This window comes from Bacillus rossius, chromosome 1 (genome assembly GCF_032445375.1).
Source record: "Bacillus rossius redtenbacheri isolate Brsri chromosome 1, Brsri_v3, whole genome shotgun sequence".
Taxonomy (NCBI): domain Eukaryota; kingdom Metazoa; phylum Arthropoda; class Insecta; order Phasmatodea; family Bacillidae; genus Bacillus; species Bacillus rossius.
In genome coordinates, this window is record NC_086330.1 from 74,877,630 (window position 1) to 75,165,987 (window position 288,358).

At 38.2% G+C, this 288,358-nt stretch overlaps 9 protein-coding genes across 13 annotated transcripts; 2 read left to right on the forward strand and 7 right to left on the reverse strand.

Annotated features, from left to right (window-relative positions):
- Positions 1–3,377: 3,377 nt before the first annotated feature.
- Positions 3,378–10,524, reverse strand: LOC134537921 (dynein regulatory complex protein 11). Its single transcript, XM_063378888.1, has 3 exons — positions 9,255–10,524; positions 7,768–7,973; positions 3,378–6,151 (listed from the first exon to the last, which is right to left on the reverse strand). Exons 1-3 carry the CDS (start codon positions 9,961–9,963, stop codon positions 4,646–4,648), a joined length of 2,421 nt encoding a protein of 806 aa, XP_063234958.1. The 5' UTR covers positions 9,964–10,524; the 3' UTR covers positions 3,378–4,645.
- A 10-nt stretch (positions 10,525–10,534) lies between these two features.
- On the forward strand, positions 10,535–75,158 carry LOC134537945 (COP9 signalosome complex subunit 3). 2 transcript variants are annotated; one of them, XM_063378952.1, is made up of 8 exons: positions 10,535–10,876; positions 12,779–13,036; positions 17,374–17,591; positions 27,732–27,926; positions 33,157–33,305; positions 37,510–37,669; positions 39,932–40,045; positions 49,577–50,329. In XM_063378952.1, exons 1-8 carry the CDS (start codon positions 10,702–10,704, stop codon positions 49,733–49,735), a joined length of 1,428 nt encoding a protein of 475 aa, XP_063235022.1. In that variant the 5' UTR covers positions 10,535–10,701; the 3' UTR covers positions 49,736–50,329. The 2 variants fall into 2 exon arrangements, with proteins under 2 accessions (XP_063235022.1, XP_063235012.1); XM_063378942.1 differs by lacking the exon at positions 49,577–50,329 and adding an exon at positions 73,604–75,158 and having other exon boundaries at positions 10,727–10,876.
- Positions 54,270–73,845, reverse strand: LOC134537928 (uncharacterized). Its single transcript, XM_063378902.1, has 2 exons — positions 64,950–73,845; positions 54,270–58,537 (listed from the first exon to the last, which is right to left on the reverse strand). Exons 1-2 carry the CDS (start codon positions 65,275–65,277, stop codon positions 56,760–56,762), a joined length of 2,106 nt encoding a protein of 701 aa, XP_063234972.1. The 5' UTR covers positions 65,278–73,845; the 3' UTR covers positions 54,270–56,759.
- LOC134537957 (nicotinamide riboside kinase 1) lies at positions 73,940–74,720 on the reverse strand. The gene has a single exon (XM_063378978.1). The coding sequence runs from the start codon at positions 74,718–74,720 to the stop codon at positions 74,148–74,150; it is 573 nt and encodes a 190-aa protein (XP_063235048.1). The 3' UTR covers positions 73,940–74,147.
- Positions 75,159–94,133: 18,975 nt separating the features above from the next.
- LOC134537951 (DNA/RNA-binding protein KIN17) lies at positions 94,134–115,102 on the reverse strand. The gene is made up of 2 exons (XM_063378966.1): positions 114,846–115,102; positions 94,134–95,587 (listed from the first exon to the last, which is right to left on the reverse strand). Exon 2 carries the CDS (start codon positions 95,557–95,559, stop codon positions 94,399–94,401), a length of 1,161 nt encoding a protein of 386 aa, XP_063235036.1. The 5' UTR covers positions 95,560–95,587; positions 114,846–115,102; the 3' UTR covers positions 94,134–94,398.
- A 60-nt stretch (positions 115,103–115,162) lies between these two features.
- On the forward strand, positions 115,163–169,504 carry LOC134537939 (alanine aminotransferase 1). The gene is made up of 12 exons (XM_063378928.1): positions 115,163–116,010; positions 117,906–117,995; positions 143,233–143,341; positions 144,210–144,340; positions 146,254–146,367; positions 146,865–146,994; positions 147,793–147,872; positions 161,814–161,934; positions 162,895–163,016; positions 163,647–163,832; positions 165,016–165,164; positions 166,193–169,504. Exons 1-12 carry the CDS (start codon positions 115,753–115,755, stop codon positions 166,281–166,283), a joined length of 1,581 nt encoding a protein of 526 aa, XP_063234998.1. The 5' UTR covers positions 115,163–115,752; the 3' UTR covers positions 166,284–169,504.
- On the reverse strand, positions 147,334–156,954 carry LOC134537934 (uncharacterized). Its single transcript, XM_063378914.1, has 2 exons — positions 156,455–156,954; positions 147,334–153,789 (listed from the first exon to the last, which is right to left on the reverse strand). The coding sequence occupies exons 1-2, from the start codon at positions 156,828–156,830 to the stop codon at positions 152,393–152,395; spliced, it is 1,773 nt and encodes a 590-aa protein (XP_063234984.1). The 5' UTR covers positions 156,831–156,954; the 3' UTR covers positions 147,334–152,392.
- Positions 169,505–183,896: 14,392 nt separating the features above from the next.
- On the reverse strand, positions 183,897–190,468 carry LOC134529204 (uncharacterized). Its single transcript, XM_063363059.1, has 3 exons — positions 190,376–190,468; positions 187,291–187,352; positions 183,897–185,396 (listed from the first exon to the last, which is right to left on the reverse strand). Exons 2-3 carry the CDS (start codon positions 187,319–187,321, stop codon positions 184,690–184,692), a joined length of 738 nt encoding a protein of 245 aa, XP_063219129.1. The 5' UTR covers positions 187,322–187,352; positions 190,376–190,468; the 3' UTR covers positions 183,897–184,689.
- A 60,041-nt stretch (positions 190,469–250,509) lies between these two features.
- LOC134537967 (uncharacterized) lies at positions 250,510–270,936 on the reverse strand. 4 transcript variants are annotated; one of them, XM_063378989.1, is made up of 5 exons: positions 270,802–270,936; positions 267,324–267,414; positions 266,773–266,838; positions 252,707–252,913; positions 250,510–250,772 (listed from the first exon to the last, which is right to left on the reverse strand). In XM_063378989.1, exons 2-5 carry the CDS (start codon positions 267,399–267,401, stop codon positions 250,767–250,769), a joined length of 357 nt encoding a protein of 118 aa, XP_063235059.1. In that variant the 5' UTR covers positions 267,402–267,414; positions 270,802–270,936; the 3' UTR covers positions 250,510–250,766. The 4 variants fall into 4 exon arrangements, 1 of the variants encoding a protein (XP_063235059.1); XR_010076072.1 differs by lacking the exon at positions 250,510–250,772 and having other exon boundaries at positions 252,076–252,913; positions 270,800–270,936; XR_010076073.1 differs by lacking the exons at positions 250,510–250,772; positions 270,802–270,936 and adding an exon at positions 269,963–270,062 and having other exon boundaries at positions 252,076–252,913.
- Between the last annotated feature and the right edge of the window lie 17,422 nt (positions 270,937–288,358).

Consider the following 288,358-nt stretch of genomic DNA (forward strand, 5'->3'; position numbering starts at 1 on the left):
AGTCGCAATTATACAGTGATACCCTCTTAAAAGGGCTGGCAACATACTAAATTTTTACACTAGGCGTTAATGTAACAACTACTCGACGATAAAAATGAGGAAAGGAACCAGAGCACTCTGCGCATCCTAGAAGCCAAGAGATTGAGGTCCATATATTTCCTGGTGCGAAGGCATGACAGCAGCAGCTACTCCGAGTCAGCAACGCGCAATGCATTGTTCAGCACACTTGCAAGGCGTGTCGCTGTGTTTGTTGTTTCCATTTAGAATAACTGTGCGTTGATTAGTTATTATTTTGTTTTTATATTATTTGAAATATATAATTCAGTAAAAATAAACTTGATCAGTGTGCATCCGTGTATGATTGAGATAGAAGCCGGCAAGGAAGAAAATGAATTCGACAATTGGTCCCCCTGACCAGAGACAACTAAGCAGAACACACACTGGTGTGAATGTGAACAGTGCATTGTAATGAATCAACTGGAAGAAATTGTGTGTTGCCACTTAGAGGGATTGCTGTGTATCCTACTCGTAATGGTAACATTTCCCCGCATTATCTTAAATATAGCTTCTTAAACACAGCCAGGCATGCGATGTTGTTGCGTGCTGAAACAGATTACGAATGGCAGGAGCTAGGAAATGTTTCAAATCAGGTTCTACAGTTTGTTGCTTAATATTTGTGTATTGGGTACGTTCTTAGGCACCAATAGGTGGGGGGGGGGGGGGAAAAAGTAGGGGAAAAAAATCATTTTTGCCTGTATTGTGCAAACAATGAAAGAATATTCAGAACCTGATGGGGATATCAAAGTTTTAAACCTGCAGAGGATAGAGATATTATGTATTTTGATTAAAGTTTACTGAAATAAGAATGGAAGTAAGGTTTTTAATACTGGAATTATGCGTTATCAGAAAAAGCTTTAAAATTATATAAACCAAAATAACGTTGAAATTTTTGTATATATATGTACAAGCTATAGCTAATTTGTTTTTCACATACAAATGTAATATGATATACACTAATTGAGAAAATAACTTAGAATTGCAGTAGTCACGTGAACTTCATCTTCAAGGACAATGGTTGTACATAAGTAAATGGAAAAAACTTCCTTGTAGTAAATGGACAGTTTTGTAACACTTTCAGGAGAGATATATTTTTCTTACATTTCTGTAAATCTTGAGTAATTTTCAATGTCCAGTGACTGGTTGAGGGAAGAGTGCTACACATGGCATGTTTGTGGCAGTGTATTGGTCATCTAGCCCTAGGATGACGTTTCTCCTATAGCCACACAAATAACAGTTCTGAGTAGTTCCCTCCAGCACTCATGTTTGCAGTTACCCTCTTTATGAATGGCTTTGAACATTTCATTACTGTGCTTCATTTCTCTCTTTTTATGTTCTTGTTGAAATCCCAAAATAGAATTGTACATGTGACCATACCAATGTAACTGTAATGCTAATGGTTTATATTCCAATGCAAGACTGAATTGATTCCAGTTTCCCTGCCACAATAGTTTTCAATGTGCTTCACGTTCTCAAAAATTTGTTTATCGTTTAAAAGTGATAACAGATGATGATTGTGGCAGTTAGGTTGTGACAAATTTTTTTCGTCACTGGTTTGGAATTGGCCCGTTGTGCTCACAGTTGTTTATATATATCTGTTCCCACTCCATTTGCATGAGTCAGTAGTGGGGTGCAGTATAGTTAAAACCTTTTCAGTGGGATATCTTCAGTGTTGTCGCATGTTTTCGCTGACCACCAAAGTGATTTATCGTATGTGAACTCCACTGAGATACTAAATCTGACATTTCCTGCTGCCTTCAAATTTTGAGCTAGTGATTTTGAAAGATGCCATTAATTGAATTTGTGAGTCATTGAGTTATTGTTTGCATTAATTTACATATTTCCAATGTCTATCAGGAACAAAAAGAGTAACATAAAATTTTTGTGTCTTTCTAACAGCATGTCAAGCATTGGTTTTTTAAGTTCACCATTCACTTTTCCTTTTTGAAATACGACAAAATCAATGATTTCACAGCTATTAACATCCATTGTTTTTTATGTAACAAACTTTTCACTAAACCCTGAACTCTATTGTCTGTCCCCAGCCAACCACACACCCGATTCAGATGATTTTTAATATTCAAAATGTAATTTCTTTTCTTTCAACCATATCAATCTGAAAGTGGGACCATCATATTTCTTTATGATGATATAATAAGCAATATGTGATGTAAAGCACCACCCCTTAGTATCTGACAATGTTTTTACAGAGTACCGTATAACCTAAGATGCAAATGTACGTGGCTGTTGCTAGCTGAATGCTAGGAGTGTTTTCTAATTTAGATATTTTTTTGAGATCACTATATAAATTATGCCCTTTTATACAGTTTATCATTGTAGATGGGGAAGACCACTGAGTATACGTTTAACCCTGCACACAACACTGCCGCACTTTCAACAGATTGTACAGTTGTAACAAACACTTCCACAAAATAAATACTTGCCGGCAAATGTGTGTTCTTCAGTGATATCAAAAAATGAATTTGTTTATACGTCCTAGTCACCTTTCACACCAGAATGTTCATCTACCTAGTTCAATTTCCTGTGTATCGTTATCTGTGAAAGAGGCATCTAATGTATTTTTGTTGGCCTCACCATCATCACTCAAATAAAGCGCAATGTTTCTGAAACATTCATTACTCATCTCACATTGAATCTCAATATTCCTAAAATATTCATCTGTATTAGGTACAAGTTTTTCATCAGCAGCAGTAGGCTTACTTTCAGTTTCCAAGCTGTAATCAAAATCAAAAATATAAGTGTCTTAAGCAGAAGCACATGACCTTTCTTTATTAGCTTTTATATATATTTATCCTTGTATATGAATCTAGTGACTGTTTGACCGTTCAGTTTTTTTTTTTTTTTAAATTCAAAATCACTATCTTGAAAATGAACAGAAAAAAAAAATTTGTTTGATACAAAGAAATCTTGGTTGATTTTCTTCACTCAATGCTTATAGCGAAGCTGGTGATTTCTCGTGGGCTGGATACTTTTGAAATGATACATCTTTGTTGCGCGAGAAATAATTTTTACGTCCAGAAACAACACACCTTTTAAGAATTATTAAAAATTTAAGATCATTAGGCACATGGCACATGGGAATTGGAAAAATGAGCGATGTGCACCGCAAGCTAGACGCACAAAGCTTGGGTTTCCCCTGCTACTATTTTTGCTCCATTTTTGAGGCCTACTAACTTTTTTCATTGCCAGCTGCTTTTAAGAAAATTTACTGCATAATAAATAAAAAAAATTACGTCTTCAACCTTTTAATAGGTTTTCCTTGTTAATAAGCCTAAATTTCTAAATGCATTGAGAAAACTAACAAAGATGTATTATAGCAATCGGTGTAGAACTAAATGCTTACATAATTTAACATGGAAAGGAAACTATGAGAATTTTCTTTTATGGCAATATGTTTATTCAGACAGTCCTGATGTAAAGCACAATAAAATTAGGTAAATAAACTCAAATATTGAAAAAATATCTGATTGCTTTGTTTTGCAACATTATAGACTAGTTGTGAACAAATATCTGCATTCAGACAGATGGCAGGTGAAATTTCTGTAAATCTGGTTGCATAGACTTCTTCAGATAGAAATTTTTTCAGGAAGTAAGTAAGTTTATGATTTCCTTTGCTCTTTATCTAATTTTATTTCTATTCCTAAGAAGTTCATGTGGTTTTAAAACTGGATTGCACATAATTACGGTCAATCAATAGTTGCTTCGCGTTAGATGGTGCAGTTTGTCCAAATGTGTCTTTCTGTACTTCACCTCGATCAGAAAGTTTGAGCTGATGTTAAATTTGGCAAGTACATATTTTTAAATCTCAGTGTCTTAAAATACTGAGCAGAACTTTTAAAATGAAACAACTTAAGGTGTTATGCCCTCTATATCTGATTGATTGCCTTCAGTGCAACAAATAAACAAGGAAATTTTGAACATCAATGTCTAGCAGGTGATATCTTACATGGATATAGAGACACAAATGTACTAACAATTTTTTTCCCTAAAATCATTATTAAGGGAGGTATGCATCATTAAATATAAATTTAGTACCCACTATTTTTTTTAAAAATATTTAAAATTACTTGTAGCTAAGAAAAATACCTGCAAATATTGATTCTTATGAAATAGATCTTAAACATTTGAAAACATGTTTGAAGTATTATTCCCTTTCATTTATAAAATTGGGAGTGGCTTAGTGATATTACATACATGCAAAAATTAGAAGGATGGTCAACCACATTTTATTAATGAAAAGGAATAATTATGTCCACCATGATTTTATAGATGTAAGATTTCTGTCAAATATTAATCACTGATTTCTTTGTTGGCTGCTAGTAGTTTTAAATATTAATTAAAAAAGAAAAGTATTTTAAAATTTAATTTTATAGTGCATAACTTCCTTAATAAGAATGGTAGAAAAAAGTAAATGCTTTCATTGTAATTTCTCATAAAACATAAGGAATCACCTGCAAATCGATGTAAATATTGTTTGGAAAATTTCTGCATAGTTATTTCAAGTGATATCTGCTCTCACTGAACAGGTACAGTAAGTGTTTGACTCTTGATTCGTTGTTCTGCTTCTTCACTTCTTCTTCTTGGGTACGCCCATGGCGTTGGCTTTGAGCTCTGCCTCTATCTCCAAAGCGCGTGTCTTGCGCCGGCCGATGGGTGTTTTCAGGAACCACTGGAGGAAGGCGTCGTCCTCCTCTTTGTACACGGGCTCGTGTCGACACAGGGCATTGATGAGCTCCGCGTGTGTGAGGGGCTTGACGCGCAACTGTAGCACACGCTTGCACGTCATCACCTCGCGCACGGCAGCCAGTATTGCCCCCACCGTGTAGCCGTCTGAGAGTTTCGCCATGGCAGATATGTTGAACTGGCGGTTCACACCAGCAAACTGGAATAGCTGCTCCTTCCAGACACACGCCAGACTGCCGTAGTCCGGCCGCGGGATCAGCACCAGCTTGTTGTAAGTCTGGGCGAGGGCCTTCTGCTCGCACTCCCAGGGGCAGTGAGACGTCCCAATCAGGAGCATCTGGTCCTCTGGCCCAATGTTTTTCACCAGCTTCGGCAGGTCTTTCTTCAGCCTCTTGGGGTCTGTTTTGTCCGTCTTGGGCACCTTCTTCATGAATGGCTTCTCTGCGGTGTCCATGTATATCACAGCGGGCTGCATTAAGCGAGCAACTTTATTGACCAGGTGGATCAGCATGATCAGGCCAGATTTGCCTGGGTATTTCCCCACTATATTTGCCGGCGACAGATCGAACAATACAGCTCCCACCTCCGTGCACACAGCATGGACGAGCATGTCTTTCCCGCTGCCGTGCGGACCCGCCAGCATCAGCGACTTGACCATAGGTGCCATCTGGTGGATGGTTTTGGAACCGAGTGGCAGGATGCAGTACTCCATCATCAGCTGCCGTATGTCACCCAGTGACGGTTGCGAGTCCTTCCCTTCTTTGCGGAGTTCGTACGCCGCGTACGATCGCTCCCCGCGGAACTCGGACAGCCGCACCTCGGGGTACTTCTTGATGATGCCGTTGGTGATGAGCTCTTCGAAAAGCGACTCCAAGGTGCGATCAGGAGTCAGATCTTTTTCTTTCTTTTTCTTGCTTTTCTTACCGCTGCGACCCTTCTTGCTGCTCTTGCGAGCCTTGCGCCCTTTGTCTCGGTCCAGTGCCGCCTGCAGGATCTCCAGTTCTTCACGCAGCATCTGATCCACTGTCTTCCTCAGCTCTGCCTCCAGCTCCAGCGTCTTTTCGGCACGTATCATCTCGGTGTCGGCCCTCTGCCGCGGGTTGCCGCTCTCATCTCTGTCCCGCCACACTTCCTCGTACTCGGTGATCGCAGTCTGTACCTCAGCAAGGAAGTTAGACGGGGTCATCTTGAAACCATGATCCTCCTCTTCATCCATTTTCTTCTTGCCATCTTCTTTCTCTTTCTTGCCTTTGTCTTTCTTATCCTTGCTGCCCTTGGAGGAGGCTGTAGTCGACTTGCTGATTTCACTTCCGGTTCCTTGGCGAGTGAAGAACAGGGCAGAGCCACCAGATTCCTCTGAGGGTATCTCCGGAAACTTACCGGTGTGAGCCTAGCAGACACAACAGAAATAAGTTAGTCCCAGCCATTGAACATGAATCAGATTGTACAGTTACCCGTAATGTTGAAATGTTGTCTCAAATACATTCTCTTTATGTCTATACTGTCAATAATTATACAACCCTCATTTAGATAAATTTCACCTTCTCTTTTAAACAGCATGCTTGTAAGAAACATTTTTGGGTATTAAAAAAATTACAAGCAAATTGAAATTCAACTTTGATTTACAGAACTGTTAACAATGATGTGGGTAAGTTGTGAAACAATACTTAAAACAAAAGCCAAGCAAATACTGCTTTTAAAGTAGGTACCTGCCAATTTACCTCTGGAGAAAACAGTCACACCTAAAGTATTTAAGATAATGTTTTAATACTATTTAAATATATTTTTAGTTGTGATGCTGAATTTAGGGTATTGTTTCCTTTAAATCTGTAGGTGCCACTGGAAGCAGATTGTCAAAAATAACAATATAAACCATTATAAAGGTGACCAAGACTTAGAATAAAAATCCAGAAATTTTTACTCTAAGAGGACAACTAATATTTGTCCAAGCAACTTTTACCAATAGTAAATAAACACAGTTTGTTCACTTATAATTGAAAATATTTGAAAACCCTTTTTAAATTTACTTTTAATATTCCTTGCCTGATGGCAAATTCAATAATCTCATGAGCCCAGTGATTTGTACACATGCATCCATATCCAGCATTTGAAACTGTCAAATTAAAATGTTTCTTTTATACCAAATCTTACCTAGTAGGTATTCATTAATAAAATTATATTTTAGAGGCCAGCTAAATAAACACAACATGTTGAATGCAATAAGTCCTGGTGCTGCTAACTTGGCTACATTTGGGTTGAATTATAAACTGTTACAGACAGTGACTTTTTTTTTTTTTACAAAATTTATTTGAAAGCTTTCCAAATAAGCCTGAACAGACTGTACTTGCATTGGTATAAGTGGTCTTGCTGGCTTCAGGTAATGCAGACCTTGCTGATGAAAGCTCTGTATAAACAGGTACTTTTCCTGTTTGATGATTGTTTCTCTGAACGGCACTACTCTCTGGCAGTTACAAACACATAGCTTTCTTAAGGTTCTCTGTTTTAGTTTTGTTGTAAATGTTGGCTGGTTTCTTGTAATAGTCAAATGCACGCCGGCTTACGGTGCGAGGGGTTCTGGGTTCAACAAGATATATTAAAGTGTGTCAAATTAGAACTGAGTATCTGGTCATTGGAGTAAAGCTGTTAACCATACCATTAAAAATTATATATATATGGTTAATTGTAATATTGGTTAAGTGGTAGACTAAGGGCAAGCAGCAGTGTGTTGTTAGATAATTATTACTAAACTCTGCATGTGCCAACTAACACTCGACCTCAACTGGGCACATGCTGTGTGGACAGAAGCAGCGCAGTTATAAGACTAGACTCGACAGTCCAGAGCGCCTGGCTGTCCGTAACATCACTCCATGGAAAAGCTGGGTCGGTTCATGGTCAGTACCTCAACCAGTTTACTGGAGCTGCAATGTCGAGTGTTAGGGGCAGTTGACCATATAATAATAAACTATCCCTGGGTGTCGTGGGCCAGGGACTCGGAATCGCCCAGACCTGGTAGTCGAGGATCCAGGCTCGCACTTCGTCGGCGAGCTCTTCCTTCATGGTGCCGCCGCGGCTCCACTGCAGCGCCTCCTTCACCGCCAACAGCTGGCGCTCAAACTCCCGCTGGTGCAGTGCCTGGACGCCGTGCCGTGCCTCGCGCACCTGCGCGGCTCGTGCTCGCTCCCCTCGCGGCATCTCCGTGGGCGGCAGCATCCCTGGGGACCGTTCTTTCACTGTTTCTCGCTCATCTCCACCATGCTGTTAGAGAACACTGGTGCCATCCCGGATGCAAGAACTTGCAAAGCAGCGCTAGACATATGGACGTAGCAAGGGCGCAACAACTAAATTTCCAAAGGCGGGGGGGGGATATATACCTTTTTATAAAGAATCATCGATCCCCCCTATTGAAGCAGGGGGTCCCCGGGAAAGTTTCTATTTCAAGGTGGAAAATGGTGCTATTTAAGCAGTTTTACTATCTAAAAATTGATTACACAGCACTTTCTTTGCCCCCGTTTGCCCCCACTTCAAGGTTTCAGAGGGGGAAGGGGTCAAAATACCCTTGCCCCCCACTGTTGTTGCGCCCCTGGGACGTAGTGCAATAAAAGCTTCAAATAAGTGACTGGGGTTTTTACAGGTGTAGCTACAGTTACATTATGCACACTGAACTTGCTCCATACTTCCAGATAGTTAAAAGTAAAAAAAAAAAAATTTAACATAAAAACATTTTCTTATAACAATTATGTATGTTAAACAAATTCATTTCAGCTTTATTTTACTAATAAATTATTAATTTTTTAATACTTTTGATACAGACCTACATAAAGTTTTGTGTTACTCCCATGAACGTGTCAGTTGATAGAATTGTGGTCTTGTCAATTCTAGAAAGTATTCCCACTTGTGGTAGTGTGGGCTAGTGAAAGTTTCTAAGGTGTCGAGCATTCCTGCCCCATGCTTCCAAACAGTTTCTTCCAGCTCACTGTTCGAGCTGGCTTGAAACGTCTGACCTGGCTTGTTTCTCTGAGGCTGAAGCTCCACACAGTACTGCTGGTCTCCAGTGCTGCCCCACATTACATGACAGTTGCAGCACTGTGAGACTTTCTAGACTTAGAAAACTTTTGCTACTCATCTTTCTATGCTTAGCATATATATTATGTTAAATAGCAACCCCCGAGTCAATTTAAAATTGTGTGATAGCTATTGACCTAGAAAATGATCTGTGGTGAATTAAACAAAATGTAAATTTAAGTCAAAGCTTTCGTAGTTGCATAAGTTGTTAACTAAATTAGTTATGTAGGTTCATTAAAAAATTAAAGTAATATGAGTTAAATATTTGTTTCCTAGAATATAAGCACTGTTAGTTTCTAAATAGGTAACTGTTAAAAACTTCATAAAATATAAATCTATCAGAATCTACATAGGTCCAAAAGCCATGTACTAATCTAGTGTGTTCGAAGCCACATTAGAACGACAATTCTTCCCGGACTGTAACACCTTACCAATTAGCAACATTTCCTCCAGTTTCCTCCTCTTCATCTTGCGACGGGTGTTGTAGCCACGCCACGTCTTCTGAATCTTCAGAGCCGCAAAGCCTCCGTCGCTGGGCTTCTTGTCAGCCGGCTCCGCCTTGCCCTTCTCCTTCATCAGGCGAATCTCCTTCATAAACTGCGACCTGAGCCTTCCCTGCCGGGCCCGCTCATGTGCCTGAATCAGTCGCACGGCTTCCTCCTCCGACAGGGTGGCTTCCACCACTTCTTCCTCGTAGAACCCAAGCTTCTTCAAGATGCCGTCCATCAGTGTCCTCCTGGCTCTCAGCTCTTCCTCTCGTTCCCTGAGGTAGTACTTGGGTGACCGCACCTCTGCTTCACTGCGTGGCAACTTCAGTTCCAGCAGGACCTCATCGTAGTAGCTGAATTCCGACAAGTCAATCTCCACTAGCTCGTGCTTGAGTTCGATGACTCTGCCTATGCACGCATCCAGCAGTTTCCTGATCGTGAGCCTCTTCTGGGGGTGGACTATTTGGTCGTAGCATTGGTCCAACTTGTTCACGACTGTTATGTACTTCACGTACAAGCTGCTTACTAAAGACTGGGCCTGTCGCTTGTCTTTGTTCGGTTTCTCGCCATGTAGAAATGTGTCAAACTGTGACACATCATCAATGGTTCTTTGTGCATCAGCCCACAGGTTGTTGTAGGTGTTATGTGACATATTTAAGCATAAGTTCACTGAAATAAATCAAATTTAAGACCACCAATTTTAAGTATAACACCAGCTAGTGTTGTAGTCTGTAAATCTACAATGAAATTCCAATACACTTTGCAACACCTGTAGAGAAAACCATTTCAGAAGAGAATTTTTTTAATTTTCAAACAATAGGAAGTTGCCATGGGAATTATGAGTAAACTTGGAGTAAACTGGAATGTGAACAGGCGGGAAAAGGTAGAGAAAAAAAAATGCTCAAAAATTGAAAATTCACTATATTTTTATTTTTTACTCCGAAATTTAAGTATAAATAAGTTAATTGAAAAAGTCTACACTTTTTCTGTATTGTTACTAAACACAAGACTTCAACATAGGTACTTAAAAAGTGCACTCATACTACATATGGCTACATACATCAATCATACATAACAACTCTTGAAACATCTAAAAGTTTAAATGTCAAATCAGTCTTTATAAATTTTAATCCAAATATATTATCAAGAAATCTGAAGCGCTTCATAAATATCTCATCTTGCAAACTACATGTGTAAAGTTGGATAAGCTGTGGCATTTTACCAACGTTTTATCATGTCATTTTTTCTAGGTTTTTACGACTTTATTGCTTAAAAATAAACTAAACAATTTAAAAGTTAATTTGATATTTTTACAACGTGCATTCTCATTTTTATGTACAGTTTAGAGTTTGTGGAGTGTTATTATTAAATTTTAAGTTTTTTTTTTGTTATGTTGTTCAGGCCGTTAAACATTGCAAATTATTGTTTTTTTTATCGATATGTAATTTATTTACTCTTCCAATTTTGTGAGAAATATTTTGGAGAGCCGAAGGGTGGAATAAGTGATATTATGGCTTCGGCTTTAGAGCAGTTTGTCAATAATGTTCGAACGTTGTCGGCTCAAGGTAATGTTATGTATAAACTTTGTAATTGTTTTTAGTCTATTTACGCATTTTGACATAACCTTCGTAGTTGTCACAAGAAACTGTTAGAAATTTCGGAATCTACAAAATCCTAAACTAATACTATTTTTGATTTGACTTTTCACGTATTAAGATAACCTAACAAAATTCACAAGAAACGCAGTATTATGCAAAAAGTTCAATAACGAAGTTTTCAAATACTCATATAAACTAAACAAAACGCAGTTCGTTTAGGCTTAAGTTTTCACCTTAAATATTTTAGGTGTTGTGTACCGAAAATTTTCAGACGTATACATTTTTAAAAGGTTCCCTAGGGCTTGGGTGTTATGAAACCAGTTACACTCAAAATTTAAATCTATTATTATTATTATTATTATTATTATTATTATTATTATTATTATTATTTCGAATTTGGTTTTACATTACATTTAGAACATTTCGAAAGATCATTCTGTTACTCCTTCATGAGGGTATGACCAAAAATTAACTAACAAGTTACTTCAAAACAGTGCAAACCACATGTCGCAAAAACTTTGGGTCAGGCTACTGGGAGTTGGTCACAAGGGCATTGCTCAGGATCATCAGTAATATATAAGAAAATGGCAACAATTCAATCAGGTTGTAAGCAAGCATGTATTTACTGGCTGCAAACCCATGGCATGCAAGCTCTGATGGATCAACAGAATGTGCGTCTTGCTGCCTTCAGTCATCGTGTGGCTCCTTGGATTGTCAATTTTGGGGGTGTCACCATTGGATTGGTTGTTGTCGCTTCGCCAGCGTCTCTCGAATTGCTTCTCAGCCTAACCCTTCCCTTATACACAGGCTGTTTGGCCAGCTGTTCCTTCTAGAATGTTTTCATCTATTTTAGTCGTTCACTGGTTTCCAGTCTACTCCTACAACATGACTAGCTTTAACTTAAGGTTCACTGACTCCCACCTTGGTTCTCAAACATTCTGGTTTGTCTGCTAGCTCTCACCATGAATTCACACTCTCACATGTTGATGGTCCATTGAATTCTAGTCAGGTAATCGCCAAGGGAAAATATAAGTTGGGAGAAAATATAACGGTCATTATTATGTTAACAATATTACAGGCATAGAAGGCCATTATTTTGTTTTTATTATGTACATATATATTACACTTGTTAAAAATACATATGACAGAAAATAACACTTTCAAATCAAATTATTAACAGTTTCATATTTTTACATAATAAACATGATAGACAAAAAAATCAAGGCGAATAAATTCATTTTCCACTGTTTTACAATTTCAAGATGTAGGATTGTGATATATTGAAACTTCCGTGCTGTATAAACGACCTTTATTTTTTTGCATTGGTTGCGTTATTGCAACTTTGCGTTTCTTGCGTGGTTATAGTTATAAACCCAGTCTAAAGCATGAAAGTAGCACAATTAAAAAAACAAATTATACAGAGGGCAAGGATTTTCTTCCATGGGTTTAAATAAGCGTATATGTGTGAGCTGCCCAGGGCGACACTGAGGACACAGCAGTCAGAGGGGAGGAGAGGAACAAGGAAAAGGGAACATGATGCACTTCAGGCAAAAAAAAGCCTCTGTAGCACCAGCACAAATGCATGATAATGTGTAAAATCTTCATAAAGAATTTTCATTCGTGTATCGTTAATACAGTTTACCTAACCTAACCAGCTTTACAATTTTGTTACAATTCGCCGTATTATCTGGAAGTCATGAGACTGTATATTTCCTGAGTTGTGTACTGTAGGTACATACGCACGTTTTCAAGAACATCTTTCAAAATTCTTCAAATTTTAACTAATCCTCACACTCAGTTTTAAAGATTTGATTGAATGTGATGTGGTGGTGAGGATGGCGTGGATGCTGAACGGCGTGTGTGTCGCAGGGGACTTCCCGGAGCTGTGCGAACTGCTGAACCAGTCGGCGGAGGTGCTGGTGCGGAACGCCCAGCACCTGGACAACGTGCTGGAGACTCTGGACCTGCAGCAGCACTCGCTGGGCGTGCTGGCCGTGCTGTGCGCCAAGCTGTCCCTGCCCGTGGCCCCCGCCACCTCTGCCGACCAGCACGAGATACTGTTTGCGCAGGTGCAGGAGTTCCTGCTGGGCTGCAACGGCGAGCAGGTCCGCTGCGCGCCCGACACCTGTGAGTTGCACGCCGTGCGTCCGCGCGTCAGGGGACCCAGGGACTGCTCATGTCCCTGAGTAGACAGTAACGGTGTTGCTTTAATTTTCAACAGCCTTTGGCTAGCTTGGATTTGGTTTTTTGACGGCTCACTTCAGAGGGAAATTTTATTTCAGATTTGTGTGGACATTTCGAATAATCTAAATTAATGAATAAGAATTAGAAATTTTTGATAATGATTCTCAAATATAATAATAGTTACCTACTTTTTTTTTTGTTTATTTTTATATATTCTTAAGATCACCTAAGCAGTTTCGGATGTGGATAAAGTACCAAATTTACCTAGATGGCTGTGTATAAATATAAAGACGTGAGGTCACTGGGACTTGTCCACCATATGTTTGGAAAACAAAAGGGGGAGAAGAGTTATAACTTCCGTGCTTTTAAATCCTGCAGCATTCAAAAAGACACCATATCATAAAGTAAAGTGTGACATATAGAACATCAATGTGCGGAATTGAAAGTGGGGATATCGGGTTTAATAAAAAAAAATACGCTCAAACCAGGGATAAGATCTAGGCTTTCCTTCACCCAGGGCAGAAATTTTGATTAGTGCACCCTCTTCCTTTCCTTTCACAACAGTGATAATCATATCAGGCATAAAGTCATGTACATTTTATACAATTTTAAATTAATTTTTTTTTATACCTAATGTACTAACAAGTGTTTACATGTACGTTTTATTTCAGATACTGTATTTGAAGAAATAATATAGTGTTCAAGGTTCAGTGGCCAAACAAAAGATAAAAAAACACATTGTTTTAATTTTGTTTCTTTTTTAAATACAGTATTGAAAATTTATTGGACAAAGTTCAGAAACTATAATTACTTTAACTGTTGTATTGCCTAAATCCTACACTTATTCCAGGTCCAATTAAAAGTATTAAGAATATAAATGCATATAAAATTAGTTAATAAGACATATGTACTGTACCATTTTCATTCACTTTGTATACACAGTAAGTCCTCTATTTACGTCGTACCGATTTACGTCGTTTCGGATTAACGTCACTAATGTTTGAGTACTCATGTTTCAATTTAAGTTGTCGCCGATTCACAATAACGTCATTTACAATGACCGTAAATCTTTATTTTAACCAAAACACCGTATATAATTCTTTGTTTCCTTCGGTAGTTAATTTATGCTATGTAGCGTAAGCTACACGTTCACCGCCTTATCTTATCATACATCATGAGGGACGCTTCCTGCTCTCCGCTGCTCTCTGCGCGGTGATGCATTACTACCAGCCCGCCCGCTCGGCCACCCACGTATCTCGCACGTAGAAGTGTTATCTACTTCCCGCAACGACACAGCATTTTCTCCTACCCCTTTTCGTCCAACTCCTTGGCACTTCAGTCGCTATGATATCATTGAGCTGGCCGGAGTTTTAAACGTGCCGTTGTTAACTTTATCGTGATTAAATGCGTTTGTAGTAGGCCTACAGTATCAGCTCACTGCAATTTATGATTTTTTCTTCATAAGATGTCTTCCAAACGACTAAATTTATCTTCAAACGTAATTTCAAAAAATAAGAACAGAACACGTGTTTCATTAGCCACGAAAATGGAAGTTTTGAGACGTTTCGATTCGGGCGAGAGGGCTGTTGAGATTAGTAAAGTGTTAGGTCTGCCACCTACCACAGTTCGTACAATTCGATCAAACGCGGACGAAATTAAGAGTAGTTTACTGAACATGTCATCTGTCAGTGCTACAAAGACGAGTTATACACGTAATAGCGCTATGGAGAAAATGGAGAAGATGCTTGCCGTATGGATTGAAACACAGAACCAGCACAATTGCTCCGTAAATTTAAGGCTTATTCAAAGCAAAGCTCTATCATTGTACAATGAGGAAATGAAAAATGTTGAAGGTACTTCAACTGTTAAAGAGGAAGTGTTTAATGCCAGCCGCGGGTGGTTTCAGCGATTTAAAGCCAGGTACAGTTTCCATAATATAAAACTGACAGGCGAGGCAGCAAGTTCCGACACTGACACCGCAAAGGAATTCATCCCGAAACTTGAGAAGATCATTGAAGAAGGTGGCTACATGCCGAAACAAGTTTTCAATGCAGATGAAATGGGACTTTTCTGGAAAAGAATGCTGGCGAGAACCTACATCCTAAACAAGAGAGGACTGCGCCTGGTTTCAAGGCTGCAAAGGATCGTGTGACAGTATTGTTGGCGGCAAATGCAGCTGGCGACTGTAAAATGAAACCGCTGCTGATAACCAAGTCAGCCAACCCACGAGCCTTGAAAGGTTACTCAAAGGAGCACCTGCCAGTGATTTTAAGGGCAAATAATAAGGCCTGGATAACTGGCCCCCTGTTCAGGGAATGGCTTAACTTGTATGCCATCCCTGCATGGAAAGAGTACTGTTCCAAGGAGAACCTTGACTTTAAAATTCTCCTTCTGATCGACAACTCACCTAGTCACCCACCCGAGGTAGTAGAAATGCATGAAAATTTGAAAGTGGTTTTTCTTCCTCCAAACACCACAGCTATCTTGCAACCACTAGACCAAGGCGTCATCGCATCATTCAAGGCCTATTATTTGCGGCGTACATTCCAACAGCTGCTTGAAGGTACAGATGGTGAGGATAAGCCTACAATCAAGGAGTACTGGCGTGGCTACAACATTTTGCATGCTATCAAGAATATTGGAGAAGCATGGACTGAGGTCACTGAAAAGTGCTTGAACTCGACGTGGGGTAAACTGTGGCCTGATTGCCTACATAATTTTAAGGGATTTAAGATGCCTCTCCTGCTGTAGACGTACGCGCGGACATAGTTGACATCGCTAAAAGAACTGGATTCAACGATCTCGAAACTGACGACATTGACGAAGTCTTGGATGCTAATGTAGAAGAGCTTACAAACGAAGAGCTACACCAGCTGGTAATTAATCCTGCAGCAGACAACACTGATAGTGAAGATGATGACCCGGAAGTGAAAACAGACATCACAGTGAAAGAACTAACCTCCGCCTTAGGCCATGTCAAAATGGCATTGCAAATTTTTTCAGAAAAAGACATAAATGAGGAACGGAGCTCTAAAGTGCGGCGAAACGTAATGGAGAGTGTTAGGTGCTACGAAGAGCTCCTCAAGGAGAAAAAGAAGCAGACAACCAAGCAGAAAACACTTCGTGCTTTCTTCGGCGGAACATCAAAGGCGGCGACAGCTTCCATGTGTGTAGGAAAGGAATCGGAAAATGTTCAAAGTGACTCGGAATAAATTGACAAACTTGTCACGTCATCCTTTTTGGAATTCTATTCACAATGTTTAGTGTATTCAGAACTTTTTCATTTAAAATGTTACGTAAAATGATATAATTTATATTGTTTGCGACGTATATTTAAAGTAGTGTTTCTCAAGAAAAATATTTTACATTGATTTTTATTAGAATTATTCCCGTACGTAAATTGTAAGAATTGCGCCGCGCTATTGTATAACCTCTTTTAGGTGTTTATTACTTCATGTGATTATTTTAAATCAAGGGCTCTCAATGTTTGTCATACTTATAGTACTTTTATTGTATGTATGCATTTCTTTTGACTTTGTTCTTACCAGCCTCCAAAAGAAAACAGTTGTTTTCTCCCGCGAATGACTCAAAGTAAAATCTGTGTAGCGCTAAACCACTTTGTATCCTTACACTTTGAATGCATTATGCGTTTATATTACGTACAGTATGTACTATATATATGTTTTTATATTTCAATCAATAAAGGTAATAAAGCAGCTGGTTAAATAACCATTCTATAAAGCTGAGAAGTACTAGTTGGACTTGTTTCCCACGCTGTCGGTTGTCATTTGCTGATAAAATTGCCCGTTGTCACGTCTGTATGCCAGCGCTTCTGGCCGACCTTGGGCCGTGGCCGGCCGGTGGCATGAAACATGGCTCATTTTGCGTCGTTTCTTTTTACGTCGCGGTTTTCAGGAACGTAACCCCGACGTAAACCGAGGACTTACTGTATATATTCTATATTTTTTATGTTCACCATAAATTTCACACTTTTTGTAATCTATCAAAATTTGTTGGCTCCCTCTGACCCAACGCCCGAGGCAGGTTACTCCCCTCCAGGTCCATCCCTAGTTCAAACTAGTCAGTTCACTCTGGAAAAACTTACCCACCATCTGTCGTGAACAACAGCATGAATCTTGCAGGGTGTGTGGACTCCGTCCGCTACATAAAGTAGCGGCTCTTGAAAAACTTGTCAGGTAACACCGTTAATAGCGTTGTGCATTTTTTAATTTTTGTAATATTGTCGTGTTACTCGGTGGGTGTGTGCCGTGTGGGGGCAGACGCGGAGCTGTGCCACCTACTGACGGCGCGGCTGGTGGAGCTGCAGGTGCCGCTGCGTGGCGTGGACCTGCTGCGCTGCGCCCTGCGCAAGGTGCAGCTGCAGGACGCGCAGCTCACGCCTGTGCACGCCGACCTGTGCCAACTGTGTCTGCTGGCGCGCTGCTTCAAGCCCGCCCTCGAGCTGCTGGACACGGACGTGGGCAGCATCGGACAGGAGGTACGTCCTGCCGTTCAGCTCATCTCAACACTGTGTGAACTCATTTCTCGTAAGATAGGTTACGTGTGAGTTTAATTTCGTGCGGTTGTTGTTGGGCGTGACAGTCGGGAGTCAATTCCAAAATGTTTGCGTTAGCTTGACTGCCCTGTAGGTGCCAACATTACAAATTGTTGGTGAAAATGTCAACTACTATTCCCACCTTGATGTAAAATTCCTAGCTGCTTACGAGACAACCTCTAAAATATCAGGAAGCTTTGTGAGGTGGCTCAGTGGTGACCACTCGACCGGCGTCTCAGAGGACTCTGCTTGTAATCCTAGTCCGTTATGCTTGATGTTGGGCTTGTGCCTATCTCTCCAAGCAGTGTTAGGACACTACTGCTACAGACTGTAGCCCATTGCTGTGCCAGTTTTTGTTCTGTGCAGTGTGTTGTGTCTAGTGATTAGTTGTCATCAAGACGTTCTATTACAACTCAGATCGGCCCGGCGAAATACGACCTGTCTTGCAACATTCATAAACATTTCAAAAATAATAAATGATGAGAATGTTAGTTTTAAATGATTGTTGAAGTTTTAAGTTCTCATAACAACACAAACAAAATTCCTGCTGGAAAACGTAAATGTTAATTAATTTTGATTTTGTCCAAAACATTCTTAATACTCACTTACACATTTTATATCTCATAAATAAGTTTGGAAGTCAACAGTACAAGCCAAGGACAAATGTGTCCTGAAGATAGCGGTTAAAATTTACTTAAGCCCCATCATGGGCTGAATGCTGAAAACTGGTCGCTGAAATTCTAAATTAATGTCCGAAATGAGGTTATTACCGGTGGAGCTTGGACCACAGCTGTAAAGAGCGTTACCCTATTTTATTGCATAATCGTCGCACTAATATTTTAGGGCGTAAAAATTTGGATTTAAAAAAAACTCAATTTAACGTTGCATGATGTTTTTTGTCCCGCTAATAGATTCAGAGCGCTTTGTGTAGGTATCTTTTCCTTATAAAACAATGTATTTTAAAATAGAAATCTAATATTTATTTAGACATTACCACTTATTTAATTAACGGTAATACAAAGTTGTCTTTTGTGTAAATTTTCTTTTAAAGATGTTTTTAATAGTGTTGTGCGAGATCTCGAACCCCGAGAAAAATTTCGAGAAATATTGCATTCTCGAACAGCGAGCGAGAAAAATAATTTCTCAAAAAAAAAACGAGAATTTTTTTTTGGTACCGGAAACAACTCAATTTTGTATGGAAACTAAATTTGATATTGATAGTTGTATTTTTATGTGTTGAACATTACACACACACTGCCATTATTTTAGTTTAAATGTTTTAAAAATACCAAACGCGCCTGCCTGTTTGGACGAAAAATGATTTGGCGGAACACAAAGCAAACATGATGCAATCATTAAGAGATATTAGACTAGCTGATAGTCAACCATCCAAAACCTTTATCAATAACCGAAACTGTGAATAAAAACTGTCATATGAAATTCCAATTTATCCTGAAATAAAAACTGCCGTAATTAATTTTTAAATTGAATTGGTCATTGTAAAAATGCACTTAGTCCGCAAATCACAATTGTGGGATATTAATTAAAACTGTTTTAAACAAAATGTTCTACTGTTATGATGTTAAAATTTTTTATATATCAATTTCTATCATTAAAAAACATATTAAACTGATGTCATGTCTCAGATTACACTTAGTTTCTAATATATAAAGCCTAAAGTCTTTGGAGTTAGTTCCTTTTAACAGTGAATGCTGAAAATATTATGTAAATGATTGCATATTACAAAAAAAACACGGATATTTAAATATAATAAGACAGTCATTGATTGGTATTAAATTAAATAATGTTAAACAACCATTTTTGGAAAGTATTACAGTCATTCGTCCTCCACTTCTACAGTTGTTGGCCTTTATAAAATGTCTTTATAAAATGAGAGCGTTTCCGTGTCACCCACGACGTATTTTAAAACTTTCTGGATGTCCTGCAGCTTTAGATGATTAATGGGCACCTTTCCTGCAGGGTATGCTTTTGGAATAATCATAGAGAAATGATTATTAATGCTGGGCTGAGCCAAAGGAAAGGTGTATGTAACAAGTCCACCAATAAAAGGACATGCCTCAACTACTCCTGGCCTTGCTGCTGAATATCTGAACTCCTTGAAAGAGCAAGGAGTAAAATTCACTTTACAATCTCGAGTATCTCTTCCCACACATTCTATAGCTACACAGTTTTTCTTGAAGAAATGAGGTCACCATCTATTGAAGTCCAAAATGTCTTCAGTCTCCACCATCTTTACTGTGACGTTTGACTTACTGTGTACTAACAGACTAACATATTCTTTTGGAGTGTATATTCTATTACATTTCTTAATGTTCTTTTTGATAAACCCAAAATCCCTATCGCGGGGAAGGAATGAATGTCCTCTTACAGGATAACAATGTACAATATTTTGTAACATTTTATTTTGCACCAGTCCTAAGCACATGCGGATCATTGAATGATTTTTGTTTTGGCCAACACAGCCATCAGAGTACAAGTTTAGGTCTGTTATATCTTTAGACACACAGTGAGTTACAGTAGAGCTTCATTATAAAGAACATGAAGGGACCAAAATTATGGCAGTTTGTTATAATGAAGTTCTTTATACCGAAATCACAATGATTGCCTGATTTGGGGTTTTTAACATAACTCGATCTTGTTAAAAAACAAAGTAGAAAATCTAATACCAATATGAGTGGTACAAGCATCAATAACTTTATAACAGTTATACTTTGGGATCAAGATACATAAGTACTACATACATACTAGTATAGTATGTATATGTACAATACAGAAATACTATGTAGGTAAGTTGTTTGCCAAAACAGTAAGCCTACCTTTGGAATCAAGACAAGCTGTAATAAATCAAAAATATAAAATTTAAAAGTTAGGAAAAAATTTTTACATTTCATTGTCTTCCCAACTGGATCGCTGGGTGAGAATTGTGGATAATATTGATTTGGAGATACCGAACTTTTTAGCCACATCAGTCTTTTTATTTCCTTTATCTACCGCTTTTAACATTTCAAGTTTCACATCAATCGCCTTTCGTTTCCTAGAAGACATGTTCAGTAGTACGGTTTTTTAAACTATAAAAACAAATGGACCCGACACTTGTAAAAATAGGGAAGCCTACAACTCACGTAGTTTCGGTTCCCTAGCACGTTCGTGCAACTTCAGATTTCTCTCAAAAATTGAAATTAAAAAAATCGAAGGGTTAGGTTAGGTTAGTCACAACATGCTTGTTTTCATTGGAAACTTCTGATTTAGCGGCTGAAGTGGCGTTAATACCAAAACGCAAAACTTAGAAAATCTTCGGATATTCTTGCAGGGAACCGAAACTATGTGAGTTATAGGCTTCCCGTAAAAATAAGTTATACTCGTAGTATAGCCATAGGTTTGTTTGACTCGAGGTCTCTCGTGCTCCTCGGGAGTTGAAAGAGTTGGGAGCAAGTTGACCTGAGGGCAAAAAGAGTCAGTAACTTTTAATACACGAAGAAAACGCGATTTGTTGTAAAACAATGATGGCGGAAAATATAGCAGACATCGTGAGAAATTTGTTTGGAAATAAAGATTCATCTGAAGATGAAGTAGCTATTGATTTACCATATATTGGACTACAAATTATGAGAGAGCTTGATAAAGGAAAAAAAATATATAATTATTGCTTTTTGACTTTAAACTGCCTGTGGTATGCATAAGCTAACATGTACTAGGAAACTATTGCAAATCTTTTGATTTTTAAATAAAGGACGCCGAATAAGTTATATTGTAATGTTTTTCCGCTTCAATGTCGTCATCTATTAAAATATTACCGTCATCACCAAATGTAGCTTGAAAACATATTGACTCCATCGTCAAAGTCGCGCCAAAGCAACCAGCAGACGACTTGCCCTCGCAACTCTTCCTCGAGAGGAGGAGCATCGAGAGCATGTCCTGAGTGACCTGAGAGCAACTTGCCCCCGCGAGTAAAACGACCATCCGCCATACTGCTTCCGGAAAAGGGCGCCCCGAGAGTTGACAGGTCAAAAAGAGACCTAGAGTCAAACAAACCTCATGTTTCTCAAAACAATAAACAAGGAAACGACCAGAGATATGTATGTAGCAATACTTTATGATGTAGAACACGTGTGAGCATAGAACAAAGAGTAATGTCAGTGAACACCACAATGCAGCGCTTTAGTCGCTACACCAGTTTTGTGCATTAATTTCAACACTAGTCCACTGCAGTCATCTATGGCGCGTATTAAAATAAATATGATGACAGTAGATAGGACAAACTGAATCCTTAAAAATGAGATCATACCATGTTTCACCAACATCGTAAAAAAAAAATTACAAGTTTTGATCTCTTTAGTTTATTACATATCCAGTTATTATAATTACATACGGCCATCTTTGTATTGTCTCGTGGTAATAATGGGATTTGAAAGTAAAAGTATATATTTTTTAAATGTCACTGAAAACTAGATGCTGCGTGGCATATTGCCGAAAACGAAATTTAGAGCATGTTGGCCTGTCGTTCTCCATATTACCTGCTAGGGCTGCTACTGTAGTTTTTGAAGTTGAAAATTAAAAAAAAAAAAAAAAAAATGGAATGGAAAATAAATATAATAAACAGAAATAAAATTCATTACTAAACGATCATTAGTTTCAATCTGGCTGTATAATTAATTTGGACTTTACTAGTGCAGAAAAATATTATATAAATATAAATACATACACTTGTTGAAACAATTTTAAGATAGATTGGTGATCTTGTGGGTAAAGGCGTCATGGCTCGAAATTGACGATTGAGAGTTCGATTCTACCTTCAATCAATACATTTTTTTTTCTATTGCGGAAATAGTTTAACGTCCCATTATAAGGACTAACATAAAGCAATTTTACAATATCAGTAGCCTTTATCGAAAAAATATAAAATATGACGACTACAAAGGTGCCAACTATCACACGCTAAACCTTTCTCAGGTTGTATCTGGCTGTAATTATTTCGTTGTCAAGTTGCAAAGAAATGGTATGCTCGCAAGGGTTTTGTTTACAAATTTAAGCAAACGATCATTACTATGGGAGTGGCGCCTCTCCCTTTACTTACTCTATGGTTTGTGGGTGAATGGCGACGATTTTATCCGTTTGTCGTTTACCGTGCCGGGCAGAAAAGTGTTCGTTCAAATGAATATTTATAGAATATTTTAAAAATTTGAGCGAGAAAATTCGTACTAGTGAAATTTTTTTACGTTATGTTATATGGACGTCTGACGGGACCAAAGGCATAGTTCGTAGTAATGAATTGTTCGCTCTAATGAAGTTCGTTAAAACGGTGTTTTACTGTATGTAGTCCAATAAAAATGAACATACTTCATTTGCACCTTTCTTGGCCACGTCCTCATGATATACATACAAACACGAATGGTGGTTTTTATATCGTTTACACAAAAGCAGTTTACCCATAACTGACGTAGGTAAAATATTTCTTGGACAGGTATGTGGGGTATGGGTATATTCTGCATGAAGTCAAAGACTATTCCTGCCACATGGGGATTTTCCTTGCATAGCTGTTCAGTTTGTTTTAAAGACTTGTAAAATTTTTGGCTTCTGCGTTTATGAACAACTAACTCCGATTCAGAGGCACGTTTTACAATTTCCGCAAGATGAGGAATATTCAGTTTTGTTGTCAGTTTTTCGCACATGCTGCGCACATCGATTTGTGGTCTTCCAAAGCGTTACCGAAAATTCTCATTATAATATTTTAGGTAATATTTGTAAGACACCTTTGTGTTTTGGTATTTATCTTCGTAAAGGGTGTGCATTTGTTTTACATCTAACTTACCATCATGATACTTCACCTCTTTGCCTGAGTAATGAGTATTTTTCACTGGGAATGACTCAATATGTTGCTGGATTTTATTTCTTACTGTGTCTGACATTTTTTTGGGATTGGGATTCAAACCACGCTTATCTTTAGGAGTCTCTCCTTTCAGCAGCAGTGCTGCTAACCTAAATACTCTCTTTTGAGACACAGCATGCAAACTTAAAAAAGCCTTTCTAAATACCATTACTCTTGTATCTCCATTCATGACATGAAACTTTAAACTCCCATTTCTTTGCTTCCTCGTCCCTCCTTCATCACTTACAATCCTTGGTCTCCGACGCTGAATAGGTTTTGACTCTATAAGTCGCTGTAGATGAAGGTCTTGGTGGGTTTTGTTTTCAAGATCCAAGAATGATGAAAGGATGGTGATACGATTTTCTTCTTTTATTTTCTGGAAGCATTGGAGCCTGCAGCTAACAAAACACAAAACATCCCTTCAACTTTGTATGCTTTCAGCTACTTTACGTATTCATAAGCATAATCATATAACTCTTAAGTTTGATTTTATATGGCTTATAACCTATAAAATAATCTATTAAGAATTAGTTTTTACCAATATCTGTTAGGTTATTAATAGTAATTATTAGTCGAGTGTTTAACAAAAAAAATTATTTAGAAACCTTTTTTGAATAAATTTGCATGTCACATCAATAAACATACCTGCAATCATCTCCAGTTTTCTTTGTTTCAACAACCTTTTTTCCATGACTGACGTATTCTTCTCCGCTTATACGAGCACTTTTAACTTTATTTCTCTTATAATATGTAGTATTAATACTCCTCTTCTTTCCTTTTTTCTCCATCATCAAACATTAACATCACAACAATACCAAATATAAACAATACATCCTTAGACAAAGAAGGTGGAAAACATAAAATCTTTTGATGTTCAATAAAACTTGAAATATCAACTATACAGGCAGAGCCATCTAACAGAGAAAGTGTAACTTATGCGACATACAGCACTGCAAGATTGAAATGTGCTGCAATCTACAAGCCTGTCATCAATAAAAGGAACTAACTCCACAAATCAATAATCAGCATTAAAAGGAACTAAGTCCATGGACTTAGTTCTTTTTAACAGAGCCCTCAATAACGCATATGCCCGTTTTATATGTATAGAAAGTAGGAACTAAGTTCCTTTCAACATCAATCAATCTGGCGAACCCAATAATATTATTTACCATTAAAAAACATTTTTGGTAAAATATGGACTTAGTGCGTTTTTACAATGACCGATTCAATTACGTAAGCGTAATACATAATAAAATACGTTCAAACCTAACCTACAAAATTGGTTTTGTTTACATACACGTTATTACGGTAAAGTTATTAAAAGCATTACCTTTAATTTAGTCATAATATTTTGTTCGGTAATGTTTAATAGCATACTGAAATGTTGATTATTACGGCAAAATATAAAATTTACTTTTTAACGAACAAAAGAGAATGGTGGTCATGCTGCCAGACCGAGTCTGCTTCGCTGTTCCGTTTCTTATTTCATTCCAATAAAAGACTGCGCAAGTCATGTGATTATTAAATGGACTGGAATGTAAAGGAATGGATTGAACACGCAGAAAAATTCACGCCCTTGTATTACTTAAAATTACGTGAATGTGTGTTCAAACCCGTTGAAAAGGCAGAATAAATAGTATGTTCATCCCATTTCCTTTTCCACCTTTGTTTCACTCAGTCGTAAGACGTCACAAGTAATGAATCCCGCCAAAGCCTCCCTAGTATCAATTTCTTTGTTTTCATTACAGTACCAGAGTTTCCTGTTTACGCGTGTTACTCTGCGGGTATGAATAAATAATGTGAGGCCTGTAAAATGTTATTAGGAATATGAGAATAATTTCCTAATACTGCTTTATCTCTAACTGTGGCGTAACAAAGTGGAAAAAAAAGTGTTGCTGGAATATATAAGTTTAACAGAAGTAAACTTTGATGTCGAATTAAACTTTGATTTTACGGTAAAATGGAAGATGTGGACATATCAGTGGCAGTATTACACAAAAAGTGGCGATAAGTCAACGGGAACCACAATTAACATGTTAGCTACTAGACTTTTACCTAAGTGAGTGAATGTTTATTTATAATTTAGTGTAGGCTTACATAACGTGTGGTGCATGTCAGTTGTGCACAGGCAACTAAATTGACATTCTATATGATAAACAACAGTTTTATGTACAGAACAATATATTTTGAAAGTGATATCTACAGTAAATCTTGATTATTTAAAAATTTCTCATTCTCGTCTCGTTTCTCGCGAGAAAAATATTTTCTTTCTCGAAAATTTCTCGAGGCCTAAATCTCATTCTCGCACAACCCTAGTTTTTAAACGTTATAAACCTTTATCTGTTCGTTTGCATCGCCTCGATGTACCGCTTATAATAATGTAGCCAGTGCTAGTTGGCATTATTCATGTATGGTTATGTGCTTCCCGTATAGAGCGCGCACACGTAGTCGAATATCGATATCTCGCCGATTCATGCAACGTGCGCTCTCTGTCGAGTGCTGAGTTAACTACATTTAATAGCCCGCACTCGTTCGTGGTAAGTGTGTACTATGACGATAGTTACGCGTTAGTTCACGTGAAGTGGCTCGCATTCGGGTCATAGATTTTGTTTTTCTATTTAAAGTTGAAGAAAGGTTTTTGTTCCATTACTTATTAATATAAATTGTTTGGCGTGCTCTTGTATACTCCACTTGTTTTTAAATAAACATACTTTCCATGAAAGGGTTTTGTTTTTATGAATAACTTTACCTTACAAAAAATTTTTTTTCTCGCATAAACATCACACCCCTACTTTTCAAACTTGATTTTAGTATAAAATGTGCGACGATTATGCGACTAAACATGGTACTTAACACAAATTTAATTTTTGGTTTGAGCCACTGCAGAGTGCTACTTATTCAGACGACATCGAGCAGAGAACTGGCGAGGTGATGCCACTGCCGCCAGCTACACAGGGAGAAGGAAGTCAAGTGGTGACACTGCCCAACCACAACACAGCTTTCACAAAGCAACCAATCACAACACATTTCACTGCAGAAAAACTTCCAGAAGTCCGTGCCTGCTTTACTATCTCTCTCGTTCTTTAGTCAAATGATAAGTACCATGGGAAAGGCACAAATTAAATTTTACCATCATAAGAATGCATACAGAAAGAACCAGAAAGCCTCGGTACTGAAATAACATCTGAGAAAACCATGCCGCGTTGAGTCATGCACCTGTCTCTTGTTTTTTATTTCACTCGAACAATACAAAATGTTCTAGAATCATTATGAAAGCTTCTGAATAACTTCAAACATAAAATATAGCCATTAAAACATTAAAAGTAAATATACTAAAAAAAATGCATTTATACACATTGTAATAACTTAGTAAAAAAAAATGAGAACCAGTAAAATTATAACTAAACAGTTTTTCTAAATTAAACATCTTGGCACAAAAATTATTTACAAGAATATTAAAAATGATAAAATACACTTATAAAAACTATTTCACTATAACCTTGTAACTACATATATAATCAGCTGATTCCTCTGAATGAATAAAACATTTTTCATCAAAAATTCTTGTAAAAGCGGAAGAAAGAAGGGTCTTGCAACACTACAGTTCAATCAAAAGTAAATTTACAAAAAAAAAAAAAAAACTTGAAGTAAACCAAGTAAATAGTAAACTATTGTAACATGAAAAATGTTTAATACATATTTTCACTGTAAGCAAAACTTGCTTATAATTTACATTATGTTGCTATGGGGATCAATGTATTTGCAACCTGATTGTGTTTATAACAATTTCACTAACTAGGCCTGTGTCAATGGCTATCTATGTTTATAATAAATCACTGATTTTGCCCAAGTTCTCGACAGTATATTGTTTGCCTTCTAACTAGTTATACTCATATCAAATAGGGTAGCGTAGCAGTAGAATAGTTTTAAGTATTCACAAGCATTCTGTACATAATTTTTTTTAAATTTAGAAATTAGTTTTCAAATTTTTTTTACAATCTTTCAAGCTATTTTTTTTACAAATCATGAATGATCCTTGTAAATGTTTTCAATTTAAAAAAAATAGAGAAGTAATCTTATTAACTGGTATGTATAAATGATTGATTATGAAAGTATGTCTTTGAGATAATGCGTGAGAGCCTTTCAGTGACGACAGGGACGAGAACTGTTTCTCAAAGTCATCGTGTGTGTTGCAGGGCAGCCCCTTCGACGCGAAGCACTTTCTGCTCTACTACTACTACGGGGGGATGATCTACGCGGCCGTCAAGAACTACGACCGCGCGCTGTACTTCTTCGAAGTGGCCTGCACCACGCCCGCCATGGCTGTGTCCCACATCATGCTGGAGGCGTACAAGAAGTACATCCTAGTGTCGCTCATCCTGCACGGAAAGGTGTGTGGCAGAACCCCTTCTGCATTGACTTTGTACCAACCAAACCAAACCATTGCATGCTTCATTGCGTAGCAACCCAGGTTACATTCCTTCCAGCCTGTTCTCCAATTTAATTACTGATTTATTATATTTTCAGATCAGAAATAGTTAGGGCTGGGCTGATGCCGATTCCGATTCTTAAGTATTGGCCGATATTCAGAGTATCGGCATCGGCATCATCTGTAAAATAATGCCGATACTTCACGCCGATTCCTCAGTCCAAGTTCTTAAACTGTGTTACAGCAAATTCTCTCTAGTACGTCCCTATTGTTAACGTACAATCCAGTATAACGTATAAAGCCACCGGTCCCTTGAAACGCCATGCAAATTAATAGGCATAATAAATATATAACGTACATTTTTCAAAGCCCTGGACTGTAATTTCTCGTTAATACGTATCTTTCTGCTGATATTATTACACAAAATATTAAACATTTTTTCATTTCATTCACAATTCTATAGCTTTGTTTAACAACAGGTCTTGTGGAAATTGTTTACAGACGTTTTCTTTATTTCGTTGAGTAAAATGGCAGTTGCAATGCTGGTAACCGTGCGGATAGAAATTTCATTCCTATAAAAAAATTGTCCGTTTTTTGTGTGATTGGTGTAGCAACATAACATTTATGCAGAATAATCAAGAGTTATAAATAAAAACCCTTAACTTTTTCAATTAAGAAAAAAACGATTCAATAATATTTATCCTACAAAATGCGTATTTTCGCGTTTGAATTTGTAGCAATGGATATTGGCCGATGGCGGCCATATCTGGCTAGGTACATAAAACGTGGATTATACGATGGCCAACGACTACTAATACGTTTTTGTTACCGTTTGTTTTCTGTTACGATGACCTAACCCATAATTTGTTTGTAAACATCATTTCAGAATGACATCTTTCGCAATTGTACACAAATTTAATACGTATACAACATTTATTTAACAGATCTAGTGGCACACAAGTTTCCGACGCTAGTGAACATTTTGTGACGTTTCATGAAGCTTGTTTAATGGCGACGTGACAACGTGGATAACTAGTTTATATTTTTATATTTAGTGTATTACGGCAGCATATGTAGGTAGGCCTAACCGTAGAAGTTATGAGTACCCAAAAGCGTGTGGGTATCAGCATTGCAAAGTTATGAAAGACATTTCTCAAAGGAAAGTTCAAACAAACATTCTTGACTATATGAAAAAACTGTAGGTACTGTATGTTGAACAGTTGAACATTATTTTATAATTGGGTTTGAACAAAAAATGCAAATTCTGCCAATTATTTCTCATGGACTGGTACTGTTCCAATGCATGTCAGTGCATTTGGCATGTCTAATTCAACTGTAACAAAAGGTCGTGCAGGCTTTCATTTTTTTTTTATTTGTACTGTTTAGTCTTGAAATTTAACTTTTTTTTTATTTTATGTCATTAGTTCACTACTAGAAATAATAATAATAATAATAATAATAATAATAATAATGTAGTAATTAGGCCTACAATAAAAAAGCCATCAGGTTGTTAAAATTGGCGCAAAGTGACAAATTGTAAGATTTCTTCTGGATGAACCCAATATAAAGTACACCTCCATTAGGTAGTGGTCCCCTCAAGTACTTAATAAAGGGAATTTAATATTGTCTTTGTTAGAAAAAAAATCACTAAGGAATAGTATTTCACGCAACTGGTTTTTTTGTAAGTCAAAACTAATTTTTAAAATAATTGCCTAATTTTGTAATTTATGCACTATTACCCTAAGTTTCCTTCCCACAGCGCTACTGTTTTAAAGAAAACCGGTCGTGTTGATTGTTTTAAAAATACAATGGAGCCCGAAAACCATAGAGACGTGCATACTATAAATGTATATATGTCCTAAACTTAAGTTTTTACCATTTCCTATGTACCTATGTACTCTATAATGTTTAATAATTGCACACAGTATGTATGTACAGTAGCGGATCCAGAGGGGGGCTAAGGGGCTCAAGCCCCCTCCAAAAGTATCTGGGTCCACTATTGTTTTAGTGTTTGCCTTGATAAAGCCTAGCCTTAGCTGGGTCAAGCCCCTCCCAAACCAAAATCCTGGATCCGCCACTGTGTGTGTATATATGTATTATCTGTATAATCTGTATAAAATTGACTTGACTTGATCTATATCCCGGAGCCCTTAACTCCATATGGAATCCACTGAACAAAAACTGAATACATAAATAAAAAAATATTCATTGCCAACTGTGGAGCAAAGACAGCCTCACCTTACGTTTACCAGTGCTCGCGATAAAGTAAATTGCACTCGCGATCACTTTTACAGCACTCGCGATCATAGAAACAGTTGCTGAAGAACGTCTAAGTAGCTTGCCCCATATCCATGTTATTTATATATCTATGGCTTTGCTGATGTTATGTTGTTGTGTTTGTTTACAATTTAGTATTTAGATTTACGTTAGCTTGAATTGTTAAAATATAAACTTTAAGTGATATTTTTAAGATTTTTCTGAGTGTGATGATATGGCTGGGAAGAGAAGTGAAGTTTGGAAATACTTCACTCTTCAATCAAATGTAGATACAAGGCTACATGCATTTTCTGCCATTTAAAAATATCACGAGGTGGGGCAATGCTTAAACATGTGGGCTGAAAAAAAAGTATTTGTGTGTGTTTTATTATTATTGTAAGATGCATGTTAGTAATTGTTTTGACCGTTTGATGATACTCTGTCATTATAATATGAAATTAAAAAATACTTTATAAGTAAAATATCCTTTCATAACACAAACATTTCTTTGGTTAGTATCGGCATCGAGTATCGGCAGTATCGGCCCATAAGAATCGCTATCGGTGGAATCGGTGAAAAGTGGTATCGGCCCAGCCCTAGAAATAGTGCTATGGTTAGGTTATCTGGAATGATTTAAATATCAGCTATTTATTTCTTTTAAGAAGTATTCGGATGTTTCTCATGTCTGCCATGATCATAATTTACATCTTTTCATACTTTTAAGTTTTTTCAATGATTTGCTTCCTTTATGATGAACTAGCTGCCCGACCCGGCTTCGCACGGCTATACTAATGGAAAAAAATTAAGCCACATCTCCCATTTACAGTAATGGTAAATAAAAAAAATTCAGTGAAATTTTATTACAATGCTGTATAATGTACCGGAGAGAAAATGAATAGCACCGATGGTTTCCCGACTCGTGCACGCAACGTACAACTGATGTACCCGTACTTCGCTACGGCAGTCTACAGGCAGATCACTCTTGCGCCGCTCATTATACATGCCCCTCCTTGTGGGTACGCCACTGCCGCGTGATGCCCGTTGCCATGGAGACGCAGAAGGCATGAACAATGCAAAATCCTGTTCTCATGCAGACAAAGTACCCACTGTTGCCTGGTTTTAACCACCCATGGGATCTAATTTTCGGAAAATGTCATCCTGCGTAACATAAGGAACATTACTGTGAAGTTTCAACTCTGTAAAATATATATACTTGGGAAAAAAAAGGCAATAAAAAAACAAATTAAACACAGAGAGAGGAAAAAAAACAATAGTTTAGGTTTGCGATTTAAAGTGATGAAAAGTATTTAAATACTAATTGAACTCTTATGAGGGTACTGATTGCTTCGTTGTTAATATCACACGGGTGTTTTTTACATGTATGGGAAATTTAAGAATGATAAGGCATCTAGTGTGTGGCAACAATGTTAATAGGCAATAAACTTAGAGCGCCTGCGGCATTGTCAACACACACTTCGTACGTGTACTGCATGTTGTATCTAACCCCCTCCAACGCATTTGATTCTAAATTGGACTTTTAGTAAGGATCCCTAATGTCATTGATAATATAATATAGCCTATAGCCTTCCTAGATAAATGTACTATCCAACACTGAAATAATTTTTCAAATCGGATCGGTGGTTCCTGAGATTAGCGCGTTCAAACAAACTAAACAAACAAACAAACTCTTCAGCTTTATAATATTAGTATAGATAAGTGGTTAAAGTGGTTTGTACCTGTTTTGTGTATTCGTGTAGTCACTTTTTTATGTTTTTTCACATACGTACATATAAGTTTTTTTTATTGTGTTCATCAATGCTTGTTCACGTAATTTTCTTTCGTATTTTAACCAGGGTTCTTTGTTTGAACGAGTTAATGTGATAGTTGGCCAGTTGTGTAAAAATTAGAGAGAGAGAGCGTGCACTGTAACCATGAGAAAGAGACAGGATTTTAGTCAAAGTGTTGTTTACATGTGCCAGTCTTGGCTGATAAATTTCGGTGTATGATTGATTAGTGAGTATGACACATAACCCTGTGTCCTTAGGAAGAAGGGCAACCATGGAGTCAGTGTCTGTATGAGGTACTGAGATGTCGCGTGTCGGGTGGTGGCTCACAAATAATACATCAGTGTGAAATTGAATAGAGAATTTTGCTACAGTGGTGTGGGGTATGCTGAATTTTAAAACTTTTTGGACATTTAATTATAATTTGTTGACTACAATTGTGTGTATTTAGCCCAAAGCAACAAGTGAGTAAGGTTGTCATTGTTTCAGAGGACTGAGTCCTTCAGCTTATACTGTGAGTTGCAAGCAACCTTGGGATTTACATACTTGGAAGTAGTTTTTAATTTAATATTAATTTTTAGGTTCCCTGCAAACCGTAAATTTGTGTTTTTTGGAATCAGTGAAGATGTTTTGTGCAACCTGATTGTATATTCAACATGTATTTGTTCTCTTGGTCGGAAGATGGCGGCCATGATTTCTATGAATTTTCTTCAAGTATTGATAACAAACCGTTAATATCATTTTGTGTCCGAGAGATTATATTACAGTAAGCAATCATCAACAGTAACATTTTTTCTAAACTTACATATTTTTTGAGCACCCAACGAATTTGTTCATAAATGTACACTCTAGGCCAATGGTGAGTTAGCCAGAGGTCTGGAGTGTCATAGTCGGAACAAGTTTACTATTTGTTATCTTTATCTTTATTCGTCCTAAATATATTCACTAAGTTGTTTACAAGTGGAAAACATGGTTGCTGTTGCAGTGAGCTGGCAGTATGCCAGTTCCTCCCAACCTTTCCTTCCTTCAATGCTCCTTTCTTATCCCCCCCCCCCCCATGTCGTTTATAATGGTCCAGATGTCGACAAGATGTTAGATTAATTCATTCCTTCATTGAGCCACTGATTGTTGCTGTGGCGGTTGCATGGGCAGCTCCAGCCGCTGCCCAAGTACACGTCACAGGTGGTGGGGAGGTTCATCAAGCCGCTGAGCCAGCCGTACCTCGACCTGAGCGCTGCGTATGGTACCAACCTGCCAGAACTACGTGCCGTCGTCAACAAGTACCAGGAAACGTTCTCCAGGTCAGTCGAGCTCTGTCCCGGAACTCCTTTGGGGCCGCAGTGTGATGAACCTGTACTATTAGTGGAATGTGAAACTGCTACGAATTTACCATAAAATGTCATAATTACGAAAATACAACAAGTGACCTTGTCAAGATAGATTTCCAAAACAGGAGACTATACTTTGCACAGCAAACACAAAACTTAAGTTTTAACTTTGTGCCTTATAATCTTAACTAGTCCTCAAATTTTGTAAAATAAATTTGGGGGAACGGAATCGTGGTCGAACAGAATACCATTGGTTTATCCCCCCCTTTCCCCCAAAAGTTTTTACTGTATTGGAAGTGGTACATCACTGTAATACTTAACTACTTTCATCATATCACAATAAACTCTCGCCAGTCCGTGGCCCGAGAATCCGAAGTTCTCAGAAATCTGAGGTATTTCCGAAGTGACATGATCATTACTGTTTTGACGTGTGTGTCACGATTTACAGTGCCGCGCGTCCGCGCCTAGCTGCTGCTTCCCAATTAGTGCTGTGCTGCACTGCGCTGCCAGAGTGGCAGCTATCTAATGGTACTAGCTCAGCACTTCCAAGGTCAACGTGACTAAACAATTCTGCTCATTACTTTCTGTGTAGCAAGAATGGCGCCTGTGAAACGAAAGCACGTGACGTTAACACTAAAACAAAAGGTGGAAATTTGCAAAATGTTGGAATGTGGTATAAAGGTAGCTGTCATCAGGGACGAATATGGCATAGGCGAGACTATGGTTTATGACATTAAAAAAAGTTGTGCTAAGCTTAAAAAGTTAATGTTAAACAGCGAGTCTGAAAAAGGTTTTGATAACCGCAAAATGCTCCACACAGCTAAACTGCAGGACTTGGACAGTCCCTTGTACAAGTGGTTTTCTTTAAAACTATTGGAAGATGCTGCATTATCAGGACCTATGTGAATAGAAAAAGGGAAAGAGTTCTACGTAAAAATGAAGCTCACCGAACCATGTACATTTTCAGAGGGCTGGCTAACTAGATTCAAGGACCGGCATGGAATTAGGAAGTTGGATGTGTCTGGCGAGCAGAAGTCTGCTGATGTAGATGCTGCGAAAGAATTTCGTACGAGTTTTGCGAAGCTAGTAAGTGAAAACTGCCTAACCTCCGAGCAAGTGTACAATGCGGATGAAAGTGGTCTGCTGTGGAAATGTCTGCCAAAAACAACATTAGCTGGCGGTAACGAAACCTCTGCGCTTGGATTTAAGCGAAATAAAGAACGTGTGACAGTACTCATTTGCACAAATGCGGCAGGTACACACAGAGTAAAACTCACAGTTATCGGAAAGTATGCAAAACCAAGGTGTTTGAAAAACGTCACTCACTTGCCTGTTGATTACAGATCTCAAAGTAATGCTTGGATGACTGCTGAAATTTTTCTTGCTTGGTTTAATAATGTTTTCGTGCCGAGTGTAAAGGAAAACTTGAAAGAGAAAGGACTGCCAGAAGATAGCAAGGTTGTGTTATTGTTGGACAACTCCCGTGCTCATCCACTTGCACAAGAACTCAAGAAAGGCAACATATCGGCAATGTTCTTGCCCCCAAATGTGACTAGCTTGATTCAGCCCATGGATCAGGGTGTCATTCAAAATCTGATAATACTATACAGACGTGATTTCATGAGGCAGTTGACAAACTATGATGGCAAAATAATTGAATTTATAAAGAAATACAACTTAATAGATACTATTTCAAATGTGTCTTGTGCGTGGAGTTCTGTGAAAAACAAAACTCTACACAAAGCTTGGCGCAAACTATGGCCTACAACAACAATTGAAGACGTGATGGACGACGAGGACAATGAGGAAGACTTCCTAGGGTTCGGAGGTGGAGACGTGTCAGGACACACAGACAATACATACATGGAAATTGTACAAATGGTTGTGCTGACAAGGAAAATCCTGTGAACACACAGTCTGTGACAGATCTAAATGAGTGGCTACAGGTCGACAAAGACATTCCTGTTGCCATGTCAATTACAACAGAAGAGATAATATATGCGATGAAAAACCCCTCCAACGAACCTGAAACTAGTGGGGATGAAAGTGATGATGGTATTGATGATACAGTCGTCACTTGGAATAAGGCTGCAGCTGCATGGAACACAATTATAAAATTTTCTGAGAGCAAGAAAAACTGTTTTTCAATATCAGAAGTAATGAAGTGTCATATTCTGCATTCCACTTTTCTTCACAAAAGAAGACAGGCCATTAAATAGTCCGACATTCTAGCGCACATGGTGATGCAAGAAACGCAGAATCATAGTCTATCATCTGCTTCAGCTTCTGGGACTGTTCATGTGTGTACAAAAAGCAGTAATTAAAATAACGTTTTGTGTGCAGTTGTGTTTATGAAACAAGAATTTTGACAAATTTTATTTTTTAAATCCAAAACTTGTGTGTGTGCGCGGTTTTTATTTAAGGGCTTTATCATAAAGGAATAATGTTTTGTGATAAGTACAATTACCTCATGAGTTTTTATTATTTCTCCTGTTTTTCTTTAGTTTAACTGGACTGCGCGTGTGTCTGTGAGGGAGTGACCTTGCAGTCTCTTGCCAGCTGCCTATCGCTTCTCTCTCCCGCCCCTCACATATTCACTTCCCCTTTCCATAGACTTCCCGCTTCAGCGCATGTCATGTTGCCACCTGCTATGTATAGCTCGCTCACAATAAAGTGTGACTTTGGGTGCCATTAATTTCACTTAAGATGACTTTAAATTACTTTTTACACAATTTACTACCAGCTTGAACAACGGGCGTGTAAAAAATTGAACCCGGCGAGGCTGTAAATTTTCAGGAAAAAAAAAATTCTCAGTTGCTTCCTTTAATATGAATGGACTATACTGGTATTGCTGACGTACCTTTCTGTTAACTTCCAAGTGTCTTGTTTATTATGATGATCTGTGGTGGTGGTGGTGGTGGTGGTAGTAGTAGTAGTAGTAGTACATGTTCATTGACTGTACCAATCTTAATCTTTTAGAATTTCTTTTTTTTATTTATAATTAAAAATTTTCAAAAATCAGAAGGTCATAAAACCCCTACACCCACGGATTTGCGACAGTTTACTGTAATTTAGAGAATTTTCAATGACATTATTTATAAACATCAGTAGCAATCCGGATAAACTACTATAAGTTTTTGCCCCGTTAAGTTTCTAACACTAGTTTCTTATTGCTTATTGGTGATATTGTCATTGGATGGCGTATTGTGTGATTTTTTCTTCTAGGATCCCCAGTCATTAGTAAATTTATAGAGCGGGTGGGGGAACATTGTTCCATTATTGGAACAATGGTAGGTACCTTTTTAAGAACTCTCTGTTTTGTAAACAATTTTCCTTCAAGAAAAAATAACTTATTTTAAAGCGAAACCCTTTTAATGTTAAAGGTTTTAGAAATTCTCACAAAGTTATAAAAATTTTCAGCTTAACCTTAAATCCTAAATATCATAATGTATCTACCAGCGCATAGGTAAGTCCCTCGAGAATCTTTTAAAGTTTTACTGTAAATCTTAAACTACCTAAATATGTATTCATGCTGAATTGCAATTTAAAAAAAGGGTGAATATAGTACTTGTAAAATGTTGAAGTACTGTCGTGTAAATGGTAATGGCTTATAGAGTTTCCAGATATATTGTCATTTTTACAATGTTAAATCCAGACTCACGTCATGCCATGCTCAGAGCAGCCTATGTCTATCCATTCTTATTTTAAAGGCCATTCAAGATTTTTGAGGTGGTGATTGGCTAAAGCAACAACAGCTGATTCTTGAAGCATTGTGAAACTGGTTAAAATGTTTTGTTTCCTACTGTAATATTTTCATGTTTCTATTGTATTATATGGTACTTTTTGATGGAGCGAGGCGGCACAGTGGAAACACGCTGGACTCTCATCCCAGAGGACCTGGATGTCAATGCGAGTTCCAAGCATTTCTGAAACAGCTCCGGACAAACACTGGAACGTTCCTGACAATATCCGTGATCCTGTCCTCTCGCTACCATCTGCAGTGACTTTGATGTCTATGACACATTAAGTGCAGTTGAAATTCAAAATAAAATTAACATTTCCTGCTAAATACATGGTAAACCAAATAGTCCTGGTCCGCGTGTGTAAGAGTGCATGCAATGTGGTGGATCCTGACTGGAGGCTTCGCAGTTTTGGCAACCCAGCTCGGTGGTTTCAGGGACAGCAATGCGGGGCTGTGCAAGCAAGTGGTGGCGTCGCTGTACAAGAAGAACATCCAGCGCCTCACCAAGACCTTCCTCACACTGTCGCTGTCCGACGTGGCCAGCCGGGTGCAGCTGTCGGGCCCCGCTGAGGCTGAGAAGTACATCCTCAACATGGTGCGTCCCCGCTTCGCTGTTCCCAGTAGCTCTGTGCTTCTCCTGGCCTTAGGGACCGTGCAAATGTTACGTGGATGGTCCAGATTTGGGAAATGATGTAACATCTCAGAAGGAATTCAAGTTAGTTATGACAACTATCAAAAACCTCAAGCTATGATAATTTATTTACTGATAGTAAAGACAGCTGTTGACTGATTGGTAGAGACCCCGAAAAATGGTGAAGCGCGAAATTCACGAAATAACGCGAAAATTTGATACTTTAAACGAATTTGGCGACTTTCCTTTGATTTTAACATAGTCGCGAAATTCACGAATTTTCGCGCGAAATTCACGCTTTTTCGCACAAAATAATGTCCTTATGTCGTAAGTTATATTTATTTACGCCATCATAAACATAGGCGTGAAATAAACATAGACTGAAAGACTAGTGCCGTGATATTATCTTCGTTTTGACACGTTACTGAAATCCACGTATTTTTATTACTCTCTTTACAAGCAGTACATATTGCCATCGCAAATGAAAACAAAATGTAAAAATTGTCAACAATCGATATGTGCGCACTACCAACATAACAAATTGACTCCACAGTTTTCGTGTTTTGAATAATGGTCGTTTCTGCCGCAAGGCGCACTGGTGTAGATTTTTCTAACCTAATTTAATCGCATCGAGCTAAGATGGCAGTCATTTTTGCGTGCACATTTCTATGAGTGTTTACAACTACCGTCCACATTTTGTAAGTTTTGTGATACAATTGAATTTGTGGCTAAGATGCCGAAAACTTCGACAATGTTTGATCGCGAAAGAGAGATAATATCGGATGATTTTATATTTTTGATCAGCGGGACAAAATTATGATGTGCAAGTTCTGCAACGTGCGGGTTGATTGTACACGCTAAGACACGTGCAAAAATCATGTGGCAAATTACACACACAAAACAAAACAAAAAAGACAATTATTTTGTCAAGCATTCTACCGTGTCTAAACAAATCTCGATAGGCGACAGCGTGAATAAATCAAACAAGCTTGAAAGTGCAGAAAACAAGTATTTTTTTTTTTTTTTTTTTAATATGATGCTGTAAGTTAACATTCCTTTGGAAAAAGCTGATCATCCAGCTATGAGGGAATGGTGTAACACCCATGTTGAAGGTTAGCCTTATTTATTTAGAAATGTTTTCCCCCTCTAATAAAAGTTCATAAGCATATGTAGGCCTACAATATTATCGATTAACTTACCTTTACTTCAAATAAATATGCAAGTACCTCAGATTAACAAACACATAAATAGGATGGATTGCATTGTGAAATAGTGAGCACACCACAATATATTTTTGACTGATTGATTGATGGTTTGACTCTGTAATCCAGCAGTTCCTAATCTAGAAAAGGTTAGGTTAGGTTTGGCTAAGAATTGTTTTGAATAAATTAGCCCATTAATATTTTTCAGCGATAACCTTATAAATGCTACATATTTATAAGTATATTGTAAGTTATGTATACATTTTAGGTGCAGGGGATTTGCCATCATCAGCCAACACTCTTAGAGAAACTTATGTCCCAAAAATTGGCCAGGCAAATAAGGAAGCAGTAAGGCTATGAGGTTTTTTTTACACCGCCAATGGCATAATTTTTTCACAATTTTTTGGGGTCTCTACTGATTGCTTATTTTTACACCGATTTTTTGCACCGCTTGTTAATTTTTACACCGGTTTTTTGCACCGCTTTTGTCATTTTTTTGCACCGCTTTTGTCATTTTTTTTACACCGAAATGAGCCAGTTTTATTTACCATTTTCTGGGGTCCCTACTGATTGGTAGGATTACTTGCCTTCTGTCGAGGAGGAGGGGGTGTGATATGACAGCTACCCTAAGGACTTTAAATTTCATGTTTAGCTCAGTAATTCAGTAAAGATTTTGTGCAGTATTGATAGTATGACCATTCTTTATTAAATACTAAATAAATAAAAAAAAGTAAAACCTTTCTACAAATAATTTATTAGTATGTTATGTGTTTTGTAAAATAATTAAGCTAATGGCGGACACTGCCAAAATCACTTGTGCATTACCCACTGCAGTGTAGTGCATAGCCATCATTTTTGCTGTTTTACAACCATTTGCATTTTTATAAGAGGAAGGAAACAAAAATAAAGAAATTAATGTTACAAATCAGTGAAATGAATCCCTTCTGAAATCTACTTGACAAGAGTGTTAGGTGAGGTGCTACCATTGCGCTACACATCTGCTCAGTTGTGCTCTTGCCTGCAGATTGAAGATGGAGACATATTCGCGACCATAAACCAGAAGGATGGCATGGTGATATTCCATGATGACCCCGAAAAATACAACAGCCCGGCCATGCTAAAAGCTCTGGAATACGAGGTGCGTTTCTCGACAGTGTGCCAGTTGTAGATTAGTTACTTGCTGTTTTTATCCTTCCATTAAAACCTTATTAATAGTAGACTTGAATGTAGCCATTATGGGTAACATTTTCAGCACAAACTTATTCACACATTCACTCTCTCACTCACTGACTGACTCACTCACACATACATACCTTCCCCAATAAACATGCCACTCAGCAAAAAAAAAAAAAAAATTACAGTTGGAAGATTTGAAAACAAAGGGTGAAATAAATATTTTTTTATAATTTTTATTAGGGATGCACCATAATCGTTTTTCTAGTTAAGTTACAGAGGCAATTACCATAATTAATTTACTGAAAAATCATTCTCGTTCCCAGTTAAGAATAAACTATAGGTTTTTTTTAGGGATGGGATTTTCGAATCTTGGATTCGTCGAATATACCGAATCCTATGGATTCGAGGATCCGTTGGATCCGAGGTGGGATTCGAGGTGAGTTTTTAAGAGTTTTAGATAGTAATTGAAAATTGTAGTGCTGGGTGAAGTTCGAAAATTTCGGACCGAACCGAAGCGAATCCTTACGTTCGGTTCGTTTTGGTTCGAAACCTCTAAAATATATTCGAAAAACCGAACGTTCGTTTAAAAAAAATTACGTTTTTTTAATTTTCTAACCCCCATTTGAGACCATTCACAAAACAGCACAACAAAATTCCATTACTTGTAATATTCCGACTTTTATCGCATAATCGTCGCCTCAACAGTTTCAGGCGCAGACAAAATAAAAATAAAAATTATTAATCGTCGCATAACTCGCATAGCATTTTTTCATTTAGGCGCGCTTTGTTTTCTTTACTTTAGAGAATTTTGTATGCATTTCTCGTACTACTATAAACTATCGTACAAATGCCAAAGGTATTGTATATTATACCTTTAACTATAGTGCATGTACGAGAAGTGTTGTAAAATTACCAAAGATTGCGTACCCCATACGTTAAACTAAAGCGCATGTACGAGAACTCTCGTATTTCGGCAAAACTAACGTGATCAAGTTAGCACAAGACAAATGCGGTAGGAAATGATTACGTTACGTATTTTAAATTACTGGGATGTATTTATTTTTTTGGCCTTTTTGGTTATAACAGTCAGGTACTGAAAATATTAATTTAATCTTGTTTATTAAAAGTACTGGTCCAGTAAATTTTACAGTACGGTACTAAGTTGACTAGCGTAGTCGCGGCAGCCATCATTATTTCTCGTGTTTTCTTTTTTCCGACACAAATTTCTATAACCACACTTCTTACGTTAAATTTACAATATTATTGTTCTTGAGGTGATTTGCGAAGAGCAGGCTTATGTCGTTTAAGTTTTCGAAATGGAGAAAGGATAATGACGACCCAGGTGACCCAGAACTACCCCAAAAAATGTCTAAAGTTTCTTGTGATGAGCAGCATTCTTCCAAGAAAACAGTACGTCAGCGGGTTTTGTAATGTAGATAGGTAACTTAATTCACATTCTACTTTTTTTTTTTTAATGTCCTATTAAAAAGTCTTACTTATTAAAAATGTTAGGTTATGTCTACCACAAAAATATGTTAGGTGGCCTTATGTTGAATGTTCGTCATCTTTATAATATTACATATATATATATTTTTTTTAATGTAGGTTAGTGTACACTGAAAAAGGAAGATAGTCTTTTTGAAATGTAGATGGAACTTCTTAATGAATTAAAAGTTGGTGTGTGTGTGTGTGTGTGTGTGTGTGTGTGTGTGTGTGTGTGTGTGTGTGTGTGTGTGTGTGTGTGTGTGTGTGTGTGTGTGTGTGTGGTTGTGTGTGTGTGTGGTTGTGTGTGTGTGTGTGTGTGTGGTTGTGTGTGTGTGTGGTTGTGTGTGTGTGTGGTTGTGTGTGTGGTTGTGTGTGTGTGTGTGTGTGGTTGTGTGTGTGTGTGTGGTTGTGTGTGTGTGTGTGGTTGTGTGTGTGTGTGTGTGTGGTTGTGTGTGTGTGTGTGTGTGGTTGTGTGTGGGTGGGTGGTTGTGTGTGTGTGTGTGGGTGGGTGGTTGTGTGTGTGTGTGTGGGTGGGTGGTTGTGTGTGGTTGTGTGTGGTTGTGTGTGGTTGTGTGTGTGGTTGTGTGTGGTTGTGTGTGTGGTTGTGGGTGGTTGTGTGTGGTTGTGTGTGTGGTTGTGGGTGGTTGTGTGTGGTTGTGTGTGTGGTTGTGGGTGGTTGTGTGTGGTTGTGTGTGTGGTTGTGGGTGGTTGTGTGTGGTTGTGTGTGTGGTTGTGTGTGGTTGTGTGTGGTTGTGTGTGGTTGTGTGTGTGGTTGTGTGTGGTTGTGTGTGTGGTTGTGTGTGTGGTGTGTGTGTGTGGTTGTGTGTGTGGTTGTGTGTGGTGTGTGTGTGTGGTGTGTGTGTGTGGTTGTGTGTGGTGTGTGTGTGTGGTTGTGTGTGTGGTTGTGTGTGTGGTTGTGTGTGTGTGTGTGTGTGGTTGTGTGTGTGGTTGTGTGTGTGTGTGTGTGGTTGTGTGTGTGTGTGTGGTTGTGTGTGTGTGTGGTTGTGTGTGTGTGTGTGTGTGTGGTTGTGTGTGTGTGTGTGGTTGTGTGTGTGTGTGGTTGTGTGTGTGTGTGTGGTTGTGTGTGTGTGTGTGGTTGTGTGTGTGTGTGGTTGTGTGTGTGTGTGTGTGTGTGTGGTTGTGTGTGTGTGTGTGTGTGTGTGTGTGTGCGTGTGTGTGTGGGCGCGTGTGCGTGGGGGGGGCGCGTGGGCGCGGGGGGGGGCGCGTGGGCGCGGGGGGGGGGGGGGGGGCGCGTGGGCGCGCGGGGGCGTGGGGGCGCGGGGGCGCGTGGGGGCGCGGGGGCGCGGGGGGGTGTGTGGGCGTGGGGGCGTGTGGGCGTGGGGGCGTGGGCGTGGGCATGGCTGGAGAACCTTTCTTTCTCACCACTCAATTAAAGACCAAAGTGCTGGTCATCTGTTCATTTTAATTAAAAACAATTATTTCTGTATGAGGTTCGATTCGGCTCGGTTCGAAACCAGAGAACTGAGGTTGTCCAGCTCTAGAAAATTCTATACCTAAACTATATTATAAAGGTAACGGAAATAGCACAAACATAAGATAAACTACGGTGCATTTTGTCAATTAGCATAACTACTCGATCATTTCCGACCTTCAATAATATAATATTGCAGAAAAAACGTAACTTTTTTAAAATTGTGTCTGTTATACAAACGTATTTTATTGAAAACATAGGAAGGATTAATTTAACAGAGAATTAGACAGATGCAAACTTACGTGTGTGGTTTTTGAGGTTATTTGTCCCTATTTTATATCAGGTGTATACACTATGCACTTATTTTATAATTTTATAAATACACATGTGAATTTTTTTAAACATAGGCCTATGTAATTTTTTAAAATTAATGTGTGATTTTTTTTAATAACATGTGGTGAAGTTTAGTGTGGGACTGGGATTCGAGATTCGATGACAAACACAGAGGATTCGAACAAGGATTCGGATTCGACCAAAATGTGGATTTGTCCCATTCCTAGTTTTTTTCATTCTTTTTGTACTAAACCGAATAATTCAGCACTGGAGAGTGGTTGTTCAGAAATAACATATGGTGTCTTATAGAAAAGATATTTATAACTATTTAGTTTCATATCTGCACGACTCTGAATGGCATGTCTGCAGTTGGTCCTAGAGACTTGCCAGTAAAATGTCTGTTACAATCACTCTCACTGAAAGGTTCAACTGGCTACAAGTCTGGAGGAAAAAAAATAATATGCTGTAATTGCTAATTAAAAATAAAAAGAGGGGTGAAATAATTTCATAATTAATTAGTGCAGTGGTGAAGTATTTTGGGCTTAACTATCAGTTGAGTTCCTCCAGGTTTTTATGTGTCAAATCATATAAGTTTGCCAAAATTTCAAAATTGTGTTGCAAAGGCATATAGTCAATAGTCGCCCAGAGAAAAGCCTTTTTATCGACTGTGTCATTTTCGCATCCCGTAGTTACAGAGGATCCAACAGTAAATAACGGCAGTTTAGAATGGTGTAAGTGATTCAGTCTCTAGGCAAAACGTGTAGTCGTTAAACAGCGTTGTTTTCCATGTGTTAGACCACAAATGACTCAGACATCTGTCTTCTCCTGGTTTCTGGATGTACCAAGTAGTTTGTTTTAAACAATTAACAATTGTTAAATTGTTGGTTAGGATTAAGCAAGACCACTATCAGTAAACCACTAATAGCACACATCTGAATGGACCATAATTTTGTCACTTTACAATGAGGTGTTTGTTACAAACTGACAAAATTTAATCACAATTTTTGTATAGTGTTTTTTTTTTTTTTAAAAAAAAGGGTATGTAAAATACAATTTTAGGATAGCTGAACCTGTAGCTCAAAAAAATATTTCTGCCGGTAGCACACTTAACAAGATTTAAGACAGAAATTTAAAGCAAAGGTCGAGATTATTATCTACAAAATTACATAGGTACTACCATCAATGTAGAAGAATAAAATTTCTAGTTTGTTTTTTTTCCCCAACCTACAATGAACCAAAGTAATTAATAGCATCAGTATTACTTTGGTTGTAATTTCAGGCTCTTTACATTATTTTGGATATTCAACATTTTGGCAAGTCAGGGATAGTCAGGAATTTTTCTTGAAATCCTGAAAATGTCATTGAAATTTCCTAGGGATTTTACTTTGAGGAGAAAGTATTATATTCCAGTCTGCTATCATCCAGACATTAAAATATATATCTATTCAGGTGGTGTTTCAGTACTTAGTCGTACTCTACCAAATGGTGTATGCATTAAGAGAGTCTGGCAGGGCGTTCAAAATAGATTAGAACTGACAGCATACTGATAAGGATAAATACATGTCCATAAAAATTAAAAAAACTCTGTGTGTGGGGGGTGTTAAAGCTGACAGTTTTCAGATCAGAGGGTAAAGACATGGCATGCCAGTTCTGATATTAGTTTTGTTCAGAACGGAGCGGCGAAGAGATAAAACTTGTATGCATCAGGCCCACACTCATACTCCTAGAATAGTGACAGCTCAGGAAATTAATTATCTTGTCTCGCGCTGCTAAAAAGTCATACTTAGAAGGGGGGGGGGGAGACTTTGCCTCTCTGACCACAAACACATAACACTGGACAGAAAAAGAGAGGACCATTCTAAGCAGTTCCTGTGTTCCTACACTTCAGTTAGAACTACCAAAATATATATTACATAAATGTTAATAGAATTATTATATACAGTAGAATCCCGCCGATGCACAGTGGTTCCAAATCCCAAATGGCTGGCCAAAAATAGAAAGTATTGTTGAATCGCTACGAAATTCGGTACTCTGTAGTTTTTGAGGTCGCTGAACATGAATATGAAGTCAAATTTTACATAAACAAGATGGGGGCCTAAAATTGGTGGACACTTTTTTCTAAATTTCATTCAATCGCTACGAAATTTGGTACTCGGTAGTTTTTGAGGTCGCTGAACACGAATATGAAGTCAAATTTTACATAAACAAGATGGCAGCCTAAAATTGGCAGACAATGTTTTCTAAATTTCATTCAATCGCTACAAAATTTGGTACTCCAGGGTTTTTGAGGTCACTGAACTCGATTCAGTTGTGATGGAACTAAATGTGTGTGTGTATATATATATTATATTGGGAATATATGTAAATACAAACACACTCCGCATATTAAATCTAGTCCCGTTATAGATGCGGAAACACTGGAATTTTGAAAGAAACAACGAGCTGTATTACCGTCATTCGTGCTACCAAATCCTTGTTTCGGTTGGTCAATCAAAAGTCCCAGTTGTTGACGGAAACAAATTTGTATGGTCGTTTTACGACATTCGATGCTTTTTTTATCTGTTTGCCATTTTTTTCTTCTAATCTGTATGAAATATGTATAAGGCACTCGAAATAACAAATCTACGCGTGCAGTGATGATAACCCACATTGTACATGATCATTTATCTATCTCTTCAAAATCTTGTCTATGTCATTGAATTCTTTGGATGTAGCATCGCAAAGATAGCATCGTTGACTTAATGCAGTATATGTCAGTGAATTGCAAACTTTACCATCAACCATTGTTAAGGCGTATTTGTAGGATATTGTTATTTCTTTTCCGTCCACAATCGCATGAAAAGGTTGAAGCTGTTTTTTTTTTTTTTTTTTTTTTTTTTGTTCTTTGATGCCATTCACTTCAGTGCATGTTCCTTCTGCAGTCTCTTTCAAAAACTCTATTTTTATCGGCCTACAAAATCGAGGGTAAGAAGGTCGTGGATTTTTCCACACGATTATCACTTCGTTATTTCCTTCATCAACAAAAATGAGCTGTAGTGGCACAAGCGAAGTGAAGAAAATAATTGCATCTGTTTTATCTCCTTCGTCATGATAGAATTTTTGTTTGAAAATACTTTGCCCCGATGTTCCGTCACACACCCATTTGCAGATCAAATCCAATTTATAAATTTCTTGGATGGGAGGGAATTAAAACTTCACTTTGCACCGTCAATATGCGATCTGCTGTATGATCTAACAGTGCTTGAAGTTCTACCGCAGCTTTACTTTCGGTGATAGTTATGTCATCTTTGGGTGGATAACATTTTTTCTTCGCCCCTAGCACAGATTTGTACGATGGATACATTTTCGAATTACGTTTTCGAATTACGTTCAAGTGCTCCAGAGCGTATTCCCTGATAAACATGTTTGTACATACGGTATTCAATTATTAGAGAAAGAGCAGCATTAGCGGAATGACAATCGTGAGTATCGTTTGTGACAGTGTGTAAAGCTTGCTTATATTTGGACGCTCTGGTAGGACTACTTTTGCGGCGTCTATTTCCCTGCAGCTCGAAGACTCATGTGGGTGGCAAAGGCAAGCTCTTCGGCACTGGACTGGTTACGAATATCTGCACTTTTTCTTCTTTTCGACCGGACACTGGAGTCTTCGAAGCTCTGCGAACGGCGACCACGTCCAAGAACTTCAGCCGTATCCTTATTTTCTGTTGAGACTTCCTTATTGATCCCAAAGGCGAGGACTGTGCTTAGCCAATCCTATTTTTTTTCAGAAACCTCGCCTTAATTCTTTTAGCTTTTTGCCATTTGTCTCGCAACTCACATAATAACTTACGAATGTTTTGTTTTTCATCTGCGGATAACGTGTAAGAACTATGGACTTTTTTGGACAACGTAACCTCAATTACTTTGTACACTTCATTCGCGTTATCATTTAAATGATTTGCCAGAAAAACGAACAGCTCCTGTCGCGTGAAGCCAAATGCAACCCCTTCACTGCTTATCTGAGAGCCTGAAAAAAATCAGTTCAACAGTGCGACAAATCTAAGTAATTTGCAAGAATCAATAATGGTTTTGTTAATGAAAATAACAGTCAAATTCTGCAGAATAAAATGATTTTTACACTAAGGAAGAAAAATGGTAACCATTACATTTAATTGCAGCCTACACATGTTACATATTACTTGCTTAACAAATTTTATGTATAAATGCGTGAAAAAATATTCAGACAATAAATCTTAAATTAATACATTTCAAACATTTTTACGATGCAGAACCATATTTTTTTGGTACAACACGATACAACAAGATTAATATAATGAATTGCAATTTTTAAAATTATTTTCCCTTTGGGTATGAGAAACATATCACTCAACATCACAGCGTGTGCGCCGAAATTGCCGCGCCTGAATTCCTGCATATATTTACAAAAACAGTCACTGTAACCAAAGGGGCAGTTTGGAGCAGCTAATTTTTTATGCAGTTATTACTCAAGGATGTAAACAATGACTTGATATTTGATTCGTCGCTGAATTATGTAGAATTATTAACTTTTACTTAATATCACATAACTTTTTTTCGCCGCGAGCACAAAAATTTACAGTAGGGGTTTTCTTTTATGTTTTCTTGGTGTGTGGTTTAAATGAACAATCCCAATTATATAATAATAATGTACTTACTTCCAGGAAAAGATTACATTTTGAAATTTTCAAGTTGCTCAATTTCACTACATGTTATTTCACTTCAAACGCAACGTAATTTTTACACCATAGCGCACGACCGATGCTACCTGCACGAGCATTCCGGTTCGACTGGCATTCCAACGGCTCAGTGCAACATCTGCCACTTCCCGTCCCTTGGAAGAGACGCCAGAAATACCCCTCTACCTGGCTCAACAGTTAGAATTCTTCAAATGTAAACTTCATTTTTCTATTTTTGGCCAGCTTTTTGGGATTTGGAACCACTGTGCGATGTGACCCCCCTCTGATGCGTCCATTCCGTTTATACGACCGTTTTTTGAGAAAGGGAGGGAATGTGTTGAAATGTTAGTTGGAAAAAGGGGTGGGTGGGGGGGGTTTACATGGTTTGTGGCTCTGGGAGGGATTAACCTTGAACAATTAGCAGGGGATGGAGAGGTAAGTGTCACGTCACGTCACGTAATGACGTCAAACCGCCGCTACCGCCAGCCTGGCCGGACGAGTTTCTTACGCTCTCGCAGAAGCACCACAGCGGCTTTTCGTGCGGGCGGGTAAGATAACATGACAGCTGAGACGGCCTTTCGTGCAATAGTGGACGCGCCGAGCTCGGCTAGACACTGCCCGAACGGCATTCACGTGTATGTATCCGACGATGTGGTGACACCCCGAATTCTCTATTGCGACCATTCTGTTTATAAGTCCGTTTTTCAGGACCGTGAGGGGTCGCATCAGCGGGATTCTACTGTATAATTATTTATTTTCACATAGTAAAAAATTCAAACAAATTTTAAACTTTTTTTAGACCATCATATTTAACTGTCAATTAAAACTGCTCACTCTGCATTCTTTTTAAACCCACACTCTTGAAGTTTCTTCACACATACTTCAATTGCCTTACATATTCTCTTTGCACTGTTTATTAAATATATTTCTTGGCAGATCCCATTTTGATTACCATGAAAAATAATTATTTATATTTTCCTTTCAAAATTTGAATATTTCAACAAAATTTTACATATAGTAATTGTAGCTGACTTAATCTAACCAACATTTCACTTAAGTAATATTTATTTAATTTCCTAGAAGCCACTACACTACACAATTACTTTTTCTTTCAATATGTATTTGTTATATATGAAAAAAAATTATTAGTGCAATTCTAATTCTTACAATTCAAATTCGATGTTCATATTCAAGAATAATTTGATATTTGTATTCATATTCGATCTGAACCAAAAAACTGATATTCGCACAGCCTAATTATTGGCGATAGAGAAACTGGAGAGAACTGGGCCGGCATTGGAAATGGATGGGGATTTCTTTAAGAAAATCTCAAAATAGATCAATTATTTTTTAAAAATGAATCATATATTTGGAATTTTCTTCAGGGATAGTCAGAAAAATATTGTTACAGATTTGTGTGGCCACCTTCATTAAACACATTACACGTACATAATTTCTAGGGCCTGAGAAAATGTATTAGAGTTTAGTATTAACAGGGTTTTTGAAGGAGGTGTTGACTGTATAGTGAGAGAGTGCTGTTGTGAGGCAGATGGCGGTGTGCACCGGTCTGGATGGACGGATACAGTCGATGGAGGAGGAGATAATGCTGAACCCACAGTTCGTGAAGAAGTCGTGCAGCAGCCAGGACGACGACCTGCCGGCCGCCCCCGCCGCGCCCAGCATCAAGGGCTCCACCTTCGCCATGTGAGACTCTCCCTCGAGCTAGTTGTCGCGGCCCGGGGAGGCGTTCTGTTCAGACTACGTGACACATTGTGCAACAGGGCTGCAAACAAGCGCTGGCCAGTAACCACCATCTGCACTTCGAGTGGAACTGTAGCTTTGCAACTCAACACTCAAAACATGTGTCATACACCAAACAGGTCTTGTTTCAGAGCTGGCGAATACATCGTTGTGAACCTGCCTGTGAGATGTGAGCACTTATTTATGAGTATGCTGAAAGTGTGTGGATTCCAATGTACTTGCAGACAGTACAATAGTGGTGGCAGGTACTCTCTGTTCTGCACAAGGCAAGACTTTGACAGATGCTTCAGCAAACATTCAAACAGCTACTTGTTATGGTGATTCATGGAGCACCATGCTAGCTATTTATGTGTTAATAATTATTTTATTATATTGTTAAGCTGCTTAAGTCTGAATTTTTGCTGCAACAACTGTCAAAAAAAGTCTCACTTTATGTTGAACAGGTTCTATATTTAAAAAAAAAGGATGAGGTGACCGAAATTTAGACTCTACGTATGATTTGTGTCAAGATTCATTCTTAAATAAAACAATTTCAATTGCATGTCATTGAGGTTATGTTTGTACAAGAAAGCTAATGACCATGGCATACTACCTTTGAAATTATTTGAAAGATTTTTTAATGCTTACAAAATAAAACAAATTTTTTTCTATCTTCAAAACTTGTGGTAAAAATTAGAGCAGTACCAATTCACAAAATTTTGCCAATGTGCTGAAACAACTATTGCAGATCCACAGATTCCGAACCAATACCAGAAAAAAACACAATTTGGTTAAAATATCTTTAAAAATGCTTTCATTAAACAATAAAAAATTCTACTCAATTAACATAGTCACATTGGCTCATTATAGAAAACAATCAACTAAACTAGCACCGATAACAGAATGCCTAAATTTTTACTAAGGAAACATACTTAATTTTTTAATGAATGTATTGGTGGCATAAAAAATTCCACATGTGCTGAAAAGTCTCTCAGATGGAACATTAGTAGCTGGTATGCACATGTACTTTGCAGCAGAAAGACATAGTTTCTAGGCTTCTGCGAGCAGAAGATTTTCACTTCGAGTCGAGCTCGAGCGAGTTTGCTAAAATACTCGCGAGTATCGAGTCGAGTTCGAGTTTTTTTTTAAAGTTTATTGCACATAAATTTACTGTGATGGAGTAATAAAATGTGAGAACTTTTGAGAAAAATATGGAAATAAAAAAAGAAACCATTATCATTGTTAGCCTACTAAATAGATAGACCTACATTAGAGGTCTGCAAGCCTAAGAATTTTACTTTGAGCCAAGCTCGAGCGAGCTTACTTGAAAGTTCTCGAAGCTTGAGCTTTTGTGATACAGTTACACTTTTGGGAAATTATTTTTACCTTAAACTTAGTAGGTATAATGTTTGAATAAAGTATTAAAATGAAGTGGGCTTATTAATTTTGGGTAACTATTTACAGAGTGCTTTTATAATTTGCACTGCTAGGAAAAAAAACATGTTTTCCATTGAATCTAACCTGTTTCCATTGGTTCATTAGCAACTGATATCATCCAACTAACATAACCACAGTTTACAAGTACGTATATGTTTGTGTAAATGTAACATATCTTTGGAATAATTTCATCCTTGTCAATTTTTCTGGAGTCCTTACTGAGCTTCAACTAACTGGGCACCAAAAATCATGTTGTTTGAAAAGTACATTCACATTGTTTCAACATTTCCACTTTTCGGCACAAAAATTCTGAGAGAGATTGTCACAGAGTATTAAATTCTGTTCTTCAATCTATCATGCAGAAAAATAATTTGTTCTGCACGTTCAGGAGTTAAATTAGCTCTACGATTGGAGATGGTGTTTACAGCAGATGAGAAGCATTTCTCGCTGGCAACCTGTGTGGCTGGAATGCTTTAGTAAAATTGTTGGTAAATATGTAGAGTCGCGGTATATGCGGAAAAAAAAATGCTAAAATTCCGAAAATACTTTTATTCTATGTTCTTTCACTTCCTCTTTTCAAATCAACCGGCGGAGATAAGAAATTCCAAATACTTTAGGAATATCGAATTTTTTTAATTTTCATCACAATACCTGGGTATTCATGTGGCGATCACCATTGTTTCTGGTTTACAAGTATCTATTATGTTTCTTATTGGACAATTTTGTCACGTGACAGTTCCGTGATTGGCCAGTATTCAAATGAACCAATACGTGATTATTTATTTATTTATTAATGTTCCGTCGGAGGTATCGCGACGTAGGTGAACGACTACATCATTTCCTTCTAATGGCAAAGGAAATGTACCCGCCTCCAACTTAGGTGGGTTTTTAACGTTTCTAATTTTAAAGTCTTATTTTTTATTTGGATATTGTTGCGCAAGTAATAAGTAACAAAAATATTTTACGTGAGTTGTTAATGTTCATCAGTTGTCCGGGTTTGTTAGGTCAGCTCAGTTACATTATAAATACTTTAAAACTAAAGAACCATTGAAATTAATTCACATTATTTTTTATGTCCGCTTAGTTTGAAAGTATTAATAATGTAACTGACCTGACCTAATCGACCATTTTATTTATTAAGCATTCACGAACATACGGCAAAATAACAAAAATGGCGTCGGTCTAATGGTTGTACAGGTGTTGTATTGCAAAATCAAAAAATTCTATATCTCCTAAAGTATTTGGAATTTCTTATCTCCGCCGGTTGATTTGAAAAAGAGCATAGATTTTTAGCATTTTTTTTCGCATATACCGTTACTCTACATATTTACCAAATTGTTTAACCTCAAAATTAGTGTCAAATATCTGTAACTTGTCATTAAGTTTAATCAATTTAAAGTAATAAAAATAGAAGCATTTTACTTAATTCAATTTACACTTGCAAAAAAAACTTACGCACAATAAACCTACATGGAAATTAAAGTCTTTTTCAATGTCCTGTAGTCTGAAATATGTTTACTCATGTCATCAAATGTAGAGCTGTACTGAAGAAGCCGATTTTGCCAATATTTAGTTGAATCGGCATTTCTGCCAACTTCCAATACTCTTGTTAATTTTCGGCCGATATTACTGAAAAACGAAAGAGAGACTGCCATAACCTAAAAATCCACGAGTACCCTTTTCACTTTTCGTAGTAGTACTGCATTCTTTCAGATCACATTATTTCTTAGCAACATGTGCCAACCGTACATATCAAGATTTAACATCCTTTTTTTTTCAATAATGTTCTTTAATTTTAATATGTCCTAAATAAATACATTACCATCACGGTAAATACACATCTCGGTTATTACGGCAACTATAGTGCAAATGTGGTAACTATCATGCTTCTGCAGTAGTTATGGTATCTACAAAGAATCTTTAGTTCTTTTTATGGTAATTATCTTAAGATAACTATTGGACATCATCCATTATGGTACATCATCCATATTTCTTCGTAAGTTGTTGTTCATTTGTCTTTTCTTCATATTTATATTTACGTGCGCCATTACTGGCAGGAACTTTCATAAAAATTTTAAACGGGACTTTATATCACACATTTAATGGCGTAAATGATGAGACCCCGGACAATTTAAACGCTTTTTACAGTAAAATGCGGGAAATGTTTCCGCATAAAGCGGGAAATACTTCCGCATAAAGCAGGAAAGTGATACATTAATGCTATGCGGAAAATTATAGAAGTAAAAAAAATTAATCACGGAAATTCGTAAATCCCGGGTACGTAAAAATGATGTGTTCATGTATACGGTCGATCATGTTACATTATAAAGTAAAGGATAATAGTGTTGTAAGACTTTTATTCCGATATAATGAGAGTTTTTTTTTCTATAGGTAGAGTGCAAGAAAAGCTCGCTCGAATTTCGAGTTGTTGAAAAGCCACGAGCTCGAGTTCGAGTATTACTAAAAAACTCGACTCGAAACTCGAATTTCGAGTACTCGCAGGTGTCTAATAGTTTCTATGGTACAGAAATTATTTAGTTGCATTAACTTCTCTAAAACTGATATTTGCAACTGCATGATTGTGTTTAGTCACAAAACAAAATTTCACAGTTTTTAGTTTATAAATGAAAAAAAAACATTTTTTTAAACGCTTATTTTTTTTTGCTTGTTTTCATTTGTTTTTTGATTATATATATACACATGAACACATGATGTATTAGATTCAAAAACGTTATTAAAACACATGATGATTAAGTGTGATATGTACGGCTGGCACATGTAGCTAAGAAATGATGCAAGTTCAAAGTATGTAGTCGTATGAAAAGTGAAAAGGGTACCCTTTGATTTTTAGGTTATGACACACTTAAATTTTTCAGTAATATGTATTGGCCAGAAATTAACAATCTTATTGTGAATCGGCAGAAACGCAGATTCAACTTAATATTTGCAAAATTAGCATCTGCCGATTTGTATTCGCACAGCTCTAGTAAAATAATTTCTCTTTTGGTAAACAACAGTGAATCACCTTAACATAAAGATAATAAATAGATAAAGACCTAAAATTTTTTCCAGCAAAATTTTGACAATGTGAAAACCCAAGTTTTATGTCAAAACCAACTAACATGTCAGCATCAATTTGGAACTAATCACACAGTACGTCATAGATAAATGTGAAACACAAAATATGTTAATTCAATTTCTCTAATGTATTATCTCTGCTGCAGCACGAATTGATAGTAATGATAAATGAAACAACCATGATAAGTTGATCTTTATTTTGAGCATGGTAATACTAAAGTTAATCTTGTATTTTCATATCTTTAGTTATTTAGTGAAACAGCTTTGTTTACAAGAGAGACTACCTCATACAGTACAACCTGGTTATAACATTCCCGTTTGTAACATTTTCCCGCCTATAACACCATAATTTCATGGTCCTGTCATTTCTCTATTTATCACAATGCTTTAATTTCCCGCCTGTAACAATATTAAAATTTCTACATTCCCGCCTTTAACGTTCAAATTTGCTTTGATAACTGCCACAATTTTCAGTATCCCTTCCTTCAAAGTCATAATTTAGAGCGAAACCATAGCTAGAAAATACAGCACGCATATACAAACATCAGATGTTTACATTTGTGTAGTTTACCAAAGACGTGGTACACACTGTTATGATTCAACCTCTAGATGATCTTAATTATCTACTATTCTAAGACAGGGTGATAGGGGGCTCAAGACTAACAAGGAAAGACAATTCAATATAGAGACTTGATTTAATGTCATCTACTATTATAGAGTTAGCGGTCACCAAATTAGACAATTATCGGGGAGCCTCGCTACCACACCTCGGCAGGTTCCTTACCCACGCTGTGCTGGGTCGCGCTCGCGGCAGGAATTCGACGACGGACTGCGGCGGCCGAGGACACGGCGCTCCGTGGTTCCGGCGTCACGACTTCAGCCGTCCAGTCGCCAGTGACCAGAAGAAGCCCCTTCTCGACGGTGGCTGTCGTTTTTATTCTTCCGTCCGCGTCCGTGTTGATGTTCCGTGTTGTCCTCTTTTCTCTCGCAGCGGCGGTCGGCCTTCGGCGACTCGCGTCGCTGTTTCGCTGGCGGTGTTGAAACTGCTGACACCTCGTGTTTGACTCAGGGCGAGCCTCGAAGCCGCTGCCAGAGTGCTCAGAGCGAGTCATAACACTCTCCCCCTGGTTGGATTAAGAGGCTGTCCTCAGCCTAGTTCAAGAGGACACTGGAACTGCATCTTGGAGCGGGAACGTAGGTGTCTTGATGCATCGGCCGCGGACCCGATCTTCCTGTAGGTGCCTTCACGCTCGGAGCGCCGCGTGTCCTTTCTTCTCTCGCGGTCGGTTACGCGGATCGACTCGCATTCCTGACGTGGTGTGACAGCGAGACTTTCTATAGTTGTTATAACATTTCTATTTAGTATTCTGAGGGTACCGATTTGTGATTACATTGAATTTTTTTTTTTTTTTTTTACAACCGATATAACATAACAAAACACAAATTAATATAATCAACGTGTTAACAACTTGATACATGTTAGTTGTATTATAAATATATCAATACAATTCATATGAACATACTCTGACTATATGTGTGGTAACCAGATTTTTTTTTCTTTTTTTTTTCTTTTTTTTTTTTCGTAATTTTACTCTATCATTGATTTATTTATTTATCCAATGTTACATTCACAGCATCACTCAAAGTGAGTCTAAACGTTGTGCACGACATACAAGACAACTACTACATACAAAATATATAAAATAAGGTGAAATAAATTATAAATACAAAAACAAAATTAAGACAAACTTATAACAAAATATACAAATTACAATACAAACCACTTTGGACAACAAAAACATACAGATACATTGATAAAGGAATGATAATAATTATATCATCTAAAAGGAACATATCTTTGACACAAATGGAATATAAAATTAAGTTTTGTATCGAGACATAAAAACAATTTCCATATAATTATGTTCTTATTTTATATATACATACATATCCTTTTCTTTCGTATATCTAATTAAGAACATTTCCCTACTATCTATAGCATATGTCATCCTCCTATATTATAAGCTGTAAGTTATAATGTATTGTATTAACTATTACTAATATCATAATTTATTTTATTAAACTACTCCTCATATCCTAAATCTCAGTAAGTTATTGACATGGACACTTATCTACAATATTTATACCATTATTTTATTTTATTGTACAAAAACGGGTCGACCCTTAACTCTTGTCCACTGTAGCGCTACATAACGTGAACTCCCGGGAGTGAAAATTGGTACCATGGCGAGGGAAGTTTATAGGATAAGGATTTATTAACTATTTTACTATTTTACTTGCACCTATATAGGTGCTTTTTTCTTCATATATACTTGTACCTTGGCTGCTGGTTGGAACGGGTTTGCGGCCGTCTTGTTGTATCCTTATACTTACTCTTATTTTTCTCTCACTTTTTTTTTTTTTTTTTTTTTTCCCGCGGGTGTCTATTGGTTGAGGAGATGTAATTACAGTTGGGCTTAACGTCTACTTTCTTCCCTTATGATCGCTGATATTTGAATGATCCTTATGTACATAAAAATGTTACTGCAGACCAGAAAAGTTATAATACTCGTGATTGAAATAGAATATGTTGAGGTATTAAAAATGGCTAATACCTGCGAAGTCTCTTCTGTTGGTAGAGGTGTCAATGTGTGTAAATGTTGATTTGACACATTACTTAGATATTTCAAATGCCATTGCGGGTTTAGAACGTGTGTAATATTTGAAAAGTGGATCCCTGTGGATAATGTCAGTTGGTCAACAGCATATAATGCGTCGTCTATCCATTGGATGGGAATAACATTTTGGTAGAAGGTTTGGTTGGGCGAATTTATATCACAAAGGTAGGTTGGTGTAATTAAGACATTGTTTAATTCTTTGACTTCACATCCACATGGCAGTTGCAATTCGGTGCTGCCGATTTCTGTGTTCTTAATGACCCTATTAAGTGACGCATTATGGCATTGTATAGTTAGATCCGTTTCGTGGTTTGAAATTATATAAAAATGTGGGGATATATGTGTAATTACCACTGATGTCTTTTCGTAACAGGAGAATTTGCATACCGTCATGAGCTGTGAATAATTCGATAGCGTAATGCCTGCTTGTATACATCGTGCGATTGGTGTCGTAGTCACTTCCTTGGGAATTTTATAAATGTTGTGGTCGTGTTCGGATGAAGAAGGGATTATTTTTAAGTTTTGTGTATTGATGTCCAGTGCTACTAGCATTTTGTTAGTATGCAAATAACACGAAACATTCATATACGAAAAAGGAATAGGTATTAACTCAAACAGTTTCCATTGGGTGTTTGCATGTATTACTGGAACATGTAATCTTATTATTATTTGTTTATCTGACATAGTACACTCGGTAATTGGTAATGAGTAATAATGTAGTACGTCTTGACTCGTCAAGGATAATGTCATATTCATAAGGTTTAATGCCTTATGTAATTTTTTTAGGTCGGATTTAAGTTGGACCGGCTTGATCAATGATATTGGTAGATGCTGTGCTTTACAATGCGAGTGTATGTTATGAATTTCCTGTTCCCGCAGTATATTATGCATAAAGTGCAGGAAATACGACATTGATAATTGTCCGATTTCTGTTAGCGTGTTTACTTCATTGAGTACGACATTATGATTGTTTAATGTCGTCGTGACATTATTAATTGTGTCGGATAAATAATGAACAATGTGTTTCGTTTGGTCCGCCATTTGTAAAAGTTGCGATGTAACCTCGTTAATTCTGGTGTTTGTCGTGGCCACGTCGCTATATATATTTTTAAAATTCTCATTGAGCACCTTGTCGTTCATGAGTAAACTATGTAAATGTTTTTCTGTAAGTATATTGCAACACCATGTACCGATATCCCCCAGGAATTGAATACCTCGTCTCTCTCTTGATGTAGGATCTAAAAATTCAAAACGGTTATCAGTTTTAAAACTGTTTTCCAGTCGTTGCGCAAATGTTTTTAATACTTGTGCATTGCTACACAAATGTTTTTGTGTCATGGAACAAGTCTTGTTCTCCCATTCCTCTATTACCTTGCTATCACTAGATGGTGAAAATGGAATTTTATATAGCAAGGGAATCGATTCCTCATATGTAATTACGCCTTTTTTCTCCAGCCAATACACACCCGCATGAGTACGAAAGCTAGGCATATTGTTACTGATGACACTGACTGCAAACATGCTGAGTATGAATAGGTGCCAGATTCCCTGACAGAACTCCATGATTGGCTCCTCCCCTGTAATAAAACACATGCCATAAGGTTCATACATACTCTACTATGCTATATCAGTATCCTATATATTTGTCTTGCCTTACTGTCACATTGTTATCGTTATTCTTATTACTAGGCCGAGCATTATCACTCTGATAACAGTACGAATTGTCGGTTTATGTATGCTCGCTTTAAATGACGTGTTGACACTGTGTCGTTGATCATTTTATTACCTTTCTTCATTCTCAACACTACTGTCGCTGGCCCCAACACCTTGACAACCTGGAAAGGACCTATGTATTTAAATGATAGCGACTTATGCCGAGCTTTACGTCTAAGCCAAACGGAATCACCTTCCTTGTATGTATTGACTTTAAATTTCTTATTAAAATTGGTTTCCTGTGTTTTTTGACTGTGCATGATATTTATTTTTGCCTGCTCTCTATCACTACGCAAGTGTTTTTCCCAATCTACCGGCCGACGTGGAAATTTCCCAAGCACAGCATGTGATGGTTGCATGGCCTCAACCCCGTGTACAAGGAAAAAGGGTGTGTATTTACTGCTGGAATTTACTGTCGTGTTATAATTAAAAATTATGTATTGGAGATATTCATCCCATCCGCGGGGGTCTTCAGCTGCCCATATTGTCAGCTGTTCTCCAATTACACGGTTAATAGATTCCACCAATCCATTACAACAGGGATTGAAACTTGTTGTCTGGAGCTTCTTGATCTGCAGTTTTTGTAAAAGTTTTGTTACTAACTCGTTATTAAATGACGTTCCTCTGTCCGTCAGCAGCCTGTCTGGACATCCAAAACGTAGAATAACGTCCTTGATAAATTCTGCACAAGTCTCGGCGTCGATTCTTGGTACTGCCTTAGCAACTACAAATCTTGACGCATATTCTGTCATAACAAGAATATACTTGTTCCCATTCCTGGTACAAGTAAGTGGACCTTTGGCATCCAGTGCCCACTGTTTAAATATTGGTAGCGGTTCAATTGGTTGCAATTGACCCGATGGTTTTTCACGCCCTTGTTTAGCTCTTTGACAAATTTCACATGATTTGACATAATTTTGTACGTCCTTACTCATTGTATCCCAATAATATGCCTGGCGTATTTTTGCAATTGTCTTAAATATGCCGAAATGGCTGCCTCCTAAAAGTGCATCATGGTGGGCTTGTATAATTTCCCGTTGAAAATTTTTAGGGACTAGTGTCAGATGAATTTCTCCTCCCGGTGTATTTACTTTATAATATATTTCCCCATTATTTTTCATTCCATAACGCCGAGCTAATTTGATGTATTTTCCCTCCGCATGTTCCGGGTCTGTAAGGGCTACTTTTAATTTTTGAATATGAGGGTCTTCACTATATTCTCCTTGGAAGGGTGATGTGTTTACAATGTCGTTCACTGAAAATAGTAAATCTTCATCTCGTTCAATACCTATATCGTACCTGGAGTTCAACACTACTGTTTCGAATACTTGTTTATTATGTTTGTTATGTTTGAGCAGCACTATTGTGTGAGTAGGCATTTTAGTTTCGAATGTTTTCTCTTGACCTGTTTCTATATCAATTATCTTAATATTTATCTGATAAATTTCCACGGCTGCGTGTAATATAGGCTCACTTAATACCTCGTCCTTACTCATGTTTATTAGTATAATTTTTTCTTTGTTCAATATAGGGCTACCCAGGTTTTCGTAAAATGTTTTGTAATCACTCCAGTTTTTGTGGATGTGTTTAGCAATGGTTGTTTGTATTTCACTTTCCTTATTTTCTTCCGGAAATATTGCGTCAGCAAGAGAGTGAAAAATGGAATTACCTCGAGCGTGACATGCTCTTACTATATATTCCTTGTTTCCTACGCGCTTATTTATGTATTGCTCATCTGTCGTCGGCACACGTGATAGAGCGTCTGGAATTTTATTGTTCGCACCTTTCACAATTTTTGCTTCGAAGTCGAACTCAGCAACTGATGTGGCAAATTTTTGTATTCGCGTATTGTGTTCCGCCATGCTTCTTAAGTATCTCAAGCTAGCATGGTCTGTCTCAATAATAAAATGTCTGCCATATAAATATTGCTTAAACAGATGGCAGAAATATTTTATGGCGCCTAATTCTCGTTCTGTTGTTGACCAACGAGTTTCATTGGATGTCAGTTTCCTCGATGCGTAAGCTATAATGTGACGGTTTCCACGTTCATCCTTTTGCATTAAGGTTGCACCTATTGCCGTTTGTGATGCGTCACATGCTAAAATTGTTTCTCGGTTTTCAACAAATTTTTCTAGTAGTGGTACTTCCGAGACTGCCTGTTTTAACTGTTGGAAAGCAGTTTGCTGTTTTACCCCCCAATGGAGGTTCGTTTGTTTTTTTGTAAGCTCTATTAATGGTTCTGCCACTGTTGCGTAGTTTTTTATGTATCTCCTTAAGTATGAAGTCATGCCCAGAAATGACCGTAACTGCTTAATGTTTTTTGGTTGTGTCATACGGTTTATGGCTTCCACCTTGTCTGTATCTGGTTTTATTCCATTCGGTGTTATACAATGTCCCAATATTTTTATTTCATCCTGTGCAAATTTGCACTTTGCAGGGTTGACTTTTACGTGAAACTGCCTTAACCTGTTAAATACATCCTGTAAATTTTGTAGATGTTCCTCGAATGAGTCTCCCATAACAAAAATGTCGTCTGCGTATGCTATCACAGAGTGCCACCTCAGTGGTCCTAATAAAATATCAATAAACTCTTGAAAATAACCTGGTGAGTTTGAAAGTCCCATTGGCATTCTATTGTAGTGGTATAACCCTATTTTGTCAATAGTGAAAGCTAACTTATGTCTGTCTTCCTTCCTTACGGGTATAGCGTAAAATCCTGAAAATAGGTCCAGTGATGTTATGTATCGCGAGTTCTGTAACGTCTGTAATATATCGTCCGTTCGTGGTGAAGGATATGACATTCTCTTGACGTAGTTATTTAAGAGACGAAAGTCTGTTAAGAAGCGTATTCCTCCGTTCTTCTTCTGTATCACCAGTGATGGTGCTGCGTACGCACTGTCCGACCTCTCGATAATTCCGGCTGCCTCCATTTGCTGCACCTGTGCCATTAAAGCTTCTCTAACTTTTGGCGCGATTCTGTATGGTCTTGTGTGGATCGGTTTGTCTGTTGTCAGTTCGATTTTTATTTGATAATTTTTAGTTTCTGTGATATCTTGTATTTTAAATGCAAAGCGATCTTCGTTTTCTTTAATAAGTCGTCGTAACTTTGCTTGTTCCTGCTGAGATAACTTTTTATTTATTCCTTCATATGGTGACTTCGCTTGTTCATCCTGCATTTCCTCTACTTTACGAGTACATTCTTGAATCGAACCTGCATATGTTTGGAAGTTTTCATTTATCATTTCTATTTGAATCATTTTCTGGGATTTTGCTGTTTCCATGACAATTATACCTTCTTTCATAAATGGGACCACGTTGTAATTTTGTAGAAAGTCACACCCAAGTATTATATCTAAACTTAAATGTTCGATTACCAGGAATGTATGTGTGTATGAATATCCTTGTATACTAAATTTTAATTTCACCTGGTGTGTCGGAGTCGGGAGTGATTCTGTGGCTCCCACAAGTGTGATTTTTTCCTTCAATGGTTCTAGTGGTTGGTTGGTGACGATAGTAGACGCAATGCAACTGCGCGTACTTCCTGTGTCTATTAACGCAATTCTAGTGGCCTCTCCTATCTTGACAGCGACCTTGGGCGTTCTTCGTGTCTTGTTATTTTTTTCCCGCATGTGGTCAGCTGATTCTCTTCCTTCCTCGTCACGACCTTGTTTGTCAGCTACGCCACCTCCCTGCTTACTCTGCATTTGTAGCGGTGCACGCGCGCCTGCTGTCGCCGCGTCATCAAGTTTGCTGCGACACTTCCTGTGTGTATTGTTCTCTCTCCACGGCAAGTTGGGTTGTTTATTTTGCAAACCAAACTTACGTTGAAATTCCTTGAACCTTTCTGACACATTTGTGTGCCACTCAAAATCTTGATTGGTAAATAATGGGCATTTATCTAAATGATGTCCTGTGTAAAAACACATTGCGCATGTATCCTGGAATTTGTTTGGTCCTCTTACCTGTGCTACTTTCTTAAATCTGTCGTTCTCTGTTACATTTATTCCGACTTCTTGTTCTGTGTCTCGGTTATAAGATCCTATTTGCGCTTGACCATTAATTTCTTGACCTTCCTTATCCTTTGACTTTCTCCTTGTTGCACGTTCACAGTGTTGTTTCTCTTGTGCTATTGACGTTCTTGAAATTTTTATTTCACACCTTGGCTCTTCGTGTTCTTTATTTTTAGGCATATTTTTAATAATTGCTCTATATTGGTTTCTATACAGCGAAATGCATTTATTATCAGGCATAGCATTTCGCTTGCTAACTTCGGCGTAACTACTTTTTATTCTTGATTGATTTCCGTTTATTTTTTTCTGCTTTGGGAGCGCGGGAATCACTGTTTTCACTCCCTGCAATATTCGTTTTTTGAATGTTGCTCATACGACCTGTTCTTATTTCTGTATTGCCAGTTATCCCTGTTTACATCTCTGCTCTTTCTCCTATCATCTTCATTGTTATTCCTCCATTGTCTGTCTTCGTACTGTCTTCGTTCATTGAACGTTCTCCCATTCAAACCTTCATGTCTCTTTTCAGTTCTTCGTATATTCTCAGCTTTGTCATAATTCGCACGCTGCTCTCTTCTATGACTGTTATTTTGGCTCGGCGACTGCCTGTAATGTGTCTGTCGCATAAAGTTTTGAGCATGCTGACACTGTGCGCAACTATTACTAAGAGCATACTGTGGAGGTTTGCTTCTATATCCCGATCTATTGTTTATAAATGTTCTGTCCCTGTATCTTACTTCCCTTGGCCTGTACTGTGGTTTTCTTGTTTTTTCGTGGGTGTCTTGTTGCTGTATGTTTTGTTTCGTGCTAGCGTTGTTGACTGTTAGACTACGTATTTCTTCTTTTAAATAACTTATTTCCTTTTCTAATGATTCTGTATTAAGTGTTGTGTTTTCAATGTTGGCTTTGTATCTACTATTTCCTATTTCTATTTTTCTCAAGCATGATTTCATGTCATCTAACGTATGAATGTTTTGCAAAATCAACTTGTCCACGACAGATGGTAAAAGTGACTTCCACAAAATGTCCAAAATCTCTTCATCCTTCATATCTGCCTTATAGCGTTTTGCTAGGTACACTATATTTTCTACATGCAAGAGACTGCTTTCGTCTGTCTGTTGTCTTCGAGAGAGCAATTCTTGTCTGCGTCTATTAATTTTGTCTGGCGGCGTAAACAAGTCTTTTAATCTTTCGACCGTCTGTTGCCACGTCCTGTTTGAGTCCTGTACTGTCTGTAAGTTTTCATACGCCCTCTTGGCTGTACCTCGTAGATATAGTCCTAGCCGCTGTAGTCGGTCCTGGTCTGTCCATCTGTTGATTTCTCCAATTGTATTGTAATTGTGTAGGAACTCTTCTATATCTTCGAACGCTTTGCCTTCGAATGTACTTATAGGTATTTGTGACTCTAGGAAAACTTTAATTGGTTGCTGTGCCATGTTATTATCGTATGTGTGTGTTTCCATGTGTTTGTCCTTTATGTCTACAGCGATCCTACCGTTGTCTTCCTCAGTTAACTTTCCTGAATCTATCTGGTTAAGAACGTCGTCATACTCTATGTCAGTGTTTTGTGTTGGTTCTACTCCTTGTGAAACAAGTTTACTGAGGAATGCTCGAGTAATACGTCTCCCTGTGTGATCCAACTGTTGTACCACCTCTGGATTAGTGGTAACAAGCTGCTGTGCTCGTGCGACTAACGAGTTAAAATCCTGTGTGGCATTTGTGTTTGTATCCTGACTCAGCCGTACTTGCGAGGCGCTAGCCTTGGAGCCGGGGCTTGCTGACAGTGTTTCAAACAATCGCTTGGCTGCACTTTTAATAGGTCGTGGTCCCTCGTCATTCGCCATATATTAACATTACTAACAAATTACACTCTTAATACTAGAGTTAGTATAAGCAAAGCAGCATAAAAGAGGTTAGTTTGCATGCAAATTTTATATAAGCACTATGTCTATTAAATAGGTGTGATAGGTCTGGCTACACCCGAAAAACAAAATATTACAGAAAAGGGTGGGTGGTGGGGTGATAAACTCGTAGCTCGCAGCAAGAGGTGGGAAACTTAAGGCGCCTCCACCATTGTTATGATTCAACCTCTAGATGATCTTAATTATCTACTATTCTAAGACAGGGTGATAGGGGGCTCAAGACTAACAAGGAAAGACAATTCAATATAGAGACTTGATTTAATGTCATCTACTATTATAGAGTTAGCGGTCACCAAATTAGACAATTATCGGGGAGCCTCGCTACCACACCTCGGCAGGTTCCTTACCCACGCTGTGCTGGGTCGCGCTCGCGGCAGGAATTCGACGACGGACTGCGGCGGCCGAGGACACGGCGCTCCGTGGTTCTGGCGTCACGACTTCAGCCGTCCAGTCGCCAGTGACCAGAAGAAGCCCCTTCTCGACGGTGGCTGTCGTTTTTATTCTTCCGTCCGCGTCCGTGTTGATGTTCCGTGTTGTCCTCTTTTCTCTCGCAGCGGCGGTCGGCCTTCGGCGACTCGCGTCGCTGTTTCGCTGGCGGTGTTGAAACTGCTGACACCTCGTGTTTGACTCAGGGCGAGCCTCGAAGCCGCTGCCAGAGTGCTCAGAGCGAGTCATAACAACACGCACTCCACAACTTGCACCGGATTGACTATCAATATGGCGTCCTGTTTGCGCTCATTAGCCTATGACTTGTTCCGTTATACTTATGCGTATTTTGTGCACTGATACATGGTCGGAAACAGTGCTACTGTATTCTATGGTGCTGGTTTTTGTTTCAAAGGTTTAACACCTTGAGATGATTAAATGTTCTATGGATACATTCACGGCTTTTGTTTGTGGTTAACCTTTACCGTAATTATTTTTTTTCACTTACCTATTGTAGTCACTGTCATATTTAATTAAAATATGCAGTATTGAAATTTTATTCAGGTTATTGTACGGCTATGATGGCCTATAAATATAAGTGAAATTCATATTATGTAGCTGAAAAAATTCAGTTTATTAACCAAGTGGACAGGAACCCCAACAAAACGTGTGTTGCAATTGCAAAAGAGTTGAATATTTCTGTTTTGACTCTGAACTGTATTGTACAAAACATTTTTTTTCTTTAGCATATTATTAGGTATTATCTATAAATAAAATTAACCAATTTTCCACTCTATTGCTATACTTAGTGTATTACTCCTGTACTTTGTGTTGTTTTACCCTTACTCTTTAATTTAATCAATCCACGCGTAATTTATACAAAGTGAAGATGTAATTTTATGATTTCCTGCTTATAACATTTTTTTAAGTTGGTCCCTTGGAGAATGTTATAACAGGGTTGTACTGTATATATTTATACCTGGTTACTGTGTTTTCTTGCATAATCGTCGCAGATTTTATTCTAAAATCAAGTTTGAAAAGTAGGGGTGCGACCATTGTGCAGAAAAAATTTTTTTGTTAGGTAAAGTTATTCATAAAAACAAAACCCGTTCATGGAAAGTACGTTTATTTAAAAAAAGGCGGAGTATACAAGAGCACGCCAAATAATCTATATTAATAATTCCTTAAACAAAAACCTTTCTTCAACATTAAAAACTCTAACGCGAACGCAAGCCACTAGAATCTGACGTGAACTAACGTGTCGTAGTACACACTTGCCACGAAAGAATGCGGGCTATCAAATGTAGTTAACTCGGCACCTGACAGAGAGCGCGCGTTGCATCCAATCGGCGAGATATCAATATTCGACTACGTGCGCACGCTCTATACGGGAAGCAACATAACCAAACATGAATGATGCCCTGGCTACATTTTTATAAGCGGTACGCCGCGGTAATGCAGACAATCAGATAAAGGAAGTACCGTTTAAAAAGTCTTTAAAAGAAAATTTACACGTCAGACAACTTTGTATTTCCGTTTGTTAAATAAATAAGTGGTAATGACCGAAATTAAATTTTAGATTATACCTACACCGCGGTGATGCAGACGATCAGATAAAGGAAATGATTTTTAAAAACGTCTTTATAAGAAAATTTACACGCCAATCAACGTCGTATTTTTCCTTTAATTTATTAAGTAAGTGGTAATGACCGAATAAATATTAGATTTATACTTTAAAATACACTGTTTTATACAGAAAAGATACCTACACAAATCATTCGGCATCTACTAGCGGGACCAAAAACATCATGCGACGTTTACGCGCGTGCGACGATTCTGCGATAAAACACGGTATATGCTACTTTTTTGTAATACGTGATGTGACACAAAGACTGTCATTTTTAAATTGGAAAAAAAAAGTGAGCAACAAAATAAACATATCTTCGTGCTTTTTACACTTAGCATTTTAGTTATTTTATTGTTTAAGCCAAAAAAATAATATATCATGCTACAAAAAAAATCTTGCATTGTGTTTAATGAACTTCATGTCTATCATTTTGTTTACATTTGATTTAGTTGATTTTCTAACATAATGCAGTAATTTATAATACCGTATTTACCCGAATATACTGCAACTCTGAATATAATGTGCCCCCAAACTTTCTGATTGAGTGTCTAGAAAAATAAATTCATGGAGAGGAAACCACAGTTCAAATACAAAGTTATAGAGAGGAAATCATAGTTAAAAAACATAGCACTTATTTTTTTAATATTTTTAATTAAATTTGAAATAAAAATTAAATATATAAACTTACCCAGGCAAATATAAATTTGAGTTGTCACAACACTAACAAAATTAACATAATTTGTTATGATGCTGGTAAGGCAATATCATTCACTGTCAGTGTCTGCTGCTGCTGCTGCTGCTGCTGCTGCTGCTGCTGCTGCTGCCTTGATCTTCATTTTGCCACAACAGATCATCTTCAGTGTCATCCATGGCATTTGAAATGCAGCACTTCTTAAAACCACAAACGATGGAATCTGGAGTTATCCTTTTCCATGCAGTGGAAATCCATCTTGCTAGCTGCAGAATTGATTGTTTCTTCATTTTCCCAGTCGGTGTGAGAGCATGGTCACCTGCAAGCAGCCAATCACTATATTGTTGGCGAAGGTGGTCCTTAATGGCTTGTTTACCACAACATCGAGGACTTGTAGCTGGCTTGTCATTCCAGCTGGAATAACAACCAAGTCTGTGTTAAAATTACATACCGCAGCTTTAACCTCAGGTGTCAGATGTCCCCGAAACGCATCAAGAACCAATATGCCCCTTTTCTTCAGAAGTGCACCGGGGCGCTGATTCCACACAAGTCGCAACCATTCTTGCATCAAATCACTCGTCATCCAGCCTTTTTCTTGACAACGAATGAATACGTCCGGCGGAAATGCTTCTTTGGGAAGTGTTTTTCCTTTTAATATGACGAATGGTGGCAGTTTCCTGCCGTCTGCCAAAACAGATAACATCACCGTGACTCGCAGCTTTTCATTACCAGTCGTGCGCACGGTAACAGTCTTGACGCCTTTTGTATCACGGTAGTGTTGCGGGGCATGTCAAAATAAACTGCAGTTTCGTCTGCGTTCCTGATTTGGCCGTACAAATAGTCATGTTGTTTACGCAAACCAATCACAAAACGCTGAAATCTAGTCAATTTCTCTTGGAAAGCTTTTGTGCTAATGATGTTCTGCGCTGCAAACAAAAACCGCAACGGCGCATCATTCTCACGCACCAGCCAGTACTAGCCTTTAAGCTAGTCTGCGGAATATTAAACACCCGGGCAATTTCTAGGGGTTTTAAAATTATTACTTCTCGGGAAATAGACATCCAGTCTCTCCTCTTCGATAAAATTCACAACGCGGGTTTCAATATCCGAGAACCATCCTTTTTTTGGCCCTCTGAATGCTTTCCTGGTACTACTTGCATTATCAGGGTGGCCACTCAATTCAGCTGAAAAAATTCCCCGACTTTTCCAGGGTTTTTTGACCAGTCAAACTCATCGGCAAAATTAATTTAAAAATAAGGCCCATTGTAAACACATACATGCAGACAAATCATGCTAAATATTTATTTCTAACAAAGAAAATTAGAAACAAATGCACAGTGTAGGCCTGGTTAAAATTCTAATATTAATTAAAATTTAAAGCAAAAATTGAGATATATCCAGGCCTAGGTACATACCTATTCAAGCTGCTGGTACTTGCATTTTTGTAGCATATCACACAACACAAACAAATTCTTCAACTTGACACTTTATTATTTAACACCCTCAAAAATTGAAAGTTCAAAAAATTATGTACATAAAAAAACACACACTAAATTAAACTTTCAATTTTTTTTATAAAGTCTATTTTTGCATTGATGGCATCAACTTCCTTCTTCATATCTTCTACCAGTTTCATTTTTTTGTTTCCAACAATTCTAGTTCTTTTACTTGTCACTTTTTGGTTTGGTGTTTATCATGTTCAATTTTGTCCAGCTCTTGCTGTGTCTGCAGAGCCTCAAGGTATTTTGCATGGGAATTCCTAACAAAACTGCATCATTGATTTTGTTATTTTTACATGCTCAACCCCACCTGCTAAGGTAACTGCATTGTGCACATGTCTTAACGCCACAAGGCTGTGTTATTTTTTATTTTCAATCAAACAGTCACCATTAACCGAAAATCCTCTCTCTAAACTAGCATTTCCATGAGAAATTATCAGTAGAAATTTAACAAAATTAACTACTTGGCTTGAAACATTGTGTGAACTAAACAACTTCATCTAATGATGATCGAGGCGAGAATGTTTTTCAAATGCAGTCATGCATCCAATCACTTCTTCTGACTCTAGAAGAAGATGTAATTCACGCTGAATGCTGTCGGCTTGCACACCAGATAACCAATTGTGTTTCACCAATATTTCCAAGCATGATGCCAAATTTTTCTTGAACAGAACAGATTTTGTAGCAACAGCAGGATCAAGAAATGTCAGTGCCTCAGTTAGTCTGAATTTCAGAGGAGACTTGTCCAACAATTTTGTGGTACATTGAGTTAGAGCTTGGTGACAACATTGCTTGAATTTTGCTTTTTGTAATGCATCTCTTACAGCAAAACCAACATCAACATTTTTTGCATGTAGCAAGTTATCTGTGCTCAAAATAAGTTTGCCTGGTGAAAGAAAATTCTTCTTAATGACATCTTCCTTAACAAAACGTACCATCAATGTGAGTACCAATGAGAAGAGAGCAGAATGAAGAAATGGAGCCACTGGAGATTCTGTCTGAAACTGTCTCAAGAAAGGTTCTAACAAACCTGAAAGAGAATAAAAGAATGAAAGTTTTGCTCCAAACAGGTTGTCTTTGACACATCTTGAAACAACAGAAAAACATTAATTCTGTCTAGTATATGCTTTCTTATCCCGCACTGCACACTCCACAAATTTTTACAAACAAGGTAGAATTTCAATAGCTCGAAGTGAAACTTTGCTGTTCTCTACCCAACGAATAGAACAAAATTTCATATGAAATATTCTTGTATCTGTGTATTGTATATAATCTGCTCTTTGTGCAGGTACATTTTTGAATAAGTTGTAGACTGCTCTCAAAAATTCAACTACCCAACGAATAGAACAAAATTTCATATGAAATATTCTTGTATCTGTGTATTGTATATAATCTGCTCTTTGTGCAGGTACATTTTTGAATAAGTTGTAGACTGCTCTCAAAAATTCAACTATCTCCCACTAAGTTTCACGTATAGCTGCTTTAAAAGCACAATGGACAGTGTGTAAACCACAAGATCCTATATCTAGTAATGTCGGCTTACTAGGGTCGTCACCTTTTAAGACAAACAACAAATCTTTCAAAAATCTATGATTTACATTTGGGCCATCCATTGACACTTGTATAAGTTTACTTAAATTTATATCAGACAGAGAGCTTTTAATGTGGATAAGCAAATCAGCAGCCGTTGTATGACCAAGAAATGCAGACGTAAAGTACTGTAATGAAACTTCATTTTTTTCAGAGTCCCAAAATCTTACGAAAAGGTCCATCTGCTGCTTTTGAGCCACCTTGTTTACTCTCTCATCAAACCCTACAACCACATAATTGCAATCTGAAATCAATTTCACCAGCTGTGTTTTTAAATAAGGCCCTAACCCATGTACTATTGTATATGCAACTTTAGTCCTCTTAAGTTGAATTTTCTTGGCTATTTCACTGTCAGGGAAAAGTATTGGAAAAAGGTCAGCACTTCTAGCACTACTCCTAAATGAATTATGTTCTGCCACAGAATGCAAACACCAATATATATCAGACTTGGTCATGCTATCATTTAATAGAAAAGCATGCAAAGTTTTCTTTGGCATATCAGTCACTGGACTTGGACTAACAGGTTCAGTGGCTTCCGTTGGGTACTTACTAACCGAAGCTTCAGATGTGCTTTGTCCATGTTTTAATAGAACGTCTATTTCCACACACTTCTTACGGTTTGCAGCTGCTTCTTTGTGTTTTTTTCCATTCATATGACTTATCATGGCTTGTTTTCCCATATTGCTTAGGCTGAACTTAGTCATGCACAAACAACACCGGGCGAAAATTTATTTGACTTGTCTTCAAGTAACCATGTTGTGAAAAATCTTCACACGCAAGCCATTTATAATTAAAGCTAGTTTTTTTTTTGTTTGGAGCATGACATGACGAAAATTTGTCACTTTGCCTTTACAAATAAATATTTTTGTACCACAACTAAAAAGTTTGTCAGCCTTAATCGACATATTTACGTACCAAAACTATAAACACTTGCCAGCCTTCATCGACGTATCCCGCCATTTTTACACAAAAACAAATAATGAAACACAGTTTTTAAGGATTAATTAATGTATACACATACACTAACTTGTTTTATTCACAATCTTAAAAAAAAACACGCCACAAGAAAGTTTTACAACAAAAACTATCCATTTAACTGTAACAAGCCATGCGCAGATGGTTATATGCAAGGCCTAATAATCATGCAAACAACAGAACGGAATAACGGATTTACAAACCATAAAATAATAGCGAGACAGGTGCACCAACTTAATGTATGAAAGCCGCAAAATGTTACGAGACAATACGAGGTCTCGAAAACACAAATTCAACATAAATCCTACCTTTCATTTTCTATTTTACTAGTAATATTTTTAAAAAATCCTGTTTCAACAAAAAATTTCCAGATTTTTGATGAAATTCCCTGGCTTTCCCTGCAGCTACAAAATTCCCTGACTTTTCCAGGTTTCCAGGTTTTCCAGGTCGAGTGGCCACCCTGAATTTATACAATGCAAATCTTTCCTCCAGTTACGCACGTTACTTTCACTGACGTATTTCCAAGCAGCTTGGCAGTTGTTCGTTTGTATGGCATAATTTGCCACAATAATCTTAAAGTTAGCATCGTAACTTCTTCCCAGCCCTTTAGGCATATTGAATCGTGTACTCCCACGCTTCTCTACAGTATCCATGTTATAAAAAATCTCTCACTTTCTTACGATGTAAAACAAAACTTACGTCACAGTAACATAGCACAAGCGACCAAACAAACGACAATCGCTTCTACCTAATACTGACCCAAGCTGAGACTGGCAGCGCTGTTACTTCACGTTTTAGCCGCATCGCTGACGCCCGCCGTGACCTTGACACAGTTGTCTCGCCGGGCCTTTCAAAACATTCCTCCGGCGGCAAGACGTACGTTTGTGATTATACTGCGAGACTCACTTTCAGTTCCAGCAATTTTGGTAAAAATCATTGCATTATATTCGGGTAAATACGGTATCAGTATTTACCAGCAGAAAGTTTGCCACTGCGTTTGGGTCACACCTTTAATTTTGGGTGATGGGGGGGGGGGGGGGATCTTATTATTTTCACCGTAAGGGTTGCCCTTGAATAAGGTTCGCACCATGTATCTATCACTATATTCACTAGAATTAAATACAGTATTGGTGATGATGACCCACGGTCCTTCATTGTATACTACGGAAACATGTAGACAAAAGGAAAAGACTGCAATTTTTATACCCTCGTTTTCCTTTTGTCTACCTTGTTTTATTTTTTTTACACATCCCTTTGCCATGGAGAGAGGTGGTGGCAAGCTACTGTTTGTCAGTTCCTTCTATAACTAGCACTCATTTTACTTGCAAACTTGAGTGGGACCAGAGAAATATAATAGGTGCACTTACAAAATCCAACAATAGCTGCAATTTTGTCACGGAATGTTCGGTTGAAAGCATGGGAAATTGCCTACAAAAAGAATAATGTTTGGGCACAGTTGCATCTAAAAACCTGTCTAGATAGACACAATTTTGCAAGATGCCAAATGACGGGACATTCACAACGAGGGAGGAAACACGGTACATGGCACATGCTCACGCTGGCTGATTTATTTCTAGTTTTTCCCCTCACCATTGGAGTGCAGCAGGCGTGGCAGATGTAGATAACTGTGCTGCTCACTGAGCTTCACACTACTGCTGAGATATTTTGATTAAACAAGATATTCTCATGGAATTGTATTTATTAAAAATCAACATAGGTTAGTTATTTACATACGTATTCAGCTACACACAGCGATGTATTTTAACCCAAAGTGGAAAAACTTTCATAAGGTTCACACTACATTTTTTTAAAACTAAAAATGTGCCACCCGTACGGGCAAATTCGGTACTAAAACCGAATGCTATTGATCTATATATAGGTGACATTCTGACTGACAAGAATTCCAGTCTTTGATACTACAATGCACTGAAGTGTATCTGAACACATTTGAACTCTTAGTATTTTCTTATTTAGTATGTACCATGGCTTGCATAGCATTTTTTGATATTTAAATTTATGATTCGATAATCTCGTTACAGATTCAGGGAAGTTACTGGATTTGCCCTTTCTAATAAAACACATCTGTTGAACAAAAGTTGATAAGACTTCTTTTAAAGGTAACTAGCAAGTCACTTCTATTGCATTTAACACTTGTAAATTGTGTAATTGAAGAGCGATGATTTTTTTTTTCAGGTAGGGTCCAGTACCTCTGGAAGCATGTTAATGAATTTTATGGTGTTCCAATGTTAAGCTGGACTGTAGCCATACAGTTTCCTCATCACATATGTAATAGAATATGCACTAGTGAGTAGTCTTATTTCTGATAGTCACACACTGATTCGTTTGGCAGTGCTAGAAGCATTCAAACATTCATATGGCCCTTTTAAACAAGGGGAATCTTTGTAACATTATGAAGGCTAAATTAAATTACATCATACATAATATGGGGTTAATATTTTGCTGATTTTATTATTAAAACTAACAAAAATATGCCAATGAGTATCTCAATAAGCTTTCAAAAGCCATGAGGACCTTTAACCATTTTATTTTCTATTCATACTTAATTTAACAAACTTGGTGCTTTAACAATAATGTTATTAAGTAGTCATTTAACACAATCCCATGTTAAGTATTTGCCCTGTATAATGCGCAGTAATACTTAGCACAGCTTTAAGCCCGGAAATATCTTGCTGAACTATACATGCTATCCTTAAAATTGATGTACAATGACTTATCATTACAATGAATCACCACCAGCGGTGGCTTGATCGACCGTGCTGAGAAGGTCTGAAATCACTCGCTGTATCGTGTCGGCCAGGCTCTTTCTGCCATCGAGTAGCACAATGTCCGACACACGCTCAAGCACTTGGTTCCTGTGGCACTCGTACTCCGGCCATACACACTTGTCGAAGTAGCCCGGAGGGTCAGGGGGGTCATATACTCGGGCACTGCGACGTGCCCAGGTCTCTTCTCTCGGTAGTGTCAGGTAGTACTTGCGATCGCACAGCTTGGACATGGCCTCGTGGTTGAATATCAGAAACCCTTCTACGATCAGGATCCTGAGGCATGCTGTTTCTTGCGAGATGATGTCCTTCACAGCTGCTTCCATCCGCTCCATGTCTAAACTGGAGAGGACTTCCCAATTGTGGTGGTCCAGCCCTGGGGCCCGGACATGCAGGGGGCTGTCGACCGGAAGGAAGTAATCATCCTGGTTGACCAGCACAGCGCCGGGAAACGCCTTCTGCAGGGCGCGTGCGAGCGACGACTTCCCGCCACACGTCACCCCAGACACCCCCACCACTAGCCACATTTCACGCCTCGATCACACACAGTGTAAAAATGGCCAGGCCGCCGACAAAGAGCAACCCCAAGACCCCTGGGACTACTAGGGCATACCAAACAGATGGAAAGAAGCAGGTAATCCAGTCGTTGCTGTCCGCGAAAGGCAGGCCAAGAACCCAGAGAGAATAATACACAAAGAAGATGCAGGTGATGGTAAGAATTAGCTTTCCCACAGTGGAATCGCTCACCATAATCACGAACACGAAATTTAAAAAAAAGAAATCATAGGCATTCAAAACCAATTTCAAGTCAAGTATGAATTTATGAATAAGCCAAAAAAGTATTTAACTGACAAAATATTCCTTTTCAAACTTTTCAAAGTCTTCATCTGTAAACACACTTGTTTCAACAGTTGCTTCTTCCGCTTTCTCCACCCGCCTTGTCTTCACGGAATAGTTGAATATCTGCAATGAACACCCGAACCACAAAATACATAATATGGAATTCTGGTTTTCCAAAATGATCTATGATAACTCAGTGTCTACAAATACCAGTAGTGAACGAATTTCAGGATTTTTAATAAAGAATTTTTTACATATTTTAATATGACCGGGTTATTTTTTACAACAGAAACCTGTTATAAAATTTTTTCAACGGGACAAAAGGGAAAATAAAAAAAAAAAAAAACATGCTGGAAATATCAACTTAGCATTTGTCAGTGTTTGAAATTTTACCAATGGACTCCGCAATCTATGTAAATGAATATAATGTTCAAACCACGATGGGTACACTAGATGCTCAAATTTTCTTAACCAAGTCAACAAATTTTCTTCAAATTCGTTGTGCTTCCAGCTTTAATTTATTTGTCTTTACTGCCACATTTATGTAAAACAGCGTCTCACTATTCGTGACTATGACATTTGGTGGGGTCGTTACCACAACGCCGAAATACCACAACGCCGAACGTACAATAACGCCGAATTCCAAATTGACCACAACGCCGACGACCCGAAAACTGCTGTGTACCACAACGCCGAATGACCACAACGCAGAATGACCATAACGCCGAAAAATGTTGCTGCGGGAGTGCCAAATGAGCAAACTGAAAACAACTAAATGAATTTATATGTGTTTCTCAAAAGTACCTTAACGCCGAAATACCACAACGCCGAATGCCATAACGCCGAATCGGTAATTGACAATAACGCAGAATTCAATGTTGACGATAACGCCGAAATCCAAATTGACCATAACGCCGAATCCATACTTGACCACAACGCCGAATCCGTATTTGACCACAGCGCCGAATCCCTAGCGTGTTGCCTACCAGCCAGGAACCTAAACGCAGTATTTGGAAACTTATTTTCTTTATAACGAAAGCAGTAAAGTTTAGAATCTTATCTGTAGTTGTAAAGTGGCACAATTAATTAAAGTAAGTTATAATTGTCAGTTATTATATGAATTGTTAGCGATGATTAGTACCCCCGGATACTTGGTGAACGGAATAGTTATTTATAAAATCATTCCTCTCGAGCTGTCTCCTCAGTTAATGCTTCGTTATCATTTCATGATAGCATTTAAACTCACTTCCATGTATCATTATTAAACCGCATGCCTAAGTTTCATTGTGCACTGTGAAGGTACATATAACTGAAGTAGCTATTCAAATGCTTGGAAAACATTTAAGTCTTGCAAGATGACTACATAACATAATTATGCATTGTATTAAGGTGGTTTGGACGCAATAATAGTTGTAGTTTTATATTTGTACCAAACAATGTCCAACTTTTAAACATTGATTCCGGTTTTCAATGGTTTCCCGAAAGGATAATGCTGAAATGGCGCGGTTGAGATATTCGGGCGTTTTTAGGGTCTTGAAAATTACATTTCATGAATTCCTTACATATCGCAGGGGTTTGTGAATTTTTTCATGTTAAGAATATATCTTGTTCTAGCCGCAAATGCGTTCTTAAATGCGATATAAATGTGTTTAACAAAAAAAATAAGCATAGTACACCTAATAATTTTTTCTTGAACTATTCGTATTTATGTTACAGATTTTATGAAAGTATAATTAGCGAACATATTTTGCTGGTTTTTTTTCATTCCCAGGGGTTTTATCTTGAGCCTAGCATAGATATAAATTAGTGTGATGCAATAAATAATAAATTAAATATTATTTACTTGGATACTGTAAATTGTATGCACCTAATTATAAATTTATCTTATTAAAGCGTAGCGACGAATTAGTAAAATAGCATGTATGTAAACTGATAGAGCTAGAGTTAGGTCCCGTTCGTAAGTTTATTGCGTTCAAGAAAGGTAATTGGTTTGTGCAGGAGCCCAAGAACAAACTATTCTCTATACCACGAGGGTAAACGTTGCTTCCGAAGAGCCCGCTAGAATGCGTGGAGTTCTCTGCTAGGAGGTGCTTGGCGCGGCCAGTGTGCTAAGGAAGGCGCGCTGTTGTCACTTACTCGTCTGTTCTTTTCCAAGTCAACGAAGAGCGCCGGAAAGTCCAGAACACAAAACGTGACAACTTCGTAGTCGACAGTATGAATATTTATGTAAACTAAATATATGTATTTTCAGTTCGAAAGCGTAGGTCAGATATTCTATTGGGTTTGCCATTACGTTGCCTTGATGCAGTAGGTACTGTGCGTATAGTGAAAAATCGTTACGTTTTTCTAGTAAGGCCTGTTCTAAAATGCAACGGTAACGGAACAGACGGGACCGAAAACGAAAACGGATCGTTGTTCCGTTCCGTCCGTATTTTTCTCTTTCTACAACTACACAGACCCGTAAGAAAAACAGCCGGTAAATAGCAAGCGTGACGTCACATAAAACTAAGAGTATCAAATTAATTACTTTTTAAATCTTTGAATATGTACGCTAGTATATCTGGAAATATATTAAATAGACATTTGGAAAGGAATTCCGAAATAATTGAAGGCATAAATCTCCTCGTCTTACGTTTAAACATTTCATTTTAATTTTTTCTCCAACTTGTCATATATATAGTAAATATTTTACCATGAAAATCAGCAGTTCGTTAAAATTCATCACGACGAAAAACACGTGAACAATTAAATCACAACACTTGTTTCCATTTTGTTTCTGTAAAATAAAAATAAAAAAATAAAAATTTAACAAAAATAAATCAAAACAAATTGCGGGAGGTTATGCTGTCCACCCTGGATAGTCAAGGTCACTGTGCGGAATGAGCGTTTTGCAGTAGGAGTGTGGGGGTGGTGGTGGAGGGTTAAACCAAATATTTTAGAATGACAATATAGGAAACTCAAGCCTTTTAACATGGTGAAAGCTGGCGACACCCGACAGCAGCGACCCTGGTGGCTTTGCCTAAAGGAACGCCCGCAAAATTAAAATTCCCATGTATTACAATGGAAGATACCAGCACAGATTTACTCTCGTCTCTTGAAATATTGTTATTATCGTGAAATAAATTTACGGTCAATATATTTTTACTGAAACAGAGTATTCATATTTCAAAACAGTTACCCAATTTACAGAGCTATATTGATTTTTAAGACCATTAAATATAGTGTTACTGTAAACGTAACAGACAACCAAATGACGCAAATCAGACAGTTTTTAATAATGAAACATACTTAACTCTAAACCTGAAATTTTGTAAATCACATATTTTATAAATATTCCGTGAAAGTTGAAAAAAAAATTCCTCGAGGAACTGCTTAAAGTGAAAAAAACAACTTAAAAATTGAATATGAATTGTCCCGAACCAAAATTAAGTATTTTTAATGTTGCTAATTGAAGTCAACCAAACACTTATAAAATTGAGATTAATTTAATTTATTTAACATAACCAAACACTTAAAACTAATTTACATTATTTTTATGTTGAAAACCAAACATAAAACCTTTGAAATCAATAATTTAGGTAAACTGCTTGAAATACTACAGTGACAACTAAGTCATTCAGCATGAGTGGAGCGCAAAAATACGAATTTGAGGATATTTAAATTCTTTTTTAGGTAATGCTCTGGTTTAAAAATATACAATAAAAATTTTAAAACAAAATTATATTAAAAATATATTAAAAAATATTTTAAAACATTGAATGTTGAAATATGTATCATTTTTAAACAGTGGAAAAGGAATATTTGATTTAAACTCTACACAAGTAAACATGGCTATAGCAAATATTGTAGTTCCTATTAAGATATTTGGCTATAGTTTCAGCCTTCGGAAAACTAAAAAACGACTTCTAACAGCTAGATACATCGTAATTATTGCAACCAAACATTGCACAAACTTTTCCAGTCATTATAAATAACTTAAACAGGAGAAAACAAAGAAAAAACGTCCATTCAAAATTATCAAAATACCATTGTCTCAAAAGCGCTTACAACGTAGGTCCAGGCTAGGGCGCCAGAATGCGCTGCTGAATGTGTCGCCCGTTTTTTTGACGACTTTCCTATATTGTCCTAAAATATTTGGTTGAACCATCCTCACACTACCATAAACCTGTTTAGGGACTTAAGTGGGGGGGGGGGGGGGTGGTGGTACATATCCCACATTGTAAACAAACAACGTCTACCATCAACTACTAAGTACTATAACTACTATTATAAACGTTCATTTTGTAGTGTGTCAACGATGTGAGGGATATAATAGACTATAGATGATGATAATACACACATATTTAGGTACGCAATTACTGAATGCTGGTTGTGATCTGCCATACCACTGGCGCTAAAATACTAAATTCTTCCACGCTTGATAACTTAAAAAAAATTTATTTTCATATTTGAATTATTTTCACCTTGTAAACAGCGCTCTTAAAGTGACAATAGATGGTTAACACCACTATGCAAGACTAATTTATATTCAAAGTCATCCACCAATGCCTTGTCATAAGCTTGGAACAGTTTACCGACATCAGATTAGTCATCCCATGACTGAGGGGATGACACTGACATCACGCAAAATGTTTATTCAGATCTGTATAATTGTGGGTGTGAGTGAACATGAACGTAATAGAATTGTAATTTTTTATATTAGTACTTAGTCTGCCACTTAGGAGTGTTTTTGTGTATTTGTAACATTTATGTAATTGTATCGTTTGAGCATTGATTTTTAAATAACATATCAATAAAAAGAAAGTGTATTTTAAATGTGTCCAGTGTAAGGAACGTTAGCATGCCCTCTGCGCTTTTAAAGACGTTCATAAATGAGAATGAATCACTGGAATATCAGGTGTAGGAATAGCGATATATATACACAAAAGCATAAAAGTGACTGCCTTAGACTTTCTCATGCCAGGTAGGCATGAATACTTATCAGCAGAAGTACGTCATAAGCACAGGGATATTGCCGTTAGGGTCCTGTACAAGCAAAAAAATAATAATATATAGGTATATTCCATATACTAATTAAACTGAAGACAGTTCATGGTAAATTTAACACTTCTGAGCACCTGGTTACTTTTTTCTCTCGATCAATTTGTATCCTTTCACTACTTACTTATGCTAAATATTTATATTTTTCTATCCAGGATAGTCTGTTTTTTTCAACCCAACAAAAATTATATGTCCGAAACCTCCACGAAATATAATATTGGTTGTTGTTGTTATTCAAATAGTAGTGATTTTCAAAGTGTCCACTTTACCGTGAACAGCCTACCTTGAAAATGAATTATGTAACATGTTAGAAAAATATGAAGATATAATCTTATTAGATGATTTCAACATAAATATGTTAAAACTTTCCGCTGTGAAACAGTTGTACGCAGGAATCCTAAATATTGCGCAACGATTTAAGGTGGCCGCCTGATAGCGGGTATGTTTTTAATGTTCGAGGCGTGGGAAGGGTGGGAGAGCTAAGAGCGATACAGACACGCGCATCAAGGTCCTAACGCCTATATCCGCCAGGCGGTCTTCTGACATGCAGCAACATTGTCGAAGACTCCCCTCTAAGGCAATTTCAGTGGGGATCCTATCATTTTATGACGAAATATTAAATATGAAGGTTTTTTGCACGTTCATAAACCATTTTCAAGTCAGTGAAACTTTATTTTCAAACCTAAAATTGACGGTGAAAATAACCATTTTAGCCATTTTCAGCTTCCAAAAGAGGTTATTTATATAGAGGATTGTATAAGCTGGCATCAATGGTCTAGGAACACGTGTAACATATGTTAAGTGGTATTGGTAGCAAGTGCCGAGCACACACGCGGTACACTTGTGTGATACGTGAACTGCTGAAGCTCTGCACAGTATTTATAGTGGCCGGTCTAAACAACCTCCTTAAATAATTTCACGTAACTGGATATAATAACCCAAAGATATCACATGAATACCAGAAGAACCTTGTATTTTACAAAAAAAATTGAAAACTCAGCAATTATAAAAGAAGAATAAATTATTTCGTTATGGGTATATTTCAGCATATTGCCTATCGCATGTAATTTCATTCTGAATAATTTAATATTGGTTTTTACTTATTGTATGCTCGTGTAACATGCATATTTTGTCTTTAACAAGCTGTTTTGAGAAAAATATGCAAACTATGCTTACAACTAATGTATACAGAATTAACGATATTTATAATAAACATCAAACTGTGAATTTTTCACACTTGAACGCCTTTAAGGGGCCCGCCTATTGCAACGCCCTTAAGTTCATTTGTATCCAGCTAGTACATTTTCTGCAATAGCACCCTAAACACCCCAGTTTTGGCTATTAAGACGCGACCTAAAAGGTGTTTATATTGCGCATGTTTTCTTGAAAGAAGTGTGTGTTTTTTTCGTAGATAAACAGCATAAAGACACTTTACTAAATCTGTAAAAAATTATTCTGACATGCTACAATGCAGTTTAGGCACATGTAGGCGAACTCCTTAGGGAAATGTCAGTTATTTTACAGTGGTTATAATTTTTTTAAATATAAATATAGTAGGCTTATTGGTATTAAAGAATCTCTTCATTATTTCGACAGTATTATACAATTATGTATAGCCTATTTACATTATTTTATAGCAATGAATCAAATAGTTTTTAAATTTATGCACCTAAAGTATTGTAAATATTGTTATGAAAATAGCCTAAAATGGTATAATACATTTTTTTTGCAGACAAGTGGTGCACTATTTGCAAAAAGCGTACATTTAAAAAAATACTTTATGTGTAAATTACGAACAACAAACTACTACACTTATTGAGACAAATGTTTTAAGACGCTCGTCCACTCACAAGTTACTTGTGTGAATGAGACACTAAATCGATATACCACCCTTATCCTCGGTGCCTCCAACTCTGAGTCGCCCTTCACGCACAAGCAATTGAACGAGCATGCAGCGTTTTCATTGTGCAGCGTGTACCTACGGGACTTTAAGCGGTAACCCTATCATTTTTGTTATAACTACGTAATTATGAATCGAATAATATATTAGTAACTGCAAGAGTGGAGGTTAGCTACAGCATTAGCCTCCCCTCCCACCTAGGCGATCCGGGTCCAATTTTCAACAAAAGTTGGCAAATTTTTCGGGATCTCGTGTTTCTCCTGCCCATCATTCCCGGCGCTACTTCATATCTAATTTATTTCCTCAAATCAACTCTAAGGAGCTGACATTACAAAAGGCCACCTCCTCTTCTCGAAACCCTTGTAAAAACGTCGCATTTTCGAAATAAAAAACCTTCAACTTGACCTTGAATTGTAAAAAAAAAAATTATTATTCTTTCAAAAATATATTTCATTTCGATCAATGTTCCATTTGCCCTATAAAAAATAATAAATTGTTATGTTTTAACTAGTGGAAAAATCAGTACTGATATTGAATGTGCAAAAAGATAAACATATTGGCTGTATGTTTAGCTTCACAGTTGCAAGAGAGTGCGCTTATCTTATGAAAACAGCATTTCAATGCCTGGCAGGTAGGCAACAAGTTATGGTTTCGGCGTTATGGTCATATTAGAATTTCGGCGTTATGGTCATATAATGGTTTCGGCCTTATGGTCATATAATGGTTTCGGCGTTATGGTCATATTGTAGATTCGTTGTTGTGGCATTCGGCGTTATGGTATTTCGGCGTTGTTGTACATTTGAATTCTCTTTCAGTATATTTAGTGACTTTCTTCTGAGTTTGTTTTTGTGGCAGTACTGCAATGACATTTTTCGGCGTTAATGTATTTCGGCGTTGTGGTCATTCGGCGTTGTGGTATACGGCAGTTTTCGGGTCGTCGGCGTTGTGGTCAATTTGGAATTCGGCGTTATGGTATTCGGCGTTATTGTACGTTCGGCGTTGTGGTATTTCGGCGTTGTGGTGCGTCCCCCATTTGGTGTGGAAATAGCATGCCCAAATCCAATTCCTTCGCCACTTAAACTTTTTTTTTTTTGGATTCCTAGCTATGAATTAAATTAATTCAACTCTATATGCAATAGAGAACACGATAAATGTTGGAAAAGTTAGGTTTTTAAAATTTTCTTTTTGTGCAATTATTGAATTCAATAAAGCAAACATTATAAGCAGGAAATGTTATAAACATTAAATAAATAGTGTTCTTTTGGGAGAAATGTTGTGACTTGAAAAATATGATTTTATAAGCAGAAAAACATTGTAACAGGGTTATATTATACTGTATACAGTAAGTAGTGTCTCTATTAACCAGGGTTCAGTTTTATCTAAGCTAAAAAAGTGCCATTCCAGGAAAACTCTGTAGGGGTGGGCGAATATAGATATTTTCGTTTCGAAGCGAATTCGAAGCATATTTTTATAAATATTCCCGAATTCGAATCGAATATCGAATACTAGGCCAAATCAAAGAATTTCTTAAATGCAAACACCAAACAACAGTAAACTAGCTATGTTTAGGCAAATGCTTCTGGAAAACACATTTCAGGGACAACGGATTTTCTTTTTTTATCTCTGTGACAGATATTTCATGACTTTTTAGTTGTTTTAATTGTACAGGGTGCTGTTTCAGATGATTTTGTAGAGTTGTAGTAGTACCTGTTGGAATTTTATATGTTTTTTTGACATGCTTTGCAAGTTGCTTCTTTCCCATTGGCACTCTTGGTAAAAAAAAAACAACCAAATAGGACTTATTGGTTTTTTGGCAGGCGGCCCCTGATTTAAACCAGAAGTGCTTTCTTCCATTATTTGAATATCAACTACAAATAATGTAAACTGCTAAAAATCTTTCACACACGTTTGCTAATACATAACCTAACTTAACCATCATCGCAACATTCTCCATTAACTTAAGCCTTTTGAACCATTGCCAAAAACTTAGCCACATAACATTTACTATTTGTATACAACTAAATACTGTATGGTAATATTATATACGGCCGGCTGAACTTTCAACGTTATTATCGTATAATAATAATTATATTGAATAAGAACGATTGAAGGTAAATATAAACTTTTTTTTTTTTAACTTTTGGCCTTCAGTTTAAGCGCACAGCCGTTTAGAGACAAACTACTAATTGTTTATTACAATCCGTCCAACGTAAAAAAAAAATATCTTTACTCTTTGCACAAAAGCAGGCCCGGCGTAAGAAGTGTAGAAAATGTGTGGGTGAAAAACGGAGTGGTTATATGGCCGCCATCTTTGTTTACGATTATTCACGAAACTCATTTTTTCTACTGTTCCATCCATGGAATATTTTTCCCCGTTTATTTACAAATGAATTTAATTCAATAATCTTATTTCATTGGATTCAGTACCGTAACTGCTGTTTTATAAGTCCGTTGGTAATATTGTATCACGTTAAATCATTATTGACGTTATTTATGCATGGAAAAAGAGCTGTTGTGGGGGGAAATTAAGACTAATACCGAAGTCGGGAATAAATCTGGCACGTTTCTAAACATGAAAATAATTGATTCGGAGTTGCTATTTACCATTTTCTCAGCAAAATACGATACTGACAATTATTTTACTCTACGCTAATGTAAGTTGAACAAAGTATAACGAACATATTTGTATTATGATTGAGGTTAGTTTTAATGATCAGGCATATAGGCTTAGGCTAAGCATGTGTGTCTTCTCATTATGCTAAGTTAACTCCCAGTTGATGTTATTGATCGTAGGCATTCTTTAACTTTTAGGTAATGTATGTATAGTAAAAGATTAGCTTAAAAACTTGAAATGTTTTGTTCTATTTTTCGAACTTCGAATAATTTCATTTTTTTCGAGTACGAATTCTCATATAACAAATGTTCGACTCGAATTCGAACTTTCGAAGCTTCGCCCACCCCTAAAACTCTGTCAGAACATTGGCTTGATGATCTAGAAAATGATCTAATTGTTGTGCAAGCCTGAATAAAATTAACCTCAGTGAATTATTTAAATGGCTAGGTGAATCATGAGATGACGTAATAGCATTTACAGGAGAAAAAAGCTGGAAAAATATCACCCCCAAAAACAATACCACTGGGCCAACTGAAAACCATAACTATTTTCTTATTTTTATCTGTGTTAACCCAGATTTTGCTTATCCAAGGTTGTCACGGTCCACATTAACTGTTATTCATGAGACTACTGTATAGGCACGATTAAACATAATTAAACATAGATCTAAAAGTGTAGTCTTCTGAGATAATTTCCACATGATTCAATGTAAAGTCTCCAACATATTGCCACAATAAACTAAGGTGGTATATCAAAAAACAACTTATAGTTAGCAGAAGACTGCTGGAAACTAAAAGTTGTGTGACTTCCAGTCATTAGTTTTTATTCTGGGATTTTTTTTTGGGCCTCGTAACCAGTCCTTAAGTTCCATTACTTTTTGGTGGCTTTGTGACCTTGGGCACCCTCTAACTAATTGAAATACCAAAATAGCCAAGGCCCTTGATTTTGGTAGATACACTCTATTCCGGCAATGAAATAGAATGTCTTTCCCACCAAGTAGTGTATGTAGTTAATGAAATGGTTATTTTGCCATGTAGAACATCACACACTAATGCCCAACATGCTTAGGCAGTTTCTTTTTTAACCTGTGAAGGAGATGAGAGACAAGCAAATTCACATGAGCAGTACAGCAATACATAAGCATATGAGGCATCCTGTTTCAGATGAGGCCATCTAACTGAAAGGCATACACACAAGGCCCTATAGTGATAGAATACACACATGCATGGTCAATTAGAGTGCCCCGTGGAATCCTACGTCATATTGCTCCATGCCTCCCCAAGTTCCCTAGAAGTGAAAGGATCCAGCCAGGAAACAACTGCACTTTTACAAATATTTGTTGTAGAGTACACCGTACGGACTGAGTTTTTCTTCAGTTCATATTGAAAAATTCCATTGTTCGGTCATGGTGCTCCAATTAAGTAGACTGGTTGTAGTTTACTAAAAATTTTATACATATATTCAAAATTTCAGGGGCTTTAGTGTTAATGCTAGTAAAATAAAATTACAGGTAATGTGTAACTACCATATTTTATCGCATAATCGTTGCACATGCATAATCATTGCACCGTTATTTTAGGACATCAAAATTTGGAGAAAAAAAATTTCTTGCATAAACGTAGCATAATGTATTTAGATTCCGAGCGCATTGTGTAGATAGTTTTCCCGTAGAAAACAATGTATTTTAAAGTTTAATCTAAAATTCATTCTGATGTTACTGCTTATTTATTTAATTACCAGAAATATGAAGTAGTCTGATGTGTAAATTTTCTTTTAAAGACGTTTTCAAACGTTATAACCTTTATCTTTTTGTCTTAGTTTCTGCTATGTACCTCGCGCGCGCTCTCTGGTGCCAAGTTAACTACATTTGACAGCTCACGCTTTCTCGTGGTGTGTACTACGATAGTTATGCGCTCCGACTCACGTTCACGTCACAATTTTAGTTTTTCTATTTAAAGTTGAACAAAATGTTTTTGTTGCATGACTTATTAATTTAAATTGTTTGGCGTGCTTTTGTACACACTACTTTTTAAATGAACGTACTTTCCTTGAATAGGTATTGTTTTTATAACTTTACCTAACAAAAAATGCTTTTCCCACATAAATGTCGCACCCCTACTTTCCAAACTTGATTTTAGTATAAAATGTGCGGCGATTATGCGATAAAACACAATTTTATTTTTTTATTTTTTCAAATTTTTTATAAACCTGTAAATTTAGTTTCTTGTAGGCTTCAGAATAATGTGTGTAATGTGCAATTGTTGTATCCGCAGCCACAAGGCCTCGCCACTCCCAGTAGCTTGGTGTCGCCATAGAAGTGCAAGTGGAACAAACATGATAGCAATGCAGTTACACCACTCTCTTCGTGATATATTTACACTCTTAACGCTCTTGCTGACCTGATTGCCTTATTGCCTCGACTTAACTTTCTGTAAAGAAGTTTGGAATGTGCAGAACACAGACCAGGTATGGAAATGTCAGGTCACAACACTGGACCCGGGGACTCCCACCTTGTCCGCAGAGCCCGGGTCAACAGGGTCCGGGGCAGAGTTGAGAATCAGCAGTCTGCGCAGCTGCTCCTCCGCGCGGTTCTCCCCGGCCTTCAGTCTCTGGCGGGCATCATCGACAGTCAGGGCCTCACTGCCCTCGCCACCTGCCACAACCACAGCCGCACCGCATGCATGGCCATCACTTCTAGTGAAGAGAACCTCTCACAAACATTACATGTTGTCCAACCACGCATACAAGGACAAACATTGGGAGCATGAATTTGAATGGCCTAAAATAAGAGTATGTGCTGTGAAATTCAAAAGAGCAGAAAAATTAGACAATATGTAAAGTACTCCAATTGTAAAATATTGTTTAACACAATCTGTCCAATAAAACTTTGATAAAAAAAGCAAGGTCTTGACTGAAGCAATTTATAAAAATTCATTTTGTAACCACACATTGTCTTCGGCAGTATTAGTTTTAATATCTGGGTTTTGAGTTAAGATTCCAAAGACTATGAAAATGAAATGTGTAACATAATGATTTAATAGGTCCAGTTTATTAAAGTGAGAAAAGCATATTAAATTCTAAACATTAATCTCTACTTTAAGGTGAAATGTTATTAGACTTAGTACAAGAGGGGACCCAAAACACGGATTTTTGTGATAAAAAATGTATTACCTTTTTTTTTTTTTTACAAAATTCCTTCAGTCACCTTAAAAGTAGTCAAAAATGTTTGGATCATTTTCGGTCTCTTTTTTGAAGTCCTAGCTCAAATTCGATTGAATGGTTTTTTTATTCTGGTTGAGAAGGTGAGGAACAAATTTAGCGGCAAGACATCTCATCTGTAAATCCTCACTCAAAATCCGCTACCACAATCTCCAACTCAGTCTCTTCTGAAATTTCGTCGATCGTGAAACAATGATCCTTTTTGATTTTTGGCAGATTTTTTCAACATTTTTATCGTTTCGAGATGTTGAAGGGTGCCCAGAACGAGTATGGTCTTTAACACTCATCTCACCACGTTTAAAGTGCCCAAACCACTCGAAAACTTGTGTGCAGCTCATAGCATCCTCCTTGAAAGCCTGTTGAAGCATTTGGTAAGCTTCCATTGCAGATTTTTTTAAGCAGGAAACAATATTTCAAACACACTCTTTGTTCTTTTAAATCTGCCATTACGACTTCGCAGGCAGAACACGAGAACAGTAAGAGTAAAACAATACTACAATCAAACATTAACATACAAACTGACGCCATCTGGGCAGCTGTTTAGTGAAGGTATCTACTAACTCCATCTAGCGGGAGAACTCTCTACAACGTCTACGAATGGCAGCGCGCTCTCCAGTTTTTTTGGTCCCTCCTCATAGGTAAGGTTTAGTTTAAATTTTTTGTTTTTGTTTGGTTGCATGTGTCTACGTGGCTGCTGTAGTTCGCGAGCTCTAAATAAAAAATATACTGCAGACCAGCAAAGGTTTTCCCAAATAAAAAATACAGTACTTGATTTTTATCACATATAAACCTGTACTGATAAAAAAAAACAGAAATTACTAAAGTTCTAGTTAACTTTATTACTATTTAAAAATACATTTGAACAGATTGGTGTAGGATTCTATTTATTATTACAAGATAGTAATTAGCTGAAGGAAATTGATTATGGATGTTAAGAATTCCAATCTCCTACACTGTAAATTTATAGTTTTTAATTTTTATGTTGTAAGTAAGAAACTTTTATTGAGAAAATTAGTGTTAATTCTTTTATTTATATATCAAAATTTCAGAGAAATCCAACCTGACATGTTGACAAGCGTACAGGGTAGCCAAATTGCAACTGCGGTTACATTTGGAAGATTAATAAGACTAGTTCGAAAATGAAAGAAACTGGCTTAATAGGACGGATACACATCATGATCATCTCTGAGCTTACGGCCAAAACCAAACAAACAATAGCGGCCGACATTCAGAAGTGTGGAACACTTCCCCTCTCAACACACCAGCCAAATGGGTTGTAGATTCTCACCAATCTCATCCAGATTCAATATTATATAAAAACTGATAAAAAACATGACAGTTGTTATAATTAAGTGGGAGAAACAATCACAAGACTTGCTAATGTTAAAAATAAATTGTAGATGGTCCTCACATATACACAGATGACCCTTTAAAACTTTGAAGTCAGATTTTAACAATGTCTTGATATGTATAAAAAAAAATACAATACTTTTAACTGAACTAAAACACAAGTTATCAGAAGTGAATTAAGAATGTCACTATGTGTGGGGGATTGGGGGGGGGGGAGAGAGAGAGAGAGAGAGAGAGAGAACAACATTGCCCACAGTTTGTTTTCAAATTCTTTCCTTTTTTTGGTGGGGATAGTAGATTTTTAAAAGATTTTTAGGGGGTGGACGTATATACCCCAACAATGCCCCCCCCCCCCCCCCCACCACCACCACCAAAGCAATATGCCGCAGGCCAGACTTTGGTTTTTATACGTTATATAACTACAAAAAATACCAAAAATTATGGGTTGATACACAGAAAACCTAATGGGTTTCTGGTGGAATGCTTGATCTACCAAATTACAATTTATCTAGATATGTAAGAATGAGAATTTTGGTACCTCTAAAATGTCTAGGAGCAATACAGTAGAGCCCTGTTATAATGTTTTTCAAGGGAGCACAAGAAAAAAACATTATAAGCAGGAAAACGTTATAAGCAGGAAATCTCAATTTAGCACTTAACAGTGTTCGAGCTTTGTACCAATGGACTCACCAAGCTATGTAAACAACTTTAATGTTAAAACCAAAGATAGTATACTTGATACATGAATTTTCTGAAACAAGCCAACAATTTTTCAACTTCGTCTTGTTCCCTGGTTAAATTTTGTTTGTCTTTAAAGACACACTGCCACATTTTTTGTAAAATTGTCTCACGATTCATGATGACAAAATTAAGAGTGAGAACGTCTACTCCTTCGCCACCTGAAAATGTTTAATTTTGGGATTCCTACATATGAATGACAAAAAAATTATTTGTAAGCAATAGAAAGCACTTTTAGTTATGCCCTCGCTCAATGGTTGGCAACTTAAATATCGTAGGACTATGTACGTGCATCTGAATACCCACTTAAATGGCAAGGAAGAGTAGAGTTGACTAAGGGTGCCAACTGACACGTAACTATGAACATTGTCTACCTTCAGTATATTGCATAAAATTGTATTTTAACAAACTTCATGTATTGTATGGCAGTGATTGAAAACATAAACATACATAAAGGAAACTTTTTATCGTAAGTGTTGGAATAATTTGGTTTTAAAACATTTTTTCCCCATTTATTGAATGTTAGAAAGCAAACATTATAAGCAGGAAATTACACTATTTATGAACTTTATATGCAGGAAATAAATACATTGTCCTTATGGGGGAAATATTGAGACTTTAAAAATATGACATTATATGCAGGAACATTATAACAGGGTTCTACTGTATAATTATTGATAGGCAAACTTTTATAATACACAAGATAGGACACATTAAGGCTTGGTCTTTGTCATGTTGTTTACTTTGTTTTCTTGCCATTACTATTATTTGAGGCCTTTTCCTGTAAACTTATGAGAACAGTATTTCATCATTTGATGTTTTGTCTTAAATTTTCTCAACAGATATTTACTAAAGATTGATAGCGGTAAAACATCAACCACATGTTCATGATTATGAGCAATTGCTCAAACATAACAGCTCAAAAATAATGTTTGGTCACTATATGGTGAGAAAACTGTAACCCAACAACAAATGAAGAGAGCTACCAGAATAAATTTACAGGAAAACCACTTATTAGGAGTAACAGAATAAAATGAAATAACTAACTCAGCAAGAAAGTGTTATTGGCTACAGTCGCCGCCACTCACCTATGCCACGGGTGCCCGAAAAGGTGTTGCGCTTGTTGAACCCACGCTTGGTTTTCCTCACTCGGCCAGGCCGACTGTCATCCACATTCTTCCACTCCCTGTCACCTGCACCATGGAAACAACTGACTGCACTCAAGGGAACCACTGGGACCAGGCTGCCTTCAGCCTTCTGCACACGCTCGCCACCGCGTAACTCATACACTCCACCAGGAACACCACCACGAGCAGCATTGCCTGCCGTCCGTGTCGTTGTGTGGACTCTGCACTTCAAACAAGCGCGTCCTTGACAGCTCTTTTGTCTCGCACATAGAAAACATTCCACACTCAGAAATAAAAAAAAAACTCAAGGTGAAACACAACATCATCGTCAAACTGTGATATCTCCATATAACTTCTCTCGCAATGATCACAATAACTCTTGATACTGAAAACTACAATTATCAGCTGACCAGCCGCTAAGACTTTGACCTACACTTCAGATGTTTCACAACTCTAGACAAGTACTCATCAGTCGTCTCTTCTAAATTATTACTTTTATGAGCTATTTCTTTGCAACAAAAATACTATAAATCTGGGACACATTCACAATTCAAAGCATTTGTTAGAATATCACAGAAGTACATATATCACTTGCAGTATTATATAACACTAGCTAATGCCTGGTATATTTTTCAATGCTTCGTGCAATTTTTTTTTTTTTGTAATTTGTTTGCAATAGATACACATAATCAAAGCACCTCTTATCTATCTCTCTCTCTATATATATAAATATACATATATAGACACACACACACACCTATCTCTCTATATATCTCCTTACCTTATCTAGCTCATTGTCTATACTTCTCTATCTCACTATACATCTCTCTATCACTCTATCTCTCTTTTATATTTAATTCAATCCCGTCATGCATGCAGACACACACACACGCACACCAAAAACAAAAGAACTCCCGCAAAACTAAAAGAAATAAACACATTTGTTGAAATGACTCGTGTGCCACCTTCTGTTTATATCACACACAAACTGAAATGTCCTGTTTGTATCATATTCAATTAAATTCTGTAATGCGAACATACTAATACACTGAAAACACACAAACTGCCACACATTTGTTGAAATGATTTGTACGCCACCTACTGTAAAATGGTTGTACTAATTCAGAAACCTTCATGGGCATGCGAATAACAACTCACTAATGTTCCATCACAATCGGATGAATGGTATAGGAATGCATACGAGACAAACAAACATTCATTTTTTTAATGTATACATTATCCTTTATACAGCTACGATTTGTTTTGCTATCCAATAGCTAACCAGTTGACTTCAACTTCAGAACAGACACCAACTCCATAGACTAAACCTCCATGGATACGACTCGCGCGCCACCATTATTATTCAGGCCATAAAAAGAGGAACTCTCATAAAATATTTACTGGTAATTATTCAATACAACTCGCACACCACCTGTTGTACGTTATCTCACCTAGACAGTAACCTTTCTCGTGCTTCAAAGGTCAAGTGTGCAAAATGTCATAGATATCAGATGAACAATGTGTTAAAATAAAATGACGAAATATCAAGAATAATTACCCTAATTAAATTCTGCTTTAAGGATTGGCTTTATAGAAATCTCACCTATAACAGTTACCTACGACAGAAAAACAAACATATATATATATATATATATATATATATATATATATATAAAATCAATTTACTGGGCCTTAAGAAGTATTTATTTTTTAAAATTTGCTTGTATAACTTGCTTAAAAGTTTTTTCTTTGCAGAAATTAAATAATAAACAGAATGAACTTTTAATGCTGTATTAAAAGTCATTACGCATAGACATGCAGGACTATGTAATCTCTATAGAATACAGGAAAAACAGTTAACTTGAATAATCTTTTTCTACCACTCCTGAGAGCAAAACATGGTGAATTACAAAAATTTAAACTTGCATCAATGTTGTACATATAGTTGCATTTTTTTTTTAATATGTGGCTTTTCTTGTTAGTACATGTATATTTAAGTTCATGTTGTTTCAATAAATACACAATAGCCATTACGTATAACTTTTTCTTAAGAAACATATAATACATTTAATTTAAATTTGCATGTTTTGGGTCAAACTTGAATGTTTTGATGATTATGTAAATATTTACACTTACTGAAAATTGTTTCACATTATTATAAAAATACAGTATGCCTGATGTCACTACATAGTTATATCCCTGGACAGACAAGTTGGAAACGTAAGGTTAGATAGCACATTAGGAAAAGTTGTTTCACCATTTAACATCTTGATAAAAAGTGAAATGTTTTAATTGGCTCACCACTGAAAATCTTTTCACTTCTGCTCAGGAGTAACAAATATGTGGTCCTAAAAGTTTTGTGTGATATACATGTGGATTCATGGTGGCATGCTACAATATTAATTTGGACTGGTAGCCAATGGATACAGAATATGGAATACAAGCAGATATTCAAAAAGAGCTTATGTAAATATGGATCAGTTAACATTTGGTTTAATGTTGTCAGAGGTTGCTACAATTAAAAAATTAATGACTTTGTAACTACAAACATTTTCTTGTCCATCGACTGTGGCGTATGTGCCTGTTCTAATTCGGTACATCATATTTTTGGTACACATATTTAACTTTAATTTTGTCATTTGGTTGGAATTTTTTTTTTTTTAATTCTACTGGTTTCATGGTTTAAAATATATTTGCTTCTGAATATTTTTATTTAATGTTATAGTTTCTTCTAGAAATGAGACTTCATTCACAATTTGTGTGGAGACTATTTAAGCTGTCAAGTTGATATATGATTACAGAAACTCTGAGAACTTTTCCACTGGAAGAAAAATAAACAGATGATATTTTAATGGTTTTGTGTTAATTTTAGAACTTGAGATTAATAATGACTACCTATTTGTAGTAAGTGTATTTTAAACATTTAGGTATAAGTTAAAGTGTGACTATTAGGTAGATGAAGAGAAAGACTTGTACTTGACCACAGCGCTAGGGGTGGTAGGCTGGTAGCAAACAGGAACTGTGAAGTAGGGAGTATACAGCTGGGGGCTTAGGCGTGAGCATCATGGGAGCGTTCGGGCTTCCTCTGGCCGGACTATTGTTAAATTACGAGTGGAGTGTTCACGTTTATTTACGTTTACGTAAAGTGTGAACTACATTGGTGCTTACAACCTAATGATGTCCATTATCAATTAATATAAACAATAGTCTTGCTAGTAACCACAATGCACTGGAAACACAAAACCAATGTGTATTGTATACATACAGGTGATGTAGGGAATGAGATTAACGGCATGAGTTCTACCACGTATGACTCGAAGTAGTGAGAGTGTAAAACACATGCTAACTTCTCAAGTCCTGTCCCCTCAGAAAAGCAACTATGATACATGCAGTTTGGAAACATCCTCGTACTGAACCTTGTCCACCACCCTTCCCTTCAGAGGCCCCGACGAGATCTCCACGGACACTGCAAAGTTCTTCTGGTCAACGCCCCGCAGCACGGCGCTGCAGCCGCGGTATGCCCCGTTCACTACGCGCACAGCTCGCCCCACGGCCGGGATCACCGTCTCGAGGTGCGCCTGGTCGACCTTGAGCTTGTGACCCGAGTCCAGCATGGTCACTACCGCGAGGTAACGGCCCGCTAGCTCAGAGATCACTCCCTTCTTCTTGTAGTACGCATCGCCCAGAGACTTGGCCATCACCTTCACTACCACACCTTCCGTTATCCAGAACTCCTTCCTGTTCGCTCGCTCCTTCTTCGACTCCTCATCTCGAATGATGTCGTCCAGCGCCGAAGCTTTTCTTTTTTCCCCCTTGTCCTTCTTGGCCTTCTTCTTGTCTTCCTCCTTCAACAACGGCGGGTGTTTGGAGAGGGCGCTCGTGCTCGGCTCCACCTTCTTGCTCTTGCCACCCAGGTTCAGGTTCACAGTTATCTTCTCGTCCTCGTCGTCACGCCGCAGCTCCGTGTACGAGGGCTCCGGCTTGCCACTCAGTTCCTTACCCCGCTCCACCTGCTTCTCGATGAACTCCATCATGCGCTCCTGGTCGTCCTTCTCCATCTTCTCCTTCTTGGCCATGGCTTCCTGCAGCGCGATGGTCTCGGGGTCGCGGTCCACGTACTGCACGAACCAGCCCTTCTCCGTCTCGTCCACGACGCACTTGCCCTGGCGACCCAGCCACTTTACGAACTCTGTGAGCGTCTCCCACTGCGTGGAGTTCATGTGGAGGTGGTGGCGGTCCGAGATGTAGTCCTGATACACCTTGTTGGCGGGGACGCGCTTGGTGCCGAACTGCCGGCGCAGCAGTTCCAGGTACCCCTGCTCGAACTCCGAGGAGAACTCATCAATGTAGCGTTCCGAGTTGTCTGCGAAGATGAGCAGCTGGCGTTGATGCGACTCCGACATCATGTGGCACTTGAACCCGTTCTCATCGCGACACTGCTTCTGGCACATCTGGCAGTACCAGCGCAGTTTCTGCAGCCCTTTCGCCTTGATCTTGTTGGCGATGTACTTGGGCGTGCCCACCTCATGCTTCCCCATCGCTGCAGACCTCTACTTCGCTACTCACCTGGAAATGAAAAACTGGTTTCACTGTTAATCACTACACCTCTTTGGCTGATGGACTACAACACAAGAACAACAGCGAGGCCAGTGTGCATCTCTGATCAAAATGAAACTTCGCTTCTTAAATTAAGCCCCATATGGTTGTCAAGCAAGGTACTAACTGTCCGCCAGAGTTGTTTCGAAATGACGTTTTCAACAGCACAAAACACTATTAGCATTTACAAAACCCAATGCCAAGCAATATTATTTATTTACAGATAGATTCAATAAATTTAAAAAAACCATGATGTCAAAAGATCATAAAGAACTCCAAAGTTTAATCTTCCACCAAACACATAAATAACTTCTGCTATAAGTTTCTTTAAGTTTCTCAAATATAAATTACAATTAGATATTTTCCTTCATTTCAATGAACTCAGAAATAATTCTAGTGATACACGTGAGCAACAGTATCGAATCCAAAAATAAACAATATAACAAATCAACAAACATTAAATTCTTATCCAGAATAGCTTCAGAATCAAGGTCAAAGGCCAAGAATGTCATCACATAATCAAACGCCACGACTAAAACACAAGGAATAAACCTCATTAAAAAAAGTGACTGCACTAACAGAGTCATGGAACTCAAGAGAAATCACAACTACTTAATGTAGGTTTAAGGCAGAAAATTTGAAAAGATATTATCAAGAATCATCTGGAATGTGAAATAAGAGTAAGAATAAAAAATACCTGCATGGGTATTCACTGATGCACCAGGAAAATGCAGTGTCTCGAAGGGGCCCAAGCTACGAGAGGAACACCTTGATGGGCACACACTAACTCCACAATGAAAATGAGACATGAGAAGAGCAACAAACGCAAGCAGGCAGAGCTGGTATCAACAGCAGCACCAAGAGCCCACCAACAGTAGCACTGCAACCGCAGAGACTGGAAACCGCAGGGCCATAAACAGACGCAAGTCAGGAATGTCAACACACACACACACACATACTGCATGGGACAAGATTTTCTTGCTCCTGTTTCAAAAAAAAAAATTGCTGAGAAGGGATTAATTGTAATTGCAAACTGGCCTCACTGCTGCATGTAATAAAATATTTCATGTGACCTCAGTGACACTGCTCTGGAGAACCTAACAATTAATAGTACAGTTAGCAAAGGTGATACATGGTACAAATCAGTGGCGGTTATTGCATTAGAGCACACTCGCACGTGAACCCCCTCGCCTCATTTAAATAGGCGCCTAATGTAATACTTAAATATCATACACATCGAATAATAAATAAATGCAACCTATTTGGTCTTATAACAATTAGCAATATTTTCCAAAACCGCCGCTATAGAGTAAGCGCAGCTTGCCGCTGCTTTGTTTACTGGGATCGCACGTGCGATGGTGGCTAGGCGGGCGACGGTGCGACGTGGTGGGGGTAGCTCCCCATAAGCCAGCCTAGGAGCACAGTCCAGTCGTGCGCAACACTATCCTGTGCGCGGCGCGACATTTCTTGTCCTGTTTCTCCCATTTATGCTCGCTCTTCGAGAATGATGACGGCGCTGTTTGTCACGTGTTATTGTTCTACTTTAGTGCGTTTAGTGCGACGTTTAAAAATTTGTTTTAACTACTAAGTTACCTAAGTTACTCGTTATGGCCTTAAGTAAGTTAACAGTCTCGGATATAAAAACACTGGTGTTCTCTGATTTGTCATTGGAAAGGAAAATCGAAATAAAACAAGCAGGCAGGCCAATGCCTAAACTTACTATAGTGCAAGTGACTAAGTCAAAAAATAGGGAGTTCAGGAGAGAATTTAAGCAGGACGTTTACGAGAAAGACTGGTGGATCTGTGGATGCGAAGAAACCAACCGGCTATATTGTTTTCCCTGCCTGCTCTTCGCGAAACAAAGTGGTGAATCTAGTTGGGTAAGTTTTGGCATCTCAGATTCGGCTCACCTAAGTCAAAAAATAAAGAAGCATGAGAGTGCAGAAACACATTTGAATTCGGTCCTGGAGTTTCATCTTTTGGGGAAATTAGACATTCGCCAACAACTTGATAGTGCCTACCGTTTGAACACTAAACAACATAATGAGCAAGTTACAAAAAATCGTTATGTCTTGTCTAAAATTATAGATTGTATAAACTTTTGCGGGGCGTTTGAACTCGCGCTGCGAGGTCATGACGAGACACAAGAATCTGCTAATCCTGGAATTTTTAGAGAGTTAGTTAATTTTTCAGCAGAGTTAGACAAATCTTTGAAAGACCACCTTGCAAATGCAACTGTTTTCATAGGGACTTGTAAAGAAATCCAAAACGATTTGCTAGATTGTATGCTTTAAGTCTGCCAAGAATAAATCAAAAAATTGATTTCATGTGCAAGTTTTGTTTCAGTGATCGCAGACGAAACGACAGACATATCATCTAGTTTTTCGCTATGTGTTACCTAATGGGCAAGCAGTAGAACGATTCTGGCAGTTTGTAAATCCTCCAGGACATGATGCTGCGTCAATCGCAGAATGTATTCACATTGTTTTGGAAAGTATTGTTCACAAACCCGAGAAATTGATATCTCAGAGTTATGATGGGGCTACTGTAATGAGTGCGCATCACAATGGTGTTCAGGCCATTATTCAACAAAATTATATATATGCACATTACGTGCATTATTATGCGCATCAGTTGAATTTAATTGTGGCACAATCTGCAAGCCAAAACCAACAAGTCTGTGTATTCTTTTCCAATTTGAGTGATATAACTAACTTCTTTAGCCACTCACCACAGAGATTGCTGTTCTTGATGGCGTTGTTGGCAGGAGAATTCCTCGTGCTTCTTCTACAAGATGGAAATTTAAGAGTCGTACTGTTAACACGGTGTATGAGTACAGAAAACAACTGATTGAATGCATGAACGAAATTGAGTCGTCATGCAAGCAGTCAACAACAATCAACCAGTCGGTAGCTATTCGGCGCATGTTGAATGATCCAGTGTTTGTATTTTGGCTGACAGTTTTTCACAATATAATGCCGCACGTAGACATTTTGTTTAATCAGCTACAAAAAAGGAGCATCGATGCCGATAAAGTCAAGAAAAATGTTGACAGTTTTCGACTTTCATTTGAGAAAGAAAGAGAGAATATGGATAAAGTGAGAATGCGAATTGAAATGCATTCTAAAAAAAGGAAAGTGGAAGATGTTCATGTAAATAGAACTGTTGCAGCGAAGGAAGTATGTGATGTGATTACTAATCAAGTAAAGGAGTGGTTTTCTTTCACAACATATTATTCTGCGGTATGCCTTTTTGATACCGAAAACTTCCAGGAACATGATAAGCAATTTCCTGTTCATCTTCTTGAACAAACAACCAAAACGTATCCTTTCTTAGATAAGGCTCGTTTGAAAACTGAGCTAGCAGTAATTTACAAGCGACACGACTTCCGAGATATGGATGGATCAGCTACCTAGTATTCTGCAGTTTGTTCTTGAAAACAATTGACAGACCACGTTTACGGAAACACACAAATTGTTACTTATTATTTAAACTATTCCGATGACTACAGCTGAAGCTGAACGATGTTTCTCAACCCTGAAGAGGATAAAAATTTTTTTAAGAAGTACAATGTGTGAAGACAGACTCAGAGCGTTAGCCATGCTTTCAATAGAAAAAGACATGATAAACAAAATACCAAATTTTAATGACATGGTCATTGAATTATTTTCTTCTAAAAAACATAAGCATTTCAATTTCAATAATAATCTAAATAATATCCTCACATTATGTTTTCCTATGTTGTTGAAACCAGAGTTCGTAAATTGTTCAACTTCTTTTTTAGGCGAAATGAATTGTTCAGCTCATTTTACAATGAATTGTTCAGATTTGTTTCAAGTTAAGATGTATATAGTGATGCTCAAAGAAAGTTCTGTCAAAGGAAAAGATTAAAAATTAAATTAAATTTGTGAATACAATATGTTTATATTACTATTGTACTACTGTAATTATATTTTAGTGCTTAAGGAAAGTAAGTTCAAAGGAAAAGTATAAACTACCGGTACTTCAAATTTTGTACGTCAATGCTGTATTTAAATATTGTAAATGTAATGCTGTTGTAAATACAATATATCTATTTATATATAATTACCAACAAAACAATGGATAAAATAATAGACCTTATTTAAAACTGGTCACATCAATAACACTCTTGCTAGCAAACTGTATCAAAATTTTGTGTACTTTACATTTTATGGTAATCATTTGTATTTATTTTAAAAAGAATTCACACTGCATAATTTAACATTTGCTATATTATCAGTGTGAGCGGCATGACCGGTGGCTATTTTGGAGGTAAAAACTTCACTTTCGCCCCGCAATAACATGGAAAAAATTGTTGGTATTTATGTGATTTAAAATGCCCAAAAAGCACTATTTTACACCTTAAAATCCAATATTTTTACAGGGGGAGACCCCCAGACCCCCCGCTTCAAAAGGGAGGGGGGGTCGGCGATTCTTTATATAAAGAGCCCAATGCTGTGAACCCCCATTTTCAAAAGGCACCAGCCGCCACTGGTACAAATAACTCATCAGGATGTTTCTCTGCGACTGAAACTTAAGGCTTGGGGTCACACGCCACTGGTTATTTCATTTTCTCATCTATATTATTGAGAGGTATTTTGGTAACATTATTTTGATAGCTCTAATGCATTTAGTTTGTATTGTAAAAGGTCATATATGTGATCATAATTATAAACACTAGCACTCATTTTTAAAGTTATTAGATAATATTCAATATATATGTTGAGAAAATGTGAGATGAAACACAAAATGCAAGAGCTCTATCATCATAATTTCAAGGAAAATCCCTCAAATAAGAGTAATGAAAAAAATTGAAATAACTAACAAAATGTGAAATAGCCATAAAGATAGACTTCATCTGTCATGTTGAATTTTTGATTTGTCATTTCCAGATTTATATTCATAAATATTTCAAAAATGAAATCATGGAAGCAATTTTGTACGTGTTATAAAACAGTGTAACCTACCAAACTTATCGTAAAGTATTACTATGCAATTAGTTGAGCAAAAATTTTTTGTATTATATTATTTACGTATTTCTGATTGGCAGCAGATAACAAACAGTACTATCATGTATCTGACAACAAAATTTGATACAGAGTACAAAAATCAGTACTTACAGAATGGATCATCTAAAGAAACTGTTTTAGATAAAAGTAACTGCTTAAAAATGCAATAACCTACAGTGGATGTAGCCTGCCTTAATACTAACTCTGGACTCTGAACATGGTAAACAGTAACATTAACACACAACAATCACTAAGTTCTAGGTCATGATAACTTAAGTACAAAACCAACAGAGGTTGTTATTTTTATAACATTAAATATACAGAATTTAACTGGATATATACACGTAACTTGTCTGGATAATACACAATGGCATACAACTGGACAACACAACCATCTTCTTCATATGAATTCTTCAATTTGCAAATTGTAAATACAATATATCTGCACTTGCACACACTTTTATAAATTCACCTTACTTGGTAAAAATGCTAACAACCATTTTCTAACATTCTCATTACAGGTAAATGTAAGATCTTTCACTTACTAGAAGCCTGCGAATATAACAGCGAGACTCAGTCCTGGAAGATTAACTGTGCACATTAAGTAAAAAAAATGTTACTTAAAAAAATGGTACACTGTGTCACTCATTCCACTGTCCACAAACACATTTGCTTGATCACATAGTTATTGCAAAATCAAAATTATGTCTTACGTCACATAATTAAATTTTACATAACATGTATAAATGTGAATTGTTGTTTCTGAAGTATAGATCATCACGATGCACATAAGAAACCGCTAACATCTTGTGCCTCGAGGAATTACACTCTCAAATTCCAAGTGTCTCGACTTCAGAGGCCAGCAGATTGTGCAGAACACAACTGTTTCCCCCAAGATGCAGTTTCCTACAATTTTGTCACTCTGCATCCACAACGGAAAAGTTGGTCTTCATGCGATCACTCCCGATGTTGAGTATGGGCCAAGTCGTTTCGCAAATGCCCAGCAACAAGTTTAACATTTTCAGAATTTTATAGCAAATAAATAAATCAAATAGCTGGCTTTCAAGGTCATAGCCACAATTAACTTTATTTGTCGGTTTCAGCTGAGTCTGAGACCTAGCGTTCACTGAAATTTCAACAGATACTGACATTGCCATTTACTGTGCAGTTACCTTCAACATCCTAGGGGTCCGGGCCCACAAGGGACTAGTAGGAATACTGTACAATATCTCAGCTGCTCTAAAGATGGCAAATGCAATATGTATATGCAAAATATTGCTTAGTATTACAGCTCAGATATAAGTTAACTCATAAACCATGTTAAAATCAAAATTTGTGAAAGGGTAAATTAATTTTCTAGATGAAAATTATTTCAAACTGTATGATTCTCCAGATTTTTAGCTAATAAACTCACTGCCACTACAGAAAAATATTATTTTCCAGGTTTTTACAGTTATACATATTTAAAAACTTTAATGGTGCTTTTAAAAACAATTGTTGTTACCTACACAAAACCACTTACAAATTTAAATTAAAAATTATTTAATTTTTCCTGTGCTAAGCCCATTCACTGTATCCCTGTAATTGGGACCAGACATGGCTGTGTTGATTTCTTTTTTCCTTATAATTATAAACCAAAAAACACATTAAACTACAAAACCATACACGAGTATAAACTTTGGTTTAATAAATATCATTATTAATGTTTATATGATGATGAATTAAGAATGTCTTTCCAATTAGGGCCAACAGAGGCGATATTAAATTTAAGTATAAGTACTTTTGTAAGACTTGCAGAAAGCCTTTATAAATTAAGGCTAAGATCCATAGTTTTGCAGCCACGAAGGAAATTATTTCTCCCATGAATAGCACTGCAGTTATAAAAAAAAGTTATGACAGTATTGTAAATAAAGCTTTGAATTTTGCAAATGTGATGATAACAATTGTCTCAAATATTATTTTTTATTAAATTTTAATTGAGAAATTTTAAAAACTAAATATTAGGTATTTATAAGAACTGTACACAGCCTTTACTTTACACAGAACATAAATTAAGTATCCTGACCAGTTCTGTAGGTCTTAAAACTTTAACATGACAAACAGAATTTAAATAATTTGACTTTAAAACTTGTGATGTAACTGACATGCGTAGCTCATTAAGCACACCACTATATTTCAGGTAGAAGTTTCCACGATGAGTTTCGGTTTCACCCGCTAGAAGCCCCGACTGTCGCAGAGAAGTTCTGGTGGGGATATTAGTGTTTTTATGGTCAACTGACAAACTGTTATGGTCAGTGACAATGAGTTGGTGTGTTTTCATGACAAAACTCAGCAGAAAATGAAGAATTTAATCGACACCAAATTGAGTACATCAAACAAAGAAAGTGGTGTGACTTTGATGTTTGGACAAAGAAAGGCATTTCAATAGAAAGAATTGTGAGAGATGATTGCTTCTTGATTGTTTCTGGCTTGAGAAGATGGAGTCAAAATTGGTGAGGTTTTTATAACAACCGCTTGTTGCCAGAGATTGCTGATCCATGTCGTACCAGGGGACCCAGGGGACAGCCAATTTGCGAGCCAATATTTTATTCAGGCACAAGAAAGTCATTCAAGGGTACACAAAATTTCAGATATTTGAATCTTGAGAGTTAGATATTGTGTGACTGATGAGAACATAAGGTTCCTTTTTTTTTTTTCCTTCAGTAATCTTATATATCTCATAAAAAATAAAATTAAAAATTTCTTCCTTTTCCTGCCTATATAAATTAAACAGTATGTACTGTAAATGTATTTGCTGACATAAATAATAGTACATTAGTAGCTGATATTGAATGCATACAATTTTATTAATGATTAAAAAAAAGTTTATGCTAGGTGAATGATTAAATGATCCAAATATCAAAAAGATGTTATGTGGAAAAATAAAGGTAGGTAGTTATATTAGGCCATCAAATTACTGCCCACAAAATCACAATGCAGAATGAACTTCAACAAATTGTACCTATTTTACACAAGTACTATAAAATAAATTAGTAAACTGTTTTTTTTTTTGTATAATATCTCATATAATATCGGGAAACTACTTTTGAAAATCGTGCAACATAGTTCATCAGACTCATAGTCATGTTTACAATGGTAATATATAAGAAACCAGTTCAGTTAAACTGCAGCTTATTTGAAGAACTTATCAATGCATTCAATATTTTCAAAGTAGTTTTTCACTCAAAATTGATACAAAACCAAATCAACATTCCTTGTATGATATAAATTATACTACTACAAAAAACTTCAATTTCCTTCTAACTGTATTGAACACTGAAATATTTATTTACTTAATTCACAGATTTAACAACACACTGTAGAGTTTTAACTGTCCACATTTGATTTACATCATTACCATATTTATTCTACTTATATAACTAGTCAAGTGTGAACCAATCGTGACCCCTTATATATAAGGGAGGAAATGATACCTATTGATGTAAATCAGGCAAATTATGAGGTTAGGAATCTGAAATATGTACTAGCATAACTGTGCCAAACCAATATAGCAGTTGCACGCTTACAAACATGCAGGAATTGCTGAAACATATTATTTATTTGGTTAAAGCCAAAGAAGTGTATTTTCTTTATTTTACTCTTGACAGCAACACATGTCTTCTTTCGCTCCATGGCCCGCTCTGGGTCAGGTCACGTAAAACTATGAATGTTATCGTAATTTTGGCAATTTAAAATCTGTGATTTATGTGCAGTAAATTAATAATAAAGCTATCTTTCACTACTGGAATCTTTCCAGAAGATCTCAAAACTACAAAAATTACTACCCTGCATAAGAAAGGCAGTAAAATGAACATAGAAAATAATCATCCGATAGCAATTAGGTACATCTAATTTCGCAGAAATATTTCAACACTACGTAATTATAAGTATTAAATACTCTCAAATTTACAACATTGTTTTACTTCAGCTAGAAACACTGAAACAGCTATTGCTGAGTTTAAAGAAAAGATACATACACCAGAACACTGATTATGACTTTCTTACAATTTTCATTGAGCATCAAAGGCCTTTGACCCAACTAATCAATATACAAGTATATTGTTGAATAAATTAACTAAACTGTGTAGTATAAAATGCACACAAATTATTGTAGTCTTATGTTAATGAAAAAAAGCATACCGTATTCATTAAGCACAGCCTGAATAATTTGGTCCACACTGTCAATTCAGATATCAAAACAAAAAATGTTGGGGTTCCCAAGAAGCATTAAATGATCTGTCCTATTTATGATACATATGAATGATGCGGAAGGAGCATTACAAAATAAGTATCTCTTTAGCTTTGAGGTTGACTCCAACATAATTATTACAATCAAATATTTTTAAACATAAGAAAGTCTGTTTTAAACACTCTAAATAGATTAAATTTTATATAAAAGAATTAAAGTAGGTCTATATAATTAGGCCTTAATGATGAATTGGTAACAGAAGAACATGAGTCATATTTCATAGGTCTTACTGTCGACAGTGAACTCTATTTGAAGTCTCACATAAACAACAAAATTTCCTTTCGAGACAGCCTGCAGGTTGACATATAGTTAAAAGAAGGTACCTATTTCTTCATAAACATTTTGGAAACTTATGGAATATTCTACAAACCTCTGTATAAGTTTGAGATTTTAATTTACAAAACATCATATACCTATGTTCTCCAATATTCCAAAATGATCGATAAAATATTATCACAAACACACACATGGGTATATATTGTTACGAGTGGGGAAAACGAGTTCTTAAGGATATCCCAGTTAATTTCATACAGTTTTATTTACTACATACTAATATTTACATTACTAATTAAATCTCCACACTTAATGTCTGTTCACAAATCACTCGCACTTAAAAATGTCTATTCATTAATCACTAAATATCTGTCTAGTCCACAGTTCGCACTCCTCACTAGAGCTAGGCTCAACAGTGGTTCGCCCCTTACCTTGCACCTGCCCACACACACACACAGTCTCGCACCACTCACTGTCCCGTAGTTCCGCTCCCAAAAGGGGATCTCTTGTCTTCTAAGCCAAACTTGCACTTCACTGAACTCACCTGTACAAACTCTCGGAACTCCCACAGAGGCCAACACCACCGCTTTCATACTTTGGCATTCCTTCTGGAACCGACTGGAGTGGTTGTTATGAGTCGCCGACTCGACACTCGAAGCATCAAGAATAACAGCGCTTATTCATGCCACTCCGCGCGGAATTCCCAGCGCTGAGGAATGAGGGTGTGGGGGTAGGAAGGTCGCGAGGCTGGGCCACTATATAATCCCTGAAGGTATGCATGCATGATGTCAGTGGTGCCATGCTGAGCCCCCGGGCCAGACTAACGCTGGAATTTCATACTACGCCTACTAAGGTAGTTATTAATTTTTTTTGTCTTTTTTACACTAGGCTAAATGTCTTCCCTTACGCTAATAAGTAACAGTATAAACATTTTTTGGACCATGGTTTAAGATAACATTTACTAGGTTTACAAAATGTTTTAATGTATTGGATAGTGTAAGTAAAAAGTAAATTTTGAAAATTTTTCATTTTTAACTCTAGTTTTTAAACCCCTTAGAGTAATAATTAATCTCATCCAAATTGTTTCAGCAAAAAATGTTTTAGAACATGTTTAGGATTATTACAATAAAATGTCATTGATTTGATAATATACCCATTAAAAGAGTTATAATTTTTGTCATTCAAACCTTGTTATTTCCACCCCTTGAGGAATGGTTGGTCATATCAAAACTTATTTATGACAATAGTTTTAGATAATATTTGGGTTATAATAAATACGAACAGATTCGATAGTATACCTACTTCGTATGAAGGTTATGTTTCTTTGTCCTTCAAACAATGTTTTTTTTTTCAACCCCTAATAGAAATGGTTTGTCTTATTAAAAATTGTTTTGGAATAAAGTTTCAGATAATCTTTAGAAGATTTATAATAATCATAGTAATTTTTCTTTTACTGGTATTAATAAATTAATAACAAAGTTAATTTTTAACATGTTTATAAAGCGGTTTCAACAAATACATTCACACACATAGCCTACCGATTGTAACTACAAAACAAAGGAATTATAATAAAGTAAACTGCCGTAAATTTGCGTGACAGCAATGAAGTGTTCAAAATGACTAATTTCAGCTCAATGTTTTTTCTCAATAAAATATGTGCTTAGAAATAAAATATAAATATCGTTTTCACCTGACTAGAACCATGTGAAGAGACCAGATTTGGCAAGGGCAAGTGAAGTATGCAAGGTCGCAAGAACAAACTGCATACTTAAATTTGGACACAGACTAAGTAAACATGTTGTAATGCTATTAGGGCCTACTTCAATTTATTGAGTCATTTTAATAAAATATAATGTTTATCTCCTAAACTGTTTAATGTCAAATTAGTATCCCATTGGTGTTTGTATTTAAAAGCTATGTAAACCAGGTAGAATTTTGTTGGAAATCACTTAAGATTTGTTGTGTTCTCTACCTCAAGAGTAGAGACAAGATTTTATGGTTTAATTTTTATAAAAGCTGTTTTGTAATACATACTTCACCAAAACAGTGGTAAAATTTATATGCTCTATTTTTACAATAAAATAGTTTGTAATAAATTGGTCTAAAACAGATAATTCAGAATGAAAATAAATTAGCGAGCATTAGTGTTTTAAAAGTAATTCACTAAGAGATGCACAATAAAACTAATTTAACTAATTTTTCTGATCCATGCAATTTGGTACAAATTTTTGTCCGGAAAAAAAACCACATTACTTGAATTTCAAACATTAAAAGATTACTTTTTTATGATTTGAATTAAGGTTTGGTTAAGTAATACTTGATTCCATTATGTAAATTGCATTTCAGCGCTATAAAGTGGATTAACTTGCATTTTGGTGTGACTCAGTTTTGACATGCTTTTTTCGGTGTTATTTCAGTTTTAACGCAATTCACCACGTAATCTTGACCCTGCTCATAAGTTATGTTTATGTCCTCGTGTATTAATGATTGAAAAGTAAAAAAAAAGTATTAATGTTTTAATGATTGACCCATAACATTATTATATGTTCTGTTGACAGAAAATTAAATGTAATGATACTTGTAAAACTAATAAGAAGGGCAGTATTTTGTGTTATTATACAACAAATGTGTAATTTTTCAATTATTTACCGTTTTTATTTAATCCATTTGTATTTAAATTAATAACTTTTCATTCATAATTTTTTTCCCATTAGTCCTTAGACTTATACACTTAGCTAAACAATATGTACTGTTTTGCAATTTTTCATTATTTGGCCATCTTAAAATGTAAATTTGACATGCAGCAATAACAACTTTTAAAAAATGAGTATTAATCATCATAAAACTACATCACTGACTTATATGTAGTGTACTTCCTTGGTTCTAATAACTTAGACTCTGGTTCGAGTTTAGCTAAGTCCTTACACTTTTAATATTATGTATATAACCTCAGTGGTCGTAATTTCTGTACACCTTTTTTCCACCACTAATATGATCCAGGCCCAAATATGAAGCAGTGTTTTTTTTTCTTCATGTGTGCACATGTCGATATTTGTTTATTCATTTGGGAGGGAGGGGGATTACTACTCTTCGCTATCACTTTATCTGTATGCACTAAAATATCATTCGTTAGCTCCCTCTTAAATATTCCACCAATATAAATTACATCAAAAGTACAAAAAACCATTTAAATAATATTTAGTCACAATTAGAGTGGAGAGCAGTCTTAGCTCTATCCGTACCATACTGACATTAAAATATTCCTGTCTTTTAGAAAATAGCCTCGTCTACGCTGTAATCTTAAGGATCTCTGAAAAAACCACAGGATCAAGTTGCAGCTAATATCAAGTAAATAGTGAGGCGGTGACAACAGGTTCAGGGATATCTCTCGTGGAAAATAGTCTTGGCTAAGCTAATAAAGCAAAACAATGAAGTTAAAGTGGTCCATTATGACTTCTTCAAAAACTATTCTAGAATTTACTCTGTTTTGCCATCTATTACACCAGGACACAAAATAGGTGACAGCGTTGTCACAGACATCTGTAAAATTAAGTACTGCAATGGTGGCAAAATATTAATCAAAATAAACTTTACTCAGGATTGGGAATGCTGGCCTCATAGACGTTCGAGACTTGAACCAATAACTGAGTCAAAGTACAAAGATTTACAATCACTAAAATGCATCATGGATCGGGATTACCACAATTTCTACGATAACCTACCATACAAGCCAGAATCAAATAAACGCAAAACCAGTGGTTCAGAGAATAATCGAGAAACGAGAAGTACTGATGGAGGACTTCTTTCGCAGAAGAAGAACAAAAAGCTATGCAAATAGATCAGTCAGAGAAGAAAATGGAAGCAAGCAAGTACTAGTCAAGAACCAAAGACAAAATGAAGTGTAAATAGATTTTATGTTATTCGAAATGACACTATTTTCGGATTAGTCTTTTACTGGCAAATTTTTGGAGGTAAGAAGTGTATTATAGAAGATAGCGTGCGTGCTTTTACTTACTTTCCAAAAACATATTTTCACAAAACATAGTGTTATGTGTCAGTGCTATAAGATTTGTTGAATCTTGTGTTTAAGGGTGCAATTATACTAAAGTAAGTTACGTGTGATGGATTTTAAGATGATTGAATAGATAATACTTCAGATGAATAATGGTAAAAAAATATATCCCATGTGAGTTTTTTGCCAACAGTAATTACTCATATGTGAGTGCAATTGCTCCCAAGTGAGTTTTGGTGACCATTAATTTCTTCTATGTGAATGAGGTGCATATATTTCTTAATCCCTGTGTTTATTTCTAAAAATTATAATTAATTCTCAAATTTTGCTTGTCCATGAATAAGGTAAAGCTCTTATTAACATAAATTATTTAATACATTATATTTTATAGTTACAAATCAGTTTTTTGTCTCCAGTGTAAAGGTACTTGGTGAAGCACTCATAGAAGTATAACATTTGTTTTTAAATGTCTTTTAATTTTATTCTCTGTGTAATTTTATCTTTGCCTTATATTGAAAGTTATTTGCAATTTTTGTTCTCTATGAATATTTCACTCTAGCTTAGACGTTATTTTTATTACTTTCTATAAAACAATTAAGAGATTATTATTGATTGGAGGCTAGGCCACGATTAATACTCCGTTAAAACTATATTTGTGATTTCGAGCGATATATCGATGAGCTCGGAACAAGGAAACTTTTTTTTTTTTTTAAATTTGGAAGCTGAGTTTTTTGGTTGTTTGTTCGACGGCCAAGGGAGTTAGATACATCGTTTATAAGTTCCATGTAATTTGAGATTATAGAATCAAAGAATCAACGTGTAAAGTTTTAGTAGTAATTAATGAACGACGAAAACCAGGAATAATATTGATATATTTCAAGAAAACCGGTACTGTTAAGTATTAGAAGAGGTAGTGACCGATTATGGAGCATGACATCAAGACTGTCGATTGGGACAGGCAACGTTTATTAGCTTGATACCAGAGAATCATATATGTCAGTGAAGCCAGAAAGAAGAGATGCCGACCCACGCCGCGAAGGAAGGATGCCAAACTAATAGAGGAGACATCGCGGACGACGGGATCCGAGGCAGCATCCACTACGACGACTCCAATTTTACAGACGTCAGGTTCAGAGGGAGAGGACCGGAGGAGTAACCTAACATTCGACTTCGGCAGCTGCAGAGCCAGCAGCATAGGAAGGAAGCCACGGAATGTCATAAGTTCAATCCAATAATTCTATTCATAAATGGAATAATATAAATGGACACTCTCCAATTGTAAACTGAGTTTGTATGCTACTATCAGTTCTAAGACCAGTGGTTCCTATAACTCTTGCTCTTCGACTGAGAACCGAAATTTTAATTTTTTTTTTTTTTTGTTATTGAAAGAAAATGATGCATTTCAAGAGCAACTTATGCTTTTAGTTGGTAAATTACCAAATAATTCCAAGGAAGTTATAATCATCGTTGGTTTAAAATCTAACATAAACAAACTACCAAACTTAAATACTACAAATGTCATCTATGAAATTATGATGAGATATTTTGATATGGAATAATTATGAATAATAATCAGGTGTCATGTTTTCATTATTTTCATATGCAGTGTAATTGGGCATGTCTGTGTAAATGTGTATTGTCACCAGCGTCACAATTAATTACATTGATAGTAAAAATTCAAATTTTCAATACACCTTTCATTTTCAGTAGGTATCTCTGTTACACTAATGTTCATGACCACTTCACAGATTACAGATGTTTTGCAGTACTATACTTGACTAATAAATGAATAACGTTAAAGAGAAGATATTGTTTTGCAAAAAGATCTTATTCGTGGATTCAGCCCTTAAAAGAGTGAAATTAACTAAAGTACATGTATACTTGGATATCTTCATCTCTAAATGTTGGTTTCCATAGATTAGGTGTACCAACTGCAGGTAATAATTGTAGTTACTTTGTAGGTCTGCGCCTATTGAACTGGTGACTAACAAAGGGGCTAGATCCATAGATCTGTCTGTTCATCTCGGTGACGGACACCAGTATAAAATTTGCTTTTGTACACATAGGATATATTGTCATGACAACGACGATATGGACTTTTACACACAAAACTTCCACCTCTCCCAAGAGAATAGAGATGACAAGAGAACGGTAAATGCTCCTTTCCTGATTGTGATTGGCTTTTTACCAGTGATGTCAACACTGCCACATTTCCAAAGACACTTCGTTAACATAACAATGTTGATTCCGATACTTCCTATAGCAGTTTCAAGAATAGTGTAATAAAACTATCAGATAAATTCACTAGAGGGGTAAATATGTACTTGGGCAGTATTTGCGAAAAAAAAATTTTAAAATCAGAAAATACCTTTATTTTATGCTCTTCAACGTCCTCTTTTCATTAAAAGTGGCGGAGGTAAGAAATTCCAAATACTTTAGGAGATATCGAATTTTTAAATTTCATCATATGTAGTTGAGCGGTATTTGCGAAAAAAAATGTTAAAAATCCGAAAATACCTTTATTATATGCTCTTCAACTTCCTCTTTTCATTAAAAGCGGCGGAGATAAGAAATTCCAAATACTTTAGGAGATATCAAATTTTTTAATTTCATCACAATACCAGTGCCGTGATGTGGCGGTTAACATTGTTTCTTGTTTACGTACGAGGTACGAGTATCTACTTTTTTTATTGGATAATGGTGTCGCGTGATTGTTCGTGATAGGCCAGAATTCAAACGAAACAATACGTGATTATTTAGTTCATTTATTGTTTAAAACGGTGTTTAATTACCGCCTCCAATTTAGGTGAGTTTTTAACGTTTCTAATTTTAAAGTCTTATTTGTGTTTTTGATATTGTTGCGCAAGTAATAAGTAACAAAAAAAAAATTACGTGAGTTGTTACTGTGCATCCTTTGTTACGGGTTTGTTATGTAAGGTCAGTTACATTATAAATAATTTAAAACTAAAGAATAATTAAAATTAATTCACATTATTTTTAATGTCGGCTTAGTTTGAAAGTATTAATAATGTAACTGACCTGACCTAATCAACCATTTTATTAATTACACATTGACAATTCACGTATTCACGAACACACGGCAAAATAACAAAAATGGCGTCGCTCGAATGGTTCCACAGGTCTTGTATTGCAAAATTAAAAAAATCGATATCTCCTAAAGTATTTGGAATTTCTTATCTCCCCCGCTTTTAATGAAAAGAGGAAGTTGAAGAGCATATAATAAAGGTATTTTCGAATTTTTAACATTTTTTTTTGCAAATACCACTCAACTACATATGATGAAATTTAAAAATTCGATATCTCCTAAAGTATTTTGAATTTCTTACCTCCGCCACTTTTAATGAAAAGAGGACGTTGAAGAGCATAAAATAAAGGTATTTTCGGATTTTTAACATTTTTTTTCTCGCAAATACCGCCCAACTACATATTTACCAATAGAGGAATTATTCAACAGCATCAAGAATAGGACCCCAGTTTTATTCATAGATGCAGAAAATAATTATTTTTTAGCGAATCATTGAGTTAATTATAATTATTCCAACCATTCTAAGAGTATCTGCATATACAATTGTTTCCGGGTCAAGTTCATTTTACGATACTGGATTCCTCTTGGTTGGAAATAAAGCAAGGGAAATATATGGCGTCATAGAAGTTGCACTGCCATTGATAACAAATAAAATTCAGAACAAAGGAAAATATAGTACGTAATATTGGCAACAGTGTATGTCAAAATTGTGCAGTGATAAGAAAGACAAATTATAGTGTGAGCTTTGGAGCGAACATGATACAGGGAGAAGTGAAATAACAAGTAAATAAATATTTCTATGAAGTAAATAAGTAAACAAAAAGTATAAAGAAGATATTAAGAAAGTTATTGGATACCGGTATGTGTGAAAATAAGTGTAGTAGTCACGAGAGAAGAGCAAGGTCATGTTTATTTATAATAAATTAATATAACGGTGCAGTGTAGAGAAAGAATGTGTGACTGCAGTAAGGCACAGGTAAACAGTGGTTTGTGTTTCGTGATATAGAATAAATTGAATGGAGGAATGAAAAATTGTTTTTGGTGAAAATTTAATATCTACAAGATAAATATTAACAGTAAAAGATTATTGACATAAAGCCAAGAGAAGTAAGTGGCTTTTAAATGTTTGTGATATGTGCATTTCGTTTAGTGTGTTAAGTTAGAGTTGAGTTGTGTGTTAGGTTAGTTTTGCAACCGTTGAAGTAGAAAAAAAAAAAGGTTTGGTGAGAGTAGGTCAACTAATAAAAAAAAATTATATATGTTTACACCACTATATGGTACGGAAATTGATACAACAAGGCTGTGTTGAAGGAATTATGACCTGTACGTTCTTACGGTAAAAGTGAGGAAATTTATGGGTTTTGGCAAGAGAATGTAGATGCAGTAATGTTTGCATATTTCATGTAGTTAAATTATAAGTTTAGGTAGTCATAGAGTAGACTTAAATTCTACCATGTCTAGGTTGTTAAGGGATACCAGCATTTCATTTGTTGAATCTGAGACATTTTGCCATTTTCGCAGTATCATGAAGTCCCCCAACCAGTACAGTCTATTTTGCAATACCAGTATTTAATTGTTTGAAAATGAGATTTTTTCGAAATAGTATTTCATCAGTATCGTGAAGTAGAATACCGTCACACCTGGTCTAGCCTATTTTGCGATATCGGCATTTTATTCTTCATAATTCACCACTTTTCATGCAACTTACATTTTTCAGAAGCATTAGGTTCCTTAATAAATAGGACACGCTGTCATGTTTCACGATACCGCCATAATTTGTAACATCTACTGACATCATTTCTTTGATAATGAAATATTGGTATTGCAAAATAGACTAGATCAGGGGGGATTAAAGTCTGGTTGACGATACCAAAAGTATAATATTAAAAAAGAAATACAAAATATCGTGTTTATTGTTTCCCCCAAAACCCCCATATTCCAGAGCTTGTCCCGTAAGAATGAAAGTCATAATGATGCCAGCACTGCCATGTTGACGTCATCAATATTGTTACAGTATCTTTATTTAGACCAGCAATACCCAATTTCTTTTGGCAGAACCCCAACTCCTTCAATGAAAGTTATTTGACAATAATTGTGCCCGTTTTATATGCATTTGTCCTGACTCACGGAACTCCTGACCCTACCATGGAACCACAGAGTTCTGCGAAACACCTTTTGGGAACCATTGATCTAGACTACTACCAAGTTTCCTTACAAAATTACTTGTTTGTAATTAAATTCTGTACCTATGTTCCCCACTCAAGAACTCCAATTTTCTCGCGTATTTTCGTTAGAATTTAAGGGTGGTAATGACGTCATATCTAGTGTGTGTGTGTGTGTGTGTATATATATACATATACATTAATCCCTGGTGAAACAAAAGTATACTTTATCAACAGTAGCTTTTTAACAGTTTATGTTCTGAAAATATGTTTAATTTGACCGTGTTCAGGCTTGAAAAACGTAAATAGTACATAATAAATATAACATACTGTCTAATTCACAAATACCACGTGCCATTCGTAAATCCAAACAAATGTAAGAATTCATCAATCCAATACTATACAAAATGATTATACCTTTCGGAAATGTTTCAGATTCCACGAATTCCAAGCTCTTTTTCAATAGCGAAGAAGACATACTTTCATCACAAATGCAAAATAACAATATTCCAAAGAACCATAATTTCTACTGACATATTGCCAACCAGTTCCTCAGAAAATTCTGTAGCTATAAAAATTAAATATCAACATTTTCCGTATCCAAAATAAAGTACCGATAAAACATTCTGAATAAAACGTATTTTTTCTGTATTTTCTGTTCACAAGAAATGTTGACAAGAAGTATGACTATTTCGCAGACCTTTTTTTGTTTTCTTTTGTTATTGGATTTCATTACTTATTTATGACGTATTGTTTACAAATGTTGTTTTGTTTTTAAATGCGTATAAAGTTTATTTTAGTCCAACATATTTTTTATTGTAAATAAAGATCACACGAATTGCAAAATATATTCAATCTTTCTGTAATTGTACATTCGAAGAGGTAAATTTTTCGTGCCCATCGCCGTGAGTTTATTTTATCGACAATACTGAATTTGTATTTGGCATTTTGCCAACGCAGTCAGATTAGGACGGAAAGGTTAATGTTAACTGCACCGCATTAAATATAGACCAGATACCTGCTCCTAAGTCGTTATGTCACAATTTTTTTTTTCTGCGTGTGAAACAGGTTTGACATTCTTATCTGATAATGTGTAGTGCTAGGAAAAAGTTGTCCGTCAGCTAGTGATCTACGAGCTCGGTTACATACTCTGAATTCCTATCTGTTCTCTTTGGGTAAACTAAATAAAAAAGGAATATCCGTGATCTCTTTGCGTAATTTCTGTGCTTGTTGGTAGCTGGTGCCGGACGAGAGCGGTTCTCTCGCGGCGGTGTTGTAGCCGTGACGTGTGCGGTGCAAGTGGGGGGTCGGTCGATCGGGCGAAATGTTTTCGGCGAGGCTGTTGCCCTACGCGGCGAAAGTCGGCGGCGGTCGCGCTTTGTCGGGCCGCGCTCGGCCGCGTTTACATAAGGCGTCGACGGCCAGCCGCGGCGTCACTCGCGCAATGGCGTCCGCGGGGGGGAGGAGCGCCTCTAAGGCTCTCAGCGTCGACAACATGAACCCCAACGTGAAGTTGATGGAGTATGCCGTGCGTGGCCCGCTCGTCATCCGCGCCTCGGAGATCGAGAAGGAGTTGGAGAAGGTGAGCCTTGGGGAGGGGGGGGGGAGGCGTGCCAGCTGCGGCCACTGGTGGCCATTGTTACGTCACGGCCGGAGAGCCCTCTCCCACCTTTTTCCCTACTGTGCTGCCTATTCCCGCCCGTGACTTCATAGTCACAAGTCACCACTTACTACATATGTGAAGTATGTACGTCACATATGTTATACAGTACATAAACAATTTTTAAAAAATATATCAAGGAAACAACAAAAATAACTCTACAGGTTTATTCAAACAATCATACACAAATAGCCTACATATTTACAAATTAACATGGCTGTTTTATTTTTAAATAGTCATATGAATTCTGAGATTAATCAATTTTTATTATCATATTTACTTTATCTCACCATACATCACAGTAAATCTCAAGCCCTCGATAGATCACTAAATTTATTCACCCCTCTAAATGATAAGTTACAATTGTGTCAGTGTTTTTATTACCTTATATTTAGTTTATGGGCCCTTCTTTCATGTATTATCCTGTAGAGTTATGAAAACTAAATAGGTGAATTAATTTCTTTTGTAAATTAAACTTACCTTGTTATATACTGTCAACCAAAAATTATATTCTACTTGTAGGCTAGTTAAGGTCCATCTTTGATTGCAATGTCCTAACCTCTATTTGACGGACACTGATCACTGACTGGCCCACATAACCCTCTGATGTCATGCATAGTGTGGGCGATGGTCCAAATCTTCCTGAACCAATTACATTGGTCAACTTGAACTTTTTGTCACAGTCTGTGTCCTTTGGTAGCATAGAAGAATGAACACTTGTGATATTTGTTATTTCCGGTTTCTTTTTCAAAAAGTAAACAGAAAATAATGAACATTTATTAGGATTTACTTTGCTTTACAAAATATAAATAAATATTATTTAACCACAAATTTCAGAAGTTATCTAAGTTAAATATTTAAAGTTTAGCTGTGTACATATTTACAAAACATGAAAATAGTATACAAAAACATTGAAAAGCTTTTATTTTGGTGCACTGTATTTACTGCACTCTGGTGTACAATGGTACAATTGGACATCACAATTGTAGATGGGACTGTTTTCTTTGTGGCAATGTGACATTCATATTAGGATGACCGCCCACAGGTTTGGACTATTGTAGACGAGCCCTTATTGTCAGAAGTAATGTTCACAACAGTGATACTTAAGGTCTAAATGACAGCTGTCAAAATATAATCCGAAAGTTTCATCATAATGTCCATTAAGGACAATCAGGAGCATACACAATATTTCATTTGAGGGTGGGCTGCCCAGGGATGGGGGTGGGGGTTGGAACTGCATTTTGTGCTTTTTGGTTTCAAATTATTTCCTTTGGTGAGAATGATAGACTTTTGAGGATTGTGGGGGATGGTATATATCCCCCCTCCCTTCCCTGCATACACCCCTGAGGACAGCCAAGAAACAATCGCAAGTTTGAATTTTACCTGTAGTTCATGAACACTGTCAGTATCACTTTCATTTTTTTTTGTTTTTGTTTTAGGTTAGAGAGAATGTCTTATGTGTAAACAAAAAAATTAATTTAAGTATATTTACATGAGACATTATTTCATGTTTAACTTTATTTTAAAGTGAAATGTATATTTAAAAAATATATATATTTTTTAATTTTTGGGGTGTTTCTCAGGTCTCAGTGATGAAAATAACTACCTGAATAAACAAACCCCAATGAATCCTGTCAAGTCGTTCAGATTCTATTATTGTTTTTACATTCTGGTCATTCATGCACAATGCAACCTTTCCTATCATCTTGACTGGGTAACATGCCCATCTTGTACAGTGAGGATATTTCACTGTAATTACTACATTTTTTCAGTATATGAGTGCACACATGACGCTCACAGAGGTGTTCTGTGCCCAGGGCATGAAGAAGCCATTCAAGGAGGTGATCAAAGCCAACATTGGGGACTGCCATGCGATGGGCCAGACGCCCATCACCTTCATCAGGCAGGTCAGGCAGACAAAACATATCCTCTGACACTATTAGTGATTTCAAGGATGCAAAAGAAACAGAAAGTGAGCTGCTGAATTGAGGGGAATGCATATGTTTTTGATCCCCTACTTACAAGCATTAATGAAACAGGTTTTGTCTCATTAGACAGATGGCCAAAGCAACTTAAAATCACCATTATTTTAATATAGGTATTCTCCAAAAACTACACTTATACCTTTGAATATATATACTGTATAGAAGTCGCCAGCCCAGGTTAAAATTTCTAATACGGTTTTGAGGTAGTTGGTTAATTCACCGCCGCAATCGCCACCATCTCTAGGGCATCGACTTGTGGTGGTCCCTAGCGGATAAGTTTCCAACTCTTCAAACACCCCTTCCCCCTCCCGTTGAACGAACTTGAGCTGCAGTGAATGATATATGGGGGGTGCGGGGAATGACAACGGGCGACAGGGCTGCGCTCTAACGTGTAAATAACAACTAAGACGATACAGGGCGTTACGGCAGCGCACTGCAGCGGTGAAGTTCCCAAGCTGCTCATCATACGCTTCTGAAAAACGTAGAGTAAATCCTATCCACTCGTGACTTCTATACAGTATATATATTCAAAGCTTATACAGAGCAGGACTGACACTGTGTTCCAATTCTGCCTCAAATGCAATTGTAGGTATCATTACCAAAACTCAGTGTTTTGATTGTACTGCAACATGTTTGTTTTGACAGTTTAATTATTTATTATTATTTACGATTTATTTTATTTTTGTTCGCTCTATGTATAATATCATTTATTTTCAGAAACGGCAATATTTGGTTATGTATGTCTATGGAAAAGTGATTCTTTGGATTTTTACCGGACTATTTGAACGAGGTATTGTTGATACCCCTCTAAGGACTAATGGACTTGAAAATTGTAAACGGTAAAATTAACGCCGTAATTTTATAATGTAAATTATAATTTTAATATTTATGTATTTAAATTTTAAGTGAAATTTTGTTATCCGCGCAATTGTTGCGTTCGGAGTTTACGTTTTCGGTAAGAAATTATGTGACTGAAACGGTCCTTTTGGCCAATCACGGGCCACCATTTAAAAGTGAGTCTTACTGGTTATTTTGAGGAAACTAGTAAGAAAGAGAGTTCTACAATGGCCAGCTGAATGAGCGGCAACTTCGTGACGTCGGCGATTTTAAATCCTGAAAATTAGCTATCTAGCATCAGGCATCCCGGATAGTGGATGATAATTATGAACATTAGGGAGTTCAGAACATTTAAATAGGATTTATCTAAAAAGATAAATATCATAGGAGTGATTAACGTGAGTAATAAAAGTGCCCAGATTTTTGTGCCCTAATCTTATGCACGAATCACGAAACTCCCGTTTTTACGTCACATCGTCGCCGAAACTTATTATAAACATTGATTTCATGAATTAAATTGACTTTATAGATGATTTAGATAATACTTGGAGATAAATTTTACGAATTTACACATTAATTAACAGACTCAGTGGTCCTATAGATGAGAGGCTCTGAGCTCTGCCGATGAACTGTTTGAACCTAACTAGCCGAGGTAAATTGATTTAAGTTCCCTAAAAACATTAATTAAAAACTGTGTAGTGTCAACGAACCCAAATTAAGACTTTTGAAAATATTTAAATGTGCGCAACATAACTCCTGGTAATTGAAATTTTATTGAATTACTATGATGTCACCGTTAAGTTAGGTTGTTGTTTTGGATATGAATAATAATTAAATATATTAATAAGATTGAAATTTTGAAATAGTTTTACCTTGGAATAAAATAATTCTATATTTAATATTCAAAGTGTTGTGTTGTGTCATTTGTGATTACACCTACTCCAGTGTATATTTATGTATGTTCCAAATCAATCAAGTAACACCTAATTGTGACTTACCTTATATCCACATTACCAGTGAAGAGCCACACAATCAAGAAATCTAATTTATTACACAGTTTTATTCAGCCCAACGTTTTAGTGTGTGTGTGGGGCCTATTTAGTACAAAATAAAGCTTCAAAAGTTCCCCCACATATTTATTTGGAGCCCATACGGTGGGGCCGATTTTGAGGTTAAGGGACACCTCGACATTTTTTTTTGTGTAAATTCTGTACCAGCCAAGTACTGTGTGCAAGTGCACTATTTGTGTAAAATATTATCTGGTCAATTGTTTCATTGCACACCACTATGGCAGATGAGCAAAACAAATACTTTCTTAGAGAAAGATCACGAAGTGTAGGCGAGGAGTATGCTACTGCACAAACCTCAAGCAGTGAGTCGCATCATACATCATCTGCAGGGAATTCACCAGTAGTCACCTGTGAGGAAAGGTTAGGGCGGCCCACATCTCCCCTAATCATAGAGCAGGCAAACATGAATGACACAGTCCTACACACAGCTGCACCCCAGGATAGCACTCCTACTCCACCACCAGTGACACTAGAGTCACTGATGCAGATCTTGCTGCAGACTAGTGCTCAAATGAAGCAGACTGATTCGAAACTAGAGCAAAACAACACCAATCTCACGGCTGAGTTGAGGGCCGGATTGGAACAGAACAATGCCAGCCTAAGGAATCTCGAGCACAGCATCGAGGTTAGACTCGTACAACAACACGAGGAGATTCAGCAGATAGCCGAACAGGTCTCCCAGTACAACAGCAGGGTAGATGGGTTGGAGTCCCATGTCACTTCCCTAAGGAACATGATGGCTAACGAGCACCGAGGACAGGCCAATGCCAGGGAAGAGGTGCGTGAGCACATCCAACACCTAGAGAGCAGGCTCAGCGATATTGAGGTGGCCACAGCTACACTGAGGGACAGGTTTGAAAATCTGTCTGTTCAACCAAGTCCTACAGCTGCATCAGCTGGTAGTATAGGCCAGGCCCAGGCAAGCGAGTGCCATGGACCTACTGTTCCAACACTGCCCACCACAAGCAAGCAACAGGGCGGCACCGAGTGCTACACCGAGCACCAGCCCCAGGAACAGCCACACGTGACCCCCATCACTCACCGACCAAGTAGCAGGACGTTTGTAAACACGTCGAGTATGGACCCTGCTACTCTGATCCACCACCCGGCCAAGCATTGGGCAGAGGCCATGCCCACGTTTTCAGGAAGGGTTACTGAGAACCCTATACGGTTCCTGAAACGTTTTGAGGAATATGCGGCCACATTCAATCTCAGCGAGGCTGAGGTACTAAAGTGCCTCAACAGTGCTTTGAAAGGGCAGGCTTTCTACTGGTGGGAAATGCTGAGTGCAACCACCAGTAGCTACAGCCACTTCCAAGCCATGTTCCGCCAGCAGTATTGGAGTCTGCGCATTCAGAGCAATCTGCGTGCCCAGCTCCATACTGAGAGGTATGACCCCAGGAAGGGCACAACGCTGGAAGCCCACCTCTCCACAATGTTTGAAAAAACTAGGTATCTCGATTTGCCCATGACGGACGAGGAGTTCGTAGCGGCAATACTCACTCAGTTGCCGCTGCGTTACCAAAAGCAGTTGTCCGGCCTGACGTACCGAGACGTCACAGAGTTCAGAGAGAGGCTCCTGAACTACGACAAGCTGGAGAAAATGGACAGGACGCCAGGACCTAAGGAGGACCACGAGAGGGTGCCTCAGCAAAACCGCCAGCCACCCCTGAATAACTACTGGCAAAACAGGGACAACAAGCCAAGGGACAACCGTCAGGCAGCTGTCCACACTATGACGTGGCAACCCAAGGGCAGGGAGCAAAGCTCGTATGGCCGTTACGCTATGAGCCAACGCAAAGGCCCCTACAACAAGAGGAAGACCTGGTGGTCAAATGCGAGGAACTACCATAGCGATGAAGAGATGTACCAGCGCAAGAGGAAGGACGACCGCAACGACAACCGCCGCCGCTCCTACTCGCCTGAAGTACGGCCTCCCAGGGAGTCCCGTGACCGACGCCCAAGATCCTCGTCTGAAGACGAGAGAGAGTACGCGAGGAAGTACCGCAAGACGGAGGAACCTCGATACCAGGGCCGGCACGAAGAAACCCGAATGCCACCCCACCATTATTCCCCCCAGACGACAGAGAATCATGGCGGCAATGCCCAGAATAGCCAGTTCTCTGGAAACAAACGCTACCAGAACGCAACGTTTCCGCCACCATTCCAGGCGCAGCATCCAGGACATCAAGCTGCATACTACCAGAGAGGGGAAGTGAACCCGGTAGCAGCCGAGTTCAAGGCTGCAGTGTCCAGCGTCGCAGGACCCAGTAATTGGAACCACAACGAACAACAACAACGTGTTCCAGGTGGACGTGCCAACCAGGGCACGTTAAACTAGAACGGGTTTCAGTTGGATCGCCCCGAACAGAAACCCACTATTCAGGCTCAGGGGTACAAAACGACAAATCTCCAATCTACAGCTGCATCAGTTACGATAAATTTATATGCACTGTTATGCTAAGAGAAAGTGAAAGAGACTTTCTATATAATGAAAATGATGAAAATAGGGTTCATCAAGTTTGTACAGTTTGTCCACATGTGACATTAAAAATTGAAGAATGCAATGTGGATGCATTAATTGACAGTGGCGCTGAAGTCACGTGTATCAGTGAGGAGTTGGTGAACTACCTCGAACACCAGGGCATAATACTACCCAAGATACCAGTACCAGCACTCAAGATAATTGGAGTGACATCAAGGGCAAGCCCTATTGTAAACAGACAGGTACTGATAACAGTACACGGCCTAGGCAGACCAAAAGACATGACTGCACTAGTTGTGAAAGGCCTAGCAAAACCGCTAATAATAGGTACTGACTTTCTATCGCAATTTGGTATAGTGATAGATTTTAAACTATGTGAAATTCATTCAAATGACTGTGAAACCCCAGTCACACTCACAGGCAAGTGGCATGTGAGAGAAAATTTTGTAGGAATATTGTACAGTGAACCTATGCACAGGCACATATACAATGCACAAGCAAGTGAGCAACTTCAGGCATCACTTGAAGACATAAGACAGTCACTACAGGAGGTGAAGAGTGTATCACCCAGTCAGCTGCAACAACTGTTTGGTGTACTGGCCAACTTTCAGTCAGTATTCTCTGACAAGCCAGGCAGAAACAGATTCTACCAAGCAAAAATTAAGATAAATGAGGAGGCACCGTACCACCGCAAATGCTATCCCATTCCGGTGAAGTACGTTCAGGAAGCCACAGCCTACCTACAACTTATGATCGATTGGAATGTAATCAGGAGAGAAGCAAGCCCCTATGCTAACCCCATAGTTTGTGTGAGTAAACGAGACGGGACAGTAAGACTGTGTCTCGATGCTAGGGAGCTCAACAAAATTACAGTCAAGGACAGGGAAAGTCCCATACAAACGGCAGAAATTTTAAGATTGTATCAAGGCGTGAAGTATCTCACAACCATGGATCTGTCGTCAGGCTATTGGCAGATACCATTAGAGCCTAATTCCTGCCAATATACATCATTTCTGTTCAGGAATCAACAGTATGTGTTTACAGTTATGCCATTTGGACTGTGTAACGCAGTGGCTGACTTTACGAGATGTCTAGGCGCAACCTTAGGACCCGAGTGTCAGGGATTTGCAAGGGCGTATGTCGATGACATATTGATAACATCATCAAATTTTGAAGAGCACATGCAGCATGTTGCCACTGTACTGCACAAACTGCAAGAGGCAGGCATGACTGTGAAAATTAGAAAATCGGTATTCTGCAGAGAGGAATTACCCTTTCTAGGTCACATCCTCACACCTGAAGGCATCAAGACAGCTCCAGACAAGCTGCAGAACATTCAGGAATTTCCTACACCGAGGAACGTGAAACAGCTGAGAGCGTTTCTTGGAGTAATTGGGTTTTACAGGATATACTCCAACCAAGTTGCACAGTGTGCAGTTCCACTGTTCAGCCTATTGAAGAAAGGTCAGGCATGGATGTGGAGTGAAGAGCATGAGCAAGCCTTCCTCAGCCTGAAGAACTTGTTCCTGACTGAACACGTCATCTACCATCCAACCCAAGGGAAGGAATTTCTGTTATACACAGATGCCTCTGACACAGCCCTAGGATGTAAGCTTGCACAGGAGGAAAATGGAATTGAAAAGACTGTAGCAATGGCTAGTCGTACTCTCAACCAAGCCGAGAGAAATTATACTGTTACAGAGCGAGAGGCTCTGGCCATTATATGGGCACTCCAGAAGTACAGGGACCTGCTACTTGGAGAAACAGTGAAATTGTTAACAGATCACCAGGCGTTAACATGCCTTAAGGCAGGCAAGTTATTTGGTAGCCGCCTTACGAGATGGTTTTTGCTACTGCAGGAATATGATATTCATATACATCATATCAAGGGATCTGCCAACACCACTGCAGATTATCTAAGTCGCCTGCATGAACTACAAGAAAGTTCACCATCTACATCAAAACGACAGAAGGAATTTTTAGTGGCACCAGTATCCAGAGATATTCAAAACCAACCCTAAACTCCGAGATATCCTGAAGGATATAAAATGTAAACAACAGGCAGATGAGTACTGCAAAAACACTATCAACCAGCTGCAGAAGCAGTCAGCTGATAATAAAATTCACCAACATTTTTGTTTATCAGCAGAAAATGTTTTGTTTGCCCAGTCAAGGAAGAGAGGCATTTTCGAAGATCACTGGAAACCAGTGATACCAGCTGATTTGAGGCAACCAATCACCTGGGAACTACATGTAGCCTTGGGACATGTAGGGAGCAAGAAGCTCATTGAAGCATTAAAGAGGCAAGTGTATTGGCCTAACATGTCACGCTATGTAAGTAAGGTCACAAGTGCCTGTGACCTATGTCAGAAGGTGAAACCACCTGGACAACACCTGCATGGAGAATTGCAGCCCATCATTCCAACAGCACCATTGGAATTATTATCAGTTGATTTATTTGGCCCCCTACCACAGTCAAAGGGAGGTGTTAAGTATGTTTTTGTGATGCAAGATGTTTTCACAAAATTCACAAAATTGTATGCAATTGTGAACCCAACTGCAAAAGCAGTTATGCAAAAATTAAAAACTTTCGTTGAAGAAATTGGTTTACCTAAAGTGGTATTGTCAGACAGAGGTACCCAGTTTACCAGTGATTTGTGGCAAACAGGAGTCAGGAAATTAGGTGCAATACCTACAACCATCAGTGTACGACATCCACAAAGTAACCCTGTGGAGAGACTCATGAGGTCAATAGGGAGTCTGTTACGTACGCTATGCCATAACTCGCAGCAATCATGGCGAGATAAGTTGCCATATGTAGAGTGCATTATTAACCATACTGTACATGGTTCTATTGGAGTTACCCCTGGAGAAGCCATGAGCCTGAATAGATCGGTGGCGATCAACCCGAAGTATTTACCCCGATGTGAACAAACCCCTAATGAAGAAAAACTACCTACAGGAGAAGAGGTAGAAGCTCTAGTGAAGAGGAAGTTGACAGCAGAAGCTGACATCAGACGCAAGAGGAAACCAGCATCAAAATTAGCAAAATTTAAAATTGGAGACCAGGTACTGAAGAAAACAACTCCAGTAAGCAAGGCCTGGGAACATGTAACCAAGAGATTGTTTTTGTTATTTGAAGGTCCTTATGTCATCACAGACATAGTGCAAGAGAATTGCTATGCACTAGCAGAGCCAGCAACAGGCCGACCAGTAGGCCGTTATAATATAACGCAGTTAAGGGAATACAAGAGCCCTACTACTATGTAAGCAGTACCGACCTAAGCTGTGAATGCCTCGTGATGATACAAGGTTTAGTACCATAAACAGCTGAGAGCAGTCTAAGTGTAAGTTTCAGACCAGGGATCTGAACTGTGCAGAGGAGTAAGTGTATGTCACTGTGATTATGTGATCTAGTACGCCATGTGAGGCGTAGTGCAGCCACTGTAATTTGTAATGTTAAGCGGAGGTGTAATTCCCGCTTGTTTCTGTGTAAAGGTGAAGTAAAATGCCACCTATGCAGATATTTACCCGGTGGTTATGCGGAAGTGTAATTCCCGTTATATTGCTGTATTTGAGGTGAAGTGAAATGCCACCCATACAGATGTTATTGTAGCCTGTGAAGCTACCAGTGTACAATGTGTATTGTATTTATGTATCAGTTGGCTTGCACAATTCCTCGTATGAGTATGAACTCAAATGTCACGAAGACATATATATACAACGCTAGACTAGCCTATACCTATGTGAAGCTGTATGTACTGTGTACTAACAAACGAGAAGAAATTAAGCTTATTTAGTGTCGATGTAACTATGTGGTATGATACCCCATCCTGCTGTGTAAACATAAGTAAACACTGGCATGCAAAGCATCTCTAAAAGCACATAACCCTTCGCAACTACAAGCAGAATAATATAATGCAGGTTACCTTGATTTATTGATGATGCTGAGTAATCCAATAGGCGTCGTTATGTTGATGATGAAAAATAGAAGATCACTGAATTTTCTAATATTTATAGAAGAACTCACTAAGATTTTAAAACTTCACTATTTTTTTTACCATTTCTGGGATGAATTTAGGGAAAAGAATGATCTTTAGGATTGCATTCTACCCAGAATGCAGATTAGAAAAGTATGCACTCATTTCGCATACAAATCCAATCAGATTTAGCTGAAACTTTTAGTTTATTAAACTTTGGATGTCAAGGCATTGATATTCTATGAAATGAAAACACTGAAATTTGGAATCGATGATTTTTAAGGATTTATTGGGAGAAGCCCCTATACAAGAAAATTACGTCGTCTCAACACTATTCACTCGCAGCACTGTCATAGTTGTTGAGTAGTATTCTTCGAATGATGTGAAGAATAGCGAAGCATGTGGATCTGAAAAACTCAGGATCTAAGCCCTTTGTCGCGAGAAGTGAATGTACTCCGGCAAACAAGTGTCCACAAGCAACTTCGCCTAACAGAAGTTTTAAAATTAGAAAAGCAAGAAAGTTTTACTTCAAATGAAATCAGAAAATATTGAACATGTGATACCATATGTTGAATGCTATCCTGATACAGCATGTTTGTGAAACAGCTGATTGGTAAAAAGGAACCTTAGCTACACTGAAGCCAGGAGCCTCAGTAGATTACAAGACTCATGTTACTGATAGTAACCAAGATGAGATGGAATATGAACGTTACTCAACCCAGCGAGACCGCTACGGGATGAAAACAACATTAATGAAAGATGAGAAGAGGAAGATAAAGCCTCTACAGCTGTTGAGCTGAACACAGCAGACTGAAATTGAAAAAGTTACTAAGTTGGTAATTGTGTAAACCAACGACTTCTCTGTATGTGAGATGATAATGTAAACAATGAGTAAAGACACTATGAAATTTTGAATTGTATAACCTGTAAACATAATGAAATGTTAATGTTATGATATGTAAATGTTATTATATATCTAATTATATGCAAATGTTATGTTATATGATCAATTGCTAATATGTACTATGCAAACATAATAATGAACTATTAATTGTCAGTATGTACATGATCTGATATATATTCTTGGATGAAATGTTAACAAGCGTGATGAAATGCAAATGTAAATTGCAAGCTAAAGATGCTATAATTAAATACAAATATTTTTAATAATGAAATGTAAACATGTGAGTTACAAATATTGAGTAATGAATATAAATTATGTTAGCTATCAATATGTTATTATGAAAAACAAAACATGTGATGTTTGATATTCAATAATGATATGCTATAATGATATGTTTTGTGAAATGTATGAAATCTCATGAAATGAGAACACAAACAAGCAAATGCACTGTGATGCATATTAATCAAGTACGAACTAACAATGTGATATGTTAGTAGCAAGCAAAGTACTAATATTGAATTTATTGTTTATTGAGAACCATACATTGTTATGCAAGAATTGAGATTTAATAATTAATTGTATTTATTTTTTTCTAACAATGATGTTAATAATGTGAATGTTATATGTTAAGCTAGGAATTTTAAGATTAATTTAAGATATTTTTGTTTTAACGGTGACGTCATAGTGTTCCGCGGCAAGTACACAAGTTGTATTGCCTGCAGACACTTGTATTTGCAAGAGTACAAGTACGCACATAGTGATTAAGTTATCGATTAAGACCCGGACACCTATACTTAAGTCAGGTGCGAAGGTTACACCAGAGTGAGCTAGACATAGTGCGGTTCGCAACGATTGTGTACCTAACAGTGATGGGAATAGACGAGTGCTTCCTTGTGGGAAGTGGTGACCTCGCCCCACGCAATCAGCACCGCAGACGCCACGACGCCGTCTCGCGTGTAGTCGTGAGGCAGGGCGGCTGGATGCTGCCACATCAGCAGTTGATGACGTCAGCTGCAGTGCCAGATGCCGTGCAGTCTGGTACAGCATCATCGCCCCACGCCAGACCCCGTCGACGTGTGGTGAACCAGGCCAGGTTTGTTGGTCGTTTTGAGGACAGGCGCCGTCTCGACGCCGCTGTCCGCTGCAGAAAGGAGGAGTCGCAGCCAGGATGCAGTAATCACCGCAGGTGGACGTTGACCCACTGCCGTGACGTGACCTGGAGAACGTCCTATTGTTGACTCGCGTGTACATTGCACCCCTTCGAATCCTTTTAGTGAATCATACTCACAGTAAGTAAGTCCTCCCGAGTCCTTCTCAACAGGAGCGGCTCAAGGCGGAAGCAGTCGGAGAGCAGCAGCAGTTCCAGCCTTCGAAGATTTTGCACTGCAAAATCCGTGAACTTCTTCGCGCAGGTCTGTTAGCAGCGACGACCCGACAAAAAGTGTTTAAAAAGGCGCGATTTTCAGGCGCGCAACGGTAAAAAACGAATCGAGGAGGAGAGGTAGTCTCTCTCAAGTTGTTTTTTTTGTTTGTCGTTTGGTGCGCGCGTTGCTAGGCAACGAAGAGTGTTGTGTATTGTGCGACGGAGAAAGGGAAGTGCCAATCACATTGCACCGTTTTGAACAGGTCAAAGAGCACTGTTCAATGTAATTGACAAGGGCGGCAAAATCTGTACTGCAACATGTTTGTTTTGACAGTTTAATTATTTATTATTATTTACGATTTATTTTATTTTTGTTCGCTCTATGTATAATATCATTTATTTTCAGAAACGGCAATATTTGGTTATGTATGTCTATGGAAAAGTGATTCTTTGGATTTTTACCGGACTATTTGAACGAGGTATTGTTGATACCCCTCTAAGGACTAATGGACTTGAAAATTGTAAACGGTAAAATTAACGCCGTAATTTTATAATGTAAATTATAATTTTAATATTTATGTATTTAAATTTTAAGTGAAATTTTGTTATCCGCGCAATTGTTGCGTTCGGAGTTTACGTTTTCGGTAAGAAATTATGTGACTGAAACGGTCCTTTTGGCCAATCACGGGCCACCATTTAAAAGTGAGTCTTACTGGTTATTTTGAGGAAACTAGTAAGAAAGAGAGTTCTACAATGGCCAGCTGAATGAGCGGCAACTTCGTGACGTCGGCGATTTTAAATCCTGAAAATTAGCTATCTAGCATCAGGCATCCCGGATAGTGGATGATAATTATGAACATTAGGGAGTTCAGAACATTTAAATAGGATTTATCTAAAAAGATAAATATCATAGGAGTGATTAACGTGAGTAATAAAAGTGCCCAGATTTTTGTGCCCTAATCTTATGCACGAATCACGAAACTCCCGTTTTTACGTCACATCGTCGCCGAAACTTATTATAAACATTGATTTCATGAATTAAATTGACTTTATAGATGATTTAGATAATACTTGGAGATAAATTTTACGAATTTACACATTAATTAACAGACTCAGTGGTCCTATAGATGAGAGGCTCTGAGCTCTGCCGATGAACTGTTTGAACCTAACTAGCCGAGGTAAATTGATTTAAGTTCCCTAAAAACATTAATTAAAAACTGTGTAGTGTCAACGAACCCAAATTAAGACTTTTGAAAATATTTAAATGTGCGCAACATAACTCCTGGTAATTGAAATTTTATTGAATTACTATGATGTCACCGTTAAGTTAGGTTGTTGTTTTGGATATGAATAATAATTAAATATATTAATAAGATTGAAATTTTGAAATAGTTTTACCTTGGAATAAAATAATTCTATATTTAATATTCAAAGTGTTGTGTTGTGTCATTTGTGATTACACCTACTCCAGTGTATATTTATGTATGTTCCAAATCAATCAAGTAACACCTAATTGTGACTTACCTTATATCCACATTACCAGTGAAGAGCCACACAATCAAGAAATCTAATTTATTACACAGTTTTATTCAGCCCAACGTTTTAGTGTGTGTGTGGGGCCTATTTAGTACAAAATAAAGCTTCAAAAGTTCCCCCACATGATGAAATAATCTAGCTCATTGTAAGCTCTATTTAAAAACAATTTATGTATCTAAGGACAGATTTAGCCAAATAACTTTACCTTAATTTCATGACTTTCTCTCTGATCAAAATAGGCCTAAGTCTAGTCCCACTAGTTTTTGGGTAAAAGAAAACACAGATCTTTAATAAAAACTGTATGTTTTACTTGAAAGCTATCAACTACTATGTTGTTTTGTGTCAGAATTAATTTTTTGTTTACCCATTTGGAAGAAGCTTTATTTTTTGTATTAAAAAAACTAGAATCTGAACATAATTATCTTCTCTTTGCTAGATATACTGAAATGTTCCTAATGAAAGAATGCTTGGGAATAAGTAATGCATTTATATGCTGTTTTGCATTAACTGAAGAAAAATGGGGCAATGTGGCGGAGTGGTAAGGCTGCACTCGTATTGCAGAGGATCAATTTCCACTCCCAGTCCGACCAGCCTGCTTTCAGCATTCCATTATTTCCTGGATCGCTCCAGGCAAATGTGCTGAGAAATGCCTGTGCTATAGGTCAGGGCTGATTCATTCCCAACCCTTGCGGTACTTGTTTGTGGGAAGTTGGCTGTGCCAATCACTGTTGTGGGAAGCGAGCCGAGAGCTCACCAGTCTGGCACTGGTCCAGGTGACGCTACGAAATCTACAGCGGGGTCTTTGTTCTGGTCACTGCTAACACAAGACCACTTGCATGTGGGCGGGCTGCAGGAAGCAAGATCTGTTGAAACTGTGGAACCGTCTTGCTGTGGACAAAACAACCAGGATTGGGAGAATGAACCTACATTTAGTTTCAGATTATTTCCCTGTAGTAGGGCCTCTGCCTTCCAAGATCCCAGTCGTATTATTATTATTATTATTATTATTATTATTATTATTATTATTATTATTATTGCTATCCAATGCAAATGTGCACCTGCAGGTCCGTTAAATTCAGAGGAGGATAAAATAGAAAACACCTTTCTTAAGAGTGAAAAAAGAATTGCTGTAGTGCTTTTTTTCTACATGATTCCATAAAGTTTTCAAATATAATGGACATATTTGAACATTTTTAGTCTAAATTTTTTCAGATGTGTTTCTTAAAATTTTAAATAAATACTAAAAGATTTTAATCTTTCTGGATTCAGCCTGTTCAAGATAAGCTGTCTTTTTTTTTTTTTTGGCAATGCTTCAATTACAGCTTAATATTGTGTTGTAATAAACCAAACAAACACAGATTAATCTAGCACCAAACTAGCTAGTTATGTATCAACCATTAATTTGTTAGTTTTATAAAAATATTCAGCAGTGAAAGTCTGAATGTTTGCTGCAGCACCTGTCCAAAGAGAACACGTTATCTGGAACAGAGTTGTGCTCTCCAAGCAAATGCCACACCTTCGTGAAGATAGTGAAAATTACTTAAATTTCATAATGCTTATTTTAATAGTAGGCCTGAGGTGTCATTGTGGGCTATGAGATAATATGTGGTGAGGTCTGAACTGTGTGGAATGGTGTTTTGATTATAAATTGTGGAATGGAGTTTACCTCAAGGCTTTGTGCATTGGAGTGTGTGTTTAACATCCAATTCAACTTTCTGAAATTAGTAATATTTAGTGAATTGTGAAAAGCAGAAGGCTGATTATCAGTTAATATCCCATTTGACGTAGCAGTTGATGGTGTCTGGGAAATATAGAATGCTGACTTTGGTGCCGGACGAAGCATACTTGCCTGACCGTTGCCAGGAATATTTGTTGGACGTGAGCCAACTCTTCAGGACGAATGTGACACCAGCCCATCTGTTTGGGGCCGCGAGCGGACTGTCTGTTCCGACACTCTTGTGTAATTGTTTGAGTAATCGTCGTTAATTACCCGGGGCTAATTTTAGCTGCTGGTCGGTGTTTGTATGCTAAGACGAGCATGTGGCCTTCACAGTATGTTTATCGCCTTGGGAATTGCTCTAAGTGAGAACCTAAGTTGAGTAGAGGTGTTGAAAAATTCTAATTTGCTAGCACTATTTACATGACAGGATTTTTTTTGTGAGCTAGCAGTATTCAGTTTTACATTTAGTTGTTTCCTCCATGTTTGAGTTCAAACCCTGGGCAATCCATCCTGAGTTTAGTTTACCGTGGTTTTTTGAAATCACACCAAGAAAATTTTGGAATGGCACCTTTCCTTGACCTTTAATGATTCCATCTGTCTCTTATGCCCTTGTTACCAACAATATGTTGGCTCTTTAATTCAGGTGCAGGAAAACAAAGATCACTAATTTGCAGACAGCTTTCATGATGAACTTAGTTTAAGAACTGTGTTGTCTTATTATAATTAAAATATGTATGTGTGTTGCTTATCACTACCCATACCATGTTTATTGTAAACACTCCTTTCTGCTAGCCTTGTTGGTGTAGTGCTCAGTGTAGATAACTTGCAGTTCAGCTTCACGCATGGTTTATTTCGGTTATGTGCCGGACTGCTACAAGATCTCCGCAGAGAGGTGAAGTTAGTATCTTTTCAAATTAAAATAAATAGCACACGAATCTGATCTAATGAACCCAACCCAATTGTTAAATTCATGAAGAATGGTGTTAAAGCATTACATTCTATGAAGCAAGATCTTTGGCAGTTAATGTTTTACCATCCACCCCCTCATTTTTTTAAAAAATACTTTTTTGTTTATCTTGTGGTGAAATTATAGCTAACTCATTATAGTCATATAACGGATGTAGTACAAGAGGCAATTTAAGGAATTTGCTTAACTACATTGAAACTAAGATACGTTTTTTGAAGGGACTCAAGAATTTTAGGTTTTAATGTTTATTTGAATACTTAATACAGAATGAAACACTATCCAAAATAAGGTTTTATGATATTACCTTATTAATTATGTATCTGAAGCTGTTATTATTTGCTTATCTGACATTGGAGATGAAGCTCAGTCCCTGAATTCTGGGGGATAAATTTTACAACCTTAAAATACCCTCTCTTGGTTGGGAATCAGACTTGGAACCTTTGGCTCATCAGTCAGTCCTAACTACTTATTATATGGCCATATTTTAATGCAGTTGCCATAATCACACCATTTTACCCAGTAGCTAATAAATAAAACTGTGTCCAACTTTATGGAGTATGTACAGTATTAATTCATAAACATAAAAATTTTCATGGTTTTGGATCCAAGCAAAAAAATGTTATCAAGTCCACTTGTTTTCCATGTTAACTATTGTGTGATGTCGGGCATTAATGAGTCTAATAAACCAGGAACTTGATAGTAGAGAATGCATTATGTATTAGGCTCTGCACAAATTTAAGAACTTTTAAGTTTAAAACATAAAATAGTAACCAGGCTTTATTTCATGAGTTTTTTTTAGTATGAATGTGTTATGCACATAGTTGTAATCAATTCCTTCATTTGTGAGACTTCCTAATGGTGTTAAATATTAAACCTTGTTGGAATAATATTTTTTACTGGATATAAAATTCTGTAAATTTCCATTTTTGTGTATACCTCATTCTTTTCTAATGGTGTTGTGTTATGCAATACTTGGGTAGAATAATTTTTGCCTGTAATCAGTGAACAAACATTGATCCACGATAAGACAGGAATTAAAAAGATCAGAAGGTTGAGTGTGATAAGCAATCTTACAACAAACATTTTGAATGACCATTATTACCATTATTTTGATGATACTTGGGAGCTGCAAAATTATGGCATCAAAGGAGTTTCGTCATCAAGGATAGTTCACTTGATCAAAGTTTGTTTCAAATCATATACAATGTTTTTTTTAATTCAATCCCTGAGTGGCTTATGATGTCACTAAAAAGTCATACTGATGGCCATCTTGTGGTTCAAGGAATTAATGCTCCCATTCATTCAAAGATTTTTATTTATTCAGTAAATATTTGATAATAAGAAGAAGAGACATTAAGACCATTATGTGTAATTTTTTTATTGTGTATTTATTAGTTGATTACCAAAGTCAAAATACAGATTGTCACCACCACTGTTTTTAAGAAACAGAATGTTGCAAAAGAAGGCGATAAATTTACTGTGTGGGTGGAAAACTGGATATAAAATTGGACAAATAGTGTGGCTAAAGTTCTTTCATTTTACATTTTGTGTAATATGTAAAGCTGCTGTTGGTTGAATTTAGTACTGTCGTTTTTAGTGTACCGCTCTTTGCTGCATGAAGTGACGTCTGGCATCGCTGCCAGTTCAGTTCTCTCGGTGTGTTACCAAAGTAGCTGGAATCCCGTAAATGTCAAAAGAGTGTCACAAATTGTTAAGACATTATCTGAATTGACATTGGTTTGTTCTAGTTATGAAAAGATATGGAAGGTTCACAAAACATTTGTAATTTTTAATTCTGCAGTCCTGTGGATGCAGTGTGTTTGATGTCCCTGACACCCAAATTGTCACTTCCGATAGTATCGTAGTGTAGGCTTACATATACTCACACAACCCACTCGTGTATGTGTTTACGTGTATTTTACCATGGTGTGCATGTGTATGAGTTTGTGGTATTTGGAACAACTGCTTTGTGTACGGTCTGTATTAATCAAGGTTGGGGAAAAAATAGTTCTTTTTTTTTTTAAACCAAACAACCTGCCTTTTTTTTTGTTGTAAACCAGCCTTTTTTCATTACATTAGTTATTTTGGTTCTTAGCATGTTCAAATGAAACCATACAACATCCCTCTCTTTGCCACTCATGTTGAACCAGAAAGGTTATAACATCAAACAGAAGTCTAGCAAATCTGCCCATCTGACTGGGACGTAACCACAAAAAGGGTATTTCCTCACAGGAAGAGTACTCTCCATAGAATAGGTGTTTCCCACTGAAAGAGGATTTACAGTACATTGAGGGATTTCCCACAGAATGGAAATTAACTATTTAATATTTTTAATATTAGAGGAGTATTTAGCTGGGTATAATTTACAACTTATTGAGATAATTGAAATGATAAGATTTTGATTAGTTTATAATGTTGTTCCTGTAAGTCATCAATGAACAAACTTTTGTTGTATTATTAGAGTTGAATTAGACCTTTCATAAAAAATTTAATTATTCTATTAAAAATACATTGTTTTATAAAAAAACATTTGGTTTCTTTATAAAAACTACTTGATTTAAACCATGGTTTAAACCAGCCAACCCTGGTATTAGTGGTCAGTGAATTTACTACCAGGTTGTTTAGTATGTTCAATATGGGAGACATTACACTAGCTCATTTCATTAATAACTGTGACTATTGTACTGGGAAACTATCCTCAGATGATATTTAAAGGTTAAGATCTAGAGTAAAATAGCTGAGGTTTAAAATTAAAATTAAAAAACTGTGTATTACAAGTAAAGTTTTAGAGCTAAAGTTCAAACTGAAGTTAATGCAGATAAGTTTAGAGTTTAAGTTAAAGCATTAAGATTTAGAGCTTAAATAAAAAAATGGATAATATTTAGATCTAAATTTAAAGCATTAGGGTTTGGATCTAAAGTGAAATTATATTATTTCTACTCTGTCTAGGGTAAAATTAAGCAGCTAGTTTTGTGCATCTTTCTGTGAGAAATAAATTTTTAGGATATGTAAATTTTACTAAATCTCCTGTAAGGAAAATTATGTGTGCCTTCTTTCTTTGATAAACAAGAAGATTTAATAAACTGCATATACGAGTATTTACTACTATGATCATCAGCAATTCCATGGTCACTACTAACTCCACTATGATCACAACCACCTTTATATCTCTAACTACTACATACTACTAAACCACTAGATACTGTACTATCACTTCTCCACTCCCGCATCTGCTACTCCACTATCAAGTGTAAATTCATGAAAAGGAAGTGAGCAAATCTTTTGAACTACCTTTGTGACACAGAGGGTCTTGAGTAACTCTAGAATCACATCAAAAGTTACAATGAGCACTAGACCAAGGATCTGGTTGAATGTTGGCCGTAGAATTTTTAAATCACGAAAACCAGTTTACCTGATCCACAGAAGTTGCTAGTTTTTAGAACTTCATTTGTGAAGTTTGTGTTGACCACAGCTACTTTGTAACCAGTTCAATTTTCTTTAGTTAACATTAATGAAATTATTTGTCCTATAGAAAATATAAGTCTGATTATGTACTGTGGAAGATCTTTATGACAACATATTGAGGACCACAGCCATGCTGAATTAGTGATTTTGTCGATTTAATGAATGTCAATATAGTGTTAACCTGAATATGTGAAGTGGTCGGTGCGCGTCACTTGAAATTTCGCGCCGCGCGGCGGACTTCGGCGCTCCTTCCCTTCCTACTTTCCCCCTCCTATCTGCGTCCAGTGCTGTGTTTTGTCTTCCCCTCGTGAGGTGTCCGCGCATGCGCGTGGCGCCCTCTTGCTTAATTAAAACTAGGTGTAATGCCTTGAAGGCTCTTCTTGTTCGTTAGCAGTCAGTCGGTGCTGGTCGTGAATTAAGCATGTAGTCTGATACTTGCTTTAGAGAGAGTGTGTGACAGCGGGGAGAATGCACGTAAGTGTTGTAAGGTGGTGACCCTTACAGTAATGTAAACGGTACTTGGTAATAGCTGTATTATAAATTCCATTTCGGCCGTCACCATCTAAATTCAATTTGGCATTTATTGTTTTCCTTGATCGTTTTTGTATTAATACCATGCATAGTTTGTTTGACGTCTCTCCCCGTCTGGTCTACAGTCTTCGTTAGGACTTGTTTTTTCGTAATGAATTTAATGTATTAATATGTAAATTTTCCTTTTATATCATGCCTTATCATGCTTTACAGTAAGCTTATACCGCCTAGTGTAGGTTAGGCCGCGGTCGCCTGCATGTTCATTTGACGTTTTTGTATTCTCTAATGAGGCATGTCTGTGTTCACGACATTGTGTAAGCGTTAATACTTAATTGTAATATTTCTATCCATCAAGTATCTATCAAGTTTCTATTATGTATTAAGTATTTAATCCTAAAGAAAACATGGATATGTGTTCACGTGCCGTGGCATTTGTACCGCTAATTTTTCTTGCTATCAGTATTATTAAAAACCCAGTATTACTCTTGTATGTGAAAGAATGTTTTACGTGAGGCTTTTGCCCAGGATTAAACGACATGTATGTAAATTCATTCTTGCTAATTTAACCTTTGAATCCATCCTTGGCTATAATTGTTAGATTACCTCTTTGAAAACCTTTTATTCAGCATAATTTATTCAGTATTTTTAGGATAGTGTTACACGCAGTTGAAGGTTCACGTGAATGTACTTCACCTGTTTACACTGTCCCATGAAGCTCATGGAAGCCTTCATATGTACCATTTAAAACAAAATAATATAGAGTAAAATGGTGTTTAAAATGTTATTATTACATGTTCTAATAATCTGCTCTATAGAAAGAAAGAAAAAATCCAGTGGAGCATTGGTCTTCTTCAAAAAAATCATTAAAGAAATGTACCCTCTAAATTGGAATGTAACCTGCGAGAAAACCAAAAACATTGTCTTAAAAAAAAATCTGCCAATAATGATAAACTCTGCGTAACTACAAATTTCAGCAGTGGTCAACCTTTGGTATCCACCTAAAAAAAAATCTGAATGCAAGCGGCTCGATTGGTGCCGGATGCACGGAACATAGAATGCCGGGTTAAACACCTTTCACTCCACCCACGCGCTTCAATGTTGCTGGAAATTCTAAACTTGTGCATGACGTGTATTTGCCAGGGCAGTTTGATTGTAATTAATAGGGACAAAATTGTAATAATTTTAATTTTTTAGTCAATTTTGTTTTCAAAACAGGAGATTTTAGTGGTATCATTTTAATTTTAATACTTTGTCTTTCTCATAAAAATAGTGTATTATCCAACAAATTTTAAACTCAAATATTTCTTATAACTTACTTCATCAAAATAGTCTCATTTTAACTTGACACTTGATGAATATATAGGTACAACAAAATCATTAGTAATAACAATAACATAACTTTTTCTAGAATAGAACTACTGAGAAAAATAAAATTAAAACTATTGTTTGTTTGAAAAAGGTGTATCATCATTAATGTAAAAATTTTGACTAATAAGAGATGCAAGATGAAACAATGTAATATTATTTTTTTCCAAACCATTTAGTTCATAAATTTTTGTAAAAATTTGTTCTAAATAATTTCCATTCAATAAATTTACCAACGTAAAAGACAAATTTTTTGTAATTAGAATTAAGTTTTTGTAAAACTGCTGATTGACTTCATGTTTTTAGTTACATTTCAGTTCTAAATGTTGCAGTAACTTGCATTTTGGTTTATCGCGACCACCATATAAATCTTGTCCATAGTAATTTACGTAACGATAGCAATGCTTATATTACAACAGTACTGTGGTGGTTAATAAAATCATAGCACTTTGAGTGTCCAAGTTGTGTAGCCAGTCGACTATTTTATTAAGATGACGAAGGCCACACATAGTGCCAGGGAGCCTTCTTAAAGGCCATGTCGTGGTGATGTGAAGTATTTCCACATGTGCAGTTTGCTCTCATTTGTGTTTCCCGTGCGAGAAGATAGGCTGTACATCCGGCTGCAAGACCTCACAAAGCCAGAAAAATCATGTTCATTTTTCTTCTTCCAAGCCTTACTATCTATAAGTATGTGAAATAGAACTTGTCAGTTTGGCAGCAGATTTGAAAGCATGTCTTCACCCCATAAGCTGGAGTTTTACAGTGGCAAGGACCACCTTCCTGAATATAGACGAACACAGTGTCATTCAAGTGAGCTGACAAGTGTTAAGCATCCAGTTTTACAATGTTAATGGTGTTGCACTTGGCGCCAGCTATCTTATCTTGAGGTACATCAGTCCCAGGATGTTACAAAGCAGTAAAAGTGTTGGACGTGCTTGGGCATGTACGATCGCAACAATGTTCAGCTCTGTTCACCACATGTAAGCTGTAGGAACAGTCCTTGGGTGGTCATTGATGGTGTTCTTGCTGAAGACACATTTTTTTTTTTCCCTACATTCCATAGCTGTTTGTTTGCTGTTTTTTTCTCCAGAATTATGGCACGAAACCTGGCATGCTGCTGCTCTTTACATTTTCTCTTGTTTTCCCCCCATCATAATTTATATATATATATATATATATATATATATATATATATATATATATATAAAACTAGTAAATTATCTTATAATTTGTTGACTTCTCTTCTATCATTGCATTGGGAAAATGTTTCCTGTAGTGGAAATATCATTAAAAATTAGCTTGCTCGAAAAAGAAAATTTTTTTGCATTTTTTGAGGATTCAAAATTTGTGAATAGTTGCTAAGATCATGTTTATTTGCTAGACACAGTTATAATGTTTACTTGCTGTCATGGTTATTACTCATTTGTATTAACTGTACAATAAATTTTACATAATAATATAAATTTATTATATGAAATCACATTATTAGTAACATACTATGCAATGCACTTATACGCAACCTATTAATACAAACATTTTAGTCTGTAGTTTATTTAAATTTTATAGCACTTAGTTGAATATGTGCTCTAACACCATTCATCATTAAGCACCTACATAAATAGGTGGTGTTAAGCTGAATGAAGATTATTTATTAATGAAATTTTGGGATATGTTACTATTTTATGCAGAATTTAGAACAGGAATTGAACCCAAGGATTCTTGGCTAACTTGGGATTTTTACTGAGAACCAGTGCTTTAGGCAGATTTGAATAATTATAAAAGTCCTTCAGGTTGCATAAAACTCTGTGATAAGGGGCTTTGTGATTCATTTATCACATGCATTAATTTCAGGTATGTGTTTAAATGATATCAGCAGTCACCAGCTTTTTACATGAATATGTTTGGTTTCTGTGAAATGTCTGCCCATTCACAAGTCTTGACCCAGCGATTGCTTGCAACATTCTGTGCCGTGACTGCCTTGCCTCATGAGTTGTGAAATGGCCCGTGTTTCTTCACACTCCGTGACCTTGTGTGTTGTCACATTGGCTCAGTTGATGAATTACTTATGTCCATTTCAGTGCAGCTTTTGTTCCCATAGCTCTCAAGGTCATCCTGTGTACAGCTTAGTCATGATTAAGTTTGCTCTGGTTGAATGTTTGTTGTGTAAATTTCTGCAAAGAAGTTTTACAATATTTGGCTATTTTTTATTTATTGATCTTTTTGAAATTTAAATAATGCTGGAGAAATATTTTTGCCATTAAAAAAAATATTGAACCACATGAAATAAAATTTTAAAAAAGTTTCAAAATATGTTCTGAAAAGTTTGATTGCAGAGTATGGTTTCAGGAATGCATTGATAACTGCAGCACACTCACAGTGTTACAGTCTCGCATTAGGAACAGAGAATTAATTTTGCAGTGGGCTATTTCCTCATGTGTACACGGCCGACCTCATTCCGAATGGAAATCAATACGGTTGCAGCAGACAAGTTGAAGTCTGCTCTATTATTCCTTAACCCATATTCTGTATTGAATTTTTGTCATGAAAATTTTATGTAGTTTTTGTAAACAAAACAAAAAGAGTAATTGGCACTATTATAACCAATTATATATGGTTGTTTCGATGATAAGTCACTTCTCTCCCATTACTGATGCTCAGGTTCAACACCAGGCAGAGGTTGTGTCTAAGCTCTTGGTTTGAGTTTCCAAGGTGTGACTAGGAATACCAGAAAACATATGACAATGACAGTTTGGTAAACTTTATAATTCCCTCAGTTAATTTGTTGGATGTGTTTTAATAATCAAGCAAAAAGAAAACCATATCTGAACACTTGGTTAGTGATCAAACCTATTAGTTAAGTTGGATTATCATTTGTAAAGGGAATTTTAATTAGTATTTGCACACCTCACTAGATATGCATACTCCTTGCAGCCTTCAGAAGTCATCGCCTATCGTAACTTATTAAATGTGAAAAGATTAATAAACTGTCAGAATATAAAAATATGAAGAGCTCCCAGTGTTATCTTATCAAATGCTTTTGAAACTGAGTGATGTATAACCACTTGTATTATATTGAATTTTGAGATATTATTTATAGTTTCATCCATGATAATTTACATGAATTTAAATAACTTTAGTTTAGTTTTAAATAATTTCTAAGCATTTTTAACATTTTCTCTTAGTAATAAAAACCGAAAATAGTAAACAGACACTTCTGGTTATATTTCAAATTATGATTCTTGTAATTTTTTTGAATAGTATATGAATGGCTGTTATAGTTATGTCATTTATGTTACCATATTTCAAGCAGAGGTTTGATGTAAGCATGAGAGTATTTTTCTCGAAAGAGAGTGCTTTTATAAATACTTAAAAGAACTTATTATTCTTATAGCCATCCTGAATAAAAATAATATGGCACATAGAAAAGTGTATCGGTGCAGCACATTTGTTTGCTGACAAAAAATTGTGTCAAACTGTGATTGTGTTTGATTAAAAACAATCTTTGTAATTTTTCTTGCTTAGACATTTAGTTTCTTTTTTTCATTGTATCACTGTGTATTTCTTAGGGCACTAATAATAGTCTGTAACAGATATTTTAGCAACTATTATTAAACTTATAACTTTTTGAGTGAGTCATTATTGTAGTATGTAATTAACAGTGTTGTTAAGTAACGAATTACAAGTAATCGGATTACTTGTAACGATTACTTTTCAAGTAATTTATACTTGTAACGAATTACATTTAAAAAATGTAATTCGTACTTGTAATCGGAATACTTAACATTAATTGTAATCGATACATTAAGGTAATCGATACTTTATATTTACTTGCCGTTACTTTTATTCTCGGAACGTATAATGAATACAATTAAGAACTTATTAGTAAAGTTTATAATTTTACGCTTGTAGTGCTACGATCGTATGCACAACTTCTATGATCAAAAATGAAGAGCCATAGTGACTTGCAGTGTCTCCAACATTACCCTATCCTAAAATCTGCATTTTAAAAATTTAACACATCGCTGCCGGCAAGTGCTCCCGTTGAGCGTCTTTTTAGTGTTGGTAAAAATCTTTTTGCCATCAAGAGAGGGAATCTATCTGATGAGAACTTTAAAATGCAATTGTTTTGTAAGGTCAATTACACTACTTGTATGAAGTCTTTTGATGGTGTTAAAGCAAGGTTGTCCTCAAATATTATTCATTTGATTAAAGATAATAAATTTAATAATTACATGAAATCATTTTCTTAACAAAACATATATGTAGGCCTATGTATGTTTATTAATTTAACAAAGTGTAAAAAAATTCAATTGTAGGTCAGTTTTAAAATGGTAGCGGAAAGTAATTGTAATTGTAATTGTAATTTTAATGATTACTTCTATGTAAAGTAATTTTTACTTGTAATTAGTTACATTATCACCACAGTAATTGTAATTGAGCCCAATTACTTTTTCCGAGTACTTTTAACAACACTGGTAATTAATTATTAGAACTTGCAGCATACCTTTATCTTCATTATCATGCCATAACATGATAGAGTTTCTCATACCTCACATTACTATAAAAATATATTGCTGACAAATAAATTACAGTTTAGTGACTTTGACCGATGGGTAAAGATTTTTAGAAATAACAAAGCCAATAAGTTGCCCTCTAATAGTTTTCTAAGAAATTAACAATTTTTGTTGATATTGTTATATTTCATAAGTAAAATTATTCATTAACTACATTTATTTGTAAGGAAATAAAAAAAAAAATTTGTATTTTCAGGGGCAAGGGAACACTTATTGAATGCCTCATGTTAGCTCATGTTAGCTCATGTTAACTCACAGCTGCTAGCTATCAGTCTATATGAGAGTAACATTGCTTCACGGTGCACCAATAGCTGGGGTGCCGCAGACAGAAATGAAACTGAACCGGGAGCGATGTTTTGCAGGTGGTGGCTCTGGTTGCCTACCCGAAGCTCCTTGAGGACCCCAGCTTCCCACCGGACGCTAAGTCCCACGCACAGGAGATCCTGACAGGCTGTCGCGGGAAGAGCGTCGGTAAGCGCTGAGGCTGATAATGAGGGCCATTCAAGACCTCACGAGTTGTTGGATTAAGTGCTGCGGTATTCAGCCAGTTTTGCTGGAAATTGTATGTTTATGAAATAAGTTTACCCAGAATATCTTGGGCTAGGTCAGGAATAGAACATGAGACCTTGTGACTCGGCAGTTGGGATGCTGGACCTGTTGTCCGGTCCAAACTGGCAGATTCCAGATCCTGAAAGAGGCCTGTTTCTCACCCCTTCCATTCTCTTTGTTTTATTTTAAATGTTACTGTGGCATCATGTCTTGTTGAAGCGAGATGGTTAAACGCGCACCAAACTTCTCAGTCGATGGAACGGAGAGGAACCTTCCCAGCAAGCACCCGGAGTGGTTTACAAACCAAAACCAGGATGCCCGAACCAGTATTCAAACCCATGTGCTCTGGTATATTAGTCTAGTGTCACACTCCTGAATGTTTCAGCACCATAGTTAATATTTTTCATTTATTGTACATTATTTTTATATTTTTCACCCTTGACACGTAGATTTGGATTTGGGGGGGTATATTCGAGGAACTCTCTTGAGATTCAGATTCAAGAAAATTGGGCATTGCCATTGACCCAGCACTAGTTTCAATACTTGGTTTTGTTACATTGTACCTTATTTAGTGAATAAATGGTTAAACCAGGACAGTAGGCACACACATGAAATATCAATGGTGACAGATGTATGTACACACGCATACAGTCTACATACACTTATGCCCGTGAAAGGCCTCTTCAACAAACACCTGGATCTGTGTCCGTGGGACCATACAATCTCAAGGACAGATGTGCACCAATCAAGGTGGTAGGTAGCCTCATGCGTACTGTGGTGTCCCACACAGGTTCTTACACGGACTCGCCCGGCATCGAGGTGATCCGCCGGCACTGCGCGGAGTACATCCACAAGCGGGACGGCATTCCCAGCAACTGGGAGGACATCTTGCTGTGCGCGGGCGCATCCGAGGGCATCAAGGTGCGTGCCGCGCAGCCCCGCTCGCCTGTCGGGATGTTGCATTTTCAGGCCGTTGTTGTGTTTTAGGACAAACCCTACACACATTTCTCTGTAAGAGCTCTATGAATTACTTTTTTTTTTCTGTTTAAATTTTTGTTACCAGTTGTGTGCTACATGCTCTCTGTTGTTTTTTAAAGTCTTTCAAGTATTCTCTGTCAGGGTTCACATTCCGAAAGTCTGGAAAAATCAGGGAAGTTAAAAATTGGTCAAGAAAAGTCAAATAATTTATTTGAAATCCTGGAAAAGTCTGGATATAATATCAATATCAAACTAGAGTTCTGCCAATGCCCAGAATGGGAAAGCATCCGTTTTTTTTTATGTGGTTTTAGTGCATAGTCGTACTCACTATAAAATGCCATATGCTACGGTCTGTTTGAACTAGGACAGGAATGGGGATGGTGGAGTTTGGGTTTTCTTTATTTCTTTCAGAAAAATTGCAAAATAGGTAAGTTATGTATATTCAAATATTTTGTCAAAGAAATTTGTAATTTTGGATAAGGAAAGTCAGAGAAATTTTATTACAGATTGCATGGACACCCTGTCAATTAATATTATTTATTTAATTGATTCCATCATGGTCACCCACAGGCACAGTTGTTTTTTTTTTTTGTTTGTTCCAGAGTCCCATTCTAAAATATATAATTAAATAATTATAAAAATAGGTAATCATTAAATAATTATCATGGCGGTTGCATCCAGGCTGTAACTCACCCAACTGGTCGCAGATTTGCAGTTGTGTCGCTGGCTCTGTGTCCCAGTACCTACCCTTAGTACCTGGTGCGTAGGGATGCATTCCTAGCAGTAGTGTACGTAGATGTTCATATAAGGGGAGGGGTGTTATATCCTGAGGCTTTCAATGAACTGAGCTTATGAATTATAAAAAAGGTCCATGTTATTTATTTTAAAAAACATCAGGAAAATTTGGCCTACAAAAATGTAAAACTGGTTGTGGTTACCCGTTTTTAAGTTCTTCATACAAGGTTCTGACTACTACTTTCCTTCTTCTTCTTCTTCTTCAGTTAGGCCTATGTGTTGTATTGACCAATGTCCACACCATTATGACTTTTCAGTTGTTGTAATGATGTTAGTATAAATTCAGAATTTTTTTTTTGTTTAGTTCACACTAATATTTGCTGGGAAATAAACTTAAAGAATAGTTGTAGGTATGTCAAGTTTCATTCTCGCTAAGTTCTTTTCAAAGTTGGTTTTATTGTTTCCATGTATACAAATGAAGGATTGAAGGTTGGGAGTGTCCCCAGAAGAATTTTAAAGTACACAGCTTGAAGCCTTAAAGAAATATTGAGACAGGTATAAAATTACCAGTCCTGGCATGGCATCAGGGATCATGTGGGTGTGGTAGTTCCTGTTTTGACACAAGTTAGTCATACTTTGGAAGGCTAGGAGTGGTTATCCTCTTTCTTTTTCAGACCTTTCTCCAAGTCAAGGTGATTGAGTTCAATAGCATAGATGTTAATTACTATTTGTGTGAAACTAAATCTGGCTGTAGTATTAAATCCATTGAGGTATTTCTTATGTGTTTAGTACAAATATCATTGCAGGACTACATTTTATGCAACAGAAAATAAAGTACTATTTGACATAAGACTACACAAAGACAGAAACAAGCTAGTTTACCAGTTATCGAAGGATACTTGCTAACAACAGGAAGAGAATCCTGCAGAAAGAATGACTGAAGTCAGAAAGCACCCAGCGACAAATGAAATATTCAAGCTTCATAATAACATGATGGCTGCAATGATGACGACTGCAGTAGATTATCGGTGCATGTTCACAGTCTTGCATGGACTGATAGCCCAGTAGGTGTTGCGCAGGCAGCGCTGGATTCCGTCCCGTGATTGGTGCTTCTGTTGCAGAACGTGCTGAAGCTGCTGAACGCGCCCGTGGACGGGAAGAAGCCCGGTGTGATGGTGCCGATCCCCCAGTACCCGCTCTACTCCGCCACCATCGCAGAGTACGGCATGCAGCAGGTGGGTGTGACCGCTGCCGGCACACTCCAGCTCTCTCGCTGAGACTGGATACTCTTGACTAATACTGAATTATTGTCTTCAAGTCAGAATTATTTATCATTTTAAACTATCAGAATTCCATAATTTTATTTTTTCATGGCTGCCAGTCACATTTTTCTCTATCCTCGAACAAGCCTCTAAATCACACTGAAATGTAATGTTCACATCGCAGCGTGCAATTTTTTATCTTGGACAAAGAAAGGCTTGGTCACAAATTAGCTACTTGCTGACTTGTATGCTTAGCATACAAAGAGGGAAATGCGAAAGTGATGAAGAACTGATTTTTATCAGGCATGTTTGCATATGTTTCTATGATAAAGGGATAAAATATGACCAGTTCCAAATCAATACAGGATAATTCTTTCATCTGGTACAATATAGTACAATTGGTTACCCTCCTGGTGGCCAGTCTGCTGCCGTGACCCGGCAGTGAGGCTGTGTTGGCGTGTTGGCGGCAGATTGGCTACTACCTAGACGAGTCGAAGAACTGGAGCCTGGATGTCTCCGAGCTGAAGCGGGCCGTGTCTGAGGCCAAGAAGGTGTGCGAGCCGCGCGTCCTGGTCGTCATTAACCCCGGCAACCCCACTGGTGAGCACTGGTGCCCGTGACCGCCAAGGCTTTGCTCATGTTGAGCTACACACACTGAGCCGAACATAGTGGATTTGGAACTTACCTTCATTTTAAGGTTTCGTCATCCTTATCCTTTCCTTGCATAGCCATAAAAATTTAAAAGCTTAGACCGCTGCTGCTAAAACTTCGGCAGCATTTTTTTGGCAGACTATTCTTTAGACTATATTTTGTATAGTACACATTGCTCGTCTCTCAAGAATGCACTAAGAAAATTTATCAAAATCGAACATGTAAACAAATGACCTAGAAGAAATCACCAAGTAGATACTGGCAACCACTCCGGCGCCACAGCGTAGTTTGACATCGGTCTTACGTGACCGGGCTTTTCAGTTACTGATCCATGGCTTCAAGTCCACTTGTTTGTGAAGAAGTGTAAATCTGGTGCAAGTTTTCAACCCCTACCTAAAATTCTCAATTCAAAGAATTGGGTTGATATCCATTCCTACTGAATAAGATGCATCCTTTTTCTATTGTCTATTGATTATCTTTGGCAAATTTATGTCTGATTTTTCATTAAGTTAAAAGTTTTCATTGTTAATATGTGGTAGAGAAAGTGGACACTGGTCTTATCACCAAAACAGATAGGATTTTGAAGGTGAAAAGAAAATTAAATGAGATTTCAAACATTGTTTGCAGATATATACATATTGGAGACCTGTAGATTACAAACAAGCCTTGTTTTAAGATTCAGGGACACTGGTTCATAGCCACAATGTTCAGGAAGTTGCGAGCCTGTACTTACCTCTCGTGTTCCAGGCCAGGTCCTGAGCAGGAAGAACATAGAGGAGGTCATCAAGTTTGCTCACGAAGAGGAGCTGTTCATCTTCGCCGACGAGGTGCGTTGTCTGTTCACGTTTCCCTGTTCGAGAAGTGTGCTCACTGGCATTCAGAAACTGACGTGAAATGAGAATGTGTTGCTTGCACATTATGGTCACATTCTTTCCATGCATATGTTATAATGCTAAAGCAGTAACTTTTTGTGTACATAATATTATTGTATTGTTTCTAGTTACTGGCCATCACTTTGATGGAAAGGAAATGGTTTGGGCGTTAAAATACACATCAAGGAAGTGCACTGATATTTTTCTAAGTCAAAAAAATCTCTTTGCCAACCAAACATAACATTATTATGACTTTAAAATACTGGTTTCCTCAAAATGTAATACTGTATTTACCCGAATATAATGCAATGATTTTTACCAAAATTGCTGGAACTGAAAGTGAGTCTCGCAGTTTAATCGCAAACGTACGTCTTGCCGCCGGAGGAATATTTTGAAACGGCGCAGCGAATTAACTGTGTCAAGGCGTTGCCTACGTTATTATTAGGGCCAATGAAAAATGGTAAATAAAAAAGGCCCATTTCGGTGAATAAAAATAGTTATTTCGGTGCAAAATTTCGGTGAAAAAAAATTGTTTAGTTAGAAAAAATAAATATTTCGTCATTATAATTTTATACACATATATATGTGATGAAATTATTGTTTTATTTTTGTCAAAATTTATCAAAAACAATGTTTTAAAATACAACATGTACAGTAAGTCCTCGGTTTACGTCGGGGTTACGTTCCTGAAAACCGCGACGTAAATAGAAACGACGCAAAATGAGCCATGTTTCATACCACCGGCCGGCCACAGCCCAAGGTCGGCCGGAAGCACTGGCATACAGACGTGACAACGGGCAATTTTATCAGCAAATGACAACCGACAGCGTGGGAAACAAGTCCAACTAGTACTTCTCAGCTTTATAGAATGGTTATTTAACCAGATGCTTTATTACCTTTATTGATTGAAATATGAAAACAGATATATAAGGTAGATGTACCAGTAGTCGTCATGCTAAGAAGAGTTTTATAAAAAAAAATTGTGTACATAACCTTGTAGGTGTATTACTGCCCCTACATGTTTGTTTTTAACCTCAAACTTTACTCTACAATGCTATCCAACACTCTTCGATAAACACAAATTATTTTTGTAGATTTATAATTTTGAAAAAAGTGTGATTTCGAGCCAGTAGTCGTCATGCAAATTTTCGTGTTTGCCAGTGTTCGTCACATGTTTGTGCCAGTAGTCGTCATGTGCGATTTCGGCTGCATTAGTTTTAATTCATGGATCCAGAATGATAGTATTGTACTATTTGGGCTTCAAATTTTATTTGGTACTATATTTTAAACATCAAAATGGCATTTCATAAAGATCGTTCAGTAATATAATGAATAATCCTCATTAAATTTTGAATTTACTTACAGCACTCACGGAACAAAGAGGGACAGCACATAGAGCTGTAGCAAACCGAATGTATTGGTTACTGAGTAACGGGTGTGCCGTCTAGTAACGAGTAACGAAACGTTACACACGGCTGCATTTTGTTACTCGCATTTCTCGTATATTTTACGCATGCGCACGCATATTCAATGAATTTACGATACAAAGAACGATGTTTGTTTATTAATAAAGTATAATTTGGAAATTCCTCGTCTAAATTTTTTTACTGTTTATTAAAGGTATTATGTGTGTAGACAAAGTTTGAGATTGGAACAGAAACAACGTAACAAAGTATTTTTTTACAAATTATAAATATGTATGTTTTTATTTTTCACTATCGCGTATTTTCACGTTTTTTTTTGTTCTTATCTTAAAAGAGATATAATAAAGCTGCTCTAATGAGATTTAATTGTTTCTTGGTTAACAAAAACTGTTTAATTATCAAATATTGTTTATATTCTATTTATTATTATTTACGCGACGTCATACTGTACGCGTACGCAATACGACTCAATTCGTTGCTGCAACATAACATAGCATGTTATGCGGTATCACAAGTAAAATATAAAAATGAATCAGGGCCCGCCCATCTTCCTACCCAAGGGCGATTTGCCTTTGTGTTTATCGGACAATGTGTTCCTTGGCACACTATTTTTTTCCGCTGCTCATTTTATAGTCATACCATTCGCTACATCTTTAAGAGCAGCTTCCATGGCTGACTCTTCATACAACAGTATTTTCCGTTTTGGCATTTTGCCCTGTAATTAAAGAACGAGACACATTACAATGTTTAGTTTACTTATTAATGTCAAAATATATATCGAATGACCCCTAAATTAATGTAAACAACAATGCCTACACAATTTTTGCAATCAATAAAGTAAAGTAATTTCCGACCCAGAAGTCGTCATACACATGCATCGGAAGTCGTCATAGGTGACGACTACTGGATCTGATCATAATAACGTACTTTGTCTATTAACAACAAAGAACCAATATTATTTACGAACTTTAGGGTGTAACTTAGCACAACTTTAAATAAAATATTAAATGTACCAGTGCTCGTCAGGTATGACGAACACTAGCAATACAAGGTTTTTATTGATCCAGTTTTCGTCACCCTAACTAAATCATACAAAGAAAACGAATTTTTTTAAATAAACACTTTCACCTCTTCAAGAACATTTAAATAACACATTCAGCACAAAACATCACGAATAAACATGAAAAATTACAGAATTAGAAGTAAAAATGTGCACTAACGTCCTTAGTGTTTTAGTATAGGAATTCCCCTATTTATCTTCACTGCTCTACGAACTTTTGATGCACGGACTTTTTTTGATTGAAAATAGTGTTTGTTCCGAAAACTATTGTGGTAATTTCAGCTAGAACGTCGACCAAATTTTTGTCAATATTTAAGTTGGCGATATATTGAGCTACTTCTCTATTATTTACATTTGAAGTTGCTAGTGACGACCATTGGAGCAGTGACGAGTACCGGTGCACTTACCTTAGTACATACTGTACGTAATATACATAAACGCATAATGCATTCAAAGTGTAAGGATACAAAGTGGTTTAGCGCTACACAGATTTTACTTTGAGTCATTCGCGGGAGAAAACAACTGTTTTCTTTTGGAGGCTGGTAAGAACAAAGTCAAAAGAAATGCATACATACAATAAAAGTACTATAAGTATGACAAACATTGAGAGCCCTTGATTTAAAATAATCACATGAAGTAATAAACACGTTTGAAGATAAATTTAGTCGTTTGGAAGACATCTTATGAAGAAAAAATCATAAATTGCAGTGAGCTGATACTGTAGGCCTACTACAAACGCATTTAATCACGATAAAGTTAACAACGGCACGTTTAAAACTCCGGCCAACTCAATGATATCATAGCGACTGAAGTCACTTCAGCTGTAGCAAACCGTATCTATTCGTTACTGAGTAACGGGTGCGGCATCTAGTAACGAGTAACGAAACGTTACACACGAATGCATTTCGTTACTCGCATTTTTCGTATGTTTTACGCATGCGCACGCTTATTCGTTACAAAGAACGATGTTTGTTTATTAAGAAAAGTATAATTTGGAAATTCGTCGTCCAAGTTTTTTACTGTTTATTAAAGGTATTGTGTGTGTAGACAAAGTTTGAGATTGGAACAGAAACAACGTAAGAAAGTATTTTTTACAAATTATAAATATGTATGTTTTTGTTTTTTATTATCGCGTATTTTCACGTTTTTTGTTCTTATCTTAAAAGAGATATTATAATAAAGCTGCTCTAATGAGATTTTATTGTTTCTTGGTTAACAAAAGCTGTTAATTATCAAATACTTTTAATTGTTTATATTCAATTTATTATTATTTACGCGACGTCATACTGTACGCGTACGAAATACGACTCGATTCGTTGCTGTTACATAACATAGCATGTTATGCGGTATCAGAAGTAACGAGTAACGATACGAAAGTAACGAGCACTAATTGTTATAGTAACGAATACATACGGGTACACTTTTTTTAGTTACTTTTACACCTCTACCGAAGTGCCAAGGAGTTGGACGAAAAGGGGTAGGAGAAAATGCTGTGTCGTTGCGAGAAGTAGATAACACTTCCACGTGCGAGATACATGGATGGCCGAGCGGGCGGGCTGGTAGTATTGCATCACCGCGCGGAGAGCAGGAAGCGTCCCTCATGATGTATGATAAGATAAGGCGGTGAACGTGTAGCTTACACTACATAGCATAAATTAACTACCGAAGGAAACAAAGAATTATAAACGAATTATATAGGGTGTTTTGGTTAAAATAAAGATTTACGGTCATTGTAAACGACGTTATTGTGAATCGGCGACAACTTAAATTGAAACATGAGTACTCAAACATTAGCGACGTTAATCCGAAACGACGTAAATCGGTACGACGTAAATAGAGGACTTACTGTACATATAAAATTTAGCACGCTGAATTTGTAATTAAAATTCTCAAGATTACATACAAAAAAATCAGAAACTTAACAGAAACGTTAGCGGCTTAAGTCCATTTCCACTATCTCTGAAAATCAGCTATTTTATATTTCCTGCAAACTAGTCCCCACCAAAACACATTGCTAGCATTATTTCCATGTTTTCCGCCCCCAAAGATGTGCGTTTGTCACTCATTATGTTGCTGTACGCTGAAAAGGCACGTTCACTGTCAACATTGGACACTGGAAGCCAGAGACACTTGATCGCACTATCTGAGAATTCTGGAAAGTCATTCTTCAACGACAGTAAAACTCGTAGCATGTCTACCTTCCCAATTTCAGACTTCAGAACGGCATGTTTTGTTGCTGCGTAGCCATCCAAAAACTTTTGAAATGTGATATCTCGAAGTAAAGGCACAGCTTGGACTCGATTCTGCAAGTTCACTGCATCAATTTCTGGCCCTCTTGAAATTATTTCCCGTGGATTGAACAAGAAGCCTATGTTCTCCAAGAATGATTTTGCAGGATCCCCTCCCATCAATGATGACAGTTTTAGAAAAGATTTCTGGCCAGTCACAGCAAGTTTCGCTCCTGTTGCAGCTTTTAGACATGCAGCAGAATTCAACAATTTTGCTGTCTCTCCACCAAAATTTCTGTCACTGACAAGCTTGAACCCTGTCTTTAAATCTGACAGTTTTACACACAGTTTGTGAGCGAATGGATATGATGAACCTTCCAGACATTCCAACAGATCAACAGTTTTTTTGCAATACTCTACCACAAATTTTGCCTCACATTGCAAAACTAAAACCTGATCGGTGCTCAAGCTTTTGAAGTACTCTGTAGCATCAGCACCATCAAAATCTTGCTGTCTAAAAAATTCAACAAGATGAACTAGGTACTTATCAAGATAAGTCACTGAAGTGAACCATGAGTTCCAGCGGGTCAAAACAGGTGATGGGAACAGCTTTGGTTCGACAGAAGATTTTTTGAGGAAATCCAAATAGTGATGTTTCCTCTTCCTGGTGTTCAGGAATGCCATCTTTGCCTTCACTACACATTCGTTTAACGTAGTTAGTTCTGTAGACCAAACATTACCAACTAAATTAAGTTTGTGTGCCCAGCACTGAATGTACAACATGTTCTCACCCACTAACACTTTCAACAATTCTGCACACTTGTTCATATATTTTGCAGAATCAGATACAAATGCACAAACATTTTCATACTTCACGTTATATTTAATTAATGTCTCCACTACTGCTCGTGAACATTCTGTTGAATTAGCATTACTGAGCACTTTCACTCCAGCAACCAGCAATTTGGAGTCACCACTAGCCAAGAGAACTTTAAACAAAACAACGAAGACACATTCTCCTCTTCGGTTTGTGGTTTCATCACACAGCACAACTACTTGTTGGTCCTTGACTGCCAGTTTTACTTTCTCTTCTTCCTCCATCTTCAGTGACTGCAGGTATGTAGTGCGTAATGTGTGTGCTTGAGGAAGATCTCCCGAACCTGCAATCAAATGTCATATTTCCATATACTGAAATTCAAAGCCATATTTATTTTAAACATGTTACAAATTTTTATGTATTTATTTAGTTTGAACCCTCTTCTTAAAAAATTATAAAATACCCAAAACAATTTCATTTAAAACTTAAACACTCCGCTACTTATAGCAAAAGGCAAAAATTCTAAATTTCTACCCGTTTCGGAGAAATAACTTTTCATTGTTTACATTATATAGCCTCAGCATTGATGCAGCAGCCTCCATGTTGATTTTTATTTCCATTTATGTACATCGCATATATCGTCTATTTAATCATTTCAGAGCCTGAAAAATTGTCTGGTTGGCATGATCCTGTACATCTGATCCTGTTGTACATTTTTTTTTAGCAGTGGGGAGACGCGTTCCATGCAAATAAATTGCGTAGTAAATAAACTACATCAGGTTTCTTTTTTACATATTTTAATTTTTTATCGTGCGAAACGTGTCGGCTCTGTGCACCTCCCGACTGCTAAAAAAAAAAAAAAAAAAAAAAAACCATGTACCACAGGATCGTGTTATGAGACACTTAAATGATAAAATAGATGGAAAATGTGATGTAAACTAATAACAATGTGGCGACTACCGCATCAATGCTCAGGCTTTATATGTATGTAAACAATAAATGGCAATATCTCCGAAATGGGTATGAATTTTGTATGAGCGCCTTGGTAAATATGTAGTGTTACGGTATTTGCGAAAAAAAAAATTTTAATCCGAAAATACTTTTATTGTATGCTCATTAACTTCCTCTTTTCATTAAACCCGGCAGAGATAAGAAATTCCAAATACTTTAGGAGATATCGCCATTCTTATTTTGCAATACAAGACCTGTGCAATCATTTGACAGTCGCAATTTCTTTATTTTGCCGTGTGTTCGTGAATGCCTAATTAATTAAAATGGTCAATTAGGTCAGGTCAGTTACATTATAAATACTTTCAAACTAAGCGGACATTAAAAATAATATTAATTTTAATGGTTGTTGGTAAATATTTACAATCGCGGTAGATGCCAAAAAAAATGCTAAAAATCCGAAAATACTTTTATTCTATGCTCTTTCACTTCCTCTTTTCAAATCAACCGGTGGAGATAAGAAATTCCAAATACTTTAGGAGATATCGAATTTTTTAATTTCATGATATGTAGTCGCGGTAGATGCCAAAAAAAAATGTAAAAAATCCTAAAATACCTTTATCATATGCTCTTCAACTTCCTCTTTTCATTAAAAGCGGCGGAGATAAGAAATTCCAAATACTTTAGGAGATATCGAATTTTTTAATTTTGCAATACAAGACCTGTGGAACCATTCGAGCGGCGCCATTTTTGTTATTTTGCAGTGTGTTCGTGAATACGTGAATCGTGAATGCGTAATTAATAAAATGGTTGATTAGGTCAGGTCAGTTACATTATTAATACTTTCAAACTAAGCCGACATTAAAAATTATTTTGTGAATTAATTTTAATTATTCTTTAGTTTTAAATTATTTATAATGTAACTGACCTTACCTAACAAACCCGTAACAAAGGATGTACAGTAACAACTTACATAAATTTTTTTGTTACTTATTACTTGCGCAACAATATCAAAATAACAAATAAGACTTTAAAATTAGAAACGTTAAAAACTCACGTAAGTTGGAGGCGGTAATTAAACACCGTTTTAAACAATAACTGAACTAAATAATCACGTATTAGTTCATTTGAATTCTGGCCTATCACGAACAATCACGTGACATCATTATCCAATAAAAAAATAGATACTCGTACGTAAACAAGAAACAATGGTGCACGCACGCCACAGGAATGCGCTGGTTTTGTGCTGAAATTTAAAAATTTGATATCTCCTAAAGTATTTGGAATTTCTAATCTCCGCCGCTTTTAATGAAAAGAGGAAGTTGAAGAGCATATAATAAAGGTATTTTCAGATGTTTAGCATTTTTTTTGGCATATACCGCGACTCTACATATGATGAATTTAAAAAATTTGATATCTCCTAAAGTATTTGGAATTTCTTACCTCCACCGGTTGTTTTGAAAAGAGGAAGTGAAAGGGCACAGAATAAAAGTATTTTCAGATTTTTAGCATTTTTTTTGTCATCTACCGCGATTGTAAATATTTACCTGGTTGTTTAGGTAAAGTATTTATAATGTAACTGACCTGACCTAACAAACCGGGACAAAGGATGAACAGTAGGAACTCACGTAATTTTTTTTTTACTTACCTGCGCAACAATATCCCAATAAAACATTAAAATTTGAAACGTTAAACACAAGAAACAATGATAAATGCCGCATGAATGCACAGGTATTGTGATGAAAATTAAAAATTCTATATCTCCTAAAGTATTTGGAATTTCTTATCTCCGCCGGGTTTAATGAAAAGAGGAAGTTAAAGAGCACAGAATAAAAGTGTTTTTAACAAATATCACCCAAATATGAAAATTAAAAAATTTGATATCTCCTAAAGTATTTGGAATTTCTTATCTCCGCCGGGTTTATTGAAAATAGGAAGTTAAAGAGCATATAATAAAAGTATTTTCGGATTTTTAATATTTTTTTTCCCGCAAATACCGCTACACTACATATTTACCAACTAAATAAATCTGTACCAACTTTTAGTTTAGTTTCACCTACCTTTCACATATTCATTCAGCCATTCTCTTATTGCTGGGTGGTTAAGTTTTTGAAGTGGTATATTCGCTTTAACAAAAGCGCGAACTGTATCCTCGGCCAGTTTAGTTTTCTCGTTCTTTGTTTTCTTGTGAGTAGAGATATTTTCTTCTAGAGTAACTTGGCGCTTAGTGCCAGAACCCGATGCTTGACACCTATCTTTGTTCACCTTGTGCGATGCTCGAAATTTACAGTGTTTTTCATACGTGTCTTTTCTTTTCCAGTCGACTTGCACATTACAGAACTTGCACATCATGATGCCTTTTTCTTTACTAAAAACGTAAAATCCTTCGTCGTCATACTCTTTGGCTCTTTCGAAAACACTCACAACTTTCGGCATTTTATAAGTTTATCAACAGTGACCACGGTAATATGACCAACATGCCACAAAAACTTTAACGGAAAACGATCATAGAATGCAGAAGAGATACATATTGCATCCACTCGGAAATAAAGAACTTAAACTCGACAGACACGCACTCGTGGAAATAAAATCATAGAACATTTCGACACTCGTAACTACCAACGGCATCTGTGATTTGTCCACCAGTAGCTAAGTAATGATGTTTATTGCCACTCTCTACTCTATGGGTGCTAGAGAAAAACAAAAGCAAAGATGGCGTCTCACATATAACCTCTTGGAATAATAAACGTTTTGTGCAGGTTCCAGAATGATTCAACGTGATTTTTCGCGATAAAAAAGGTTAATTTCGCGCAATTATCGCGATTTCGTGATATTTCGTGAAAAACTACGGATTTCGCGCATCACAGCAAATTTCGTTAAAACAAAATGCAGTATATTAACGTCTTATCACTACCAAGTAAGGTTATTTGTATTACCCATCATGTGCAAGTGATTTTTTTAAAATTTCGCGATTTCGTCATTAACGAAATTTGACTACCCCTAGTTATTATTCAAGGCCGGGAAGGAGAGGGGGTTTTCAGCTCCGAAATCTGTGCCGCTGCATTTCACGCAATGGCTGCTAGATGTCTCTCTGATGTGCAGTAAAAGAGGCAATTCAACACAGAGTTGTATGCGCAGTGTGGTCGATTTGTAATGTATTACGAGTGTTCGGCATACCATGTATGTTATTTGCATTAAAAATGTTTTTATTTTTTTTTTTTATATTATATTAGGTGTTGAATATGTGTAAGTAACAAAATTATGTATGTATGACATTGTAAATCCTACTAATATTATAAACGCGAAAGTTTGTAAGTATGGATGGATGGATGTTTGTTACTCTTTCACGTAAAAACTACTGAATGGATTTGAATGAAATTTGGCCTACAGCTAGCTTATAACCTGGATTAACACATAGACCCCCATATTAATATGAAATTCCATCCCTAAAAGAGTGAAAAAGTGATAATTTCATTTTATAACAGAAAAAATCATAGGTCATAGACATACAAATAGTGAGTGAGTGTAATTTCTCTATGTCTGACACACGATCATACACATACGTAGTAAGGTCTGGCAAATTGATATTTTTCTCCTTGGTGAGACCAGTCCGCTTAGTGGAGCTCGCAGCGGCTAGCAAAATAAAGGCGCTAATAACAGTTTTGTTCTTAACTTCGTCAATAGATAGAGTTGCCTTGGATTTTAAACGCACCATCGTTTGATGTGTTTGTCATGTCTTTAATTTTCGTTTGTTTGTGCCGTATGCATTCCTATAACATTCATCCGATTGCGATGAAATTTTGGTGATATGTTATGCGCATGCCCGTGAAGGTTACTGAGACGGTATAACTATTTTTCAATAGTTGGAGCACGAATCGTGTCAAAAAATGTGTTTATTTCATTTTATATAGCGGCACTTCATCTGTTTTTGTTCTATAAGTGCGCACGCATGACACAATTTATTTAAATATAAAAGAGAGACAGATAGAGTGATTATATATATATATATATATATATATATATATATATATATATATATATATATATATATATATATATAAAGGAATTGGTCTGTTCTGTAATTTTTTCGGTTCCGGTTCCCTTTCGGTTCTTGGAATTCGTTTCGGTTCTTCACCGGTTCCGGTTCCGTTTCCTGTTCCTGTCTCATTGGTTGTGAGGATAATCCGACTTTAAGGGGAAAAAAATTAACTGTCTCATCGGTAGTATTTTATACAATGTTCGCATATAGCAAACTTCTCATCTGCATCAAGAACAAAATGTTCCCCACAGACGACATTACTGCAACGAAACAAACTCCTCATGCACAAAGCTGAAAATATTACTTCCTTTATTAATTTACGTGCCAATAACAAATTATTTATTGCCTAAACCACGACAGTAGCCAAAACAAAACGTCGAAGTTCTGGATGTGTACCAACCTCCCGGTATTATTGGTCGCATGTGTTGAAAAATTACGGCAAAATAAGTATCATGTTAAAGTAATATCTAAAAGGGTGTAATTGTTTACTTCAATTTTCACATACATTTAAAACCATATGGTTTAATTCTGGAATGGTAAAATAACGTTTACAGTTTATAAGTTAAAACGTATGATATGTTGTGTAATCCATGGCAAGTTGGTCATAATGTTCACAAAAACATGGCAGCGTAGCCGTGGCATATTACCGTAAATAAATGAAAATAACAATATAATGTAATACCCCAAGTGTCTTAAAGAATTATTAAATAAGTAGGTAAAAAAATTTGGAAACTCTGAATACTGGGGCCCACAATTAATAGCTATCAGAAATCAACATCAGAGGCGACACTATGAGTAAACAAGAAAATTTAGTGACTCCCTGCGAACACTTGGGAGAAAAAGGATCTTTATTATAGATTAACTAAATAAAAACAACAGTTACGTCTATAGACTTCCTTATTTTATTAATCATTGTTCTTTCCTTTTTTATGGATTAAATTTTCCTTTGTAACATCTGTTTTTCATTTATAAGTGATCTTACATAAATTCCTCACAATTACACTTATTATATTATATTCTTTAACTTTATTTATGAGAGGGCCGGCCCTGAATGTTTAACAAAAATTACAATATTTAAAAACATGAATGAAATTAACATCGCTAACTTTAAAGGTTGTACATATAATTCTTGCAAAACAACATATGAATTTCCTCTCCTTGAACTGCTTTAACTGTCCGCTGTCTTAACTGGGTTAGACTATTTTGAGTTCGTATGAAAATGATAGAATGATGTGGGTATCACCCGGGGCTGTAGGTAGACGGTGATCGAGGTAGTAGGCCTAAAGATGGTGGATTCTGCTCAGGATCCGACTCCAGAGGTTCTGGCAGAGGATTTTGGTTGCCCCAAACTTGGAACCCTGTCTGAAACAGAAGTCCAAATTCCAAAGAATCAGACCTGTTTCCAGACAGTATACTTAAATGGCGCAAAAGGCTAATAAAGGGAAATGAAAGGGAGGATGACGTCAAGACTTACCAAAACAGGGTGTTGGTCCTAGCGCTCAGGAGAGGACGTCTCGTCTCCGAAAACCCGAACCACGATTCGCGGTAGACACGGAAGTCTTCATGATTTAATAAAAAAATACTCTACTTTTAACTAAACTACTGACTGGTTAATCTTAATTTTTAGATAGAGACATCATCCCTATAGTCTGAGAAGACTACATAATTCTAGATGCGAAGCCAATGATTCGCCGAAGATCGCAGTTACAGAAGGTACCAGTCAGTCAGGAGGCGCGCACCGAAGTCCCTTCAGAGCGGGATATCATCAGTATATAATAAGCGCGGGGTCTCTACAGAATGGGAGGGGGTTAGGCCATGAGCCGAAAATTACCGAGCCCACCCGAAGGTGTCCGGCATAAAAAATATCAGATCTTACTGGAGTGACTGCGCGACTGAGGCGCTATCTTTTGGTGGCGAGAAGAAGTACTAATAAATCGACTTGTGGCCGACGGGTGTGTCAATGCTAGTAGTATATGGGGCAACCAGTGTTGCCACCTAGCGGGCCGAGACATAAGGAGGAGAAATGTTGTCGTTACCTCCGCGCGAACGCGCTAGTGTCGGCGCTGCCGACGCCCACAAGTGGCGTTAGTGACCACAGCCGTCGCTAGATGTCGTTAAAGTCCAGAATCGTATCTGCGGCTGTCAAGCCTGAGATGGCCTTGAATTCGGTTACCGTCCCCAGGAGTTCACAAGCGGTCATCGCTCCTGGCTTCAATTCTGAGAAGAAAGGGTGGTGGAGCAGGGGGGGGGGGGATGGCTTTAAAAAACGCATGGTCTGTGGGACGCAAGGCCCACAGGATCTTCCCGTCGTGTCTTGCTGCTATTGAACCTTATACCAATTCGTGACAGAGTTAGCAGGGCTCAGCACTGCTCCACAAGCTGCTGTTGGCAAAAGTAGTCATGCGGAGAAATTAAGTTACCGGCTTCCGACGTGCCTGTAGGTGGGAGAAATATTAGCCAGGCTGCAAGCCTAGCATTGGGCTGGGAAAAAAATCAGCTTGCCTCTGAGAACAGAGGCTGAGGGCCTGGCCGTAAAGATAAAAGATGAGTAAAAAAAAATAAATTTCCAAAAATATTTAAGATTACAAAATTTTAAATAAAACGTGCCTAAATCCCTAATTCACGGCACAATAACCAAGACGGAAATTTCAGAAAATTTTCCAATTATCTGTATTGTGCTACATTTACATACAGAATAAAGTTATCCCGGCACTAAATATAATATAGAACATAGTTATGGCTGTGATTGCATCAATTTTCTTAAGCGCATTGAGTCACGCCTGAGGTATGTACGTACGGTAATGTCTGTCTGTTTTAGATTTGCGGAATGTTTTATTTACCTATTTATTATTTATCGATTATACGTAATGGAAAACAACATTAAATAAATCATTGTAACACATCTTAACAATAATTATGCTGAACGGTTGTGCTTTAAATTTTAAGTGTAGTGGAAATACTGAAAATGAACCTTAACAACGTTACTTTAAAGAACCGGTCTTTTCAGTACCCGAAAACAGTTCCAGTCCGGAGGCCTAGAACCAGGGAACCGAGGAACCGAAGAACCGGACACAGATTCAAGTGGCTTGTGTAGTCATAGTTTTGGTTTTTCTATTTAAAGTTGAAGAAAGGTTTTTGTTGCACGACTTATTAATTTAAATTGTTTAGCGTGCTCTTTTAAACATCACTTTTTAAATAAACGTACTTTCCATAAATGGGTTTTGTTTTCATGAATAACTTTTCTAACAAATTTTTTTTTTTCTCGCATAATCGTAACACCCCTACTTTTCAAACTTGATTTTAAAATTAAATGTGCTATGACTATGCGAGAAAACATGGTACACCTTTGTGCCTGAAAAGTGCATATATGTGCCTAACAGGTGTACCAAGACAATGTTTACGAGAAGCAGAGTAAGTTCCACTCATTCAAGAAGGTGTCCGTTGAGATGGGGACACCATACAAGAACATTCAGATGGCATCTTTCCTCTCCTCTTCCAAAGGTTTGTTTGGTTTTAGCAGTATTTGATTTATGTTTAAGGATTCAGTTTCATTAATACTAATTCTCCATTTATGGACAGGCACATTTAATTTCAGTCTGTTTTGTCTAGTAGTGTTTATTTCTTACCCATGGTTTGATAATTTAGTTTTTACTAAATCAGGAATTTTAAAGTAATAAACTCCTGCACTACCTTATAGAGCAGACTTTCTGTTAAAATTATTTAACCTAAGCAGTTTTTAAGCTTAGACACTGGACAAAATGTGTGAGTCTTATGTCCACCAGGATCTTCAGGCAGGTGACAGCCTGGTGGAATAAAGTTAACCGTGGCACTAAGCCCAGTCCACTCGACCAGTCTGACAGACTAAGAACAGTATGAAGTCAGTAACCTGTGGCCTCTGTGGCCCGGCACATTCTGTAGTCCGGCACCATCGAGCCACTTGCTTCCACTTGTTTTGGCCTTGGGCGCCAGGTTGCATTACTGTGCTGCCCACATTTGTAGCTCTCTCATAGGTTTGTTTTATTGTTAGTGTTCTTTTCAATATAGTTTTTTCTTTATATATTTATATAATGTGTGTTACATTTTAGCACTTGGTATACAGTATCCGAGTTGTATTCTAAGTGTATTTGCAACATGAGAACACATGAATTTGTTCGTTACTGGGGTTAGGTGCTGCGCAAAACTAGTGAGTAATGAAAAACTTGCTCATTCTATTTTTAATTGGGGGTTACATTTCATATTTCACATTTCACTGGTACATTTCCGTAATGATTTTTGGGAAAAACCCGATTCTTATCTGTTTTTTTTTCTTTCTATAGAGCAGATTATTACAACTTGTTATCATTATTCTTTATATTCTAATTATTTACTATATTGACATTCATTAATTCAGCAAAATTTGCTTCACTGTAGCTGGTTTTGATTAAGTTGAATGTGTGTGTGTGTGTGCTGTGCCTGCGGCAGGCTACATGGGCGAGTGCGGGCTGCGCGGCGGCTACGCGGAGGTGGTGAACCTGCAGCCGGAGGTGAAGGCAATGCTCCTCAAGTGCATCTCCGCGTCACTCTGCCCCACCGTGCTGGGCCAGGTGGGTGTGCCTAGCGTGGGCTGTCCGGAGCTGGGTTAGCCCACTCCCAAGTGAACACACTCAGGAAACATGTGTACTCTCGTTGTTTCCACTCATTCCTTCTGTTAATGCTCATGAACTCTCAACACCTTTCATCGTCTCTAATGACTCGATGTACCGTGTTTTCTCGCATAATCGTCGCACATTTTATACTAAAATCAATTTTGAAAAGTAGGGGTGCGACGATTATGTGATAAAAGAGGGTAATCGAGACGTTAATATCAGGTCACAGAAGTTCCTGTAAAAGTAATGAAACTTTAGGATTGGTCACCAAAGTGACATCAAAGTCTTCAAAAAAAAACTGTGATGTTGCTGGAAGTTGTACATTGAATTTAAATAGTTTGTGACAGTCTACTCAAATTATGTGCAAAATCTCTGAAAGATTTTAACTTTTATTACATGAAAAATGCACATTCGATTGAATAGTTCAATTTTGTATGTATTATGTTTAATTTTGCCACTGCATATAAATGAAATTGTAATATGAATTAAGACAAAAATTATTAAAAGTTTGTGAAATGTCTTGAAAATCAATTCAGCAGGTATTTGAAGTGACCTCAGAGTGCTTATCGAGCTCGTCCGTGTGTGCAGGCGGTGATGGATGTGGTGGTGCACCCCCCGCAGCCTGACGAGCCATCGTACGGCCAGTTCGTGCAGGAGAAGGAGGGCGTGCTGCGCTCGCTGGCCGAGCGCGCCACCATGGTCGCAGAGGCGTTCAACAGCATCGAGGGCATCTCCTGCAACTCGGTTCAGGGCGCCATGTACGCCTTCCCACAGGTGCAGGTTCCATGCCCGACAGGGTCAAGCCTTGATTCTTCGCCTGTGTGAAAACATTGCCACGAGCCTGTGGGTTTTCTTGAATAGTCAGATTTTCCTACTCTTTCATGCCTTCAATGCTCCATTCTAATCTCTTCACCCTCTTGTCTCAATTGACCCCCATGTCGCATGACATTTCAGCTATAATTAATTAATTCAGTCACATATTAAGCATATTTCTGGCACATACTTAAGGAAATAATACTATATAAATAATATTTGCAGGAACAATTATGTATAATCTTTACATGTTTCATGCCACTGTTATTCAAGTACAAGTTGATGGTAGAGTGAAAAAATCCAAACTAACCAAACAGTCTTGAACCTTAAACAAAATGTACCTGGTGTTAATTATGCGTCTATGCCATTTTGCTTGTATGTGCACAGGGCTACATATTTGGCCAAAGAATGTACTACACGCCCAAGTCAACTGTGGTCCCGGGAAAAATGTGAACTACCCAAGGTCAGACGGACCCCTCCCTCCGTCGTCATCCCTTCCACCACACTGTCCCCTCCTTTCCCTAGTCCGCCTCAAGGCTCGGAGCGAATCATGTCGCGGGTGGGACGGCAAGTAGAGTTGTCACCATACCCCTCCTCATTTCCCACCCCTCTCTCACTGCGACACTAGCGCTCCCGTCACTCCCCTCCTCGGGATCACAGTTGGCTTGGGCGTGTAGTAGTGTGGTCCATTCAAGGAGTGTATTCATACATTTTAAAACAATTCATAAAAATATTAATTTTAGTTGTGGCCTAAGTTATATAATTATTTAAGAACTTTTATGTTGCTGTTTACATTTAATAAGTTTTATACAAATGTATGTATGTGTTTGTGTGCATAAAATCTGATAAATTACTTGAAAACTGTGTATGTTGTACAATATACTTTATGATGAACAGTGTGAATAAAAAAATTATGTACAGTTCAATTGTAAAAAATAAAACTTTTTCAAGTAAGTTTTAATGCATTAAAGGTGTATGTAAATAATTTTTGTTTATTAGTTGTACATATTGAAATTTCTGCATTTGCAACTTTTTTTTATAAAAGGCACTTTTTTGTATTTTGTATGAAAATTTGTAACTATGTTTGGGAGCTGTAGTGGGTAGTGAGGCAGGGTCTCGAGCAGGTTTGTTGGTGTGTTGGCAGCTGCGTCTCCCAGAGAAGGCAGTGAAGGAGGCGCAATCCCGCGGGATGCAGCCAGACACCTTCTACGCCTTCCAGCTACTGGAGAACACTGGAATCTGTGTGGTTCCTGGCTCTGGGTTCGGCCAGAGGGAGGGCACCTACCACTTCAGGTACTGACCCCGTCCGCTTCTCCTGCGAGCTGACTTCGCACAGCCCTGGGGGCCCACCTAGTGCTGGCGCGAGTGCTTTCAAGAATCTATACCGGATGGTTCAAACCTACTAATTATTCTGAAACACATATTTTAGTCTTATTCACTCTCCTTAAAATAGAGATTAAAAATTAAATCTGGAAACAGAACTACTTGTCTGCCTTCTGCGAATTCTGAAATGCTTTTCATAAACTGACAACGCTTGGATATCGTGAGCAGTTTTCAAACCTCAAGGCCTCTTTAGAGGCTCTGCAAGCCAGGTTGGGCACCAAAGTGTGAAAGTGTGTTTCAAGTGTGCTTTCAAACCCAGTTCCACTTCTTTGCTCATTGACTGTATTAACATACAAATAACACCAATATTGTAGTCCCATTCAAAACTATAAAACATATTCTTATATCTACAAACCAGATCTTAAAAAAAAATTTGTATTGGCCTAGCTACTTTAAATACAATGAGACCCACTTATAAACAGGATATCCAGCATCAAGGAAAAAGAAATAACGTGGAATTGTCAGGGAATTTTGACTTTCTGGAAATATCAGGAAACATTAGGAATCATGTTAGGTCAAATAATTTAAATGAAATTGTAACATTAAGGTGGATCCAGTATCATTAATCAATTTACTCTGTCATGCATATTGATTTGGGTTCTGTCTTTACTTGCTGCAATGCTGGTGTGCCAGTATCATTGAGCAAAGGCTTATTTTTGTAGCACATGTGGCTGAATTAAATCTGCGATGTGACATGAAATTGAAGAATCCATAATTGACTACGGCAATGTTAAGAAGTATTTTAAATATCTCAGTTTTGCTCAGTAAAATATTATAAAGGTTTGAGATAAGTCAAGGTAAAGCTGTGGGATTTGCTGGCACCCTGATGAAGTGTTGGACCCAAGAATTCAACTTTATGAATAAAAACTTTATATCAAAGTTTTGAGGACAAATTAAACAGACGAGTATGATAAAAGGAAATATTTTTTTTTGTCTAGGACGACGATCCTCCCGCAGCCAGAGAAGCTGAAGACCATGCTGGACCAATTCCGCAGCTTTCACCTCAAGTTCATGCAGCAGTACAAGTAATTCCCGCCTGCTCCTGACCTACTCTCTGTGTCGTCGTCGTGTTCCGCCCCCAGAGGCGTGGGTGATTGTGCGTGCTTGCGCTGAGTTGCGTGTCAAGACACTACCTGCAGTCTTCAAGGGGCACATTTCTGCTTGGGGTGAAAGAACTACCAAATGTTGCAAGGCTGACACGCTTTAGAAAAGTTATGTTACAGTTACTATGATTGGGTGCTTTTCGAAGCAACATGCTAAAATTAATAACCAACAACTTTTACTAACTGTGCTTTTACACTTAATTTGAGCATTTTAAGAATGGTATCTTACTATCTTTTGGCATTTTAAAATTTTAGTACTATAAATGATTGTAACACTATAATTTTTCTCAGTACAGTTGATATGTCGATGAAATTTCTTGCACGATAACTGAGTATTCAATCATTCAAATAGAGAAGAAAAAAATGCTCTTTAGTTAAGTAGAGCAATGAACACAGAACTAGCTGGTAAAAGTACAAACCACAGTTGGTTTTTGAAGCACCCAAAGCAGTACAATGTGCCGTGTCAACCCCTGATGTTAAAAAAAAGTTCAAATGTGACATCTCAGAATTTATGGTGCTTGCTACATTTTATTTTTGTGTGTTGTTATTTAAAAAAAAAATTTGTCAGTGTAGTCAAAACTATTTTTAAAATATTCTCATGACGCAAGACATATTCTCAGCCACCAGGAGGTGTGTTTTAGTGTAGGCCTGTGCCGACTCTTAAAGTGGGTTGTCATGTAGGTTTTTATTTTAAACTGGTTGGAGTAGCTTTAGAATTTTATTTTTACTGACAAACAGGATATGGGACAGTGATTGGTGCAGTATGTAAGGTCAGTGTTCTATGACAATGTTCACACGTACAAAAATTAACCAAACTTTTCTTCCCAATTTTAACAAATGTAAATTTAAAAAAAAAATTAATTAGTAAAAAATTAGGATGATTATGTTTTTGTTTACCATTTCTTGGGAAACTGTTGTTTCTGTGTATTCATTCCAAAATGTGTAAACACAAACATTACTTGCAAATAATCAAAACATTAAGGATTGACACCTTTAGCAGACTTTTATTATTAATTTGAGAAATTTTATGTTTGCTGGATGCTTACAGCCTAGTGTATTCCTCAAGTTTCTGTAACATTTAGAGAATTTATAAATTACTATTCTTATTTTTGTTTCTGCTGAATATAATAGGTTTGCAAAGTTAATTTCGTAAATAGATCATACTGAGGTGAAAATTACTCTCTAGTCTAGAAATTAAACTATATTAATAATTTTTTTCTTGCTATTCATTGTGTGTGAGTGAGCTTGCCGATGAGTAAATTTAAGTTTGAATGTATTCCGCCTCCAGTACATATATATTATGTACTACATTTGATAACAGTTTCGGTGATATGTGCGGTCTGACAAGAAGTCTTCCCATCCTCACAACCTGAATATTGTAATCAGATTTCTCTCATCTATTTTATGCACTTGCCATTGGTCTAGCAACTAGAACTAGGTTTTCGTAAGCCAGAATACAGAAATTAATGTAGAAATAGTAAACTTAAATCAGAATTTTTTATGTCATAGTTTTTGGTCTTTATTTAACTCCCAATAATCAATCTGTGTAACCTATGCCATATTTAAAAACAGCATAATTTAATTATCAACAAAGCTAAAGAATTTTTCAGCATACAAAAATTATTTCATTCACTCAATATTTTATAGGTAATTTGGAATATTTTGACTTCGATTTTGAGACTGTCCAGCAACATGTAGATGGTACTTACACTCCTATCAGTTTTCTATTAGAAGTGGATGACATAAGACACACCTTTTTATTATGAGTTAAAATACTTTAGAACTGTATCTTGCAAAAGCTTCTTAATCTTCTTAAGAATGTCAAAGAATGTTAGTTTTATTTTGTGTGAGATTACATTCATGTGTTGAGTATTTCTAACATGGGTAAGTATTTCAACATTTCAACATATCGTTTATTTGCTACTAATCTCCATCACTTAAAGATAAATACTGTCTGACAATCTGCAGGTTAATGTCAATAAAACTTAGGCAAATGTCAATCAGTAATAATATTGTAAAAAAATTGTATGATGCCTGTAGCACATGTATGTGAATGTATCATTTGTTTAAATGATTTAAGAAAATAATTTGGGTGAATTAGCATTTGTGGGGCCTCTCAAATTGTTGTCAAGAGATTTGTAACAACCCAAACATTTGCTTTACAAAACTGACTACATATCTACATAGTTACTAGATATTTAAATCAAATTTTTTACAGATTTAGTTAAGTTTTATGTAATTTTAAATGTTGATATTTAAGCTATTTTATGACAACTACTTCAAGTAGAGTATATACTCCAAAAATGGGAAATTTTTACTTAAAAATGTATCTGGTGTTCTTAGGCTCCAACTGATGATTTTAGCAATCGGCTTATATTTAGGAAATACATGATGAATTTAGACCTTTTGTGTTCTTTATCATTTTAAGATTTTTAAATGGTGATAATTGTATGTCTTAGGTACAACTATGATTATGACTTTTTAAGTGTTATTTTCGTAGTTTATACCTTAATTAAAATTACTTTTCTTTTAAAATCAAATAAGAATTCACTATCTGAAAATTTTCGTATGTCTCATTATTTCTTAACCTTTTGGAAAATGAGGGAAGATGGATAATAGAGTTCAATTTTAGAATAAAGTAATTGTTTTTGGTCTTGTTAATTGTTTTCTGTCTATTATTATTTCTAGTCAAACACCTATTGTAAGGCTGGTGCCATAGATATTCCTGAGCCTGTAATTTAATTTAATTGTGAATCAAAAAATGTTAGTGTGGTGGTGATTATTATTAATGGTTAGTATTTACATGCTGTGAACTATGTTAAATGAAGATGGTGCAAGACCAAATTTAAGTCATTTTTATTATTTTCTGTATTGTGTGAGGATAGATTTGTAGGTTGTTACTGAAAGGATAATGTGCAGTGGAGTGGAAATCAAGTGAATCAATTGTATGGGCATGCTGGTAATCAAAATATAATTGAAGCTTTTTCCTGGTATATGTTTTGGTATTCATTATTAGGTGGAATTTTGTTTATTATATTAATCCTTTACATTATTAAATGTATTTTAAGCACTATTGTGATTTAGTAAAAAAAATAGAGATTTTATGTAAATATGACTACAGCTTGATTAAAAAAAATGTATTTACAATGTTTGCCGTGTATTATTCTATTTCTGCCTGGTATTTTTTTTTTGTAGCATATTTTAAAAACTGCTTAGGCCAAGTGTACTATGGGACTATGGATGTATGCAGAATAATATGTAATCTTAAAACACATGAATCTAAACTGTTGAAATCCAATTTAATAGTTCAAGAGTAAATTTAAGTGGGCTGGCAGAGGGAATGCATGTTCTTATTTCTATGTTCCAAGTACATTATTCTCAAAAATTGCAATCAAAGTTAAAATGTTGATTTTTTTCTGCTAAAAAAATTTTAAAAAAATTATTTTTGGTACCTTTGGGCTGAAATTAAGAACAAGAACAGGTAATGGTCATTCATCGGGCTGCATAGTTCCACAAATTCTGTGGTCCAGCATCAAGTGAGCCGCTCTCGCTCGGATCTGTTTGGGTGTATTCCCGCTGTCGGCCTTGACAGCCAGGTCACATAATGCGCTGGCTGCATTTTTAGTTCCTCAGAGATTATCAGTAGTCAGTTTTAATTTCAGTTCAGTGTATCATGAATTCTACCAGGTTACACTTCACATTTTCACACTGGCTATTTCAGTTAAAACTATATTGACCTTTGATAATCCAGAAAACCTGCCATTGCTGAGGTCTTCAATGTGCCGGGAGCAAATGGTGTTCTGTTCTCAAGTTTTTTTGTACCTGTTTTAGTTACCTTTAATATCCATGAGATGTAGTACATACCTAGTTAAAAAAATTTAAAGAAAGATTTATTTACTTTTTTTCTCAAAAATTTTGATTTTCATTTTATGGTTAAATATTGCTAGAAACTGATCTGAATAATATTACAAATTTAACTAAAAAATTAATTTAAATAAAAATAGTTTTGAACAATATGATAACATGGCTAGGTGTCCCAGTGGCTGCCAGCTAGTTGTACTTGCCCTTGTCCACTTCCTGTGAGCCCTGTACTTGTTATTATCTCTCCACCCCTTTTCAAAGAGCCTGCAATTTGAGAATTGTCCGTAAGCAAACAACCTCTGATCAAGGAGTGGATATTGTTCGTGCCTTTACCGAAAAGGGCACATTCAGGTGGTGCTTGTGAGTTGGAACTGCAAAATTGAGACGTCACAGCTTCCGTGCAGTCTGCACGGGCGTGAAGCCCCATGAAGCGACTTGAAAAAGAGGGGTAAAAACGCAATGCAGAATCTGTCAGCTTCCAACTTACTGCATTTCAGCTTGCATTTCCACATTCCATATCTGAAGTGAAGCCTTAGAAAGCTTTGAAGGATGACCATGATATTATGTTTATTAAATAAATTATATTTTTGTTAAAATTTTGTACAGTGAAAGCAAAAATTATTTTAAAGCAAATTATTGACATTTTAACATGTTTTCATGATGAACATGAGCTATGGAAATAAAAAAAAGAGCATAAAACATAAAATTTGTTTTATACGGTTCATACAATTTGTAGTTGTAGTGTTGGTGACATCTAGCAACTATCTTGCATTATAAAAACAGTGATTTTCCTGTGTTAATTGCATCCTTGCATTATTATGTCAGTTGCGTAGTTCATAAACCTGGCCTCAGCTGTACTATAACACAATATATTTTATATGTGACTGCTAATATTACTCTATATAACTTGAGTATCTTAGACTTGGGAGAAATATTTAAACAAGAATATTACAGTATCACACAGATCAGCAAAACTATGTGTGTTGTAATAGGTCGAAGTACTGTAGTTCTTTGAGGGGAAAAGCACATATATGTCAAATAATAAAAACAAAACAAAACCGACATCATGCAATTATGTATTTTGTTGTGTATACTTAAGTCGTTGAAAACATACAGTAAATTATATAGTTTTAGTAATATTGTATACACACATCATTTACTGTAAAAGTGTATGTCTAGATCTCTTTTAAACACGTTATGTATGTGGCTTTCAGTGTAATAAATTTATAATATAACCTTAATACACAATACCTAAAACAATAATTATTTTATGGCCGAATGAATACCTTTGTATATAAAATGCGGAATATAGGTCGGACACCTTAAAAATAGCAATTGTTCATTCAATTTAGGTCAGTTTATAAGCTTTCGAATATAACACACTGTTAATAGTTTACTGATATTTTTGAGTAATGAGGTTCGCTTCAGCTATTTGAGGCACAGTGGTAGTCGCAATAAACTTTCAATAGGCCCACTGAGTGTGTGTAAGAACCAAAAATTACATATAATGTTTCAAGATTTGTTGTTTCACTCATAAAGTATACCTACGTGTTGGATGAGTTTTATTGCTGATAGTCACGTTTTAACAGTGTCATCGCGAGAAACAAGCAATATTGGGTAAATTTGTAGTTTAGCTGTATTTGCGGAAAAAAAATGTTAAAATCCGAAAATACTTTTATTATATACTCTTTAACTTCCTCGTTTCATTAAACCCGGCGGAGATGAGTAATTCCAAATACTTTACGAGATATTGAATTTTTTAATTTTCATAGTTTGGCGATATTTGTTAAAAAAATTTTAAACTTTTATTATATGCTCTTTAACTTTCTCTTTTCATTAAACCCTGTGGAGATAAGAAATTCTAAATACTTTAGGAGATATCGAATGTTTTAATTTTCATCACAATATCTGTCCATGTGGCGTTCACCATTGTTTTTTGTTTACGAGTATGATTTTTTTTTTTTTCGCGATGTAGGTGAACGACTACATCATTTTCTACTAATGGAAAAGGAATTGTACCCGCCTCTAACTTAGGTGAGTTTTTAACGTTTCAAATTTTAATGTTTTATTTGTTATTTGGATATTGTTGCACAAGTAATAAGTAACAAAAAAAAAAAAGTGAGTTCCTACTGTTCATCCTTTGTCCCGGTTTGTTTGGTCAGGTCAGTTACATTATAAATACTTAAAACTAAACAACCATTGTAATATGTATCTACTATATTACCGAGTTCTAACACTGTCCGCCCGCCGTGTGTTACGTTTTTACCGTCGTTGCCTAGCAACAAACTATAATAATGACAATCCGTATGATGACCAAGGAAGAAATAATGTTCAAAGCTAGTTGCCGTTACGGTGTACACAATTATTTCAAAAGTTCATTTATATTTATAATGTTCTATAATCTCAGGGAATGTTTTTCTTAAACTGCTCCGGCGTAGTTCGGTAAGGTATTTCAACGAAACGGTATCTACTCTCAGGACTACTACTAGTCTTGGTAACTCTAGCGTGTGAAAATGTATAATTGAATTTGTTAAAATGTCGAAATAGTTCACCTTGAAGTCCTAAAGTCACTAGGGAAACGTGATATAACGTGGCGTCACCTCAAACCGTAGTAGCAACAGCCTACCTTAGCCGATGGATGCTGGGGTCCAGATGTGAACTGAGATATCACACTCCCGCACGTAATAATCGCGGAGATTATTACACACAAATGTTCACGGCGATGTCGGGAAACCGATTTAACATGACAAGAGTGTCAGTGCGCGGATTATTAACAAAATATCCCGATTTCCGAGACACCGTCGGCACGGCACGCACTCAGGACAGCCATCCGGGAAACCTTCTATATTTTACATTGTCGCTTTCGTACCGGCCGCTCCTCGACCGGCCAATCACGACGCAACATCGCGGAAACGGCTGTTGAAGTTCTAATTAATTTCTTTATTTACTGAAATGGCTTAAATTAGCGCAAATAAAACGTCCAAATGTATTTAAAATTAAAATAAATAAGTCTGGAATGTTTACTGTTTATACTTGTAACAAATAAAGTTTGTTGCTAGGCAACGACGGTAAAAACAAAAACGTAACACACACACGGCGGTCGGACAGTGTTAAAACTCGGTAATATAGTAGATACATGTTACCTACACCATTAAAATTAATTCACATTATTTTTAATGTCCGCTTAGTTTGAAAGTATTTATTATATAACTAACCTGACCTAATCGACCATTTTAATTAATTGGTTATTCACGAACACACGGCAAAATAAAAAAAATGGCGATGGTCAAATGATTGCACAATGCACAAGTCTTGTAATGCAAAATAAGAACGGCGATATCTCCTAAAGTATTTGGAATTTCTTATCACCACCGGGTTTAATGAAAAGAGGAAGATTAAGAGCACATAATAAAAGTATTTTCGGATTTTTAACATTTTTTTTCTCACAAATACCACTAAACTACATAATATTTACCTTAACTGTTTATTTAATTAGTGGAACGTATGTAGACAAGTGATGCGAAATGTGCAGAACAATGTACTCGCGGAAATTGCCGCTCACTTAACAGTATCGCAGATAATCACAATGTTTTATGTATCAAACACTTAAAAACGTTACCTACTAAAACACTTCGCTAATGTTGCTAAAAGTCAAAATCCTTGTTTGCACATAAAATCTAATGGATTCAACACCAAATAACACCGTAGCACTACTCCATATTGGATGCTAAAACATTCATTTTTAATAATTTAAAATGTTCTTAATTTAACAAAATGCTACTTCCTGATTGGCTGAAAAGCCGTGAGATTAGACGTTTTCCCAAATCAATATAACAATAGAAACTGTCAACAAATATGACATAAGTGTAAAATAACACAGATTTAAAATAAAAGTATAATTAAAGTGTTACATTTTATAATATAAAACTTGTCGCGGCCTCGTCTCTGGTGAAGCTGTGGAGACGGGGTGGACGTCGCTCGGTCGTTCAGTTGTGTTGTTTGCCCGGCGCCAGCTCTTCGGTAGAGCAGCCTCAGCCTCACACTCTGAGGCGGGAGTGGACCGTTCGGCCCAGTGCAGCTGACCGAGGACGTGCTGACAAGGAGTAGCTAGCAGGAAGATAGGGTGTAGAAGAGGGGATGCCCGCGGTCTCACGAAGAGTCGCTAGCAGAAAGGATGGAAGTTGGAGAGAGGGATGCCCGCGGTCTCACTAAGAGTCGCTAGCAGAGGATTGCCCGCGGTCTCACTAAGGGCCGGTTTTATGACCTCCGGCTAAAGTTCTGGCTAAAATTTAACCGCAGGCTAGCTCTTATTTCGGTTTTATGACTCCCTGTTAACGTCTACCTACCAGTTAAAGTCCCGGCTAACCTAGCGGGTGGATGAACCGGCCGCTAGCTGCTTAACCGGAGGCTAAGCAACAGAAAATAAAATGGCGATGTATCAGGCGAGGTTAGTTGTTGTTAGTGATGATGACTATTTGAGGAATTCTATTGAATATTTGCAGGATGCGATGGAATAATTTATTACTAAATGTAAAATGCTTCGCTTTCGTCAAAGTTTTATTAAAAATTACATGGCATGAAAGTGTAGTCACGCTTTTCTATTCTCGTCGAGTCGTGTATTATTATTTGACTTTAATTGATCACGAAGTACATAAACGTATGCTATGTATATAAACTTAAATGTTCCTGCTTAAGAATATGTGTAAATAAGTGAATTTTAAAATTGCAAAACGAGGGTTATTATTACCGGTAGGTACCTATAAAATGCGTGTTTTCGTGGAAGTTGTATCTGTGAATTTTTATTCGTAATACAGTGGACATATGCCGGGAATGAAATGCACTTCATACGACTTCAGACGTGGTTATAATTCAATAAATACAATTGAATGTGAAAATAAATGTTACCCAATTATCCCTTCCCTATTTTACAAACCATTAGGTACTTATTATCTACCTGCCACGCAAGTGAAAAACGAAAACAGCACTGGAATTATTCTGTTTACCGTATCCAAGTTTATCCCTTGATCCTATCGGCATGACCCTTTATATGTTGGTCTTGTTTTACATTATACTTGCTGTTTTAATTTAGAATGTTGAAAAATCCTGTACACAACACAAAATACCTAACATATCACGATGCAAACAAATTATGTCAGGTCTTGTAAAAATATATTTCTTTCGTATACATTTTACAATCATAATTATTTCCCCAGTGAATATATCTAGGATCTCTCGACCTACTAAATTAAAATTAAAACAGCAAACATCCTATACCACAAACTAATTCCATCAGGATCGGATTCATTTGGATACGTGATACGAAACTATTAGTACAAAAATGAAACCTACACCAGTGAAATGAAAATTGACAAGTATTTTCCCGAAACGGGGTCTATATTATTTGATTATTAAATAAATTTATGAAAGAAATAAGTGTTCTCTAGCAAAAATGTCATCCCTATTTATTTGTTGGTATAGAATTACTTCGTTAGTTTTGGCTTAATATATAACCTAACAAAATCATGAGTTCCAATACAAGAGTAAAGTTGAAAACACACGGTTTTGAATCGTAAATTGTAATTTTATGGTTTAATACAAAGCAGGTTTGACGTCAAAGTAGTTTTTGGTTAATTTAATTATATCTGTTGCAAGATAAAGTTCGCGGCATATTTCTTTACTGCAGCTGTAAATATTCCGAATCACAATACAAACAAACAGCTGACTAACATTCTACCAGAAAAAATAACTGTCTTGCAACAAAAGTTACCAAATTCTGTTTTATTTCATTACCAACACACCCATTATTACACCACACGCTTCGTCAGGTTCCGGTTAGCCAACCGCAGGCTAAGTATGGGTCATAATACACCCCTCGTTCGTTAACCGGAGGCTAGCCTTACCTGGCGGCTAGCTAACCTGAGGATTTAGCCGGAGGTCATAATATCGGCCCTAAGAGTCGCTAGCAGAGGATTGCCCGCGGTCTCACAAGGAGTCGCTAGCGGAAAGGTGCGAGAGAATGAGAGAGTGAAGAAGAGAGAGAAGGAAAGCTCGCGGTCTCACGAAGAGTCGCTAGCTGAGGAAAGGAAAATGAGGAATTCAAGCCAATGATACCACTGTTGCCTGAAGTAATATTTATTCTCCCAGATTGGCTGGGAGAGAGGAAAGCTCACAAAGGTATTTTACTCCCAGGTTGCCTGGGAGAGAAGAGCTGTCTAGGCTTGTTAGCCCGCACAATTTATACACGTTTCGTCTACAATCATTTGTGTTAAAGTTTTACATATTTCTATCTCTTTTGCATGATGATGATCTTTTGCATTTTACAATATTATTTCCACATCTACAAAACATACTTCCAGTATACACTTAATAATCTACCTAAATATTTACAATAATAACATATATAAAATAACTATGATACATTGTCTCTTTATATTTACACTGCCATCTGGTGACGAGTGGTAGCACTACCAGGGCCATGGCTGGAATGTTGCGCCGCGGACAGGATTGTGACCCGGGTTTTTTGTTTAATAAAGAGGAGGTACGACGTCAGACGCCCCCCCCCCCCCCTCCTGGAAAAGCCCGGGTCTAGGCCGTCCGCGCGCCCTCCAGCAGGCACATGATGCCTTCTCTCCTCGTAGTTGCGAGCGTCAGGGCGGGCCTGCCGGTTCTGGACTCCCTGGGTCACCATTCACCAGTGTGTCCAGTTCGCGGCCGGTGACGTAATCTGCCAGGTACAGTGGGGGCCGGCGTCGTCGTCGGCGATGTCTCTGGTTGTCCTCAGATGGTTCCTCCACCTTGACCCGGAATTCGGCATCGGCGAGGGAGGCTCCATGCCCCCATCCACCTCGGGTAGGGGAAGGTGGTTCTGTTGTCTCAATGTCATCCGGTTCTGTCACCAGGGGCTGCTCCTTCGTGGTGCCTATGCCCGCCTCTGGTGTCCCAGTGACATCAAGGATCTGCATTCGTGCTGGGTGACTCTGGTGCTGTCGCCTCGGGGTCGTGGCAGGGGCTTCTGCAGGCCTCTCCATTCTTGTCCTTGGGCTCGGTGTTCCCCGGAACAGATGCTGCATTACTTGGGGTGTGACAGATTGGTGGTTGTCCGGCATTGTTCCTGCCACATCTCCTTCTGCTTGCTTTGCTCGTCGACGCTCATCATCTGAGGAGGTGTGTTGGGCGTCGAGAACACGTTGTTTGGGTTCGATCAGGTCCGCTGGAGGTGGGTCATCATCTCCCACAGTGAGCAGGCGACAGGTCATGTCTCTTGGCCTGTGGTCGTGTGACCTGTGGCAAGGTGGTATGCTTCCTAGTGTATATACTGCCAGGTGCTCACGTTTACCTAAATTTACCAGGCCTGATGCTGGTGAAATCAAGGCATCCTGCTCTACCAACCATGGCTGTCCGAGTACCAAATCTTCTCTGAGTCCTTCTACCACGACTGCTGAAGTTTGGGTCACCATCTCCCGTATACCCACTGTGATGATGACATCTCCAATGGCTGTCCCTGTTCCAGTGTTCGTAGCAAGGCGCAGGGTACAGCGTCTGGGTGTGATATCTGCGGGTGGTACACAGTGCTGGGCGACGAATACATGGCTCGCCCCTGTGTCTATAAGTGCGGCAGTCTGTCTCCCGTTCAGGGTGATGGGGATCCGCATCAGTCGGTTTTCTAGCGTGGTGAGCTGCCCCAGTTGTTCAATGTTGTTCTCTGTGGCTTGCAGCCGGGGATTGGCTGGTACGGGGTTTAAGTCTGTAGGTCCTACACCCCCTACTGCCCGTTTTCCCGCCGGTTGTTGTTGCTGTTGGTGTCTCTGGCAGTCCTGATGCCAGTGATACGTGCCCTGTGGGCATCCAAGACGGCACTGTGGTGGTCGGCCTCCATCGCGCCGATTGCCTGCATTTCGCCATCCTGGAGATGTGTTTTGGTCTGTCCCACCAGGTGGGCCCTCGATCGCCTGTGTTGCTGTCCACCATGGACGTTCCTGCGGTATGGACCTGCTTGTCCCTGCATGTGCTCCAACCTGATGTCTGGGTCCTCGCTCGGGGATAGTTGTCCCGGTCCGACGTCCCAGGAGGTGTCGTAGGTTGCCTTCTGTAGCTGTTGCCTGTCGTACGTAGTCCTCTACTGTGCCATTGCAGTATGGCCTGAGGAATGGTTGCAATTCTTCTCGCATTAATGCAGTAACTTCTGGCAAAGCTTGCTCGGGGTCTTTTCCTGGGGCTATGCGCCGGTACAGCCGCAGCTTGTTTGCCACGAACTGCTCTACTGACTCTGAGTCCTTTTGGGACTCGCCGTAGAAGCGAGCCTTACAGCTCATGACTGCCATGCGGTCGTCAAAGCGCCGTGTTAAGCGGGTAGCGAACTCCTGCCACTGCATGTCATAGCGTCCCCACAGGTTCCACCACTCACGAGCTTGCCCGCGTAATTGCTCACTCGTGCGTTGTGTCCATTCATCAATCTGCACCCTGCATTGTGTCAACCGTCCCTGACACCACTGCACAAACTCGCATGGGTCCTCATGTGCTAGCCCACTGAACTCTGGTAGCACTATGCGTCCTGTTGCAGTAGCTGTCCGCCCCATATGGACGTTTGGTTGCACTGCTGGGCTTGCAAGTACCTCCCAGTCTATGAGGTTTGCCCCTGCCTTCTGTGTTGGTGCCTGTGTGGGCCTTGGTGTTGCTACTGTATCCCAAACCAATGTACCCAATGCTAACTCTGCTCTCACTGGTTTGCACTCAGATGTGTTGTGCCACTGTTCCTCTCCTGTCATTAGGTCCAAGTCCCTTGGTGGTTGACCTGTTTCGCCTGTGGTTGTCAGTCTGTGTGGTAGCATTGTGTCACGAATTTCTACAAGTTCTGTCCTGCACACATTCTTCTACACTTGTTTAGTGAATATACACACTTCGGGTCGCCGAATCCTGCTGACTGTTCATGAACTCTGGTAGTCTCGATGATGGAGTGCCACACGTTTGGGCGCCAAATGTCGCGGCCTCGTCTCTGGTGAAGCTGTGGAGACGGGGTGGACGTCGCTCGGTCGTTCAGTTGTTGTGTTGTTTGCCCGGCACCAGCTCTTCGGTAGAGCAGCCTCACACTCTGAGGCGGGAGTGCACCGTTCGGCCCAGTGCAGCTGACCGAGGACGTGCTGACAAGGAGTAGCTAGCAGGAAAATAGGGTGTAGAAGAGGGGATGCCCGCGGTCTCACGAAGAGTCGCTAGCAGAAAGGATGGAAGTTGGAGAGAGGGATGCCCGCGGGCTCACTAAGAGACACTAGCAGAGGATTGCCCGCGGTCTCACAAGGAGTCGCTAGCGGAAAGGTGCGAGAGAATGAGAGAGTGAAGGAGAGAGAGAAGGAAAGCCCGCGGTCTCACGAAGAGTCGCTAGCTGAGGAAAGGAAAATGAGGAATTCAAGCCAATGATACCACTTTTGCCTGAAGATATATTTATTCTCCCTGATTGGCTGGGAGAGAGGAAAGCTCACAAAGGTATTTCTACTCCTAGGTTGCCTGGGAGAGAAAAGCTGTCTAGGCTTGTTAGCCCGCACAATTTATACACGTTTCGTCTACAATCATTTGTGTTAAAGTTTTACATATTTCTATCTCTTTTGCATGATGATGATCTTTTGCATTTTACAATATTATTTCCACATCTACAAAACATACTTCCAGTATACACTTAATAATCTACCTAAATATTTACAATAATAACATATATAAAATAACTATGATACATTGTCTCTTTATATTTACACTGCCATCTGGTGACGAGTGGTAGCACTACCAGGGCCATGGCTGGAGTGTTGCGCCGCGGACAGGATTTTGACCCGGGTTTTTTGTTTAATAAAGAGGAGGTACGACGTCAAACTACAACTATCATGTCATGACCAATAGTCCTGAGAGGGGTCCGTGCGTTGCGTTGACATTCGAAAAACAATAGTCATAGAGTTCTCGGTTTCATAGATATGGATTACATTTCAAAGCAAAATACTGTTTTTAAAGTCATAATAAAACGCAGGAAATAAAAATAAGAATTATTAAATAGGTAACATGTGTACTAACACTTATTTTAGTACACAGCGGCCGTCCGATGCCAGTCACCAAAGCACGGCAGAAGTGTGCGTGAGTGCACACTTTCCTCCACGCACTGCGGCCACTTGGTCAGTGGACTGCCGCGAGGCGCGACCACTGCTGTGGATGAAAGCCGTAACAACTGGCCGCGGTGCGCAGCTCTGGCCGTTAACTGGACCATGTACTTAATTAGGGACGGATAGGAGCAAAAAAATGCTATTTACTTTCAACAGGTTTTAGGCTTAACTATTGTGTATCGTTTAACATTGAAGATTTTCAGTTCACACACTCATTTGCCGACACTATAAAATGGTGTCTTGATAGTAATTTTACATTGTAATTGATCTCAAAAATTAACTTAATACCTCAAAACCAATGACTTCACTAGGGAAATATTTTGTTTAGCCAGTGACTACCAACCGCAGGCACTCCATAAAGTCAGTATGCCTACTCTTCTTTAATAAAGTCAAACATCCAATATTATAATATGTTTAAAAAAAAATCTCAGTATGTACGTCTTGAAAAATCCCATTTTTTTTTTTTTGGTTCTTAATAATGAAAGTACTTTATACTAAACTTTTACTAAATGTAAAACATGTTGTTGGGATCTGAAAATATATACTTTAAAATGAGAAATCTTTTATAGTTAGGTACTTTATAATGATGTTTCACTCTATGTTCTAGAAAGTGTTGAATCAAAGATGGCATCTAGTTTTCATTATTGAAGTTATAGCCTACTTCTAATGCGACTTCCAACAAGGTTGCGTTAAACGTTTAACGCTACCATGGAGAATTATTTGCACACAATTAAAAACTATTTTTTAATGATGCCAAAGAAGTATAACTTCTCACGCGCGAACATAAGTACACGCACCCATTTTTTTTCTTGTGTTTTACATTGAATTCTGTTGGTTTTTGATGGTATATGTTGTATGGGGTTTATGTTTATGTTGTATTTTAGAGGTTTTTATTGTATTATTTTGATTAATGTTAAATTTTAGTTTTATTCATTGTGTTCTGTTGGGTTTTGTCGGTTTCTGGAGAATGACATTCCATTAGTTTCTATTGTATTTTAGTGGGTTTCATTGTATTCTGTTGTTTGAAGTTGTAATGTGTGTCGGGCCACCGCCACTGGAAGTGGGAAAGTAATGCTAGAAGTGAGCGCCAGGTGAAGAGCCCTGCACCGCCTCACGGCACAGCACGATGAAGAGGGGATAGCGATGGCACTCCCGGTGTGGCCACGGAGGGCCTGGGTGCCGGACTGCCGTCTCGGGAACACGACTTCCAGGCTGCAGGTCACCGTGCCCCAAGTAAAACACAGTCGCGAGGCCCGGCATTTGCTTACATATGTCCCAATCCAGGTCATTATCTTATATTTACGTCCTACACAGTTAAACTTGTAGATTTTTTGAGTGGCAAAACTTCAACTAAATGAAAAAAATATATCTACATATAGTGTATACTTTTCGCATAATTAGCTACAAAAGATTAATATTTAACATTTCTGTGCAGTATTGATAAACAGCACTAAATGGAATAAATAACTGAAAATTTTGATGTTTGAAGGAAATACTGTTGGTTACTGCGTGATATGGTTTCAAATTCCTTTAAAAAAAATTATTTAATTTTATTTAGCCTTGTTAAGTCATAAATATTCTAATGATTTAAAAAGAAAAAAACAGGTAAATTTTAAATATTATCTTCTAAAATAAATTAAACCATATATCTCATAGCAGCCACTAAAATTCACTTTAAATCTAAAGAGTTCCAGTTTTATATTCTATTTCATTTTTCTTATCCATAATACTGCACGAAAACGTTAAAAGTATGCAAAAAGTGATTTATATATGTAGGTATATAGGTATACACACTCCATGAAAATCACACATTTGAGGCCTTCAGGGCTCCCAGGACAACCGGTACGATAGTTTGCTCGCTAATTATTTTTTTTATTTGATAGTATATACTTGTAGGAAGGTGCCTATGCACCAGCTATATCGGTACCAACGGCCAAAGTGGCCGAAAAAAAAATGTTTGTGATATACTCCACGAAAACAACACATTTGAGGACTTTAGGGCTCCTGGGACAACCTGTACGATGGTTCGCACTCTAAATAAAAATTTTATTGATAGTAAACACATGTATGAAGGTCACCATGCAATTGCTCTATCGTTATGTTTGCTCATTTTCTTGTAAAAATATTAAAACTTGGTTGGAAATGTCCGTATTTGCGTGGAATGACTGGCATTAGTCCCAAAATTTCTGTCCCGGGCGGCCGGATAGAGCCGGCGGATAGAGCTAACTTCTGCTTAGTAAACATATTTATAATTTGAGGTTAGGAACTGTATTTTTTACCTATGGTTCGACTCCCGCCCCCGACGGAGAACAACGCATGGTGTTGAATCACCGCACGCAGTGTGAACACCAGGAGGTAACAGCTCAGGGAGTGGCGAGAGTTGTATTTGCAGTGGCAATGATTCAGCTTAGATTGAAAGAATTTCCTCCTTCCCCCGCTCTATTATTTTCCCCATATGAACAGAAAAGTTTATTTTTCTGTTTATAATTATGTTTGACGCTAATTCCTGGTTGATTTCTTGATGCCATCTTTTTTAAACGATTCTAACGTCATGGGGATATTTTTATTTATCTTCCTAGCCAGTACCTTTCAAGCCATTACACAAACATACCAGTACAGCTTTAGCCTTTTTGCATATAGGCAGTGCATGGTTTGTTTTGCTAGACAACTGTCAGAGTGCTGTCGACTGTAGAACAGACACACACTCCGTGGTTAACACCTTCCTCGCCTGCAGATACCCCAGTGATTGAAAAAAATATAAAATAATTGAGCCTGAATCCCCGCTTTCAAAACTAGCTCAACTAACGAACAGAGTACAATCTAAAACACGATGTTTTTAGATATACAAAACTAATGCTTAACCCGAGCACGGAAGTGTTGTAGTTTCCATGTTTGTGAAACAGACGGTAACTTAGCATTATATAATGTTGTTTGTTCAAATGTAACGTGATGTAAAAAGTACAAAGTTTTACCTTTACAAAACTTTGGAAATGTAATGAAAAATTATGGTTTCAAGATTATTTGAAAACATTTAAAAAAATGCTTGTAACTTAATATAGATTACATAGAAATGCAACCAATTAATCTCGAGTAAATTCAAGGAAAAATACAATGTACTAATGTTTAGGCGTTATAGACGTATGGTTTGTTGTGTTTTTATCGTGGGAATTTTTTAAATTTTTTTTTGTTATATATACTTAATATATTCTTCCTCACTATAAATTAATATTAAAATATTTGTAGTAGCTTGCTTGCTAAATTAGATATGTTAGAATATCACTGATTTGCTTCAATTGCACCAAAAATTATTTAAATATTCTTGCACAAACGATAAGCAAATTGATTACAGTGAATAACTAATGAAAACCTTACTCTTTTATTAAGCCGTTAGTTTTAAATATTTTTTATATAATATTATTTTGTAGCCGACTAAAACTAAGCGATTACAGGCAAGATAATTCCCCAAAATATTTAACGTAGTGAATGTAATATTAAATGTGTGCATTTAAAAAAGGAAAGGTTAAAAGATGGACTTAAATCTATTGAGTATAAAATATATATTTACATTCAAAACTTAACATTTCGTAAAAAAATACAAAATTTATATAAAAAACAAAGGCAACATATACAAGGACTAGTGAGTGACTCATTTACCAAGTCAATACAACATAATTCACACATCAACATACATGAAACACAGGCACGGGTAAAAAATATAAAGTTCAGTCTTGAAAAAAAAACACTTGGTTTTTGCTGTTGATTTTGATTTAGGTGCTTGTAGTCATTTGGCAGGCCTCATTCTGTAGACTACAGAGGTCTGTGTAATTAGATGAGTAACGCGGTTACTACGCATGGGGTCTGTTTCATTTCGGCTTCGGTAATACTGAACACGTGCTCTAGACGCACACTGCACTCAAGTCACGCCTATAAGCTCACACGCTCACGACCTGGCTTCTCGTCCTTGGACATCGTGACGGCACTGCAGTTGGTACCACTGGCGCGGTCATTAAGGGTACCCGGGGTGGTGTTCGTCCCCGAGGTCGTCGCCACCCGACAAGTCGCCCCCACCGCCGTGACCGCCGCCCCCGAAACCACCGCCGCCTCCCAAACCACCCCCGTGACCACCTCCGAAACCACCGCCGCCTCCCAAACCACCCCCGTGACCTCCTCCGAAACCACCGCCGCCTCCAAACCCACCCCCGTGACCACCTCCGAATCCACCGCCGCCTCCCAAACCACCACCATGACCGCCCCCGAAACCACCGCCGCCTCCCAACCCACCTCCGTGTCCTCCTCCGAAACCACTTCCATGACCGCCTCCATACCCCCCGCTTCCTAAGCCGCCCCCGAACCCACCGCCTCCGCCTTCGACGTGCTCAACGGCAACGATTGAAGTCGTGCCGTGGCCTCCGCCGCCGCCACCCCCGTAACCGCCGCCGTGTCCGCCTCCGAAGTCACCACCACCGCCGCCTCCGAATCCTCCTCCACCTCCGTAGCCACCCTCATCGTGGCCGCCACCCAGGCCTCCGCCGCCGCCACCCCCATGGCCTCCACTGAAACTATCGCCATGACCGCCTCCGAAGCCACCGCCTCCGTCTCCAAAACCGCCTCCGTGGCCACCGAAACCACCGCTCCCGAAACCTCCTCCTCCATGACCACCGCCCCCAAAACCACCTCCTCCGTAGCCGCCGCCTCCGAAGCCTCCCCCTCCATGACCGCCGCCTCCGAAGCCACCGCCTCCAAAGCCTCCCCCTCCATGACCACCGCCTCCAAAGTCGCCGCCTCCAAAGCCACCGCCGCCGAAGCCTCCTCCGCCTCCGTGGCCTCCGCCTCCAAAGCCACCGCCGCCGAAGCCTCCTCCGCCTCCGTGGCCTCCGCCTCCAAAGCCGCCTCCGCCGCCTCCGACGACCACCTCGTAGGTCTCATCGCCACCGCCGTGACCACCGCCGCCGCCGCCGTGGCCCTTGATGACCTTGTAGACGGTGTGTACGTGGTGTATGTGCTTGACCTTGAGCGGCACGTGGATGATGACCTTCTTCTTCCTGCAACCAGACACACGCCAATGTCACAGGACGTCACACGTCACACTCGTTAGTCTACTCCGCTGCATCAAACAAGGTAACGACATTACTGTGAAATTTATATTTGTACGTTATACTTTCAATGGCTGTACTTGAGAGATGTTATTTTATTTACATAATGCTCACTGCTGGTATGTTTTGTTCTGCCACATTCCATAATTGCATAAAATAATTACGCGAGTTTGAAGATCAAGAAAAATCATTATTAAAAATACAAATTTTTAAATTGGCCTTCACTATTTTAAGGTTGGCAGCCTTGCGTCACGCAGCGGCTAGCAGCCAACGTGGGTATAAACTTCGTATGGTCGGTTCGTTGTTACGTTGGCCGTCTGAGTGAAGAGTGACGCGAACAAGATAACTTCCCAACCAACTACGTTCAACACACGGGCCTATGTGAAGTCAGCGCGACAAAGTTTGCGGGCGCGACAGTCTTCCCTATTGCGCTGGAATCACAAAGGTGCGATGCCAAGAATTCGATGCGAAAGCAAAATATCGCGTTAATACAAAAATGCTGTTTCCGCCTGGCGACAAACAAAGATAAACAAACAGAAGACAACAAATTTATTGCGATTTTCTCTTTCCATCGTGTCGACGTTGCATTGATCGTCAGAATTTCGGGTTCGAAAGAAGGTTACACTGGTGCTTTGAAAACATAGAGGTGTAAGTATTAATTTCTTGAATTTATATTTGCGTAGTGATTTTTCCGAATTAATGTTATCAATTTTAGAATAAAACATATTTCTCTCAAACAAGTCGATTGAAAACGAAAACCGGTAAACATTAATGGCTTTTTTTTTTTAGTTAAGGGGCGTATCTTATGCCCAGAAACATTTTATATATAATTGTTTTTTTTTCCGGAAGTAGCCCTATTTACTTTTATGGAGACCCACCCCCGGAAAAATTAGAAATTTACTTTTTCAAACAACAATATTAGCCCAACCTGCAACTTAAATTTCGACGATGGGTTTGCTTTTTTATTTTGGGATATTTTGATATTCTATTCTGATAAATTATCCTCAGGTCAGTTTTATTAATGCTTACGACCAAATTTCCGGTGAATCGCGTCATTATACGTGTCAATAAAATCTTAGATTTTTTTTTCCTAATACGAAATCATGATTTGGAATAGGTTACATTAAGTTACACGATAATAACAATTTAATTTTCCTTTGCCAATTAATGTTCATATTTTTTACAGAACACTGGACAAAAAACAATAAATAAAAATGAAAAGCACCAGCGCGGGACCCGGCTTGCCCTGCCCTAGAGCCGCCCATGGGCAGTTTGTAGCGCGGGTGAAACAGCGCGATCGCAATAACATCTCGGCTGTTGTGAATGCGCTGATGTCGACCCTCATAGCTCTCCGCTCGAGACGCCGTACTGGCGCCAGTCTTAGCCTCAGTGACTCTCATTGCTGACCCTATCACTTTATAGCTATGTGAGCTAGTGAAAAATAATATCGTCTTCTTAAAAATTTCCATAATTAATTTATTACCATTAAAGTCTCTAAAAAAAACAGTATTAGCTATTTGTAATGTCCAGAAACAACACATATAAATTGAAACGTAAAAATGAGGCAGGTATCAGTATTTTTATTTCTATTCTTTATCAGACGTGTTTTAAATTTTTTTATTAAATTAAAAGAAAATTATATTAGACCATATATTTTTATGCTTTTTTATTTATTTTTTGATGTCCATTCAGGTGGTCGACAACACATTTTCAAAAACCCTGCAATAAATGGGCTTTAGCATCACTTGGTGTATTTCCAACGCACACAGAATGTCACACAACCCGGAACCTTACTTGTTGTCCATTATTAACTCGAGATTAGCGCTTGGTCGATGATTCTTACCCGCCTCCGTGTCCTCCAGCACTGCCACCATTCCAGAGAGAAGCCGTCAGAAGGAGCACCAACTGGAAAGAAAAAGAACAATACGAACGTGAAATTTGGCCACATATATGTTAAAACTTATCCGCAGTATCACATCCTGTCAAACTACTGAGATTCAGAGATATTTGACTGAAACACTGACAAAACTGCACCCAAATCCGTTTGATTTAAGGCATTTTTAACAGTGTCATAATTAAATTAGAGTGTAATGCATTGCAATGGATAAGATAAAGTTTTATGTCGCATAATTGACCACGAGGCTTAAGGACATAGAATACTAATTTTTTTTTCCTCTGTAATGTCATGCTTTTGCTCCTGATTCTAAGTAATTTCATGATAAAACTCAACAATTGTTTCTAAAACTATTTTATCGTTTTAATAAACGTGCGCCGGCTGCTCGACGACTAAAGATCCGAAGACGTCCGCTTCATCCTCTGTGGCGTGTGGTGTCCTCCTGGTTTCCCCTCTGCCCCCTCCACACACCCATGAACCCTCCCCTCTCAGGGGCGCACAGCGCAGGCGCAGGCGGGACTCGCGCTCGGCCTTGTTCTGGGTCAGTAGTAGTCATATCAGCTGTTCCAGCGTCGCTGTGATGCTCTGAGGTAAGCTACGGCAATAGTTAGGTGATCTACGACTTGTGTTGAGGTTCGTGGTGGTTGAGCCACGTACACTTACCCTTTAGCTTTTCAAGTTTTTTTGATGTGTAACATCCTAGCTCTCGGTATTCACGCAATTTCGTGAATGGAACGTAAGTCACCTGGAACGGAAATATGTAACCACAGTGCTGCCATCTGTGGCGGATGGCGCGGACCAAAGTTCACAAAGCCAAAGGGTAACTTTATAGTATTAACTGTTTAGTGAATTTTAACAAGATAGGCAGTATTTTAATCCAATTCCTTGTCGAAAATCGGGTCCAAAGTCGGGGTTAAGTATTTATTCAAGAAATTTTTGCTTTTATTCGGGCCGTTTCATTATATAGTTTAACATTTTCTCTGTAAATTCTATAGTTTACGTAGCTGCTCCAGCTACGAATTCTAATGGTGGGTGCGGAAACTTCGTGTGTTTTATTCAAGAAATGTAGTTGAAAACACAATTTGCGTATATATTTATCACGAACGGCATTGTTTTTAAGAATTCTACGTTAAATTTCGTGTCCGAGTTGCGTATTATAAGTGTGTAGGCAACATAAGAACGCATGAATTTTCTCGTTACGGAGGTTAGACGTCACACATTTCTGGCGAGTAATTAAAGACTCGCTCAAATGTTGTATTTTTTTTTTGTAAAATTTTCCTGGCTTTATTGTTTTTGTCATTCGTATTTTTTTTTCTGCTTGCTACTATTTCTTGCCATGCCTTTTCACTCCATACTACAGCGATTGCCTTATTTCTCAATTGTTTTAAAGCCTGAAAATGGGCTTTAATTACAGGATTAGTGTTTTTGCGCTCTTCCTAATTAGAAAATGTATGGTTCACTGTTTTTGAGGAAGATGTTCCATATTCACTTTTGCGATTTAAAAGCTCATGAGACCTGGTTTTGATAAATGTAAATGTTTCCCCGTGAGTGGTTCACTAATCATCGTTACCGTTGAATAAAGTTTGTGTCAGTTTAGTATAAGCTTTCGGAAGTCGTTTATAATAGTAATATACTTGCGTATATTGCATATTGTTTCGCTTCCTAGTATTTAGGTACTCGACATTTGTTATTGAACCTCTGGGTTGTTAGCTTTTCCAAGTTCATTTACTTACCTTGTGTGACGTCATCTACAGTAGGTTAAAAATAGGTTAATCTCTATAAATGTCTCTGCAAACGATGTTTAATCTGCTGCATCCTGTGATATATTCATATCTAGCCATTATTTTAAATATAAACATAGAGTGTGTGATAAAACATTATTTTTTATGCTACAGCTCTTGTGCCATGCTTAGTTCTTTTGTTAAACCACCCGTAGCGTTATTACTTACTAATTGCCTTAAATATATTTGCCAGGTAAATTTAATAACAAATTATGTGATTTGCCTCTTTTATTTAGTGCTGCCTTATGAGACCAAAATGTTTTACGTAAACTCGTGGACCGCATGAACCCTAGCAGTTGGTTGGTGCCTGTCCTCGAGCGAAGTAGCTAGCGACTGATCGGGCTGTTCGTTTGTTATTGGCACGCAAGCAACTTTGCAATCCAAACATTCCCCCAAAATACAACGCACAATCGTTGGGAATGTAATCTGTTTGCTTATTTGATCGGGTAACACTTGTTTGAGAAAGCATCGCAGGCAAGAAGCGCCTGAAAGGTAGTCCAAACCCCCGATGCCAGCTGCTTGAAGGGTGGAGGGGTTTAGGCGTGTCTGGTCTCTAGGCAACCCGCACAGCACAACTGCTAGCCGGGCAGCGGTTAGTCCAGGCTGACAGCGTTCTAGCTGTTGCAAAGTAGTGCGTGTGTGGAGGAGACATATATCAGCCAGTGAATACGAGTGCTTGTGGCATTCAGATGTGCCTTTCCCGTCAAATACTTGTATAATTGACATGACCTTCAATCTGCCCACATGAAAATGTGTTTGTAACCCAAGAGTTGTGTGAGTGCCTACCATACAACATGGTTTTTACACATGACGTAGTCATGTAATACGGGTGCTTATAAAGTATTAGCATAATTATCAAAAAGATTATCTACTAAAATCTTTAGATATCCAAATTAGGAAATATCAGCGAAATGTTTGGTTATTTTAAGAAAATGAAAATTCAAATTTAAAGCAGTTAGAATTCGAAAGAGATATTTGGATTTTACATCACAGAATGTGTAATTCAGGAAAATGTGCGCACAAACAAAATTAGCTAAGTCGGCCTTGATTTGGATTTGAACCAGTGCAGTAGCATGCCATATCACTCCTGTAATTCTGTATTCTTTGATAATATTTTTTCTAGACTATTACTAGTTTTACGTCATATTGATGGTTAATTCTTACCAAGATGCCCTTTGTTCACTAAATCTCTATCGCTATACGTATGCCAACCCTTCGTTGATACATAGTTTAGTTTCCTGCAGTTGACTCACCGCCACTTGGGCCCCCATGTCGCCTCGGCCCGAAGATTCACGGAGCTAGCCGATCGCGCCCGACTTGCTTCTCGTCGCGCTGGTGGTTGCTGTGGCGTCGTCGGGCGCCGGCCGGTCTTAAATACCTTCCTCCTGGTTGGCCGCGCGCAGCCGCGACGGAGAGGTGGAGGGGGGATGCAGCGGGCGGTAACACTCCGGTGGACCACCAGCTGGGCCTGGGGCAGGGAGGGGGGAGGGGCACTTTTAGTTTCACTCGGGGGAGAGCGCCCCGACACCCGGTGCATGTGCAGAAGTGAAGGGCGCCCGGCCTTGCGGAGGGGGAGGAGAACAAGGAAGCAGCGGCGAAGAGGGAGGGTGTACTTTCCCCCGGGGAGCCGACCTCAGCTGCCCTGGAGCCGTCGCGCGCGAGAGCGCACCGCACCGGAAGGAAGCGCCGGGCGCCTTTCCCCCGGCTCAAGGTCACGGCGCCCATACGTCTGCCTCTCCGACACCCGCTCCCGGTGCGGGCCAGGGCCAGGCGTCTTGTTCCTCGGAGTCAACCACGTGTTAGCCGAGCGGTTAAGCTAGGTGACAATGTTGCTGGAATGGGTAGTCTCGGCCTCTCGTTGTGGCTCCTCCTCAAACACCTCCGAGTTGCGATGGAATGGCGTAGCCATTTCCCTATGGTTCCACGGAGCTCGTGTCGGTGTATTCAGCTCTGGCCGGGAGTACATGCCAGTAAACAACTTCAAGCATTCTTCTAAAAGACAGTCTGTAGAATGGCCAATAAAATATTTGGCATGTGATTAAGAAAAGAAAAGTAATATCTTAAAGTAGTATTTTAAAAATAAGATATCTCAAATCTAAACGTATTTATTATCAAACATTTATTATCAGTATCACTGAGAAAAAATTTTATATTCTGACAATTCACTCGACATAAATGCAAACGAAGAGGCGACTGCGCGTATTCATTTGCTGAAGTGTTCTTCAGCTGGCTCGCGAGCTGCTGGTTGGCTACCACTGGTCCAGAGATGTATGCTACAGTACACCCACCCGAAATATTTTCAGGTGGCTATTCCTCGTGGAAATTGAGGTAGATAATTATTAAGTCGCTTACAGCCCTTAAATCGGTTTTAAACTTTTTTTTTCAAAATCTATAAAACATTTTGTAATTGAACTACAATTCTAGTAACATCCTTATGTTTTACGAAGTTATTTACGCTATTTACAAACTAAAAAAAGTTATCTTCCTAAAAATAATAGGGGTTGACACATCTGATTGCATTCTGACAGTGTCCCCAATGACGTTCTTAAAGATACGGCGGTGGAGGGGGGAGGGGGATAGAACCAATTTGCACAGCTTGTTTCAGGTCAAATCTATTTAAGAAAATTACGCTGCTTAAAGTTTATTTATAATGGTTAGGCAATATCCAAGGCATTGTAAACTGGTAAACTGTAGTGTTTACATTCATTATGTATCAGCCAAGAAACAAGGTTAAATCCAAGAATAACAAAAAAAAATGTGTAAAAATTTCAGTGGTGTCCATAGTTGACGGTTCTATTTCCGATTCGTCACAACGAATTCTGATGAACTCAGCTCTGCAAATATCTTTGAAAATTTATAATTTCCGCAGTACCATCACCATATAGTGGCATGAAAAAATAAATTATATAAGTTTTATCTCTTTTATTTTGCGATTTAAACTAAATAAAAATGCTAACGAAATGTTCATTCAATCAAAAACATAAACAGTAGGCCAAACCCTATTGCTATCGCGGCCCGGGCCACCATGAGTGTTAAAATGACATAAAAACATAGCTCGTTATATCAGTTGGTCTTTACTCAAAGTAAGCCCAGAAAGTATTAAATTTCCAGTTTTAATTACAATTATTGCTATGTCATATATCTATATCCAATAATGTTTATCTATAACAGTGAAAGGATTGTTGGTATCGTTCCATTAGTTTTCTCACTTCTTACAAACCAACTTTCACTCTCTTTGTGACATAAACACAGCTGTACTGAGCACAGAGCAGGCCAAGGTCAGCTACTGAAAAAAGAATAATGTAAATGGAACGCGCGTGGAATCCCATTGGAGGAATGCAGTCAGTCTGGCAACTGCCTGCCTGGTGGCGCTAACAGAGCGCAGTTCCAGAAACATCACTTCTGTGTGAAGTATACTGTGCTCACCTGTTTCCTTCACTGTGTTGTCCTCATTCGTGTGCGTGTGGAGTTTTTCGCTACTGTGTTCATCTGTGCTGTATTCGTCGTGTAGTTCAGAGCTTTGTACCCACTGCCAGTAATTTTACCAATTTATTACTTTGTCGGTTGTATTCCTCGTGGTTTTGTATGCTTTTCCAGACCCAACGGTTTTTGTTTCAAAACCTTAGGTGTGTTCGCTCGTGTGTATTTGTTTTTTATTTTTGTGTATTTTGTTTATATTTACATGTTTTACTTGCCAGTGACAATTTTTCTGTGACAGACAACGAGGCAAGTCCACAATTTCTTGCCGAACATACACATTGAACTAACGCGAGAAGCCACGAACGAATGTTCACAATCGCTCGTTGTACGACACAGATTCACCCAAACACAAGAGGCTACTGTTGCATTGTAACTTCGGACTGTTGTGACTCCGTTCACTTCGTACGAGTTTTTTTTAGTGGATTCTAATATCTCCAATTCTAAATGATTTCAATTCTAAGAATGAAAGCTAGGCATACTTTCAAATAAGACTAACTTGATTATCACAAAATACGTTATGAGACGTTTCTATCTAGAGCATACAAATTTTGGTTTGATTAAAATTTAGTATTTACACTATCAAATTTAATATCTAATTTTAGTAATTATACCTAACTTCACTTTTACGTTCGTACATTTGTAATCTAACAAGAATGGAGGACACAGCACTCGCAGACTTTTTTTTTAATGAGTAAAATCAAAAACCGACTACATACGCTACTTTCAAAATGTGAATTAAAAATATATTAAGTCTCTCAAGATAGGCCGTTTAGTTTTAAATGCCAAACTTCTTTCTTCCGTTTACGTACAGTAGTACATCGCTAAGAGACGCCAGCGCACTCGGAGGCCGAAATTTCCCCTGGACCAAACTCGCCCACACGATACCCCGTTTCCTCATTGACCAACTGAAGTAACCCTCCCCGTGCCGTTTGTTGTTTCTTCCGCAGTCCGCGCGCGCTGCGCTGTCGCGGCTCGTCGAGGCCTGGGCTCGGGCGTGTTCTAGCTGGTCGGTCGTTGGTGTTCCGTACCAGCTATAAATATTTCTCCGAAAAAACACGTTTCAGCCATTTACGCTATCCTAGAAATACAGTTTAAAAAACAAAATCCGTAATCCGCCCTCAGCGTATTCAAATCGCGTGGTTTCTTCTGAAACTCTGCACACCGTATGTGTGTCCAAGTAGGCGGGTCTCTTAAACTAACTTGGCGGTGATTTGATAATTTTGTTATCTTATTTTCAAGTTTCGTAGTTGACGCAACGCAAAAACAGTAATAAAGGGGAAAAAAGTCAGATATTTTTTGACGAAATTGGGTCTCGTAGCCATCTCGTATGCAAGATATGTCAATCTGTTTAGGCTGTGATGCTTTCGGTGCTAGGAGAAGAAAATAGGCCCGTGCACGCGGAGGTGCACACGCGACGCGGCCATCTCGGCGGACATTAGCGTCGCCCGACCGCCGCGAGATCTGGGAACTGTTTCCAGTAAGAGCGTTGCTATTGTTATTGTTGTTGCTCCGCCGAGCGAGGCGGGGAAAGTGACTCGCTGCTTGTAGATGCGTTTGTAATTGGTGGGTGGTGAGCGTGATACGCACTGTGTGCCCGGACCGTGCGTGTTACGTTACCCGCATGAAGGCACCGAAGCGGCGCACACTGGTCCCAAATCCTGAAAAGCTGGCCAAAAGTCAATGCCTTTATCAGTTTCGATGAAAATTCGTATCTGGGTGGTTTAAAGGTCACTGATTATAAATACAAAAGTATAATTAAGAAAAAATCAAAATGGCGACTATATCATAGTTCAGAAATTGTTTCTCACATGAATATTATACATATATAGATATCGTCAAAAGTCGCTGACACGAATCATAAATTAAAAAAAAAAATAGCGAACGTTATATAGACAAAAAATTCAGGAAAACGTCACTCTCTGGACAAGAAATTCAGTGTGTAAGAGTTTCAAAGGTTGCTGATAACGAAAAATAACTTAAAAATAATCAAATGGATTTGATAACTATGATAAATAATCAAATAAATGCAAATTGTAATACTTTAGATATTAAGGTCGAGAAAATAGATTACTAGAATAAAGTAATTAATAACTAATAACTATTACAATGATAATCAACATTATTTCCATCAAAATTTTACCTTTTCTCAGTCGCTATCCGACGAATGTTTTGAAGATTCATTGTCATCACCAACACCAACATCGTCGCTTGCATCCATCGAAGATCTATGAATACTTTATACTGCAAATTATGGCGGATCCAAAAGTTCAATTGAGTGTGGGGATAATGATTTAAGTTTTTTTGGAGGAAGTTTCCGCAAACAGGAGATCAGTGGATCTGACGTTACCAAAAGCCTGCAAAAAAGTCTTTCATGTTTTTGATTCGGTCACATTTTCGCGCAAAATCTTCTCTGAATCTTTTAATGTACTTGTTACACGACGCTTGAGCTTCTTCAGACATTTGTCCGATAGGAATAATCAAAGAATCTATAATTTTGTGGCCGTGAGTAGTATAGGATAGTATGTTCTGCGGCAGGCGCCAGGCGTCGGTGCTGTGTGTCCTTTCCGCCATCTTGGATTTTGACGTCACGGCAGCCATCTTGGACGAGCGTAACGGGACACAGCGTAACGGGACATAACGTAACGGGACATAACGTAACGGGACAAGTAGATCACGGCAGCCATCTTGGATCCGCCATCTTGGATCCGCCATTTTGGATGACATCATTTTGTTTTCTAGAAAATTCTGGCATTGTGTTGTCCGCCATATTGGATGATGACGTCACAGTTGCATTTTCCGTTACGGCCGCCATCTTTAACTTTTTTATTTATTATCCGATTTTAATGAAATTTTTTTTAAAAAATTATAAAAAAATTTAAATAATATAAATTTAATAAAATATTTATAAAAACATACTTTTTAGACACGGAGTTCGGAGTCCTCGGTTCGAACCCGACGAGTGCAAAAAAATTAAAAATGGCGACCGATCCTTCCCCCTGTGGTGGCTGCTGACAGACTGGCCCCCACCACTTTTTTCAAAGCATATATATCGACAGTGAGCATGACGTCATGTCCGCCATCTTGTCTTCGATGTTGGAAACCATCATCATTGTATCGGCGGTGAGAGTGCGCTGACGCCTAGTTAGTTTGATTCTTACCCGCTAGAATGCAGTAATCATTTATTACTGTGACACCCGCCATCTTGAAATTTGGCCGCCATCTTGAAAATCCGTAATTATTTAGCTAGAAATTCGGGGAAAAGTTCAAAATCCATTAAATAAATTTGTAATCTATATACTGATTGATTAGATCGACTAAGGTCCTTGGTTTGATCCCTGGCCGATACAAAACAACTTTAATTTAAAAAATACCACAAAAGTGACAGGATTGAGAAAATAAAAAACACCGCAAGTACTTTTAAAAACTTTTATTACATAAATTCAATACACTACTACAAGTACAAAAAATAATACACAGACATAGAACTAAAGTCTTGTGGATTTCTCGATTCAAACAGTCTTCTTATTGTATGGACTAAGTCCTTTACATGTTCGTAAATGTCTATTCAGTCTATCAGGTCGACATATTGGTACACTACAATTTTCACACAAAACTGAATTATCGACTTCATTAAAAGGACAGTGATATATTTCATGTTGTTTAGCACTTCGAATAGTTGTAAATGTTTTGTTACAAAATATACAGCTTGATTCTGATGAATGTACAGCCAGTCTATTACAATTCCTGAGGTGACGTTTTAATCTTCCATAACGTTTAAACTTGCTTAAACACCTGTTGCACTGATATTTAATACGTTCAGAGTTATTATTACAATTGTGTATTACATAATCACGTAATTTCAAGTTTTTGATCTTCTCACAGTACGTACAGTTGGGCGATGGAACACTGTTGGATGCTCCTTCCTTTATCAATGACACTGGAACTGTTGACAACCATTGTAACACTGCTGTCATGTTAACTTCGGAAGCCTTTGAGGTCTGCTCTGCAGGAGATGTTGCACGCGACGAAATCTCCTGGTGTGCTGAGAGAGCAGGTGTAGCTGTAGACGACGTAGTCATCGTGGTCTGCACTGATGATGGTAGACCTTCGATCCAGGTCAGTGTTGATACTGCTAAGACGCCATCGAGGTCTCAAGAACAGCTAGTTTTTGGTCTATTATTCAAGTCTAACTACCCGATGCGTTCATCACCGCAGCCAGAGACGGACTAAAGTTCATATCACCAGGGTCTCACTTATATGTTCTCATCAGCTGGTACAACACATGAGTCAAAACAATAACCATGTTCATTATACTTGCACTTAACTGTCTCGGAGCATTTTATATAATGACGATGTAAGCTGTCGAGGCGTGAAATTAGTTTATTACACTTATTGCACTGAAATTGTATTGGTTTCAGTAAATTATTCGGACAACTGCTTCTTTCATGTCTGCGAGCGCTTGAAGTGCTAGTAAATGATGCGCCACAGTATTTGCACTGATGCGAAGTACGCTCTTCATTAATTGAAGTCTCCTCTGCAGTCGGTATCGGGATCTCCGCGACTGTCGACACCGCAGCCACTGAGCTCTCCGCTGTCGTGGTCTCCTCTGCATCTGGTATCGGAATCTCCGACTCCATCATCATTGCTGTCATCGAGGTCCCCGCTGCTGACGGTAAACAGTCTATCCCGGTCGACATTGGAGCAGTAACTAAATCTCACGAAATTGACTGAAGAGAGCAGGTCCGTACTGCACCGCGGCCAGAGGTATACTGAGGGTCCACTCGTCTGAACTTCGCTTATATACCCGCGGTCTACTGGAATACTACATTAGTCAAAATATTGTCTGTAATTAAAATTAATTTTTATTAGGTACCTAAAAATTGTAGAAATAAAAAACAAACACAAGTTCAGGTTTTACACATTTATTTATAAAAAAAATTACACAAATGCATGTTAGGTTAAGGAATTAAGCATTTTCGCAAGCAAAGTCTTTAATGCTGCACGAACTGCCTCTTCGACTCCGGTTCCAACTGGTTGGCAGGTCACAGGATCAGGAACACAGGTTTCCAGCTGGTCATCTTCTGCGATGTCGTCATCTCGAGCGAGACTTGGTCGATGACGTCTGTGACCACGTCTGCGCCTTGGCTCTACTGCAGTGCTAGTTGGGACAGATTCACTGCCTGAACTTCGACGACGAGACGAGCGTCGTTTGGACGTCTGCATAGAAGCATCACAGGTAGCAACAGGTTGCAACACGCTCATGTTTGGTGTTGCACGTGCAGACGAGGCGACTACCTCAGCGATGCTAGCAGGAAGGATTGTGTGCGGTCTCATGTGATAGACGGCACAGTTTCCAGGTTCGCAACAATCTAATAGCTGCTGAGTCGGTTCGTAGGACACAGGAAAGTGAGCAAACCGCCAATGCTGAGCACCTCCATCACAGGTTTCTGAATATGTACGTAGATACCCGGAATCCCAGTAGCTGTACTCGACACTGCTGAAGCTAGGTCTTGCGCTCACGTACACGTTAGCAGGATGAAACGTAATCATCTTCTTGCAGGCCGAACGTCAACTGAAGACACGTACGTAGGTACGTCATTTATATATGCAAGCTCCTACTAACACTGTGTGTGCCATTTCTGCATTAACTGCGAGTTTGTACAGGCACAGACACGTTCAAACTTGTCACGTGGCTGCACGTCGTATATTGCACTAAGCTTGCGCAGGGAAGGACAGCCGTAGTCGGTCTGTAAGTCTACAATTTCAACTGCTCCGTCGTCACACAACTTGCTCAGCCATTTTTTCTGTTCAGGTCCGGCAACGTATATTGTTTCGTTTTGAACTAGTAAATCTTGAAGTGTGTTTTTCACTTGGTGGTATGGGATTTTTCCTTCGTCCCACTCTAGTCCGTGATAATATTTGCATAGCCATTCGTTCGAACGTTTACTTTTTTCGTCTAGTAATTTCCAAGGATACGGAGGTCGGAAGCTGCGGGTTCGAGTCTTGTCTCCGGAGGTGACGGCAATTTCTTTGAGAACAAAGCCGTTTTGGCTCTGAAAACCTTGCAGGTTGCAGTACATCTTGTCGCTAGCAATGCTCGATCGTAACTGAATTATTATCGCAAACGAAACAGTATTTAAGTCAGAATTTTCACAAGTTTGTCTCGACAATTGTACGATGCAAGCCGATCGTGAAGTATCAGACAAAAAGCATAGGTGTTTGGTGGAATATTTCCGCTAGTCGTTATCTCGATCCTACAGTCGATGATGTTTGAATTTAATCGATCATCCTGTTTGGAAACGTCAAACACCATTAACGGAGCCTTGTTCTTGAAACTGTCGGGACTCAGTATCGGTGACTGTCTCCGTCCATAGTAAGCTTGCTGAAACTTGGCATACTGAAGTGTTTTCAGAATTTTCCCTTTTCTTCTGTTATTTTTCAGACAGCTCCAAGGATGAGCAAACAAAATTTCAAAAGGGTGTGCCACCGTTGGGTGATCAAAAATTCTATAAGTATTTTCAGAATTACTCTATGGAGTATATTTCCTAAAATGCCAATATCTATAATGTAAAATGTGTTCTAGTTGGGCGCCGTGAAAACTCTATAAAGTACTAGTGCTGTGATTGTGTATGTAGCACAACTACTAACCTCTACAGAATATTAACTAAAATATGTCTTGTTATGTTGATAGTGAAAATAAATTATTCTCAAGTTGTATGTACTGGTGTAGTTTGACTCAGTGTGAATACCAAACAATAAAATGTCGTATAATTCCTTAGCAGTATGTCTCCTTCTCTTTGGTGTAAGTATTCTGACCTTAAAATCAACAAATATAAGTAGTGTGTTTAAAAGCATTAACTTCTCTATGACTGCTGATCTCAGTGTAATAAAAACTAATTATTCTTTCAAGACAATCCAAGCTAAATATTTCTGTCTATCTGGTTTACCATACACATGATATGTAAGTATGGTTATCAATCGGAAAAATAAAATATAATGAAAATTTAACTTTTTACTAGGGTCAAAATCATGGTTGTATGGGTGACAATACTCTTTTGCAACATATCCAACTGTAACATGAAAAGTGACAGAGTCAATGATTAGCAAGCAACATACAAATACCTTTGAGACAATTATTCATGTTTAAATAGGTTTTTCATTAAACAAAATTTCAATATCCGTTATACTTAAATGTCTTTCAGAACTAATTACGTTTTACGTAATTGTATCACTGAATAATAGTTTGGTTATCAGTCAATATTTTAAATATTATTGAAACACATTTTAACTGGCAAATTAGTCTTTTCTTTGTTTTTACTAGCTCAGTCTCTTTCGGTAGATCAAACTGTCTCAAGACTTCTGGACCTGGGGCTATTCTTTAAACATTCAAGACAATTAATGACTTTAACAGATTTTAACTTTGATATCGTACATATTACTGATCAATGTCAGTTAACCAGGTCCAGTATGTACAAGCTACAAGTCTTTACGTAGTTAAGTAGTATTAAGTTGTTTTTGCGAGTTTCAAATTAGGTCTTGATCGTAAACATCATAGTTTAAGATATCTTGCCATTAAAATAGGACAGGTAACTTCTCGCTGTTCTTGTTAATTCGGGGATGGGGCAAACAAACCTCGTCGCGTCGTTACAATACCAAGAGGCTGTGGAAAACCTCTCCGAACCCCTGTCTCTCCTCCGATGTTGCTGGTTAGATCTCACTCTCCTCCGATGTCGCTGGTTGGGTCTCCGTCTCGATGCACCTCCTCTCGTGCTGCTGGTACTCCAGCAGGACTGGCGTCGGTCACCTGGAGTCGTCTAGAAGGATGATGTCCTCCGGTACACCGTCTACGATGCCGTCTACCGCTGTCGAACTCCTTCCATCTCGAAGATTGATAGTCCTTTTCTTCTTTTCTTCCTAATTCGTCGTTGATCCAGTTCTATTTATGCTTTTAGTCAAAACTTATCGTCGTCGTCGATTCTTTAGTAGAGCTTCGAACATCGGTAACTACCTCTTCTTCGTTGTGTAGTTCCGGTATTTATTATAAAATCATCAATTTCACGTAGATTCTAGCTATTCAGTCGTCGTACCAATGTTTTACGTGATATTCTTACATTCATTTATGACTAAATCACGGAGCTCTTTCTCTCTAATCCTTCTCCCCTGATAGTAGAACAGAAACTCAAGTTCCAATTTGTTTCAAACAGTCAAAGCTTTCTCTATTGAACACTCTCCGAAATCACACTGGAAATACTAAATTCTTTAAATAAAATATATGCGCAGTCGAGTGTCCAATCACATATACTCTTTCCTCAGTAATGACCCAAAAACAATATTAAAAGGTGTAAGCTCATTTCCTATTCGTCGCCGTTTAACAAATGTTTGCAAAGACATTTCATAAAATTATTACTTAGATAAAACATGAAAATACTTAAAGAGTAAAACCAAATTGACCTGACCATAGAGATACAATACTGGTAAATATAATTCATAACAGGACTAAGACAAAGTCATAGAGGTAAGAAGTAAAATAATAAACATAAAATTCATTTCTATTGAGGGCTTCTCAAATACCTCTATAGAATAGTCCCCTTCAGAAATGTGACTAACGAACTATACTCTGATATAGGTCTTAGGACCATTTCTCATCATACAAACATCTCATCTATATTCTAATTATTTGCAGAAAATTTACATTTCATATTATTGACCTTATTTACATACTTACTTGCAAACATAGAGTATTGTCACCGATATATGTCTTCAAACGGACATATGTGTAACAGTGTATACTATTCTACGGGAGTGTAATATTTCCTCAACTGCGTTATATTATAGTGTCCTATTACTTGTTTCGTTTTAATGTCAGACAGTTCGTAACAGTTACTTCTAATAATCTTCGTGATCATATATGGTCCATCGAAGAGTAGAAATAGCTCCTTAGTGACGTACTTCCAAAATTGGCTTACTGGATTCATTCTCTTGAGTACTAAATCTCCACAGTTAAAACTCATCTTGCTGGAATCTTTCTGGTATTTTCTCCGAAGATCCGCCGTGGATGTCAACTTGGCTGCGACCAACTCTTCAGTTTCCTTATAAATGATTGCAATGCATTTTTCCGAAACTTCCCAATTTTCAGTAGTTTTCGTATTTTCTGTGTCATCCATAGCAGTTACCATCCAACCTGCAAAATTCAAAATTATTTTATGGCTAGTTAGAAAGTCTACACCGAAAATTACTGGTTTAGCCAATCCTTTTACGATTAATACATTAATGTACTTGGTGCTACCTAAACCTTCTACTTCCAATAAGGTCTGACGATTAATGATGGGACTAGCCCTTGATGTAACCCCTAGAATCTTTAAACTCGGTACTGGCATTCTCGGTAATGATATTCCGGTGCTCTCTATCATGGCTACGCAGTCTTCGCTGATGCAGGATATCTCTGCGCCGCTGTCTAATAGTACAGGCACTTTAACTCCGTTTAAAGTTAACGATATCTCCGGACATAGTGCTTGTTTCGCTTGAACTTCGGTTTCTGTGGGCTCGCTGAGTAAAAATTCACGCTCGTTTTCTTTGAACATAATGGTGTGTATGCTTCGACAATTATTCTTGTCATTTGCGTCGGGATCCAATTTTATACTAGCCCCGTCTAACTTACAATTAGGGACTGACGTGCGGAGCGGGTTTTCGCCATCCCTAATTAGTTTACCGCACTGTCCTTAAATCCTCTAATTTGCTCTTGTGACAAATTAGCAAATCCATTATTTGCATTCGGTGAAATCAAAAATGTGTTATTACCTCCTTGGTTTGTATCTGAGCTTCTGCTAGATTGCATGCGCGGCCATTCCGTGTTGCTTTGCTCGTGACTTGGCGCTATAGAATATGAATTTCTTTCTCCTTGTCGCGCGTCGTGAATGGTGGTGCTAAAGCTGTTCCCTTTTTCAGACGGTACAAACGTTTGTGCATTTATGCTGTACTGACCTCCGGAATGATTATTGTAATTTGCCGATCGTTCTTTCGTTGTTCGATTTTCGCCTGAATTCTCTCTGAAATTAACTGTCCCCTCCGGACGTTTATTCTCCCACTGTGATTCATTTTCGCGTCTGTCTGGTCGCTTCTCGTTTCTACGACGATAGTACTGTGGTTTATAAAATCCGTTACCATATCGCTGACCTCGATATCTATTGTGATACCAATTACTTCCGCAGTTTTCAACGTTCAGTGTGTGAATTTGAGGTTGTTTGTGTCCGCTGTTCTGCCCTTCATTTCGGTTACGCCAGTTATTGTATAACGGTGTCTGTTGGTTCGTGTTCTTGCGCTCGTTAGTTTCTTTGTGCGTTACCGTTTTATCGAGCTTAACGAGTCGTTCATACGTTAACAGTTGTTCCTTGAAATCTACAATATTACTGTATTGCCGTCCACTAAGTTGTAATTGATAATTGAGTGGTAATTGCGAAATTATCATGGCAATAAACTCTTCGTCTTCCATACGGCAATCAAGATAACGAGTTCTCTCGTACATATCGCTGATATGCGCCTCTAAATTTTGAAATTTACGATTTTCGAATTTTTCAGAATGCAACTGTATTCGCAAATTGCTTTGGATACGAGTATTCCAAAATTGGGATATGAAAGCTTTCTGAAACGATTCGTATGCGTGTACCGAATCTTTCGCCAACTCCCACCAATAATATGCCGTGTTTTTCAAGCAGTGGCTAACGCATTTCAATTTTTCTGCGTCTGTTAACTTAAATGTGTGGCAATATTCTCCAAACTGATTTAAGAATCTTCGAGGGTTTTCATTACTTTTCCCTGAATATGTTGGAACGTCATCCAACCATTTCTTAGAAGGGTGGTGTAGTGTAAGTACCGGATCTGCTGACATAATTGCAGTACTAATATTCGCGGGATTTCGCTCGGCTTCTATCGTTATCGATTTGTTTACCGGCGTGTCTTCCTTGTCGGTATTACATTCGCTAGTGTGGTGAGTCGTTAGTTGGGGCGAGAATGTTGCGATGTGTCTGGATTCTCTTTCTATTTCCCCTATTTTCGCCTCTACCATATCTAACCTTCCTGTTAGACGCTCGCTTAAGTGTACTACTTTATCGTCAGTGCGTTTACTGAATATTTCTACACCTTCAATACGAGTGTGTACACTGGAAAACTTCTGTTGCATCTCGTGCTGTGTTTCAGTTAAGTCATGCCTGATTTCTGCTGTTTCATCTGCAATCCTGCCTAAAGTGTTATTTAAGACTTGCACTAAATTGTCTAGTCTTTCGGCGTTTTCTCGCTCCTTTTGTTCCCTTTCTAACTTCTCCTCCTGTTCTTTACGCTCCCGTTCTTGTTTCTCCCGTTCCCGTTCTAGTTTCTCCTCCTGTTCTTTACGCTCCCGTTCTTGTTTCTCCCGTTCCCGTTCTAATTTCTCCTTATTCATGAACTGGAACAGTGCATCTAGGGTAACAGTTGGTGTCGGCGGCGAATGACCCAACTCCATTTCCTGCTGTGACTCCATACCAGTAGTCTCGATGTGCTGTTCTGGTACTACTTCTCTAGGTTCTCGTTCAGGACTAGAGTCAGAAGTGTCATTGCTACCTCTCAAAAAATATGACTTCCTACCTGTGTCTGTCATCTTGACCAAATAAAATTACTGTCTGTATTTTTCAAAGTGTCTTGAGTTGTTCAAAAAAAAATCATAAAATAGTCCCTAACGTTGGCTTACACGTTGTGCGCCAAAATTCTGAAGTGTTTTCAGAATTTTCCCTTTTCTTCTGTTATTTTTCAGACAGCTCCAAGGATGAGCAAACAAAATTTCAAAAGGGTGTGCCACCGTTGGGTGATCAAAAATTCTATAAGTATTTTCAGAATTACTCTATGGAGTATATTTCCTAAAATGCCAATATCTATAATGTAAAATGTGTTCTAGTTGGGCGCCGTGAAAACTCTATAAAGTACTAGTGCTGTGATTGTGTATGTAGCACAACTACTAACCTCTACAGAATATTAACTAAAATATGTCTTGTTATGTTGATAGTGAAAATAAATTATTCTCAAGTTGTATGTACTGGTGTAGTTTGACTCAGTGTGAATACCAAACAATAAAATGTCGTATAATTCCTTAGCAGTATGTCTCCTTCTCTTTGGTGTAAGTATTCTGACCTTAAAATCAACAAATATAAGTAGTGTGTTTAAAAGCATTAACTTCTCTATGACTGCTGATCTCAGTGTAATAAAAACTAATTATTCTTTCAAGACAATCCAAGCTAAATATTTCTGTCTATCTGGTTTACCATACACATGATATGTAAGTATGGTTATCAATCGGAAAAATAAAATATAATGAAAATTTAACTTTTTACTAGGGTCAAAATCATGGTTGTATGGGTGACAATACTCTTTTGCAACATATCCAACTGTAACATGAAAAGTGACAGAGTCAATGATTAGCAAGCAACATACAAATACCTTTGAGACAATTATTCATGTTTAAATAGGTTTTTCATTAAACAAAATTTCAATATCCGTTATACTTAAATGTCTTTCAGAACTAATTACGTTTTACGTAATTGTATCACTGAATAATAGTTTGGTTATCAGTCAATATTTTAAATATTATTGAAACACATTTTAACTGGCAAATTAGTCTTTTCTTTGTTTTTACTAGCTCAGTCTCTTTCGGTAGATCAAACTGTCTCAAGACTTCTGGACCTGGGGCTATTCTTTAAACATTCAAGACAATTAATGACTTTAACAGATTTTAACTTTGATATCGTACATATTACTGATCAATGTCAGTTAACCAGGTCCAGTATGTACAAGCTACAAGTCTTTACGTAGTTAAGTAGTATTAAGTTGTTTTTGCGAGTTTCAAATTAGGTCTTGATCGTAAACATCATAGTTTAAGATATCTTGCCATTAAAATAGGACAGGTAACTTCTCGCTGTTCTTGTTAATTCGGGGATGGGGCAAACAAACCTCGTCGCGTCGTTACAATACCAAGAGGCTGTGGAAAACCTCTCCGAACCCCTGTCTCTCCTCCGATGTTGCTGGTTAGATCTCACTCTCCTCCGATGTCGCTGGTTGGGTCTCCGTCTCGATGCACCTCCTCTCGTGCTGCTGGTACTCCAGCAGGACTGGCGTCGGTCACCTGGAGTCGTCTAGAAGGATGATGTCCTCCGGTACACCGTCTACGATGCCGTCTACCGCTGTCGAACTCCTTCCATCTCGAAGATTGATAGTCCTTTTCTTCTTTTCTTCCTAATTCGTCGTTGATCCAGTTCTATTTATGCTTTTAGTCAAAACTTATCGTCGTCGTCGATTCTTTAGTAGAGCTTCGAACATCGGTAACTACCTCTTCTTCGTTGTGTAGTTCCGGTATTTATTATAAAATCATCAATTTCACGTAGATTCTAGCTATTCAGTCGTCGTACCAATGTTTTACGTGATATTCTTACATTCATTTATGACTAAATCACGGAGCTCTTTCTCTCTAATCCTTCTCCCCTGATAGTAGAACAGAAACTCAAGTTCCAATTTGTTTCAAACAGTCAAAGCTTTCTCTATTGAACACTCTCCGAAATCACACTGGAAATACTAAATTCTTTAAATAAAATATATGCGCAGTCGAGTGTCCAATCACATATACTCTTTCCTCAGTAATGACCCAAAAACAATATTAAAAGGTGTAAGCTCATTTCCTATTCGTCGCCGTTTAACAAATGTTTGCAAAGACATTTCATAAAATTATTACTTAGATAAAACATGAAAATACTTAAAGAGTAAAACCAAATTGACCTGACCATAGAGATACAATACTGGTAAATATAATTCATAACAGGACTAAGACAAAGTCATAGAGGTAAGAAGTAAAATAATAAACATAAAATTCATTTCTATTGAGGGCTTCTCAAATACCTCTATAGAATATTTGATATGCGAGAAGAAATCTTCCACTTTCAAAGTCCATGTTCATATCAACGTACGGATAACTTTCGCTGTTTAAAAATATTTTTACATTACGTAATTGACAGTTATCGAATAAGGAACGACTTACTCCTGCATTGAGCTGTCTTCCGGTCTGAAGCCCGACGATGATGTATCTTGGTTTTTCCGTAGCGAAGCTGGACTTTACTATCCAATTGATACGCTGACTATGAGGCAAGCCAGGATAAGTTTCCAGGCTCCAGGATCGGAATGGCACATCGAAGTTCTTGCCATTTTCTATGTTCTTCAACATCTTGACTCGTTCAACGGTGCTCACTTGGATGTGGGGCAGCATCCACTCGATAGACTGTAGTGTTAGCGAGACATCTTGAGGGTTTTCTGCAGCGACGACAATTGCATTAATGTGCGTGTTGGCTAGAAGCAGTACGAGCTCTTGTTTCGAATTAATGATTATATGCCTGTAGTCCTCAGCGAATCCAAGAAGCATGGACAGAGGAACACAAACTTCGAACTTTCCTTCGGCATAAACCGGAAGCTTAAATTCATCCTCGAGAGCCCAACCGGCCATCTTTGCAGCAGTCAGTTCATTTGGCGTGAGCGAAAGGTAATTTTTCATAGTAGATGTTATGCCTACATCTCTTGTCTGGTCTACCTCGACGCCATTGAGTACATAAGTAATGCGCTCGATGAGGTGAAGAATACCATTGCAGGATATTGTCGTCGTTGTCGGATGCGTACCATCCGCTTTTGTAAGCATGCCTCTTATACGTAGAAATGACTGAGAAGGTAAAGTACAAATATCTTGGTGCTGTACAGCAATGCGTACTTCCGATGGAAGTGCGTACGGTCCGAGCTGGAAAGGCTGGTACTCGTGCAATTCCATTTTCGTAATGCTGTCATCAAAAATGACAGGATCTTCCACGTTGAGGATTTCGTCTTCCATATTTATTCGGCACTTGTCCAATACTAAGAAGATACTTTATGTTGTCAGGTGTTAATGCACCGATGTCTGGTAGAGAACTGTTCTTATTCACGTCAATACGACTTCTTTTATAACTGTTCGGTGTTACGAACTTTATGCCCATCGCTTCAAGTGCAGCCGTAATGTAATTTCTTCGTCTTGAAAATTCACCAATCGTCCTCGCTGGTCAACGATTCTGACGACGACTTCGTGTGCGCACTTCACGACGACTGGAACGTAAATGATACTTTGCGGTACTTCGACCAGTTTATATCCTGGCGGGACCATCGGCGAAAATTCGTGCAGCATGTTGCTTAGTCTTCCATTGAGATACGTTCCACTTGCCAAATTACAGTTTATTCTTATGACATTCACAGGCAAAATGTTTACTGCGCGCGTAGATTCGTACGTTCTTCCTGCATCATACACCTTTGATTCGAATCCTAACATTGAACCTATGGTCCCAGGTTTCGTAAAGTCGACAATTTCACTGCATGTGAGAATGCATTTTTGAGTGTTTGGATTTCCACGCAGTTGAAAGTCTACATCCTGTGGTAACATATCCCTGATGTAATTTGCAATGTCGTCAATTTCGTAAGATCCAACAGGTAACTGTATTTCATGAGCGGTTCCGTCGCTTTTCAGGAAGCAGATCTTGCAGTTTTCTTCGTCGATATTCGGTATGGCATTATACGTTTGAAAATCTACGAGTCCGATACACCATTCTCCGTCTAAATCCAGAGGCGGGAAATGAACCGCCCGCAGCTCAGATGCGTGACCTGTCAATGTAAGTGTTATCGACATGACTAATAAATTATCATCACTGCACATCCTTTAAGAAGCAATTTTTATTTGTCAGCTAAATTTTTTTTTAGTTAAAAAGCGAAGACACAAGTGTCCGCAGTTTGTTTGATTAGGCATCTGTTCCGTTTCGTAATTGTAGAACAGTGTAGTGGTCCGGCCCAGGTACCGCCTAAGTTCAGGCGGAGGTCTCAAATTACCGAAACTGTCGTAGTAAGTAGCTTTTTTTCCAGACTTTATATACGCTACCCAGTGCGTGCCGCGACCTGCCGACGTGTCTAAATTAATTATGGCGCGTTCGTTGGTTTTTGGTTTGCTGGGTAAAGTGTCTCGCATAAACACGCCAAGGAAATTTGGTATTTTCAGTTTGCGTGCGTACTTTATTAAATCTATGTTGGTGAGCGGTCGATTCGGCAGAGAACTTAGGATTTTCGTTTCTTTTTCATGCCTCGGCCTGATTTGTGAGGACGTAAGTACAGTCCTGCGCCGTTTTTTTTACCCATGGCAATGGCTTCCATGCTTGCATTATGTCGCTGTGCTTCTTTTAACTGCTTTCGCTCATTCTTCGAAGTGTTGACTGCCCGCACTATACCGCTCGTTGCACCGATGAGGCCGCCGAGAGCACCCAATGCAGGCAAAAGCAAAGGAAGAAATCCTCCTATAATCTTCTTGTCGAGAGTCTGTAATTTTTGCTTGGCTTTTTGTATGCCTGCTCCAGTCTTGCGTTTGGTCTTGCGTGAGTTAGTCTTTGACTTGATGGAGCTGGCTTGACGAGCACCCAGTCCTAATTTGGTCTTTGCCTTCATGATTTTAGATACGCCCCAGGCCGCGATTTTTTCTCCTAGACCCGCGTGCGTCGATTTACTTATTTCTTCAGCTTCCTGTGCCAATGTCTCGTCGGCCCGGTGCCTGGATTCCAGATCCTTGCTGAGCGAGTAGGCAATATCGTGCTGCTTGCACTGATCGTCGAGAGAATTAATGCCCACGTCACCGCGAGCTAACCTTTTCGCTAGTTTAGTGCCGGGGCCGCAAAATCTGTAGCCGGGAATGTGTAGCTCGAATGGCAGATTGTTTATCAGCGAGTTTACGAGTCCTGCACCAATGTGTTTTTTGTTCTTACCTCTTCGAGTCATTACGAGCAACTGACCAGAAAGTATAAATGTGTTTGATTATATACAATTTATTTAGTACAATGCAGGTCGTCAAGCAAGATGTTTGTTTGCCCGTGCGCATTACGCAAAACGATGAAACTAGCGGTCGCGAATCGCGACATGGCTTACTGTTGCCTTCTGCTGTACGATGCATAATGGCGGGACCGTCAAACTGTGGCAAGACGTGCGTTCTACTGAGTTTACTGGAGGAGCCAAACGGTCTTCGGTTCGAGAACGTTTACTTGTATTCCAAGTCGTTGCAACAGCCAAAGTACCAGCGCCTAGCAACTGTTCTACGCTCGGTGGAAGGACTGGAGTATTTTCCGTTTAGCGATAATACCGATGTGGTGTCTACCGATGAAGCAAAGCCTAATTCCGTGTTTGTGTTCGACGATGTAATGTGCGAGAAGCAGGGCATTATACAAGAGTACTTTTCCATGGGCAGGCACGCCAAGGTAGACTGCGTATACCTGTGTCAGACGTACAGTAGAATACCCAAACATCTCCTACGAGATAATGCGAATGTTATAGTGCTTTTTCGCATGGACGAACTTAATTTACGTCACGCCTACGACGACCACGTAAACACCGAAATGTCGTTTCAGGAATTCAAAGACATGTGTTCCTTGTGTTGGAAAGACGAGCACGGATTCATAGTCATCGTAAAGGACTGGCCTCTATATAAGGGCAGGTACAGACGAGGTTTCGATCAGTTTATCGTCAAACATGAGTCATAGCATTTCGAAATTCGGTCGTAGCAGCAGACATACTGTATGCCCCGACTCTGATATCCGCAAATACATTTCGCTACTGTCTCAAAAAGTAGAAAGTGTGAAAAACGAAATAATAGAGTATCTCGTTGCAATCGACCTGCGTGTGGAAGCCTCGGATTCTCACATTCGCGACATGATCGAAGTATCGAATGCACAAAGACGTGACGATTTGAGGACTTTTCAAAGTAGTCTGAAAGCATCACTATCTCACTTGTCAACAAATTCAGATTTTGCCACACACAAGAAAGAAGTTTCTGCGAAGGAATAAAAAAGTATATAAAGAGGTCTTGCAATAAGTTTTCAGCCAGTACAATGTCAGACCTGGCCAGTGACCTTCATCGAGCTATACAGTCTGTTCGTGAAAAATATTTACTTGCTAGACGAACCAGACTTGCACGTGAGATGGAAAATGAGGAGATATTTAAACCAATCACTAGTCGCCTCGACGAACTTAAAAACATGGAAGAACCAGCTATCATTGTGAAGACAGAAGTTGAAGATGAAATGCCAACTGTAAAGAAGAGAAAGTATGAACCAGATTGAGAAGAAGAAGACTTAACAAGTACAGAGACCATGCACAAGAAAAAAATACCGAAAAAGGGACATCAAGTGAATGCAATGGTCCGACCATACCTGATATCGTTTACGAGTCGGAATAATGACACGACCTACGGAGTGTACAGAAAACATAATAAGTGGTTCCTCGGTGCTAAAGAAATAGACTTTCTACCAGGAAATATCGTTCGCGTAGAAGAGTTCAAAACGCGCGGGACTCCTGGTCTGTACGAATTGCTGTTTCGCAGGGAGCCTAAAGGATATTCTCACAAAGACTTACAAGAGTACAAAAAACTGCTAGAGCTAACCAATGCACATTTTCGCGATAACGATCCAGATAGTGGTGTATATAAAGACGTAGATCATGAAAAAATCGACATTCTCGCTAATCTCTTCAGTGAACTAACAATACATGGCGAAGGTTTAAAAAAGCTAGAAAGTGGTCAGATATTTGACTATGTATATTGGGACGATCCTAATGAATTAGTTGATCGCCTTAGAATTCTACATGCTTCGCTTAGCGTAGGAAACTATTCGCACATCAACGAAATAGTCTCCATACTTGAAGAACTGAGGGAAGCCGGCTACATACAATGAGTCGAACCGGAATCGCTCACGAACTTCATGCTCCTGCTAGACGAAAATACCTTCGTCGCAAAGTCATAGTTCGTGGAATTGATGATTTATTCCAGGAGGACCTTGTTGAGATGATACCGTATTCCCGATTGAATAAAGGTTTCAAGTACATGTTGACAGTCATCGATGTTTATAGCAAGTTCGCTTGGGCTATACCTGTCAAATCAAAGACTGCAACTGAAGTAGCCAAGGCCATGAACAATATTTTGCGTGATGGACGTGTACCGTCGCACCTGCAAACGGACCTCGGGAAAGAATTCTACAATGCAACCTTCAAGGCTTTGATGAAGAAGTATGGCATCAAACACTACTCTACATTTAGTAACGTCAAAGCCTCCGTTGTCGAAAGGTTTAACAGAACTTTGCGTTCCAAGATGTGGCGACAGTTCACGGCTAACGGAAATTACAAGTGGCTTGACATCTTGCCGAAACTAATAAACGAGTATAATTCCGCGGTGCATTCTACCACGAAAATGAAGCCAAAGGACGTAAGGGACAATCGTCTGCTTCGAACAGTGTTTTCCAACACGAAGAAGAAAGATCCGCGAAAGCGTAAAGCTAACGTCGGTGACATTGTGCGAATCTCCAAGCAGAAAGGTATCTTCGAGAAAGGTTTCACTGCGAACTGGAGTCCCGAACTTTTCCGTGTGACACATGTTCGTGAATCAGAGCCTAGGACCTACTACCTCGAAGATTTGGACCACAAACCTATCCGTGGCGGCTTCTATGCCGAAGAGATTCAGCCTACATTGTATCCTGATATGTACTTGGTGGAGAAGATTATAAAACGAAGAAACGGACTGTCCTACATCAAGTGGTGGGGCTTTCCACCTCGCTTTAATTCGTGGGTGGCAGATGCAGACATCGAGAAATCCACAAGACTTTAGTTCTATGTCTGTGTATTATTTTTTGTACTTGTAGTAGTGTATTGAATTTATGTAATAAAATTTTTTTTTAAAAGAACTTGTGGTGTTTTTATTTTCTCAAACCTAACACTTTTGTGGTATTTTTTAAATTAAAGTTGTTTTGTATCGGCCAGGGATCGAACCAAGGACCTTAGTCGATCTAATCAATCAGTATATAGATTACAAATTTATTTAATGGATTTTGAACTTTTTCCCGAATCTCTAGCATTAAAATTACGGATTTTCAAGATGGCGGCCAAATTTCAAGATGGCGGGTGTCACAGTAATAAATGATTACTGCACTCTAGCGGGTAAGAATCAAACTAACTAGGCGCCAGCGCACTCTAGCCGCCGATACAATGATGATGGCTTCCAACATCGAAGACAAGATGGCGGTCATGATGTCATACTAGATGATGTTATATGTACATGGTAAAAAGTGGTGGGAGCCAGTCTGCCAGCACCCACCACAGGGGGAAGGATCGGTCGCCATTTTTAATTTTTTGACCTCGTCGGGTTCGAACCGAGGACTCCGAGCTCCGTGTCCAAAAAGTACGTTTTTTTTTAAAAAAAAAATTATTATTTAAATTTTTTTATAATTTTTAAAAAAAAAAATTCATTAAAATCTGATAATAAATAAAAAAGTTAAAGATGGCGGGCGTAATGGAAAATGCAACGGTGATGTCATAATTCAAAATGGCGGACAACACAATGCCGGAATTTTCTAGAAAACAAAATGACGTCATCCAAAATGGCGGATCCAAGATGGCGGATCCAAGATGGCTGCCGTGATCTACTTGTCCCGTTACGTTATGTCCGTTACGTTATGTCCCGTTACGCTGTGTCCCGTTACGCTCGTCCAAGATGGCCGCCGTGACGTCAAAATCCAAGATGGCGGAAAGGACACACAACACCGACGCCTGGCGCCTGCCGCAGAACATACTATCCTATACTACTGCCGTGAATAAGAATTTAATGGACTGTTTTAGGCATAAAATACCATGGATATAGTTCGACAAATTTACGTGCAGTATCTTCAGTGTAGTTCTGAAACTTTTTGTACTTTGATTTAAAAACCACAAGAAATAACTTGCAATATAGCATGAAATCGTTTTATCAATTCTTCATCGATTCCCGTTATTGAAGCTGAAATTTTAGAATTTTCGAGGGAAAAAAACGCCGAGCTGTATTTCCGTCATTTGAATTTCCATATCCTTGTTTTGGTTGATCAACAATAAGCCCTAATTTGTCACGAAAACCTTGTTGTATGTATTTTTTTCTTCTCTCAACCCTTTCCTTATCGTTTTTGCGCCCTTGCCACTTTTCTATTTCTAATTTGTAACTCACGTGCAAACAACATTTAAAAAAAACCGTATCCAAGCATGCAGTGGCGATATTCCGAATACGAAGTGATTCTCATTGATGGGTTTTTGTAAAATACTGTCGATATCATTAAATTCTTTGCATGTAGCTTGACAAAGGTAACAACGCATACTCGACGATGTATTCTTTATAGCATTCAAACTTTACTATCTACCATTGTTAACACAAGTTTGAAATTGATGTCAATTTGTTTTCCATCCATTAAAGTTTGAAAGGGCGCAAGGTATCTTTCTTGCATTTTGATACTATCAACTTCGTGTCTGGTAGCTTCGGCAGTTTCTTGCATAAATTAAATTTTAATTGAGCGACAAAATCTTGGCGATAAAGGTCGAGGAATTTTCCAAATAATGACATGTTAACTGACTTTATCATATATTTGCAACGGAACGAGCGAAATAACGAAAATGTTGGCATCCGATTTATGGCCATCTTCATCGCTAAATGTTTGTGTGTAGGTGCTTTGACCAGAAGTGCCATCACATCCCCATTTTCATACTAATTCTAAATTAACAACTTCGTTTTCAGGAAGAATTTTGACTACCTCTGATTGTACCATTAAAATTCTTTCAACTGTATGATTTAACAATGCTTGAAGTGTAACTTTAGCTCCACTTTCAGTTACAGAAATTTCTGAATTTTCAGGATAACTCTTCTTTTTAGAATACAATACATATTTATAAAGCGGGTACAATTTACAATGTTTTTCTACGCTTAAAGAACGTATTCCTTGATACTGACTTTTGGACAGTTTATTTTCCATAACAAATGATAATGCTTCGTTGCCTGACAGTAACACGTTGCATAGCTTTCTGGTACTTTGATGCTTTTGACGGACTGCCTTCTGTGACATCCTTAATTAATTTCGAAGTATGTACATTTCCTGAAGCCCGGAAACCCATTTGTGCTTTGACGCTATGTTCTTCTCGAACCTTTTCTGTCTTCCTCCGTTTTGAACGTTCACTCAAATCGCTTGGTTCTCGGAAGCCTCCGCACCTTTATTTTCAACTGTGAAATATACAGGAAGGTTGAGCCAAATATCGAATTTTCCGAAGAATTTTCTTTCAATTCTATTAACCTGTCTCCACTTTTTTTTCTAAACTTCGATACCAATTTCGCAATGACATATTTTAAATTTTGTGGCAAAATGTATTGATGTCTAAACTTTTTCGATACCTCTGTTTCAACAATTTAATTCACCATATTAATATTTTCATTTAATACAGTTTTCACCAATAAAAAATTTCCTTTCTCGTGCAAGAAATTTCTTTGGTATCGTATGCAGATTCTGAAAATTAAGAATTAAAGGTTATTAAAAAATATTTTTACCAATTTATTGTAAAAAATATTTAATAAAAAAACGCAAAACTCAATGTGAAAAATGTGGGTTTAAAAGCGCATCCATATAAACGAATAAAAATCATAACAGAAGCCAAAGCTGCAGCTAGCTGCAGCTAATTTTTTGACACGTTTTAAAAATATTAATGATCTACAAATGCCATTTGGTTTCAGAGTGAGATCTTGTGGGACTTTTAACTTATGGCTTTTATTAAAAACTTCTTCCTCAAAAGTGATACAGAAATCACGTAATCATGTATTATTAATTTTTTATTAAAATAATTAATAATATTAATTAAGGGAAACATATCTGAAATTTACTTACGTTCTGGAGAAAAATCCATTTTGCAGAATCCTAATCGGTTCACTTTTCACTTTTCTATACGTATTTGAACTTGAGGAATTTTTGGGTGCGCCACACGCTAACAAAGCGACACGCTCGACGCTTCGAAACAAACTGAATTACTGAGCCAGGTAGAGACCCTTACCCATCCCTAACGGTGATAATACGTGCTAGAGGTACCACTACTACTACTCCAACAATCAAATAATGTTCCTAGAAAGAACTTTTTTTTTCGACTTTTGGCCAGCTCTTCGGGATTTGGGACCAGTGTGCGGCGGGCGAAACCTTGGCGAAGGTTCCGTTGGTACTCTAACGGCATTGCGTAGGCTACCGTACGTAAGTAACTGATTATAGTTTATACAAATAAAAAAGAAATACACACATCCTGGCGCCATCATCTGATCAGTTCGATGGTACCAAATTATTGCTATTGTAATCCCGATTACATATACTTGCAATGATTCAAATCGATACGAAAGTTAGAAGTAGGTTAAAATCTATTTTCAAGATTTGTTTACATTGTTCCTTAGTTAGTTACAAGTGAAGCTAATAAAAGCGTATTAGAAACGAAACAGAGTACATCGAGCTAAAAAGTTATGGAGTGTGTGCTATATTTGTCATTAATTCCATTAATTTATTAATTCGTTTATTAATCATTGGTGGTAGCTAACAGACTGTCTAAACAGGCTGGCAATATACAAGCAAAAACAAAACAGAAACAAAAAACAACATAGAGAGGAAATACATATAAAGACTAAATTTAAGGAAACAATTTTGAATTATAAATAACTGTTTAGGCTTCCATAAATATCAAGGAATTAACTGTAGCTATTGTTGATAATGTTAGTAAAAATTATGATTAGAAAACATAAACATAATTTATTATATTATTCTGGCCAAAGTTAGAAAGGTAAATACACTACAGTAATAAAGCTCCTATGGAACTACTAACTGTGTATAGTTAATATTAATAGAAATAATGATATTAAATATATCATATTAAACCTCTAAGAGGAGCAATCAGTTTCTTTAAGTAATAATATAAATATTAAAAATAATAAAAGTGGTGTTTCTGATATGTAATTTGACTCTCTTACAAAACTCTACTAGTGATTTCAATATCTATGAATGAATAGAATTTAAAAGTCATAGTGTTACAGTGTTGCAGCGAAAGTTACTTGAAATTAAAGAAAAATTGTTTAAAATTATTTTACTAATATCTGAACTTGTGTTTCAATGGTGACAATGTACTTATTTACATTAACATTCAAAATTACATTGCACAAGACAACTATTCTCACCTTACACGTATTACAGTATATCATATGTTAGTGATATCATTGGTTTTATTTATTAAATGATATCTTTGGTATTTGAGTCTTCAATTTAATTCAAGTAAACTCAACATCAATAAAGTAAATACTTTTTGGTTAGATTAACAAATTTGACGATAAATTACAACTTGTTATTCAAATATCACTATTTTGTTGTTTTTAAAAAAACAATATTTATGCCAACTAGTGCCTCAGTCTTTACTTTAGTGCAAAAGGGATCCTCTGGTCTTGGAACTAATTATTATTTTCATGACTCGATGGGCTCATTAACATTGTCCTTTACTGAATATCAGTTAAATAAGAAAATATCTCAATGAAACAAACTGTGGTGACTTTCTACGACATAACACTTAAGACATCATCATTTACTTATGCAAAATTTCCTTTTGATTAGCTTGTTAGTGAAATAAGGTACTTAGTGTCATAAGTTTTACTCAATTATTACCACAGAATCCTTGTTGGGCAACTTCGAGTAATTTGGGGTTGGAAGACAAACCTCAGTGATCCATGTCTCGATTTGGAAATGATCGAGAATACATTACTTATCGATGGTTTCCTTCTTTCTTACTGGTACGGCAATCACCGCGGTATTTCCCTAGTCACGGTTCTGGTTCTCTCCTTTTCGTAACGGACGTTGATCGACCCGCGTCGTCGTGGTGGATGCGGCACTCCAGGGTCCGGGGTTCGCGTTGTCTCCTCTAGAAGACCGGCATCCTTCCTTCAGCATTGTGGTGATGTGGGCGCTGAACTCGGGTCTCCTAATCCGCATGTCTCCTTAAGTAGCGTGCATCCTTCCTTCCGCGTCGTGGGACTGATATTCTTCTTTTACTTCGTCGGATTTGAATAAACTCTCAAGTATAAGGGCAATTACTATTGCCTGTATCACGTCGATCTTGAAGTATAATTCGTCAAGGACGGTCACTACCTCTTCTCAAACATCGTAGTGCCGACAAAAATTAAATCATATAAAATATATTAAATCTCTATTGAAACTCCTTTACCTTAATCTTGAAGTTTTACGACGATCTTTCCATTTAACTTTCTCTATCTTCTGGAGCTTAGCTATAATGAGTCTAGCTCGGACGAAAGTCGAACAAAAACCCACTTTCCAAATTTAAAACAGTTCAATATTCTGTGTCATTCCACATCTAGCTGCCAATGAATTGCGATCTATTAACTGTTATATCGTAGAGACAATACAGAATTGTAGTAACGTAATTTTTCATTGGTCATTACCAAACAAGGCATTAATAAAATTTTACTCCGAGAAAGTAATAAAATTAAAGTATAAGACAAATTGAAATACTCATAGAGAAAAAGGTTGCAATTAACTTTCATAATAAAGCAAATATATCTATCATAGAGAGTGAAAATAAATCATGTGAAACCAATATTATACTTCTATGGGTGCTTTCCAAAGTACCTCTATACTCCAAACCACAGTTTATGAAGTTTTATAAAGAGATAAAAATATTTACAACTAGGTAAATCTAGTCAAATCCTCAAATCTTCAAATACCACCAAATTCTTAGTATTTGAAAGATTCGATATTCTAGTCTAATATTCAAAGAAAAATATTAAATATATTAAAATATTAAAGGAAATAAAGTAAATTAAAAAAATTTAAAACCAACAACCTCTGCAGGTCAATTTATTTTCATACCTATCATGTTACCATTAACCAAAATATTATACTTTTAACATATAGTTATATCAATAAAATAACATATCTATAGTTTTGAATCATGCAGTACTCAAAGGTCACAAATTTCTGTAGTATCATTAATTTCTACATCATTCACAAAATAAGTAGGTATAAAAGATGTGATTTTTTTCCCCTTGTGAATGTGATGCAAAAACCTTTTTTCCATACATCGTTCAGGTCTCAACATTTTAAATTTAATTAATGCCATTTTGGATTTGTAAATGATCATTATTATTTGAAATGTATTTGTGCAGTTTAAGATCGTCAGCGAATAACGAGAGTTGAGAATGACTATCGTAGCTGAGCTCGTCTGCGATGTACCGGACGGTGCTATGCCGGTGTAGTCGCGGACTGCGGACCGCAGTGCGAGCTCGCGCGTGTGCACCAGCAGCTGTTGCCGCCCTGGAGGAGTCGCGAGCCGAGACTGCAGGGCCGGCCGCATGTCTTCCTCTGCAGAGGCTCGCAGTGTCGCCTTCACACGACTCGCAGCGTTCGAGAACACCTGGTGTGGCCACCACTTTCTTGCTTTCCATGCCACGTGCTTTCCATCGACTTCTTTCAGTTCTGCGACGTCATTTACAAGATAGTCCATTTTGCCCCTTTAGGATAAGTGCAGTCTCCCCAGTCTTTCCCGTTGGTAGTATTAATCTCCTGCCACTACCAGGAAATCATGCTAGAACTAATACCACTAATCTATGTTTAACTGTTTCATTAGGCCTATACAGACTGTCCGTTTTCGACTTAGCATGATTACTTGCTGCAGTATCCACGTCACAGCACATGACACTTATTTTGGAAGGTGATCGGAACATGATAGTAGTATAGAATAGGGTATACTGGCGATGGCGCATGGTGTGTGGTAGGGTCAATGACCGACCGACCGACCTCTGACGTCGCGGCGGCCATCTTGGATGACCTTGACAATGAACTTTGACCTTGAACTTTGACCTTCAAATTTACCAAAATTTGCCTAAAATTCCTCAAAATTTGCCAACATTTCTCAAAATTTGCTAAAAATCGCCAAAATCTCCATTATTTTTTTTTTGGAAAAAATCTTGTCAAAAAATTCTACAATTCAAAAATTAGGATCTCGAAAAACCTCAAAATACTGTTTGCCTTAGAAAGAACACAATGTCCTAAAACTGCTTCTATAAGCTTGTGAACATCTCATTTGTATAACAAGGATAGAGTTCTAGCACAAGCCTGAATTTTTTGTAATTTTTAATTTTTTTGTTTTATTTTTATTATTTTATTATTATTATTTTTAAATTTTTTCTGTGATTGTTCTGATATCGAAGAAAATGTGTGGTGATTTTCTCCGTGTGTTCCATATTATTCTTGTCAATATTATGATGGTTTTCTCCGTGTGCTCCCGATTATTCTTGTCAACATTATGATGGTTTTCTCCGTGTGCTCATTATTCCTGTGGTTTCTCCAAGTGCTTCTGGTTGTTTCTGCGAAACTAATCTATGCATGAAGGATTTTTTACTTAATGAGTCATGTCATTTTATTCAGAGTTAAATTTATTTAATTGAATTTCAGTTACTAAATCATCACTTGTAAAAATTTTATCAGGTGGAATTCAAACGAAAATATCATTACTCAGTCATATATAATAATAAGCTCTGAGACATCTGAAAATTGAGAATTGAAAACAACACCAGAAGAATGATTGTGTTAAAAATCCACTACGCAATATAAGTTGTTCTTGATGTAGCAAGTCGTTTACGCGAAGAGAGATCTTAAAAAGAAATGATAGAACTTGTAACGCTAAGCCTGGATCTACTAGTCTGAAGAAGAGTGATCTGCATTACGTCAATAAGTTTCCTTGCCTTGAAAGAGATTATGTTCATGGCTCTTCCGATCTCGACAAAGAACTTCAATTGAAGGACGTTGATGATTTATCGAAGAATGAAGACAATGGAAGAATCCTTAACGTGAAAAGTGTGAATACATTCAAGCCTAATTCAAGTAGATCTTTCCTACTTTGTAAAAATGGTGGACTCCTAAAAAGAAACCATGAAGACGATGAAGAAGCTTCGACATCTACGATATCGAATTCTTACAGTAATCTGGGTGAAGACGATGCCTTCTACGGTGATAACGACAGTGACTCTGAGGCTGATGACAAAGGCAAAGATTGTGATGAAGCACCTAAATCTGACAAGATCGAGGACTATGACGATGTCCTGAGACCGAAACGATAGAAACGTCGTAATAAAATAAATTATCCTGATCAAGCTATTGATGAACACTGGCTCGATGACGAAAGTTACCTTGAGGTTGGTGTTAAAACGGAAGACACCAGAGATCATATTATTTATTATAAACATGCAGGGAAGATGAACGTAGCAGAAGAGATTGATTATGTCATGTGAAGATCCTAAAATATTTGTTGATCGTCTGAGAATGTTGGTGGCATCTGTTCGTAGAGGAAACTACTCGCATATCGACGAAGTATCGTTCATACTTAAAGAACTGCAGAAAGCTGGCTACATACAATAATCATTTGTTTAACTGTCATGTGTGTACTATCGAAAAAAATGAATTATTTAGATTTTAAAAAAAAAAGTATGTTTTATTTCTTGTAAACTGAATTCAAACTAAGACTGAGATCTCATAATACTGCTACCTCTTCGTTTATTGTGCTTCCACTTGTGCTTCCTCTTCATCAAATGTGCTTCCGATTGTAAGACCTTTTCTATGATTGTGCTTCCGATTGTGCGTCCTTTTCTATGAATGTGCTTCCTTTTTCGTTGAATGTCCGTCCGATTGTGCTTCCTTTTTGTTGAATGTGCTTCCAAATGTGCTTCCTTTTTGTTCATTGTGCTTCCGATTATGCGTCCTTTTCTATGAATGTGCTTCCTTTTTCGTTGAATGTGCGTCCTATTGTGCTTCCGTTTTGTTAAATGTGCTCCCTTTATGTCGAATGTGCTTCCGATTGTGTTTCCTTATTGTTGATTGTGCGTAGTAAAATCTGTAGTGACTGAATATTTACTAGTTCAAAACCTCTTTGTGTTGCCAAAATATTTTTCAAGGTCTTTTGGTCCTTTAGTATGTATAAAAAATTTCATGATGGTCTAATTGACTGTAAATAGCTAACGACGAATAAGTTCATGAGGTCCGTAAATGACTAGCCTATACGTCTGATATTGTTCATGACTCGGTCTCGTGGTCCGGAGACGCTTGGCCTGTATGTGTGGCTTTGTACATGAACGATTTATAGGTTATTCAGATTATCGAAAAACTATGCTTACATGTTAGGTAATGCAACAACGTATTTAATTCGTCGGACAGGTATATTGTCTTGAGTTTTATTTTGGTAGAGTGAATGATTAATAAACTCCGCGAAAGGTAATGGAAAGCAGAATCTAAAACTTATTTAATATTTAGTTACATTTGTCACTGGTCAAGTATCGAACCAAGGACAGGAATTGATCGAATCATTTGTAAAATGATTGTAGATTTTTTTTGGTAACTTTTGGAATTTTTCCAGAATCTCTAGCTAAATAATTACACGATTCCAAGATGGCACCCAAATTTCAAGATGGCGGGCACCTCAGTAATAATACATGATTACTGCACTCTAGCGGGTTAGAATAAAACTAGCACGATGGTAATGCACTCTATAAGACGAGTACACACACAAGATGGTGTCATCCAGCAGACGAAAACAAGATGGTGACAATGTCCTCTAGCAGGTGGTAGCTACTGGTACCATTTACTGAACACAAAATGTCGTATCCATGATAGTAGTATAACATAGTATTTACTAGATCAGGCTTCAGGCTGTGGTGCTTGGTGCCAACCGCCATCTTGGATTGTGACGTCACGGCGGCCATCTTGGATTCTGACGTCACGGCGGCCATCTTGGATGAGCGTAACGGGACACAGCGTAACGGGATACATCGTAACGGGACAAGTAGATCACGGCGGCCATTTTGGATCCGCCATCTTGGATCTGCCATTTTGGATGACGTCATTGTGTGTGTTCTCGAACATTCCGACGTTGTGTTTTCCGACATATTGGATCCTATTAATGCTGCAATTTTTGTTACAGTCGCCATCTTGAAATTTGGACGCCATCTTGAAAATCTTTAATTATTATCCGATTTTAATGAAAAAAATACCAAAATTCATCAAAAAATTAACTTATTCGAATTCTGATTGATTATATCGATCATCGTCCTCGGTTCGAACCCGGTGAGTGCAAAAAAAAACTAAAAATGGCGACAGGCTCCTTCCTCAATGGTGGATGCAGGCAGACTGACTCCTACCACTTTTTTTTCAAAGCATATATATCATCACCTAGTATGACGACATGTCCGCCATCTTTTCTTCGTCCGCTGGAGATCACCATCTTATTTTCGTCCGCTAGAGTGTGCTGATACCATGTTAGTATAATTATCTGATCACCACACCTTACACCTTGACATTGAAATTTGACCTTGACCTTGAAATTTGACCTTGACCTTGAAATTTGACCTTGACCTTAAAATTTGACCTTGACCTTGAAATTTGACCTTGACCTTGAAATTTGACCTTGACCTTGAAATTTGACATTGACCTTGAAATCTGACCTTGACCTTGAAATTTGACTTTACCTTGAAATTTGACCTTGACCTTGAAATTTGACATTGACCTTGAAATTTGACCTTGACCTTGAAATTTTACCTTGACCTTGAAATTTGACCTTGACCTTAAAATTTGACCTTGACCTTGAAATTTGACCTTGACCTTGAAATTTGACCTTGACCTTGAAATTTGACCTTGACCTTGAAATTTGACCTTGACCTTGAAATAGACTTTGTCCTTGAAATTTGACTTTGTCCTTGTCGACCATCATGGATCCGAAATTTTATGTTCAGTACAGGCTACAAGGAGCTACCACCTGCTGGAGTACGCCATCTTGTGTGTGTACTTGTATTATAGAGTACATTTCCATGTGGATAATTTTATTCTAACCCGCTACAGTGCAGTAATCATTTATTACGGAGGTGCCCCCCCCCGCCATCTTGAAATTCGGCCGCCATCTTGAAATCATGTAATAATGTAGCTAGAAAAGCGGGAAAAATTCTGCTAGCTTGTGAACTTCTCTTTGATGTGCAAAGTTAGAGTTTTAGTACAAGCCAGAATGTTTGAATTTTTTTCGTTTTTATTTTTAATTTTTTATTAATTTTTTTTGTATTTTTATGATATCAAAGAAAACTTGTGGCGGTTTTCTCCGTGTGCTTCCGATTATTCTTGTCAATATTATGGTGGTTTTCTCCGTGCGCTCCTGATTATTCTTGTCAATATTTTGATGGTTTTTCCCGTGTTCTTGCAATCATTCCTGTGGTTTCTTCAAGTGTTTCTGACTATTCTGAGAAACCACTCTCTGCATGGATTTTTTTTGTCTGATGAGACATGTCATTTTATTTGGAGTTACATTTAATTCGATAATTTCAGCTACTAAATCAAAACTTGCAATATTTTTATCAGGTGGAATTAAAAAATATCATTACTCAGTCAAATTAATATTACGTCATGAGACATCTGTGGAGCACCAACATGCAAGACGAACTTCCTTTTCCTTGGAGTCTAGCGAAGCCATCCTTCTTTTGCGATCGTTAGTGACCATCCCGCATCCCGCATAAAAGAACTAAATATTATTTACCTGCAAGCAACATGTGGCGACATCTGTTGTTGAAAAGCAGAACTACATGCATAAAGTACTTTTGCATGAGATATATTAATTCTCGCTGATGAAAAATGAAAAAATTTCTATTTAAGTATTGGATCTAATTTAAAACACTCAATTGGTATCTGGCATTAGTCTCAGTAACTAATATGAATTCCGATTTGGGATCTGACGCTGTATCGAAAGAACATAGGTGTAAGTTTTGCAGTAAAGAGTTTATCTTGAGAAAGAATAAAAGACAACACGAGAAGAATGACTGTGTTAAAAATCCACTGCGCAATATGATAAGTTGTGTTCGATGTAGCAAGTCGTTTACGCGGAGAGAGAGCCTAAAAAGACATGGCAGAACTTGTAGCGCCAAGCCTGCGTACAAGCTAGAGGACAACGATGAATCTACTAGCCTAAGGAAGAGTGATCTGCATTACGACAATAATTTTCTTGGCTCTTTCGATCTCGACAAAGAACTTAAATTGAAGGAGGTTGATGATTTACGGAAGAATGAAGACAATGGAAGAATCCTTAATGTGAAAAGTGAGAATATATTCCAGCCGAATTCAAGTAGATCTTTCCTACTTTGTAAAAATGATGGACTCCTAAAAAGGAAGCATGAAGACGATGAAGACACTTCAACATCATCATCATCGAATTATTACGGTAAATTGGGTGAAGACGATTCCTTCAACGGTGATTGTTACAGTGACTCTGAGGCTGTTGACAAAGACATAGATTATGATGAAGCACCTAAAGCTGCCAAGATCGAAGAATGTAGCGGTGTCCTGAGACCGAAACGGTGGAAACGACGTGATATATTAAATAAATCTGATTAAGCTTGTGATGATCGCCGTCTCAAACATGAAAGTTACCCTGAGGTTGGTGGTAAAACGGAAGACACCAGAGATCATAATATTTATTATAAAGGTGCAAGGAAGATGGTGGTAGAAGAGAATGATTACACATCATGGAAAGATCCAAACATATTGGTTGACCGGCTAAGACTTCTACATGGGTCGCTTTGTGCAGGAAACTATTCGTGCATCAAAGAAATATCCTTCATACTCAAGGAACTGAGGAATGCTGGCTACATACAATAATGGCTTGTTTTACTTGAATTTGTATAATGTAAAGCAATAAAATAAATAAATTAAATTATAAGAATTTAATGTTTTTATTTCTTGTATTCTGATTTCTAACTAAGACTTAGATCTCGTAACTTGTGCTTCCTTTTTGCCCTTTTTTTTGTTGATGGAGATTCCAAATGTGCTGCCTTTTCGATGATGGTGCTTCCAAATGTGCTGCCTTTTCGTTGTCGGTGCTTCCAAATGTGCTGCCTTTTTCGTTACCGGTGCTTCCAAATGTGCTGCCTTTTCGTTGTCAGTGCTTCCAAATGTGCTGCCCTTTCGTAGTCGGTGCTTCCAAATGTGCTGCCTTTTCGTTGTCGGTGCTGCCAAATGTGCTGCCTTTTCGTAGTCGGTGCTTCCAAATGTGCAGCCTTTTCGTTGTCGGTGCTGCCAAATGTGCTGTCTTTTCGTAGTCGGTGCTTCCAAATGTGCTGCCTTTTTGTAGTCGGTGCTTCCAAATGTGCTGCCTTTTCGTTGTCGGTGCTGCCAAATGTGCTGCCTTTTCGTAGTCGGTGCTTCCAAATGTGCTGCCTTTTCGTTGTCGGTGCTGCCAAATGTGCTGCCTTTTGGTAGTCGGTGCTTCCAAATGTGCTGCCTTTTCGTTGTCGGTGCTGCCAAATGTGCTGCCTTTTCGTAGTCGGTGCTTCCAAATGTGCTGCCTTTTCGTTGTCGGTGCTGCCAAATGTGCTGCCTTTTCGTAGTCGGTGCTTCCAAATGTGCTGCCTTTTCGTTGTCGGTGCTGTCAAATGTGCTGCCTTTTCGTAGTCGGTGCTTCCAAATGTGCTGCCTTTTCGTTGTCGGTGCTTCCAAATGTGCTGCCTTTTCGTTGTCGGTGCTTCCAAATGTGCTGCCTTTTCGTTTCGGTGCTTCCAAATGTGCTGCCTTTTCGATGACGGTGCTTCCAAATGTGCTGCCTTTTCGTTGTCGGTGCTTCCAAATGTGCTGCCTTTCGTAGTCGGTGCTTCCAAATGTGCTGCCTTTTCGTAGTCGGTGCTTCCAAATGTGCTGCCTTTTCGTTGTCGGTGCTTCCAAATGTGCTGCCTTTTCGATGTCGGTGCTTCCAAATGTGCTGCCTTTTCGTTGTCGGTGCTTCCAAATGTGCTGCCTTTTTCGTTACCTGTGCTTCCAAATGTGCTGCCTTTTCGTTGTCGGTGCTTCCAAATGTGCTGCCTTTTCGATGACGGTGCTTCCAAATGTGCTGCCTTTTCGTTGGCGGTGCTTCCTATTGTTGTTCCTTTTTTGATGATGCTTCCAAATGTGCTTCCTTTTCGTAGTCGGTGCTTCCAAATGTGCTGCCTTTTCGTTGTCGGTGCTTCCAAATGTGCTGCCTTTTCGATGTCGGTGCTTCCAAATGTGCTGCCTTTTCGTTGTCGGTGCTTCCAAATGTGCTGCCTTTTCGATGACGGTGCTTCCAAATGTGCTGCCTTTTCGTTGGCGGTGCTTCCTATTGTTTTTCCTTTTTTGATGATGCTTCCAAATGTGCTTCCTTTTTTGATGGTGCTTCTATTTTTGTTTTGACTCTAGTATTTTAGTAAATTGTTCTTGATTTGACTAGCGTATTATTCCATCCGGTGCATGTATATAAACGAGTCCTAGACAGCAGGACGCTCAGTTTGTTACTGCCGTCGACGGTGTACGGATCACCTAGTTTGTTTCTTCTGGTGCATAAGTCGTGTAATTGCCTGTTCTTGAGACTTCGATGGCATCTTTACCGACTTTAACGTCGAACTCGATGGAGGATGTACCATCGACTACGGGAACCATGACGTCAGCGCCGACGATGTTGGAGCAGATCCCGTTGGCAACGCCTCTGACAACACTAAAGGAGACTTCGATATGTGCTGTTCCACCATCAGCTGAAGTTTCATCAGCATTGAATACTTCAATTAATGAAGAGCGTACTTCGCATCAGTGCAAATACTGTGGTGCATCATTTACTATCACCTCAAATGCTCGCAGACATGAAAGAAGCGGTTGTTCTAATAATGTTCAAAGAATACAATTTCAGTGCAATAAGTGCAATAAACTAATTTCACGTCTCGATAGCTTACATCGTCATTATAAAAAATGCTCCGAGACCTATAATGAACATGGTTATTGATTTGACTCATGTGTTGTACCGGCTAATGAGACTATATAAGTGATATTAACTTCAGTCCGTCTCTGGCTGCGGTGATGACCGGATCGGATAGACATTTAAAGTCATGTAAAAGGCTTAGTCCGTACAATAAGAAGACTGTTTGAATCGAGGAATCCAAAAGGCTTTAGTAATTTGTCTGTGTATTTTTTTGTACTTGTAGTAGTGTAGTATGTATGTAATAAAAGTTTTTTTAAAGGAACTTGTGGTGTATTTTATTTTCTCAAACCTGCCACTTTAGTGGTACTTTTTTTAAAATATTAAAGTTGTTTTGTATCGGCTAGGGATCGAACCAAGGACTGGAGCGGATCGAATCAATATGTAAGTTAATGAGTGATTTATTTAATGAATTTTGGAATTTTTCCCGCTTTTCTAGCTACATTATTACATGATTTCAAGATGGCGGCCGAATTTCAAGATGGCGGGGGGGGCACCTCCGTAATAAATGCTTACTGCACTGTAGCGGGTTAGAATAAAATTATCCACATGGAAATGTACTCTATAATACAAGTACACACACAAGATGGCGTACTCCAGCAGGTGGTAGCTCCTGGTAGCCTGTACTGAACATAAAATTTCGGATCCATGATGGTCGACAAGGACAAAGTCAAATTTCAAGGACAAAGTCTAATTTCAAGGTCAAGGTCAAATTTCAAGGTCAGGGTCAAATTTCAAGGTCAAGGTCAAATTTCAAGGTCAAGGTCAAATTTCAAGGTCAAGGTCAAATTTCAAGGTCAAGGTCAAATTTCAAGGTCAATGTCAAATTTCAAGGTCAAGGTCAAATTTCAAGGTAAAGTCAAATTTCAAGGTCAAGGTCAAATTTTAAGGTCAAGGTCAAATTTCAAGGTCAATGTCAAATTTCAAGGTCAAGGTCAAATTTCAATGTCAAGGTGTAAGGTGTGGTGATCAGATAATTATACTAACATGGTATCAGCACACTCTAGCGGACGAAAATAAGATGATGATCTCCAGAGGACGAAGAAAAGATGGCGGACATGTCGTCATACTAGGTGATGATATATATGCTTTGAAAAAAAAGTGGTAGGAGTCAGTCTGCCTGCATCCACCATTGAGGAAGGAGCCTGTCGCCATTTTTAGTTTTTTTGCACTCACCGGGTTCGAACCGAGGACGATGATCGATATAATCAATCAGAATTCGAATAAGTTAATTTTTTGATGAATTTTGGTATTTTTTCATTAAAATCGGATAATAATTAAAGATTTTCAAGATGGCGTCCAAATTTCAAGATGGCGACTGTAACAAAAATTGCAGCATTAATAGGATCCAATATGTCGGAAAACACAACGTCGGAATGTTCGAGAACACACACAATGACGTCATCCAAAATGGCAGATCCAAGTTGGCGGATCAAAAATGGCCGCCGTGATCTACTTGTCCCGTTACGATGTATCCCGTTACGCTGTGTCCCGTTACGCTCATCCAAGATGGCCGCCGTGACGTCAGAATCCAAGATGGCCGCCGTGACGTCACAATCCAAGATGGCGGTCGGCACCAAGCACCACAGCCTGAAGCCTGATCTAGTAAATACTATGTTATACTACTCATGATGGTCGTTAAGGTCAAAGTCAAATTTCAAGGCCAATGTCAAATTTAAAGGTCAATGTCAAATTTCAAGGTCAAGGTCGAATTTCAAGGCCAAGGTCAAACTTCAAGGTCAAGGTTAATTTTCAAGGTCAAATTTCAAGGTAAAGGTCAAAGTTTAAAGTCAAAGTTCAAGGTCAAGGTCAAAGTTATATGCCAACAGTCGAGTTCAAAGGTATGGTGAACAGAAAATCATACTAACATGGCATCAGCACACTCTAGCAGACGAAAACAAGGTGGTGGCCTCCAGCAGACGAAGGCAAGATGGCGGACATGACATTATACCAGCTGACGATATATACCTTGTTATTGGTGGTGGTAGGTCAGTCTGTAGGTGGCTTCTGTGGAGGACAGATCTGTCGTTTTTTTATTTTTTCTCTCTTACCGGTTTCGAAGCAAAGATGGGAATCGATCTAATCAATCAGTATTCTAATAAGTTAATTTTTTGGTGAATTTTGAACTTTTTTTCATTAAAATCGGATAATAAATAAAGTTTTTTATGATGACTTCCGAAACGATTATTGATACAGTGGTGACATAATTCAAATGTCGGGTGTGCTGTAAGACGATTTATTTTGTTTTATTGAGATTTTTGTTAATACATTAATAAATTACTGGTTTACTCTCGCCGGAAATCGAACCGAGAACCGAAAATTTTTGAATAACTAAACGTTTGAAGTAGGCAATTTTAAAATATTTTTTGGAATTTTTTCATTATTTCTAGCATTGAAACTACGGATTTTCAAGATGGTGGCCGTAACGAAACATGCAACATTAATAGAATCCAATATAGCGGTCGTAACAAAAAGTGTAACGATGACATCGTACTCAACCAAGATGGCGGGCGTAACGAAACACGCAACATTTATATACTCCAATATGTCGACCGTGACGATAAGTGCAACAGTGGTTTTTAAGTAATATTTTATTAAATATTAATTTATATATAGGCCCTACATATTTTAATTTTTCCTGGTTTTCTAAGATAAGAATTATGGATTTTCAAGATGGCGGACATGATGTCATACTATATGACGATATATATACCTTGACATAAGTGGTGTGATGTCAGTCTGCCGGCGGCTTCCGTGGAGGAAGGATTGGTCATTTTTTATTTTTTTGCCCTCACCGGGTTTGAACCGAGGACTCCGAGCTCCATGCCTTAAAGTATGTTTTTAAAATATTTTGATTAAAATTTTATTAATATTTTTTATAAATTTTAAAAAATTTCCCGGTTTTATAACATAATAATTACGGATTTTCAAGAGGGTGGCCGTAACGGAAATTGAAACATTTGTTTTTTAAATAATTTAAATCAAATTTTAATTATTTAATTTTTTGTAAATTTTAATATTTTTCATTAAATCCAATAAAAAATAAAGATTTTCAATATGGCGGCCGTAACGGAATTTGCAACGGTGACGTCATAATCCAAGATGGCGGTAATAATCCTAGATGATGTCAGAGGCTTATCAGAGGCTTTAGACATGGTAGCTTAAGCCTCTTTTAGGACATTGTGTTCTCTCTAAGGCAAAAAGTATTTTGAGGTGTTTCGAAATCCTAATTTTTTAATTGTGGAATTTTTTGAGAATTTTTGGCGATATTTTTTTTAAATGGAAATTTTGGCGATTTTTAGCAAATTTGGAGAAATTTTGGCAAATTTTGGCAAATTTGAAGGTCAAGGTCAAAGTTCAAGGTCAAGATCATCCAAGATGACCACCGTGACGTCAAATGTCGGTCGGTCATTGACCCCACCACACACCTCGCGCCAGCGCCAGTGCCAGTATGCCCTATTCTATACTACTCATGATTGATGGAATAGTACAGTTGACACATAGAAATGATTCACCAGACGGCATTAAATCATCAATACCTATAACATTTCTCAGAGTCACCAGGCCCTTTTTTGTCTACCAATAAAGGGCCTTCCACATACTAGTCACTGTGGAGCATAAACAGTGCCCCGCTGCACACATGGTGACAAACTCACGAGCGGAGATTCCCCGCAAATCCATTGCTGGCAAGCGCACACACGAGACACGTGAGCTCACGGGCATCTGTCATTGGACGATTTCATTTATTTTTTGGCATTTATTTGACAAGTGAAATGTTCTTGGCGGTATTTAGACATTACAAACACACACCCTCGTCTCACTCAGGACTTGATCCTAGATCCCTTCGCACCGAAGCCGGCATGTATCCAACTGTGCCTCGGAGGTAGGTCTATTCTACCAGGCAGTTGGGTTATCCGTGGGCAACATCTCCCACTCAAACATTTGCTTTCAACAGCTCGTAAACAAATAAGCATTCTTTAAGTTCTTTTTGGGGAGAGGAATGAAATGTTAGATGCCTTTCCCACCGTAGAGTAACCTACGTGGACGAACTAATTAAAGAACTAATTGCGGTATGCTTTCGTAGCGGCGTCGGAGCAGCTATCGCTGATGAGCGGTGGCTCATGTACATCGTGAGAACGTGTCGAGGCGACTTTCCACTGTAGTTGGTTGCACGCCTGAAGCCATTAGAGCTGGCTCCCGTGCTAGCAGTGTGTGTGTGCGCGCGCGAGGTCCAAGCTGTGAGTAAATGCAGAACTTCACACCACAGCGCTCGAGTTCGTACAAGCTATGTTGATGATTTCGTTTTCTTGAAACTGCTATTCAGTAAGGGTTATTTCTGTAAATTTATCAAGATAGCCCTACTGCATTTCGTTTTCCGTTGCTGTTATCTAACGACGGTAAACAAATCACGAACGTACTCATAACTATAATTTCTTGAGCAATATTTTACATACCGCAAAAATAGTTCATTGTATATCTGGTAAAAAAAAATTGCGATCAAACAACAAAGGAATTGTTAAGGTGATATAATTACAGGGAATTCATCCAATAAAACGAATCAGTCGATACAAGCTCCAGTAAGAAATGGGGGATAGCCCCACCCGAGCCTGATTTTTTTTTTAGTGTATATTTGTGTTTATTGTAATACTACTTAAAGTCGCGTGATGGGCTTATCTCTCATCAGAAATTGTATGTAACTATTAAAGTTCTATGTTTGCGAGCATAAGTTTGTAAATATGTGGAGGGCAGTTCCCTGAGTGAAATGTAATGTCTCTGTGCGACAGCCCCTCCCGGGACATGGCGTGTGAGGCACGGGGTGTAGCGAGCTGCTGACCAGTGACTGCCAGCAGGGCTGCTGGCTCCCCGGAGTCGCGGTGGCTCGGTGGTCGCGCGCTCCTCCGGCCCGGAGTGTCGAGGGAGGGCGCTGCCGAGACCCGGGGGTTGTTCCCCCGCCCCACAGTCCTCCCGGTCAACAATCATCCCGAGTTAAAGATGCAACAACAAGACTGTAGGTTGATACATCTTGTGTGAAACATTTATAAGAAGATATTTATTTAAAACATTACTACTATTATTATACAATTAGTATTATCAATAACATAAATGTAGCTTTTTATTGTTATACAAGAAAAACTTTTTTTTAAAAATCTCAACCGAAATACCCTTAATTTTTGAACGATTGCAATTTCAGTGAAGTTGGCTCTCGATTTTCCTATCAACAAAATATCAACCACACACTAAGATCATAACACAACGTTACCCGGGCAACGCCGGGTTTGTCGCTAAGTGAGGGGTGCAAACCTGTAGTATCCGCAAGGGGCCCGCGGCCGAGAGCTCTGCGCACGGGGTTAACAGACACGTCTTCTCTGGAGACGGTGCTTGAATGCTGTACACTGCCCATATTTGGGCCTACAAGCATGAAATAAGCAGAAAACTTTAAAATATACAGAAAGACATAGGTTTGACATCAAACCCGTTTTACGGTCTCGCTTTTGCAAGTGAAGGCCCGCGCCTCCCCCCCCCTCCCCCCCCTCCCCCCCCCCAAATCATGGGATCTAAACCCCTGCCGCAAGGTATAAATTCGGACTCGAAGGCTTTTAGAAAACTTAATCCAATATTTCTTAGTTCTAACGATTTATTTTTTTCGTTTCATGTGTCTATTTTCTAAGTTCAGTTATTGTTTTTTTGTTTGAAGCGAGATTGTGTTTTGCCCATGAGAAGGGGCATGTAGGTACAATGGCATCCGCAGAACAAAATAAATAAATAGGTGTTATAGTTACAATATTTGTTTTGGAAAAGTGGGAGGGATTAACGCTCTTCGACCACTAGGCCAGTAGAGTTGGCAACACAGCTGTACGGTTCAGGGATGCTGGGATAGGAGCCTGCCATGACCTGCTCGCGTTGCGAGAAGCATCCAAGCCTTTCCTCGAGTCTAGTCTGATCGGTGTCCCCCGGATAGCGAGTCAAGTGTGTTACCACTGCGCCACCTCGTTGTGTACTTATTTTTATTAAAATGTTAAGCATGTTTAATTACAGACCGCTGAAATTTGAAAAATATTATTTGTTAATAATTAAGTTTTGAAGGCTTGCTAGGCCTAACTTATGTCTCTGCCAGCGTGGTTGCACATTTTTTTGAAGGATTCTATACACTCGGCCTGCTTCACTGCTGAGTGTCACAATTGGTGAAGGATATTAGAATAAGAGGAATAGCTGTTAAGAAGTACCGCTCCATCTTGGTTGTTTTCGTATCCTTCCTAAATTACTTCGCATACAGTGCAGTATTTATATAAAATTCCTTGTCCAAATCGTGGTGTTATATTATTTTCGTTTCTATCAAATACTTTTCATTACATAGTTCAACCTTTCGCTCTGCAAATCGAATTATTTGATAGTCAAAGTAGCTGATCCGGTAGCGAATTCTAACGGCAACAACGTGTTAGTCCCGTTCAGAAATTTAGTGATTGATATTGAATATAATTAAAACATTTATTTATTAGATATAGAAAATGTGTTTATAAACTTTTTCATGTGTATTTTATAATTAAGGTTATATTCCCGTATGTATAATTTATTCGTGTAGTTTCAACGTGGGAAGAACTGGGTTCGTAAGGGATAGCCCAATTAAGTACAGTTTTATCATATGCTAGTATTTACATTAATAATAAATAGTTGTAATTAAATAAAATGTCCGATCACAAATCACTGGCACTTACAAATGTTTATTACCCAAACCACTCCATGTCTGTCAAGATCCACAGTTCTCACTCCTCACTGGAGCTAGGCTCAACAGTGGTTCGCACCTCGCACCTCGCACCTGTCCACACACAGGTTATCGCGCCACTCAGTCGCCGCACTTTCACAATCTAGTCGAACTTCACGTCGCGCCACTCTCGAGGGGGTATCTCACCCTCTTCGCCGATGTCGCACTTCTCTTCGCTCGCGGAACTCTCCGAACTCTCGGAACTCGCTCGGAGGCCGGCGTCGCTACTTGAGTACCAGTGGGTCGTCTTTCCAGAACCGACGAGAGCGGCCCTGACGAGAGCGGCCCTGACGAGACGCGTTATCCCGGACTGACCCGACGCTCGAACAGTCCAAAAGGGTGGCGTCCATTCACGCCACTCCGCGTGGTGGCCCGCGGAATTCTCAAGGCCGCTCAGCGATAGATAACAGTGTCGGGGAAGGACGATACACGAGGAGCGAAGGGGGGAGAGGGGTAGCGTCGACCCTTATAATCCGGCCAGGCACACGTGGTATGCCCTACCTCAATGGACCGCACGTGACAAGGCGTGTGACAACAGTGGCCTGGCAGGGCCGCCAGCCAGCTCCGAACCTGGCGCGTGTCACGGTCCTGCGTTTGTAACATTGCCCCCTCCTTAAACCTGTTCGTCCCGAACAGGTAACGCATCTCTTCCAGCACATTCCCTCAACCGGTCCAAATGTACCACTTTCATCTGTCCCCTCTTTCCTCTCTGGATGCGGTGGACCATATCATTTAGCTGCTTCAAGAATTCATACGAGACTTCCCATGCTGTTTGAAGCCTAGGTCACCTTTCCTTCCTTTGTTGTGGGTTGTACAGTCACACAAAATCGCCCTCCTGAAATCCGGTTGAATTAGCCTGCAGGTCGTACCTCGTCTTCATTCGTAACGTCGCTAATCGAAGATTTTTGCGGACCTCCTCATGTAAAAGAGCCATTCGCTCCTCTAGATGATTCACATATTCAGTGGTGCTGGTCGGCTCCATGCGAGGACGACTGAACTTGACATCACGAGGCAACCTCAACTCCTGTCCAAAAATAATACTCTTAGGTGTCTGACCAATGGAGTCATTGATGGCAGACCTATATGTCATTAAAAACAATTGGATGTGTTGATCCCAATTCTGTTGATGCTCGGCTACAACCTTGGCAAGGTGTTCCTCAAGAGTTCTGATGAACCTCTTCACCATGCCATCGGACTGAGGATGTAGGGCTGTAGTCCTGGTTTATTTATTCCCAGCAACGACACACATCCTGACAAGAAATTGCGGCCTTGGTCTGAGTGGAGCTCCATTGGTACCCCAAATCTGCAAATGAAGTTGTTCACCATTGCATACACAATGGTAGTGGCGTCGTGGTTAGGAAGTGCATAAGCCTCTGGACACTTACTGAAGTAATCCATTACTACCAGACTATACCGGTTATCATCTTTAGTCTTGGAAAATAGTCCAGCGATGTCGATGGCTATCCTCTCCAAAGGGGCCCCTACATTTGAGACCCTTATTTTCTCACTACTCCAGTGTTGTGGCTCCTTTTCAGCCAAGCATGCTTCAAATTGTCTACACCATGGCTCCACATCCTAGCAACACCTCAACCAATAGAAGCGTTGACGGGTCTTGACTAGAGTTTTGTTCACCCTTAGATGACCACTAGAGGTACCATCATGGATTTCTTTCAACACCTCTGTCACTACACTCTTTGGAAGGAGTAATTGCATTGTAACTACTTTTCCATTTGGACTCTCCCATGCCCTCATTAGTAGCCTATTCACCATCCTCAAGGAAGCCCACTGTGCCCAGTAAGCTTTCACAGTCCTTCGGACACTGGAGATCTCATGCCATATTGGACATCAGGTATACAAAACGGTTATTGCAAAACAGGATTGAGTGTCTTTCGCATAAGACTCCCGCCCGGTTTGGTTTTTGCTTTTAGTTATGAGCCCACCCAAACCGATAGTTTCACATGTCGCGCAAAACATGACTTCAGTTTCCACAGTAAGGCGCCGTTCATACTAAGGCGATATAAGATAAGAGATAGATCGTGAACGATATACGTTACGCGAAACGCACAGGCAGACACTTGAAATCTAAAGAGAGGCGGTAAAAAATGTTCACAACCGCGCGATTGCACAACATATCGCAAGCGACATAGCTCCCCAAGTATCACTTGCCAGTCGCTTCATCGATTAGTATCGTGCGATATTTTGAGTTGTAAACATGACGGGAAGAAGTAATTCCGTTCATTAATATAGTGAAAGCTCATCAGTGCATCTGGAACTATTTCACTGCCGCATACAGTAAGACAGATGTGACTAGCGCCGCGTGGAGGGAAATTGCGTAAGAAACAAAAGACACAGGTAAATACATTGTTTATTTATTATGCAAGACAAGTAAGTAATCAAATCGTTATATTATTAACTCATAGTGTTATTTCATTCATGTTGAGACAGCTCTCTAGAAAAAACAGCCGATCTATGATGCACGTTGGTAAGGTTGTTGGGATGTACCCAGTCATTTCTCTTTCTTCTCATTCTACGCCTGAACCAATAAGTCACTATAACATATTCCTCACTCGAGCTCAAATTTGTAACTGAAGTAGTGAGAATTGTGTTCCAACCACATTTGTATCGCCCAGGGGGTTTATTCTAAGTTTCCAGCGATTTCTATCGGAACATTTCGATATCGATTCCGACATATAGCTCTTTGGCCGATCGGCAACACACGGTTCCGAACGATCGTAATCGAAAGGTACTTAAATTGCTATTCTAAACGCGGTATTGTTACGAGGCCTAACTATCTCGGCAAAGTTCGGGTTACGATTTCCCCCTCTACAATTTTTCTGGCAGCGAAGATGAGATTTGAAAACTGCAACATAACAACAAAACACACTTCATATTTCTAACAAATTTATAAATAAAAACGCAGAGTTTATAAGACAATATACTTTCCAGATGTTTCAATGTTGATAAAAGTATTTATAAAAATCTTAAGTAATTTTAAAAGTGGTCGAGCAAGCGAAAACATGTTTATTTCTTAAATTATTTTTACGGGATATTTGGTGTGAAATGTTTAGAGTTGTTTGCACGTGGTCGGTCATTGTATTATTGAAATAATGGCTGCTCGGCGATCTCGTGTGAGTGAGAGGCAAATTAAAATGTTGGTTTATTTTATGGAGGAGCACCCTGAATTCTTGTGGAGAAAATTTTCATCGAATTTCACGACTGCAACAAAATACACACGCTGAGTTATTGTTGAAACTTTTGATATCTGAAACAGGCGAATAAATCATGAATATGTATTTTGTAAGTTGGGTTATTTTTCAATTTACTTGCATAAAATCTTCGTTATAATATTGTTATTATAGAAAGAACGTCTTTACATTCCCACTTAGTTATTATGTATCTGTAGCACTACTTACATTACGTAATTATTGTAACTTAAAGCGGTAACCATGGTAAGGACTCATCAGAAAGAAGGCAAAACTAAAAAAAAAAACGGAATGCATTTCTTTTACTTATATACGTCATATCAAATCATTCTATAAAACGGCATTGTGATATGTATATGGTTAGAAGTAGCTTCCATATGAAGAAATACTTTCGTAACTTTGGGGCGTATTCAAGTAGTTGGCCAAACAGTCACTAGATGGCAGGAATTGCGGAAGTGCGAGGCAGTAGCGCGCAGCGGCCGGTAGGACTACTGCAAAACTTTATCGGAATTAAGTTTCGCGTCCATTACCGTTTCCTGAGTGGTAACAGTAATTACTGAAGATATTTGTACATGTATTATGGATCAATATTTTATACATAATAAATGTACAAATATCTTCAGTAATTACTGTTACCACTTGGGAAACGGTAATGGACGCGAAACTTAATTCCGATTAAGTGTTGTAGTAGTCCTACTCGCCGCAGTGCGCGCTACTGCCTCGCACACCCGCAAGCCCTGCTGCCCTCTCGTTACTGTTAGGTCAGCTACTTGAATAGGACCCCAAAAACATACATATTCAATGCTACTGGGAAAAAATTTCCTTTTACAAAATATTAAACACAATTGACTCCTACGTAAAATATCGTAAATATAGATCACGCCCAAAAATGTACTATTTTCGACCATGTATAACTATTTGTGTACACATAAATCGTGCATCTGCCATGATTTCAACTGGCTGCTAATTCCCGATCGGCAAAGGCTTTTCGACAGCAATTGTATACTCGAAACATACCGATCGTTGGCTTCCGAGAATCGAAAGGTTCCGAGTTGATGAAAGTAACTTAGAATACCATATTGTAGAAAGCTTCCGATAATCGTGGAATCACGATCGGGAACTCTTTTCCGAGAAACTTAGAATAAACCCCCAGGTCACGCCTGTTTATCGCCCACGGTCATGAACCTTCTTATCACTATATCGTCGCAATTTATTGCTTACTATATATCGCTTATCTTATATCGCCTTAGTATGAACGGCGCCTTAGAGTTGCACTTTGTCATGTCCACCAGTTTGGCCTCGGCTGGTATGATAGCACAAGCCCCAAGTGCGCCACCCATCCTACACAATCTATGGGGAGGAAAGTTAGTTCGCCACCCGCCCCTAGATGGCAGACAAAGGGGAATGTAAATTAAGGAAACTTTGTCTACCTGCCCAGCCTAATTCAGGACAAATATGTAAATACCCAGTGTTGTATCAAGAAGCCTTTAAATTGTACAAGTGAATGTAAATAGTATTGTAATTCGAATATGTATGCACAGGAAGGGTACAGATGTGTCCTCCCTGATGAATATGTACATACATTGCATATTTACTCTGGCTGAGCTAAGCCAGGCGGTGAAAAGCTCTTCCCAGTAATTTCTGGGTAGATGGAGTGCGCTGGTTTCCCTTCAAAGGCATAGAATTGTTCAGGGGAATTTTTGCAAGCTATTTGAAGCAAATCAGTGCACTTTCGGCTTTATACTAACTGATTTCCTTTCAGCGATTTTAGCGAGCTGCCGAGACTTGCTGCTGCATATTCCTGAGTCGACCACCAGGGGTGCTCTTGTCGTAGATCTAGCTCTTAGCACCTAGATGCTCTTCTTGTGAGTGCTGTGTGCTACCGAATCGTAGCCTATAGGGGAGGTCGAGGGGGGGATCTGGAATGGATCCCCACCCGACGACGCCGAACCTGGGCGGAGGCGATCTCGGTCCGAGGCCTTCGGCCGAAGCCAACATGTTGACCGACCGACCAACGCCGACGAAGCCTTATGGACGACCAGCGAAAGCAACTGCATCTTCGCAACCATCGACGACGAAGCTGACCGCGCCTGGTGTGGCGGCCTCTTCCGCGTCGGGGGGGGGGGGGGGGCTCTGCCTTCGCCCTCGGCACCGGCGGGGGTCCGCCCCCAGAGCGCCAACATCAAGGTCAGCGACTCGAAACACCTCGCCGGCATCGACCTGTCCACTATTCCGACTGCTACCTCGTCTCCTACTCTGTCTGTCTACACCACTACCACCACCACTGCCTCTATCACCTCGCCCATCGTGACTGCCGCTCCCTCCTTACCCGTTCTCGTCGTTGACGCGCCTGTGGACCCCATGGACACCGCCGCTCCAGCTACTTCAGACGACGACTTTGGGTTCGTGAAGCCTCGGAAGACCACCAAGCGGCCTCTCCGCGACGTGCTCTCTTCGGATGACGCCGTCCCAGTGGAAAACCGCTACGGATCCTTATCCTCCTTGCCTGACTCTGACATCGACGACGCCGCATCATCTGCTCCTCCTCTCACCGCCAAGCCTCGTCGTACCCAGCACCCGAAGAGACATAAGACTGTTGCCGCGCCGCCCCAGCCTCAACCTTCTACATCTGTCTCCCCTCCGCAACCTCAGCCATCCACGTCTCAGCGGCCGGCCACCTCTGCTCCTCCTGCACCTAAGCCGCCTCGCATGCCACCCATTGGCATTCGCTCCTCGCCGACCGCTCAACCCTTCCTCCACATCAAACACTTGCAGTCCTTGCTCACCGGTCCACTCACCGCCACCTCCATTAACGACCGTACGTCTTTCTACACTGCTAATCCTCACGACCATCAGTTCCTCTACGACCACCTCAAGAGACATGGCTACCAGCCCTACACCCACCTGCGTCCCGACGAGCGCACCGACCGTGTTGTGGTCAAGCGCCTGCCCTCCTCCACCACCGCGGACGAGGTCAAGGAGGCTCTCCTGGACCTCGGCCTCCCGGTGGGCACCGTCTTGCCGCTCCGCACCTCCGCCGACTCAACAACCCGGCCCTTCCTCGTCTGCACCAACGGTCTAGGGGAGGCGACGCGGTTCCTCAACCTGAAGACGCTAGGCTGCTGGGTGGTGACCGTAGAGCGCTACCGGGGCTCTGGGAGGGTACCCCAGTGCTATCGGTGCCAGTCCACCGGACATCCATCGACACGCTGCGAGCGGGACCCCAGGTGTTTCAAATGCGCTGGGCACCACTGGTCGCGAGACTGCACCTCTACGACTAAAAAGTGTGTCAATTGCGACGGGCCGCACTTTGCTACCTCGACGGACTGCCGTGTCATACAGGCATACATCCGACGACACCCGCCGCGACCTGCTGACCCGACGATGACGACCGACGCTCCGCGCCCGTCTGCTCCGCTCCCTTCTGACGTTCGGACTTTCCCGGCCCTGCGGACTCCTGCTTGGCAGGGCCACGACCCGCCTTCCTCCTCTTCCCGGGCACCACCTCTTGCTCACCTCCCCTCATCCTCTTCACAGAGGCCACCCGCCACGTCATCCACTTCCACTCGCCCCGCCGATGCCGACTCAGACGACACTTCGCTGACATCCATGTTGAGGGAACTCATCACGCTCATCCGCCACTACCTGCCACTCATCCGCCAGGTCCTGACAGCGCTTTCCCGTGCCCAGACCCCATCGGAGAAATTTGAGGTGCTCCTCCAAGCCCTCCTCAATTTCTTTGATGAATCACGCCCCACCCCTTAGTATCCTTATCTGGAACACCTTCTCCCTTCCTCCCAAACTCCACGATCTTCTCCACCTTCTCCGGGTGCATTCTCCCGATGTCGTGTTCCTCGCAGAAACCTGGCTCGACCCCCCCACACCCCTCCATATTCCGGGGTACGCCGTTCACCGCGCCGATCGTGATGGTCGGGGCGGAGGGGTGGCGTTACTCGTCCGCGCTACCTTGTCCCACCATCGTCGTCTCGTTCCGTCTTCCCCCGCGGCCGAGGCTGTCGCCGTGCGTTTGCACGGTTTTCCGTACTCCCTGACTTTGGTCTCCCTCTATCTCCCGCCCCAATTCCCCTTCCCTACCGACGACATTGTGGCCCTCGGGCGGCTCGACGCCCACGTCGTGCTGGCCGGGGACTACAATGCGACCCATCCTTTTTGGGGCTGCGCTGCCGCGAACCGGCGGGGCAGCTCCCTCCGTCAATTCCTCCGGCATACTCACCTTTCTCTTCACGCACCACCCACACCGACCTTCTATCCGGCCCAGCGCCATCGCCGCCCCAGTGTCATCGACCTCGCTCTCTCATCACCCCTTCCCGTCATTTCTCACCTTCGCACCATCACCGCCGGTACTTCCGACCACTTGCCTGTCCTCGGCTCGCTCCACTTCTTTCCTCACACCAACCCTCACCTCCCCCGGTACGACTTCATCCACGCCGACTGGTATGGCTTCCAGGATTCACTCTCCGCTGCTCTGGACCTCACGCTTCCCTTCGCCACTCCTGCTCAACTCGACGACCGAGTCCTCTACTTTTCCGACGCCATCTCTACGGCCGCTTCTTCTCACATTCCGCTCGCGCCTCCGCGCCCTCTCATCGTCCCCTTCCCGCCGTATCTCCGTGACGCCGTGTCCTTGCGCAACCGCTTCCGTGGTCGCTGGCAGGCGAGCCGCTCCCCGCTGCATCGCCGGGTTTACCTGGTGCTCCGGGGGTGGTGCCGCCGGTTGATCGCGGGGTGGAGGGCCCGACTGGAGGCGCGGCGCCTCGGCTCCCTCACCGCTACCTCTGGCTCTCTGTGGTCTTACGTCCGTCGCCTTCGTTCCGTCCCCACCTCCATCCCTCCCCTCACTCTTCCTGTCGGGGTGGCGGAGACGGCTTCGGAGCGGACCGAGGCGGTCGCCGCCTACCTCGCCACCACCTTCGCCTCCGCCCCCCACCCCACCTTGTCGTCGGAGTCCTCGGACGATGATGATGCTCCTTCCCCCTTGTCCCGTCACGTCACTCTCCCCCTCCTCCCTGATGTCCTGCCCTTCCCGCTTGCCATGCCTTCTGAAGTCACCTCTCTGCTCTCCCATCTCAAGTTTCGTTCGGCCCCTGGCTCCGACTCCATTCCCGCCCCCGTTCTGCGCCATCTTCCCCGTAAAGCCACTGTTTTTCTCATTCGCATCATTAACGCCATGTTCATCCTCTGCCATTTTCCGTCTCCTTGGAAACTCGCCATCGTCTCGCCCATCCCCAAGCCCGGCAAGCCTTCATCCTTACCTTCCTCCTACCGTCCTATCTCTCTTCTCCCCATCCTCTCCAAGATCGCAGAGAGAGTCATCCACCGGCGCCTTCTTCTTCAAGTCAACACCCTTCACCTGCTCCCCCATCACCAGTTCGGTTTCCGCCCCCGTCATTCCACCACCCACGCCATTGCTCGTGTGGAACTCCTGGTGGTGCAGGGGTTCGCCAGGCGGCAACACACGGGCATGGTGCTCTTGGACCTGGCCCGTGCATTCGACTCCGTTCCGCATTCCCAACTCATCTCTCGCCTCTCCGCCATCGGTCTTCCGCCGCACCTGGTCCGTCTCCTCTGCTCGTTCCTGGGGGGTCGCTCCTTCCGGGTTCGAGTAGAGGGGACGCTTTCCGCACCCCGGCCCATTCTCGCCGGCGTCCCCCAGGGCGCCATTCTCTCGCCTCTCCTGTTCGCCCTCCACATTTCCGACTTGCAGCCCCCGCCTGGGACCTACCTGGTGCAGTACGCCGACGATACCTGTCTCCTCGCCTCCTCCGTCTCCGAGCGGCTGCTCGGCGACCGCCTTGCCCGCGGACTCACCTCACTCAACGCCCAGTTCCTTGCGCACGGCATTGGCTTGAATCACTCCAAATCACGCTCTATCATTTTCTCCCGTCTTCATCCTCACCAGGACCGCCCCCCCCGCATCTCCACCGTAGTCGTCCCTTGGTCGCCCACCCTCCGCTATCTCGGGGTCACCCTCGATCGTTCGTTCACTTTTCTTCCGCACCTGGAATCCGTCCGCACCAAGTCCCGCGCCATCTTGGCCCAGCTGGCCACCGTACTCAGGCCGTCCTCTGCCGTTCCGCTCCCAGTTCGCCTCACCGCATATCGCTCATATGTCATCTCACATTTCATCTACGCCTGCCCGGTCTGGGTTCACTCATCTCGTTCCAACCTTCGACCTGTCACGTGCTCATATTTTCTTGGTGCCCGCCTTCTCCTCGGCCTCCCTCGCGCCACGCTCCGCCAGACACTGTTGGACAGGACGGGACTTCCGCACCTCCACCACCTGCTCTGTCAGACGACCGACACTTTCCTCCGTCGTTGCCGACGTAGCGACAATCCGTACATTCGGCAGCTGGCGGAGCCGCCGCCCGACGCACCGCACCCACGACGTCCGCTTTTCAGTTACGATCACTTACTTGACGAAGGACAGCCGGACGACGTAGGCGCGGCCGGTGGACCAGACAGATGACCCTGGGGCCTCCACGCCGACTGGTAGCACTGTGGGAACCCCATCCTCCTCGGCGCCGCCATGATGATCTTCTCTCCGCTGTTCCGCGCCGGCCCATCACCGGCGCGGCACCATCCGAGCCCTGAGGACCCCCCAGCAGCCGTGAAGAACTCGCCCATCAATAAGTAGCTGGGCATCAAGGACGACCTCGTCGGGGAAGCTCTGCTTTGTTGTTGAATAAAGACTATTGTCACCTTGCAGGCCTTGTGCCCATGTACCAATCTTTTATTGTACCTTGTGCCCTTTTTTATTAAATGATGGATTTTTTGGTGGGTGACTCCCTTCAGTGGGAGTCCCCTTTGTAAATAAAAAAAAAAAAAACTTGAGCAGTATTATTTAGGCAGCGTCCTCTCTGGAGGACCGCTCCTCCTTCCTACTTCTCCCTGCTCTTGGGCAGCGACCCCTGCTTGGGGACCGCTCCCCCCCCCCCCTCTGCCCGACCTCCCCCTGCTCTTGGGCAACGACCCCTGTTTGGGGACCGTTCACGCTCCTCCCCTCTGCCTGGAACAAGTCAACTTCTATATCTCTCTTGTTATATGGACACAGAGAGCCGCGACCTCCCGGCGTGGCAGCGCGCTTCTAGCTGGTTTCAATACGTGTTGCTTGGAGTCGAGCTCTTGCGCGCTCGCAGTATTGCAGCAGCAACAGAGCACAAGCTTCAGGCCAGGTCTGCTACACATTATAACAAACACTTTAACACTGAACAATTCATTCACACTTTTTTTGTAAACCTTCCACACTTTTAAAAATATTCACCTTCAATTTACGAATACCACTAGTTACAAATTATCCAGGGATCTTAGCATGTTTACTTATATATTTGAAATATTTACGGTTATTGGGTTTATTTACTTTGAAAACGAACGTCCAAGAATCATCACGAAGTGTAAACAAAATCTTCCAAAATGTGTTATGTCTTCCTTCCCCGTGCATGCTGCGTGTTTACGGCTGACACAGATCAGGAAGGTATGTTTACAACCGACACAGAACTAGGAAGTCATGCTTACTACAAACAAAATAAATAGGAGGTCGGAAACAAGCGCAGATTCTACAGAGGTCCAGATTTTTAGATTTTTCGAGGTGAATTCTTCGTCGTAAAGTCCATAGATTAACTGTAATTTCTAACAGTGCCGTATTTACGAAAGTTTTCTTAAGAACATACGTTACTTTTAGTAAAACTAGTGTTGGAGTTTCTGTGTATAATTTTTTTACTGAAAAGTATTAAGGAACACTTATGCCGCAAATTAATTAATTGTGTAGGTTCATAATCTGATTTCCCAATCAAAAAGTTTCATATTTTTTAATTCCTTACAAAAAAATGAACTTTATGCCTTTATACAACATCACGGATTACATGTTAATAAAGATATCGTAAAACTAGTAGGAAATGGAATTTTTCCGAATATAATATTTAATAATTTCGGAAAGTTTACAACCTGGTAATCACAGAATGCAAGCCAAGAAACCTCTGTTAGATTGTAAAGGAATGAGAATCGAACTCGGAACTCACCATTGAGTTTTCTTTGCCACTCGATCAAACTATCGGATCCAAATAAGTATAACTCACTAATTAAATTATTGTGAAGTGACCACTGCAACGATCCACGGGCGTTGTATGTCTTCAATGTCTGGTAGAATTTTACTATATGTATTATTATAATTATTACTATTCAAAGCGCAGGCATTTTGCGTACATTTTTTGGACACAGGGCCATTCAGAGGAACAAGGGCGTTAACTGTAAACATGATCTGTGTGCATCACTGTACTTGTAAGGTTTCATACTATTTTATAAGCATTAAACTTGTAGTTTTCGTCCTATCAGGGTAAACCTAGGAAATTAAACCCTGCAGGACATAGCTCTCACGGATGCACCAGACAAACCACTGGCTGGTGAAGCACTAGTCTCTGAGCGTGACGCGAATGTGTCTCGCTATGATTGACTTTCTCTCTGGGGAACTCACACGATTCCTTTCACCGGACGACTCCGAGGTTGTTTTCCACCACTTGTTGATTTCATTCGGCACGCCATGCAGACAACCTTCCCACGGGCCCATATGACGCACTAGTGGTGGCTTATTTGCCCGTACAACTGTCGAAAACATGAGCCAAGGCGGACCCACTTGGTACATAGTGCGGACTTGTTCAAACGCAGCAAGTGTTTAGTATTCCGTGACCGTGCACGACAATTTGTTCACCAAGTAACAAAATAACTAATGAATGTTTCTGTTGGGGCGTCCTTTAAAAAAAACTCACGTGGCATTGCTTACATTCACTTATGTATTATTGACTTTTCGGGATGTCTTGTTGCAACCATCATCAAAGGTGGTTAGCAACTTAAGGTCTGATTTTTTTTTTAAATTGAAAATACTTTATAGCTCGTAGTTGAATCTGCTGTGTACTTATATCACTTTTTTTGCCCAAAACCAGGTGGCAGCATAATTCGATGGCATTTCTGCATTATATGACACTTGAGACTTGCCTGCTTATAATATGCTTAAGTCCATTCGCATGAACATGCTGGGAATAAGACGTCATGCATGAAGGGTTGCATGCATCGTGTTCTTTATTGGATATTGATCAGCAGTGACTAACTTCCCTGTATCATAATAATGGTATCGTATCCCTACTGATGGGATCGTATCCTGCGACCGATCGTATCCTTCTGAAGCGGTCGTATTCTACTGAGCTGAACGTTAGTGCGAATATACGTCCTTTTCGTTAAATGTGCGTAGTCATGTCTATAGTCCATATTTTATTTTGTTCCAGGACTTTAGGTCCTGTATAAACATAAAACATAATTCATAAAACATAATTGATTCTTTCACATGTATAACGTGCATTGAGTTTTAATCACAGTAGGTCTTGCTGTTCGAAACTGATTGGTTACGCTTTAGATTACAGCCAATAAAAAATATACTAAATAAATTAATGAAAACTTATTGTGGTTTTGACTGATGTTTTAATGAAAAAGGTTCTTATTTTGACTCGCATATTATTCCAGCGACCATGAGTATATAATTGAGGACTGAACGACATGACTTACAGTTTGTTACTGGCTGTGGTGATGTAAGAATTGTCTAGTTGTATCGTTTGACAGATAAATCTAGTAATCACCTATTCTTGAGAACTCGATAGCGTCTTTACTCTCTTTAACACAGAACTCAATGGACGCCCAAACATCGACTGCGCAGACCCCGATGACAATGACGTCAACAACTACGCATAACTCGATGGACTGTGTACCATCGTTGCCGGGGACCCTGCTGGCAGCGATGACGACGGCGACGCAGAGCCCGAAGGAAGGAGTAGCATCGACAGCGGGAATCTCGATGGAGAGTGTACCATTATCACCGACATCTCTAGAGGAGACTTTGACGCTTGCAGTGCCGTGTGCAGAGAAAACGACTATGTCATCTGCATCATCAACTAGTTAGACTACGCTGAACATATCAACGATGGCTAATGGAGGCACATCCACGTCTTCTGAGAACCAATGTGACCACTGTGTAAAGAGGTTCTCGAACAACAGTAATGCTCGTCGACACGAGAAGAGAGAATGTGCTATAAATCCTCCTCTCAAAATATTTAGCTGTGAGGAATGTCGCAAGCAATTCGCAAGTAAAGATAATATGAAAACACACTTGAAGACATGCAAAGATCGTGCTGGGCGTCAGAAAGTAAAGGTTTCGCTGCAACAACGATGCAACGATGTGCATAAAAGTACACCGGACATTGGTACAACAGCAGTAAAATCAGTATCTGGTTCGGGTCTGAAAGGTTCTTCATCGACTAGACATCCTTGTGGCTACTGCGATATGTCGTTCGCATTTTCACATGATATACGAAAACACGAGAGGAGTAAATTCATTAAGAATCCTTCTCGTACCAATGATGTTTTGCTGCGATAAGTGCTATGTTTGATTTACTCCTATTGGCAGTTTAAGAAGACACGAAAAAAACTATAAAGGCGAAGTCCGAGTGCTTACTGTGGAACTACCTGCAGACATTTCTACTCCTTAGTTTAGGTTGAAAACTCGCATACGTACAAACACACAACCAGATATTCAGCAACCGATTGCAATGACCTGGACATGAAACCAAACCTAAGATTTGGTTCGGTGCATTACAGGTAAATTATAATGAATTATATTTAGTTAAATATGCAGTTCGTGTAATGTTAAAAGATTGATATTATCTAAAACAACTTAAAGATCAATCAGCATACTGATGAAATAGCAACGAACGGATCTTTAAAAAATAACCAGTGGCTGGACTGCATGTTCGGTAAACCATATCCGTTCGAGGACCAAGTGAAGAAGGGAATACTTCGAATACTGCTCTTTACCTATCGCCCGACGTAGAAGAGTCTGTTAAACACAGTATCGAGTAACTCTGCTGGGAAGAGGAAGATTATGTCTTCAATAAACCGATTGGAGTTGAGAATTAGTCAGTTCAAGCTAATGCAGAACTAATGGTTTTTAGATTGCTAACATTCACCTTTGTTCCTATAGTAGCGTAGGATTTACATAATACCATTTTATTTGTAATTTTGTTATTTTATTTCTTGAACCTGTCACTTTTATGGTAAAATGTGAGTGATATTTAATTAAATTAAATTTTTGCATTGGTCAAGGATTGAACCAATGTCAGGAATCAGTCGCACCAATCAGTAAATTAACAAGTGAATTTTTTGGTTATTTTTGAATTTTATTTTGAAGTTCTAGTTAAAAAATGACAAAATTTCAAGATGGTGGCCAAAATGGCCAAACAAATTGTGGGTACCACGGTAATAAATACTACTACTGCTCTCTAGCGGGTAAAAATAAAATCAATATGGTGGGGCAGCGAGTTCTAGCAGACGAAAACATTATGGCGGATCCAAGATGGCCGCCATGACGTCATACTAGTTGACGTGAAATATTCCTTGATATTAGTTGATTGGGGGGGGGGGGTCAGTCTGCTGGTAGCTTCCTTGGAGGAAGGAATCTCGTCGCCATTTCTTTTGACCTCGCCGGGTTCGAACTAAGGACTCAAAGACATACATAAGTGTGTTGTTATTAAAATTGTATTAAAAATGTAATTAAATTGTTTTTTTATAAATTTAAAATTTTTCCCGATATTTCTGATAAAACTTGTGGATTTTCAAGATGGCGGACGTGATATCATAATCAAAGACAGTGGATGTGACACCATCCTGTAAGCCGTAGCGGCTTAGGGTGGCTTTTTTTTAGGAGTGTTAATCTTATTTTAGAAATTTTCAAGCCATCGGAGTATTTTTTTAAGGAATAAAGTGGAATATTTTCCCTCAAAACAGGAATTTTACTCTCAAAAAGGAAATTTTTTTTATTTTTCAGATTTTTTATAGATTTTTCGGCAGAAAGGTTTTCCTAAACACTGTTTTTGCAATATTTTGTAAATTTTGAGTAATATTTAGGTAATTTTGGCCAATATTTAAAGGTCAAAACCAAATTTAAAGGTTAAGGTTATCCAAGATGGCCACCGTGACGAAACAATCCAAGATGGCGATCGACTTCACACATCACATTCAGAACCCAGTTTTCGGATCGGCCAATACATACATACTATTCAAGAAGAATCCTTAATCGTTCAGTATAGAAATAAGTGTTATTTGTGTTTTTTGTGGCAGAATCACGTGACCCGAGTCACGAAGGTAGATTTTTTTCAGTCATAAATGTAAAATACTTGTAATTGGTTTGTAAACCTATCGTCGTTATACACAAAGATTAGGATTTCTCTATTATGAAAATAATTGTAGCAATAAAACTGTTTGCTTTAATTCTAAATAAGGCGTTTATTAATAGTATCTTCCTTCAAACTTTTTATACTAATTTATTAATTTGGTTTTCCGTACATCTGTTGCATGGAACAACGCGTTGTAGTTGTGCATAAATTTTAAGTTTTCGCGGAAATTCAATTGGTATAATTATGCACTTTATTGAGGCTGCCCCCAGACAGGTGTTCAAGTTGGAGTACCTAGCTTACTCGGCGATGGGAAGCTGCCGCAATACGCAATCCTGTCAGACGGTAGCAGATAATGAACAGAAGTCACTGACTTAACGATTTACAGGTGTGTTTATTTCCAGAAAAATAATTGCAGTTGTCTAAAACCTCCGCAAGATTCATTGAAATATTTTAACCTGAAACGTGCATGCATTTAGACTGCCGAGAAAGTTATTAGGCAACGACGCCGTGTTATCGTGCTGATGTGCGACGGGGAGCGGGTCCCGAGGTCCCATCGAAAGTTTAAGACCACTAGAAAATTTAATATAAAAATTTTTGTTTCAAAAGTTCCCGTAGAAATGGCTCCTTAACGGCAACTAATATTTTAAAATCTGTTATGTATTTAATGACTTTTAAATTTAAATCCTAGATAGCTAACTTTTCAGAAATAAGAATAGAGGCAGTGATACCATTTTCTCTGGCCTGGGCTTTCTTTATTAATAATGTATTTTAGAACAAATCGCTGTATATTATTACGAGAGATATTTTTCTACTTTTTACAAGTCCGTCCAAATATACAAAAATACTCTGTTATTTCAAAAAATGTAAAAAATCTTGTACTGTATAAATAATTTCCTAGAAATCTAAATTTTGTTTTGCATAGTAAATATAAAATAAGGAAAATTCATTTATTTAATCAGGTAGGTATTAATTAAGAATTGAAAGACTTTTTTAACATTAATAAGTAATTTTTAGCAGAGTTTAAAGCCAAAGCGTTATCATTTTTAATGCACTGGTGGTGTTACACTTCGGTGTGACCTGTAGGAGAGCAGACTGTCATAGGCGAGACCACGTGGCTGGGAGGTCACTCGTCCTCACGCCGATGTCACTCCAGGAGTATTCACAATTAGAAATGTGGCTGTTGCGTTTCCTCTGAGTGCTCCCGTCTCCACCACTTATTCCTTCTGTCAATGCTCCGTCTCCTCGCAGGGCCACGGCAGAAGCATCCTCGTCGCTGCTAGTTCTGCTAACACCAGTCATAGGATTGGGCACACAGGATCGTCATTTTTTGTCTTTAAAGTGCTCGGAAAAACTGTTTCCATGCCAACACAAATTCTTCAAAAGAATTCATCTAACTGATTGTAAAAAAAAGTAATTATTAAGTGTCAAACAAAGTCATATGTTAGTAATAATAAATAGGGACCTACATAAACCGAGTTATTACTTACAAGGCAATAGAAAAAACTGCAAACGTTATACATTATAATATCCTTAAACATTCTGTCAAATATTACTTGAGGAACCAGGGCAGAGGGCACAGCAAACGACACCTCCTTGATCGTTTATAGTCATGTGGATTCTAATCTGGTGCGAGAAAACAACGTGAACTTTACAAGTGTCTAGTAATAATTCAGTTTTGTTGTCACCAACATCACCGCAAAATAATTCTTCTGAGTCATCATAAAATATTTTATAAGATAGTAATACATTCACAAAACATTTTAGTGTTAACAAAACTGCGTAAATAACTCGCCTTTAAGAAATAGTCTCGCCTGGAGGGGTTTAGGCTTGTGATTCTGACGTGGTTTGGCGTGACGGCTGCGGCATTGATGTGACAGTTGTGGCACTTGCCAAAATTTACAAGAAAAGTAAACAATTATAATATTGTTATCATAAAAACATTCAGAATAACACCTACAAACTTCCAAGAAATATTCTTACTTTTTCTAAAGACGTCTTCCAGTAATGAGAAAAATTTTATGAATCAGGTTTATAGAGCGAGGAAACTAAACAAGAGAGGGTTTGAATCGAATTTGAAAATAAAATTAGCTTTTAAATAGTTCAAAGTCAATAATGATTTTTAAGTGCCAATTGTAGTTATCCATAAAAAAACCTGTGGTTCGCGATTTGGCTTAGATTCTGCCAAATATATAAAATAAGAGTTTATAGCATATGCTAATTAGATATAGTAGGGGGAATTGCAGCATTCTGCGATAACTAAGTATATGCAAAGTAGGTAATAAATAATTCTCTAACTAATTACCTCCTTGCTGTGGAAAGGAATGAGAAACCTCTGCATTGAAACCGCATGCGCATCCTCATTGACTGCATTCAGTCTTGCCCAAGGCAAGCGGCAAAAACTGACTAACAAACATTCATTCCAATTTTAATTGCTATATTGAAAATAAAATTTCCATGTTGATTGTAAAATAACGAACTGTCGATTACTATAGATGTTCTGTAGTAAAATCAATGTATTTACAGGAAAGGAAATAAATAATATTTTGTTTATATCAACAGTAAATAACTTTTACACTAAGAAAGGTTTTTAAACTACTTTAATGACGATTAATGCATATTCTTTCTTCCAGAAAAAAATTCGAACAAAAATTTTATTTACAGTAACATAAATTTTTAGTGGCAGATATTTTTTTAAAATAACAAGTTCTTCCTATAACAACGGGGTTATAAATTACAGCAAACTGAAATAATTTTCAACGAAGAATGCACCTCAAATAATTTAAGAGTTCTTCGTAGTTTCAAATAAAAGAGATTTTCATTGCAAATACACCGAATTTCAATTTCCGAGTTTTAAGTTCCACTTTTAAACAAGGTAAAAACACAAGTAAATAAAATAAGCATGTGTTTGCTATAGAATTGAAATTTTTTGAAAGTTTTGCAGATACTCTGTGACAATTTTTGTTATTTATTGTTTGTATAAGTTAACTGAGCACACAAAACTTTACGAACATATCCGTCAATTATCCATGAATAATTTTAAATCGATGTTCTTCCTAAATTAAAGGTGAAAATTTTAACAGTGAGTTTAATGATACAGTGAAAGGTTTTTACAGTGTAGGCTTTCCATGGAGCTGCAGCATTATAAGTGGGTTGCTATACAGAATGTGTCAGGAAGAACGAGCCCAGCGCAGCTGCCCAGAGGAGTCCTATACTAACACGTCCGGTCCCACTACTGCATCTGGAGCCCCGCTCCATCTCACTGTGGTCGGCGCTTGCAAGTCGCTCGCCATCTCCTGGTGCGTCCCACCCGCCATCTTGCATTGCCTCCTGCCCGTTGTCTTGCGGTGCATCTGAGACAGCATCGTCCTCATGAGTGATGTTAGTTGGCAGGCCTTCGTACATCGCTTCGCCAAATTTATTGACCTGTAATCACATGAAACAACCTGTCGCTAGAAGACACGAGTAATACATGATAGCCGGTCCTGCGCCTGGGTTTCTCGCGAGGAGCTAGGTTCGGTCGAGGAGCTGCCGCCATCTTGAATTTATGACGTCACGACGATCCTCTTGGATGACCTTGACCTTCAACATTGGCCAAAATATTACTCTAATTTTGGCTAAATTCGAAAAATCCGGAATTTTTTTTAGTTTTTAGAGGGAAAACATCCGCCAAAAATGCTCAAAAATCGGAAAAATAAAAAAAATCCTTATTTCGAGAGAAAAAAATCTTGTTTTGAGGGAAAATTTCCCGTTTTAGTCCTCAAAAATTCCAGAGGTTTAATATTTCCCCAAAAGGGCTTGAATTCCCCATGGGCAAACTACCCAAAGCCGCCGAGGTCATGACCTCAACCAATAGGATGTCATGGCCACCATTTTAAATTGTGTTGCAACCGTTGCAATTTTCGTAATGGCAGCCATTTGGAAATTAGTATTTTTATGCTATAAAATCGGGGAAAAAATTAATTAATAAAAATTTAATAAATACAATTTTAATAAAAACCATTACCCCATTTTAAAAATCTACGGCCATCTTGAAAATACCTATTTATGTGCTAGAAAATGTTAAAACTAATATAATAATTTATACAATAAAATTTTAGTAAAAACGTTACGCCATCGTCAAATTATGCTGTCACGTCCACCATATTGAAAATAGAAATAATTATTATTATTAAAATTCAGAAAAAAAATATTTAAATTATATTTGAATAAATATTTAATTATAAAACACACATGTCATGTAGACCCGGTTTGATTTCGTCGATATAAAAGAAATGGTGACGGATCGTTACTTCATGGAAGCCACCAGCAGACTGACCTACCATCACTAATGCTCAGGTATATACATCGCCAACTAGTATAGCGTAATGTCCGCCATCTTGTTTTAGTCTGCTGGAGGCCGCCATATTGGACACAACATATTGTTTTCTTTTGCTAGAGGGCGCTACAACAATGTTATTTTAATTTTTACCCACTAGAGTGTAGTAAATATTTATTGCCAGAACACCCGCCATCTTGACATTTGGGCACCATCTTTTAAATCGGTATTTATTTAGCTATAAATTCGAGGAAAGTTCCAAAATTCTTTTTGAAAAATCTGCGATCAATATAAAAATTGATTCGATCAGTTCCTGTCCTTGGTTCGGTACTTGATCGAAGCAAAAAGAAATAATTTTACATAAAAAAATATTTATTCAATAAAAGCAGCTGAGTTTCCTTGTCTACCATCCTCCAGTAAACCGATGATGATATATTGGCCGCCATATTGTAAATTCGAAATGATTAACCAAGAAACTCGGAAAAAAATAGAAAAATCATCTAAAAAATTACACATTATGTTAATGATTGATTTAATGGATTCCTGTCCTTGGTTTGGTTCTCGGTCAGTGATAAGAGTAACTTAAGCTTAAAATAAATTTTTAATTCTGTTTTCTATTACCTTTCGTGGAGTTTATTAATCATTCTCTCAACGATCAACGGTTGCAACGGTTATGTCACAGTTTAAAATGGCGGCCATGATATCCTATTGGTCGAGGTCATGACTTCGGTGACTTAGGACGACTTTCCAATACGGAATTTTAGCCAGTTTGGGGAATTTTCATGCCTCGGGAATTTTTGAAGATTAAAACGGGAATTTTTCCCTCAAAATAAGGAAATGTTTATTTTTCCGATTTTTTGATAATTTTTCCTAAAAACTTAAATTTGTGAAGTTTTGAATTTTAACAAATTTTGAAACTTTTTTTTTGCTAATTTTTTTAATTTTCTAGGTCAAGGTCATCCAAGAGGGCCGCCGTGAAGCAACAAATTTAAGATGGCGGGAGCTCCTCGACCTAACCCAGCTCTTTGCGAGAAACCCAGCGCAGGACCGGCTATTATATACTACTAACACGACTACCAGTCACTTTGAAAACTAGCATTATCGCTTAGAGACAGCCTGAAATGGATACCATTATACATTTGGACAACATTTCTGATTGGGTCCCGGGACTTTTCCGCGCCATGCTATACAGAAAGCCAATAATAAAATAACGAAAATCCATATGACTTACCTAACCAAATGCAATCAAGACAAAAGAAGGAATGCGACAGTAGCCAATGAACGAAATAGATTGGTTTGTTTATGTACGGTTGTGTGGAGCCTAGTCTATTCCACAAAGTAATGTGAATTTTTCAGATCTCTAATGGTAACTTATTACATTCTTCTATTTAGAAGCTGGACATACTAAGCAGTAAGTGATCAAACTACTTCAGCATGCTCATTGGCTGACACTAGTGGCAGATCTACAAGCTCGTGGAAATAAGGGTTCTGTAACTATAACCCTTATACTGATCGAAATCATATTCAAGAAATATACGTTAAGTTAACCCAAGATAAGCCTTCATGGGTAAAATGGGAACATGAATGTTCGCGTCTCAAAACATTTCAACAGGTTACAAAAAAATGATAAAGACGTGATTTTACAAACGAAATCAATAAGGCACGTAACCCGAGCAAACAAGCTAAGCAAATAACGTACCATTGATCCAACACACTAGAAGCAAAAAAAAATTAAACAGTGGCAGCCGAGAATTAATTTGGGAAAATATTTAAATTAAGACGAAAACCTTAGATTTAAGGGAAAGGACACCTCCAGACGAGGTCTCGCAAACAAACCAATACTTAACAGAGCTACGTATAGCCGTTCGTTCACGTCGCCCACTAACCAAACTAAATAAGAAATGAAAATGGCTTAAAGGATGAAGAAGGCAACAAGACTCACCGCGCTGTTATGCCTTGCGCCCCCGTACATTGCGCAGGCGCAGAGCACCACAGGGGAAGCTGAACTTACAGCAGAAAAGCCATATGTCACTAGGGGGAAGGAATGAGGGGGGAGTGGGGATGATGATGCTACGCCGCAGGAACTCAAAGATGCGACGACTGGGTCGTTGCAATCTATTTTCAGTTTTCCTATAAAAAAACATTTTCTTCAATATAAGTACAATATAAAAGGGATTTTTAGCTCCTAAAGTTTCCTCTACCCTCCCCCATCTTAATCCGCCATTGGTCGATAATATGTAAATCAACATGTATAAAGTATAATATTCATGGAGCTGAAACATATTTTTTAATTTTATAACAACAACAAAAACAAATTAGTATAATTAATATTTAAGTAAATTTATAATATGTAAATTAGCATATGTAAATCCTATTATTTATAAATCTAAAACATAATTTTACTTATATAACAACAATAAAACAAATTAATGTAATTAATACTTAAGTAAATTTATAGTTATGTAAATCAATATATAAACTATATTATTTATAACCTGAAAAAGGTAACAGAAGTTTCCTCCTTTGGACTGAGTTGCTCTTGATTGGTTCAGCTCTACGTCCACTGGTTTGTACCTGGCTCAGAGTCGTTCAGGGCATGGTTAAAGAAAAGTGAGCTAATCTGTCATACCAAATAAGTATAGACCCCCTTCAAAATTCACGTTGTTTTCTTGCATTAAGGTATTCTTGCATTGTATTGTTCACAATCACAGAAGTGTCGATTGCTTATTGACTTTTACTACATTGTACCCTCTACTCTCATTTCTCATTACTGGATTATATACATGTATATGGAAGTGTAAGATTGTTTTCTAGTCCTTCAGGTGATTTCAAGTAACACATGGACCAATAACAGAGGGTGACATAATATATCACAGGTTGCAGCCTTGCTTGGGGTAAAATAAGGGGCGACGCTCATTTCAGGTCATGATTTTATACTTATATTAATCACTGATCAACTTTTAGACTTTTTCCATTGTTTAACTTTCACGAAATGAGAAATATATACAGCGCATAATTTTTGCATAATTAGCTGCCAAAATTTACATTTTTAACGTTTTTGTGTTGTACAAATAAGGAGAATTTAATTTATTGCAGAACTGAAACTTTTTAGGTTTAAGAGTCTTCTGTACCACCATGCGAACATACTTTATTATTGTTCTTGAAAAAAGTGTTTTTAAAAACACTGGGGAGAGATAGGAGACTGAGATTTTAAGGGAGTATAGAGGAAGAACGTCCACATGTCCGTATGAAATCAAAATATAAAAAATGTTCATAAAATTTAACAGAAAAATTAATTGATTTGCCATAATTCACTTCATTACTGCGTTCAGTGCATTGCTCCGAGTAAGGATATATTTACACCAAAACATAGAGTAATTTTTGCTTAATAAAATGGTATATTAAAAACATACTGTCGCCGCTGAAAATCACGTGGGATTCTCTCGCAAAGAAACGCTGTTTTTCGCTTTTCTGGCCCTGCAGAGTGGCCCTCCCTGGCGGGGCTCGGTGCGTGGTCAAGTCGCGCGCCGCAGGCCTCCTGCCTTGGCCGGGTGGAGGGGGGAACATTCCTGCGGAGGGGTGGCAGCGAAGGCTGGGTCGGTGGTCTGGTGGTTGGGGGGAGGAAGCGACAGATAGCGGGATGTGCGAAGGAAGAAGTGGACGGAGCGTATTTCCCTGACCAGCCGAGTTACAATGCTTCAAGTTGATAGTGTTTGGTTTGTGATAAAGTAACCCGCACGTGGCGGGAAACGTCTGATATTCGCGTATGTTTTAAAAAAAAATTATTTAATCCTCTTCAAGCATGGAAGGCAAACCCGACTGGAGAAGAGGTAAAAAGGCGCGTCTTCGCCTGTGTGCATCTCGGAAAAAAAAAAAAATCTCTTTCCTTGGTGCATACAGAAGTGAAAGGTAAACCAAAAGTTCACTGAGATGTAAAACCAATAATTTTTTTAAGTTGGCCATCTGTTATGAGTCTATAAATGTCGAAGTCAGTGTCAAGGTAACAGTATCTTATAACAATTTTTATGCCATAAATGTTTTCCTAAAGGCTGGGATACATTTGTAACAGCACACGTACAGCAAACACAAACGGAATTTTAAACAAATAACATCTGTTACATTGATAAAAACGTGCAAGCACAGAAAAACAGCACGTAAACGGCGCACAGAAAGTTGTAACTTAGGACTGCTAAATTTTCTCCATGTTGTGCACCGAATTTCGGTACGCCATCAATCAGCATACGATACACACATAATCACTAAGTCTAACGACCAACACAAGAGTAGCTAGCGATTTTTTATATTTGCGTTTCAAAGATAACATGTAAAACATTATTTAATGTATTTATTTGCGAAGCAATCTTTGTAGTTCATTATTCTTAGTCTTTCTAAACTAAATGGCAAAATCAAGTGTTTGAACTTAAGAAATTAACTGCTTTATATAACAAAAGATTTAAAAATTCAAAACATTTGAAATAAAATTAACGAAGAAAAAAGATGATAGTTTTCGAACCGCTGTGTTGTGTGCGAATGTAGCTTCTCAATTGGTTTTAGACAAAAGTTCTTTATAATACTCACAATGTTTATAACACTGTAAAAAGGGACTTTGTCTTTTGGGTGGACGACCGGATCCTTATTCTTGCCATAACGCATTACCTTAGCAACTGCATCGTTAAATGTAATTTATCCATTCAATAAATTTTATCTATAATGTGCCACACACAACTAAATAATGTTTTTGTGACTCATTATATATATTCACAGGAAAAGACTGAATCTTCAAGCAACATTGTGCAGAAATAAAGAAACTTGCGAAGAAGAATTTCAGGTTACATCAAAAAAGCCTGAGGAAGAAGAATTTATTAATAGGTCTACTGATTCCCAATCTTCAAACAGAGATGAAATTCATGTCGTAGATCAAGACAAGGACAAAAAAAAGAGTAATCTTTGAAAAAAAAAATTGTAGTAATAGTAATAATAGTTATCAGAAAAATATTAAAACATTTAAGTTATGTGTTCTTAAAATCATAGGTATGTTAAAACAACAACAGACAAAATCTACAGCCTGTGCTGGTGTTCCCACTACCGTTATTACAATTTTTTTTTTAATTTGTAAATCCTGAATAATGCTTACGTAAATTGTTGTCTAACTGATCCAGCTAAAAAGAAAATGTTACGTTAAGTATTTAAAATTAATACCTATAAAAATAATTTCTGTCTCGCTCACACTTCCCAGTCTCACTCAAACTAGAATTTTAAAGTTTGGGCTTTGAGGAAAGACTTGGGTACACTAGAATAATTTTAAGTAAGTAAGAAAACGTAAAAAAAACTGTTTTTCTTTACTAAAAAAAAACAGTGTCCAAGAAATACCATGTTATAACCATTATTAAATGCGCCAACTTTTACAGTTAACTGCCAAACTAGCGTAGTACTAATTTTTTTCAGTACAATCAGCTGAAATTGGGTGAAGTATTAGTTTTTAATACTTAGTTGGACGAAAAGTGACATTTTCTTTCAAGCTGGAGCCGTTGGCTTTAAATTTCAGGTGAAAATTTACGGAACATTACTCACATGATTTCATCCAGCTTTATTTACTGGACATACACAGTTCTCAAACAGATGCCACCAGATGATCCAATCTATTCGTCTGGGCCTGAGAATAACCAATGCGTGGCCGAATCTTCATTACAACTCAACTGCCTAATGACCAATTCTCCTATTGTTCACGAACATAAGGTATGTTGCATAGTGAAACAATATAAAAGTGAATAACTTTTTAAAGTCTAGTGCTGATACAGTTGTTTAATTTTTTTCTTCAAATAGTGACGTTTAAAAACATTTCTTTATTCAGTAGAGTATTAATTACGTTCTAAAAAACATCAACGCGTTATTTGAAAGGTTCTTGCAATGGAAAAGATTTATTCAAAATGTTTTTTAGGGTACACGTCATTGCTGGTTGCCCTGTGTGCCATAAAAAATCTCAATAAAGGACTAGTCGTTGTCAGCCCACAGTGTTCGTTTGCGCTGTGATGTTTTTCTGACTACTATTCCCTCCACAGAATTCTCTCTGCGGTATTTGGCTGATTTTGGCTTGTTTTCTTTGTGTTGGTTATATTAATCTGTTTTTTCTTCTTCCATTTTTGGGTTCCTTTTGACATACAGTTTAACCAGAAATTGCAAATGTAAAAAAAAAAAAAAAATCCTAGACTTTCATGATACGTGCATGACTTAGAAAAACAATTGCTCAAAATATATAAATTTGTAACACAAGAAATAAAAAGTGTGTAATGAATGGTTTTTATATTTCAAAATATATTTTTTACAATTAACGCTGTATATTATGCTTTGTAAATTTTTTGGAACAAAAATTAAAAGTTCTTTGCCCTACATAAAGGTTTACTTAGAACAAAAATTGAAACAATCTTTGATCAAAATATTGATTTATAAAAATGAAATTATAAATAATATTTTCTTGTATTTGCTGAACACACACAGAGAGAAGTATTTTTTGATTCAGTTAATCATAATTCAAAATACTGTCATATTAAAATAATAGCAATATCATGTGATTATTTTACATCACCGTTTACAAAACAGCTAAAATAATTTGAAAAGTAGTATTGTATAAATTTAAAGTAGTACTAGATAAAAATTACCCATTTAATTACCTTAAATAAACTTAGATTATTTTATACCTAACTCTCAAAGAATATGTTTGAATAAAACTAACACAGTATTATTTCCAAAGTAAATCCTTACTTATATTAATTATTAATATTATTAATAATATTATAAATGCGAAAGTATGCCTGTATGTCTGTCTGTCGCGCTTTCACGCCAAAACTACTGAACCGATTTAAATATACGATCCTAAATGCCATCAAGCAAAAGCCACATTAAGCGCCCTAAAATTGTCAGGTTTGGCAAAAATAATTGATATTTCCAAGCAACTTTAACGAACATTTTCTTCACAAAAAGACATAAAATACATTTAACAAATTTAACTTGTTTCAAAATCATAACATTGTGTTAATTACTAGTTTTTAAGTTCACAAACCTTGAGACACATGCCTTAAGTACACCTACAATTAAAATCAATTAATAAATTTAAAAAAAAATTTTGTTCTTAAACTACGGAAAAATAATGCTTACTTGTTTTGGATATAACTACTATAGGCATTCGTATTAAATAAATTGGAATTATTGGTTTAAAATTTTTAAAATGATATACTGTTATATCATTAAACTTGAACTCAGTCCCATAAATATAACTATTTGCTTATTAAACATTATGAGGATACTGTCTTTAAAAATGTATAAATACCGTAGTTATTCATGCAATAGATAAATTTTATAGCTTATAGTGACCTGTTAAAAACAGCACACATTTATACTGAATTTAAAATGTCATATATCAGTCTGATTGGTTTGATTTGTGCAATACATTATGTTTAATTACTTATAAAAAAATGAAAATACATTTGTATTTTAATTTTGCTAAACTATTATCCATACAAACTTAATAGTACAATCGATTATAAAGTTTTCAATTTATGTGAAATTATTTACAGATGTTTTAGTTTTTGTATTTTCTATTTGCAGTGGCCTTGCATTGGCACTGAAGATTATGAGAGATGTGGCAGTTCGAAATATTGTGCCGCAGAAGAACTTTATAGCAAGACTTCCAGCTCCAAAGAACACCTAATGGAAACAAGTCACAGTTTTGAGCCTACACGTGAACAGACACTTGAAGGAGATCGTATTGTAGACATACGTAGGTATATTCTAAGAAAGATGACAGAACTTGGACACACAATCCTGCTTTCGGATGCTCACTTAACAATTTACAGTTCATTAAAGAAATACATCATGGTCTTCAGTCAGTTTTGTTTTTTGAGTGCAACATGTGCAACGGAAAATTTTCAATGCCTACCCATGATCCAATAATTGCATCAACACATATGGATGTAAATTTCAGAGCTATTGCTGGAATAATGGGTGTGGGAGGAGGATTTTCGCATTTAGAAGAAACATGTTCTAGTATAGGTATTCCGTGTATGTCTTCGAAAACATATTCAAAAATACATAACAAAGTTTGTGATGGGTGGGAGAAAGCTGCCATGGATAACATGAAGGATGCAGTGAAGGAAGAATCTGAACTAGCTGTAAAAAGAGGACATGTTGATGAAAATGGTATTCCTCTTTTGACTGTTGTTGCTGATGGCTGTTGGTCAAAACGATCCTACCGAACTCAATATAATGCTCTTTCCGGCGTGGCAGCAATAGTAGGATTTCATACAAGAAAAGTTTTGTTTATGTCCGTAAGAAACAAATTTTGTTTCGTTTGTGCTCGAGTTTCGAATCAAAACGAAATTCCTGTGCAAACTTGTTATAAAAATTGGACTGGAAGCTCTAGCAGCATGGAGGCTAATATTATTGTTGAAGGTTTTCAACACAGTTAAGCAGTTTACAATGTAAAATATAGCAAAATTATTGCTGATGGTGACAGTAGCTGTTATAAGAAAATTTTGGAAGCACGACCATACAAGGATACAACAGTTGAAAAGATTGAGTGCCGAAATCATCTTTTACGTAACTACTGTTCTAAACTAAGAAATCTTTCAGAACAAAGCCGAATAGGGTCTCCAGCTCTAAGGAAACTGCTATCTCAATAAATATTGAAATTGCGAAGGGCTGTAACAGAGGCTGTCAAACATAGAAAGAAATAAGAAGTACTCACTGCCACAAAAATAGCATCTCTTCATGATGATATTTTGAATGGACTCTGCCATGTATTCGGAGAGCACAAAAACATGTTCGGACCTGCAGTATTTTTGTTCCGGTCCTAAGGATGAAGAAAGAAATCTTGTGCCGGAACTTACAAGTTGTGGGTTATACGATCTCATAATGAAAGCTGTTCGATATTTGGCCCAGAATTCACGAAGCTTAATACACGACGTTGGCAGCAATGTTGTTGAACAGTTCTACTCAATCATTGCAAAATTCGTCGATGGCAAACGGATGAACTATGCTCTAAAGAGATCTTACCAAGCACGATGCTCTGACGCAGTTGTTTCACACAACACCAGGAAACCTCACTCTGTACTCCATAAGACATTGTGTAATGGCTTTAGACCAAACATATTTGTGAAGAAACTAGAAATTTCTCGGTCAAAAAAAAAAAAAAGAAGAGACAAAGCAGCAGCAAAACGAAAGCGCGCCAAGCGAGCTCTTATGGCCCAAACTGCGAAAAACCTGATATGACTATTGAAGAGTTTCTTTTACAAAAAGAAAATCTGTTTAAGTCATTAGAAAACTCAGATGAGGAGCGCAAAGAAAAAGAGAGAGGGACACTTCTTCAGGCCGGCAGCGGCGAATGGCTGGAACGTAGGCGCAAAATGCTCACAGCTTCCAAATTTGGCAGAATATGTCGTCGGCGAGTAGCACAAACTGCAAAAATTTGGTAAAAAGTATTATATACTCACCCGATATAATCAATATCCCAGCAATTGCATACGGCAGAAGTAATGAATCAGTTGCTATTAAGCAACTCGAAAAACAAGAGAATATTATCATACAACCCTGTGGTCTCTTCATAGACAAACATTTACCATATCGTGGAGCAACTCCAGATGGCTGCGTCGGGGAACATGGTCTGGTTGAAATAAAATGTCCTTTATCTGCGGCAGGCATTGAAATTGACAAAGCAGTGTTGGATGGTAAACTTCGTTATCTTGCATGTAACAGCGACAAAAGTAAAATTACTGGCCTGAATAAAAATCATGAATATTATTATCAAATCCTGGGGCAACTACATAAATAACCAACCGAGAATTTTGTCTACTGGCTATCTGGACTTCTAAAGAACACCCCATCAAAGTTATACAAATTCAAAGAGACGACACTTTCTGGAAAGATAAAATGGAGAATAAACTAGTACAGTTTTATAATGACTGCATGGTACCTGAACTTGTTGACCCTCGCTACACCAGAAAAATGGAGATAAGAGATGTAAATTAAGTTAAACGAAGAAGTACCTAATAATCACCAGTGTAAAGATAAATTGTAAGTACTGTAACTTTTTATCATGTTATAACCAATATATACGAGTGTACATAATGTTAAAACAAATGGATGTTATTTTTATATAGGCTAAATGTTATTTTTACTATTATTCTTGAAAGTGAAGCATATGTAGTAGCAAAAATTGATTACTATATAGATGTATTAGAATCTATTGAACATGCAAGCATATAAAATTGTTTTCCGTAATTAAGTTTTACTTTGAGGTTGTATAAGTGGGTTGTTTAAGACCTAGCTCATAAAGTCGTACCCTATTTTCAAACTTTGTTAACACTTGTCATTAATCTTGCTATTTCATATAGGTCTATTAAGTAGAATTAACGTGTTAGAGATAGTAGGTTGGAAAGGTAATACATTACATGGAGAACAGTTGTCTGCGTAGTGTATTAGATTTAAATTTATCATAATAACATTGCCACATTTGATCCAACATAGTTTTCGTGGCTAATAAATTAGAGGTTTTTTTTTAACGTTGTAGTGGGAAAACACAATTTATATACCTATATTTATAACGTTTGGCATTATCTTATAGAATTATTTTAAATTTCGTGTCCGAGTTGAGTATTATAAATTAATTTGCACATTACCGAGGTTAGATATTTACACACCTCTGGCGAGTACTGAAATATTCGCTTTCCTTTTTTAAAAATTTAAAATAGGTATTTTTACATTCATGTAGAGAGCATTTCACAAGTTAATTCTATCATATATTTCCCAAAGTTCTAAATATGTTGTTATAAGTGAATATGAGTATTATATATATTCTTAACTCATAAATTAATTTCGTGTGTCTTTGATGGAATTTTATTCCATCATTATATATATATATATATATTTAGAAAATTAGAATGATCATATAGCCTATAAGTATATAATGTATTTGTTTACAGTTGTGTTTAAATATAATTTAACTATTTCTTTATTTTTTAAAAAAAAAATAATACAACACTTTTTGTTCAGCTTGTATAGTATTAATTTAAAAACGCAAATATATACAAAAATGTAAGATTTTCATATAATATTATTGAAGATATCCTTCGCTATTTTTCGTTTTGGTAAATAGAAATATTTAAACAAATATAAATGTTTTTTTATCTTTGTGTTAACTACGCCACCTACAAGAAAAAAATCCGTAGCTAGTTGGACTCATTCCGACTTCGGGTGCGAGGGTGTAGGTTTCAGAATACTCTGACACCACGCAAACTACGTCTCAAGGGAGGGGGGAAATTAAGATTCAGATCTACTATAAAAACAGATATAAAATGGTTCAAAAATATGTGTAAGTCAATGACCTTGCATTCCGAAGGATTCGAAATCGAATTCCGGTCTCGTAATTCTAATTTAGGTTTTGTTGACGGCCCTAAAAATATGGTTATGGTATATGTTTGTAAAATTTAGCGAGTTTGAATTCTTTCTGAAAAACGTTGTTAAATAAGTCTTTATAAAAACAATAATACAGCTTATAGATAACATTGTATGAAAATAACCATAAATAATTACATTTATGAACATGTTATACTCCCCATTCTTTGCCTAGGAACATATTAAATTGCAGGCATTATACTGGGCTTGATGGCTTCAAAGACATTAACTTCCATATAAGAGTTACATTATCTGCAACCTAAAATTGTATTACACTGTCAGGAATCACAGTAAATTTAAGACTTTTCAACGAAGTATTATTGAGACAGGTAAGAGCCGGCTGCAAGCGAGTGTCGCCGAGGCCTGTGGACGAGCGCTCCCAGCGCAGCGCGCAAGATCATTCCTCCACGGCTAAGGAATGCACTGTGAAGGAAAGGAGGGGTGGAAACCCTGAGACTCTCCCCACCCCGGCAGCCGGCCGCACGTACGTCACGGTCGCGTCTGCCCGTCTGACTCCACCCCCGGCTGTAAACCACGCCTCCCGGAGGGCAGAAACACGTGGCCGGCCCGGCTCATCGCTGTGAGGGCTCCGCTCCATATGAGTCTTAACTGCAATGCCACTGGCTACTTCATGATATGGTTTGCATTTCTATCACAAAAACTCATTTCATGTTTCTTGGCTGTCAAAATCATAACAAATTTGAGAGTTTTGAAATGCCAGGTAAAATTAATTAATATTTTCTGAAAGAAATTCAAACCATTTCTTGAAGTAGCCAGTGTAATTGCAGTTAGAGGGAGGCACCCCCTTAACGTGACCTTTGCTGGTTCCTACGAATAAGACACGAAATACTTGAACGAGCCTGTCTGTAATTAATAGAGCTTATTGAGCAAGCCTCAAATGCTACCAACATCAGCAGTCCCACTAGAATCCGTCTATACACGCTAAAGAAAGAAAATATTCCTTTTATGAAACGAAAATTTATCAAGGTCGCCATTTTGAGTCTTATAGAATGAAAACATGTACTATTAGTTAAGATATATTCAAATGTTAATGTAAACCTGTTACCAAATGAAAATCAATTTAATTACGAATGAATACCTGGGAAGGAGAAAGTGTGTTTCGGACCAATATGTTCTGGTACCAGGTCTCGTGGGCTGAGATAACTCAGTCGTTAACACATATTGTACAAACAAATGTAGGTAAATAGTGTCTTTGGGCCATTTCGCTCATTCTAATCAAAGATGAGATGTGCACAAGTCTTTAAATGTGTCATGAGTATGGCGTTATACATATTGAGTCGGAATCCACCCGGCCAGGTATAGAAAATAAAGGTATTGCCACCAATTATTTTAATGAAATCATTTTACGACAGTGGTAAGTTTTGCTGTGGTTGTGTAATTTGGTTTTGTTGAACCTGTCATACACGAAAAAAAAAAAGAATGTAAATAAGTACTGATAAAAGAGAAATTCATTCCTATCCTATGAAATCTCAATACAGTGCAAGAGATTTTCACTTTTTACCATTTCTTGAAAAGTTTTTTCCATGTTGACCACCATATCATTCCATGCTTCTCCTAAGTCTAAAACCTGAAAACAAAACAAAACATTGGTCAAAATGAGGAGACAGTAAAATTTTTACAAACCAAAAACGCAACTTAGTATCATTCTCTAGATTTCCAAATTTGATTATAGATTTCATTATATAAAGATATATAAAAGCTAATATATACCTAATTGTTTATTTAACAGTTCTTGGTATCCTTAAATCATTTGTCACCATTGGTGTGTTGACACTTTTGGGAACAAAAAGAAATATTTTAAGCATATTATGGATACTACAGTTTGTGAAATCTTAAGCCTGTTTTCTCTCAATTTCAAAATTTACCTGGCCGTTATCAACCACTACATTATTCTCTTTCTACCCTGCACTTGAAAACTGTGGATCACTTTTGCAATTCCCTAGTTGAAAAAATGAAGCTTAACTACGTGAAATATTGATGTGCATTTATGGTGTAATTTTTACCAGTGAAATTCACTTAATAAGTCAATATAAGAGTTATGAATGTCCTCACCTCCTGGGAAGCGGAGGCGAGGCGAGACCCAAGCAACAGGACGATCAGAACAGTGGGTGGAGCCAAGTGGCGAAGCATTGTTGCCAGATGTCTGTAAAAAGAGAAGCTATTAGAATGTGTAATCTGAACACAGAGTCAAACAAGCAAATGTCCAAATTTTAATATTTTTTTGTTGTTAGAGATTATTTCATATGAGTTCGTTTTCTGTAAAAAAAACTATCACATTTCTCTCAGAAGACATGCTTATGCGATTAACCTAAGTTATGAGAGCTTCCATACGAAGTTTTAGTTGAGCCAGACAACTATAAGTCCAATTACAATGTTATGAACCTGTGGCTGTTGTAAAAAGTCTCCCATTTTAAATTAATTAATCATAAGTTCATTCTTGCCAACCATGTACATATAGAGGGTAATGGAAAACACATTATCATTAAACAATTTATTTCTTTATTTCCTATTAAGTTGTTCAGTGGTGACTTCGGCTCTTTCGGTTCTCAGGTACATATTTAGAGCTTGGTGATATTTGGGTAGCGTTGATAATGTATTGGTTAGAGTTGGTATTTTGGTGTGTGTGTTGTCTGATACATGTAAATATAAATAAATGTGTAAGTGGAAACTGTTTTGAGTAGAATGCATGTAGAGCCAATTTCATGGAACTGATTGTGAAGCCAGGTGAAGAAAGAGCTAATTAGTATTAGAGAAGGTAACCTTATACGCTAATTAAAAAGTCGGCAAGCTTACAGTTATATGTTTGCATGACCTTCAGTAACTTCGGTGCAGGTGTATGGGAAGGTAGATGTATCGGCCATTTATAAGTTAGTAGTCCTCGATGTTCGAACCGCTGGGCGCAAATGATTTATGTTACTTCTTCCTACTTTCACATATTGGTCCTTTATAAGTAAACGCAAATAGATACATGGTCCAAAATCTCCGGAGGACATTTTTCTTCCATAATATTCACCATGTCGGAATAAACCTATGACAAACCACTCACCAACCCATTTTAAGACTTGATATGCATGCAGAAAATTACCTGTTGCCTTGGTAAGTATAGTATATTCGTTCTCAGTCTAAAGTGACCCAGGTAGTTTCGTGCCCATTCCCTAGGCTTTTCCTAGCATCCTGTCTGTTCTCAGTTGTGTGGTTTGTTGGCAGTTTCACTTTGTGAGAAGCTCAAAGGGCGGAAGTATGATCTTTCAACTTTGTTACTTGGGACTTTGATAAGAAGTAACAACTTTGCATCTCTTGGTTAATCTCGGAAATTCTTAAGACACTGTGATGAGACCCTCTAAGATTTATAGGGCTCTAAATATATAACTGCAAATATTGAAGAAAAAATTTAATATTAAAACAATATCGATAGTTTTAAAAATCATCCAAATATTTATCATTAATATTTTTGAAAACAATTTATACATTCTAAGCTATTGATGTTAATATTTCATATATTTTTACTCTGGTAAAGAAATATATATGTTTGGACTACTAAAACACAATTTAATTTTTTTATATTATATCCAAAATATCTAATGGATGGCCTTCTTTAAAATTTTACCACAAACAAGTTGTGGTAGAAATTTATTCTGCTTATTTATAAATATCAAGATAACATTAATTAAGCATTTTTCTGTATGCCTGCAATGTGGATTACCTAGTAGCTTTCGACTACTGCAGCTATTCAGATGAATCATATTTTATTCGTTCTTTAATCATGTGGTGACATAGAAGTTGTGGTACACGACGTAACCTTAAATCATGTAGGATATAAATTGTTCAGTTAATTTTAATACAACTAGCATTTATATCATTTCGATTATATTATTTTAAAATAGCTAAAACATTGTTACAACCATTAGGAAGTATGACATACTAGGTTTAATGTGTAAAACCATAACTGACAAAGATGATGTACTCAAATATGGCGTATAAGGGCAAAAGAAAACATTTAAAGTTGTCTGTAGAATTTTACATTGAGGATGAAAAGTTATACTTCATACGTGCCTATGTTTATTTTAATTTTTTTAATAAATATGAATTATTAAAATTGTTTTAATTTGTTTGCAGTTATACGGCGCGTTGACATTAATAAAAGTCATTTATACTGGAAGTATCATTTATTTTCATGGCAATTTAGATACTTAGTATCAGAAATTATTATAAATAATTCATTGTTACGATTCCGAAATTTAATTTTTATCAACCGCTACTACAGGTGGTATTTTATTCTTTAAATTATTTTTAACACCAACCATTTAACTGTGTATTATTCGTTTAGTAATGTAAGATATTCAAAAAATTATAATAATCATTTATTGCAGTAATCTTTTGAATTTGTACATGCAGTATTTTTCTAAATAGTAACTGTTCCGCTGTCACGGCAAATAGCGGTTGGGCTGATATCCTGTCAAGGCGTGATACGAACACGGGGTCTACACGCAACCATGTGTCAACAAGTCGAGAACAAGCAGACTGCACGTCGGTCTCCATCCACGCCTCACTCGCCACTGACCAGCCCCGAGGCTAGCACCTGCTCTCACAACTACGTCACTCCAAGAGAAGCAGGGTTGCCACGTAGACCTCGACTCGCAACGGAAAACATTAAACTTAATTAGGAATTTGAATGAATTTAAATTCAGTACCCTATGAATCCTTTCTTCTGCCGTAAGTTCCATGTGCTTCTGGAAGCCGGGTGGACAACGATGCAGTCACCCGCCACCAGAGGCGCTGGCGCTACTGGTTATCGAACCCACGACCGCCCAGCAAAACAAAGCGGACAATTAATGTTCAAGCTCCCAAAATATGAAAAACTTCTCTGCCCAGCCCAACTCTTCTTCTGGACCATCCTCATTGTTCCGTGCTTAATCCGCCTTTTCTTTTTATCATAGCTGGGACTGTTAAGGAACCAAAACTATTTACATAAATTTTAACGGAAACAATATTTGAGGTTAAGAACAGTTACGATAGTATTTGTATCAATGATTTTGTTTGATATGATAATAATTATGAATTATTCACAGGTATTGCTACATTGACGACGCAAATTTATTTTACTCCAGCTTTACGTGATCAATATCAAACGAATCACCGATAATTTAAATGCCCGAAATAAAAATAAAATCTAAAACGTAAGTATATTTCATTTATCAGTAAAACAAATTTTCATATTTCACTGACATAGTTAATTCAACGCACACATAAAGATATTCAGTGGTTGCCTGCCTTTAAAGTCACTGATTTATACCGTGGCCTACAAATCATGCGGCATCTTCTCTTGTAGTGGGGAAAAAAAAAAAAAAAAAAAAAAAACAGGGACATTTCAAACCAACAGGCAACTACAGTTATAGGTCCAACATAGGTAGGAAGTACGACCCTTGGTCAGGCACTCCACAGCAAAAATGCAAAGAATCCTCGGGGGCCACTCAATATATGAGTGGTTCTCGGGGTTCTCGGGCAAACAATACGGTAAGGAAACACACAGCGCGTGATCACGGGATGCGATGCACCGCGCGTCCCCGCCAGAGCGCGCGATCAGCGCCGGCGCTGGTGCAACTCACGGCCTGCAGGGAGACTCGGAGACCGCCGGCACGGAACTGCGCGGCTCTGACGACCACAGATGCCCTCGAGGTCCGGGGCGACTGCTGACGGCGGCGAGGTCAGAGGTCGCGCCGGCCAGCCTCTGACTTCAGCCAGGCTTCAACACGCCTGACTCATCACTCGCTAGGGGACAAGGCCTGTTCTTCTTAGTACTCGACGTAACAGTTCATATCGCAATTTTTTTTGAGTTCTCACTTAGGAAAAAATTATAAATCGATTAATCAAACCGAATTGCTAAGAAAACTTACAACTATTGAAAGCTAAATTAGTTGTTTTTCCTCGTTTTAAATATTCCACTGAATTTTTTATTATAATATACAGTAGAAATTTCAACGAATTTTCGATATTCTTAACGGAAAATAAACGCTAAGAAATAACGCTTCTAATATTTTGTAATCTGGATAGTTAGCAATAAATGTTTTCCTTTTGTGTGACGGTTAAAGTTAAAATAAACACTATAATTTTTACTTGAAACACTTATTGATGAGCTACAGTCCATAATGCGTGGTATCCTACTGTCCATGTTTAAATTTTAAATACACATTTCGTTTTGTGTTATTGTATGGTTTGTATTTTACCAACATGCTAAATTCGTAATATTCAGATAAGCCTACTGAAATCAGTCAATTTTGTATTTTTCTCCGGTTGTTATTTCAAATATTAAAATTAACAATGGGATTTTTTAAAATAATACTTCTATCTACTATCACAAAATCTGCCACAATTTTTTTAAAATTCATTTCGTGTACAGACACGACTCCGTTACAATTTTGTTGCATTCGTAGATTATTTTATAAAGTGATTTTTAACAAGCAAGCACGTAACCATCAAATCACCATTTAATTTTTTTAATTATTTTTTTTTGTTGTTTTCAGTAAAAGTTGTTTTGAATAAATAAACAGACATTAATGTTCTAATTCTACGCAACTTCGGTTACTTGTATTGTCACGTCGCCACACAGCTGGGAGATGGGAACACAACACAGAACTCGCAAAGCTGTTTTTTAAATATACGCCAGGGGCGCAACAACTAAATTTCCAAAGGGAGGGGGGGGGGCAATATACCTTATTATAAAGAATCATCTATCCCCCCTATTGAAGCAGGGGATCCGGGGATCCTCCCCCGGGAAAAATTTGTATTTCATTGGGAAATGGTGCTATTTAAGCAGTTTTACTATCTAAAAATTTATTACACAACACTTTTATTGCCCCCGTTTGCCCCCACTTCAAGGTTTCAGAGGGGGGGGCAAAATACCCTCCCCCCTGTTGTTGCGCCCCTTACCATAACGATCCTGATGACATCTTTATTATATAGGAAAAAAATAATTTAGGAAAACAGTCATTTTATTCATTAAATAACATCAAATGTTCAACAATACAACAAATAACAAGCGATCCCCGGGCGCTGCGCCTGCGCTCCGACGCGGAACTGCCTCTCAGCTGCGCCCCGGCGCGTCTGGAAACAACAGACAACTTCATTACAGGAAATATGCCACGTCTGAGCTGGGTTACAAAGACAGAGAGCTGCGCAATAATCTGTGCTTAGAAACCAGTAACGTTGCTAAAAATGTTTTTAGTTATGCACATGTCAATGTACATTTCTTCCAAGGGTGGATCCAGATGGAAGATAAGGGGAGGGCCGCATTAAATATTCTAATACAATCTTAACACATTCCGAATGGATGTACTTAGAACATTTCATTTGCGGCCGAAGAATGATGGTAGGACGTTATCCTTGTGAATAGCCGACACCCGCGGCCATTGTCCGATGGAGCGTCCTGGCCCTCGAGGCTGAGCCGCCGCACCGGTGGACTTCGCCGACGTTTCGTCTGCATTGCAGCAGGCATCCTCAGGGTTGCAGGGCGAAACGTCGGCACAGACCACCGCTCAGACGCGGCTCGACCTCGAAAGCCAAAATAGTTTATTATTCGTGTCACTTCTTTGCAGTTGTCCTATTTCGGTAGAACTTTTATTTCCTCATTAATGTTTTCATGTTACTCGAACATTTTTTTATCTCCCGTTACACTTTAGTGATTTAGGAGGGAAATTAAAATGGAAAATCGTATGCAATATTAACTTAATAATCCGTTCAGTTTCTCTTGTGAATAAAGTTGCGCTCATTTCTTACATTGAGAAATTCTTTTGAGAAAGCTTTTCACTCCTCAACCTGTTAACATGGAAAGATAAATTTGATTTAATATGATATTATTAAGTTATAGTAAAATCTAACAAGCTATTTTAATTCATAAATGGCTTACTCTTTTTTACCTAGAAATTAAATTCATGGTTTTAAATAATTCTTTAAGCAAACTCCTATTTTTTATTTATTTTTTTGTAAAATTAATGCTGTCACAATAAAACTAAAAACAAGAAATTTTTTAGATAAAGATTTAAGCATTAAATACATTATACATATATCTACTTGATTAAATTGCTAAAAAAAATCCAGCTGCAAAGATTTGCGTATTTCAGTCTTCCAGACTGTCAGCACTCGCGACCTGTGGTTTAGCATAGAAGAAGTTCCTGGAGCAGCGCAATTCTCCTTGTCTTTCAATTTGCACTGCTGGGTTTTCATGTTCAGTGTGTTTAATATTAGTAGGTATTTATATATTTTTCAATTGTATAAGTAAACGTAGTATTTCCGCAATGGTTTCAGGTTAGTAAGACTCGGAGAGCCGGGGAGGCGTGTGGGCGGGGGTCGCCGGCGCGCGCCGAGGCTTACCGGTGCTGTGGCGGGGCGCGCGGCGCTGGTGGTGCCTCTTGCTCCGCGTGCTCCTCGGCTCGTCGTCGGGGAACTTGACGGGCCTCCTCCTGGAGCCCTTGCGGCGCTTGCCGTCCTTCTTCCTGGGCCGCGCCGCCACGGGCCGGTGGGACGAGCCCAGCGCCTTCATGTCCTCCGCGCCGCCGCGGCTCCTGGACGGCCGGCGGGGCTTCCTCTTGGGGCCGGCCCTGGAGCCCTTCCAGCCCTTCCAGCCGGGCCCCTCCTCCAGCACGTGCAGGTCCCCGAGAGAGCCCTCCTCCCAGCTGCCGGACACCAGCCCCAGGTGCTCGTCCTGGAACCCTCTGTGGCTCGAGCCTCTGAGGGTGGCGTGCCCGCTGTCGGGACTGTAGCCGTCCATACCGTGGCTGTCTGCCGAGACACCGTGGCTGGCTCCGGGGTTGTACCCCGAGACTCCTTGCAGCCCTGAGGAGGGTCCCTTGCTGCCCATCGAGTTGTACACCCTCAGCACGTTGCTGCTGCCGGAGGGCAGGTCACCGCTGCCACCCGTGCCGTACCCCCTGTACCCGCTCGGTCTGTTCTCTCCGGAGCCGAAGCTGTACCCTCCGCTCACGAGTGCAGGTGTGACAGCTTGGCTGGACCCCAGGCTGTACCCTCTTTGGCCCAACGGCTCACTCCCGAGGCCGGCCATGTTGAAGTGCGGGATCCTCACGCCGTCGAACACTTGGTTCCCGGCGGGGGCGAACCCGTGAGCGCTGCGCACGTCGCCCTCTGGCCCCGCGACCGGGCCCTGCTCGCCGCTGAAGCCGCCGGAGATGTACCTCTTGCCTTGGAGGTCCCTGAAGGAGGCCCTGTGGCCGCCCCTGACCTCGTGCCGGGCGCTCTCGGTGCCTTGAGCGTCCTCGCCGCCGCTGAAGAACCCGGAGCTGTGCATGCCGCCGTGGTCGTCCTGGCCGGAGTGGCCCAGCGCGCTGCCCGCGGGCCCGATGTAGCCCTGCGCGCCGGTCCACTGCGCGCCCGAGGACTGGGCCCCCGGCCAGGCGACCTCGCCCCCTTGCCAGCTGCCCTCGCCCCCTTGCCAGCTGCCCTCGCCCCCTTGCCAGGCGCCCTCGCCGTCAGACGACCACGAGTCCAGCACCTGCTCCTCGTCCTTGTGCTGGCCCTTGTGCTTTCTGACCTCCGAGGACACGTGGTGGTGGTGGATGGTCCTCACTTTCTGCGGCACGAATATCACCACTTTCTTCTGGTCCCTGGAACAACACGCATCCAGTCACACTGAGGAAAGAGAGCAGAGAAGGCATTCTACATACAAAAACATTCTAAACCATTGTTTATTTATGCAGTTCGACGTCTTGGTGCATTCAATCCAGCTTGTTGATGTTCCTGTACAAATAGTCTAAAAATTCGTAAGTACAAAGTTTTGGCTCCTACAATCGTGTATTTTTCTCAGCGCAGATATATTTAACGTATGTATCCCTTTAAGCCAAGTCAAAATGAATCCACTATTATCAACCTGCCAGTGCTGAAGGTTTATTTTTGTTGTCCTGAAACCTTCTGGTGGGTACGGTATATCTTCAACCAGTACTTTAGGTAATGAAGTAATTGATAAACTTAAAAACTACCCCCATTACCACCCTGGCTTAGTATTTTTTTTTTCAGGACCTTGTTAGTTCTCGATGTCACGCGCTCGTTAGAGTCTTGATTCAGCACAGCCTGATTTCAGCTGAATACCTATATACAAAAATGATTTTTGGGCTGTAAAGCACATTGGTGTTTTTAACACCTTATAATGTGAATTAGTTACATCCTACTGCTACTGGTAATGATAATGATTGGTTGATAAATATAGTGACTCCGTCCATCGCTGCGGGGGTGCGGAGAGCGTGGGGTTAAATGTGAAACAACGAGATGGAGCAGCGATGAAATGCATCGAATGGTGAATGGCAGAACACCGAGAAACCCCGCGTCTGCCACGGCCCTCCCTTGCAAGGACAGATACCTGAGCCAGACCCGCAGGAGGCCAAGTGGGGTCGCTGGTGAAGGCGATGTACTGACCAGCCAACCACAGCCGTCTGAGGCGGGTGCTTTGCGAGGTAGAGAGGTACAGATTACAGACAACAAAGAATGGAATGTACATGACAACATAACAAACCTTCTGAAATAAATTTTCGATTCTACGTGCTAGTACAACTAGCATTTGGAAAAATCAATAATAAATTTAACAATTTGACCAAATTTATAATTATTCATATAGTATTTTTGGGTTGATATGTTGTAGTTTTTATTACTACATATTTTAATATTTAATTTTTGTTTTATATTTTGTTTAAAATAGAGAGCTTTTATAATAAGTACTACTGCCTAATAGCAGAACACTAATAAAAAACAAACTAATATGGACTAGAAGAATTCTTGTGATCAGAGTCCTATGAGTAGATTCCCATCCTCTACATACTCAGGTAAATGTCCCCTGTTCACTGGCTGCTCATTTGAGTAAGGTCTAATGTTTATACCCCAATCGCAGAAGCGGTGAAATTGTTGACATTTATCCTAACGCAAAATGAAATTGCGTCAGCGTAGTTCGAAAACACTCACCCCTGATGCCCGTCAGCGCTGCAACACTGCAGTAAGGCCGCCAGCAGCATCAGTGCTGCCACCTGGAGAAACATTACAACAATTGCTGCAACCTTCCGAAACGCAGGTGTTATTCATGTGTCTAAAGCAAAGGTATGTGAGCTATATTGGAGTTATTAGTTTAAGACCAAATTGTAACAGTTGCGTCCTTTTAATTATAAACAATAAATTTTACTGTCACATTACATTGCAGATATCTCTAAAAGTTGCTTGCTTTCATGTTATTTTATTTGATTCACGGGAATAAATAACTTGGTTGTTGGTAGGTAATTTTTTAAATATTTTTTAAAAATCTTTAAATTGCTTCATTTTAAAAATATATCGTTAAATTTATGTAAAGGAATATCAAGAAAATTTAAAGTGACAATTGCTTTTCAATATCCGATTTTTATTTATAGATATTTATTTAACATATACATATGAATGTTTGTTTGTTTGTCCCTTATGCGTCCCTAAACCATTCATTGGATTACGATGAAACTTTGGTGAATTGATATGCGCATGCCCGCGAATGTTTCTGAATGAGTACAACCATTTTACAATAGGTGTCGCGCGAATCGTTTCAACAAATGTGTGTATTTCATATAGTTTAGCGGCAGTTCGTGTGTTTTCTGTGTATGAATGCGCACTAATGACATAATTGAATTAAATATAGACGAGAGGTAAAGAGATAGAGTGGTAGATAGATAGCGAGATATAGAGATGTATTTTAACGAGATTAGCAAATAATAAATAAATAAGATTATAAATGAATTACTTAAACCTAATTTCTGTGACGTTTTAATAAACACATGCTCGTGTATACTCATTGTAACTTGCGAAATAAAGGTAGAATCTTAAAGAAGGTCATCGTAAGTTCTTGTATCAAAATAAAGTAAAAAAATGGCCTATTTCTGTCAAACATTTTCGTTGGAATTAAGTACATTAAATTTGAAAAATAATGAGAGTGAGTCTTTCAGTACTCGCCAGTGATGAGTAACATCTAACCTCGGTAACGATTAAATTCACGTGTTCTCGTGTTGCAAATACACTTATAATGCGAAAATCAAACACCAAATTTAACGTATAATTTTTTTAAATAGTGCTGAACGTGATCAATATATACCAAATTGTGTTTTATACAAAATTTCCTGACGCTAGAATTCTTTGCCGGAGTAGCTACGTTGACTGTTGAATCATTCGATTTGCAGAGCGAAATTTCAAAACTATATAATTAAATGACTCCGATAAAATCGAAAAACATCATAAAAAAACTAAACCGCGGCTTTGTACCTGATTTTCGACAAGAAATTTTATTAAATTCCTGCTCATCTTTTTAACATTAATGAAACAGTTTATACTATTTATTTCCCCTTTGGTTGTTGAACTTTGGTCCCTGCAATCCGCCACAGATGGCAGGTCCGTGGTTACTCTCCGTTCACGAAATGACTGCCACCAAATGCCGCATACCGAGAGCTAAGATGCAACTAATGTTACCGCCTGTTCGTCTGGCTCGTCCTAGCTGCTCTGGTGCGCCCCGGGACTGACCTGAGCAGGCTTGTCCATGGCAGCCTCGGGTGTCGTGGCCGTAGTACATGCGCGCAGTCGCACACCCTCGCCGCCAGTGACAGCACCGCCCCAGGCCCCGGCCTTATGTAGGCTGCTGCTTTTCCCCGTGGCGTGTCTCCTGGGAGGACCCCTGGGCAATTAGCGTCTCGCCTCACGCCATAGAGATCCCTCCAGCGACCCCCGGAGCGAGACGTTATGAACGGACACGGCCTGATTGCCGCTATGCGCGCAGCGCACTCTACAGGCTGGCTTTCTTCATCTTCAGGATCAATCACATTGTATGAACGGGGCATAAAATAATCAATACATTAGGTGGCTCACCTAACTTAAAATTTACTTGAAAACTTTTTTAAGTTGTACTTCTTTAGGCGAATTATGGACAAATGATGAGAGTGAAATTTACGGTGCGCGCGCACCATGAAACGAAATTTTCACAGGATGAAAAAAGATACATCTAGTGGGTGGCCACTGAAAAAGCCCGAAAAAATTCTACATACAAACAAAAATTATATATGTGCTTTTAAATCATGTACTTCAGTTATTTAACTTGAATACTAGTCCATATCAATAAAAAAAATATATATTTATTGTGAAAATATTAGTGATTTAAATTGTGTTTGTAAACTTTTTCAAGTATGTTTTATATTTATTTATATAAATCAGGTTAAGTTTCAGTATGCATAATTTATTTGTTATAAATTATAAAATATTAAATTATTATTTAATAAATATTTCAAATTATAAAATTAGAATAAACATTCATGATATTTATTGACTTTCATTATTAATTAAATTATATCTTAATTGTTTTATTAAATTAAATATTAGTGTTAAACGCGTGTTTATATTAATATCGAATACTTAGTATTCATTTATTTTTTTAATTTGTTGGAATCATACTTTACAAAACATATTTATAATATCACTCCAGTCCTTTTATTATATGATTTCTATTAATTATTTTAATGATAAATTAAAGTTAGTTTTTTATTACGCCAAGTAAGTATAACATTTAACGCGTGCACATTAATACACGCACTTTTTTTATATTTTATATTATTTTTAACTTAATATTTTAAAATAAATTCCGATTTTTTTTTAACTTCGTTGTTTATTTTCACCGAGTGTGTTTCTCCAAACCGAATAAATTCAATCTGATTCATTACTTACCTTTAATTATTATGGTTTGGATACAACTATTTTAACATTAAATTTTACAGACAAACACTGATGTAAAAGAGCTAAAACTTAAACATAACCGTACTTACTATATGGGCATACAAAAATATATTAATTACATAGGTATATTTTCAAGTTTCTTAGAGAAGTCAACTAATACTTTTTTGAAAATGTATATCAAATTTATTTTTCGTTGTTGGCTTTTTTTGTTAGCAACACATTCAAAATACGCAAACAAGGCAAATGTTAAGGAAAATACTATTGGACTCTTCAACAGCCTCAATAGTCAGGCCAAGTCTGCGAAACTAGCCGACTAGCAGCGGAACTCTCGGATTGCCGACGCTTAAATATGAACAAGATTAAGAAATCATCTTATTCATTTTTGTTCAAAGATCGAGAAAGTCATGACACTGTTATTTTTTTTTGTGTAATATTTTAGCCTTCGGTATACGGCATTTTCTAGGAGTAATTTCGTGAATAAAGCGGCAGTCGCGTGGAACGGAAATGTGTAACCACGGTGCTGCCATGTGTGGCGGATGGCACGAACCAAAGCGAAACATTACAGTAGTAACTGTTTAAAAAAAATTTAACAAGATGAGCATTATTTTAATAAAAAATTTTGTCCAATTCAGGTCCAAAGCAGGGGTTTAGTATTTTTTCAAGTGTTTTCACTTTTATAGCTTTTTTTAGTCTGCTAATAAAATGATTCAATAGCTAGTCGACGTAGCTGCTTCGGCAGAGATTTCTAGCGGCGGGTGCGGAAACTATTTGTGATTCTCTTCAAGATATGCTGTTGAAAACCCAATTTGCTATATTTAACAGGGTCAGCATTATTTTAAAGAATTCTGAGTAAATTTTTTTTTTCAAGTTTTGTATTATTATAAGTGTATTAACAACATGAGAACACATGAATTTACTCGTTACCAGTCTTAGATGTTATACATGACTGGCGAGTACTGAAGACTGGCGCAAATTTTTTTTATTCGACCTAACGTCGAATAAAATACTAGTAGTACTTACTATATAAAAGGGCATCTGAGCGCAGGAGTCGGGTGAGAAGCTGGAGCCGATGTGGGCCATCTTGGCGGCCTTCTTGGTGACAAACTTCCTCGAAATTACTCAAAAATCTTCAAATTTCCTAGAAATTTCCATATTTCCAGAAAATTTTTAAATTTTTAGGGGAAATATTTTTTTTTCCTAGGAAATTTCAGGTGGCCAAATTTCCTCGGAGAGGGGAAATTGTCTTCAGAGAGGGGAAGTTTTCATCAAAGTGGGGCTATTTTTTCTCAAAAGCTCCAGCAGAGGACATTACCTTGACCATGGCCATAAACTTTAAAGTCTTTAATTTTTACCAAAATATTCCAAAAATATATATACAAAAATATTGTTTACTTCTAATGTTTAATTACTTAATTCATTTAGGTCATCGGTGCGATTCCCGGCGAGAGTAAACATGTAATTTATTTATAAAAAAAATAAAAATAAATATAAATTACTAAATTACAGTTTTAATAATATTTAAAAAAACATGATTCTATCACATCCACCACCTTGGACTCTACAAGTTGTATGCTGTTATAGATTATACAAAGTAAATAAATGTGATTCTATTTATTAATTTCTACACTTACGAGTATTTTTATTTGCAATATTTGGGTGCCATACTAAACATATATAAAATGTTTAGTAATTAATATTATAATATTTACGGGGATATAAATATAAACTATGAGTCTAAAATTGCATTTAACTGGTGCTCCTAACTTTTTTTTGTGATTTCAATGACAGATTACAGATTGCAGTGTGAACAAACAATAAATTGAACTTAGTCTGCAGTTTTAATATAGTATAGTATTTGAGAATGCTAAATAACTGAAGGAAATCCAGAATAATGTATTTTTAATATTTGACAAAAAAAAAATTATTCTCAGAAAGTCCTAAACTATGCCAGGATTACTGTCGCTCATGTAGTAGCACAACAATTAAAATTGCCTCGTTTCAACACATAGAAATTTAATTTTCCAATTGGTTATCTCAGTTATTTATTTACTGTTGACATAAAACTATGTCAGTAGTATACGAATGGCAGAGCTGAAACAGGCGTCAGGCTGTAGTGTGTGGTGTCGGTGTCCGCCATCTTGGATTGTGACGTCACGGCGGCCATTTTTGACTCAAAATTCCTCAAAATTCCTCAAAATTGACTAAATGTGGCTCAAAATTTCCCGTTTTCGAAGGAAAATTTCCCGTTTTCGAGGGAAAAATTCCCGTTTCGAGGAAAAATTAGGATTTCGAAAAACCACAATTGTCTTTTTCCTTTGAAAAAACACAAATTCCTGATATAGGCTTAAGCATCCTTAACTACAGCCTCCGATGAGCCTCTTTTAGGATTATGACGTCACCGTTGCAATTTTCGTTACGCCCGCCATCTTGAAAATCCGCAATTTTTATGTTAGAAAATCGGGAAATTTTTTAAAAATCATTAAAAAAATTATTTGATCAAATTAAATAAAAATCTTAAAAACCACTGTTGCAGTTATCGTTACGGTCGCCATCTTGGATTATATAAATTTTACATATTTCGTTACACCCGCCATCTTGGTTGAGTACCATGTCATTCTTACACTTTATGTTTCGACCACCATATTGGATCCTATTAATGTTGCAATTATCGTTATGGTTGCCATCTTAAAATTTAGACGCCATCTTGAAAATCCGTAATTTTAATGCTAGAGATTCGGGAAAAAATTTAAAAATCATTAAAAAAAATTAACTAATCGAATTAAATAATAAAAAATCCTTAAAACCACCGTTGCACTTTTTCGTGACGGCCACCATCTTAAAATCACCCGCTGGAGGTCACCATCTTGTTTTCGTCCGCTAGAGTGTGCTGATACCATGTTGGTATAATTATCTGGTCACCATACCTTTGTCCTCAACTGTTGACATTGAACTTTGACCTTGAACTTGAACTTTGACCTTGACCTTGAACTTTGACATTGACCTTGTACTTTGACCTTGACCTTGAAATTTGACCTTGAAATTTGACATTGACCTTGAAATTTGACCTTGACCTTGAAATTTGACCTTGACCTTGAAATTTAAAATTGACCTTGAAATTTGCCCTTGACCTTGAAATTTGACCTTGACCTTGAAATTTGACTTTGTCCTTGAAATTTGACTTTGTCCTTGTCGTCCATCATGGATCCATCATTTTATGTTTAGTTCATGCTACCATGAGCTACTGCCTGCTAGTGGTCATTGCCTCCATCTTGTTTTCGTCTGATGGAGGACGCCATCTTGTGTGTACTCATCTTACCATCATGCTAGTTATATTCTAACCCGATACAGTGCAGTAATAATTTATTACTGAGGTGCCCACCATCTTGGAAATTCGTAATAACTAACACATAAATTCGGAAAAAATTCCAAAAGTCTCCGAAAAAATCAATTATTAATTTACAAATTGAATCGATGGATTCGTGTCCACGGTTCGATTCTTGACCAGTGACAGTTGTAACTAATTATTAAATAAATTTTAGATTCTGTTTTCCATTACCTTTCGCGGAGTTTATTGTCCATTCAATCCTAAATTCACCTAAAAAATCACCCATTCAAGTAATGATTGATTCGATACTTGGTTCGATCTATGGTCGAAGCTAAAAATAAATTTAATTTAAATACCAGATAAGTGTAAGGTTCGGGAAATAAAACACCGCAAGTTCTTTTACAAACATAATATTTATTACATCATTTCTATTCTACTACAGGATCACTTGCGAAAGCCAGCAATCTTATAAACATTTAACCCTGCATAGGCGTGAAAAAACTAATTCTTAGCTCCAATCGGTTTATACTAGACAGAGACCAACCAGAACCTTTACTAACATAGTTCTCCTCTTCTTGACAGAGTTTCTGGATACCGTTTTTAACAGTTTGCTTCACATCGTCAGAACTGTAAATTACTGCAGCCGATGTCTTGAATGAACATTTCTTCAATTTGTCATCTAACGGATATGGCTTTCTATATACAGTCCAGCCACAAGTTATATTTTAATGGTCTGTTTGTTGCTACATCATCAGTAAGCTGATTGATTATGTCCTGTCTGATATCATCGAGAAAATTACAAATGTCCTTCGACTCACCGAACGTATTTAAATAATAGTAGTCTTTCAACGTTCCACGAAATGCTGACTGCGCCAAGTAGAAGCCATTATCATTCACCTGTAGAGCACCGACCACAGTCTTAGGTTTAGTTCCATGTCCAGATACCATAGCAATCGGTTGCTGCGCATCTGTTTCTTTGCCTGTACGCTCACGAGCCTTCAACCTAAACCGAGGAGTTGAAATTTTTGCAGGTAGTTCTGCAGTAGGCGCACGGACTTCACCTTTACATTTTTTCACATGTCGTCGCAAATTATCAATTCGAGTAAACCATTCATGACACTCATCACAGCGAAACTTCATGCTAGAAGGATTCTTCATGCATTTGCTCCGCTCATGTCTTCGTGCATCATGGGAAAATGCGAACGACGTATCACAGTAGCTGCAAGGATACTGTGGTGATGAAGACGAACCTTTCAGACCTGATCCAGATGTCGATGTTACTACGATTTTACCATCTCCAGGCATACTCTTATGAACATCAATGCATCGTTGTTGCACCGAAACCTTTACTTTCTGCCGCACAGCAGGACCTTTGCATGCCTTCATGTGCGTTTTCATATTATTTTTTCTAGCAAACTGCTTATGACATTTCTCACAACTAATCATTTTACGATAAAGGTTCTTAGCACATTCGCTCTTCTCGTGTCGTCGAGCATTGCTGTTGTTTGAGAAAATCTTGTCGCAGTAACAGCACCGATGTTCGTTAGTTGTCAAATCAGCATCCATTGAAGTCTCCATCGAGGTCGAATCGTCGTTCGTCGTGGTTTCCTGCACAGCCAGCTCTGTAGTCATTAAGCTCTCTTCTGCTGGTGGTACCACGACTGATGAGGTCTCCTCCAATGTTGTCGTTCTCGTTGCCAATTGGATCTGCACCTTCTTCGTCGACGCTGACGTCAAGGTTCCCGTAGACGATGGTACAACGTCCATCATGTTCGTCGTTAAAGTCGGTAAAGATGCCATCAAGTTCGCAAGATCAAGTAATTATGCGACTTATGCACCAGATTAATCAAATTAGGTGATCCTTGCAACGTCGTCGTCAGTAACAAACTGAGCGACCAGATGTCTAGGACTCGCTTATATACATGCACCGGATGGAATAATACGCTAGTCAAATCAATATCAATTTACTATAATACTAGAGTCAAATCATCATTAAAAATAGAAGCACCATCAAAAAGGCAGCACATTTCGGACGCGCCGTCAATAAAAAGGAAGCACATTCTACAAAACGAAAGCTCATTTAACGAAAAGGAGGTACATTCGCACTTACATTAAACTCGATAGGATGCGATCGTCAGTGTTAAGCTAGGATATAATGTATCCATCAGTCTATGAATCCACCAGTTAGTAGTTCTATAAGTAATTGGCATCAACAGTCTTTTGGCTCCAAAATATTCATTGTCTCCAATATTCGTTGACTACAATATTCATTGTCTCCAATATTCGTTGACTACAATTTTCGTAGGCTCCAATATTCATTGTCTCCAATATTCGTTGGCTACAATTTTCGTAGGCTCCAATATTCGTTGTCTCCAATATTCGTTGACTACAATTTTCGTAGGCTCCAATATTCATTGTCTCCAATATTCGTTGGCTACAATTTTCGTAGGCTCCAATATTCGTTGGCTCCAATATTCGTTGTCTCCAATATTCGTTGTCTCCAATATTCATTGGCTGCAATTGTCGTTTGCTCCAATATTCGTTGACTCCAATATTCGTTGGCTCCAATAATCATTGGCTCCAATATTCACGGGCTCCAATATCAATTGGCTCCAATTGCTCCAAATGCTCCCACAGGCTCCAAACGGCTCCATCAGTCTTTTGGCTCCAACAGTCTTTTGGCTCCAATATTCGTTGGCACCAATATTCATTGGCTCCATTATTCATTGACTCCAATATTCATTGGCTCCAATTTTCATTGGCTCCAATATTCATTAACTCCAATATTCATTGACTCCAATATTTATTGGCTCCAATATTCATTGGCACCAATTTTCATTGGCTCCAATATACATTAACTCCAATGTTCATTGACTCCAATATTTATTGGCTCCAATATTCATTGCCTCCAATAGTCATTGGCTCCAATAGACATTGGCTACAATAGACATTGACTCCAATAGTCATTGGCTTCAATATTCATTGGCTCCAACAGTATTTTGGCTCCAAAGGTCATTAGCTTCTAAAGTCATAGGCTCCAACTGCTTTTTGTCTCATCAGCGCCAAATATATTTGGCTAGAATGCTACGAGTCTAAGAGACTATGAGCCGCAAGACTACAAGTCTAAAAGGATCTAGCTGGTTACGAGTTATACATGCCTGCAAGGCTACAGAGCTACGAAGCTTCTAGAACTCAAGTTTAAGTGACCGCGAGGATACAGGACTACAAGTCTGCATGAGTACTTGACTACGAAGCTACTCATCTACAAGGCTCCAATTGCCGCATCTGTCTTCGTCGGAATTTTCTCTTTTGATCCACCTGCTCCAACAGCATTATGTTATAAGAATTACAAGGCTACTTGATTACGTAGCATCAAGTCTACAAGGCTCCATTGCATCATTACTACGAGACTACAAGCTATGAGGTTACGAGACTATGCGATTGCAAGTCTTAAAGGTTACGTGATCGCGAGGCTACAGGACTACGAAGCTTCCAGAACGCATGGTCACGAGACTGCATGACTAATTGGCCGCGTGGCTACGAAACGCCATGTCTCTAACTGACTACAATAGCAAAATTTAGTGGTGAGAGTTAATTTATCTCATGCAAATGTACTTGGTGCAAGTAGTTCCGCTTTTCAACATCAGATGACGTCACGTGTTGCTTGCAGGTAAATAATATTTCCTTTATGCGGGATGCGGGATGCTCACTATCGATCGCATAAGAAGGATGGCTTCGATTGTCTCCAAGGAGAAGGAAGTTCATCTTTCCTGCTAGTGCTTCTCAGATTTCTCACGGTCCGCCATATTGGAATGCAACGTCACGACGGACATCTTGGATGGGTGTGACCTTGACCTTTGACCGAAACCGCAAGATTCATCGCAAGCACACGGATTAAGCATCAAAATATTGATAAGAATAATCAGGAGCACACGGAGAAAACCATCATAAAATTGGCAAGAATAATCAGGAGCACACGGAGAAAACCATCATAAAATTAGCAAAAATAATCAGGAGCACACGGAGAAAACCACCAAAATATTGTCAAGAATAATCAGAAGCACACGGAGAAAAACGACACACGTTTTCTTTGATATAAAATTACAGGAAAAAAATATTTAATAAATAACAAATAAATTAATAAAAAAATTATAATGACAAAAAAATACCAAAAATACATAAAATTCTGCCTTGTACTAGAACTATATCTTTGCTCAACAATGAGTAGTTCACAAGCTAGCAGAATCTGTTTATGTATTTTTGGTATTTTTTTGTCATTATAATTTTTTTATTAATTTATTTGTTATTTATTAAATATTTTTTTCCTGTGATTTTATGATATCAAAGAAAACGTGTGTCGTTTTTCTCCGTGTGCTTCTGATTATTCTTGTCAATATTTTGGTGGTTTTCTCCGTGTGCTCCTGATTATTCTTGCTAATTTTATGATGGTTTTCTCCGTGTGCTCCTGATTATTCTTGCCAATTTTATGATGGTTTTCTCCGTGTGCTCCTGATTATTCTTATCAATATTTTGATGCTTAATCCGTGTGCTTGCGATGAATCTTGCGGTTTCGGTCAAAGGTCAAGGTCACACCCATCCAAGATGTCCGTCGTGACGTTGCATTCCAATATGGCGGACCGTGAGAAATCTGAGAAGCACTAGCAGGAAAGATGAACTTCCTTCTCCTTGGAGACAATCGAAGCCATCCTTCTTATGCGATCGATAGTGAGCATCCCGCATCCCGCATAAAGGAAATATTATTTACCTGCAAGCAACACGTGACGTCATCTGATGTTGAAAAGCGGAACTACTTGCACCAAGTACATTTGCATGAGATAAATTAACTCTCACCACTAAATTTTGCTATTGTAGTCAGTTAGAGACATGACGTTTCGTAGCCACGCGGCCAATTAGTCATGCAGTCTCGTGACCATGCGTTCTGGAAGCTTCGTAGTCCTGTAGCCTCGCGATCACGTAACCTTTAAGACTTGCAATCGCATAGTCTCGTAACCTCATAGCTTGTAGTCTCGTAGTAATGATGCAATGGAGCCTTGTAGACTTGATGCTACGTAATCAAGTAGCCTTGTAATTCTTATAACATAATGCTGTTGGAGCAGGTGGATCAAAAGAGAAAATTCCGACGAAGACAGATGCGGCAATTGGAGCCTTGTAGATGAGTAGCTTCGTAGTCAAGTACTCATGCAGACTTGTAGTCCTGTATCCTCGCGGTCACTTAAACTTGAGTTCTAGAAGCTTCGTAGCTCTGTAGCCTTGCAGGCATGTATAACTCGTAACCAGCTAGATCCTTTTAGACTTGTAGTCTTGCGGCTCATAGTCTCTTAGACTCGTAGCATTCTAGCCAAATATATTTGGCGCTGATGAGACAAAAAGCAGTTGGAGCCTATGACTTTAGAAGCCAATGACCTTTGGAGCCAAAATACTGTTGGAGCCAATGAATATTGAAGCCAATGACTATTGGAGTCAATGTCTATTGTAGCCAATGTCTATTGGAGCCAATGACTATTGGAGGCAATGAATATTGGAGCCCTAAATATTGGAGTCAATGAATATTGGAGTTAATGAATATTGGAGCCAATGAAAATTGGAGCCAATGAATATTGGAGCCAATAAATATTGGAGTCAATGAATATTGGAGTTAATGAATATTGGAGCCAATGAAAATTGGAGCCAATGAATATTGGAGCCAATAAATATTGGAGTCAATGAATATTGGAGTTAATGAATATTGGAGCCAATGAAAATTGGAGTCAATGAATAATAGAGCCAATGAATATTGGTGCCAACGAATATTGGAGCCAAAATACTGTTGGAGCCAAAAGACTGATGGAGCCTTTTGGAGCCTGTTGGAGCATTTGGAGCAATTGGAGCCAATTGATATTGGAGCCCGTGAATATTGGAGCCAATTATTATTGGAGCCAACGAATATTGGAGTCAACGAATATTGGAGCAAACGACAATTGCAGCCAATGAATATTGGAGACAACGAATATTGTAGACAACGAATATTGGAGCCAAC

Excerpts from the sequence above, each read along its gene's own strand:
- LOC134537951 (XM_063378966.1), bottom strand. The coding sequence starts at position 95,559 with ATGGGGAAGCATGAGGTGGGCACGCCCAAGTACATCGCCAACAAGATC.
- LOC134537928 (XM_063378902.1), bottom strand. The coding sequence starts at position 65,277 with ATGACTCGCTCTGAGCACTCTGGCAGCGGCTTCGAGGCTCGCCCTGAG. Across the intron at positions 58,538-64,949 it reads CGCGACCCAGCACAGCGTGG|GGGAGGAGCCAATCATGGAG; the intron begins GTAAGGAACCTG and ends GTTTTATTACAG.
- LOC134537939 (XM_063378928.1), top strand. The coding sequence starts at position 115,753 with ATGTTTTCGGCGAGGCTGTTGCCCTACGCGGCGAAAGTCGGCGGCGGT. Across the intron at positions 146,368-146,864 it reads CAGAGTACGGCATGCAGCAG|ATTGGCTACTACCTAGACGA; the intron begins GTGGGTGTGACC and ends TGTTGGCGGCAG. Across the intron at positions 165,165-166,192 it reads GAGGGCACCTACCACTTCAG|GACGACGATCCTCCCGCAGC; the intron begins GTACTGACCCCG and ends TTTTTTGTCTAG.
- LOC134529204 (XM_063363059.1), bottom strand. The coding sequence starts at position 187,321 with ATGGTGGCAGTGCTGGAGGACACGGAGGCGG. Across the intron at positions 185,397-187,290 it reads GCTGGAGGACACGGAGGCGG|GAAGAAGAAGGTCATCATCC; the intron begins GTAAGAATCATC and ends GTCTGGTTGCAG.
- LOC134537934 (XM_063378914.1), bottom strand. The coding sequence starts at position 156,830 with ATGCCGAAAGTTGTGAGTGTTTTCGAAAGAGCCAAAGAGTATGACGAC. Across the intron at positions 153,790-156,454 it reads GCTGAATGAATATGTGAAAG|GTTCGGGAGATCTTCCTCAA; the intron begins GTAGGTGAAACT and ends ATTTGATTGCAG.
- LOC134537945 (XM_063378952.1), top strand. The coding sequence starts at position 10,702 with ATGTTGTTCAGGCCGTTAAACATTGCAAATTATTGTTTTTTTTATCGA. Across the intron at positions 27,927-33,156 it reads CGCTCATCCTGCACGGAAAG|CTCCAGCCGCTGCCCAAGTA; the intron begins GTGTGTGGCAGA and ends TTGCATGGGCAG. Across the intron at positions 40,046-49,576 it reads TAAAAGCTCTGGAATACGAG|ATGGCGGTGTGCACCGGTCT; the intron begins GTGCGTTTCTCG and ends GTTGTGAGGCAG.
- LOC134537957 (XM_063378978.1), bottom strand. The coding sequence starts at position 74,720 with ATGTGGCTAGTGGTGGGGGTGTCTGGGGTGACGTGTGGCGGGAAGTCG.
- LOC134537921 (XM_063378888.1), bottom strand. The coding sequence starts at position 9,963 with ATGTCACATAACACCTACAACAACCTGTGGGCTGATGCACAAAGAACC. Across the intron at positions 7,974-9,254 it reads GGAGGAAATGTTGCTAATTG|GGATGCTGCCGCCCACGGAG; the intron begins GTAAGGTGTTAC and ends AACGGTCCCCAG. Across the intron at positions 6,152-7,767 it reads CCTGGATCCTCGACTACCAG|GCTCACACCGGTAAGTTTCC; the intron begins GTCTGGGCGATT and ends TGTGTCTGCTAG.
- LOC134537967 (XM_063378989.1), bottom strand. The coding sequence starts at position 267,401 with ATGCTTCGCCACTTGGCTCCACCCACTGTTCTGATCGTCCTGTTGCTT. Across the intron at positions 266,839-267,323 it reads TCGCCTCCGCTTCCCAGGAG|GTTTTAGACTTAGGAGAAGC; the intron begins GTGAGGACATTC and ends TTTTGTTTTCAG. Across the intron at positions 252,914-266,772 it reads AAAAAACTTTTCAAGAAATG|GTCAATAAATTTGGCGAAGC; the intron begins GTAAAAAGTGAA and ends ATGTGATTACAG.